At 39.3% G+C, this 288,358-nt stretch overlaps 1 protein-coding gene across 10 annotated transcripts; it reads left to right on the forward strand.

The window, feature by feature from the left end:
• The first annotated feature begins 36,052 nt into the window (after window positions 1–36,052).
• Window positions 36,053–194,312, forward strand: EYA4 (EYA transcriptional coactivator and phosphatase 4). Of its 10 annotated transcripts, XM_037392959.1 has the most exons (20): window positions 37,649–38,461; window positions 54,402–54,503; window positions 117,535–117,584; window positions 140,743–140,867; window positions 142,047–142,115; window positions 147,480–147,572; window positions 153,365–153,431; window positions 155,349–155,491; window positions 155,629–155,772; window positions 156,769–156,848; window positions 157,227–157,392; window positions 164,700–164,836; window positions 166,393–166,476; window positions 175,350–175,439; window positions 181,494–181,552; window positions 181,657–181,817; window positions 184,164–184,278; window positions 186,142–186,263; window positions 188,430–188,530; window positions 190,264–194,312. In XM_037392959.1, exons 2-20 carry the CDS (start codon window positions 54,471–54,473, stop codon window positions 190,342–190,344), a joined length of 1,920 nt encoding a protein of 639 aa, XP_037248856.1. In that variant the 5' UTR covers window positions 37,649–38,461; window positions 54,402–54,470; the 3' UTR covers window positions 190,345–194,312. The 10 variants fall into 10 exon arrangements, with proteins under 10 accessions (XP_037248847.1, XP_037248856.1, XP_037248848.1 ...); XM_037392950.1 differs by lacking the exons at window positions 37,649–38,461; window positions 142,047–142,115; window positions 188,430–188,530 and adding exons at window positions 36,053–36,563; window positions 188,570–188,670 and having other exon boundaries at window positions 157,227–157,410; XM_037392951.1 differs by lacking the exon at window positions 142,047–142,115 and having other exon boundaries at window positions 37,651–38,461; window positions 157,227–157,410.
• The last annotated feature ends 94,046 nt before the right edge of the window (window positions 194,313–288,358 follow it).

The following is a 288,358-nucleotide window of genomic DNA, read 5'->3' on the forward strand; positions in this document are numbered from 1 at the left end:
TATAATGTATAGGCTACAGCCTTTCCTGGTAGGCTCTGGAAGCCCTTCGCTATAAGGAGGCCGTTCATCATTGTATCTCTGGGCAGCCTGGGGTCTCCAACTTCGGTACATAGAGTTGCCCTTTGAGCAAAACAGTGCATGTGCTGTTAACTATTTAACTGTTACCCAAATGAAACTCATATATTACAGTCTTAGAGTAAAAATAATACAGAACAACACAGTTTTAATTGCTATTTCTACAATAAAATTGTGGCTTATTTATAAGTTGGGATTTTATTACCTACTGCAATTTATACCCACTTTATCTGGAAGTTCATGGTGGGCAACAAATGACTGCTCACAATTTTTTTAGTGATTTTTCCATGAAAACATAACTGCATCTTAAAATATGGAAAAGCAATTTATAAGTAAAATGAAAAAAGCTTACACGGAAGATTACATAAAATACATCTGTCTTTTCAAACCACTGAGATATATAAACAACTCATTAAAAACTGAAAAAGCCAAAGAAAAGGACAAAAGATCTTTTAATGAGAAGACGTTTTGAACAGATATTTTTCTACTTTTAAAAAGACAGGATGTTGCTTCATTGGTAGGAAGATGATCTCGAATGAACAGGGAAAATACCAGAAATTTCAGCAAGCCCTGTCCCTGAAATGGCTTATGTTAAAGCTCAAAAAAAAAAAAAAAAAAAAGAAAGTGGAGATGTCATTTTAAATAGAATCCAGGCTTTTATTTTTCCATTGCAAAGAGTTTTCTTTTATGTCAAATGAAATTTTAAGATCACCTATGAATTTGCAACTGAACCCTTTGCTGCCAAATCTGATTCCAATCCTTAAAAAATCTGTTTCTGTAATATGGCCAGCAACACACTAACTTCTAAAAGGTAGCCAGACGTATTGGCAAAAAATATATGTGGTTAATCAACTAAAACTATGTAGTAGTTTGGGAACAATCAATCAACTTCCAGAACCTTTAAGGCATGCAGTTGCTGTGAGAATATCCATGAGCAATGGTAATGCTAACAGCTAATGTACACAGATGGTTTTGGGATGGTCTTGTCTTCATTTTTTATTTTCAAGATGCTTCCATGCCAGTATAGGCTTTACTGTTAAACAAAAATAAACTCACCACAAATAAATTCCAGATAAAATACAAATATAGAGGGACAGTAGGTGTCACTTTGCACCAGGTTAAAATAAGCACTGTCAAAAATGAGGTTTGTGTTTGGCCAGTGGTGTTGTCTTGGTCTGTGCTCATTTGCACAAGAACTTGGGGACTTAAAGAGGGGCTTAGGCAAAGATGTAGTTAAATATATGCAAAGTTGGGATTCTGAAAACTGCCTCTGAGTTGCTCCTTGAGACATGATAGCTGGTAACTTGAAAGTTGCCCAAGCACTTGAAAACATTTCTTCTGTCTATATGCAGAAAATGTCTCATTCTTAATAAGCTAAGCTGATCTGCTCACTTCTACCGTCACACTTAAGCCTGCCTAGCATCTGCTAAATTCCTGGAGTGGCTCATTGAAATACATTGCATAGTCACCCCTAACGCACAGCAGTAAAGGAACAGTCACCCATAAAATGCAGCAGCACTTTCTGTACTTCTTCAAAACAGTTGAAGAAGGACTCCCACCACTCTCATGTTCCCTTTACACCGTAACACTGTGGTCTGAGTGCTGACTGAAGAAATCCGTGACCAAGGTTCAGTTCCTGGCTTTATCTCACAGCACTTTAACCCCCGTTTCCCACTTCCTAATTTGACTCTTTCTCCATCGAGTTGCTGGCTTCCACCCTGAGAGAGGTTTATGTTTGTACATTACATTAAACTATTCTTGGATAAATTTGCAGTCTGAGCACAGGAACCAAGACAAACGGAACAGCATGATCCATGCAGAGACAGCATCTAATTCACTGCGCATTCTACCGAAAATTATGGAATTGCCTTTAATCTCCTTGAAAATGCTTTCAGAAATCTGTGATCAAAGCAGATGTAATAGCTCTGTCACATGAAATGGAAGCCCACATTTTTATACTTAAACTACCATAGTCCTGTTTAGGCCATCTGAGAATGAAAAAGTGATTGGGTTTTAGTTTTGCTGCCCCAAATGAAACTAGCTGCTTTTCAAATCTAGAATCCTCATTCTGATGGAGGCTACTGGTTCCACAGCTGACAAGAACTTCAGAAATTTTCTTGGCTTGAACTGGCAACATCTGGTTATTTTGATTTTGTTTTACTTTTATTGGGATAAATGTGTACTAGAATGTGCCTTGCAGGCAGATGAACTGAAGATGAACTAAGTATTTTTGTAAAAAATCTGTAAAGAAAGTGTGCCAAATAAATAGGTTTAATTTAGTCCATAAATGTGACAAGTTAGCATCATTGCCAATATTATGATTTTTTAAAATCTGTTTAGGATTTTTCCAAAGCTATTACGGTCATTTAGATCAAGGTGGGAGGTTGGGTAAGGCTTAAGCCAAGTGTATTTTGGAAACTCAAATTTCAGGAGTTCTTTTTCATGCATTTTGTTTTGCCACAGCTCCACTGGTTTCAGAAGTCACAGTCATAAATTTTAAAGATTTTCAGGTGATTTTGATTCATATTCCCTTGATAAACTTGAATAAAGCAAATCAGATTAGTCTGCCTTACGAGGCAGTTAGTTAACATTTTCTACAACCATCTACACTCCTATTTACTTAAGGAGCAGTTCTTGTTTTCAGGTATATAAAAGCATTTTATAACCTTGAATATATTTTTCTTTTCTCTTAAACATTAACAGCAATTCTTCTGTACACAGAACATTCATGAATCCAAATCATTAACAGAATCTACGTCTAGACTAAATATTGCGTTTTAAAGCACAATCTTTCAAAAAACAGCTACTCCTCAATTTACATATGCAGGCATATTTTAGGGGTTTGTTTCCACTGCAGCAGATGATGATGTCATTGACACCTAAATCAGGACAGAAAAATGCCCATTTTTAGGTGTCAGTGACATCATAACTAGTTCAGGGAGCACATTGCACCCAGGACTCCTAGGCTTGGCAAGAGAAAGATCTGATGTCAAAACACACTTGTTTGAATGTACTCATCTCTAAGATAAAAATTACCAAAGATCTTACTGTGGAGATCTTAAAAACTTTAAAAAAAAGAAGGAAGGGGCGGGGAGGGGGGGGGGGGCGGGGGGAAGAGGGCAAAAGAAGATTTTGCTGTTCACACAGAAAAGAGTTGAAAATATGTGTAAAACGTATGTTTTGGTATTTTGAAGTGGTTTGTTTCTAACAATAGAACTGCACACTCATCACTGGTCATGGGATAAGTGTGGTTTGGGGATCTATGTTATGCCAAGACTCAAAGCATTTAATATGAGCTTTGTTTTGGAACAATGGCAACAGCAAAAGGAGCTGACATGCAGACAGACGGTGGTGACTTCAGGCTTCTGAAAGTTACACGATCTTTTACATTTAGGATCTGATGCTTCCAAAAGTGCTGCATGACACAAAAACATCTAACCCGGTGTGATCCTTTCCCAGATGCTCATCAGCAGATGCACCTTCACAAGTTCTGGAAGATACTAAATTCCCTTCCTGCAAAAGTCTTTTGCAACTCTCAGTGGGCTGTGCATCATTGGTTTGTATACCAGCTGACTGGTTTATGTGTGTTACTAGCTTTGTACAGCATCTCCTGGAAGGAAAAAATTCAAGGGCTGCTGCTGCATACAATAGTTAGCTGGGCTAATATGCCAAAAGGAAAACCAGCAATAACATAAAGCAAAGACACTGCTTTTTACTGCTTTTCAATTAATGCATCAGCAGGTCTCACCTTTCTTAGAATATTGCTATTTAAGATGCTTTCTGATTTGGAATCCAATTTCCTCATGTCTTAAGACTCTGAATGGTTTTAGGCATTCACTACGCATGGCCCTTGCAGCTCACCATGGCAAGATTGTATCTTCCCAGCTGGGATGTAGCATAATACTTAAAAACTAAGAACAGTAGGCAATTATTTTCTGAATGTAATTTACATTTTACACAGACTTAAATATTGCATGGTTATGGATATAAATCCAAACATTTAAGGATATATATTATATATATTCTATCCATTAATAGATATAGTCCCCATTTTGTGCGCCCATGCACACCCTTGCAGAGCACATACATTATGTGCACATGGGCGAATACTGCTTTCCCTGTTTAGTTTTAACCCGTCAGGCCCCAATTGTTATTTGTAATGGGAGACGATCTACACACAGAGCCCTCAAGAGCACTTGACATCTTCCAATCCAGCCACATCTTCCCTCTTTAAATCCCCCTGCCCTCTATGACTCACAACACTAAAATCCCAGGGTCACAGCTATAGAGGCTGGAATAGACAAAGGAGAGGAAATTTAGGGTCATCTGAGAAAATGAAATTAAGAGATCCAAGAACCTCTGAGTGGCTCTGCTACAGTCCTGTGTCACCCCTTCAATGTAAGGAAAGAAGCCAATGTTATCTGGTTTTGCATGAGACTCATATTTTGCTTTACATGAAATTCAGATGAAAACACTAGGACTGACAAGATCAGCAAAAGCAGGTCATCAGCAGAGTCTCAACTTAGCTTGCCTTACTCAGGCAAGTAAATACCATGATGTTAACACACACTGGAAACACATATTTCACACGCAGGAAGCATTTGCACGATTGGGTCTCCCAACAGAGACCCAAATGCTTCACATGTAAATAGTGAGGAGAGACGGGAAGGAGAGGAGAAGTTCTGATGAAGCATGAATGGAAAAAGAGTGGCAATAACATCAGTTGTTAAAGTACCAACTATATTCATGATACAAGGTCTCATCCATCTGTCATTTCATTTAAAGGCAGGAGGTGGGTGCAGCCCCTCCATGTCCAGTCCTCTAGTCTGCATATTTCTGTAACCTTTAAAATCACTTCCGCAATTTCTTTTAACCATGGATTACTGAACTGGCAACAAACTATAAAAGTAAATGCATTTACAATACGCCTCTAGATAGCTTTACTGCCACGGAAATAGTTTTGTTGTGACCGTGGGCTGTAGAAGCATGAGGCTGGAGAAACTACATGCTTTGTAATGACAAAATCCAGCAGGTTTTAGCAGAGCATTTTGCTTCAAACCTACAGCCATTTCACCTGTGAAGCGTGCTTATTAAGTTCCTTTCATGACCACAGGACCTGCAATTTATAAATGCTGCAGGTGTGAAGGCATTGTGTGGCACTTTTAGGTTAGTGAAAGGACATTGTTATTCGTGGGTGAAATATTTCATTTATTCAGTGGAAGAGGAGTAATGTGTGTGTGGGTGGAGAGTGCGAAGCTGATGATAGAAAGACATAAATAGAAACAGACATCTATGGAGCACCTCAGCCATTCCATTGTATTGCTGCTTCCAGTGTTTAAATCTGCCAGTAATGGCAGGGTGCTGGGATTTTTCCTCTAATGATGCAGGCTTATTACATCTCCTGCCACTAAACTATTTTTAAAAGTTTACCTAATCTTACTTAATTCTTATGGAGTAATAGTGATGGTGCCGGACCATACTAAACCAGTAGTTGCTTTCAGTTAAGAGACCCAAGTTCATGTCAATGTGGATCAGTCCCTGTATCATTCCAACAGCCTTTTGCTCTGGTCATCATAGATGTCTATCCCAGAAACAAATGTCTTTCAGAAGTGGGACACTGGGATTTCTTGAAGTTAAAGGCAGGGCTTAAACTATTTAGTAACTTCTTTTTTTTTAGGATTTAGAACAATTGCTGTACATTATTGTTACTGGAGAATACTATGTCTTACTTTGCCTTCATTCTCTGGACTGTTTTCCATCAGCTATCCTCATTTTGGTTTTAAGGGGCTGACAAGCAACAATTTGAACACAACATTATTTTAACTTTATTTATATTTTTTTAAACAGTTTGTTAATGCAAACTTCAGAATTTTGTGATAATTAAATGTTTTTTTAAAGAATAGACTTAGTTAATGATCTTCAGTTTGGAGAAAGTTGGATAAACAGTTGGATCTAAGCTAATGAATTAGTGTGACTCTAACATTTTCTAGCTAAACCTGCCATGATCAGGTAACACAGAAGTTAAGGTAACTCTGCCTGGAACTGTGATTTCATCCCATGTTCTTTGAGCAGCACCTGCAACATCATCTTTCATCCTTGTTCCCTCCAATTACAGATGCACTGGTTTCCTTGCATTTCTATATCTTCCATAGGTTTTAGTATGATTAGACTGTCAGCTGCTGTTATTCACAAAGGAATACATCTCCCGAAATCTGTTATATGAGTGACTGACAGTAGGCTTTGTAAGTACATTATTATTTTAGAGCTAGATACTTGGAGGTTGGTGGAGGACTTTTGGTGGACAAATGTACTGTTCCTCTTTCAATGAGATACGGTCTCTCTGATGTATCAATACTAAGCTGTTCAAATAGAATATTCAAGTCATGAAATTTTTGTCAGACCAGTAAGGTAAAAAATAGATGTAGCAAAGCATGTAGACTCAGTGCTGTCAGAAACACTGGAAAATGATCTTTTTAAAATGATACTTAATCCCTCATTTTTCTATTTTCTTTTCTAATTTGGCTACTGGCACTTGGGCATCTCAATCTTTCAGTTCCAAGTGTGCTACATTTTTAAGTTATTGGGGGGAGCAGGGGGAGCAAAAGCCATCCTTGTCCCATTTATAGCTGTAATATTTGCTGAGTTATTGGAATATTGACACACACCCTCAAAAAAAAAACCACAACCAAACCCCAAAAAACGTGCCAAAGTAGATATAGACAAACATCTAAGACATTTTTTTCTTTAAAAAGAAGTTCATAAAAGTTGTGGGTTAACAGTGAAACTGCTTACAATAACTGTAACACAGAAGATTCCCTTTCTTACATCTCTTGTACATTACTGGCAGATGCTGAGTAGACAGTAATACTGCTTTCTCATTAAGAACATTTAATGGAGAATATTTATCCACCTGAAGCTAAGAGAAACTTGAGCAACATCTGAATTCATCTAGAACTGAAACTAAAGGGTGCCTTCATTTGGCCAGAGCACCAGCATATCTTCTGCTAGATCATGAAACCTTTACAACTGTCAGAGCCTCAACACCTCATTCAGGAGACACAGACATGATTAAGTACGGACTCAGGGAGACTCATACCTCCCATCCAGTTACCAGCACACACCCCTGCAGCGCTTGCAAGACCCTTAGCATTGGTGGGAGCAAATACTGATCAGCTTGCAAGATTTCAGCAAATCATCCATAACAGCGGTGAAGTTGGAAGCTAGTACTTATAATAACAGCAACAACAATGGCACATAGGACTCTTTTTTTAACTCTTTTCTGAGCATTTCAATATATTGCAGTACATTACAAGCCTGCATCAAAAGACAAGTTGAAGTGAATTTTGAACCCGTGTTTCTTTCAGACACACATTACTTCAGGCATTTGAAGAAAGTGTCGAACAGCTTCCCCACCCACTTTCTCAAAGTGGAGGAGAAATTGCTCTCAAATGTTGGTTATAAACGTGTAATCTGAACTCCAGCCACTCGGCAGGGCTGCAGAAGAATTTACGATGTGCTAAATATTTCCTTTGTTCTTCCCAGTGGTAGCCTGCTGTAGCAATTAGAAAGCAACTGGCTGCACATGTAAACTGTGGCTGTTTTCTAAAGAATTGTTGATAACTGTTAAAAGCTTTCCTAAGCAGGACTTGCTTTGCCAATACTGTAATATTTTATCTTTAAATGCATGTCTATATTAATTCTCCATATTTTTTCCCCTCATCTTCTAATCTCAGTCGTCTTCTAGGTATCTTACTACTGGGATAGAAAGCAGACACAACCGGCGACCATTGCTGTAATTTAGCTGTTGCTAACCTTAAAATACAGCCTCCCAAATCACTCTTGCTTTATTGAGCAGCTATGTAGCTTCCATAGGAACAATGTGTTCATGTAAATGTTCCAAGCCACTGCAACAACATTTATTTCCATTTTTGCATGAAAATAATACAAAATAAAATCCAATATTGGTTCCATTCTTCTTGCTTTCAACAAAGAAAGTAGTGTCCTAAGCCATTCTGCAGCACACTGAACAGACAAGGTATCAGATCCCACAGTGGCAAATTTGATGTAAGCCTGCTACAAAAGGAATTGCAAAGAAATGTGCCTCAGGAAGACTGCAGGTTTTACAAACGGGAAAGATGGCTTTAGGAGGTGCCCCCCCACCAACATCCATTGCCTTAACCGTGGCTACAGAGAAGGCAACAGGCAGACCAAAGCAGACAAACTGGTATAGCTGCCATATGTGGGAGCATGGGCCACACAGAAGGAAGAGCCTGCTAGTGAGAGGAACGTCAATAAACAAATGCACTAAGCATGGGAATGAAAGTTCAGAGTGAAGAATATGTTAGTTACGCTGGGATCAGCTTTAGGAAGCCTTTTGTGGTCCATCACCTCCAGCCCAAGGCTCAGCATGCAGGTGCTGGCCAGGAGCCAAGGGCAGTCCAACATCCTTGTTGCCTGTGCTGCCTCTGCAAAAGAGGTTGAGAGAGGAAGCAGAGGGAAAGCTTCCTCCACGTGCCAGCACCAGGATCCATGGGATCTGGCCTTGGAATTCCTATGGAGTCCTAGCCAATACATCAAAGTCAGTTCCTTGGCACTTGCATGCTATTGCTTAGCCCCCTGGCTTACCTAATCCTTGAGAGGTTATGTCATTGGTTCCCTCCAAAGACTGAGGGAAACACAGTTCCCTAGTCAAAAACCAGCCAGTGCCCATTTACATGTCAGAAAAAACACCACCTCTGCCAGGTGGCCTTCAAGGTAAGCCACTGGAAAGACAAGTTGAAAGCAAGCTTTCAGATACAGGCTTTGAGGAGAGCACACTCTCCTCTGTGGTGGCCTTCACCCTGTTGCACCACCTGGCAATGTCTGGAATGAAGTTCTTTATAGTCTATACAATAAGAGGTCAAATAAGTTGGACAGTTCAGGGTTTTGGTAATGGGACACAGAGCTTTCTGCTTTGGGCTTGCTGGGTCAGCCCCAGGCCAGGCTGGTGTTAATGAGTGGAAGTCATTGCCATCCAGCTGCTTCTCAGTGATATCTGTGAAATGGGCTTGGTTTGGGCACCTGTCCTTAGAAGGCTCTGCAGACAAACCAAGGAGGAGGGCAGACTAACTGTCTCTTTCTTCCCTAGTTTTGAGCCTCACAAGGAAGCATGGAGATACTCTACAGCCAGTGCTTTAACACCTTGCTAAGTCTTTGGTGAGAAATGTTTTCCAGAGCAGACCCAAACTGTGCTGAAGTTGGTGGAATGAATCCCAACTTGTGCTACTTCCTACTATATTACTGCATTTTAAATGTAAACATGGATGAATAGGCTCCAGAATAATATTTCCCTTCACAGCTATGTCCATCTGCTGCAAGAGAAAGTCATGGTTTTACTCTGTGCTACTGCATTGGTTCCGGCATTCAAACACAGACCTGCCATCCATTCTTTAATTTGGGACAACCACCAGTTTTCTTCTTCAATTGGCCAGCTTCCCATCACTGTTGTGAACTTGCATTTCTTTGGATTTTTAGGGCAAATGAATAACCTCTGAGACCCAAACACCTGTGCTTATGTGAACGCTGAGTATTTTTTCGTGGTTAGTCCCTCACAGGACATCCTGAGATTCCAGTCTCATAAGATGCCTTGAAACACAACCCATCCCCAGCTGACATGTTACATGGAGAATCTTGATGATTCCACCTTGCTAAAAAGCAGTTTTAGTAGTGAAATGACCAAGAACTCACTATTTGCCTCTTTTTGTGTCAACAACCATATACTGGTATGTGTGTCCTGGATTGATTTTAATATTCAGCAATGTTGCTTACTTCTATATGTAAAAAGAAATATGCAGCAAGTAACATGATAGGAAGAAGTGGGAACAGAGAACAAATTTCAATGGGAGTCAAAGCAAAAGGTAGCACTTAGCCGTTACACTCACAAAGAGTGCAATCAGCACAGGCATCCAATGGGATCTACTCTGATGTTCTCAGTGTTCATTTATTACTTGTTTCTTGGAGATGTATGCTTCTGTCTCAGCTTTACATTGCAGCAGTGCTGACATCACACACATTCCCTCACTTTTTTTTTTCTTGCTTTGACCTACTGAGAGGAACACTTTTCTGCAGGCTCTGCCAGTGTAAGAGGATATCACTTGTCTCCCAGACTGTAAGTTTCCATCAGGCTGCAGCTGTAAATCTAAACACTAAATTGATTAATTTTTAGCACTATGTGTTATGGCAGAGCCAACAGGGCCAAAATAAAATTGACTCATTAGGTACCACAGACACCTTATGATAGTCCTTGCTACAAAGTTCTTCCAATCCAAATAGGTAAGACAGACCACAGATTCAAGGGAAAACAGAAGCAAGGTGAACAAAGATAACTCATCTAAATTCTAAAAGGAGCTCAGAATGAGCTCTGAGGATACATATTTATAACGAAAAATCTAAGTAAGGTCCTACATTTGGGCTGTTTCAGCAGGACTGCAGGAGGTGTTTGAAAGACATCGAGAATAAAAGAAAATAAGAAAATAAAATCACTATATTTAATGTTATTTATTCCTTCTTATAAATGGACTGTCTACATCTTAGTATTGATAGAAGCACTTTCTTACCCAAGGATTTCAAACAACTATTCTGAAGTGCAGCCTCCTCCTTATCCGATACTATGGGTAAATACTGTTCTCAATTTACAGACTGAAGCACAGAAAGTCAAGGGACTGGCTTGGCATTCTCCTAATGAATCCAAGCTGAGGCAAGACTCCAGAAGCAAAGATGTGCAATCTTGACTGTTAGCTAGGTGACATTTGCCTTGCATTCTACTGACCTATTTTGCAGTTAGACAGTGTTGGGGTCATCATGCTCGAGACTTAAGGCACATTGCTGTAGGCCCAGAGGAGCAGAAGGAGTAGATGGAGACAGGTATACGTCGTTGTCTCTCAGATAAAACAGCAGTGGAAAGATAGCAGAGACAGCACAAGTTAATACAACAGCAGTGATTTAACAGTTCGTGTGATGACAGAAACATCCTCTCCATTTGCATTTTGAGGCAGCTCTGATCAAACACAGCCATATTGTATATTTTTCCCTCACTGATCACTGCATTTAGAACATTATCAAGAAGCACTGCAACAATGAAATTAAAGTTATCAAAGTGCTGTTGAATTTCACCCACTTGTACATCAGCTAGAGTGTCAGTAACTTGTGCCATCAGTCTCTGATTATTTTTATACTTTGTTTGACAGACACTTCTGGAAATGTCTTCTTGTTTTACGTCGTCAGCAGAGCTCCCAGGCTAAGTTCCTTGCGTATCTTTCAATGCTGCTAAGCTGATTGGCATTTACTTGTACCCCCTCACTATAAGAATCACAGGCTCAGGCTTGGCAAGGATCACTTCTTTTTTTTTTTCTTTTGCTTTTGAACAGAACAGCTACCCTCCAAACTTAAGCTCATCTGGTCTTATTGAAAAATGAAGGGGGAAAAATTAAAAACAGTTCTTACTAATTAGAGGAAAATTGTATGTAAACAATTGAAAGGTCTTTTCATACTTATGGCCTGACATTTCCACAAAGAGCTTAATTGCTTGCATGGGCCTAAAGGGTTATGTTCTTTTTTTAAGTTGCATATGCTCTCTGCCAAATACTAGCTTGGACATGCTGTGAGTGATTTTTGGATCACCAGCAGCTCTTACTATTTTAGGCTCTGTCACAGCTTGAAGTTGTAATTAATTTTGAGGATCCTGACAATCATAATTATGACAGTCCTAGTTTCTGATAAGGCTCACTTACCTTTTTTTTTAGCAGGGAAAACTTTGAGTTTTGTGTTAAGAAAAGAATGTCATTCTACAGATTATCACACTGCAATAAATTCCCAATTTAAAGAATAAACATCTGCCTTAGAGTTGGGTGGGAAACACACTTCTTGTCCATGAAATTTGCCAAGTTTTCTTAAGTGTTCCCACCACAAAATCAAGATTCTTTGAAGCTCTATTCATAAAATCAGGTAAAGGAAAAGCCAGTCAAAAGTCATCCATCATAGTAGTATACTGTTTTGGATGCTCAAGATGCATATGAGAGACAATTTCAGTTCCTTTTATGGCATCCTCTTTATCTGAAAGTGAAGAGCCCTGAAGAATAGGCCACTACTTATTCCACAAGAAACCTTTCCTGCTGGAATCTTCTAGATTCATGTAATAAGTAAATACTAAGTGAGGCACTAACTAATACTTTAGTTGGTGCCTTTCTCTGCCCAAGTCTGTGTCTGATTAAGTTGCTCTTTGCTATTCTGGGGTTTCTGTCTCTTTCTCTTCCCATCACTTCCTTCAACTTCTCTCCCATTTTGATTAAGAAATCAAGTTTTGGACTAGAGAGATCCCCAGAATATTGTACTGAACTGGTATGTTCCTACAGAAAGCTTCCATTCCCTTGAATATTTTTCTGTGAGATAAAAGGTTTGAAAATTTCTCATTTGTTCCCTGAAACTTAAAAAACATTGAATTCTTTTATTACAGGTGGAAAAGCATGATGCTTAAAACTTCCAGTATGGCTTTGCTTGCACCTTCACATCACTGGTAACTTGTCATAGCAATAATAGCAGGAGTATTTTCCCTTTCATGTTTTTAGAGATTGAACTAAAAATTCACTGGAGTTGATAGAAAGACAAATATTATATGTATAAAAAGATGTTTGCTGGACATTTGGATTCACTTCTGATGGCCCTGGGAAATAATAACGCCTCCCTCAACAGTTTTATGGCCCTTAAAGAGAGTAAAAGCATCCTGCATAAGCCTCACACCCCAAACTAAGCACATGCGTCATGCTGTGGTCACTGCTTTCTGAGATTTATCCTCCCTCTTTAGCAGCTCCCATTAATAGCAGAAGGAATTACACAGTTACAGAAAGGAGGATGTCCCTTCTGAAAGAATATTGTTGTGTGTTATTTGTAATACAACACTCAAGGCCAGCTTGTACCTTACAGGTTTTGGCTGATTTAGGGTAGCGCAGGGACTCAACATAAGTAAGGAAGCAGCTCAAGGAGTTTCCTAGGGCACATATTCCTAACCCAAGGAGCAAACCAGTTAAATAAAAGACAACACATAGCTCTGTGCCATCCCCTGCCCTGGGAATCACACTGTCGCTGTACACAGAGAAAGTGATGCCTGCCTTCTTGCCTGCTCCAGGGGGATTTTTTCCATCGCTGGGATCAGGAGAAAGCATTCTCTGTGCTTCCCCAGCACAGCAATGGCAATTTTACCTGCATTTATAGCATCCTTTTGCCTTCCCTCTAGAAAGAAGTGCCAGCCTTAACCCTTAGGAGATAAAATACAGCTTTGCATCACTATTTGAATCATATTCAGAGAGTTCTTCAAGGGACCGTAAGCCTTAAAATTATGCAAGTTCAAAAGGATCTCTTTTTTTTTTTTTAATCAATAATGTGAGCTTCTAGCTCCTCTTTCTTTGCCAAGAAGAGTCTGACAGTGTAAAGTAAGTAGGTACTAAATAATAGGAAAAAAAAACCCTCAAAAACAAAAGGGCAATGAAAAGATCCCATAACTTGTCATAATTTTTCTTAATTAAAGGTTTCTAAAGGAACTTAGTGATTTTTTTGTTAGTATCCAGGTTTTTCAGTGCCCAGAACAGGTAACTTTGGTTAAACATTTATTAAATCAGAATTAACACATTTAAAGCTATCCACATTTTATTTGGAATGGGTAGGGGAAAGCTTGGAACTTACTCCTTTTATTCAGTGAAAAACTCAGATCTAAACATGTCCGGTTTTCAGACCTAAGCATGGATGTGAGAAATTTGTAAGAGGTGCTGAAGAGCCACTTTAGAGATACAGCCACATCCATGAAGGAGTAGATGACTACCTGCACCCTCGAGGGCCTCGGTCTGCCACAGAGATTCTTAACCTCCTTCTCAGATTTTGCCTAATTCCCTTTAAATGTTTTATTTTAAAATTCCTAAACATCCAAAAATCTGCCGCTGGATATGCCCAGAAACCTGTTTTTTTACAGGACTAAGCAATTTGGTAATTTACTTATTCTTGATGCTCAATAGGATTTGCAAATTAGATGTTGCCTCACTCAGCTCTTAAATGAACTTTGCTCTGGTAGCCAGTTTTTTAATACCCTTAAATATTCAAGCCCAGCACGACTATGGCCACCAAAGAGGTTAGTAGTGATTAAAATATTTATGCAACTTCAGTTCTACCCTTTATCTGCCTATCTCAGATGACAAGGCTATTGGCTGTCCTGGAATATCTAATTCCCTCCTATTGAAACAGCTCCGGTCTTTCAAATGAAGTCACCACTAGCAGTCAGACTGGATCCAGGGCTGCCTTCCTTACCTCAGGTGGCCTGCCATCATGTCTGATTGTACTCACACTTTCCCTTTCTTTAGACCAGTAAATTAAAATACCTATTTTTCTCTCCTAGTATAGCCTCTGGTCTGGCTGTTGTAACATTTTCTGGAGGACGCAAAGGAAGATACTGTACCCAGAGTGGCAAGTGTTCAGACCACTGAGTGACTAATAACAAAGAAAGAATGAGATGCAGGATAGCCATCAGCTGTAAACCTCTACTTACTGAAACGCAGCTTTAGTTATTCCAGTTTATTTCACCTTTTTTTACAGTGTTGTCCATTGTTAAGGGGCACGGTAGTGAAGTTTCATACAGGTGCTTCTGCATCAAGTTCGGGGTACTTGCTTTTTTCCCCTCTCCTTCCCCACAGCTTCCCAGGTGCACTCAGTGTAAGTGTGGTATCACCAACTCTTACTTCACTCTGTTCTATTTTGATTTCAAACTACCCCACTTCAGAAAGCCTAATACACATCCTTAAACCACTGAGAAGTTTCTAGTGCACTAAATATCACACGTTGTGGATCTCTTGTTTTATCAAGTTTGCAGATTCTGCTGCATGCAGCCTCTGAATGTGACTGTGCAGAGCCTTTGGGGGCACCTCGCTAGTAACAGAGATAGATGTTAAGAAAGAAGCTCCTACACAAAACACGGCTCAGAGGGCAAACTTCTTGCTCGTTGCTCTTCCCAGTATATTGCCAGGTTTTGGGATTCCTGAAACACAGGGAGTACCACCTTCTATGAAGTCTTCAGAAAGGATGAAACAGCCAATCCTTGGCTGCTGAAAAAGAAAAAAAAAAGGATACATAAACACCCCACTCCACGAGGCAAGACTATGAATCCTGCTGCCCTGCAGCTAGGGTAAGGCATCTGTGCCCTAGAAAGTACTGACACCTAAGATATACCATGTCCTCAAAGCTTGCCCTGGTGGCTGCTCAGCATGCTGGCTGCTGTGAATTCCTCTGGGCGCTGAGGCAGGCAGGCATGTTGCGCTTCTGGAGCGAGGTGCCTGCCTTACAGGCACTGCCATGGAAAGAATTGCAAGGCCAAAGTTTCTTTTTTGGCTTTGGCCCTAGGATGCTTGAGATGAGGCAGAGCATCGCCCAGTGTTGCCAAAGAACCCTTTGCAGGCTTAGCCTTTAGAGTACAATTTCCCTCCAGATGTGAATGTATAACAGGCGACTTAGGAGGTAACAGCTTAATTGTTCTTTAGCTAGTAACGCTCTGTCCTGATCATTAAAAGATTTTATGTACTGTTCAGAGTTTGTACATTGTAGTAGTCATTATACTTACATAGATAAAACAAAACAGACTGATAAACTCGTTTGTTTTCCCTTAGTTTTCTTTGAGACCTCCTGTAATTGTAGTAACAGAAAGAGTAACAATAACACTGGTTAATAGGGTTGTCTTTGTAGGATGGATTTATTTATGGCTTGGAGTGAATTCTGCTCATAGCTCACTACTGAATCCCCATCTGTCCTGGGGCAAGGCTCCTGGTGCTTCTGCTCCCCTTTTGTAAAGGGAGTACATCACTCCATTTTCTACCTATTTTATGCATGTCTTGTCCTTTGAGAGCTATTGTGTTAGGGATTAATCTTCAGGCCTGCCATGAAAATAAATCTTCCTTAGAACATTATCTGACCATTGCAAGGTCTGTTTGGGCTCAGAACTTCATTTTACACTGAAAATTCCATCAGTACTCCACAGTGGTTGCACTATGTATCCAAAACCCAAGTTGTGCAAACCCAGGCATAAAGCCTTCCCTTGTCTTTAGAAAGATTCTGCTAGGTGCATCCTACACCCAGTAACTGGTTATCATTTCTGCCTAAATTATGTTCAGGCTGCTTGCAAAGCTGTGGAGAGATGATAGATGAGTAAATAACATAAAAGCATTAAAACCAATACCTATTTATTTTATTTAAATAAAACTAAGATGAATAAGTGGTGCCTCCAATAAAACAAAACAGTCCCCAAAACCTCAGTTGTATTAAAATTTTCATTCTCACAAGAATCTAACCAGTCAGTAAACCATCACATTATTATTACCCACATTATCAAAAATGTGCAAGATTTACAGACTTTAAATCTAAAAGGGACAATAAGAGAGGATCCTAAAAGGACATAAATTTTATAATTCCGTGTAGTTATAATTCATAATCAAAATAATGGTTTTGACTGCAGCATCCAAACTGGTTTAGAAAGATATAAGGAGATGGTGCAGGTATCATATCCTGTGGGAATTTATTCCAGTGACAAACATCGCTTGCATTTGAAAATATGTGGGTTTCAACTTGAATGGCATTAAAGTTTACCCATTTGTTCATCCTACTTTTTTTCCTAATAGGTGCAGCAGGTATTCAGTACTTCTTGTCTCTCCCTGTAAAAGTGCCCAGGCACTGAACATTGGCAGTATGAAGCCCACCATCAGTGGTCTCCACAACTGCTAAAAACCAGTTGGGTTTTCTCCTGTGTACCTGGAAGGAGATGTTTCCAACAAATTCAGACCATGCCAAAGTCCAAGGCTCTTGCAGAAAATGCCTTGCATGCAGTCAAGGATAACAAACCAGTTCTAAGATTTGAAAAGCAAGCAATCAGGAGGGCCAAAAAGCCACAACTAAGTAGAAATTTGTATCTCGAATTTTATGAATAAGAACAAATAAAGAATAGAAAAGTATCGCAAAAGAGCCTTTGAAAACATTATTAGGCTTCATTGTCCATTTAATCCTAAAGAAATAAATTATGTTGTCCTAACTAATTAGGATTGGTCAACCACCCTTGAATATTTGGGAAGAAAATGAAAAACTTACTCCTAACATAAAGCTGACACCAGAAGGCATCCAGTTTGTTCTGTGAAGAGGGATCAATTACCTGTTTATTTATAACTCGTGAACTGGGATTACAAAATGTGGGCCCATGACTCACATGGGCTCCCAACTTGCTGTTGGAGCATTGCGCAATGCTCACCCATAAAGCCCATGGCTCCTACGCTTTCAAGGTAAGACTGCAACTCCTCCTGGGTGGCTGCTTCAGGCACTAAAGGTGTCCAAGCAAACCTGGCATAATGGAGCACTTCCACCTTTCTCATCTTCTGAGACCTAAAGGTCTAACTCAACAGTTATTTTATCTATTTAAATTATCTTTTTTAACTGACCCTGTTTTTCTTCCATCTCCTTTAGTTTCCTGCCAATACACATTTTTCTTGTGTTGGGCCATGTAACAGTTTCTACTTTCTGAATCACCTGCATGTCTTGTAGTCACAGAACAGCATGGGAGAACCCCTCTGGCTCCAAGACCCATGTTCCTGACACTCCTGGCTGGCTTTCAGCTATGATTTCCGTCCTATCTTCCTATTTGCGTTTGGGGAATAGGGTCATGGAGAAGATGAAAGGCTGTGCCATAGTAGGGACACACTGCCTAAATGACATCCTGTACTAAAAGGGGTCTTGATAAAGACAAATTTCCACACAGCATCATGGGGTCTCCCTTTCATGTAACTTGGTGTGACAAAGAGCACCTGAAGAAACCCCACGTGGAGTTTATTTCTCACATCATCTGATGCTACCCTACTTGGTGCCTAGGTTTTTGTCATCTCTATGGTCTTGGGACCACAGTCAGGGCTCAGCCAGCCAACATTAACCAATGGCCCTACAAAAGCTGCTGTTTTCCAGGGAGAAATAGTTTGAGGTGTCACTGTGTGTTTATAGGAACACTGTCTTGCTGAGCCACAGTTTATCTAATTGAATGAGGAACTAAATGAACTACTCGTTTACTAGTCCTCACATCATCAAAAGCCACATATTGAGAATTATGAAATATATTTAAACATGCACACAGCAGCAACTGAATATATATCATAAAAATACTACTGTTAAATATCACAGAAAGGACACCTTAAAAAAATAACTTGGAGTATGAACTTTGAATGAGCTTATGCTGTTTCCTAACCTGGGAATGAAAAAAACCCCATATAGTAATGAATGATCTTTGCATTCAGCTATGAAATCCTACACCACCATAGATGTTTTTTTAACTCCTTTAGTCAACTCGGACAATCCTTCTAGAGTGAAAAATGTGAAGGTCATAAAAAACTACATACCAAAATATTACATGTAGGTATTTAGAGCTGAATGAACGAAAGGCTTTCCCACTGGAATAATTTACTCTCCAAAGCAGCCCCTCCTAAAAGATGGGTCTGTATGATTAAAATATGGCCAGCATTTTATAGTAAGTCTTTACCACTTTACAGTAGCTAGCTCTAGGGCATATTACAACTCCTATTCAAATGAGTTTTTCTATTGAATTTAAGGGGAGCTGGACTGAGCCTTTTAACAGCAGTCTTCTGGCCTCGTGCACTAAGTGTATGTAGATGTACAAATATACACTTACTCTATTAGATTATTTCATGGAGCCTCTTCTAGCATAATTTTAAAGTTTCTTTTACATTAAAATAATGTAGTTTAATTCTCATTACATTTGATTTCTCAAATCTGAAATTTGTTATGTAGAGCCAAATTTCATTTAGAAAGTTTTTATTGGGACAATTTAGAGAATTTTAGTTCTTTATTGAAACATTATTACAGCATGAAACAGAAATTTTATTTCTTATTTGACTCTAGTGCTTATTAATATTTTGTTTTACAAATGTATAGCAACTTAATAGTCTGAGTGCCTATAAGAACATTAGATTATCTTTCAATACCCATAAATACGACTAGTAGTGCAGAATATTCAGCCTGAAGGTTATATCAAATTCAAGAAAGGTGAATGCAGCCTCATGCTTGCTTGAATCTCATTTTTAATTTAATAGTTTGCATTATAGAGCAATATCTTTTTAAAATAATGTAGAAAGAGATTCAAAGTAATTCTTTATCTGCAAGTTGATATACTCTTAATGTGGTGTAGATGTAATAATCCCATTTCTTTATCTGTATGTTGATACATTTCTATCTGCTTTAGTAATAATTAATGCCATTTAATTTCTTTTAAATGTCAAATTTTATTAAACAGCACAAATTGTATACATCACAGACAAGATATCAAGAAAGAGATGATTGCACCTCATGCTTTACACCTGGGGCCTGACTGTGATATCTAGGGCCCCCAGGCATAATCTGCCATCTAAGACAGTGCATGGATCTTGACTACCCACCCAAGCAATTTAGGCAGCGCTAAGGGCGGTTTAACTATCAGCATAAACCAGACTGAGCCATTTTCAACACTATATCAAAACCCGGTGTGGCGGTGATTCTTTCCGTGAAACCTCTTCCAAAATTAAACTCACGAAGTGCCACCCAGAGAGGGTCCGAGCGCCCTGCAGGAGCCAGCAAAGCCAGCCCCTCCAGAGCCCAGCCCGTGGGCGCTGCGGCAGGTGGCAGCTGGTGCCCACCTCAGGAGGCTGCTCCATGGCAGCACCCGCACGAAGCAGTGGCAGGGGACAGGGCTAAGCATCACCCAGCCATCACCTAGCACTGGCAGGCTACTTGGCATGGGTTTGACCCATTGTAGCTCACGCCTGGATTATGTCAGGGTATGTGTGGAGAGAACATCATGGCATCCCTAAGACAGCTGCTTTCCCAGCAGCTTCATGAAAACCTGTATTTTCAAAACCATTTAGTTGTACCAAAATGTTTAGGAGACACAGATTAACCCGGGGAAGGGATGCCAAAGGGCTTTTACTCTTCTACTCATGTTAGCACCGGTTGCTCTGCTTTGCGACATACTTGCTGTAGTATGTCTGTACAGCCCTCCGGTCAGACCGGACCCTTGGGGTTGCTGTTCAGCATTGTTTTCCTAAACGTTTCCACTCCTATAAAAGTTGAAGAAATTTCCTGACAGGCTCTGTTTTCGGTAGTTGGAGAAAGTATTCAGAACTGATTACAGTACTTATTCTTTAAAGAAAGAGGGAAGGAGAGAGCACATGGATATTTCTTCTTACATAAGAAGTAGGCAGAACAAGTGGTGGGTCCCAGCCAGGTCCTTAATAAAACGAATGATGTCTGTGTTCCCCAGAGGGCTCATGACGCCACTGCGGAGTTTGCAGTCAGCAAGAAGCAGCTCATGTTGCACACCACATGACACTGGAATATGACTAATAAACATCAGGAAGTCCCCAACGGCTGCAAATTTGGCAGCACTGTCTGAATTGGCCCGTCATGGTGTTCAAGAACCTTGTGAGCATACTTGGGCCCAGTTTCAAGTGGATAGTAGATCCCTGGGTTTTGATTTAAGGCACCTTGTTGTTTAAAAGAACCTGGCAACGTAAATAATAGAGGTGTTGCCTGTGAAGCCTGAGGTGCACAAGCTAAGCAAGAGGGAGCTGCAACTTGCACAATGCCTATCTGGTTTAAATAAGGCTATTAACATTCCTCACTAGCATTCATATACATGCATTCGTATTAAATGTCTAATAAAAATATTCAAACCACATCTGTTAACTAGTACTTTAGGTCAGTGTGGCAATTGTAAATTTTCACAGCTAAGTTCTCAACTTCTCAAAAAGAGTTTCTAATGGAAATGTTAATAGGCCATTAGCTAAGCACGGTGGTGAGAATGGCACTGCTGTAGTAAGAGTGATCACAAGTCAGTTTAACAAATAATGAAATACTAGTAAACAGATGAGGCTTTAAGCCTATTCATTAGGCTCACTTTCTGATGAGTTAAAACAGACTGCTTATTTATTGTTCATAAACACCCCCAGGCAGTGGAAATCTGTCACGGATAAGGATGGTGTGACAAAGTTTGTTTAGTTCTAGAATACAGTAGTCAGAAAAATGCAAGAAAACACACATGGTGACATAGGGCCCTTATGTTTGTAAAGTAGGAGGGAAATTTTCTGGTTAAAAATTCTGATATGTTATAATAATGTGTGTTATCCTACTAAAAATTAGATATCTGTGGGACCAGCCTAGAACAATGAGACTGCTAAGAATATCATTACTAAAAAAGTGAAACCGTTGTCTGAAACGGTCTCCGGCTGGAGGGTTGTGTTGTGGGAAAATATTTTAACAGGGTTTCCTATTAGTGTGATTGTTCTTGAGATGTAACACCGATATTGAAATACAGTGGAACGTTTACCATGTGTGTCTCTATAATAGATGGTAAGTACTTCATGGCGATTTTATTTTTAGAAAACCTTCTTTCTGATTTTCGTTCTGTATTGCAATTCATAAATTGAAGGGCTAGTACACTTTACGCTTACATGATGCGTTTACACTAGAATGGCAAACGTTACACCACTGGATAGGCAGATCTGGGGAAGAAAGACGAAGCCATCAGAGCTTATGATATACAGAGCCCGCAGCCGGCATGGTAGGCTCACGGGATCCAAAGCCCAGCCTGTCCCCTGCCAACAGCTCACAGCCAAAGGGCCTTATGCTGCAAGCACTGATAATTGTAACTATTGATACAGGAAAGTATTCACAGTACTACTCTGCAAGCAAGTAAACTATAGGCAAAATCTGGCAAAAGTAGGAGGTGAAAAGAAGCTAACTGGCACGTTTTTATTAGTTCCATTCTCCTGTCACTTGCCTATTGGTCTTAGTATATAAACTTGTAGCAAAAATATTCCATTAATAAGCTTATTTATACAGCAATGTGTTTAACCCCAGTTTTATATAGAGTGAATTTTTATATAGGTAGTGGATTTGTGCACAACTTAAAAAGTATATGCTATGATTTATTAGTTTGGATGTTAATGAATGCTAAGATATTTGGACATTACAATATTGTAATAGTCCACTACAATAAGATACCTACAATTTTACAGCCAAAGCTTTTTATCCTTTTGCATTTTTTCCAGCCCTATGTTAAATACTTTTTCCTTGAATGGGAATGGCAAAACTCACAGTTGCCTCAGTAGAGAACTTTGGTTAAGCTGTTGCCCGCTTTTACCACTTGTTTTTCTTACAAAACCAGTTGTTATTGTGGGCTATCTGAAGTACACTTCCATGTCAGGCAAAGAGGAGGTCCTTTGCGAGAAGGAGGTCCTCCTCAAAGTGGAGGTCCCCCTTGAGACAATGAAACCGAGGTGTTTCATCATCTTATCAGAGTATTGTGTTTGTAAGTGGTTCTCCTCCACTACGCCTGGCATGGAAGCATACTTAAGATAGCCTACAGTAACGATGGGCTTCGAGTTGTCTCCCACTCTTTAGATTACAAACATGTCACTCAGATAAAAGGATGAAACTCCTCAGTTCAGCATTATGCAAACACCACATGTGTACTGCAGTTCTGCACTTCTTTGGAGAACACAGAATTTATGCTAAGCTTTGTGTGAGTATAACCTGTTTCTGTCCTACAGAAACAAACGTAGACTGCAGAAATGATTCATGCAGATGCTTTGCTACAGTTCTGGCTTTAGTTACAATTGTCTTTGATTTCACTATTCATGTAATTCATGGAAGGATCTACAACTATCTATGTTAACAAAAATATGTATTGAATTTGCACTACACATATGCTGATGCATCAATGGCATGGCATTTTCACAAGTTTAAATTACAATGTCTTGGCCTTGCTAGCGTATAGATAATTTAGTTTTGCTTACTCAAAGCCTCTGCTGAGTGAAATAATCCAACAGAAGTCAATGGGATTTCTGCCTTTGATTTTTACATCAGCCAGGACTTCCCATCCTGTGTTTCTAAATGCCTACACAGGTGGGGGTTTCATTTCTTTTTCCACAGCTGCTATGTTATACTACTTCCTTTCCTCATACAATTGTCAATAAGTGGTTCTAGCTTTTGGTTTTTAATTCTTAAGTATTATGGATCATAGGTAGTGGGGAAAAAATCACTGTTGAAGGTATTGTTTTCTTCCATAAACTCATGTTTCACCAGCATTAGGGAAACAAGAAACAAGTGTTCCCTGGAACGTATCTAAGATTCCCCTTCTGTACTGGGACATCCTATTCTCCTTCTGCAAGCACATACTAATGAAATTGCCAAAAATTGTCTCTAGCATTTGTCTTCATGATTTCAGTGTTGTTTTGTAACGTGGAATCTATCTCCCCTCACTATTCATAGCAATTTCACACTGGCTTCCTAGAAAGAGAGGAGAGCAATCCATCAGTGGTGAACCTTTGCAACACTAAAGATATACCTTTGAAGTTTGTCTTCACAGTCCTGTCATGGCTTGTGAAGCTTCCCTTAATATAGTTGTAATCCAATCGTGTTAACATATTCCAATAAGAAAAGAATTTTAGAATAAAGTGGAGGTTTAAAAGAAATTCTCTCCTGTGCCAGATTCTGTTATCCTTTTGTAAGACAGTCTAAGGAGATCCACTGAAATCTAGGAGACTGTTCACAGAAAAAGAGCTAACGTAGCTAAAGCTATTGAACTGTCTGGCCTGGGTTTTGGTGTTACTGATCAACATCTGCTCATCTTCCAAAGATATGGTCTAGTGTTGCTTTGTAGGTCTTGAATACCTTTTCTCCAAATAGCTGCCAAAGGTGTCTGGCCATCTCAGTATGGTTATCAGGGTAGTAGCTCCATCCTTCACTCCAGAAAAGGTACCAAAACTTTTCAGACCTCTTGATCTTGCCAAATCTTCTAGCAGAAATATTCCTCCTGCAGCCTGGGACCTGGTGAAGGTGGTTGCTGGGGGCAGAAAGTGTAACGCCGGGCCCCATAACAACAACCACTGCAATATGAGATGAAAGTGATCTGATTTCAGGAGAGCTGAACAGCAGGAGGGCACTGCTTATGCAACATTTTTACCAAATTACTTAATGGGTGAAGACACCTAAAACAAGTTCTAGCACAGTCATGCCTTTAATCACATGCATTTGTTGTTGAAACTCAAGCTAATAAAAGGACCACTCTTTCCTACATTGCAGAAGTGTCAGAGAACTTTTAGTATCAAAGCACTTCAAGATCCACAGTATAAGGCATACTATGCATCCAAGTATTATTCTAAATAACCTCACTCCATTATTTTGCCTTGTCAAACAAATCCTTTGTCTTTGGTTTCAACTTTTTTTTCTGAGAAATAATGGCAAAACATGAAGTTAGTAGTGAGTTTATAGGTACAGATGCGATACCAGAGGCTGTTAGTTAAACAGGAGACTTAAGCTAGTATATATGCTATAGGCTTCCACAGTTCTTTGCTGACTGCAAACTTGTAAATATTTACAGCTGTTTACACTATCAACAGTGAGCAAGTAACTCTTTCAAGTTCTTAGTTGTTTAAAGATGGCATATACTTTTTACATAAAAGGGAAATGGAAGTGAGCAAAATGGTTTTTATTCATATTTAAACAATTCATGGTGACTTTACTATTTGTATTTTTTTAATTCTCTGACTTTAAAATAAGGAAAGAGAAAGAAGAGAAGTACAAGAGTTTATAAAGATCTTTTCCAGTTAGACTTGTCACTGCATGGATGGAAATTAAACAGCTTTTTTTGTGTTGAAGGACCAAATAAAAAGATGTGTTACAGAGATGGAAACAGAAAGCAAACAAAAGGTTGAACAGCCCTAGTAGTAAAATATCTTTGCTGTATTTCACAAAAACAAAGTGAAAACTTTTATGGAGGCTGAAAAAAACCTTGGACTTTTGGTCTTCATAAAATTACAAATTATTGATTCACCACATGAAAAAATTACATTAAACCAATAACCAGGACTGTATACTTTCAAGGTTTTTTTTCCACATTAAAAATTATGTGTTGCTGGCTTTAAAAGGTTTTTTAATGAGATCGTTTAAAGCAACTTTAATGGTAGAAAGATCAGCTTCAATAAGAAGCATAGAAGATGTACCAAAACATTAAATATTGTACATATAGGAACCAAATATAGCCCTTCTCATTGCAGTCTAGATTTTAAGAACTAGGATGACTGGGATACAAAATTTATTTTTAATTGGAATCAACATCAGTATTAGAATAACCAAAATAATCTGATACCAGCAATAATGGGGGAGTAGGGACAATGTAACTAAAGACTCCAGCCAAGGTTTTCAGTAGAAGCAGCTACTTCCTTTAAGTAGCTGGTTTTAAGAAAACAAGCTTTCCAGGAGGGTGGTGAAGTTATTTTGCTGCAATTCCAGAAGTGTGAGTTTAAATTATGCTGAAGACAATCTTCCAGTTAACCAAGCCAGACAGGTACTTTGTCAATCGGGTTGAGGAGCCAATTCTGACCAGCTCCTGGAGTCTCTTGTACACTATTGACTATGCAAGCTGCTTTGACCATTTGAGCTTCTTGGGCAAATTGGAAGTGCTTTGAAAAACTAGCAAACAAATAAACCCTAAATGTAAATTAATGCAGGGTATTCATATTTTTACTCCAACTATTTTGTTTAATTCTCTACCCTCTTTCCTCCATCATTCAAACAGAAATACAAGACGAATGGAGCCAAGTGCCTTAAGTTGTATGAGGTGTCTCTTAGATATGGACAGTTTCACATTTTACAAGCTGTGCCATCGATCTCCCCTCTGACTCAAAAAAGGTAGGTACCTCAGAGGAGGTATGTGAGAAGAATACGGAAGAGGCCTTTTATAATTTTTGGTGGTTTTTTTTAGTTATATGCTTTCAGCAGAAATGGAGACCTATTATAGGAGCAATCTACCTCTCTTAACACTGAAGTGTACTGCAGCATGTGACTCAAGCCATGAAGTGGTGCCTGGTTCATCTACGTAAACTACAGTTTTTTTCACCTTGTGATTTGTTAAATCAGTTAATATCTATTTACACAAGCCTACAGTCGCTACTTGTAGCAACAAGGTACAAGACTGTGTTCATCCATTTTGCTTGCTAACATGATGATAGTTTATTTAACAGAGCTGCAGTGCTTATACCACAAATGGTCCTCCTTTTCTTCTACCCTAAGTGCAGTCTCATCCAGTGTATTTACGCGAGTAGTTAATGACAATTGTAACAGCAAGGAAGCCTGGAAGGCCATGACTCTTCAAGAGGGAGCACAGAAAAGATAATTTTGCATTTGGGGGTGGGGGGTGGATCCAGCTTATTCTGTAACTCTGAAAACTAGAAAAATAACCTAATAATTTGAGAATGAAAATTCCTACTTATTATACTCTCATACTTATGGTACAGGGTGTACCACAGGTACCAATATGGTTTGACAGGAGGCATGGGTTCTGTTCCAGCTACTGGTACCAAGGAATTGTTTCACCCTGGGGAATTACTTTAACTAGTTTATGTTTGTCTTCCTACACCCTTAAATTTGAAGCTCTGCAGGAAGGTTCTTTCCTTTTCATTACCCAATGTAACATAACCCAATATAACTGAGCCCCACCCTGGACTGATACGCATTTTGTTTCCCAAAGCTAGAACAAATCTGGAAGTCTCTAGTGTTTTCCCACAGCAGTGTTAATTTGAGTTGTATAAATCTCTGTGGTACATATGAAGCTTTGATATGGAAACTAGGGAGACAGGATCATGTCTAACACCACTTTAGCTGCCTCTGCAGGATCATCCCATTATCCCTGTGGGGACTTTACTTGCCCACCTTTGCTTTTTTTTTTTTTTTTCTTTAAAAACCTTTCCTCAGGACTCATGTAATATGTCACGTTGTTCTAATTGATGGGGGCTGACAGGATTCTTTTCAGAGCTTGTCAGCGCACCTCTTTAATTAGCCAGAAAGACCACTGCTGAGTGACAGCAGTGAATTCTTCCCACAGGTTTCCCAATCCCAGGTAGTACAAGGCAGGTGAGATGGGACCTGAGGGTAGCAATCTGTTCCTGGTTTCCAGAATAACATTGTCAGATGATAAGCACCATGAGGTCATGAAGCCAATATTACAGTTGATGGAAGGTTGTTTTTTTTAATTAGAGACTTCCAACGCTGCAAACTTGCCCTCCTTTTACAGTAATTTTAGTGTAACTATAACCAACATACAGAGTCAAACCCCTAAACCTGTAGATGTTTGAAAGATTTGTTTCATGTATATATCTGTGGTTTTCTTCTTCCCCTCTTCTTGACTTTTGGCATTTGTGTTTTTTCATATATTTACTATTTACAACTTGCCCAAGCACTAGGGCAGATACTAGCTTGGAATTCCTCTGGAGGTGGAAGAAGTATCACTGACAACATTCACCACATGCTGCTTCTGTAGTCAGAGGATTCATTTACAGCCTTAGGTACCTGGGTAAGCAAAGCTCTGGTCCTCTGCAAGGTCTGTCAAACTCAGGCTTTGTATAGTTCCTGAAAAGAATCATTCATGCTTTATTACGTTGTTTTCTGTAAAATAGTGCAAGAAATATTTATATACATTATAAGGAATAAACTTTAAATCACTGATGTATGACTAAACGCCAAGGAAATCTCAAAAAAATGTTAAGTATTTTAGTAAAATGCAGCTTCTACACTGTGACAAGACTAATGGAATTATTTTACAACATGAGTAGAAGATACCAGAGTTAAAACTAAAAAAATCTGGAGAAACACAACAGAAAATGAATTGGCAGTTCTCAAGAGACTAAATTAAGACATAAATAACAGTGCCTTAATCTTAAATGAAATTCTACTAAATGTGGAGTATTATTAAGCTATCTATTAATCTTTCTAAACTGACTCAAAATTCTAATTTAACTGTAAATATATATATAATTCAGAGAATTAAAATGAGACAGACAATAAATCTCTCAAGCATTTGCATACAAACTACAGACATAGTATTTGCAATACAATATGATACATACTAAGTCACTTCAAACAGAACATGATCACAAGGGGAAAAAATACAGGCCAAAAATCAATACCTTGTTATTTCAACATTATAAATGTCACTAAACTCAGCTGTTAAGAATGTAATTCCTCCTTCCATGGGCATTTCTTGCAGATAATAGTACAGGCTGCAACTACAGAACCCCAGAAGAATTCAGACCGAGGACCCTTTCCCACTGAACATCTCATTAGAGTCTGTTCTTCAGGCCTGTTTCTCCATCAATAAAATCTGTAAGAATTTTAATTGCCAAGCACTTCCTAGAACTGAGGTTATAGAGATTATTTTTCTTTAATTTTCATCAAAATATGAGTAATATTAGGAGAAAAAAAAACCCACCATATTTCTACCTATACAGGCTGAGAAACTTATTTTGGTGGTTCTTGTTTCTGATGGAGGAAATCTACCTCCTCTACGGGGAACCAACAGTGCACATCCTTCCTGGCTGTCACGTGGCTCTATGTCAGGGCAATATTGCTTTGCTTTTCCAGGTTGTTCCACTTGAGAATAATTGCTGAAACAAACCCTGACTCAAACCTTTCTGGTTTTAAGAAAGTACTAATTACTTCAGCAGTACATCCCCATTCTAGAAATCCTGTTTCACATTATGATTCATTTACAGGACAAGTAAGAAGGTTCCTGTATAAAAAAAATCCACCATTATTAACAGGATACATGATGATGAAGACTACTACAAGGATTTTATTATTTGTTTGCAAAGGTTGAGTAAATTGCCTGTAAATTATGCAGTCCTCACAAGCTCTGAGCAGTAAACTGTTACTACGCTTTGCACACTATGTGACTTTAATACCCAACCTGAAGTTCATTTATCAACAACCACTCTTGTGTAAACAAGCCATGGAGAAACCTGACCTGTTTTCACTTGTTATTGATGATCTTTCAAAACTCAGAAATTGCCTCCTCTTCAATTTCCTACCACTGAATTCTTAGGTAATCACCTCATCAATAGTTCTCAACAAAAATAATTGTTTCCAGAGCAAAACTCTCCCCAGACTTTAGGCCCTTTAAATTGGTCCCTCTCTGTGCTTCAAAAGTGTGAATAATAAAAATGTATACATAAAAAAACACTCAGAATGTGTATATGCTTTTATTAAGTCAGAAGTGCAGAAAAGTTTTCCCAGAACAGGATATGGGGCAGGGAAAATGAAACACAGGCTGCCACCTTTTAGGATACGTATATTTTTTTTTCTCCTGACATGAAGTTCAGTCTTCAGTCTCATTTACAGAGCAGTACACGTCATTCAAATGCTAATAAGGTACTCACATTCACAGCCAATCCCAAGTGCAGTCAACTAATGCAAAAGGTGAACAGAACTTTGTCTTTTAATGAGGAGGTATATATGCCACAGGGCCAAGTGTAGAGATTTACGTTAACTGCTTTGTTCTCATCTGTGGTCCACATCCCTTGTGTCCCTTTCCTCCACCTCTCTTTTGCACTGTAATAGAAAAGATGCTCTGAAATCAGAGCTGAATTAACCACTTGTAGGTCTCAGAACTTAAAAGCTGTGGCAAAACGTACACTATTTGGGTTTAGTTCTTTAAGAAATTTTGAAGTATTTGTTACTAGGAAAAGAAGAATATAATGGGAGGAGGTGAGGAAGGATAAAGGTTAAAGAGAGCTTGTTTACCTTGATGAACCTCTGCCTCCCATTTTAACCTACTCAGGAGCGCTTTGGGGACTGTTGGCAAAAAAGTCCTTTTCCTATCCCAGAACTGCTGTTGCCCAACTGCAAATTAATGGAGAGAAAGCTGTGCATGTACCATTGCATCAATACTCAATCACATGTAGCAATCTGTCTGATTTGCTCTTCTTCCCCCAAAATGGAACTGAGAAAGCACATAATTTCTACTTGTCTGATTTGGGAAAATCAGTTGACTGCTGCCCAGGTGGTTCTCATAGCTCTTGATGTATCAATAGTGTTCAGTAAGCTGAAAAAAGGCTGTAAAGCCTTAAGTAGTTCCACATTAGCATCTTCTTATCTTGCTTATAATTTGGATATCGTGGTTTCAGAAAGTACATCAAACAATTAGCTGGTTCTCTGCTGAAAGTCTGTTTTATCATAGATGCAGCCAGGTGTAATTACAGTAATAATGTCCACACAAAAGCTACAGATATGTACCAAGGTATGTTCCAGTTAATACTAAAACTGAAGCACTTCTTTCCATTGATTTCAACCAGTGGATGACCATGACAGAGGAAATTATATTAGTAACTTCTTTTGTGTGCTTTACATGGGGCTAACTGGTAAGATCCCTGGGCCAGGGACCGTGTCTGCCTCTGTGTTTATAGAGTGCAATAAGACCTCCAAGCAAACTGTATAAATTATTAATATATGTAATAAGCAATCAAATGTAAATACAATAACTACATTAATAACTAATATTATATTACATAAACAGGCTAGACCCACTGGAAGAATGCAGAAGCCATAAACATTAAGGACTCTTTCAGAGTACATTTATTACTTCACAGCCAGAATGGAAAAAACTTAACTCTTGCTGGATGTCTTAAGATTTCAGTGCATAAAGAATGATTTAATAAGGAGTTTGCCCTCAGGATTAACTCACATCCATGTACAAAACAGATCTCTACAACTGCTGTTTAAATGCCCTTAAAGTAACCTGAACAGTGTTTTCTTAATCGATATTTCTGAGATTCAGGATGAGATCCTCACAGAAACTAAAGAGTCTGGTCAGGAATATCCCAAGGCAAGACAACACTGCAATACCTTCTGAAAATGAAGGACAATTGCTCCTAAATGCTATACTTGGCTTTCTGCCTCTTACTATACTTACAGTGCTGCAACTAAACTAGCAGCTTAAATCTATATATACTTTCCGAGCTGTAGTTTACAAGTTCAGAAATGTCTAAAGTCTTTGAATAGAACATTTTAACAGGAGAAAGGAACTTGTACTTTGAAATAAAACAGGTTTTCTGAAAACACTCTTTGACATAATTTTTTGGAATCCCTGCTTTTCATTTTATAGTTTTTCTGTGTTTCCTTCCTCTATTGCATACCACCTGCAAATAAATGAGTGAAATTGCCTGAGCTTCATTTAATCTTTTACTAGTAGGAGAATCAAATTCAATCATGCTTCTGGAAGAAACAAAGTTATTTTTAGTGTAACAGTAATACTGTCATTTGTGGCGTCATTTGGAAGTGACATTTTTACTTCTATAAAAGATGTGAAAAAGTTTGTGGCCAATTATTCTTTACCAAATGCGTGTTATTATATTATAATGCAATACAGCAATGCTACGAAGTTGCAGTGTAGTAAAAAGTTCTTGGCATGAATCTGTATCTGAGTTTATTGCATAACAACCTCAGTCCTGCTGACGATGACACTGATGAATGCTTCGCCATTGGTTTTGCTGGAAACCTCAACATGACTGATAACTGACTAATAAACACAAGTGCTCCCTTACACAGACCATTTCTGATCAGTGACAGTAAAATGATTGTATCATGTCTTTCATTTATGCTATCTGTACATGCAGCCAAAACCTATTTTCAATATGCTAGGTTTTACGGAATTTGAGGATGCTTTAAATAGATTTATAGAAATAGCATGGCAGCCATCTCAAAGTTATTCTGTTGAAGAGTGGTTGTAAACGGATATAAACAAGCAGACAAAAGTCTTAAAAGATGGCTGAAATTCCTAGAAGTAATCAGAAAGTGAGGAAACTACATTTAATATGAAACTGATTAAAAATCAAATACAAGGGAATTACACTAAGCAGCAGAACTAATGTTTAATGAAACAGATTAAAATGTTCACATTTTTATAAGTCATCCATGGAATGCTCTTTATTTTATTTGTGATGAAATGAAATCTGAAACAAGGTTCTATGGCCAGAATAAACACGGATGCTGTGGGGCACACCCTCAGCCCTCCCCCAGTGACAGAGGCTCTGGAGGTGAGGTAACACCAGCCATGACATCTCTCCCACCTCCACAAAAACCTGACCCAATGTTGTCTCTGGAACAGCTCTAAGAGTGACTTTCAGGCTGCATCTGCACTAGGAAATGCTCTGGAGGTTGCTCCTCTGCCCTGAGGCCATCTGCCAGAGCAGTTTCCGTAAGGCTGAAACTCTCATTATCAGCTCTCATACTCTCCAGCACAGGATGGCTGGACCAGACAAAGCACCAGGAACAGTCCTTGGCCCATACCACACCCTAAATAACACCAGGGCGTTTTTTAGGAGAAGGCTAACTTGTGAGAGCAAAACCATGCCAAGAAGTAAGCTCACAGATCAGTCTGCTAGCCCTGATCAGTGCAGACACAGTTTTTGTATCCCACAGTGAAAAGGAACACGTGGTTCATCAAAAAAAAAGTGTGGCCCAGCATTTTCTCTGGGTAGGCTCCATGTATTACTTAAATGAAACTTGATGAAACCTCCATGAAACATGAAGGTCTTGCTGGAAGCAGAGTGGGTCTCTCCCAGGAAGGAAAAAAAGAATCCTGGTATAATTGCAGGACGCCAATTAAAATTACCAAGCACACCTCATTCTGCCTGCACAGCCAGCTGAAAAATGCAGGTTTTCCTTTGCACTTAGCCAGCTGCTTTTCAAGCAAGCTTTAAAGACAAAATTTGCACCGATTTCAGTGGGGCTTTTGCCCGTGTATGGGATGCAGAACAGAGCCCTCTCCTGGTAAGCACTGAAGATAATTGAGGACACCCCTGGCACCGTATTTGGCACTATCCACAGCACATATCTATGCAATGAAGTATTGAACGTAGGCACTCAAAATAAAATATTATAAAAGCTCAGCTATTTGGAGCCACGGAACCTTATGATTGAGGTCAGATTTATTTGGATTAAAAAAATATGGAAATCTAAATAACACTGAAATGATGGTATGCTTGAAAACTGAAACATTTAAAAAAAAGTTATATAACATATTTAAAGGCACAGCTGGCATTTCATGATCACAACGACTAGCCAGTTGTAACCTGTTTTTGAACCCACAGCTGAACCCTGCATGTCGAATTACTGAAAAGGGTGGGTCACCTTCTTTTTAAACCTGAAATCTGATAACCAGGGTAAAGGAACCCTCATTCATTCTTTCTTTTTATGACTATAAAGCCATGAAGCACCAATAATAACCTTAGGTATACAGATCAACAGACTTTGCCTAATTAATACACTTTTGGATTTCATACTTGAACCTGTAAATAAGAAACCATATTTTAAAGCCCTGCTTATATTAAACAAAATTTACAACAGGTACCTAAGCTGGATGTGGCATATGGTAGGCACTTCAATAAATCATAATAAAGATACATAGCCAAAATAGTGATTGTCTGTCATTAGATTTGCACAGAACAAGTAAGTATTACAACAACAAACCTTTTTTGTCACTGAGATGCCATGTAGAAGTATATTGGTTTAATTTCAAAATTATTTATAAAGGTTCTAAAGCCCATTTTGTTTGTAGTTACATATGCAAACATGATCATCTGGAACCGTACTACTTATGGTTGTAATCTCATTAGATTTCACAAGGTAGATACGGTTGGGTCTATAGTATTTGCATTTGAGATCTCCAAGGAAATTCCATTACCATATGAATTGGTATCTGTGCAGGGCAACATTCTTCAGCTGACTCCGTATTGAACCAGCATAAAGTATATGATCATAAATGTTGTCTTTATATGAAGAGGTAAAACAAAGGATAACAAGTACTTGAGGTCATTAAATACCCTATGGTAGTTTTTACAAGTGTAGGAGTGTCTGGCCTAATACCCATCTAGATAATTACATCCTGCCTACTTACATTCCCCTGTTCCTTTAAATGGATAAGGTATTATTCTTCTATTCTTGTGTAAAAGTGGACCCTACAGCCCTTCCTTGGGCTCTTAGGACTATTTCTAGCATGACCTTCTCCAGGCAGGACTCTATATGGTCACACAGAGTCATTTATATGGCTCAGTATATTATACCAGATTTTGGATTTGCCACCTTCTGAAATCACTTCCACTGAGCTCACTGGAATTTACTTCAATCCAAAGACACCCATTTGACGCAAATCGTCATTTAGTTCCTACCTGTGAAAGTCGCGTTTACAATAAATCACTGTGAAAAAACTACTGTTTGGTCATGAGATCTGTTTCTGTAGGACTTCCTTCGGTACATGTGACCCAGGCCAAATGCTCATTAGACCTTGCCCACTGTCACCAAAACCAATAGCAAAATAGCAATGCTGTTCAATGACAGCAAGGCCAGGCACCTTAATGGGACACTTACCTCGGGTCCGTACCATGTAACAGCAAATCTCCCATGCCTCCTCAATGGCAATGAAACATGTTACACTGAACAAGATCATACATAATCTTTTCAAGTCAGCTGCACCTTACATTTTAAGAGAGGGTGCAACAGATGGTACGACCTTGCTTTAAAATGACACGTCTATTAAAACAACCGATGTTACTAGGGGACTGTTCCCTATAACAGGAATTTGCTTCATTGAGGTAAAGTGGAAGGAAACCAGGCTTCAGAAAACATTCATTATTGTGTTCGTGTACCGATGTTAGACTGCTGCCGCTCACAAAAGTCCTCTCGAAAGGAAGGAGTTGTTAGTACATTCCCCTATGGAAGGAGCCTGTTAGCAAGATGGGTGCTGGCGTTAGTCACGACTGTTACTCTGCAGCAGGGTTGTCAATCGTAATTATTCCTGCAAATCTGAGTTTTCCCCCATGCTGGTTACTCTCTAAACTCTCAGTTTCAAAATGCACTTCGTATTTCTGGCTTGTCCTACACTATGTCAATTGGAAGGCTGGCTTTGGGGGGCTTTTTTAGTTTAAGTGCTTTTCTAGCTGTATTTCTGTAGATCAAAAAAAGCTTTCCAAGTCTGTTCTCTTTCTGAGTGGCCACTCTCCTAAGACAGCAAATACAGGTGTTTTATAGACTTGTTTTCATGAAGATTCAGTCATTTAAAGTTTGAAATTATTTAGGAGAAAGATGACCATTTTAGTACAATTCATTGACTGCATATTATGAAATTCAAAGGTGGACACAGCTTGAGTAAAGTTTTGCTTTAAATAGTATCACTGGATGCAAAGTAAGCAAACAGAAGGTAGGTAGGAAGGAGTTTTCCCCAGTCTGTACTTTTCATCATTTCATGTGACTTGCTGACCTCAAAAGCTTCTGACATTCAGTACTTCTGAAAACCAAGACTGTTCTCTCGCACCTCTCTCCAGCTATAGGGTCTAACTTTTGCCTTCTCCTTTGAATTTTTGACTTGCAGCCTTGGAGAGTGAAGTTAAGTTGATAGAAAGAAGGTGATGGAGCTGGTTGAGCAAGAGCCACCCAATCCACTCAGGAGATAATATGAGGTGAAGGGTAAGAATATGAAATGTGACTCAGAAATGAGGGATTTTCTTTTACTTCCCCACACTGGGCAGCAAACAGGACCAAACACAGCTGCTGAATTTCCAGCAGAAAAGAGTGTTCCGTTTCAAAGCAGGAAAGGATTTGGTCTCCATCCACACTGACCAGCTTGAGGGGGAGACAAATGCATCCTGCAAAAGGGTACAGCGACAGGTCCTGCCATACGGTGCTTCATCGTAATTGATTACTCATATGCTCCCAGCCATCCCAAAAGGTCAGGAACGGTTTATAGGCTTGGTTTGTTGTATACGAAACAAAAGGAAAAAGTGCAGTAGTGAAGTGTGGGCTCTGCTACTCGTACTCGACGGATCAGCGTGAGTCAGCCAGGGGCTGACGCGCGACCCGTGCCCTTCGGGGCCCTCTCCGTCGCTCCCACCGCTGCTGGCGGCAGCTGCCAGGGAGCCGCGGTGGTGAAGGCGCCAGGCCCCGGCCGCGGGGCCGGGACACCTCGGAGGTGCGTGCGGGGGGCGGCGGGCCGTGCCGCCGCGGTGCCGGGGCCCGGCGGCGGCAGCGCAGGCGTGTTGAGCGGGGCGGCGGGCGGGCAGCGGGGCACCGGGCTCCCGCGCCGAGCATCGGCCGGCACCGGGCGCAGCCCCTCCCGGCACAAGTGCAAAGCGGCGCCCCGGGGCAGCGCTGGCCCCTGCGCCCCTCGCCCCCGCTGCCGGGACGACCTTTCTGGGCGGCAGGGGGTTACCTTTGCTTAGCAAAGCCCCGTCCCTTGTCAGGGAAACTTTCTCCGTGCCTGTGCGTGAGGCGCAACTAGTCGCACTCGCTGAAGTGCGGGGAGTGTTTGGCTTCTCCCGTACCAGCCTCCTCCTCCATCTATCCCCCCCGCCCTGAGGCTCCCCTCCCGTTTTCCTCCGAGTTGCGCTTTATTTGTGTGTGGAGAAAGGAGGGGGGCGACGACGGCGGGGGGGGACGGGACTTGTGGAGGGGATGTCCTGTTTTTGCCAGAGGAACAGTGCAAAAGGGGAACCTCGTCTCGGAGAAGGTACGAGAATAAATAAATAAGGAGCAGACCTAAAATAAAGGTAGCGGCATATCCCGGCAGCAAGAAGGTGAGTGTCTGAGTCCCCCGTCCCCGAGCCTCCCTCCCATCCCTTCTGCCCGGAGGTGGGGGAAGCCGCTTCCCCGCCGCATGTGCATGTGTCCGCGAGATGGGTGTGTGCGTGCGCTTGTGTTCAGGGTGTATTTAGTATTGTTCTCTTCTTGGTCCGATGACCAAAAAACCAGTTGCTGTAAAACAAACGTGATGGCAAGGAGCAGCGGAGCCGTCCGTCGCGGGGCAGAGACGGTCTTTCGCCCCGGGCCCCACGCGAGTTTAGCTGGAAACCCCCCCTGGTCCCCGGTGCGGACGGGGTGACTTTTTGCCCGGCCAGCGGGACTTTATGGCTCTCTCCAGGTGTACGGTCGCTGCCGTTTTGCCCTCACTCCTCTTCGACTGGCTGTTGCCGTAGCTGCTGGGGTCAGCCCCGAGACAGGCGCAAGCCCTGCCGGCTGCCGTCGCATTGTTCCCCGCTTGCGCCTCCCGCCCACCCCGCAGCGGCGGAAATGGGGGGCCCGGGTGCGCCCCGCGAGCAGCCGGGGGATGCCGGCCCGCCGGGGCGAGGCGGGGGCAGGCCGGGCGGGAGGGCTCTGCCTGCCGGCGGGTTGCCGAGCCGCCCGCCCGCGCTTGTGTGGGCCGGGGCTGGAGCGGGCGCCGAGGCCGGCGGCGGCTGTACCGGACGCTGGGGGAAAACAAGTTTTCTGGCGGTGGGGAGCCCCTCCGGGCGGAGCGGCACGAATACACGCAGGGGTGGTAGCGAACCCCTTCCCGGAACACCCGTTTCTGCCAGCGAGGCAAGGGTTTGGGCAGCGCGGGCCGCCCCGCAGCTCGGCCGGGATCCGCCAGCGCAGGCGGCGGCGGCAGCGGCGGAGGAGGTCGGTTCCCCGCCCGCCCTCGGGCCCCGCTATGCCCCAGCCGGCGGCAGCGCCCGAGGTCCCCCGGGCTGCCTTCCCCGGGGCGGAGCGCCGCGGGCGGCGGCGTTTGCGGTGCCGGCGGACGGGGCAGGCTGCCTGCCGGCCGCCAGCCACCGGGGCTGGTGCAGCCGCTTTCCCGGCGGTCGAGAGGAGCGGGGATAGAGCTACCCGTTGTTTTTGTTCCTCGCCGTTTCCTCTCCCGGAGGGATCCCTCCTGCCCTTCCCCTCCCCCGCCCCGGCTTGTTTTTCTTGCGGTTTAAAGACAAAACGGTGCGTTTTCGGGTTGTCCCACCTCGCCCCCGCCCCCGCCGCGGGTCCCCGCTGCCGCCGGCGGACCGAGGCACGGGAAAGCCCCGGCGCGGGGGTCCCGGCGGCGGTTGCGGGGTCTTCTGTTTTGGTTTGAAAGCGTTTCCACGTGGGGCAGCCTGTGAGTGAGTGTGTGTGTGTGTGTGTGTGTGTGCGCGCGTACTTGATCCGTGAGGCGGTAACAGGATTCTCCGTGTTCAAACCCAGTGGGCTGCTGGCCATTAATTTGCCTCTCCGGCTGTCATTACAGACGCTTCCAAAATCAGATACCGGCGCAGAACCGCCGGCCGGGTTTCACTGGGCTCCGGCAGCGGCGGTGCCCGAGCCGCGGGGGCCCCGCGCCGTGCCCGAGCGGCGGGGGGTGCCCCGGGGCCGCCGCCCGGCACCCACCGGCGGGGCAGCCGCGAGCAGCGGGAGCGGGATCCCGGGGCAGCGCCGCTGCCAATCGCGAGTTGGCATCTAAAGTTTCATTTACATTTATGAAAATGCCGCTAAGAGCCAAGTAGGTACGGCGCTGCCTTCCCGTTATCCCGCGGGCAGGATTTAAAGCGGAGCCCACGGAGGGACACGGTTATCTCGCTAGTGGCGGTGTGAAGTAGCTGGTATTTCCAAAAATTCCGGGAGGCACGCCGTACCAGACAAGGGAGCGCCTTGGCCGATGCGGGTTTAAGCATGAAGTCATGCTGGAACAGTAAGAAACCAGTATTTTCGCTTTTCTGACTTCGGTTTTACGTGCTTCACTTGCTGAGACTAGAAAGCGGATCTAAGATTAAACTAACCGACAGTGCAGAGTTAGAGCAAAGTGTACAAAACAAGCTTTTTTTCTGTATGGTAAATATTTTTTTTTCCTTCGGTCTGACCTCAGTGGTTATTTGAAGAGTGTGTTTTGCATTACGGCTCAGGTTGTATCATTGTTTCATTTCCTTGACGCTCAAAAGAGAAGTGCCTATAATTACTGTGGGTTTGACTTTTTCTCCTAGTACTTCTGAAAATGCTGCCGAATAACAAATGTTTGCATACCTACAATGGGTATCATACTGCGAGTAAAGTGGAAGTGCAGATTGACATTTCTCTCTCTTCCCTGTGATTCTTCCTGTATGTTTGACATCTAACCTTAGCTGCATTACGTCTGAAACAGCTCTTCTTGCTCGCTTTTGAAAATTCTGGCATTGATGTTACCAAACGTTCTTCGATCAAAATTAATAAAAAATAAAGAGGACTATATTGACTAATGCTTTATTTATCTTTGTTCAGATAATTGGTGTGCAGTTATAAATTGTTATGTGTATATGGTTGTACTGCTAATAAATTTAGTTGAAGGTTACTCTTGCTGAATTTGTGTTTATTAGTGGCTTCACAACACATTGCAATAGAAATTTATTCTGCTTTATGGATAATGCCAATGGGATAGATAAATTCCAAACAAGGAATTTAATGAGTAGAAAACGGGTGCATTCCCAGTTCATTGCAGTTGCCAGTTAAAATGTTTCAAACAAGGCAACTAGAAATAGAGCTGTAGATAGTATCCTGTTGCATATTTTTAGCCTCTGATGCAAGCTTTTGAGATCTACTCTTTGAACTTTATGCAACTTTTACCTTTCAGTCCTAGAATTAATCAATATTAAACATTAGCATTTGGTATGGGAAAGGTACCTGTCTCTTTCCTTGATGACCTGGTGGTATTGCACGATGTTCAGTGCAATTCACCAGTGTTAAATTTTAAACTGTTTCTTCCTCTTAAATACAAAGGTTAATACAGAAAGAAGAAGGAAATTCCTGGAATTTCTGTCAAGTACTCTAGGACACAACTACTAATTTTTTCTGTGTTATCTTTTGCTTTCTTGAAAGCAGCAATTTTATGAACTCAGGGTAAAACAGGTCTCCTTTTTTATAAGGAGAGTTTATTCAGCATACTTCTATATTGCAGCTGCTGATCATATTTCATAGAGCTGTTAAAGCACTTAAAACCTAAAATTAGGTACTGTTTGGTAGTAAATATTTCAAATCACTCCTTGAAGAAATAAATAGAGACAGGGGCTTTAAAAAAAAGATGTTTTGAAATATATCATTGAACAAAAGTAATCCTGCTTTGCTTTTACTCAAAATAATGCAATTGCAACCTAAATCACTAACACAGTGTGCTTCTTCCTTAGGTTTTCTTCATCTCTTGCACTTATATTGTGCGCTTACCCTGAGTTTATTTGATATCATAACCTGGTACTTTGTTCAAGCTATGTTTACTGTGGCGACGCTTGCATTAACAGGTGGTGAATTAACTTCTAAACATACCTGTATTTCCAGTGAGTATTCTTCTGACACTAAGAACTGGAATGTTAGTTCCCTTGCTTCCTGGTGTGCATGTTTCTGTATGGCTTTTAATTGCAGAAGGTGTACGCCTGCTTTTTTCCAGATTTAAGATGAGTTAGTTTATAGATTAATATTTTTAATTTATGGGGCTTTTTGTTGTATGGTAATTTTCTGTTTGTCTTTTAGTTGAACATAGGAATAGGTTTATTTGTTCATTATCATTAATTTTTAGTATTGTTAGGGTTTGCAAGAAGTATGCGAACACAGGGGCATCAGACTAACAGACATCTGTCAAGTTGGTCGAGTATTTTTAAAGCTTTTTGAAAGTTTAGCACTAAACCAAGTCTGGTAGCAGAAACACTAAGATGTCTTTGATTTTTACTTTGTACTTGAGAAGCCAATGTCATTTCTGCTCTCTAACGTATCTAGACTCTTGCCATTTTGTGTTAGAAACGCAGTATTTATGTTGTGCAAGTGGAAGAAGAGCATTGGTATTTGGTCATCGATTGAGAGGCTTATAAGTAAACTTAATATGTGCTATTTTTCTTTTTTGGATTTAAATATTGTGTAAATGTGTGTCCAACTTAACCTTTTCTGTCATTGAAAAATGCTAATTGATCTTGCTAGCCCTGACATAATAGTATAGTTTGATATTTGAAACCTTTCAGCTTTGGCATGGCCCTTTAATCACCCCTGAGATTTCAGGGCATGATTCTACTGAAGGCATAAACTGCTACTCTTTTAAAATGTAAACAAAAATGGTTATTAAAAATAAATCATCTTAATGGTCTTTCAAAGTCAGGAGATGTTCTACCTATCAAAGCCCCAGGCTTTACAATATACATTTAAAACTTTCTGCTTTACTTGTATGTATTAGGTGACACTTTAGAAGTTGCTGTACAGAAATCAGATTTTCATGAAATTTTTTCTTTTGGCCAAGTCCACATATCTGTGTTGCAATGTTATTAAATCTGTCATTAAATCAGAAGTGCTTAAAGGAACTTGGATGCACTTTGCAGTGTGAAAGCTCAGATAGGAAGAGTGCTTATCTGTCAAGTAAAGAATAAAATTTATTTGAAAAGGCAGTGAAATTTACATTTTTAGTTTTACACATTGCAGATTGTAATGCTGCCAGAAGGATTGCTTTTTGGATGCCTGTAATAGAGGACCTTGGTGAAAACTATTTTAAAGCAGTTTCTTCTTTTTGTCTCTAAGCCCCAGAAATGTGTCGAATAGCTGGCCTGCCTTTTGCTTTAATGTTAAAGAGTAAAATTACTTTGATGATTGATTATCCTATATCAAAATGCATCACTGGGCAGTCTCACTCACAGGACTGTTTATAGGCTAGTTGTCAGACTTTTGAGCAAAATGTCAAATGCTAATGGCTGTCTGAGGAGTACTAAAGTTTAAGCATTTTATTTTCAATTTGTTTAAAATTTCTTCATGATAAGGGAAGATTATAATGAGGAGTGATAATCTTCGGAACTCTGGGGGGTCCATATACCAGTGAGACTAGTGTATATTTGGTCTTAAGCTATTAGGCTCAGGTACTAGACACTAAACTGATTTAGACTGCAATTACCGTAGATTTGAAAAGAAGGATTTTGGAGGTTATCTGTGCCTAAATTCCTTTGGAGGTCTGTGTCCTTTTCCTAGAATCAAAAAAATAAATAAAATCATGTTTTTTTTCATGAAACAGCTGTCCATAGAAACACAGTGCAGTGAGTAATGTTGCAGGACTGTGTAGGGCTGTTGGATGTAATGTCTCCGAAGGACGCAGTCTGTCTGGGCTGACTGAATACTGTCTTTACCACCAGGATTGCCTCCTGTTGTGGCTGGACTATACAATTTGACTAATCTCGAGCAGTATGTTGCAAAAAGACCTCCCAAGACAACCTGCAAAAAATTCACATACAGAAGACTAATTTTCATATAGGTGATAACTTTTTGCTTACATATTCAGGTTAATATGCACTAGATTTTCTGGCAACATTAAAATTTATTACTATTGTGACATGACCCAGCATAAGTTGATGCTGTCAGCAGTGTCAAGAATAACTGCTGCCTTTTTTTTTTAATTGCGTAGATGCAGCAAGTAAGTGTTCTGCTCTTGACACATATATAATTAAACCACAAACCCCTATATTAAAATACCATGGAGGGTCTGCTTTAGACCACAAAATTAAAAGGAATACAGAGCTGAGTTTGCAACTTTTCAAATAATTCTCCTGTATGGCTATGTGTATATAACTATTGAAATCAATGCTGGTGCATGAGGTAATTGGAAACTTAACTTCATGTTTTGTGCCAGATCCTTAGCTGTTGCAAATTGGAGTGGGAATGTTGAAATTACTAGAGTGGTCTCACATTATACCAGATTAGTATCTAGTCCTCTATTCTTAGTGCAGTCTGTTTTTCTGGGGGAGTATTGTAGTATACTTTATGTGTGTGAGATCATGTGCACAGAGGAGTGATCCTGCAATACTTAGAAAAAGCAAAGGAGTGTTAAGTATAAATGTCCAAATCAACTTTTCATATTTTCTTCCATTTTAAGACATTTTCATATTCTTGTGTTAGAACATATCTTTGTATTTTTTACAGCATTTTATAAATGGTCACAGAAACACCTTTTACAGTAACTGTAGTCCCAAAAAGGATGCAGATAGAAATATTGTTAATTGACTGCATTCTTTTAATTCCTTTCAGGCAACTTTGTTGCTCATAGAAATGAATAGTCAGTTTGCGTTTACTCGGGGACATTTTGTGAATGCCAAGCCTATTCAATGAAGGGTGTAAAGTCTGTTTACCATGTTAAATGTCACCTGGATGTTCCTTTTTACTCGCTGTAGTATATTCCCAGAGAATCACAGAAAATGAAGTTCACCTTATTCCCAAGTGAGAGCAGCTAGCCCAGCCTCTGTACATGCTGATTTGTGCATCCTGATGTCACACTGTATATGAGGTCTTTCTCCCAGCTCTCCTGAGTGTCCCAGCATAGACACGGTTTCACAAAACCAGGCACAGCTTAGGCAGATTATGCACATTTTGTCTGCCAAGTTCTAGCAATACAACTCAGATTCAACCTAATGTTCCTGTTCTGGTCTTCTTAATGCAGAGAACTAGGGAGCCTGGAAACTAATAGGGCTGAATGGTAGAGAGCTTTTACAAATGCAATAATTATATTCTGGGAAAGGGTCTCCAAAATAAAATTTCCACGTTACCCCAAGGCAAGATTTGGAACTGTGGTAGGTTTTCCAAGTGGAAAGATTACTTTTCCACTCAGCCACCTATTTTTATGTTTATTCTAATCTGGTGTGCTAGAAGGAGCTGGTGTAATGTTCATATTAATTTGATTCGGTTGATTGCTCCTTCAGAGAAGCAATTTTTGTGTTCAAAGCACCACCCAAGTGCTGAGCTCAATGTGCAGCAATATGGCTGGGAGTCACCTGCAGTAAGATCTTTCGGCTAAAATGGCTAGCCCGTGTGTTTGCTAGTAAGTTCTAGTAGCTAGTTAGGCATGAGTCAGATTGTTCTCCAATTTTCTGATTAAATGATAGCCTAATTTCTCCCAGGGGTAGCTGAGCAGTCAGATTTTTGACTTAAGACAAATGAAATTGAAGGAATTACTGCTTGATAGTTGTGAAACCACCCAGGTCTTTGAGGCCTTGCTTAGATCTGCATTGAAGAAAGTCCAGGCTTGGAACTGCAGCTTTAGAGTTGCTGTCAAATCAGGACTAAGCCTGCAGCAGTTTGATTGTAAGGTCTGCAAGGAAGAGGTCCATCATTTTGCTCTGTTTTTACATCATTTGCTAGGGGTATTGGTTCACATAAGCAGTAACAGCAGTAATCTGCATGTGACTCGATGATGTGACCAACCATAACTGAAGTTCCTATGTCCATCCGTTTTTTGTGGCAGAGGACGGAAGAGCGCGAGGCTACGGTTTCACGTTTGGTGGCAGTGCTTCTTAAGCAGCCCTTTACCCCTCCTCTGCCAGCCACTCGTTTAAGCTGGATCTGTTCCTTGCTGTGGTTCACAAACAGCTGTGCTGGCAATGAGGCAAAGGTCGGAATGAGTGGCAGCACTCGTGCTGCTGAGCCTGGCACTGGCGCTGCAGAAATAGCTGCGGAACCACAGTCTCCGTTACCTAATCTGCCACCTCTGTTAACTGAAGTGCAGGGTCAAGTCTGCGGGATAGGTGGAATTTTTCAGAACAAAAACCTTGTCTACAAAGATGATCCCTTGATCTTTAACCAAGAGGTTTTGTTGATGTTTTTTTTAACTAAAACTAAAGTGACTCCATATAATTTGCAGATATATGCACAGAGAATAACAATAGGGAAAGTTATGGTGCCTTTGGAGGGGACAGCTATGACGTTCTGAAAGGAAGGCAGGAGTTCAGATGTGATACTACACAACAGAACTTTTCCAGGTCTGTGCACCGCTGTCCAAAAGCTGGGCTCACAGCGGGCAGGCAGAGAGCAACTGCACCAGGAGGAGCATGCCATCGCCAGGGGCTGCAGCGCTTGTGACAGCCTGTGTTCTTTCACCACTGTTCCTGGGGAAAGAAGTAGAATGATTTCTCAAAAGTGGCCATTACTTAGCTGTCACTGTAGACAAGTGCTTAGTTTATGGCAACTATTTTTTATTAGTCTCAACTGTCACAAAGTATTAACTTACATGCTGTGACATTCCAAATGCCTTTTACATGTTGTTCCCATATAACACTGAAATACGCATGTTATACCACATCATGCATTTAGGAACACTCGAACATGCCAAACTAGTGATACTCTTTTTGATGTGAGTACAATTTCTAGATTTCTAGAGATAAGAGTAGTGTTGTAATAAAGGTCTGTAAGGGTTTGGAGTTGATGTGACTTTTTGGTTAATAAACTTGAAGGATACAAATTCAGCTTGGCACAAATGAAATGGACTAAACAGCAAATTAAAGCATAGATTTCAAAAATACTTGTTAATGAGCCTGTAAAGAGGACTATTACAAAGAGATTTTCAGGGGCTGTTCATCAAATCAAAAACTATTTATTATTTTACCTATGACACAAAGATCAGTGAGTTCTACAAGAAGTATATACCTTTGATTAGATCAATTGCTGACCTAATAAAAGAGATCTTTCTTCTTACAAACTTTCTTGTACTTCTGTTGTTAGGCTGTAATGTCCACAGTACTGCTACTACAAAGACTGAGGGAAGAGTAAATAATGAACAGAGCAGATTGCTAAGAGTAGTCTGGCTCGTTCAGCAAATGGAAAGCAAGCAAACACTATGTGCTCCACTATAAGCCTATGGTTTAATTATTTAAAAAAGCAATTGGAAGCTATAGCAAATGATCAGGATGGTATTGTAGCCAAAAAAAGGAGTAGTAATTTAAACAAAGTATAGGTAGAGTAAGAGAGGTTACATTACCTGTGTAGATAATATGGGTACAGCTACTAATGGAAAGCTGTGCCCTCTTTTAGCTTTGGAAAGGAAGCTTGAAAATTTGGAGAAGTTTCAGGTGTAAGACCAGAGGAGTAATTAAACAATTAGAAAACATGTCTTCCAGGGAATAAGCAGATTTTGGTTTACTAAAGGAGAAGGTAGCATAATTTGACCATGGCTAATAAATACCTAAATGGGGGAAAGGAGATCTGGTAAAGGCTCCATTGTTCCAGCAGTTATAATTAAAATCTGGGAATACCTGTTTTTCACAATTTCTTCATGTTGCACACTTAGTGCTGGCTCTTAGTAAAAGACTTGCCGGTAAAATGGTGAGCTGTTCCATGGATGTCACAGCATTTCAGTTGCGTATGGGGACTGCTGATGGGCTGGGAACCAAAATGAGTGCAGAGAGCTCGTGAGGATCATCAGCATAAAAAATGTAGACTACACAGCAATTCTAATCTGGGTTTTAAAGTTTTGTTTGTGCTGGACAGATGTGGCACATAGGAATTTTGCTACTTTTAATTTGTTGTATGTTGATGGTTTCAGTTTAACTTGATGGCCGCAATGCAGCAGTGTTAGGTTTGATGAGTAATAATTGTCCTTCCATTCCATCAGAAACTGCCTGGGCTGTGTGTAAGGAACCAGCAGGAGTTCCTTATTTTGGGACAGTTTTGTGTTCACATTTTTTGTTTCCCATTGTGTGTGTAAGGAACCAGCAGGAGTTCCTTATTTTGGGACAGTTTTGTGTTCACATTTTTTGTTTCCCATTGTTCAGTAATTCCTTGGGAATGGAACACTTTCTCAAATGTGATATTCAGGCGTTACCGTCAACTTTGATTAAGAAAAAGGTTGCCTTTCTCCTACCAAACCAGAACCAAAGTACCCATGTTTATTTTTGGTGGCTTTACTCTTGTATTTCTTCCTGGCATTTCAAAGTGTTCCATTGAAGAACTGTATGTGAAACACTTGCAGTAACAGGAGTGGCAGCTGCTGGCCAGGGGTGGGCAGTGACGCTGACAGCTGAAAAGGGTGGGCAAGCTGCGAGCTTCCTCTTTCTTTGGGATGCTTCTAGGAATCTTAGTGAGTATTTGAACTTATTCAGTAACTATCATTGCATACTCATACTGATGAATGCAGTCTTCAAAATGTGGCATGGCTTTTTAAACCAAACAGGATGTATAGATACTGTGCTGTCATGGCTTTCATTGTAACACTTGATTGGATTCTTTGGCTTAATTTGTCCAGTCTTGTAAAACTGCTGTTTGCGTTTACCTGGAGGGTGTGCTCATTTTTAGGTTCTCCTAAATTCTGAAATTATAAGCAGGGTTTCTGCTTTAGAAATAACCTTTGTTGCTACCTTATGCTATTATTGTGTCACAAGGTGATATATATATATATATTTAATGTATAGAAAGTAAATTTGATATGTCTTTTGGGGAGAGGAAATAAATAATATTTTCAAGTTGACAGTGTCTCTTTAAATATGCTGGCTAACAAAGCATAGCCTTTTTCTTTCTCTTTTCAGTGGCTTGTTTATAAAGAACTGAAATGTTTTATTTGGTTTGTTTTCAGCTGTTTTCTACAAAAAGGAGAAGGAAAGTGTCTCAGAAATTAACCAAAATATGCTGTGTAGTAAAAAAATTTAGTTCTTCAAACCATTGAAATGGCCTGCTAGTAGGAAAAACAAACTAAATTTTTTATAAAAATTCTAAAACAGTATGCTTCCACCTGTGGCATCTTTGCATTACTTTTTTTCCCCCCTGGGAACCATCTTTTTGGTAAGGAATGTGTGGGTTTGATCAATCATGGGTTTGAAAACACTGCATTTAATTTTTTGTGCAAATCAATTTCCCTTGATTTTTAGGGGAACACAGTGAGATTCTAGATCAGATTTATTTATAAATCCAGGCCTGGAACAGCATTTGTTTTATTTATTCCTGGTTGGAATAATCTGTAATTGATTAATCAGGAATGAGTCGGAAGAGGTCTGTGTAGCTGCATGCCTTATCTAAGTGTGAGTGAAGAGGTCTCTCACCATTGGGAAGCCCTCAAGCATCAGTGGATTCACGGCTCTGGTTTCAATCTCAGCAATTTCACGGTGTATTGTGCAATGTTAGGATAAAGGAGGAATTGCTGAGTTTATAATTGTGTACTCTGAAATTCTTAAAGCTAATCCTTCGTATTTGTTGCACAGGTATGGGTTGGGAGTGGTAGGAAGAGTAGGGATGATACTAAGACCCTGAATCTTCTGTGAATCAGAGCCTCGGGGTTATCAGTGTCCTGATGATAGAATACCAGGATTTTATTTTTAATTCCTATTTTGTTTTGTTTTGGTTTGGGTTTTTTTTTGTGCTAATAGGGTCTGACATTGCACCTTGGAACTTACTCATTTCAGAAGCTTAGTTTCTATGAGCATTAGAATGTATACTGTATACCCAGTTTAGATATACGCATGTTCTTATGCACATCCGTGCCGGATAATGTGCTGAGATGAGAATGCTGAGGGGGCCCTGAAGGGTGCCCTACACAGCTCCCTCCAAATAGCTGGTACACAGACACCCACATATTTGATGTGAAAGCGAGGGCTGTTGTTTATAGAGGAAGCTGGCTGGGTCCGTTGGCTTTTCAGCATATTCTGGAAATTCCTCCTGTACTCCTTCCCTGCAAATGAGTGGCAGGGCAGTGCACGTGGTTGCAGTACGCAGGAAAGTCATCTGTCCTCAGAAGCCTACAAAAGTTGCGCCAGTTGTATGAAATTCCGCTAATTCAAAATAAGGAATAGTGTATCTTTTCTATTTAAGCAACCCACCTGCAAATGCAGGTTGCTGTGGGCAGGTGCCCCGCAGAGCACAGCACCCAGCGAAGGTCACGTCCCTCTACCAGGGGCTGCTGGAGGTGCCCAGAGCTGGAGTGGGCTGCGGGGGGTGGGCGGCGTGGCGGGCTCGCCTCAGGCCTGTGGGACGAGGGTCTGGGTAAGGAAGGAGCTTAGTGTTTTGGAGGTCACTGACAGATGGAGAAGTGGGTCCTGGATGTGCTACAAAGGGTTCCAGAAAGCTCTAAAACTTCTCTAAGAGTAAAATTCTCATCCTGAACAAGCTAAAATTGGGCTGAAACTAAACTGATCCAAAGAGAACCATATCTAACACTCTAGAGATGAGGGCCTGAGGGGAAAAAAAAAAACTATTAGAAGAGAAAGAAGGGAAAGACGGGTATTCCATACTCCCCTTAAATCTCTAGTCTGTGGAGCAAGATTTGTTTCCATAATACAATATGTTTTTTTCAGGAGGCTCATTTCACCTGTCTTGATATCAGGAGGTTGACCAGTTATCTCAGCAAAGCCTAAATACGCATGCAAGATTCCCAAGCCGCTTCTAGTTCCTGCAGAAATCATTCTGACTAAAAGAAATGAAAAAAAAAACAAAACAAAAAAAGTTTGAGAGCTAAAATAAATATAGCAATTTTGTGTATTTCTCTCCACTGGCCAGTTTTTCTCAGGAAAGCAGTACCTGTCCCTGACAAGGTCATACTTGACACTATGGCTTTCTTGCCTTTTTTATTATGTTTATTATGTTTATGTTATTTAAAATTTGTTAGTCATTTGCTCTTCCTTGAAATTAGGTAAAGATAGTTTCTTATTGGTTTTTCCTCTGAAGACAAATTGTTTTTATTGGGGTTGACACTCCTTTCAAGAAAACACAAAAGCCAAAGAAGCTAAAAATTGGTTGATATAAATATATATAAATTAGTTCTAAAATTAGTTAGAAATATATCTAGCAATAGCTTTTCTGAGATTATGTTGAGCTGAGTTTTCTTTTTTTAACAAAGCACAGTGATCTTCAGTTTCTGCAAAGGCCTGTGATTATAATTTTTTTTTAAAAGTGTTAAATTACTATGTTTTTCTTATTGACTTGCCTGCTAATAGTTTCACTTGAGTTTTGAAGAAAGCTAGGTTATAAAGCGCATCAATCTCCTTCCTCACCTGGGGCATGGATCTTTCTTCTTTTTCAAATACGATACTGTTGGGGTCAGACAAAGCCGTATGTTTTTACTGTCCAAAATATAGTTTGGGGCTGTAGATACAGGCTAAGCTGAAAATCTAACAAATCAGCATTTTTTTTTCTTTTAATTTAGGTTATATTTTATCTTTTTCACATCAGACTGCATGTGATATGCATGCAGACAACTGGAAGAATCCGAAGTAAGAAATGACTGAATGTTGGACGGTACCTTTTTGTTACTGCATGTACCCGCTCTTCTCTTCCTTCAAATAAGTGAGTTTCATCAAATAACTAGCATGAAATAATCCGATTTAGTGAGACTGCAGTGCATATGCACTAGTTCCTTGCACTTGGGCCTAGAGCAATTAATTTTCTCATTACCTGCCTTGCATAACCGTTGGCAGTGCCTAAATTGTGCTTCACTCTCCTGATGTTCTGGTGAGGCTGGGGGAGTCCTGGCCCTGGCGCCTGTCCTCATTTGTTGGCACCTTACTGCTGCACATCCTGCATACAATCAGTTGCAGTTCCAAGCACTGAGTACTTCTTCTGTCACAGTGTTTTGAAGCAGAGCACCAGAAAATGAGAAATTGCTCTACTTGTGATCACTTCTCACTTAATGTTTTGACTCTGAACCTGTGGCTGTGATAGAAATTACTTCTCCTATGTGGCTATGATTCAATTGTGTTAACCACAGCAGCGTCCGTTCTGTTTATTCTCTGGGCTTCTTATGGGCACATTTCAAAATGTAAAAAACAATATCGTAAATTTGACTGGGATGCTGCAGCTCCTGTATTATACTACCAGAGCATCACCATGATACAACCGCAGTAGACGTAACTGCTCTTCAGATGAGATGGAATAAAAAGAACCTGACAATGTGCTCAAGGGGCTTATAATGAAAAAAATTGTTGTGGTGAAAACAGAGGACCACCCTCCCATAATTTCATTTAAGAAAATGAACTCCTAGTGGACCAAAGAGAGGAATTTCTTTCTAAGTTTTTGGGTTGAAGTGAAAGGGAGGAAAATTTTTGTCTGATGGCTAAACCCTTCTTCCAGATGATGGATTATTCTTGGAGCTCCACCTCTCCATGTGGCTGATTGGAGGGCCTGAAACAGCCTCTGAAATACTCTTGGAAAACATTAAGTGCTTTAAGGCTGTTTTTTACCTGTGGATCCCCAAGCTTCACATTCTGTCTTGAGATTGTGAAAGCTGCAGGACAGGATGTTATTAGTCATCCTACAGAAAGTGAAGCTGCCTCAGTCAGTTTATTTGTTCCAATCTTCATTTTCTGAAGAAATCATTGTGAGGGAAGGCATCATGTCCTTCCTGTCTTACATTTTCAGTCATTTACAAAGCAGTATGGAGCAGATCCTCAAGTAGGTTGTTGTGAGGTGTGGTTTTTTTTTGAACCTACGGGTATATCTCTGGGAGGAAACACATGTTTCTCCTCATGGCCGAGTCCTGGAAGTTGCAGTTTAAATTTGATGAAGTGTTTTATTCCCCCAGATAAAAATAAATAAATAAAACATTAGATTTAAATGCATTTGTTGATGAGGAAAGTCAGGATTCCTCCTAATTAAGACATTTCTTAGAAAGGTAAAATTTTTATCTGAGAGCATAAAACACTTCATCAGTTTTAAAGCCACATCTGTGAGGACTGGATCAAGAGCAGAAACAGGCATTTTTCTTCATTCTGGCTTGTCTGTGAGTTGAAGACTTTTAACAACAGTTTTAAAAATATTTAAACCCAGTTAGAAACACTTGCAATATAATAGGGATAAGAGTGCCCTCCCTCCCTCTGTTTTTAATCTGGTTCTCTTGATGGAATAAACTACAAGGTTGAATTGGTAACTGGATTACTGCCTCATAAAACAGCACGAGGTTACTATTATCCTTTAATTTTATATCTTTATTAGGGAGTAATGTTGGTCTTATTTAAATCACTGACTTCTCTAATGGTTTTTCTCCTCTTTTACAAATTTATAAAACTAAACCCTAAAGGATTTGGTCTAAGTGCAATTGGCATAACTACCATTATAAAAATCATTGTGTTAGCAGTTGGTTATAATCAGCTGCTTTAACTAGGCTCAAAATGTAGCAGAATTTATCTGTTGATAGGTAGAACGTGGATAAAGTATTAATTCTGAATTTTATTTTAAAAAGCTCCAGTAAGAGTATTCGAATTTTGAAGCAGTGTGAAGATGAAAAACAGAGCCCTAGAAACTATTATAATTCAGCATGTTCGTGCAAAGGATATATTTAACGCATTGCGTATTTCTGCAAAGATTAAAACAAGCTTGTCTTTGTCTTGCAATTCAGTAGAGTAAGTTTAAAAATTTGTGAAGGACCGTGTTTTTTAGAAGACGACTAATACAAGTGGCATATTTAATGATGCATTCCAGTGGATATATCCACCTGAATTTTGGGACACAACACACATATTGTGGGTGAGTCACAGAGAATTTTTAACAGTAAAATTATGTTGGACTTACATGGTCAGGATGTATTTAAAATATTGATACTCTTAAATTTTTAAGGAAAAACGTGACATCCATCTGTTGATTCCAGTGTGCGTTGATTAAGATCATGATCAATATGAAAAGAAACACGAATATGGGTCTGTCTGTTACGGTGTGGCTCCGTAGTTGATTTGTAGTTGAGTTTCACACAGAAAGTGAGGGATCTGACAGATTTAGAGCACTTAATGTTTGAATGCAAGCCAGGCATTGACTTTCAGTCAGTAAACCTAGAAACTTGTCAATTTGTTCTGAATCTTGTGTTTTACTACTGAGTGCTTGACCATTTCTTTCTGCAGGCAGTCTTAGTAATGCAGTAACATGCTCACACTTCAAACTCTTAATTAAATTAAAGCAGATTTTGTGTTTAAGTTATTCATGGAATATGTTAGGATCGGTTGTGAAAATTTGCCTTTGTCTTTGGAATTGCCTTCTTCGGCAGAGGCTGCCACAGGAGCTGCCATGCAGAATTGCTTTCCCTCAAAACACCCACTGTTCTTCATAGGCTTCTCTCTGAAATTTGCCTGTAATGGGTGTTTTAAAGAAGCCTTTCAATTCACCTTTTGTCCCCATTGGACAAAAATAGCAGAAGAATTTTAAAAATACAAGGGTGTGTGCACCACATTGACCAAAAAGCCATGGGTGGTGGTTACTGTTTTGGTGAAGGCATCATGGGTGAAGATGTCAGTGTCTTGGCTCCCTCTGAAATAATAGAATCATCTAAGTTGGAAAAGACCATTAAGATCATTGAGTCCAACTGTAAGCCAAACACTGCCAAGTCCCACTAAACTGTGTCCCTAAGCACCATGTCTACACATCTTTTAAATCAACGGGAGACTGAAACCATTTTGAAAAACAAGAATTATTTTCAGCTTTCTGATAAGTTGAAATACATGCAACATGATTTGCTGGCATTGGTCTTTTCCTCATATAACATCATGGTAAAAATTAATGAAATGTGAATAAAAATATTTTTGAAAGTTAGAGGGAAGGAAAACAGAAGAGTATCATCCAGGTAAGAATTGGGAAAAAAGTAGACCGGGGGTGTCATTGTGCACGTGTGTATGTTCTAGGAAATACTTGGTACAAAAGACAAAGAAATTTTGGGAGTTGCATTTTAGGCAGTAAATGGAGATAATGGCAAGTAAGTGGCACTTCAGACTAAGGAGGTATTCACATTACAAGGTAGGGCGGTGGGTGGGAATGTGTGGGTGCGATGGGCTGTGGCTCCGGTTCCTTTGAGTGTTCTGCAAGTGCCAACAGAGCTACACATTGTTTAACCTCAGATAAGTGGTGGTTACCTTGGGACAGGGTAGAGGTAGCATGAAGTGTCAGTGTTTGCTGGTCAGAATTTAAAACAAAGATCCATAATGTGTTTATGTTATTGGGCATACTCCCAGGTCATGTTTATTTAGGGTGCCTTGTTGATAAACAAATCCAGGTAATATTGATAAACAAATCCAGGTTGTTTGTGTTCCTTAATTTTTGTGTTTACATACTGTTACATATTTTGTTTTCTTTTAAATGTAACATTAGCTACAAATATTATGATTATTGCATATATGAAATATCCCTGACACTTGTTTTGTTCTAAATTATGCAAACTTGCATAACTCCAAAGCGGATCTTTTCTGAGAATGGAGATTATAATATAAATGTGTGGCTTTATAGTTAAGGTTACCATAATAATTTGTATGCAGAACTATTAGAAAATGGACTTTTCTTATTGAAGATCTCAATATTTGATGAGAGTGATTCACCCTATGAGAGAAGGCATAGAGACATAGCACATAATTAGGGTAATGTCTGCCATTTAGCACTTTGTAGGGAGCTGCTTGTTATAAACCACTTTGTGTATTTTATTTAATCCTAAAGGAATTTAATGGACCTTAGAGAGGGGACTTCATGCTGATAATTGCATAGTAACCTTTTTCTGCCAGACACTTAATGACTAAGAGGTTATCATTAAATGTGTATTAAGCAGTTTTGTTCAAAGTTCCATAATTGTTTTTCTAATGTGCCCTCCCAAGGGTTATCTTGCGTTGTCTACTTAAACAGCTGCCTGTATTAAATATTCTAGCTTTTTAGCTTTTTTATTGGTTTGTTTTCATAACTATTTTTTATTGCAGGAGTTGAATAATTATTACTTAAGTGTATTCTTGTTTCTGTTGGTGTATTTTAGATAGCTTACCGAAATAATACCGGAGGTGTTGAAACATTTTATATGAAATTAGGCTCCATAGAAGTCAATGGGAACTTTGCTGCAGATTTTAGTGAAACCACAGCCTCAGTTAGGGTGTATGTTGCAGGTTTGCCTTGAAAATGGAACCGCAGACTAATATGTTCATTTTTTTTCTTCTTTTTAGAGTATTGAGCTGTAAATTGGAGGGAAGAGAATTTCTGCCTGAGGGGGAAAAGAAAAGTGAATAACCTCCATGGAAGACTCTCAGGATCCAAGTGAACAGTCAGTAAGTGCAAATGTTGCTAAACTCAACTGCATAAATTGCACTTTGTTCAAGCTGTGTTTGAAGGGATTTTGCTTCAGGTTTGAGAATTATAGTAAAAACAGGGGAAAGCTTCTGAGCTACTAGATTCAAACCTTGTCTTAGTTCATACATAAAGTGAGGGGTTTTAATCTTTTTAACCTGTTGAAAGGTAAAAGATCATAGTTGTATAGCATTTTTCAGAACTAGAATTGTCGGAGAGCTGATGGATGGAATTAAGGTACACTGGAAGAATAAAATGTTAAAAACTTGCACAATGGTATGCCTTGTTCAAATAATTGTATCAAAATGTATATCCATAGTTTTGCCAAAGCGAGAGCAAGCAAATGCCAATGAGACATTTCAGATGGTCAGACTGTGGCAGACGATGTAAATTGTTTCAGGACTGTCTTGGATTTCAAGGGAATTGTGAGAATTGGCAGTATGGCTCCCTGTCGCATGTCAGAGGGAGATTCCCCTTGTCATTCATGAAATAGCTGGGAAAAACAGGGTGAACGTTTCTTCTCCTTTTTCCTTTCTAATTTTTCCTTTCCTTTAAGGATGTGGTCTCCAGACTTCCTTACCACCATGCTGCAGTTCTGAGGAGACAGCGTTCTCTGATCAAATTTAAAGTTGGCTGGGCTCGCCATCCAAAAGTATTGGCACTGTTTTTAACATCTTAATTTCTAGCTTCCACAGTACTGGCAGATTGTGTGAGTACCATGATCCCCACAGGTCTCAGCTTGGGTTCAGTGTACTCAAGACGAATAAAGGGATTTCATATTTTTATTTCTGACACGTTGGAAGAGGTTATCCATGTAATAAACTAGTATTAATATCTTTTTTTATAGCAGAGACTTTTATAGGTAACCCAAGTGCAAGGAACTGAGAAGAGTTGCATGTGTTTTAAAAATGTCGGTAATTTTATTTAATAAGTGCTTTGCTCCTGACTGGATAGCTCCTATCTGAGACTTTATCTTGGACTAGAGTTTTATTACTGATTTAAAATGGTACAGAACTGGAAAGTCTTGACAGTGTCTTAAGTCACTATGATGGCACTGCTTGGGACAGCCGTGCCTATGTATGTATTTAAACTGTTCCCAACCAAGACTTCAGAGCATGTAAAAGCTACATGGCTCCATAATTTAATAAAGTTTTATAAAGGTCATAAAAGATTACACAGAAGTTCTTCTCTCATAGTCTGTGGAACAATTATTCTGTGCAGTGTACATGGTATGGTTATTAATAGGAAATAGCTTAGTGCAAAATTGTGTTTTCATTGCAGTTAAAAGTTTTTGCACCACTGGATGCCTGGTATATGCATACTTTAGTAGCCATTTTACTACTTTATTGTAGTATGCTTTCTGTAGTATTTTTCATAGTTACTACATAGCTTGATGCTAATATGTGGGAACAACCTTGCAAATTACAAATTGAGGTGAAACCTGTGCCATGTTGCATATGGAGATAGGATTTCCTGTCCTTAATGCTATTGTTAGTGTCACAGAAAACTGTGATTCAAGACAAGCATTTATTCTTGTTACTCTTTGATGAACAGTGGCAGAACTTCAACAGAAGGGGTGGGAAGAGTCCTCTTCCATCATGCTCTTCATCCAAGTGTGCACCTGTACTAAGATCTCACCCAGGCATTGGGCACTGTCCTGGGAAAGGAATTGTAGTGTGAGGCCTGTCTGACTAAAGCAGATACTGGACTTTCATTTCTCCACTTCAAAAGCCTTTTCACTATTATTTCATGGTTAAACTCCTCTCATAGCCAGGTTTTAAAAAAGAAAATAGTGTTTCTGGCTTAGTTCTTTGAAGTCACAAGGCAGGACTGTGAGCTAGAGATGCCAGGAAGAAGGGTGCATTCTTTAGCCAAGACTTTGGTGGTTTAAGCTCTAGGAAAGTATCAGCTGTATATCCTACAGCCCTTCTGCTTGTGCTGCCCTGGTGTTTTGTATCCGTTAATGTGTTTTGTACTAGTTAGCTCTAGGCAGTTTCTGCTCATCATGCAGGACTTCCGTTTCTTGACATGTTCAAGGAGCCTACATACTTCATTCGGCTTCAGGATTCCTCTCTGGGAGCTGGGTACATAAGATTTAGACCATGGAAATTCAAGGAGCCAAAGGATCTAGCTGTTGCTGCGAGCGTATTAGATTGTGTGAATAAGCATGAATGCAAGACCTGTGCTCAAAATTGTGCTGGCACCTTGCCCCAAATACTCTAGTCCTTAGTTACTTGACAGACTGCCTGTCTTTGCAACCAAGATGGGTTAGAAGGTGCTTTCTGGTTAGAAGGTTGGGTGGCATGTTTCATGGACAGTTGGGTTTTCTGAATAGAGAGATTCCTTTATTGAATTAATTTCCCTCGGCAGTCTGTTAGGAGCCTTTTGTCCTTGGGAAAGGAGGCTAGGCACAGTTCCTTTGGACAGTGAACAAGATTAATTTTCAAGTTTCATTTTAAAGAAAAGAAATTATGCTGGTTTCTGCAAGTGGGTTGTCCTCATGAAGTATGATGGACTGTAGTGTAGCTTTTATTTTGACAATCTGCTCTGTAATTCTGAGATCACTATTATTGTTCTAACTCAAGTTTTTGTTGTTTAGTCTTGTCTTCTATTCTTTTAAAATACACTAATAAGAAATGATTAGTTCTATGATTCCTATTCTTAAACTATATTACAGTCAGGTGAAAGTCATATGATCGTAGCTATGAGCAATTCCACAGCATCCCAGCTGCGGCATAAGAAATAAACTCTGCCACTTTTGTCTCAGACCAGTGACTGCAGGACTACATGCTGCTTCAGAAACCTAAGTGCACCCCTGTTCTCTGAGCCTCTAAAGAATTGCATTTGACTGAATTGAGCAGCTGCTGTGTTTTCTGAGATGCCAGCTTGATTAGATGTAATATATACACTATTTATTGCATTATGTCAGTAATTTGTTTATTTTTCCTATTTTTATGTCCAGTAAATTCCTTGCCCCTGCTAAATTTTAAATCCTTCTGCACTGATTGACCAGAAGCCAGTGTCCTTGCCTGCCTGTCATACCACAGAGCCTCTGTACTGGGAAGCCTGTTGTGCCCACTTTCCTTCGCCTTCTCACTCCCAGTCCCATGTGGCAGAGGTGCGGGAATTGAGACATATCTAAATCATACAGTGATAAAAAGAGTGAGAATCAGAGTGGAGTTTATTATTTATCTAAATCATACAGTGATAAAAAGAGTGAGAATCAGGGTGGAGTATACTTCGGGTTTCCTGTCTTTACACACAACTGCATAGGTAAATAGCTGTATCTTGAAGATCAGCAGGAAAATAATGCAGGTTACTACCTAGCACAGAGTAGAGCTGGGACTCTTCAGGTGCAGCTGAGATCCAGCAGGTTCCTCCAGCTGGCATGGAGCGGGCTGGGCTGGGGCTCATCATGGTGCTGTACTTGTGGGGCAGGTGTGTGTCCTAAAGAGCTCACAACTCTCATTTTTCTTTCCAATTCAGATGCAGAATATACTTGTGCATCTGTGCATAAGAGGAAATCTTCTGTTCATTAATAGAAAGGTTCAATTTATAGTATTCTGAAAGAAAAAGAAGAAAATAGTAAGACAGGTATTTCACAGATAGAGGAAAATAACCAAATGGTCTTTTTTTTGTTCCTGTGTGATGTCTGTCACCAAGTGCAGGCTGCTACTTATCAAGTAAGAGAATACTTAAAGCTACACAAACTGGTTTCACACAGACAGATGTGGCAAGGTAAAAACATAGTTTTAATAACTGTGATTGTCATAGTCTTTATATGCACAAAAGAAAAACAATGTAGAAGGTAATAAAACACATTAAATTTTGCTACTGTTATTGCTATCCTTTGAAATAAATATGCTGATTTTTGCTAAATTCTAAAAAATACTTTTTTCAAAAGATGCATGTTAAAAATTCTTCTATTTATCTTTGAAGTTGGGAGAGAAGGAAACTATAGATCTTTTATTTATGAAGAGTGTAGCAAAAAGGGAGACAAAAGTTTTTAATACTGGTCTTGGACATGGTTAATAAGATGATAAATGTTTAGCACCTAAATAGTCCTGTGTTGTGCTTTGGTATAGCAAACACAGGATTTTTAGAACGTCAGTTCTAGACTCTTTATTTTATCTTCTTATAGCCATTATTTGCTGTTCAATCTGTAGTAGAAGAAAAATAATTTGGCAGCTAACTTGCTAGTTTAGGGTTTCAAAGGGCCTTGTTAGAAGCTGGTGTAATTTCATCCTCTGGCCCTTTTATGTAACAGCATGCATATTTAGATTACTTCATTTTAGCCGAGAATTAAACAATAGATTGCAGTGCTGTAGGACAGGATGCTAGCAGATGTGAGGCTAAACCTGAACGAACAGGTTTTCATTTTTATGATGTTTGGACAATCATCCTCATTGTGCCCTTGGTAAGTTATTTGTTTTTCATCAGATTATACAGACTATCATATCTGTTACTTGCATTTATGTCCTGCTTGCAGCTGGACATCCCTGGCAACCTTTTCAGACAGCGTTGTTTCCCCGTTTTTGTTTTGTTTTAACGTGTGAAGGTGTCAGATCTGACCCCTTGCAGATCGGTTTTCAGTGGTAGCTACCTCTCTGATGCATGAGCCCTGCGCCTGCAGCATTTCGTCTTCCCCGCTCCGGGGTGGGCAGCCTGCTTGCACCCTGGGAACTCTGGCTGAAGCTCATTTCAATGAAATGAAAAATAGTTTAAGCTCTTTTACTGAGTTTTAAATGTAAATCTTACTTTAGAAGACTGTTCTGTATCACCGCATAGCAGGTTGCGGTTCTTATTTCTGTGATACCAATATTTGTAGGACTTGGAATAGTACAGGCAATTCATCTTGTCAAATTAGTGATGGTTGAAAGAGACCTCTGGAAGTTATCTAGTCTAGTTTCTGGTCATGAAATGCTGTCAGTATGCACAAATATTTCACTGTTATGAAAGCAGTGAACTATGTTAAATACCAGTAAGTGAGTATCTTCTGAAGAAATTACACATCTAGCAAGCAAAATATAGTTGCCTTAATGAGTGATTATTTGCTTTTAACTAAAAGCAATCATTGAAAGAAAAATGTTGTAACTTGAAAGTCAGCTGAAGTAAACGAGAACCAGTGTGTCTTTTCCAAGTTACATTTCAGAGCATTTTGGAAGGTTGCTTAGGTATTTTATTACCCCCTTTCTATAGACACAGTAATTGGCACAGAGATATAGATGGCTTGATGATCCAAAATTATTAACCACTTTGAATTATAGTAGATAAAAAATAAAGTGTAATACCATAATGCCTTGCCTGTAATCTAATAGGAATTTGAGGCAGAAACATCACCATTGTTCTCTTCCTGCTGCAATATCTTTACATACGGCATGACAACCTCTGTGAACACATAAATACTGTTTTTCTAATTTCTTTGCCCTTTACCACTTCAGCATTCTGTAATTTCTATACCATAATCCACCAGTGCTAAATCTGAAGGTAGCTTTTCCACTCTACATTAGTAGTCGTGTATGTGTTTTATTTTTCCCATTTACCAAATGGGAGAGACCAAATCAGAGGGCACTCAGAAGCAGATAATGCATTTTGACACATGGAATAAACTGAGCTGATTTGTGTTTTGTATGAATTGCATATAATAGGAATAATACATTTTGGCATTGGTCAAAGATACAAGTATTGACACATGTAATAGAATGTACATTTCTTTGTGAGTTAATTAAAATTATGATTTGAATGCTAAATACATGATCCCTTCAAAAAATATCCAAGAGAACGGGACAGAATAACATCCATAGCCTGTAACCTTGCAAGATAGGATGAGGAGAGGGGCTGGCAAGCAAACAGAACTGTTCCTCTCACTGGCACTGTCACATCTCCTCCGGGTCAGCTCTCCACCTGTTTCCTGGAAGATGTTACAAAGTCAGTATCAGAGTTTTAAATGGAAAGGCGTTTTATGGGCCATGTTTAATAACAACAGAAACCAATAAAAGAAATACATTCTGTTGTCACATACTGTCCTTGGAGCACTGACAAGGACTGACACGTAACTACCATATAGTTTGTTATGACTGGTATTCCTGGCTCCAGAGAGGCTCCACACTGGAATTTTAGGGATAAAACTACTTGAGAAAATTGCTACTTCCATAAGCTAGATAAACTTCCTTCAAGGTAGATACTGTCTTCTGCCCAGAGGGCTCTAGGGGTCCGGGAGCATGGAATTCTGTATTAATAATGAAGTTGTAGCTCTGATGCTATAGGGATATCAGAGGTGACTTCTATTGTATTATAACAGATAATACCACTAGAAAAAAATGGAAAAAACTTGCAGGTACAAAAACTTCTTTTCAAGGCCTGAGAAGTGGGCCAACTTAGGCCTTCTTTGGAGCCCCAACAAAGGCTTAGTCACATAAGAAAAGGTTTGTATATATGCATGTAAATATAAGATATGGAACATATGAGCCAGTCTAATAAAAGTATTGCCTCTCCCTAAAAATGCTTCTTTATGTGAAATCATTGAAATCTGACAAGACACATTCCAAGCTCTGCAGATGGATTTTTCTTATAAGATAAGGTACTTGTTCAAGCATTTAAAATACCAAACTTCTAAATGCTATACTTCTAATTATTTTAATATTGTATTTTAACTTAGAATTACTCATGAAATTTCCAAGGATGTCCATATCAGTCCTATCTGTGAATGCAAAGTGAAAATATAATCATTTCCTTAGGACACTTACTGTATGTGTATCAGCTTAGGCTTCTGATTTTGGCAGGGTCCAGGTGACGTTAACATGTACAGAAATAAATACTTTATTCCTCAATAAGAAGGTGTCAGTGTTTTGTAATGCACACAAAACGTGACAATATGACAACCAATTGATCTTCTCTAGCCTTTTCATTTTGTAAGGCTAAAAGCCTAGTGCTTTCATGTCTATTAAATGACTATGCCTACATTTCTAAGTGAAAAGTATGGATTACACTGAACATATGTTTGGTTTATTCTCATTTGATTATTGCAAAAAGTCCAGATGCAGCAGTGTGCTTAAGAATGTATGGGACGTAAGGGATGTGAGTAAGCCCACTGAAATCAATGGGATTTCTCATGTGCTTTAAGTTAGGCATGTGCTTAAATACTTTTCTGGAAAATACTTGGAAATACAAAATAAAAGCAATAATTTCAGAAGTATTTTATTAGCAAATACTTCTGAATGATTTGTGGCTATGGCTAATATTTATTTAGCATCATATAACAGTCATGGTTTCTTTATTCTCCCTATAGTAACTTTTCTCTGAGCTTTGCCTCAGTATCTGAGTGGTTGTCTTGCAAGTCAACTTGTATTAAAAAAGGGAATGACAGGGAGAAGTGTTACATTTTTAAATCATAAAATGACACTAGATGAAGAATATAATTTCATATTTTATAAAGTATGTCTTAAACACTTTGAGCACATCCAGACCCATTAAACTACAGTCACATCCTTGTCCTCTTTTGTATTAGGTTAATTCTCTAGCAACTTAAAGGAGGAAAAGTTTAGTGTTGAAATGTTAGGGCTACAGTGAATGGGAATAGTTTTGCCATAATATCACTTGGGGCAGAACTTGTCTCAGCGGATCCCATTGAAGAAACAATGCAAATCTTGTGTTGCTTATTTTATTAATTAATAAAATAATTTCTTTTAAGATTAGTTCATCCTCCATACTTCTGAAACCAACACCTGATGACAGGTGAGACTATTGTTGCTGTAGGGTGCTTTGCAGCATGCCAGCACTTAGACTTAAGCAGTGATCGAGCTTTAGTCCAGGAGGTCCACTGACCCAAATACAAAGCAGCGCTGCAGCTGAGAGACCAGTTTTGCATTAGTGTTACTCTTATAAAGGCAACTTCTAGATGAGAAACAAAGTTTATTTCAGCCAAGACCAGAGCTGATTCAACAAACCTTTTCTTAAATGTGGCAACAGACCTAGTTTATCATCTCACTTTCTTTGTCAGTATATGTTAACTGCATCCTGACACTGGTTTCATGATAGTTAGGGCAAAACCAGACCAGAATGTTGTTGAACAGAGCCACTAATAAGCTCAGCACTTGTCATTTGTCAACTAACAACAAGGCTGAGAAATACTCTGAAAAGATCTATAGTCCTGTAGTGTTTAAGAACCTGTACCTGAAATTTAAGGTTTTTTTATGGAAAATTTGCTTACCCTAGAAAACCTAGGCCACCTATGGTAAAATTTTTGTTTCAGTGAAGAGGTTTTTCCCATTTTCCAGGTTCATTGCCTAAAGCAAAAAACCCCAAACAAAAACAAAAACAAACACCACCACCACCACCACCCCCCCAAAAAAAAGGAAAAGAAAAAGAGAGCGAAAAAAAGGAAAAAGCAGTCTAGTGGTTTGCACAGGTGCCTTTGGATAAACCTGAGTCTCAGACGCAGTAGGACTTGCTGACTGTTGCAGGTGTGTTCTTTTGCTGATGCCAGTAGATGACAGAGCTGTATCTGGGCAATAGACAGAGATTTTCTTCTGTGTTTGAAACTGATATAAATTCTAATCTGAAAAGCTTAATATGCTTTCCTGTAGTGAAAGAAAAAGCTGTATACAGAGGTGTGAAAAATCTTGTGGTCAGATGTTCTTTATAACGTGAATTGTTGCTGGTATGCACTGGAAATAACAAATTTTCACAGTAAACAGCAACATTAGAATGATTTTTTTATTTTTTTTTTTAGATTTGCTTAACAGGAATAAAAATAGTTGAGTAACAAGGCCGAACATATTACGGTATTATATATGTATTACCAATGTGATACTTTTAGTGCACTCAGTATGCTGTATGGCTTTCCTGACCAGTTCCTGAAAGAAGTTTACAAGATACTACTTTCCAGCGCCGGCTGACATTCTTTTTCAATGCTAATAGAGAATATGGGGGGAGGGGTACCTTTTCCCCTGTGAAAATAGCTGCTGAAGTTAGAATTTGGTGGTATCAAAAGGAAGAGAATCTGCTGTGAAACAGCCTTCAAAGTGGAGACTTAAGTGGTTTTACCCTTGGGGTCCTTCAGGCACCCTGCTCAGTCTCATTGCTGAGCTCAGGTGTGTGCAGGTTGGCATTCTCATCTGTATTTTCAGTACGCTCTTTGCTCTACATCCCACTAGCAGGTAAGGTACAGAGAAGGTTCTTGGAAGATCGTCTGATTCAGAGAACCTGGAAGAAAGGTGCATTTTGATCCCTAATGCTTGTTTGGTTCCTTTTCTTGCACTGCCCCTCATCCTCAGCCCCTACAGGCTCCAATCTGGAAAATGCTGGACATAGAATTTTTGAGGCATAAATGATATAATTTGATAAGGTAATATGAAGCTAAAAGGTTAAATCTGGATCTTAGGTTAAATATAGATGGGTGAATGTTAACTCACCCTGATTTTTGCTTTTTAGGACTTTTTTTTTTTTTTTAGTAGTGGAAGAAGTGACTAGTGGGATTTCTGTAATGAAAAAAATCTTCTATAATGCAAACCTTTAGTTGTACCTTATTCTGTGAAGCTTTAAATTTTTTTGTTCATGTGTTTCAGTCAAAATGTTTGGCTTTAAATTTTTTGTTCATGTGATTCAGTCAAAATATACAAGGGAAGGAGCTAAACAAACTTCACTTGTTTCTATCTCATTTCAGTTAGCAACTGTTAAAAAATTAGCACAGATTTTCAAGTTTCAGTTTGTCACACAGTCACCTTCCCTGTGGGACTGCATGTGGCTTTGTAGTGAAATGCATTGGGGTGCTACCTGAGCATATTTGGGATTTACAGGATAAACACCCATACCTTGGGAACCTCACATTGCTGGTCACAGCAGTGTAGATGCTAGTTCTTTCTTTCACAGAGTCAAACTATGATGGTAATTCAGAAACCAGCAGTGAGTAATGTGTGCTTAAACTGTTTTTAGGAATTCTTTTTACTGACTGAGTAAATAGGATTTGTAGATTTATCAGCCCAGGTTGGACTAAGCATGAGAAATAACTTGTTCCCTACATGGTCATCCTCATAGAGGCTATCGGGCAGTTAGCAAAACCTCTGTTTGTTCTTTTTCTACCCATTGAAAGATTCTTATTCTACTGTTCAAATCCTTCCAGTAGCCTGTGCCTTGAGCGCAGCATCTTGCTTCCCAGCAGTTGAGGCATTTGCTTGAGTGGAACAGGCTGTTGTTTCTTCTTTAGCTTGTTTTATTTCAGGTGTGACGTAAACTTGATAGTGTTTGAAACAGTGAAATTAAAATAATTCTGCAATGAAATCTGTGGAGCATTTCTATCCTTTCAGTAGCTTTTACCATCAGAGGGAGAAATGTCTTCTATACTTAACAGAGTTCACACAGGAGTCTCTGTTCTCAGGGAAGTACAGGAGACAGCAGGAGTGAATGCTGTGTACTGTCAGTGTCCTATATGCCATGGTCTAACTGTTCAGGAACTTGAATCCAATCAGTTTCCCTTTAGATACATTTAATCAGTTTCTTGTACTCCAAGTCATACATTGAGCTACTGCTTACCATCTTCCATTACGCATCTATTATCTAATTTTCAAGTGATTTTTTACTCAGCCTAAGCTTAAGTGCCAGTCACTGGCACATTCATTTGTTCAGTATATGCTAAATAATCTTAAGAGCTGTATTTATACAGAAAGCTCTGTATGTATCTATATTTATACAGAAAGCTGTATTTAAGAGAAAGCTCTGTATGTTCTCTTTCATGTAGTTGTGGTCTTGTAGTGGTGCTAGAGCTTTGGTGGGCTACGGACATCCAGCCATCCTGCTCTTTATCCTGTTACCTAACTGCTTGTCTGTCATCTTCTCAGATTCATTGCCCAAGTTAAATCTTTTTGATAATGAGTTTTCATTGTTTTTAGCACCACATTACAAAAGTAAGGATTAACCTTTAGCCTTTTTAATGTGGCATCTGTATCTAGAAAATTCATAAAAATGAAACTAGTTTTATCCCTTTTTCCTATATCTTTGAAGGTGCAAGGGGTTCCTTATCACTTCATTCTTTCAAACGGAATGTATTTATGTATTTATTAATAAATGTAGTAAATGACAATTTAAACCATACTCTTCAGGGCATCACAAGTGAAAATCATAGGCTTCCAAGGAATTGATATCATACTCAGTTTTGTGCATGACTTGCTTTTAAGTCAAGGAATCCAGAGTTTAATTAATTGAAGGAAATTTTTACATTTTTCTTGCTAGATGCTAAACTTAATCTGGAGATAACTGCAAAATGACAGTAGCAGTAGAGGAAATAGTCTTTGCAGCACAAAGGGCACTTATGTGATGCATCATTGGTTGATCATTCATAAACTCCAGTTCTTTCTTGTTAGTCCTAGACTTCAGTAGTACTTAATGTTGACAAAAGAAAACACATACTGATAGATTTGCTGGAAAAGTCAACATTGGCCTGAATTTTCCAGGTTGAAATAGTATCTATTTTAAATTTTAAAAGGTTAGATTTAGCTAACATTTTGAGAACCTTATCCTGAAATGTTTACTGAAAATCTCAAGTTCATGTAATTTAAACTGTAATTTAGAATATGCCTATGATAGCAGATGTATTACAATAATGATGGTACACTTCAGTGCTTTTCTGATGCTGTTGGATGTCTTCTGTTTTGGACTTTAACCTTATAAAGAGTTCTGTTGAAAGTCCTGGCATGATAAGACTGAATAATTGCATAACAGGACATCCTACCAAATATAACCAGGTTTGAAGAAGTGATAGGTTTGGAAAGTCTACTGACCGCCTTCATATTTTTACCTAAATGCCTGTGTACAGATAGAAGAAGACCTAGAATTATTTAGAATATTGGCATTTTACACATTCTGTAGCCATGCAACTGTAGTTAACCTGCTGAATGTTTCTTTTTTATGTCTACAAAAACTGAATGCCTATATAGAGCCTTATCCCAACATAATTATTTCTGAGTCATGCAGCTGTAAAATTCACCTGTTGTTGAAAGCCTGTCAGCCTATCAAGCAGAGCTACTGTGCAAAGAGCTTATGTGAGCACTTAAAAAAGGAGAAAAAGAGGTATGTTTAGATCATAGTAATTGCTACTTTTATCTTCTGTGGTGTATGGGAAATTGTATACTTTGTCAGTCAAGGAAATCTTGATGTGGTCTACATGCTAAATTACATAATGATAAAAAGCAGACTATAATGCTTTGAACTTGTACTACATATTCTTTCATGGATGGATTAATTTCTCATGTTTATGAAGAGCCTAATGTGCATCAAAAAGACCTCTAAAATTTTTATGTCTCAATCTACTTCCGTTTATAACTGATCTTGCAGTAATAGTCAGTGCTGTGGATATGACCTGATTGTGGACCTGCAAATCATGGTGCAAAATTCACCAATTTACCTGTAGGAGTGTGGAGCTAATGAGTAACTGTAATTATCCCAGGGGCATTGCTATATTCTTTGCTGTCTGGGTTCACATAACATGACATGCATTGAAGAGGAAGGATGCCAGCTGGTTGTAAAAGGACTGCAGCATGGCTTCTTTAAAATCACCAGTTACAGAAACCCGTCTGGCATGTCCTAAGAGCAGGAACTGACCTACTATCTGTCCTCTGATTTCTAGCAGTCTCAGGAGATGCTCTTGAGGTTTTATTGAATACAGGGTGCAGTGCCTAACCAGAAACGATGTAGTGTTTTGAAACATCTGACACTTTCAGCTGAGTGCTTCGCAGTGCTCAAAAATTATACTTGCTGGTAGCATAGTTTCAGAAAAGAATGAGAGAAGATATCAATATTCACAATACAGTCTAATCAAGAGTGTATTTGTAAAAACATCATCCATAATGAGTACACATAAAACTCAGGAAAAGGGAAAAAAGAAAGAAAGAAGGAAAGAAAGAAAGGAAGGAAGGAAGAAAGAAAGAAAAAAAAGAAAAAAAATCCAGCAGCTGATAAACCTCACTGGAAATCTCTCCTTCATTATTCTATGGAAGTGGACATTTCCCTTTTTGGAGTTTGAAACTTTATTTCCATTAGTATTAGCCAGTATCCTTCCAGCAGTCTTTCTTTGTCTGCTTCCAGTTGTGCTATTCCGTGGGTAGTGAGAGGAAGAAGATACAGTAAAGTTTATTTTTCTTCATGAGTAGTATTTTAAGCTATTGTTCAAATGAAGAGACTTAGGTTGTGAATTTTGGCTGTGCATGGCTTGCATGGTTTCTTTTCTATGTCTCTGCAGTGCTAGTTACCAGGCCCCTTGGACTGGAAGGATTTAACTGGAGCCTCACTGCTTAAGCATGGTAATTTTAAAATTCTTTCTAGGCAAGGCTGTCCTGTAACTCAGCTAAAATGGAAAACATCAACAAGGTTGTTAATTTTACTGAAACACTATGACAGCTTTGAACTGCTGTAACTTTTTCTCACCTTCTCTTCATTAGCAAGGCTGTAGTAGCAAGGCAGATGTTAACTCCTCTGAAGAGGATCGCAGCAGATAGATCAGAAACGGTGTCTGAAGTGCAGAAGACTGACACTAGCATTGACAGTTTTATGTGGAGTATTTTTCTCAACACACAGCAGGTGTGTAAAGTGTCATCCAGACCCCTATTTTTTTAACATGTAATACTCACACCACCTGTAATAGCTAGCTCAGTTCTTTTGAAAAATTTACATGTTCACTGAGGAAATTTTTAGTTGAGAGTACACATAGGAATGTATAGGATACGGCTGATTTTCTTGCAAATTTTTAATGCTGAAAGAGAGCAAAAGATGGCATATAGCATCCATGGGAAAAAGGGTAACCAAATGTAAGTGAAGATTGTAAGGATACTTGGCCAAGTATGTGCAGTAATGTAGGAAAGTGAAGTACAGCATGGCTGCCTGTTGGGGTGAGTAATACAGACACGGCTCCGTGGCTGCTGGTTTTGCCAAGCCACTGTGTTTACTTTTCATGTTTTATACGTTTTGGTGCTGCTGCTCTAACAAATCATCAAAGTGCCATGACTGAGTACTACTTGAAAAATTAACTGTTGTCTAGGGGAGGCTTATGGAACATCCTCTGATGTTTGGAGCTAACCTGGGCTGTTCCCACTGTTCACCCATCCTTTACGACTGGTTCCTGGGAGAGAATGGTAGAATCAGTCCCTGCTATTTTGCTGCTGTGCAGTGGCAGCTTTTGAGCTTAATGCTAACAAAAAATTTATCTCAGACAGTCGAACCATTATAAAAGTCTTGAAGACTGTATAGAGGCACAGACATATTAGATTGTGCAGAAAGTATCTCCAGCTGCTTTATTTCTATTTTTTTTTCCTAGCCTTCCTTTATAAGACTTTTCTCTCTCAAGAGAGTATAATAGTTTCTCTTGAAATCTGGATTTGGAAAATGGTCTTTAGCAGATGCCATACATAGTACAAATCAGGCAGCAAAGGCTTGTGTGTAAATCTGTCTGTAAGAATAAGATTTTTTATGATGCTGATGGAGATCTCTGCAGTAGTCCTGTCTGTGTTATGACTGCTGCTACAGAGATAAGGCCTTTGCATTTGGCTACATAAAAAGGTCACTGTTTTGTGAAGGCCAAAACCATGATTCTGCCATTGTTTTCCAATTTCTGGCCAGCTGGGGCGAAAGACAAAGCTGTATTCTTATCTATAAATGTTACTAATGTCACCTGGTAAGTTTACATGTGTGACTTTTCTGCTCTCCCAGAAGAAAATAGCTCCATTTAAATTAGAGAAACCCAGTGAGTGAATTACGCAAGGCCAAACTAAGGTATGCTTGTGAGTTTGACATCCATGAGCTCCACTGCAGCTTGGCTTCATTCCCAGGGCTTCCCATTTAACATCATAGTGTACATACTGTGAGGTTATAATGCCCTGTAAGTCGTAAATTTAATGGTGTCAGATTAAAGGGGGGAAATGGAGAAAAGATTCATCTTGGAAATAAAGAGGAACTGTAGCTGCCTTCCAAAGGGAAAGAAAATGACAGAATAAATCATTCTGTCATTTCTGGAGCTGACAAGACTATTCTGCATTAATAAAAAGTGAATATTGAAAGTGTAATAAAGTGTAATAAAGGTATTGTGCAGTGTGTAGTTTTTGGCACTATTTTCCACTGAAAGGATACATAACTGGGTGGATGCTGTGTGGGCTTGCAACCATCCTTCAGCTTTTTTGTGCTTGATGTACTTCTCTTAGTTGCTTGAAGGAAGCTATTAGTTACACATTATTTTAATGGCAGCATGTAATAGAACACAAGAGATAACTGCTGTGCTTGCTTTACCCAGTACCCACACAAGCCACGTGTAACAAAGGAGACATGCCTTTTCAGTGCAAAGAAGTGTAAATCACTGTGGCATAACTAGAGTTAAAGGGTTCTGTTGTAGATGACACAGTAAGAAATCATGGGAAATACTGTGCTCCTGCCAACTGTCTTTCCATTTCCATCTACCTTAAGAGAATAGAATAAAGTCCTGTAAGTAGAAGAAAAAATTGAATTTCTTTAGTAATGCATTTAGGCTAGTGGGGATGTTGTAGTTTTCCTTTTTTTTTTTTTTTTTTTTTTCTTTTCTCCCTTTTTTCAGTACAGGCTCACTTCGCTTGAAATATATTTGAGTAAATCATTTGGGAGAAGGCAAATTTTTTTCCAAAATCTAGTTTATGATGAATAGCAGTCTAAGGTTCGTTAGCAGCCTCATTGCATGCCTGCATAACCTGGATCCTGTCTCCAGTTGGTACATTTTGAAAAACATCCAACATCTGTCTTACTACTAAGAAATTTATAGCATAATTCCAGTAAATCATGGCATCCATTTTCTGCCCTCATAAAGAATTAAGCCCTTGAATTTTGACAACATTTAGATACTCTAAAGACTTACATTTTATTCAAATGTACAATCCTTTCTTTTTATAATTATGGATGAATGACCAGAGTCTTTACATGTATTGAATATGAACAAACCAAACATTTATAGTTAGCAGGAAATGTGTATTAAGTGGGAAGCATAACTGTTATTATGCCAGCAGAGTTCTTCTAGTTGTGACAACACTGGCCATCACTACGTATATAATTGGCCATATATTATGAACAATTTTACACTGCCTAATACGGTATAGTACATTTTAAATCATTAAATTTCCTGAATTCAAAACTGTCCTACTTCTTATGCAATATATATGATTTGAAATGATTGTGTGGTTTTAGAAAGAAATATTATATAAAAATTTCTACCATCAGTTAAAGACCTCCCACATTCATATGACACTAGACTCTTTTGAATAACTGTAGTCATCTTTATTAAAACTTTATTACTGTATGTATTGAATAGCAGACTAAGTGCCTAAGACCAGCATTACTTTTTGGCTTAAGAGTTATTGCTTCCCTGGGACTTTAGATTTGCAAACTTTCTTTAAAGGAAAGAAATCATAGATTAAAATTAGGAACACTACAGTTTTACAGCAGATCCTGCCCTTTCTTGGAGTCATCTGCTCCATTTGCATGAAACTTAACATTGTTTACTTGTACAGAAGTGAAAAGCTGGCCTGAGGATTAAAAACTCCCCATACCATATAAAGAAATACACTTTTCACACTTGCTCTTGGTGTAAATATTTTAATATATAAAATTTAGTGGAAATGGTTGGAAGATATATATTTTTTTAATGAGTGAGTTTAAGCACTGTTACTACTAGCAAAAAACTCACTGTTTTGAACATTGACATGTTAATATTTTAAATACTGAATTTTGATAAGCCAGTAAACATCTGCTAATTCAGCAGAAAATTCTTGGCTCCCAAACCAACAGCAAACAAAGAAACCAAATACATGGTGACGAAAACAAACCCTGCAGACCCTCCACTCTATTATGCAGTGGGATTAGCAGGTGTGTGCACTTTATGTATCAGTGTTTTGTAGTTCATACCAGAATTTTTTGTTATTTGAGCAAATTCAGTCTAAGGATGAGCAAAAACACGACAAATTTTTTGGAGCTTTGGTCAAGCCTGTTTGACTTGTAATGGGGTGGGTGTGTGTGTGTGCCCAGCATGTAGCTGTAAATCCCTGCTATGTATGTATATCAATTTTAAAAAGAAATTGATACAAAGAATGAGTTGTAGAGAATCATGAGGAAAAATGAAAATGCAACCCAGGTAATTCTGTAGAGTATTCATAATTAATATGGCTGTAGGAGACGCTAGGTTTTGAGGGCTGCAGAAAAACAACTGCTGATAAGAGTATTTCATCTTCATACTCAAAGAGGATCTCCTGCATTCTATTTGGCATTCTAAAAGCACACAGTAAAGAAACTGCTGCATAGTTGCATGGGTTTGTGATTTGATATGTGATGCTTTAGAGATCCTTCAATGATTGTCGCATGATGAAAAGTAAAGCCTTCAGAAACTGTAAGTCAGTCTATGGTAGTAATGCATTAATTGGTATGCAGAATTTGCAGCCCTCTGCTATTTCTGTCCTACTTATTTGTCATGTTGCTCTGACTTGAAAAGAACCTTGCTTCCCTGTCTGAAACACTGCTGCAGCCCTGTCAAGTGTGCTCAGGTTATATACACCTTTCCATTACATAGGGTTGGGCTGACCAGCAGGTTATCAGTTTGTGAATGCTGCCTATGTGAAAACTATTCCGTTGGTTTAATTGCATGATGTTATGGTTTAGGAAGTGAAAGTAGAAAATAATATCTCATTAGACTGGCTATTTTAGCTTTCAAGATTATTTTGTAGAATTTAGCTTTCAAGATTATTTCATAGAACTACGTTTAATAACTCTGAATTATACCAACCCAGATTTTGACAGATTGGCTGACTGCAAAATATATTAGTAATGTTGTGAGAGTGTGTGTAGCTTCTGGTTTGTTAAATCCAAAGTTTAGAGTGGTCGGTACTTATTAAAGTTTCTGCTGATTTCCAGTGTTAATAAACATTGCCACAGAATGAAAGGGTAGCTTTTTATTTCATTTTCCTGTATTAAAATTATAGTCAACTTGCACTGAGGGAGATTCCAGATCTAGCTTTTACCTCTTTGATCAAAGCTCTTACAGGCAGCAGAATGTTTTTAAACTTCTCAATATAATGTTCTGAACGGTTATGCTACGATATACTTTTATTCAGCTTAGTATTATTTTTAAGTGATAGAAAATCAACATGAACTATGTGAAAAAAGTAACCTTTTTCAGCAAAACAGTTATTTGAAACTAAAGAAGGGGTCTGGTATTCCCACACATATGCATCATTACCATTCATAGACTTGTTTTTTTTCCAGTGCAGACCACAGGGTTTTCCTGCTGGCTGATAATCACATGCTGATATGACAGCATACCAAAACTTGTCATTTTTCAGACCTTGCCAGTGGCTCTTAATCCATCTGGCCCATGTGTGCCCTGTCAGCTTCCTGCTTTGCTCAAAGCAGCCGCTGTGCAATCTTGCTTGCTGATAGCCACCACCTTTTTCAGCTTCAGGTTTCTCAGAGAACAGCACTGAATGGAAGGAAAAATACAAATTTTTTGTGCTGCAGTGCTGCTAGTGAAAAAAAGGAATGACCTTCTTGAAGTCATCTTTCCTGTGCATGATTAACATGTACAGGGTTCTTTCCTCCCTTGCTCCGTTTTTGCACACTCTGACTAGGTATGTATCAGTAGCTCCAAACCACAGAGGTGAACAGCTCTTTGGCCACCTGCTGTTTATCCCCATTATTTCAATATGCCCAAAGCTGCCCATCTGCTGGAGAATAAAGTAATGCAAAAAAAGGGTACTCTGCACTCTGCACCTTTTGTAGCACTTTCTACAGTGGACTAGACGTGAGATTCTGAATGGGTCCTGGGATATGGTTATACAAAAGGTCTCCTTTTGGCCCCACTGCATTTTACAGTTGAGGGTGCTTAGCTGGGCTATGTTTTAAGCAGCGCATCATATCTTAAAAATATAAAAGTACATAAATGAAAGCTTATGCTATGGAGCTAAGTTCTGAGTTACTTTTAATCCTGCATTTAATGTCTGTTATACCCATTTCCTATGGTACCATGGACCTGATTCAGAAAAGCGTATAAGCATGTGCTTAATTAAGTGCTTTCCTGAATAGGTATGCTTTTCTGAATTGGAGCCCGTAAGAGTAACTGGCATGTGGGTTGTAATCTCCCACCTGGGATGTTCTGGGGGTGGATATTAGAAGACAAACTATTTTTTTTCGGCTATTCCTGCTTTCTGGAAGACTCCTACTGCTCTAGGTCATTTCAGTTTTTGATAAGGTGCATTCATCTGTGAGCTGAATTAGATTTTATATTTATGGTATTCATCACTTAAATCCTTTTGTTTTGAAATTGGTTGTATTGATAGAAAGTATATTTGCATTTCATGTTAGAAAGCTAGATGCCATAGCAACTGTTAAAGAAATTAAAGAAAGCCGCCTTTTCAGTCTGGAAACCACTTTGGTACCCTTTGGTTTTGATATTTAGTGGCGTTTAGGTTTTATTTTTACAACAAAATTAATTAAGTTATTTCAAAGATCATATGATCAACTGCCAAAAGTGTGTTCTTTGGCACAGACCCAGATTCCTGTTCTCTTTTGGAAGTGTTACAGCTGCAATAAATTTGATTTCACCCTTGATAATTTCTTTAAAGTATAGTAATAATGTATTGTTGATTTAGTGTTTTTACTAAGGAAAAAAAAGGTCACAAATCACAAAATCACAAATTTTATTATACTTACCACACCTAAGTAGTTGTATATACATAAAATTCAAATACGTTTCAAGACTTGTTTGGTGTCTAGTTTTGGAAGGTTACTCAAATAATATAAATTCTGCAGTTTGCATGTTATTTGTCACTTCTGAGAATTCTGATAGATGGTAGGTTCCAGTGTTTCCTTTGAGGTCTCTGTTGAGTATTTAATAGAAAAAACGTACAGAAATCAAGAAGCTTTGTCTCTGTGTCAATGGAACACAAAATATTCTTTATGCCTGGCAATGTAATAAAATATTACGAAATACATATATCAAAAAGGATCTTTGGATGAGTGGAAAAAAGTTGGCTTTTTAATTTGGTAAAGTCATTTAACTTTTTAATATATTTTTTTGAAGCTGTTCTGTGGTCTTCTGTGGTCATGCTCATTTCATAGTTGTCCCATTTCTTCCAAACTGTCTTTCAGTTGTGTAGTTAATAGCCTTTTTAACTATTGCATTACTCAGACAGACACATCTTAACATAGTAGGCTTGTTATTTTATTTTTTCTTGACAAATGCTTAATACTTCATAAACCTTTCTAAAGTGTTTCTCTTTAAACAGAAAAGACGCTTCCGTTCTGTGTGATAACGTGGGACATTGTCTGTGAAGGCTGGTAGTACTTGCTGATTGAACATTACCATCTCTGTGCTTAGCCTCATTAAAGAATATTTTTGGCAAGTAAGATGGAGTATATCCTTCCCCTAGTTGTCAGCCATTAATGTATGGGTTCGGACACTGCTTCCCAGCCCTGTGGAAAACAGACTGTTCAAAGGGTTGGCACAGTCACTGGTCTACTTGCCATGCCCATGTACCACCCCTGTGTGGTTGTTGACTTTCTTTGCATATTTTAATTTATCCCTCGCTAGACACCCCCGCTTGTAACTCATGTACGTCGTACCAAAGACAGGCCTTTGAATTCCTCCCTTTTCATGGTATTTCTGCCTGCTACTTGTTTTACAGCTTTTCACGAGGAGGTATCTGTAGAGAAGATGCAGATTCCCTATACAGCCTTCACAGCATGTGATGCTGTGATGACACTAAAGCAGTAGCCTCAGTTTTGTAACCTACATCTTGAGGTGCAAGAATTACTGAATATGAAGATTACAATGAATGAACAGAACAGGAAAAATAATGATTTTATGTTGGGAAGAAATTTATGATGAGATGGCAACTCTGCTGTTACTATTTTACCCATTTTTTATTTTCCTACTATTTTACCTATTTTTTATTTGCCTCCTGTGTAAGTAGAAAAATAAGGCAAAAGGCATAAAACAAAACTTTCAAGGGCATCTTTCCTTAGCTGCCCATTCAACCCTACAGGTTCTGAGAAACTAGAACTTTCCTTTGCTTCATTAGCTGCAAAGGAAGATCCTTCTTTTCTTTGTTGTTCAGAGCACATTTTAAATAATTTAACAAGCACAAGTGATTAAGGCATTAAGTATTAAAGTAGCTTTAGAATCAGACTGTGGTAATAGACAAGCATTGCCTAAGTTCCCAGCTGACCAAAAAATGGGAAAAAGCCTTACCTGTTCACCTAACTCCTGTAAAACTGGCAAGGTTTTGTTGGAAAGAACCTGACTGAAAAGCACATTTTTATGAAAAAATACTTCCCAAAGAAGTGTAGAGGTTCTTGAATTATATTTTCATGCTTACTCCTCTTTAAGTTCATCTTTAGAAAGTGTCATATATTTTTTCAGCATATATTTTTCTAAAAAGTTCTGAAATAAAAATATTAATCTTTACTTTTTAATTTTTTGGGTCATCAGTGTCAGGTACTTTCAACTCTTCATTAATAACTAAGATTTTAGATCTGTTGTTGAACACTGCTAAGTAAATAGCAGAAAGACTGTTGGTGAAAATACTGGTTTTATTGTTCAATGGATGCAAGAAAAATGTATTTTGAGGGGAAAATATTTACATCAAAATGTAAAGTTATTCTTATTTCACCTTGTATGCGGTGGATGGTGAGCTAGGTTCTGCCTGTAAGATGAAACACTGAAACTAGTAAGTATCTATGAACTTCTTGGCCTGCTGATGAATTGAGGTAATTTGTACACTTCTATGAGGATATAATTTGTCCTAAGAGAATTTCACTTATTTGCTGAATTAATAAACTTCCAGAAAGTCATTCAAAGCTAAATCAGTAAGAAGCCAGTCTATTTTTTAGTGGTGTTCCCATAACTGTATATAGTATAACATTAAATTAATTTGAGCATTCAAAAGCAATTATAATCAAAAGCAATTGTAATCAATGTCCTTATTAGATGGAAAGCTCCTAACGTAGGTGAAATAAGCTATTCTTTTCTAAATAGAGCTTTGAGAGCAAGGCAAAATTACAGCATCAAATGCATCCCCTTCCTTTTCCAGTCTTTTTGCTCTTCCCCTTCCATCTCTGTCCTTTCTAGTTCATCGGTCTGGCAGTAAACTGGTGGAAAACAGTTGTATATCTCATTTCTGTAAAAGCATTGTTTGATGCCACTGGTGAGCATTGCTCTGTTACCTCAAAGGGGGTAAGGGCAGGGAACGAGTAACAGCAAATCTATTCAGGTAAAGCAGCCTTAAGTACCAAGCATCAGCTACTGTTGCCCTCTTCCAACTGGTCCAAGAAACCACTTCGGTGTGGCATCTAAGGTGTGGAATTTAACCACTAGGATGTAGCCTTTCTCCTACTTTTGATTTTTCTGTTACTAATATAAAATTGTTTCTGTGCAAGAGACAGCAGTAATTGCAGTTATCTGTTTGAAGGCAGGGTGGCTGTGGACTCTCTAGACTTTCCTCTTGTGTCTTTGCATGCTTTCTGCACATGTTCAGTTGCACTCATTCCTTGGTGGAGAAAAGGCTTTTACATCAAAAAAACACAAGTATAGATGGAAGCAAGAGTGAACAAGGTATGTATGGGAGAAAGCAAATTCAGCTCTTCTCCACATTAGTTTGGTGACCAGAGCATAATTTCTGATACAGTTACACTAATGATGTGCATCCATTTTGTTGCAGAGTAATAGTAAAATTGACTAAATTGGTAGTTGCTGCTCTCTTAAACCACCAGTACACAGTTCTAGAGATGGTAGGCAAAACCCATAATCAATATATGCAGTCTCAAATCAATGGAATTAATGCATTTTCTCTTACCTGTACAGCAATTAAGTTGGCATTAAGTACAGCATTGTTGTGTTTAAAACTCCATGGTAATGCCTCACAGTGTCTTCTCAGCTTAGTGTAAAGGTGGTGGTGTTAAATGACCACAGGGAACACTCTGTAATTCTTCCAGAAAATGGGAAGATGTAGCACTGAGCACCCAGCTATACATCACATTCTAATGTCTTTTTCCTACTATACCTGGGGAAAGCCAGAGGGTGTGTAGTGTGATGAGTACAAAAGAACTTTGCTAAAGGCTTCTTTAAGAAACATAAGTAAGAATAGCATTTAATCTGCTCACTAGTACATTATGCTAAAGGCAACAATAAGATGTAGAAAATCACTTGTCTGTGTGTTTTATATATATTTTCAACTGCTCTGTGATTTTTATTTTTATTTTCTGGGTTTGCTGTCACCCCAGAATGTCAGTTCTGTTTTGCCTTTTTCTTCCCCCATGGAATGCTATTTTGTTGGGAAGGATTACCTCATGGAAGAACCAGGCATGCCTGCAGCGTGCAGTGGTGCAAAGTAGGAGTACACGGTGATCTCTATGCTAGTTAAAAAGACTGGAAGCATGATGCTGAGCCCAGCTTGGTAAGATGCATGTAAAGGTGGGAAACTGGAGACACTAACCAGCAGCTTTAACTGCCAGGTAAATGGCAGAGGAAATCCCAGAAAATGATATGTTACAAGTTTTTTTTTCTATAAAACTACTAATAAAATTGCCAATAAAAATATTGAAACCAGAACAGTCAAGAGGGATTTTTCCCCCTCTCATTTTTTTGAGAAACAGAGCCATGGAATTCCAGAAAATAAGAACATAGCTGAAATTTTTTCCATCTTTTTGTGAGTAGTTTTTCAGCAGAGAAATTCTAATTTTGATAATGAGGTACATGCTATACTGCTTAAAAGGTGATGGGTTACCATAGCTGTCTTGAGGGAGGATTTTAAGTGGGGAGGCTTGCTTTTTGGAAATTTTCCCTAATAGCATTAAAATAACATGTTAATTTTTATTATATTATTTGGGTGCTGTGATTTCTGCAGAGAGCACGGATCAATATAGAAATACAATAAAAGAATGTAGCATCTATATTATGTTTAAATTTTGAATTACAGCATGACATTGTATATTTTTACCCACATAGCCCACATTTCTTTTAAAAGGATATAAACCAGTTAGCTCTGTGACTATAATTTTTCAGATAATCAGCACAGATTTGTAAGTAGAACAAAGTTATTGAAGGAGATGTCTTCTCTTTCCCTCGTGGCCTCTCCCCTGTCTGGTGGAGAGGAGGGACTAGAAGCAGATAAGGCGTTAGGGAAAGGAAGTAAATTTCTTCCTGTAGACATGTATAACCAGCACTGCTGCTAAATCACAAGAGTTTTGTGATAGACTGTGGCTTACATGCGTGGAAATACTGTTGATTCATCCCTTAAAGTGTTTGTCTGTAGAAGTGTGTGCTGTTGTAAACTCATTGCAAAATATCGTTTTTGATGATGAACTATTATATAACTTAGATATTGTAAGTGAAAATGCTTTACAATAATTAGAATGTAGCTCTTGGGAAAGAAGGTGTTACAATTGCAGTGGAACCATGGGACTGACAAAAATAAACAGTGACACTCTTGTCTTTCACATTTCAGATAGCAGTTTGTTGCTAGAAGCCTAGTCATATGGTGTTGAAAGGACTGATGTATTAGTGTTGCAGATGGTAAAAGAGGGTTAGAACAGATTTATAGAACAAAGGTGTTTGTTTCTGTAGTCTTTTAAAAAGTTTTTTTTTAATTTCATACAGATATTCTATGAATTAGAACATTATACATATATATTTTATATACATATATATATATTTATAAACACAGTTCCCTGAACTGCACAGTAATGTAATTTACTTTTTTTTTTTTTAAAGAGGAGCAGTTGCATATTTTCTAGTTTCTGTAAGGAACAAAGCAAAATCTATAATATTTGCAGAATACCAAGGATGCACCATTGCATGATGCTCCATGGAGATAAGAGTTTTCAGGTTTTCAGTATAAGACATTTCTGGCTTTGTGCAGAAGCAGAGATCCAATAGCAGGAAGAATTACAGCTAGTAAGCAGGGATTTTGAGGAGTGCAGTTTTAGATGATGACATCTACATGTACTGCTCCAGTCTCACTCTAGGTACATACCTCACTGTTGCAAGTTGTCCTCTGCACTGTGTTTCTAATAGTAAGTCTTACATGACTTCATGGGACATTGGGAATTAAGACATTTGGGGGATATGTCTGTATGTGTGTCCCATGGGTTTTTTTTCCATTCCTCTGGGACAGAAGAATTAAATACCCTTTATGCTAAATTTCTTGCTGCGTATCAGACAGAGAACTTAAGTATGTGTGTATCTATTGCAAGCCATTGCTTTACTCTTATTGGAGAACACCCTCCCATAATATACATATATATATATATTTAAATAAAAAAAGCCAGTCTTGCTTAGGAACCTAATGGGGCCAGGAGGCTCATAGCTGAGAAGCCAGGCCACAGAGTGGGGAATCATTGATCTAACTGGTAAACAGCAGGTTAACAAGCAAACCCACTTATCTGCTCAGCATTTCCCATCAGGTAGACAATTACAGCACGCTGACTTTTTTGGCACTGCCTTTCTTCCTCCATGTGTTGTATGTGGAGCCCAAAAAGTAAATTAGGGCTCAAGATTCTACTTCTAAATACCTAAATCTGCTTGTAGATTTAGCCCTTGGTACCTGGTTGGTTACAGTTTTGGTAACACTGTTAGCTGTTCAGTAAGATTATCTGGTGATCAAAACAGCCACTAAGTTCATCACCTATGAGTGAGTACTACCTTGCTTGTTACCAAACAGAAATGGGAGCAATGATGTTCCACGGAGGTCTTTGTTAACAGCACACCTGTGGCAGAGTTTGTGTGGTTTGAATGGGTCAGAGACACCTAAGGGAGGTGCAGCTTCAACATTGAAAGTATTCTGAGTGGTTCTGTATTATTTTGATCAAAAGTTATCAGTACTAAAGTATTTTCATTCTGAAGGATAACTTGTATCTTTATTTGGAGCAATCCCTGGTGTGAACAGAAGCAGGGGTTCTGTTCAAAAACAGAAGCTTTGGCTATGCCTTCTTCTATCTGTCTGATAGCATTCAAAGATCATTTGATGATCATGAACTTCAATGTATGTGGTGCCTTTCATACACTAAACTGTGTTTTTGGAAAGCAGTAATATGCAGCAGATCAAGAGTAGACTGCTGATCATGCCTTAGGCAAATGTAGCTGCCTAAAAATAGCATCATTAGCCCACAAATGCGCATATTGGCATGGTGCACTCTTATAATTCAGCTTCATACTTTTTTTCATTTTTCTTTACACTAAGTCTTTTAAAAACGTCTGTGAGGTTTTGTGGAATGTAACCCTCACTGTGAGATATAGTCCACTGGAGAAATAGTAGAGAAAATGCCTTTCCACTATTCTGAACCTTTTTGTCACGGTATTTTATGTCACTATTTGGCGTCATCTCTGCTCTTTGTTTTGTTTGCTCTATGGCTTATGAAACACCCTCATTAGCGCTTTCTGGCCTGTCCTAGTAGTGCTGATTCACTAGCAGCTGATACTCCACTGTTGGTTTTTTTTTAGTTAACTAGCAAGAGAAAACTTGAATAGCATTATGAAAAGCGTAGTGGGAAGTATGGGACAGCCAGGTTCATCTTCTCCTGCTACATTTCTTTTTTTCATTCATCCGTCTTTCTGGTTCTTTTAAGTCTTGAGACACTGAATTTGGAAATTCAAGGTAATTTTCTGTAAACCTATCTGAAATATTTTTTTTTCAGCTGTCTCAGCTGCTTTGTGCTACAAGGAAGAAGCTGCTTAAAATACTGATGTGTAGGATCTGCACAAGTACTGAAGTTAGAGTTCTTTTTAACAAATTTAAGCTGACCTCATCCTTCCTCATGCCATATATAAATATACATATACCTCTGTTTATACTTGGAAGTGCCTGTCTCATCTTATCTGAATTATATTTCTGCCTTGCTTGTGAAAAACTGCTATAAATCTATTAAATAATACAGCTTTTCAGGTTAGGACTAAAACCTTGTAAATCTGTGTCATCATCAGCATCTTTTAAAAGATGGCACAAATGGTGACATCTGGGAGCCAATTCATCATTTAATTAAATTATCCTGTAATGAAATCTGCCTTAATGAGATTAATTTTAATTATTAATCAGGAGCTGACATGGGCACAAGGCACCATAAATAATAAATGGAAGCTGTGTCTGCTCTGTTTCTAAGAAAGGACCTACTTTAGAAGAGCAGTGCTTTTCATGAAGCTGTGTTGGTTTTTGTGTGCTATCATGATCTCTATTTTGTTGGTTTCTATATCAAACTTTAAGGCAGAATATTAGTCCTGTTTCTGTTGATGAGTAACTGTTGATGTTTTAATATTTCATTTGATTCAGTCGTTACATAACCAATCACCTTCATTATTCCAGAAATAAATTCTGGTTTTGTTTTCATCTGTAGTAGTTAATTATCATATGGACATATTAGAGGTAAGTAATGTAGGCATAATTTATGGAGGCTGTGCCCAAAATGTGCAAGGCTTTGGGCTGGTCTGTGCTATCACACCTATGTTTATATGTATGTATGTGCTCACACTTGTGCAGCTTCTCCCATGTTCTGCTGTGATGTTTGTCTTCCTGTGGATTAAATTAGTGTTTGTATTATAAATGCCATTTTTAAGGACTTATGTTGCTTGGCCATATATGAAGTTTATCTGGGAAGCATGGCTCATGTGGGAGAAATGATCCCTATGGGTACCAGCCGCAAATGCTCTGTGAGCCTTGTCATGGTTGTCTTACATGAAGAATGAACCCTTTTGCCTTTTCCTCCATTAACAAGCCAAACACCACTTTGCTTTCACTTGCCAAATGCAACGTGGTTCCGCAAGGCCAGAGCTGGTTATTTGCTGCTCACAGAGTGATTATTTCTTTGGCCTCGTGGGCTGTGCACGTTACCTACCATCTATATTTGTTTTGAAGGAACTGCCATTTGTTGTAGTTCCAGCGTTCCATGAATACTTGGTTTCCCTTCATTGTCTCTTGTTGAAAAATCATTTTGCTTCAGAAAGAAGAGTAAGACCAAAGTTGGAACAAGAGCAGATGATGCTGAGGGGTGTCAGTAACAACCCACCACATTCAGGAGTTTCTGAACGAATGCAGGTTTTGTAGGCTACCATTAGCCTGCTGGCCTGATAGCACAGCACGTGTTTGAGCCTCAGAGGAGAGAATGAGTGAGCACGTGAGGAGACTTCTTCCTCTAAGCTGAGGGAATGCTGCCTTCTACAGCCGTCCTGGGCTGAATGCAAGGTCTATTCAAAAGAATAGCCTGTCTTTCTTCAGCTCAGGCTAGGTGTGCTGATGAAGGAGCTTGGCAGTGTGTTGTGGGCCTTACGTGCTGCAGGGAAGAATAAAAGTCATGGAAAACCAAAAGACCTTCAAAGCAAGATCTTACCTCTGATGAAATTGATAGGAAATTGCCATCTGTTGCAGCATAGCCCAAATACAAGTTCTGTTGCCCCATCAGAGTTGTGTTTCTTGTTAAGCCCAAACGGTCTACTTCTAACCGCTATAATATCCTTCAGTGACATACGGCAGTTGTCTCCCAAGCATTTATCAGCAGTGATGACTGGAGAAGGTAGGGAATTCCAGTGCCACCTTTTCGTAACCTTTCCTTCCTACAAAACTGCAGTTACATGGTAACTACATGGCTTTCCTAGAAGGGGTAAAGCAATTTGTATTCAAGTCCCATATGCTGCCAGTTATGTGATGGGAAGTGGCTTTGTTTCTTTGTCCCTCCCAAACACACATAAACCTGCAATTACAGCAGCAGGACCTTATAATGGCATCATATAATTTGTAACAGACAGTGGTAAAGGCAGAAATACCTAGAAATCTAGACTGAAATGACTTACTGTCAGTTTTAGGACAGGTGAAAATTATTTATAATGGGAATTGTTTGCATCACAGAGACTTTCTTGCCCTGTAGTATTCTCAGGTGCTGAGTATTTTGGAAAGGGCAGTTTTCATTCTTTGTCAACTTTACACAGATTCTTAGTGGACATTGTTGTTTGCATAATACAGTGATGTCTGGACTCTTTGTCCCATAGAGCCTATGCTATATGGTAGAAGTAATTATAGGTATTATACAGGATAATTGTATTATGCTTTAAATAAGTACAATATGCAATATGACTCAGTAAATTTTTGTAAGATGTTAATTAAAGAAAGAAACACCTCAGCCTAAAAGAGTTATTTGTCTGATTTAGAAGTCCTAAAAACACTGGGGAAAAATTACCGAAGCTTGAAGCATGCTGAATTCTTGGTGCATTTCTTTTCTATTTCTTTACTAAAATCAGGAGATTGAAATTTGCTCTATCGTAATTTTACAGATTTCTCAGTATACATGCCATATAGTATCTGCTTTGTTATACATATTTCAAAATCAGCTTTTCATCCAGTGACGATCTTAGCCCCACCAAGATTCTCTTTTATGCAATGGTAAACAAGACAATAAAGGATTCGGATGCCTCATTGTTGTTTTATAACTCTCTCAAGAGACAGTGGATCTGGCTGATCAGCTTTTCACACATTTCCAAACGGCATGCAGTAGCCTTCTCTTGGAAATGCTTTTGAGGATATTCAACATGCTTGGGAGGGGAGGGTAGGCTCTCACATGGATAAAGTTCTGGTTAGAAGATAGGAAACTAGTGAAATGGTCAAAAGGGATTGGATGATGTAATGGAAAAAATGACTTCTTTTTTCTTTTTTTTTTTAAATGTCAGTTTAAAAAGTTCACTTTTAAAGATGGGGGTGTTGGAGAATATTTTGGGCAAGTGTCACTATGTTATTTCCCTATTCTTACACATTTTCAACATCTGCTGATGGTGGGATATTGGTCTCAATGCATTTTTTTGTTATCTTGAACAGATCTACATGTGTTCTTAAGCAAAGAGTTAACTGTAGAAAAAACTACATTAACCTGCATCACGTCTGAGAAGCTTGTTGAGGCTAGTGCAATAGTGTGATCTCCCATGCAGACTGCAGGGAGGCCACATGTTCTAGGAATGCAGTGTGACCCACTCTGCTAGCACAGCGTGTATTCTTTTGGGATCTGCATATGCTTCTGAACACAATACATCATACCTCACTAAAAGGGGCACATTTAACTTGGCTTTGAGCTGCTGATCTCAGTGCTATAAACCTCTCCAGTACTGGCCAGTCAGCCCTCGAGTCACTGTGTTCTGCTAAAACGCAGGATGTTCCGCTGTGTGTTAGCGGCCAGGTTTATTATTCTGCATTTGGTGGGTTCTACATACATCTCTGCATTGCAATCAAACTTCAAGTTGGCTTTGTTGTCTAAGAGCTGATCCAAAGCGCACTGACAACTTGGAGGAGTCTTCCAATTAAATGCTGTAGGCTTTGGAACAAGCTATTATAAGACAGGCTGGAAACATTCAGAGTCACTGTTTCACACATGCACACACACACACTCGAATGTGTTCAAAGGATTTATTATCCAAGGACTATGGAGAATATTTTGTTCAACAGCTGCGCATAAAAATAATACTATCCAGTCAGAAAAGAGAAAACTCACTTCTGGCATGGTGACCTGGCAGATACTAGGAAATCTGTTTTTGAGGGTGGATGTGCACCCACACCCGGGTGTGTATGTGTTTGCAAAGTTGTCTGCTGAGCCAATTCATTTCTTGCTTTCAGGGAGAATTACTGAAGATTTCAGTGATCTGTGGATGTAGTTTAAAGGTTTTAGTTTTCTGTCCAGCTTCTCCCAGATGCATTCAATAGATGACAGATTTGAGGGTAATACTGGCTAGTCTTTATATATTTAAGACTCCCTTCCATTCTTTATTCAAGCACATACTGTGATCTGGACAAATGTTTAATATCATTGTTAAGTTGCAAAATTAAACCTTGGCCAGTTGGACATGATTTATTTGGAAGAGTCCAGCTCTGTAGAACATTCTGGTAGTCTTCTTGGGCAGGACAGCCATAATACTGTGCAGTCGCCTAACTGCCTTGGCTGAAAGTCAGAACAATCCCCACAGCATTAACTTCGCCTTTCCTTAATTGCTGAGTAGTGTTTGCTCCCCACAGTTTGTATGTGGATGTAAACTCTGTGCATTTGGACTTGTCCCCATACACTTTTTTCCAAGTCCTAGTTGGCTCCTACTGAGTTTAAAATATGCCATTTGAAACCATGTTTTCATTAGGCTTATCACCCTTGCATACTGATCTGCTTTTGATCTCATTGGGTCTGTGTCTGTTCCATAATTGGTTTGTCCACATTTCCTAATGTATAAATGGATAAGGAGATTTTAGGTGAGATATCTAACTTGCCAAGAAATTGGAATTTGTAAGTTCAGCCAATCTAGATTTCCACCCACTTTCTGATGTATACATGTGAATGTAAATTGGTTTCAGTCACTGTAATTTGCATCCCAAAGAGCCAGAAGAAGGTGTAAGTTACTATAGGAGTGGATAACTAACTTATTAATGTGTGCTCCTTTTAGTTGCATTACCTATTTAGCCTTTCTCCTGACCGTTCAGTGTATCACCAATACCTTTATAAGCGCAAACATTTTAATAACTCGAATTCAGAGATAATATATGCAAAGATGTAATGTACAATTTGTGAATGAGTGTGGATGTGAATTTGCCTGTTTTGTGCTTCTAGATTTACTCATTTCAGTCTTAAGGCCTGTTCTGTCATCCCAAGAGTCAAGAGGCTAAAACTCATGCTAACAAGGAGAAAGATGCTCTGGACTCTTCAGAGCATTCTGGGTCTGGCCTATGAGATCCATGGTTGATTTGCTCTTGGCTTCAGTGGTGAAAATCAGACCTTCAAAATAATAGTCTCCTTGCTCTTGTTTAAGATTTCTTAGAATTAATTCAAGTCATTCCACTTCCCAGGGTTCCCTGTTTCAGTCAAAATGTTTAAAACACCACTTATAACCATGATTTGAACAACCCATCAGAAAAAAAGGGCTTTATCTTGCTTTTTATGAGTATTTGAAAATTGGGATTTTATTAGAAATCTTGTCACTGACAGTATAACAATGAAATGTGGTCCTGTCTTGCATGAGACCTGAAAAAAAAAATTTTATGGACTCACTCACCTTTAGAATCTCTGTTTATATATGTTGTTAAAAATAAGGATACCACATTTGTTACTTTATAGAAATTTAAATTTGAACTCAACCTGCAGTTTGGATGCAAACCAGAATTCCACTGAAATGTAGAAAAACAACATCTAATTTCTTTTACTGAAATAAAGCAGTCAAACATTTTGAATACATAGCAAAAATATTTTCATGCAAATATAACAGATTTATTATACAAGAGAATTATTAATCACAGTTACTAAGTGAGCAAGTCATTATGTTGGGAGAGATTGTCAAAGCTGTCTGGATACATGAAGGTGTTGAAAAATATACGGGAGGATTTTCATACATTACAAATTAAATTAATTGCTGACATCTGAAAAAAATAAGTTTGAATTGATAATTAGGTTTCTTCCTGCTTAGACCCCTTTGAAGTTCTGTGTACCAGAACCCATCCAAAATTCGTTTAACTAGTAAAGCTCAACTTCTATTGTTTTATTTGTTTTATGGATTGGAAAAGAAAAAAAATTCCTCCTTTTCCATATCTTAATTGAATTCCTTTATGTTAGAGGTAGAAAAACTTGACTTCCCTTGAGAAGAAAACTGAAACTTGAAGTGTCTAGGAAAACTCATTTTTGTTCAGGTGAAAACAAAATATTTGAAAAACAATTGCCAACATTTTATCCCCTATATATTGTAAAACAATTACATATTTGGTATAGTATGATTTTGTAGTTTGCTTTCTAATCTTGAGTTATACTTAGAAGTTTTTCTTCCTATTTATGTCTGAGATTAAAACAAGATCTTGTTTATCTGTTTAATAAATGACTCAATAATACTATTTTTTAAAAAAATTCTATTAAGTCAATAATTCTAGAAAGTTTTGGTGTTAGTATAGAGTCATACAATTACAAATATAATTTAAAAATGCTTAGAATTTAATACAAATCGTTTAAATAGTAGACAATACCTGTTCTTTAAAATGTGGCTTCTCTGTTTTTACATTTGATGGACACTAGTCTCTTGGAACGTTTTGGTATGCTTAATATTTTCTGCTATATTTCCAGATACTATACTAGCACTTTAAAGAAACTGGCTGTTTCTAGCAAGACAATTTTGTAGAAAGATAGCCATATTCAGCACACCTTTGGATAGTTTGCATGAGTGATAGCAGGCCTCCTTTCCTCCTCAGCAAAATTTTCATTCTTACCCTGGTAGGCTTCCAGACCATCTTCTTAAAGTTGGAGGGGCACTGAACCCTGTGAGTCAGCTTATGAATCAGCTCTTCATACCTTGGTAACTTCCAAACCTTGTACAACTTAGACATCGAGACAAAATCTGAAAGATGCTTCTGGGTAATGGACTGTATGCCATAATGATTATCCTGATTTATGCTCAAGGTTGCTGAGTTTTAATTGTATTATATCAAAACTTTTAATATTTGGGTTTTTGAGTCACATTCTTTAGTGCTAATTCTTTCATGTAGATGAAATGAATTTGATGTCCTTGTATTTAACCTAGCAGTCACTACAAAACTTCTCTTTCAGTGATTGAAATCTCAAAAAACTTTAGGATTTAGTCTCCCAAATTCCTAAGTAAATTTAAAAAATCTTGCAGAACAAAACATTTTCGTAATATCTGTTTTCTGGATTTTTACTGTTAGCACAGCTCCTGTTTATATTCATTTTCATTTTTAATTCCCTTTCAACTGAATTGGCCATCTGAATTTGCTCTCTCACCTTCAGAAAATGGCTTCTGTTTAACTTAATTTTGCTGAAGAAGTCCTCAGCTGATTTATTGAACCTCTGAAATCTGAGAATCTGTGTAGTATTTATCATAGAGATGTAATCACAGAAATGATTTTTTTTTTAATGAAAAACTCCATTTTCCATCTTCAGCTTTAAGGACCCCTGATTTAATCTTTAGCTGTGTTGATGAGGTTCATGTGATAAAGATTCAGAAAAAGCAAGACATAGAGTTTGTTTCATTCAGTAAGAAGCTATGTGATCTTTTCACGTAATGTCAAATGGAAGGTATTAGTGTTTTCCAAATGCTCAAGGTTAGTTGTTCATTCACACATGTTCTTCTGAAACAGTCCATCAGCTCTTTTTTGTATTTGGTTTCCTACATTTCGCTGAGATGGTAGCTGTTTCAAGCTACTTGTCCCTGCAGAATTCCTCTTTGAGCTGCTTAGTTTATTCTTAAACTTGGTGTACCTCCAGGTCCTATTTGTGTTCCTTTCCCAATAACCAGCTCTAAGACAATGTGTCCCTCTGAGCTTGCAAAACTAACCTAGTAACCTGTGGTCATCACTCCTGTTTTGTCTATATGGTAAATCTTATTATAGAAACCAGAAGTTTAGATTTTATTTCACTAAAGTATCAACCTTAAGGTTCCCAGTGTTGATTTTCTTTTTCACTAAAGCAAAATCTTTAGTTACACCACAAAACTGTTTGTTTTAATATGGTAGTAGGAGAGTTCACACATGTGCTCCAGGCATCTAACTTTACATAGAATTTTAGCTAATCAAAATTCAGGTTCATCCAACCTAATTGTAACTCCCCATTGAGGAACCCAAGCCAATGAAGAGATGTGGCCTCTTGCAGTAGTGAATCGGGTCTTGGTTTGCTGAGTCTCATGCTGGAAGAGTCTCAAGACTGAACGGAGAAGTGGGCTATTCAGAAGAAGTGGTGGAGTTGAGTTGTATTGTAGTTCTTAAAATATGAGTAGACCCCTCAGCCCTGCCACCCTTTGTCTGTCATACTATTTAGATAGGTGGTAGCGTTGATACTCTAGAGGACAGCATAAATGATCTCACACAAAATCTACAGTAAGGTTACCCAATGGTCAGTTTCTAATCTCTCTCAGTCTTACTGCGCTGTCACAGGGAAGCATGGAGGGAGGAAGGGAGGGAAATCCGCACTCTGTATTCAGTTCTGTTTGCTCAGCCTCCTGTGGATTTGGAAGAATTACAAAATTCAGATATGGGAAATGGAAATTAATAAAGATATTCAAAACCCCAACCCTCCTTTATGGACTGTGACAAATACAGTTGACAGATGAGTGCAGTAATGCATATGCAGTAATGACTAGGATAAAGACTGTAAGTCAAGTGCTGCAATTTAGGGAGTATTAAGAGAAACTGAAATATGTTTCGAACTAATAAAAAGAATATTTTTCTACCAACACATAATAAAGATTTGGAATTCACTGCCACATGAGAACATGGATGACTGCAAGACTGAAATTATTTCATGAAAAAGGACCATCCACAAATATTAAGCAGTTTTGCTTTGGTCAGTTAGAAATATTTCTTGCACACACCAACAAATCCATATAGTATAGTGGTAAGATTGAACTCCTTGTCCTGACAGGTTGTTCCATAACTTCACTGGACAGCGGGGTGACTCTTTAGTTTAAAAACCATTAGTAATGTCCACTTCCATAAATATGTCATTGTATCCTGTATAACCCAAAGATCTAATCTAGTAGTCTAATTCGTAATAGAGACTGACAGCAGGGATACCATTGTTGATATCTTCTAAATGGAGCTCTGAGCTAGCTCTGGAGTGCAGCACTCACTGGGGAAAAAGTCCCGCATTCCCTCTTCTACTGCCAGTTGTCCCTGCTCCCCTCTTCAAACAGGCACTCTTCTCAGAAGCACTTCACTTGTGACTCACTGTCTTTCTACCCTGCCCTTCCACACAGACCCAGCTAGGCATTTATTTAATTTTTTAAAATTCACTTGGGAAGTTGTTTGAAACTTCCTTTTATCCCTCAGTGCTTTTACCACAGTGCTGGTGTGCTTGGAGCAAGGACAGAAAACAGAATTGCAATTGCACATAGAAACAGGGTACTAGCTAGGGTTAGGCACTGCCTCTGTACAGATGTGACGGTTCTGGGCCAAAGTAGAATAAACCTTTTGTACGTGGCTTTGCAAGTCAGTAATGCCATGCACTCTGAATATGTGATACAATTTTTCTTGTAGTGAAGTATCTGAGCTTTAGTTTTGCTAGATGTCCTAGTTACCAGCTTGCATGTTTCCTCTCTCTGCTGTGCACCTCAAGGTATTTAAAATATTCTTTAATACTTTCTAATATTCCCTTGAATTTTTGCTAAAACTGAAGATATTTATAGTGGATTCATTTTGAATTAATGTATGTGCTTGAATTGTTTCAAGTCTCTGAAGCAGTATTTTCATGCACTATATAATTTTTTTAGTAATATCTGAAGGTGTTTGTACATCTCTAGAAATATGTGTGAGAAGTCTCATTTCTAATTGCACATTTTACACTGTGATGTCATTTTTGTCGAAAACCCTGAAGTATTACAAATCTGTAAAAGACAATAGACCTGAAATCCCTGGCAGAAACTTAACAGTACTTTTTCAGTTCAGGTTCCATTTGTGTGGTGATTTACACATACAGAATCATAGAATCATAGAATTGTTTAGGTTGGAGAAGACATTTAAGGCCATCAAGTCCAACCGTTAATCTAGCACTGCCAAGTCCTCCACTAAATCATGGCCCTAAGCACCGCATCTACAGGTCTTTTAAATACTTACAGGGGTGGTGACTCAACCGCTTCCCTGGGCAGCCTGTTCCAATGCTTGACAACTGTTTTGGTGAAGAAGGTTTTCCTAACATCCAGTCTAAACCTCCCCTGGCACAGCTTGAGGCCATTTCTTCATGTCCTATCACTTCTTACTTGGGAGAAGAGACCAACACCCATCTCGCTCCAACCTCCTTTCAGGCAGCTGTAGAGAGCAGTAAGGTCTCCCCTGAGCCTCCTCCTCTCCAGGCTAAACATCCCCATTCCCTCAGCTGCTCCTCATAAGACTTGTGCTCCAGACCTTTCACCAGCTTCGTTGCCCTTCTCTGGACACGCTGCAGCACCTCAATGTCTTCTTTGTAGTGATGGGCCCCAAACTGAACACAGTGAGGTGCAGCCTCACCAGTGTCAAGCACAAGGGGACAATCACTTTCCTAGTCCTGTAGGCCACAGGATTTCTGGCAAAAGCCCAGATGCTATTGGCCTTGTTGGCCACCTGGGCACATACGCCTAACTGTGCACAATTAAATCAACACTTACTAAAGCCAGTGAAACAATTCACGTAAAAAATGAGCACATGCATATGCTTTTTAATAGCTTATGTTGAAAACATTGGCATAGAAACCAGTATTTTGAAGGAAATACCTTACTTAAATGTGTATCTCCGAAATGCTTTCTTGTATCCTAAAAATTGTCAAAATACAGTTGTGTCTGTCTGAGAGAGAAGAAAAAGGTTTATCTGTACTCTCTTTGTAGGGCCTATGACCAGAAGCACCACACTACCTTCAAGGTTGAGAAAAATTGCTTTGGCATACTACAAGAAAATACCATTAATGTTTTGGGTTTTATCTTTTCTTTTTTTTTTTTTTTTTTTTTTTTTTTCTGTAGTCCATTAGGGTTTGCTGCTTGGTTCCCAGTTTGGACAGAAATTTTGTTTACCTGCAGAAATTACTAGGTTTTCTTCTTCCATTTTGTGTGTATTTCAGTTCACTCCTTTCTCCACAGAAATACGTTAAAGCTTCTACATTTTATTCTCAGTTTTGAAGAGGTACTGTTTGTTTACTTTAAATTATCAAAAGCCCAATTGGAGAAGCAGAAGACAAAGTTCCCTATTTAGGCCATAATGTCAGTTTTTAGAGGTCTTTTATTAAAATAGATTTAAAGGTATACAAGAAAAAAACCTCACGGTAGGTTGCTGGGGGGTTTGTTATCATTTTTGAAGCACTGTGTAACTAATGTCTCATGACAATAACAGAAACCTGCTTTTATTAAATCTTCTGAGTCACATTACAAAATACTATGATTTGTGGTATTTTATTCTTAATTTATATATGCAATCTAAGTAGCATGTACATACAACTTATCTGTATTTTTGTCCTTGTTTCCAGAAATAGAGATCATGATGTAAAGCAAATAATTCTTCCAAATGTTTGCACTGATGCTGAAAAATTGTTTATGATGATGGAGGATGTTTGCTCTCCAGCTCTAGTCACTTGAAAGATGATCCACCTTTGAAGTTGTGGTAAAAACTCTGAAACACTATATTTTTTAGTAGGGTAGTGTTGAAATCTGTATCCTGATCCAAATTTACTCTCACAACAGTGCAACCTCATTGACTGTAGCGGAATTGCAAGTGTGATGAGAATAAAACTGGATGCAATGACTTAAAACTTTATACATAGAAAATGAGTTCTTTATACACAGAAATACTAGGTAAAGAAATACACCCAGGGCCAAATTTTGCTACTATATTATGGGTAGTTTTAAATTGACACTGCAGTAATGGAGAACATTGTCATAAGTGGACATTAATAGCATTGTATTTCTAATTGTAAATCTGCATGTTTGAAAAGTACTGAAGTATTCTTGCATATGAAGCAGTGAAGAATTTTAAGGTCTTTCACAAATTTAAAAAGCTTACAGAGTTCAGTAGGTGATCAGTTTAATACAATGATATTTTGGCAAAACTATCTGTGGAAGTCAAAACCCATGTTCTGCTCTTGATTATTGTGGTGCATTCCACACAAAATTGATGAACTCCTCTAAAGAACAGAATATGCCCCTGTGTTATTCTGTGCTGCAGAGAACTAAAAACTTCAGCTTCAGGATGCAATAGCTTAAAGCAAAGGGTGGATTTAATAAAATTACAAAGAGGGAGGATTGTATTTTAGTTAAGCTGTCACTGGAGGAAAAAGGAATAAAAAGCCTATAGTGTAGTACAGCAGAAAAAGGAGTGAGCTGCTGAAAGCTGGATAATTTGAGGATATAGAGATGTCACTTCCTCCTTTTGCCAGGCTGTGAAATTCTTTGCAATTCCCATTGGTAAAGCTGCCAACACAAACAGAGGAAAAAATGGAAACTTTTGTGCAAGTCCTCCTTTGGTGAACAGAAGAACATATACTTTCAAAGAAACAAATTTATCAGCACCATGTTTGATACAAACTTTTTTGAAGCGCTATGGAGAAAGCACAGAGATCTTACCCAAATCAAGAAAGCATATAAGAAATTTATTAATTAATTATGGTAAAAGGTTGTTAGAATTATGTTTCTAAGGAATGCTTTTAGCAACAGATGCATACATAAAACCCATGGAATACTAACTTGTCTAACAGTTACGATGTTATCTGTAACTTTAGGGAAAAGCTGGCTGTGTGATACCTGAGGATTGTTGTTAACTAGCTGTTAGTCTCTTTAGATTAAAATATTGAGAGATCAACAGTTGATATGGTTCAGCAGTACTTTCAGAGCATGAGCTCTTTATTAACACTTTGGTGACACATTGCATAAATGTCATTGTACAGAAAGAGCTATAAAAGCTTGGTACCAAAAAAAGTAATTATTATTTTTAATTTATCTTTTGTTCAAAATGTTAAAGGACGCTGGCAGGACAGTGTCTCATAATTGTCTGAGAATAGCTGTTTCCGGTAAAGGCTAAATTAACTGACCCAGTTAAGCTAGGTATCTCCCTGGACTGTCCATAACTAGACATGGAGAAGAATTTTCACGGTAATATCCTATGTAATTCATGTGTGCTTTTGGTTTTTACTTAAGGCTTCTTTTCAAGGTTTTTATACAGTGTAAACCATTTTTCCATAAAGTGGCTGGCTTCCATAAATTTATGAAACATAAGCTTCATTTACTCAGAAATTTTCTTTAGTTTTTTTTTAAGTGAATTACTGTACAGGCAATTACAAAATTACAAATCTTGAGATTTACTTCTTTTTTGGAATTTCTTATTTGTACCAGTTTATTTTTAGTGCATGTATAGAAGTAATCACTTGCACTGAAAGTTTGTATTTAAAAAAAAAAGATGGATTTTTTCTTACATATGTATCAATCATAGTAAGGGAGGTGACCTCAGTGAAACTGCTGATTTTGTTAATCCGTTAAAGAGATAGTCTAAAAGAGATTATTTGCTAGAAGAGAGTCACATATGGATAGTCTTTTTCAGGGTGAGTCAGGCATTCCTTAATTCCCATGTCTCCCAGGTCGGAACCTAAACACCATCTTTCCCCTCATGCAAAAAGCACTTCCCCTACCAGGCTTTGCTCCAGGCACAAATAAACAGTGTGAGCCCTAACACTGTGCCCAGAAAGGTCAGGATCTGTTGCTGCTGCTCCCGTTTTGCCTGCCCCAGCACAAAAGTACAGCCTTGAAGCAGTTTGCATACCACAGTTTAGGAATCCCCACTTTGGTTGTCTCAGTCCTGATACTGCTGTAGCTTTCTGGTGAGGAGGTCCATGATAATTACGGAGGTGAGAGTCAGTTTTCAAAATAAACAGTAAGTTAAAGCAAGGAGAGAGCCCTTGTTTTATATGAAAAATCTATCATGCCATTACTCAAACCATCATTTCTGAGTATGTAGCAATGGAGTAGCCACGTGTGTACTGAGGGAGTGGGGAAGAGGAAGGAGGGCTGGTCCTGTTGCAGAAGCAGAACAGAAGCTTAAAAAGTGCTCGGTATGAGCAGTGAGAACTATTGTACCCATCTGAAAAAATGACAGATATAAATGGACAGCATTTTGTTTACTCAAACTGGATGTTACCTAGCATAGGAGGCTTGGCTGAGAGCAGTCAGATGCTTAAACACTCTTACTGGGTGTCTTTGAATGCGTAATAATTAAAACGATTGAAAATGTGGTCTGCTGATCAGAAGTTCAAGTCAAAACTCCCAACAGTTCGATCTCTTCTTTCCCTTGCAGCTTTGAAAGTCTGCTTCAAAAATGTAAACTCCTTCCCAGCTTTCATGTAACTGTAATTGTCTCCTGTACTTTCTTACATAAACTTTTTATTTGGTCATAAAACAAACTTGGAAGATTATACTAGAGTTGACTCTCTAGAACCATAACTAAAACTAGATTTTAAGCTTTCAGTGTTAAGATTGTATTTGTGCCCAGCACTGATCACTGACATGTTACTAATTTTGATTGGAGCCCTAGAAAATGTGGTAATAAAACCACATAATAATTAGCAGAGGCTTGAATTAATACTTTTATGAATTATTTGTACCTTAGATGCCTGCAAAAGATAAGGTGTTACATGGCAGCCTCCCTTTCAAAGAAATTATATGAAAATGCTTTTCACAAAGTTTGTACCTTGAACTTGAAATGCATTTTGCAAAGTTCATTTTTTTCCTTTGTTTTCAATCAGAATTAATATAACAGACACTCAAAGTGACAGGTGGAAATGAGTTGTGAATGAGTACTTTTTGGAAGAAAATTCATTGAAACCAGTGGAAGAAATCAAGATGGGAGATGTTGAGGCAGAAAATACTGTTTCCAGTTACGATAATTTTTTGTTTATGGCATTGGTGTTTCAAGTTAAAGGCTTAATATTTAAACATAAAGGCATGAAGATGCATACATGCATTTTACAGAGTTACACATAAGACTGCAGAAATAAATTGAAAAATGTGAGTGCTAAGAAAACATAAGCAAATTAAGACAACCTCAAAACTTTTTTTAAAAAAGTGTTTTAAAGCTCTTCCAGGAATGTGATTTGTGAATATGTACAGTTTGTTGCTGTTAATAATTCATGTTTACAATGCGTAATCCTTATGTTTATAATATTTTTTGGTTACCACTGTTCGAAAATCTGATATACTTACATGTCTATTTTTTCTTTGAACTCAGAACTTAGCTAGCTTCCATCTGTTCTTCAATTTGTCTTTTGAGATCTAATCAAACAGCTTTTACATTTTGGTGGCAGTTTCGATAATGAAAAAAGTGCATGCCCTGAAATCCAGCTGGCAACCTGGTTTTACTGGTTTTACTGTTGCTGTTCTCTGTATCCAAGACGTTGCTCTCTGCAATGCTAAGGGGAATAAGGAGAGAGGTGGTGATGGGGACTGTGATCAAATCGCAGACTTTGCTCTAAGGAGCTGCAGGCTGGTGAGTGCTCAGCCGGAACATGAGAGCTTTAGTGGTGGCTGCGGAGTGTAATAAATACAGTATTATAATAGTAATTATTTTATTTGTCTCACTCGGTTTTACAGACCAGCCATAGAGCAGGTAGGAGGCACTCATAAGGTAAAATTCAAAGGACAGTTTGTCTGCCCATAAAGCCTAATGGATTGTCACAGATACAGCTCAGAGAAAACAAACAAACCAAAAGTTACAAGACAACACAGCTGTCTTAGTGGGGGTTGTAAATTTAAATTTAGTTTAAATTTCTTGGACAAGCACAGCAGTTCAGATCTGGGAATTTATTCTTTCTGACAGTTTTGCAACTAAAAAGGCAAACTAACAAAAAAAGGTGAAAGCAGTTGAGTGAGTTTTTTGGCAAAGTTGTGTTGGCTGGAGGCACCATTATACCATTGTCCATTATATGGATAAAAGTTGCCACCCCCAGGGCCTGCCGTGACCCCCAGAGCCAGGCAGCCAGCCAGGGTAATGTGGAGAGGCCCCGAGGTGGGGAGAGGCAGGGGCTGGCGCAGTCCTCTTGTTCAAAGCACCTTCAAACCTGCTTTGAATGCAAGATCAGAGTCCACTAAAATATTTATTTGACATTGAATTTGATCTCCAGTAATGAAACTATTGACCAACCCAAAATTTCACAGGCAGGCCTTTCTCAAAAGGTGTCTCCGCTTCTTAAATTCACTTTGTGTGTGTGTGTGTGTGATTTTTATCACTGTCTTGCTTGAAAAGCAAATTGACTCACAATGTGGAGTGGTTGTGGTGGCTCTCAGAATGTATTAAGACAAGGTTACTCAATGGCAACAAAACATGCTGCTACTGTGTGTTTTTCCTTCTAATGTCCCTTGAGAAATACTTTGCGTCATGTGATGAAATCTGAAGGAATAGTGAAAAAACAGCAACTGTGAAAATGCATTCAAGGGAAGCATATGTTCCCATTAGTATCTTAAAAAGAGATTACAGTTTATATAAATAGAGCATTTTCCTTCTCTCCAATTTCTCTACATAGAGGAAAAAGAAAAAAGAGGTAAATAAATCTTTCATACCTCCACTACTATTTTATTAGGCTGCAAAGCTGTGGATGTAACAGTGATTGGAGCTTACGCGGCCCTGCATAGTTTGGTGGTTTGTGACATTCCTTAAAATGTAAAAGTGTGCTGGTAAGCTTTCCTTTTTGGTTTTGTATTCTCTGTATTGCAGGCAAACTGAAAAACAGCCTATAAAGCAACTGTAGAACAGGAAAAATGCTATCTGAAGTAATTGTCACTACTGTGGCCCTAAACCAAACACTTTTGGTTGCAGAACTAATTGAGAAATTCAAAATAGCATTTCATACTTTTGTATTTTCTCAAATGAGTACAATTTTTGTTCACTAATATCTGCTGTTTTCCTTTCTGTCACGTTTGTGTCCTTATCATGCTGGTGTAAATAAAGGGCATGAAGTAACTTCTGATTTATATGTCCACAGAAAACATCTCCTCCTTAGTAATCTCAGTTTGCAAACAGAGCAGTTCATCAGTCACAGGGATGCTGGGACAGTGGTTTCCCCTGTCAGCCTGAGAAAGGAGCTCATGCTGTAGGATGTAATAAGTTTCTCTGATCACCTCTTGACTACTGCTGTGTGCACAGAATTATGACATATAATTTTTTTCTCTCTACTATGCGATAAACACCTTTAAAAGTGTATGGGACTATACTTTGCCTCCAGGTGTTCAGAACTGAGAAATGATAAAACCATCTTGTTTTACTGGGAAAAGGCGGAAGGCTGATGGTTATTTCTTTGGTCCTTGCGTTCTTGGGAGCCAAGACATGTTAGTCCGTAGCTGAAGATGGGAGGACAGAGGCGAAGTGGTGGCCAGGGGTGGCAAACAAGTCTGCTCTGGTTTGGAGCCACTGAGGAAAGACCTGCTGTGTACGGAGGTGTGCAAAAATCGTGACGGCATGCTCCTAAACTGCTTGGGGAGTCTTAAGACCAGGCTGGCTTCCCCCTGCCTGAAGCCTGATAGAAGAAAAGACACATTTTGTTCCTCATCTGCTACTAGTGAAGACTCTCTGCAGTTCATTGCGCAACGTCTAAGGGTTTGAGCCTTAGAGCTTACTGCCCATGAATGTCCCATGGCTTTCAGTCTACCCCTGGCAGCATTTTCTGCAATAGCTTTTTCCTTTGTTTCCCTTTTTTTGGTAGTGAAAAAAACAACTGCTTGCAAGCAATCTTGCATTAGCAACCATCTGACATCTTAGTTGTTTAAGCAGTTAAGAATGAGGCTATACCCAATGCTAATGTCAAAAACAACATCTGAAAGCTGATTATGCTCTCCCTAGTACTTTATATATGCTCCGGTGGGTTTTCATTGTTGAAGAGGTGGGCCTTTATTATGCCACATAATGCAGTAAAATGAGGATTACTTGGATTTCAGTGCATGAGATAATAGCAGCTGACAGGCACCTGTTTAAGGAAGTATATTGGATTTCTAAGCACAAGTGTTTTACAAAAATTAAGTGAGACTTCATATGAAAAAACTTCTGTACTTAAACTTCATAAATAGGTTTAAGTACCAAACAAAAAAAAGGCATCAGGGAATCTGGATGGATATATTTATTAGTGGCCCTTACAGTCCTGACAATCCATTCTAAGAATAAAGTGTGGGACCTGTCAAATGATGGCACAAATATCCTAATCTGAACTGACACGGCTTTCTAGCCCAGTTCATCAATCATGTTTTACTAGCTTTAACAGAGCCAAGCTGCTATCTGTCAATTCGATGGCGTAGTGGTGACAAAAACTGGTGCTGAAAATGTGCTGCAGGTGTAACTTTCACTCAAAGAGCATTTCTGAGTAGCAGTCAAGTTTGTGTTTGCATGGGGAGAGAGTGCCATCTTCAGTTTCACATCTCCATGTGAAACAAGCCTAAGCTTCCTAGTGCTGCCGGTGGCTAAGAAGTGGAGGGAAATGTATCAGCTGGAATTTGGAAACGGTTCTCAGGTCTTCCTTTTGTAAGACTTTGGACTTAAGAAAAAAAAAAAAAGATAAACACCATTTTCTTGTCCTCATTTTAAGATACAGTTAATTTAGATACATCTGTTGTAATGAGTAATTTGCAGTAAAGTAGATTGGGCTTTGTACTTTGGTTTGCGATGCCACATGAAGAAAATAACAATTGCCAGTTGGATTGCAACCCCCTTGTAACCAGTAGCACACTGTATGCATAAGAAAGGGGAGCTTGGAGTCTGCACACTGCTGAGTATTTACTGTGTTTTGTAAGAGCCATCAGTTCCATGTATTCTTTTAGCCCAGAATTGACTTTGTGTTTGCATTGGGGTCCTGGCACTTGACCTTTGTTTTTCTTGGCTCTGTCTCATTTTGCAGCAGAGCTCGAGGACACTCATCTCTTGTTTCCAGCATGTTAACATATTCAAGTAAATATTATCTGGCACAGACACATACATTATCCTTTTGGGGAGTATTTGTAAAAGTTTTAAAGTCCAGATCAAACAATGGCATCCATCTTCCTTCCTTCTGAATTTCCTTTATTCACAAGATTAATGTTGCTGGCAAAATTCTTTCTTTGATCTCTAAAAAGACTTTATTTTGTCAATATTCACAGACATGGTTAGCGCTTATAAATACCTGTATCACTTGCAGAATATATATGCCCAGGTACGTCTTTTCCGTATATTTTAACACTTAATAGGACTTTGCACAATAAGGAGCAGATGTGTCATAGCGACAGCAGGCGAGCAGGGACCAGGAAGGTGGTTTCATTAAAAGAGCCTTGGGATAAATGCAGCACATTAGATACCCACTGAAAGACAGGAGCTGTTGATGGGGTGACCTCTGAATGCAAGTCATCTTACTATAAACAGAAGGGTGTGGAAAGCCATTGGACAGAGCCAAGCTTGTTTACTATCGAGATCTCCTCTTAGTTAACTTAAGTAACCGGACTGTGCTGGGCTTGGTGTGACAGTTCAAAGAAGAACAAAGTGTCTTCAGTACTTCCGAGTTCAAAAAATCCTAGCTGGCTGGTGCAAAAGCTTTTTGGTCCTGAAATTCTGTCTGCTCACCTTAGCTGTTCTACAGTGGAAGTTAATTACTGTGAAACATAACAGATACTCTCTTTTTTTTTTTTTTTTTTTTTTTTTTTTTTCCTGGAAACTGACTTTGCATATTTGGGGAATTCGTTTCTGTTCTTCAGAGACAACTGAGGTAAGGTTATGATGGATTTTAATTTGTGATATTGATGCAAATGTCGTTTAGTGATAAAATGGGAAATATAAATGGGTACTAATTCCACATTCAGATTCTATTCTGAAAAGGATATTTGGGTTTCATTTCTGTAGTAGCAGTTTCAAACTTGTTTTTGGAACAACATATTTGTTTATAGTGGCTCTAGAGTACAGGAGTTTAGGTAGGTCACAGGACTGAATCCATCAGATTCTTTCAGGAGCAGTTTTTTCTTACAACAGGAGGTTACTTGTTAAGTACTGTAAGAACTAAAAGGCATCATTCTGTAAGATGCTGCAAATGTCACATTTTGTCAAATCTGTGTGCTGTTCTTTGGTGTGTTATTCAATAACGTATTTGTAAGAGACACTTAAAGGCCAGTATGCTGAGACAGGTGTCTAGACATAAATTGAGTTCAAATTAATTAGCCCTAAATGACAAAACCTGTGGCTACAAATAAAGTGAATTTAAGTTACTAATACTTCATTCGAGTCCATTTAGTCCATTTCGAAGTTGATTAGACATCAGTTTGGAACAAATAATGCTAAAGTGTAATTATGCTAAAGCATCAGTCCTGCCTTCTCAAAGTTCACTTTAACTGTCTCTGTAACGTTATCTGTCAGTTGCCGCTATGAGTTTGTATTTGAGTCTTACTTCATTGTGAATCTCTTTCAAACTTTTTAATGCATTTTGCAATTTCACAGACCATTATTTTGAGAATAAATGCTGGTTAAAACCTTACTTCTTCAGGGACTCTGTGCATGTTTGTTGCTGTTGTATTCAAATGCTTTTCTCTGCCTTGGGGTCTGCGTAGCAGCCAATTGCAGCTGTGCCGGCTGCCGTGCTGCATTCAGAGGGCCACGGTGGAGCTGGCATAACGATTACTGCTTCTTAAATGTCCGTTTCATTCAGGGAAACTCAGGAGGGGTTTACTCTGGGAGTGCTGTTTTATTATCCTAGCACAGCAAAAACGAAGTCCCAGGGAAGAAAGAGCAACGCCATTTGGCCCAGCTGTAAAGAGCCATTTACTGCTATAGAGAATTGTAATGTGTAGGGAACCTGTTTGGACGAAAGGTATGATAAATTATTGCAGCCAATAAGTTCTTCGATTTTGTTCCTGGGGTCTGGTGAGCAGCAAGCATCAGGATCCAGTTACATGTTTCTTTTCTTGGATTGTTCACTATTTTCTGAAATCAATTTCAGCGGAACAGCTTTTGACTGTCTCACTACGTTTTTTGCCATTAGAATTTTTTCTAAAGTAACTCAAATGTAAATTTGAAAAAGGGATATAGAACAAGTAATATTATAAATTCCTGGATTAAAAATACAGTTCTTGCCACAGCATTTTTCCAAGACAATTTTAGATTTCTAAAGTGCTTAGTATACCTTGTTAAATGGTACAGCAAATCAAGTAGCATCAGCCTTATATGTATGTGGATAGTATCAAGCCAAAAACCTCAAATTTGTCTTTGGCAATATATCTCTATGTTTGTGTGATCATGCAAGCATGTATGTGTATGTTACAGTGGGCATACAGGGAAGCTAATTCATCTGTTACAGAAATTAGAAGTCAAGGTTATTCTCTAAACTTCAGCGGCTGTGGATTGATAAAATGTCCGAGTATACTGTAAAACAGAGGAAGCAAGTGAAAAAACACACTGCATACTATCTGTCTCATTTGCATGCTTACCTAGCTTAATTTTTTTGTTTTCTATTGTTTTCTTTGCAAGTAGCTATACTTACAGTTTTCCTGAAGTTACATTTACTTTGGGAGAATATAGGAAACAAATAGCACTTTACTCAGTTCTGAACTTTGAATTGAAAAATTTACAAAATAGTTTTAGAAGGGATTACAATTTTAACATTATATATCATTTCAGTATTTCAAATAAAAGGATAGCATGGCTGTATCACATTTATGTTTAAAAGGTATGTGAGCAGTTTGTAGAATTTAATGCCTTAGTTAATATGCTACTTATTTAGTTTTTATATTTTATTTTATGAACTTTTATTTTCAACTGTGGTGCTGGAAAAAATACATTTCTGTAATATCTTAACAGAAAGTATATTATCTATGTGGTTTATTTCTCTACTTTATGCAATATTTAATCATTGCCCCGAATTAATACATGATTAAAAAGTATTCAATTATAAGTAAAGATCTGAAGAAAATGTGAAGATTTTTTTAAAAGCTAATTTTAAAATTAGTCCCATTTTAACTCCAAAAGGGTGCAAGTTAAAATATATACTGAAGAAAATGGATTGATTTAAAAAGCATAATTATTTTATTTGTGTTGGATTGAACAGAAAGCGGTAAGCTGTATCGCAGACTTGTAGAATTTCCATATTATTTTAGCTAGGGTTAATCGAAGATCGGCTTCCTAAATATTGAAGCAAAGTTCTCGGTGTGTTCTCATAGCAAATCTGTAATTGTTCTTCAAAATTCATTTGAGTAATATTTAAAAGTAATTAGCTGAGCTTTACAGTTACATAACTTTGGCTGATCGTCTGATGTAACTGATAATAAAACCTTTGGAGGGTAAAATAATCGGAAGCGATTTCATGTAAACAAAGTTTCTGTATGTATTATAGTATTTATTTGCACACATGCGCAAAACCATGTTCTTGTGTGTTCGCATGCATGTTTGAACAGTTCATTTTATCAAGGGTTTTCTCCTGTATAAAATGAATTATGTCATGGTGTTAGATTTTTGCTGTACTTACAGTATTTGTACTGCTGTTCCAGGTGAGCTCTGCATTCAATTAGAGTCACAGCTAAGAACCAAATGTACATGTTGCTCTGCACATTCAGAATGTTAGCTCCACTGAAGCACAGTTTAACTTGATTGATACTTGGATTTTAAAGCAAATAAGGACTAATTTTTGCCTGTGGCAAGAAATCTTTGAAGTTTCATGCCTGTGCTGAGGCTGGATTAGTTAAGCGGTAGGACTGGGGCTGGGACTATGACCCTGTTGTGCTTGGCAGGTTGTGATAAATGGGGGAATCTTTCTTAACCTCGTGGCCAAAACATTCCAGGATCAGGTTGGGGAGACAGGAGAGGAGGGAGGGGGTCAAAAGACGCAGGAGACTTGGCATGTTAGAGCCGAAGACAAAGGACACTTGCTTGTTTTTCTGAAATAGGGGCAAATGCACAGACTCTTGTGGGAAAAAAGTACTGCAGATGCATTGCAATATATCCTCTATTGTTATTTCTGACTGTTGACTTTGGTAGATGAAATTCATCCTTCACTATGAAGCTGTCTCTTTTTGTTTTGAGTGCTTTCAGAGTTTAGAGAATCTTGGTTGTTATATTTTCCTAAACTGAAGAGGTTTTTTTTATTTGATGCCTGAGATGTGTGTATAAATCCATCCAAAATAAATTGGAAGAACTCCTTATTCCAAGTAATTGCCTGTTAGCTAAAGAATTTACTGGAGGACTGCAAATATAAAAAAAATTGTATGAATATTTTTTTTAATAACCCACCAGTTAATTAATTGCTACTGGAAACCTAGTTCAACTATTTTATTTATAGAACATTTTGAAAAGTAAAACATACTTTTAAGTATTATAAAATTACATATTTTAATGTACCAGTATTAATAAAAAATCTAAGAAATTATTTGGATATGTTAAAGTAGTATACTGGGACAAACCAGTCAGATTTTCATATCTGAAAAAAGAAGCAAAATTGCCTTTTATGTGAGCTGACATACGATCTATCAAGTGGTTCTTTTGGCATTTTAAGAGCTATACTGCCTCTGATGTTGTCCCCATTGGCTAATAATGAAAAATATGTTACTAGATGGTGGTTTGACATTTGTTTACACACTTTATACTGTAAATACAGCTATTTTGGCTAGTGTTGAGAACTATAGCATAAAGCAAATTAAAAAAGAAGGTATTTTTAATGCGCTTTCTTATTGTGGCTGTTGTTACTAATATACAAGCAAACATATGATGTATCCCTTTGTATAGATAAAATCAATCATTTATCGTTTTACGATTTATTTCCCTGAATGACATTTTAACACTATGATATCAATAGCATTTTTAATGACTATTGTAAGTGTTCCTGGAGTTTACCTGTTCATTAATATTTGAATAATTAAATGTAGATCGTATAAATACAAAGTAGTTTCAGTAAATACAATTCTGCTTCTGTGCTGCTTACTAGCATATAGTAACTGTGTGTACATTATGTGTATTATATTTTCCTGTGTATTTATTATAAAGTATTTTATCTGTCATTTGCCTGTGATAAATTATTCTTTTTTCCTACCCTTTGAAAAAAATGCTTGTTTCTTAGAAGCATTTTCTTCACTCTTATTGAAGATTTCTACAGGCACTGAACAGTAAACTAACCAGAAACGAACTAAATTTGGTTGCGTGACGATACAAATGCATGTGAATAGGTCTTAGAGTATATCCACTTGTTTGTGAGAATTTACTGCACCATTGTATGTCATTTTAAATTTCCTCTAAGAAATTATTTTTTCATGAGTTAACATCTGGGCCATAAAGAACTGATTATTTTATTTTGACTAGCAAGTAGTTTGAGGTACAAAGAACTTTTTTGCATCCTTACCCTAATAGAAGTAAGTTGCTAAAGTTTTTGGTTATCTAATGTAGTTAATTAATGTTACAACAGCTGCTAGAAATTATCACTACAATGTTAAACAAATTAGCTTCAGTAATGAGGAAGAACAGAAATGTATGAAACTGAAGAAAAAGGACAGCTGTTCACTGTGAATGTACAGGCGATTTACTTGGTAATTTTCAAGGTGGAATGGGATGTGCAATTGCTTATTACCTTCTCCTTCTACTTCGACTTTTTTCCCAGTTTTGAACACACTTTTATTTTTAATTTGCAATGTAGTCATTTTTATACATTTAAAGTAGGTGGGGTTAATTGCAAAAGCCTCAGTGCATTGTACAAAAAATCCTAGTGTTGTAGAATTAGCTGATGACTTCAGCTTGGGCGGTTTTCATAGATCAAATTATTTGTTCATGTTCATATTCACAGATATAATCTGTTGAAAAGTCAGATATTTATGGTCAAATATCTTTGATCTACTACCAGGAGAAAAACTACCATGGAATAGCAGAACAGGGGGTTTTGTTGGTGGTTTGTTATTGTGGTTTGGTTTTTTAAAATTTTTATTTTATATTAATACTGTTTTAACATGGTCTCCATCTCATTCCCACCTTCCACAATGCCTACAAAACTCTGCCAGCTGATAATGGGTAGGCAGGTGCTGAGCTAAAATCCTGTTCATATTACCTGCTCATATTACCTTGTTCATCCTCCCTCCAACCTGTCCTCTTGCTCTGTCCACCTGTTGCTTTTTGCCACTAATTGAGCCTCCTGTCCTACAAAGGCATATGCACATACTTACCTTCTTTATTCTGAATCCTTTCATTGGAGGTAATGGGCCTAACAGCCATGTTCCTATTTAGACTTAAGCTTACATCTTTGTAGGCTTGTCCCAAGCTTGACAACTCTTTAGCTCAGGGAATGCCTTTTGCTAAAGGACTGACTACAACAGCATGTTTGCATCCCCGGAGCTTGGCACATGTACTCAACGTGGAGGTACTCTTGCCTTTCAGGGTTGTGAAGGAGAGCAGTGAATAACTGGTATCCTTTCTGACAAAAATAATCAAAATTTAGAGCAGTAATTTCCTTTTTTTTTCTGTCAAACGTGCTGGTGGTGTTCAGCTGGAGCTGAGGAAGCCAACAGTCTGGAATGATCCTTGCCTGCAGCTACAGTCAAGCCTCCCCTTTCCTGAGCCTTATCACAGCGCAACTTCCCAGTGGTGACATCATTTAATTGAAGTTGACATTTTAGACCAGGTATAGTCTGAACTCTCGTCAGGATGTGGAACTGAATTGCTTTAATGAAGAAGTCAGATAACCTTTCTTCATCTGTGAATAATGGTCATTTACATTTTCTCATTTTCTGGTACTCTTGTGCACATACAACAGTGTCCACTGAATACAGTTGTCTCTCCTGAGAAATGAAGAAGGGTCCAAATGACACAGAAGTGATTTGAGTTCTTCTTAATAGATACACACTAAAAAATGTACTGAAAAGCTGCAGTACATCACTAGTTTTTCTCCTTTGCTGAAGGACATCTACAAGGATCAACATTTCTTCCAATTCTGTGTGACATACATGTGCTTGACTGGCCACACAGCATGGGTTCCACTGTCAGACACTGCAGGTAATACACTGATATCCTACCATTACATCTGGCTCATATAGCTATAGCTATAAAAAGCAGTGAAGAAAAGTTGGCTGGAAGTGTACCTGAGCAAAAGTGGTACTGGTGAACAAGTCGGTGCACTTGGAAGAGCTTGTGCCTACCATGTTATCTTGAATAACTCAGGTCTCAACCTAGGAACTTTCTTTGGGTCATCAATAACCTAAGTTGTCATGCAGCTTAATCCACGTACAATGCTTTCAATGTACCCAAACTATTCCATCCCATTCCCTCAGACCATGAGAAGAATCAGGTATTCATTCATTCATTCTTAAATGGACCAGACTTTTATGAAGACTTTGGTGCTTGAAAGCTAATTAGTACAAAGCTCACATTGTCAGGGTATTGTGAACACAGTAGACCTGTCTTTCTGTTCCACTAAACAACATTTTCTGAACTTTTTAAATATCATTCAAAACCACAATCTTTGTCTTTAAAGTCCCTTTAGCTCTGGGATATACAACGCAACTGGTGAGTACACGCCTCTGAGACAGAGAGGACGGTGAAGCTGGTGGTAGTGTAGACATTTCTTACTCAGCGCTGACCCAGCATCAGTGAGTGAACTCTCAGTGTAGCTAAGAAACACAAGATTGTTGACCAGGAATAAGGCACATTTCTGGGGGCTGATCTCCTTTAACCTTAGCACATAGCAATATGTATATTAAAAATACAGAAGACAAACAAAAGAGTACAGGGAGAGAAAAAGGACTTCTCTGCTAAACTGGAATATTTTACGTATATGTGTTTCATCATCAGTGGTGAGGACGAGTATTTGACGGATGTGTGAACATGATGTTTACTGTACTTGGGTATCAGTATTTTCCTAGGTAGAAATCAGGATAGTGAAGAATGGAAAAGAGGAGGTGATCGACAAGGCCATTTGTTTAAATTTTTGGTAAGTGAGGGATGGAAAAGCTTTGACAAGTGTTCTTTGATCTTAAGGGGGAAAGGCAGATTATTTTCTGGTGAGGCAACCAAGTCAGGAGAGAAATTGGCCTTTGTTACTGGGGAGGTCAGTATGTGTAAGCTCTTGGGTGACCTAGGGGAAATCTAGATCCCAGTGAGGCACCAGCATCTTCAGAACGGGGAAATGCCTTGTGGCAGAGATACTTGACTTGTGGTAGAGAAATCAGCATTAGCAGTAGAAATGCACTGTACTGTTGCTCATAGAAGATGGTTTCCACATGAAAAGAAAAAAGCATGTTTTATTATGCTTTATGGCACAGTACTATATGCCTTTAACAAAATAGCTTGAAGTATTTGCATGATGTATTTGCAACATGGCCAAGTTAACACAGCCATAGGAACATTAACTTTTGAACTTCCTGACTTTCATTGCTTTAAATTTCAGCTTCAAAGTTTACTTTTTTTTCTTTGCATTTGTTGGCCCTGGTTAGTTTTGAAAAGCAGGAGGAAAGAAAGTTCAGGTTTGCTGAGGGGGCACTGAACTTTATGCATATAACGAGAGACAATTTGTTATTCCTTTGAATATTAAATGATAACTCCAAAACAGTTTTGATACACCTAGTTTGCTTATGATATTTCTGTGGATCTGATGAATCACAAGATTAAATCTAGAAAGCATTGCACAGCATGGCTCTTTTCCTACATCCCAGTATGTTTTTCTCCTGAAAAAAGAGATCAATGGTATCTGGGAATGCTGAGATTTGAAAAGCAAACACATAAAAATAATAAAAACTGTGTGGTTACAACAAATCTGGAGGACATCATAGGACCATTACTGGGGTAAAAATCAGATGCATTTTTCTGTGTCTAGATTAAGAACAGTATCTTCTAGCTCATTTACAGTTTGGCGATACCAGGGAGGCACCAAGGGTATACTTGCAGATGCAGATGCACTGAGACATACTGCTGACTTGTAAAGGTAAAAAAAGGCCACAGGCTTGTCTTTAGTCGTTTGTTTTTTGTTTTTGTGGGGTTTTGGGGTTTTTTTTTTGTTTTGTTTTGTTTTGTTTTTAAAAAAAGACAGGGAGGGAGGGAGGGAAAAAGAATGTCAGAGAAAAAAAATAGAATGAGAGATTTCCAGTGCTAGTGCATTAGTATTTCTTCCAGAATGTGACTTGGGCAATAAATGAGCTCCAGGCTGGTGGAGCTTCCCTGCTTTTGCAACTGCTGAATGGGAGCTAACTGCTTTTCTTTCTTTTTCTTTCTTTCATTCTGGGAAGGGAGCCAGGCTGAAGGCCCATCCTCCCAGCAGGACGGGGGAAAGTGTTCTGTGAGCTATGAGCTATTAGGTAACCCAGGCTGAAACAAAAAGTGCTATTGTGGTGTGGCATTTGCCCTGCCTGCCCCACCAGTTAGGTGAAGGCATATTTCCTTCTTTCATCGTACACAAACAAACAAAAAGAAAAAAAGAAAGCCAGTTTTTCCCACAGTGCATGTATAAATGTATTTCAAAATGTAGAGGATAGTACTTTACAGGTTCCAATCGCTTAAATTATGACTTGACTGTCACACCCTCTGGTATTTTTTAAAGTGCACTTGTGCCAAAGGCAATTTAATATGTGTTTTTAAAATTTTTTGCAGGTATAAAAAGACGTTAAAGAAGCTTAGAGCTCTGAACCGAGTGAACCCATTAATCAGGTTGTAAAAACAAACATGCAGGAAACACTTCCACTAGCAAGAAAGTACCAGGGAAGGAAAGCTTTGTCCCCAAAGATAGCATATGAATGAGAAAGTTGAGTAGTTAAAGTTGTCTCAGATTTTATCAGTTTATGTCATAAATACACCTTAGTGACACCTACTTCTGTAAAACTTTTCAATAGAAACAGTTTTATATTGGATAAAACTTTCTAAGTAGCGCAAAGGCTTGTGCCAATGGTAAGACTGTGCAGTGTTCCTGAAAGGTGCAATCCTTATGGTCTCCCTGTAAGAATGAAAAAGGCATTTACCTGGACTGATGAAATCCCTATTTACTGTCTATGTATTGTGCATACCAGCAAGGGCTCTAGTGTGTCGCCGCTCATCATGACCGCCTGGTGAAATAAGATCATGGGGACACGCTGCACCACTTTGCAGCTGCTTGGTCTGTCTTTAGGCTGATTCGTGTCAAAGTTTCATCCACGCTGTTCTCTGCAGAGGTTTATACAGAAAACCTAAAGCATTGTGGGAACGGTGAAGAGTTTCACTTCAAAAAGTGGAAGCATTTAGCAGATTAGTATATGTTTTGTAAGTGATAGCTCCTTCTATAAACAATTAGAGTCAATGACTGGTTCAAGGAAGCTGAGGCTCTAAAGCATGAAACTAGCAGGAGACATCTCTCCATTGCTGTAGTCAGTGTTGCAGGGAGAGCGGGTTTCGTGGAAGGTGAAATGAGGCACACAGGCTGTGTGGTGACAGTGGGCACTCCCTACCTTGCTGGCAGCTCCGTTCTATTTCCTCAATGTTTTCCTCACTACCTGTCCTCTTCAGTAGCCAGCAGAGAGAAGCAGCCGTTATTCACAATTAATCTTGGCATAATTCCACTCTGTCTGAAATAGATGACTTCTCTGGGTCAGGTGAAATACATCTATATCTTTCTGTTAGATGTAAAGGAAGCCTGGGGTGACAAGCCTAGAAAGATTTAGGTGCCTAAACTGCAGGTATTTGATACTAGATGTAAATAAAATAACCCTCTGGGTTATTTTTCATTGCAAGTTACATGTACACCGCATAGTGTTGCAGACCAGAGTTACTACTGTATTTGCCTGGGGAGGAGTGGAGGAGACAGAAGGGTAGCAATGATACATTTAATCATGAACATGTCTTACCTTAGGAAAGGTTTGCATGGAAAATAGAAAGAAGTGACAGCGGAACAGCAATGGTTTCCTCTGTTTCCATCCCTTCCTCTCACCCCTGTGCTGTGCTACACATTTGATGCCCCCACACAGTGTCCACAGTGTTCTTATTCCATTTCTAAAGATGTGGAAACATATATGATGTCTTTCAGTATGAAGTCTCATCTACTGTGCTACATAAAATACAAAGGTCAACTTAAGTAGTCTGCTTCCATACCTGAAACTTTAAAATAATTTGCATTCTACTTTTTTTTTTTTTTAAAAAAAGGTCAGCATATTCAAAGCTCTGATCTGTTTTGATTAGAGTTGTTGATTTTAGTTGATGCCATAACAATTCCATTGCTAAGAAAGTGGAAGAGACTAGTGCACAGGTAAACCTAGCTTATGTGATGAGTGAAAAACTTGTTTTACTTAGGACTAGCTCGTGTAGATTTTAATATAAAAAATACTTTAATAGTGAATTGGAAAATAAGTTGATTCATACAGCATGCTTTTCCTCATTCTTCCTTTGCAATTAGAACTGATATTTTCCAATCTGCTGAGATATGAGAAATGCACTTTAGAATGTGATTCACTTAAAATACAGCTATGTACAGTCTCTCCACTGTGAACAATTGGGGAAAAAAAATTTTCTATTGGTTCAAGGTCTTCTGCTCAACAGTAGCATCAGTGTTTGGGTTTTTAATTAAGTCAGAAACCTACACAAAATTTGGTAGTGAGTAACTATGATATTACATTTTAATGTACCTTTTAATTTCACGTTACAGTTAAATAAAAACTGGTTTTATACATTTATGTTATATAAGTATTCTTTTCAGATGTTTCTTTAGGCATCTTCAGCATTTCTGTTTGTTTTTGCAGAAGCCTCACTGAGATTTTCTCTTTGCAGGACATGCACAGCTATAGTATTATTTGAATTTAGCAGTCAAAAAAATGCTTCGTTCTCAATAATATCTCGATACTTTTTAAAAATGAGTTTGAAAGCATATATATTTGCAGAATGGCTACAATTTGTTACTAAATCATGGCACTGTATCTTTAAGCTAGCCCTGGTCCTGTTTTTGTAGGTCAAGATAATGTCATTATTTGTTTTATGGTAGCAATGAAGGATGTCATAGCAGCAAAGGAAACCTTTGTTTCAGTAGGCATTGTACAGACAGTCTCTGCTAAAGTTTTTGTTGTTGTTTTTAAGATGGTTGTAAAACTAAATGTAAACAGTGTCAAAGTTGGCATCTACAAAACGTTTGAAAGAGAAGCTACTTTTCTTTACTATTCATTCTCATAGCAGTGCCACAGACATCCTGAGATACATTCTTCTCATGTATTTCTATCAGACCCTTCCCCCTGATTGCCCCATCCTCTCCTGGGGCCATTCGACAGACACGATCCCTTCCCTGGACAGTGAGTAGAAGCTGGTGAGCTTTCACCAGGGTAGTTTGCTGCAGGGAGGTGTCCAGGCAGTAGAAGTGCGCTTGCTCTGCCCACATTGAAAACAAATCAGAAGTGGCATTAGCACAGGCTAAGCAAGCGTGTAGGCATGCTTTAAGAGATGTCTCTGGGTCTGCAAAAAGGACTTTTGCCTCCTCATTCTTGTCTCCTTGATGCCAGAGCTTCCATAGCTCAAATATGCAGAGCTGTTTCCTCCAGGTCCAAAGCATTGCTGGCTCTGTTCATGCCCTGTTGCTCACCTACCAATTTGGGAGGGGTGCTTGAGGCAATATTTGATGAAGTAGATGAAGCTCAGCAGATTTGTTGCCAGAATAATTTACTGCTGATGTTGCAAGAATTTTCAGCAGTGCTTATTGTAAATGTTAGAAGAGATTTCTCACCTGTGTTGCATTATGAGTTTAATACCATGATTGTGTGTGCAAGAACACCTCACAGAACAGGACCCGTTCATGGTTTAACATCTAGTGTAATGAGGCCCAATAAAATCATGTTAAAAGGATGTTAATGTTGCAAAGGAAAACATCAGAAGCAAGGAAATGCCAGAATTAATATGGCCTGTGGAAATCTAGTCTCTTATGCATTATGGTGCAGATCTTATTACATGACATACTAGGCTTTCCAGGGGATGTGTCCTTTTTTCAGTGAATGTGTAGTTAGTTTTTTCTTTTTATGTTTCCCAGTCTGTATTTGTTTAACACAAAGCATCCAAAGGCCATGCTTAATCTAAAATCATTCATTATGTAGTATTTCTCATATACCTTAAGTGAAGTTCTTCAATGCTTAATAAATGCATCTCTTTCTCACACTACCCTCATAGTATCAGATACTTGTAACAGTGTTAATATTTAAAATACAATGAACCAAGGCAGAGATGAAGGCAGAAAATGTATTAAATGTTGACTGTTTTTTCCCCAATTTGAGTCAAATTAGACCTTCATTTTTCTGGATAAACATAACGTTTATACACTGCCTTGTAATTTCAAAGTATAGTTTCCCAGCTTGGATCATTAATTAGGTCTGCAGTGCAGCTGGTGTAGCAGAACGAGCCTGTTACTCTGGGCAAACTGGTCACTAAAGACTTTACTAGTGAGTTTCACAGGTACCTGATGAATGCTCAGGCTTGTGTTTGTGGTGTTAGTCCCAAATCTAATTAGAGGAGAGGAGAGCAAACTGCTGTGCTGTCCCATCCCAGCCAGCCCCTGTACTCTTCCCCATTCCACCCCTATGCCTGCCACATTTTTTTCACCTGGCTTCTGCTCTCTGATTTTGCCCCCTGCAGATCCCATTCTTTGTTTGTCTACTGATTTCTGTTCCTTTTCTCTGTTCCTCCCTGTATTTAAGTCTACAGGGGGGTTCTGTTTCAGGGTATTGCCTGGGTACCTGCATGGTGGGAGACAGGACTGACAGAGGAGAGAGGGACAGTTTTGCTAACGTCAGTCCCTTTCCTGGTGTCAGGGGGGCTCCAGCCGCTGGGGAGAAGTAATCCTAAGTCTTATTCAGCACCAGCATCTTTTGAGATGGAGAGTATTCAATGCAGGTAGGGTCTTCAAAAATTCAGGAGCCAGACTACAACAGGAGTCCACTAATGGTGTGAAAGCAGGGCTTTTAGAAGCTTATAAACTGAAACAAATTTGGGCACCATTTCACAGAGATGATGATTCCTGGCTACTGGTACACCTTGGACTGCCCCCACTTCCAGTTTTGGGGTTCAGCCTCCAAACCCGCAGGAGCTAAATCTGCTCAGCACCATAGTGGTGTGACTTTTAAAATGTACGCAACAGCGTGTTTTCTCAAAAATTTGCATTTAAGAATTTTTAGCTGGAAACGTTTCAAACAGGCAGGGTAGGAGATTCCAGCATAGTTTGACAAAATTCAAACCCTACTGAAACTGGTAACTTCCTGCTCTTGTGAATGATTTTCAACATGCATATAACTAAAATTATGAGAAAACCTGTGTAAACAGGGGGGGTGGGGGGTGGGGGGGAAGAGAAAATAGAGCAGAAGTAAAGAAAAAGTTCTTTTTATAGCATTTAACACATGAGAATGGAAATAAATGTGATGTTAGTGACAGTTAATTATTTTGAAAACAGTCAGCAAGGCAGATTAAGAGGAAAAACAGTGCAGCTGAAGACAAAGGGAACAATATTTGGTCTTTGATCAGATGTTTTCACAGTCATTTTCTGTTCACCTTCAAGGGTGGCATAATTTTATGATTAACAAAACGTGTTTTGCTACTTGAGTAGCCTTAAAGAGAAATGGTGTTCATTCCATATGGCCACTTGAAAGAAAATCACATGCCTGTTCCTCCTTTAAGAAAGAAGATTTTAATTATTGAATCTTTTCTCTCAAAGAGGGACTCTAAAGATACACAATGAAGTTTACATTTAGTCTCAGAGGAAAAGACAAGTCTATACCATGTGCTTCTGCTGCACATTTCCTTTAGAGAATGATCACAGATGAAATGCATCATCTATATACCAAGCTAAAAAACTGAAGTACTCTTAGATTTAAAAATATTTTGTTTTCATTGCAATATTCTTGAATACAAAACACTCACTTTTTCCCCCCCAAGTTTGTTGCATCTCACAGGAGGTGAGTCTTTTTGATGCAGCTGGTCTGTCACTTTTCTGCTACTCTGTTTTAAGGTACATCAAAATTTGTCAGTTGGTTTGGTTTTTTTTTTACGTTCACCACACAGGTAGAGCATAATCTTTCAGCCATTTCAGTGACTTTCTAATGTTGGTCAAAGCAAGATGCAGTAGTATCATGAGCAGGGGTAGGACAACGCATCTGTGAGTACCCAGCTATTTCTTAACCGGGGGAAGAAGCACTTCTCATCCCTGCCCAAGGAAACCAAGGCTCTTAATATATTGTGTATGTTAAAAGATCTCAGGTAGTGTAGTGTGTGTTTGAATTTTCTTTGCATTTCTGTGGTAACTGCCCACCACAGGCGCTGCCATCACTTTGCAAAATCAGTGTTGGGATGTGCTGGGTGACTGTCAGACTCTCCAGCAACTGGTTAAAGTCAGTGGTTGAACTTTCCTGACCTGGGGAGTGAGATCTGAGCCCAAGTGCAAGTGTGACAGACAGTGCTACTGGTGACAACCACATGAACAGCAGAGGAATGGGAAAGGAATGTATAAATGCCAGTAAATTTAACAGCAAGGAGACAGCAAAAATAGCCTGGTAGTTAATATGTGCTAAAGGGAAAAAGAAAAAGAAGCTTTACTAGGAATTAAGTAAGTTAGATGCATTTATATTTTCATTAATTTTATTTTAATTCTGTTATTAGATTTGATATTTTTATATTTTATAATCATACTTCATACTCCTTAGCACCTTATATTTTTAATTATTTTAAAGTATATTTTATATGGAAAATGAAAAGATTCTTTTCTGGCCAAGTCCCTCTGTAACTCAGTTGAGACAATCTCCTTCTGAAAGTACACACCTCCTCCGAAGGAAGGGCTGTTTCAATTTCAGTGTCTCTGAATGATTTGAAGGTTTTTGAATGGTTGGCTGTGATGTTGTCAGTACACCAATCTGAATGACTGTTTCTCTTGTTGTATGTGAAGACACACTGCAGGCATTTTTCTTGGTATTCGATCATGTGCTTATATCCCAAGTATTTTACTGTATTTCAGATCCAACATTACTTCAGTAACAATGTAGTGATCATGAAACTATAGCAATGATGTTTGCATCTGAATGTTTATGAAATAGTACCTGTGAGTTTTGGTTTACATGAGCCTTCGCCGTCTCATGCTGAGCCACTTCACCATCACATACCTCCATGGCACTCCATTGTGACTACCAAGTCCATGGAGTAGCACAGTAGGAACAGTGAAGAAAGAATCCAAGAGGAGGAAAATTATTGGTGATGAAACTGAATAACTGGATAGGTTGAAAAAGTTTTGTAGTAAAAATCAAGCAAATCATAATTAGAAGATCCTTTGTGTTTGCTACTTGTTTAGTGTTTTGGATGACCCCTGTTACAATAATACAGACAGTTTTACGTTATCGTCATGGGGAAATTTTTATTGCTGCTACTGGAGTCTGATTTCTATGAATAACCATGTATGCAGCCATATTATTTTTTCAGTGTCTAGAATACAAATGAAGAATAAAAATGACCATCTGTAGAACCATGCTTGTACTCAGACATCTATGAGTGATGTTGCATAGCATTCAGTTGAGGTATTTAGGGAAAATTTGCCTAATCCTTGTTCTGTTGGAATTGGTGAATATTTTGCCAATTACTTCAATAGAAATGCTATTCTATTGAACATTCACGATCTTTTCTCTCCTAAATGCTTTTAAGTAGCAAAAATGTGTAGAAGAATCTCTTGATGCAAAGGTATTCCCCAAAATTCTCATTGAACATTTGCTAGTTTTAATGGGAATGTTCTCTGTATTGTGTCAGTCACATCAAGTGAGTCTGAGTGACAGTGGTGTTTCTAGATGGCTTTAAAAATGGAGTCTTGAAATCTCCCACACAGCCCTGAATTCTGCATTAGCACAGAAGTGTGCAAATATTTTTTTTTCTCTTCTGAAAGTACAAGAAATTTAAATTACCAGAAGGTACAATTAAATTTTTGCAGGAATGTGTGAAGATCCCAATGAGATACCTAGTCTGCAAGAGAACAGTTTTCTATTTTTGTGTGAAAATGATGGATTTTTTTCACCTTTAATGAGCCTACAGCAATGTAATGTGAAGATTAAACCGGAAGTTGCAGTACCTTTTACGTAATTGTATGTTGCAGATATGAGTGAAAACACTGTATGTGTTCATTGATGTAATAGGAAAATACAGTTAACATACAGTTAGCAGATTCACAAAATAAAATTAACGTATGAATTATTTAGCTAACGCTGCGCTTTGCCCCAGAATCTGGTGTTTATTATTGTGAACTTTAGCAGGAAACAGAATCAGTATCAATTGGGAAAACATTTCTTTACCAAGCTGAGAACAGTATGGCTTTCTCGTTTCGAAGTGGGGAACCTGGTTCTTTGGTTTCTTTGTTCCTAGTTGGACTTCTCCCATGCTATTTTAGCCGAACATTTTACATACTAATGGAGCCTGGGGAAGTGCAGTTGGCAGCTGTTCATGGGATAATAATGAAACACACTGTTTAGTATTGCATACTGCTGCTGTAAAATGCGGGAAGTATTTTATAGAGATCATGGTGAGCAGAGCTGGATCCACTTTAAGCGCTGTAAGTGCGTGAACCGTGAGCAAGGAAGTTGTGTTTCAAGTGAGAGTAACTGGCACTCATTTGCTTTTGCAGGTAAAGAAACCGTGTACAGAGTCAGATGGTTCAGAGCCGCAGAATCCCAGGTACGGTACCAGAGGGCAAACGCCGACTGCCTGCAGCACGGTGGCGGGGTGCGAGGCGGAGCTGTGCTGTGGCTGCGTAGCATCAAAACATGAGAGACACGTTTTGCAAAGAACGAATGTTTTAAATCAATTTATATGGTTTTCACTCTGGAAGGTTTTTTTTCTGTTTTCCCCAGTTAAAGATGCGGGCTAGCGTTTAGGTTGTTGACTTTAGATGGTGCCATAACACTGAATTGTCATCCTCGATTTAAAAAAACCAAACCATTAAATAATCTGTGTAATCAAATCTAACTCTTTTCATTTATTACTTTTCCACACACCTGAGTCTTGCAGTTTATTAATAATATAATTTATTTTTAGTGTGGGAAATTCAGTCTTTATTTGGGAAAATTCAGCTTTATCAAAACTTCTTTGTTTTCACCTATGAAGAACATGCCACTGCATTAATAACTTGGGAAGAGGCCATACGTTATTTAAAAAAAACCTTCTCAAACACAGCCTTTTCTGATTTCATGTACATGGGGAAAAGGAAATCAATTTAACTTCCATATTTATGTACGTGTGTGGCTACTTTGGAGGAGGTGAAGTAGCAAATGTTTTAGAGGTGCCATTAGGCGTGCATCCTGCTCTTGATTAGTAAGCTGTTGAACTACAGTGGATGATTTTCTTCAATTTTTGGTGGTCTGCCGTGCTTTTTGTCTATTTGTCTGGTTTCTGTTTAGAAGACCTATCTCAGATTCACAAAAAACTCAGAAGCTTTAATTGTGAGGGGAGGGCCACAAAACAAACCTGACATCATACTAACATTGTGATTAAAAATCAGAAAAGCATAATTCAGGGTCCCATCCTTAACTATGTCTTTGTGCCACTGTTACAGCAGGATCTTCTGGGGGTCACCTGCAATATTCAAGGTCGATAGAATATCTGTGGCTTGAGCTGTGCTGTGCACCATCTGAATTTCTTTGATTAGGTCATGTCAGTTATTAATACATCCTTTCATTTAGGTTGGTAAGAACTGGATGTATGTGAGGGAATACAAAATGCAACGTCCTAATATGCTTCCAGTGAATTCAGTAGCAGTTTTGCCCTGGACTTCAGTGAAGGCACGTTTTGCCCTTCAGTCCTTGCTCCATAACTTCTTAATGAAAAATGTATCTGCTGTGTGTTGGATTAAAGTTTAGTATAAAGGTCAGGCTCTTTCCAAGTGCTTTGATGATATGGAGAATCCCAGCTTAGCTAAACACTTGTGCACATGCATAGTTTTAAGCATCTTGCTTGTCCAGTTGAGACTGTTACATCTCCAGTCTTTAAAAATGATTATGAAGTCCATAGACTGATGTAGTTTCATCAGTTTGATATTGCAACAAACTTGAGGACCCAGAATATAATGTACATCAGGAAATTTCTTACGAGCTGTAGTTAAATTCTTCACACCGAGTCTGAAGAATAGGTTACTTTTTTTCTCCCAAGTGCAAAAGGGAATCCATGTTACAAGTGGTCAACCTGGAGGCTAAATCTGGTAGTTTCATTTTTCTAAGGTGTACTTTCAAACACAAATGCTTTCCATTTTGAGCTCCGCAGCCTCAGTTTGAGGATCTATCAGATACAGTTGGAATTCATGTTGCTGGCCTGCGTGTGGGCAGTGCTGCATATACAGCCTGACTTTCCGGTCAGATCTCGGTTCGCGATGTGACTTTGGTCGTGCGGGGGGCTCTGTCGGTGCTGGCTGGAGCAGTGCTAGAGGGCACCGTGTGGTGCATAGAACTGTAAAGCCTGGAGCAAGGTAATTCTTCTCTAAACAAGGCTTAAGTGAAAACATTGCACATAAAATGAAACATCAGCATAAAAATGAATGCTGGAGACACACAGCCTTACAGAATAGCTCCTGGCTTGGGACCTAAGGCCAATATCATTCATTTATTTAGCTAGCTTTATAGTCTGTTGGTTTTGGATTTGAAACTATTACAATACATGCAGATGGAAAGTGTTTTTACAGTAGGGAAATAATTAAATTGGGTGTGGGAACTTTGTCAGGAGAATTCTTGGAGTGACATGTATCAGCAGATTCTTTGTCTTGCTTGGCCTTCATTTGTCTTTCAGAAAGAAACATTCAAACTGCAGATGTGACTTGTAAATTTTTTTAAGGGAATTTACTAACCTATGCAGCATATCAAAAAATGCTTTCCAGAAGTATCCAGCTATACATGCAGTAAAAATCAACCTTGCCAGCATTTATTTATAGAAAATGGTTGTTATCTGAACAGAGAGGTAAACTGCACAGATGGAGACAGAACTGTAGTTAAGAATTGATGTTGTGGTGAATAGGCGAGGTGTAAACACAAAAGGGTTTAAACATGCATGACACTTCAGTATTGCTGTCACAAATTTTGACTCACAAATTACTTAGAAATTCTTTCAAAGTTTCTCAGTTGTTATTTTGCTAAATCCCTATCAACTGATTGTGAATACTTCCTTTTATCCCCAAATGTTTAGATATTATACCTAAATGGTGGTATTATAGCTAATCATGGCGGTATCAATATTGTGGCATTCTTTCTTCATAATTTTGTAACAAAAATCAAATTCACCCTGCAAGTCTGGGTAGCCATCTAGTCATGCAAAATGCTTACAGCTTTCTGGAGCTGTTGGTGTGTGAGACAGAGGCAGTAAATGGTTGGTACTTGCCAACTGTCATACTACAGGTCTGGCCGACACAGGAGTAACATGCATGGGTAACAACTCCAGCACACTGGCCCTGTATCAAATTCACTAGCAAGTTTAGGAAGATAAGTTCCTGTGTTCAGAGCCTATAAACATATATTGCTCTTCATTTTCTTATATGATGGGTCTACTTTAAAATGGTACCAGTCCTGAGTATGCTGAACAGTTCCTACATTGAAGGTAATGTTATACAAGAATTGCTGAAGTCTGGTGCAGTGCATGAAAGTTAATTTGTTTGCAGTTATTAACCAGCTTCCTCTTGACACAGGTAACCGTCTAAGTCATTTTAATTCTAATAAGGGAGCATTTTGTTGCCATAAAACTTGTAAGCCACGCTTGCAGCCTCATACACCAAGACTTTGCTGTGGAAATGGGGTAAACACTAGCATATGTGTAATTCTGAAGTCTGGTAAAATGATAAATACCAAGTCCCAGACTTCCGCTCACACTCAGTTACAGCACGTTTGGTTTGGCTGCACATCCCAAGGCAGCATCTTTCCTTGAGACAACAGACTGCCTGATGAACACATCTCTGCTACCCCCAAATCCTCTTTCCCTTCCCACCAGGCCTGCCAGAGATTCCACTATAAAACCAAAGTCACGTCAGGAATTGAGGTCTGACAATAAGTATTGGGTTTTCTGGGCTATAGAATGAAATAGGGAGGAGAGAAATGAGGGGAGGGAGAGGAAGTTCCTGCAGATGGAAATTTGGCAGGGTCTTCTGCTGCTTCCTCAAAGTCCACTGATTGGGGGGGGGGGGGGGGGGGGGGGGGGGGAGGGTGGAAATCATGCCTTTTTACTCTCTGCAGAAGAATGAGGAGATTTTTCTGACAGCTGAGACAGTTTGTTTTTTTCCTGGAAGGTTAAAGGAAAATGACCATACAGTTCATATATTTTCCCTCTTTAAAACATGATTTTTATATTGTGAAGATGGTATCTATGAGGAAAAAAAGGGAAAACTTGAACATTTTGACAAGTAGTTTTGTAAGCTTAGGATGAAAGTTAGCTGGCAAATTAACTTGTGAAAATACATAGTGGTGTCAAAAAGACATTACTTGTGTATTCACAGAAGTGCAATGGAGGGCAACAGATCTGTGTAATGGTAAGTTAAAGCTAAGCCCTGTGGAGTAAGAAGCCCTTCATTCTTGTTGCATAATTTTTACTACAAACTTGTGGATCCAGTATCTCAAGCTATATCCATTCATCCTGACTTGTCTTTTCCTTTATATACTTCTTTTTTTAAAACTTCTAAAAGCAAAAGAAGGGGAGAAGAAGCCACTCTTAAGCAAATTCTCCCTTTTAAAACTTTATTAGATGCTATAAGAAGAGTGTAATCAGAGGCATTATAGCTATTGCATTAGTACCAGCTACAAAAAGTTCATTCCTATGTATTAGTGAACCACAAATTCACCAGTGATGATCACTGGTAAATATTGAGTCATATGCATGGACACAGTTGCCAGATACACAGGCTGTCCAAAAAAGCACAGAGGGATTTTTTTAAGTGTTTAAAAAAGGTCTCCAATATTTCAATTTAATGTGGGTTTCCGTGGGTCTTTTAGCATAGATTGCAGCTGTTCATCAAATGATTGCTGTTCTGTTCTTCCACACCCACACTACTTAAAAGTGTACCACATAGTAAGATTTAAACGATATGAATTCATGTTCCTGTTTCTTCATCTTAAAAGTCTGTCTTTAAACTTCTGAATGAGAAATAGGCTTTCACGTTTTCTCGGTGGTCTCATTTTGATACCGGCTCATGGTTTTTCATTGGTCAGGATATAGGGTGCATGTACGTGTCCAGAGACAACTGCTGTCATTAATGCATTTGCAAGTAAATAGGTAGTATTGAATGTCAGTGAGAGCTACCACAGTTTTCACATTCAATTCACTGGACCAAGGTTTGTTTCCTCTGTAATTTGAGGGCGGTGTTGTGAATACGATGTTTACTATACTTACTGTATCTGAGCTACATTAATACTGCATGGGTGCATTACTGAACAGTGCTTCCGTGGCCATCCATATATTTAACAAAAATTAAATGGAAAATAACATGTATATTCTACATCTTATTCCAGACAACCACATAATCAAAAGTGTTTCATTCTCAGCAGTTTGGACTGTGTAAAATACAAATGAGATCTCTTTTTCACTGACTAATTTCCTCAACAAGACCTTCACAGTCTTATCTCAGGATGATGATTGATTCTTTCTGTCAGGTATTGGCTTTATTTTAATACCATGTAATTGTACATGTTTACCAGATCTAACATTGTAACTCCTGAACACAAATCCAAACTTTACAGGCATCTGACAGATTCTGTGATGAAGCTGTCATGCTTTTCCCATGACTGATCACAGCTGACCCTTTGCATACCAGTTCCTAGGAGAGTGAGACCAGCAGTACCATCCCATTCATTTGCAGTTCAGGAGATGAACAAATGTTTATTGTTACATGGTGAAGAGGAGCTTTACAATTGAGCTGCCAAGCAGGAAAAGCCATCAATAAAATTTAAAGTTTCAGCAATTATAATAGAAAAAATAAATAGAATTGGTTGCACAGTAAAAATGGGCAAGCTCAAACTACCGGGTTTACGTATGTGTTGTTTAGCCACGTTACTTTCCCTCATTTTTTTCTCATTCATGTCTTAAAAGTTTTTTAGAAGGTAAGGGTTTGTTGTCTGTCAACCATATGTAACTTACCTTGGCTAGAGGGTAATTTAAGTGCTTTTCTGAGTCAGGGATAGTGTAGCTCCACTGTATCTCATGCTGAATAATCTGTAGATCATAGTAATCTGATAAATGGGCTTCACTTGAGGAAATGAGATAGAGAGAATTCTGTTTGATTTAGACTTTGAAGGTGAGATTCATCTCACCCTGAAGTAGATGTGTGAGGTAGGCACTTCTGAGATGCCATTTATCTGATCTTTCTATTGACCGGGAAGGCAGCTTACTGTATCCCTCTTCTTCTGAGCAACCATGCAGACTCCCACCAGCAATCACCTGTTGTACTGCTGATTTATTACAAGAAGACCAGCTAGATACACAATATGAACAAAGGCAATGAAAGCATTTATTTTGATTTTACAGATTCTGCTTTTCTGCAAAACTGTTCAGTTCCAGAAGGGAGTACATATAAAAATAAGAGTATTCTTTAGCCAGGAAAAAACACACTGTGACTAGCTGCTAGTATTTCTTGGGTTTGGGGAAGAGGAACAGAGAGAGCAACACAAATTTGCTATGAAAAGACAGAATAAATAAAGTTGAAATTGAAAGATTGCCACAAGTAATTTTGGGAACTAGAAGAAAAAGTCCAGTCAACAAGGAGGGATAGTATATGTCTGTCAGAATATAGCATTCGTGTCAGTGAGGCCACTGTAGTCATAAACACTTCACCTAAGAGAAACGTTTGGCAGGATCAAGCCCAGACTTCTCAGTCAAGACAGTGGCTGGCAAAAAAGGTATCACAATTTTCCAATTTTAAAATAACTGCGTTGTGGAATAAGATTTCTCATAAAGGCTACATTCTGGGACATGCAGATTTAGCTTGCAGTTGAGAGAATGTTTTATACAAATCTGTTACTTATTAAAGATTGGGTGCCCGTATTTAGTCTGCAGGCCACTTAAGCAGTTGGAGTCAATCAAAATAACATAGTTCATAAGATGACTATGCAGATACGTGTAACTGAATGACATACACCATCCACGACAATTGCACGACAGTTGCTACAAAGGAGTATGTTGCCTTGCTACGTACGTTGTGTTGTCAGGCATGTAGTTTTCAGGCAGCACAGTCTTTCCTATTTTTAGAGCAGTCTGTGTGGTATCTCTCTGCCTGCTGTACACGGATGTTCTCATCCGTTAACTTTAGAAATTCAGTCTTCTGATTACCCGAGGCCTATTGAAGCTGGTCACTGTCTGCCTGTCAGTTTTTGTTGGCTCTGGATCAAGCCTCAAAGAGTTCTAAAAATATGTGTGATATATTTACAGAAATTACAATAATCTATTTAGAGTGCAAACACATGGTAACTGATGACATCACAGGGAAGTGTTTTAACGGTTTATATTAACAGATCCCTGTGGCTTAAACAATAAAATTAATGTATTTTTTATATTTCAGGTCTGTTACGAATTCCTGTTTTTTTGTTAAAAGTGGTCATAAAATATTTTCTGTTGTATTAGTAATAGTTTCTCTGTGTGATGCCAAGCCAGATCATGTCAGTGTTATGACTTCCATTAACCTGAATCAATGGTGGGTGAGACTTTGGAGTAAACGAAAGCAACAAAACTCAAGAAGTTTTGAACGCTTTGGGGAAATTTATATCACCTTAAAAAAAAAAAAAAAAGATAAACAATTTTTACAGAAATGTTAGTAGAAGTAATTTGGAGATTCTGGAGTTACCCATAGGTGCAGGTAGTCTTTTTGTCCAACATCACATACTATGACATATAAGAACTTTCTAGTATGGATTTGTGCTACTGGAATACAAGAATCAACCAAACAGAAAAAATCAAATACATCTGGAAATCAGTTAAAGGTCTCTGAGTCTCTGAGAAAGGACGAAACATGCTATTCTAGCAGTTCTGAGTTTATTGTCATCTGTTGGTAGAAATATGTCCTACTTATGAGATAATGTAGGTAATACAAAATACTGTGCAAGTGCATGCTGGAATTTACTGATATAAATTTAAAGGTTGTTTTTTTTTTTGTTTGCTGTCCCCTTAGAACAGTGCTATCATTCCTCTTTGTTAAGGTGTATTTTGAAAACAGTTAAAATCCTGTTGAATAATGGCTTGAACCACCTACTCTTAAAATATTTCTTTACTGCTTATGTTTTCCTAGTTTTCACTCAACAGGTACAAAAAGATACGCATTTACAAGTAGTTGATATTTTATATATTTATTCACTGTATATAGCCTTATGTCTTAAATATCTCGAGTAAATGCCCTAAACATTAGGCTGTTATGAAAGCCATTCCACTTGGTACAGTATTAGATATTTCTTGGAGTGGGGATTTGAACCAGGGTGTCCTGTAACCAGCACACATAAGTCTAGTCCCTTTTGCTATCCCAAACTGATCTGTGTGAAAATTTTCCATCATCTTGAGTAATTGTTAGCTTACCATTACTGTTGTATGAACAAAGGTGGTGACTCCCAGGATATTGCTGCGTACCCATCTCTGTTTTAAACTCTTCTCATCATTCTTTTTTCCACATGTCCTTCTTCAGACAAAGGAAGTTTTCTTGCATGAATGTTTGTGGTTAGTTGTGAGGAGGACTGGAACCACCCCATATATTTGTATGATCAATAGTTTTGATATAATTGTGACCTCCAAAGTGCCTTGTGACTTTTGAGCTTGCTCAAGAGTGCAAGTTATTTGGCATGCCCTAGCCATGAAGCCACCCTCACACATGTTGAACTACTGTTACGTATATTCTGCCATCATAGGCAGTGCGATGGTGAGTGCTCTTCAACCTAAATACATGATAGCGCTCTTTATAAGGTCTGGCAAAAGCTTGCAAAAATGAAGGTCTGGACTCAATAGTAAGCATTAATGGCAGTTCAGTACTAAGAAACCCCCCCAACAACTGAAAAGGGACTACTGAAGAACTGAAAAGAACACACCAAAAATTTCCAAAATTTCATATATAAGCAGCACACTAAAACCAACTCGCTCATAGTAATGACTTTCAACTAGTAATGGCAACCTATATGCAAAAATGTACACAGACAATTTAACATGAATATTGTAATCAAAGATTCTTGAAAGCACATTGAAATAGTCCATGTAATCCATTAGTCAGCATTGCAGAACAACTTGTTAGGAGCACAGGTACAGCAGCGCACAGTGCAGTTCTTCCATCCGTATCTTCCATTCCCTTTATCATCACTTACTTTTGTATGTGGGTGCTGTTGCACAGCATAACTTGGCCAACCACAGCAGGTGTTTTTACACCAGGTGGAAAAGATAACAATGTATGTTCTTCTGCCTTTACTACCAAATAAAAAGATGGCACAATGTAACATATATGCTGATTGCAGCAGTTAAATGTAATTTTGAGTCCATTTGCAAGGCTGTTGTCACATTCCCCCATCCACTTTCTCTAGCTGGAGCTACAGGTGTATGGAGGCAGCAGGACCAAAGCCATCCCAGGGGCTTCACATGCATGTGTTTTTTGCTCATCTGTTTTGGACACAACAGATACCAGTGTGGGTGAATGGGCCAGGGTCCTCCCCACCTGCCTGTGACACGGTTTACGTCACAGCTCATGGTGTGGGCACTGGTAGCCCAACATACAGCTTGAGCTATAACCACTTGCATAGACAGATAGTATTTGAGTTCACTTTTACGTCCGTTCCTCATGCTGCATTATAGACTAGCCAGTGTTTGTTAACTCGCTGTGAAGTGCCTTTGGATTGCCAGCAGTTCCAAGATGTCAGCCTGGCAGTCACTGGGCTGGCTGACATTAATTGCTGTGTGAGTATATTGCTGCTTTGCAAAGCAGGTGGACAAGGTCTAAGTGATTGACCTTTAAAGGACGAGCATTTGTTATACTTCCCTTTCCCTCTCTGTTCTTCCTCCCTACATACCTACCCCCATTTAGACTAGTTTATACTGAATCTGTTGATCTGCTAAGTCATGATACTTTTTGGTACACCCAGTCTTCCTGAATTTCAAAGAGAGGGAAAAGAAGTGCATCTATTTCTATATTAATTAATGTAGCAATCAGAATTTAGTATTTTTGAACCTTCAGGAATGTCTTGGGATAGGGTAAATACTATTTTTGCATAAAAGAAGATAACCTAAGATTATACCCGCAAGTTTTTACTTAATCCAGTAGTTTCTTAGAGCCTTACCCTAAAACTGAACTGGATTTTGAGCCATAAAATGACAGTGTTTGTTCTCCAAATGCAGCACATGTAATCACAATGAGGAGTTCTGTTTCTTTCTTTCTCCCTTGGTCTATTTTTTGCTCCATCATATCACATTGCAGCAGTACACAGGAGAACTAATTCAGACTCTGTTCCAGCTTCTTTGACCTCTTGGATACTCCAAATATATTTTACCATTGCTGAGTCTGAATAGTAAAAGTATTTTGTTCCACCTACTTTGCACTTCAGATCCCATTGAATAGATTCCTAGAAGAATGCAGCCATTAGAAAAAATGGTCATTTAGATCCAAATCCCCTATTCTGAAATTAGTACAGGTTACTTTTTAAATTAATCACTTTTTTTCTCAGATATTTTTTAAGTGTATGTTCTTGGCTAGATATTTCGCAACCGGTTCAGACACATCTTAAATATCATCAGTCAATGTACTTAGTAAGCATTTAACTAACACCATGCAGTTAGTATGCTGTGCTAGTATTTAACATGCCAAAAATCACCTCTTTGCCATCCTGCTAGATCATGAACAGTCCTTAGAAAAAAAATAACATAGGAAACAAAAACAGAATTAACCAAAAAAATCCATATAGAAAGAGACCACATACAAATAAACTAATTGCGAGTTTGCTTTCTCTTTTCTAACAGCTACATCTTCCACACATTACACACATGTGCATTAAAGCTGTTTTAATACTTCGGACTTGGTCTCCTCTCTGTGTTAGGGTAGCCTCATCAGAGAGTGACTCTCTGTCTCAGCTCTCTCCACACACAGCTTAGTCTGAGCAGCAGCCATCATTGTCCTCCTCTGGGAACAGAAGTCAGAGGATCCAGATGACAAGTAGAAAAAGAGACTCCTCCATAAGCAGCATCTGGCTCTTTGGCAGATTTGTCAAGCACTTCTGCTAATGGGTTTGGATTTGCCCAGGGGTCTTTTATGTGGTTACACTGCAGATGGTCTGTCTGTTCTATCTTCTTCTTCTGAATGCTTTTATTTAAAAGAAGAAAAAAAAAAAAAAAGGCAAAAAACTTTCATCTGATCCTCAGAATTTACACACTCCTTTCCAGCTGATAAGGTTCTTTATGGGTCTCCTAAGATGCCTGTCCAGGCTCCTTTCTGTTAGAAATCACAAAACTTTCCATATATCCAAATGTGTGCCTTGAGCTTTGTTGGCAATTCTGGACTTAATTCTCCAGTTTAGCTGCCAAGTGATATAATTTACTATGATCTGAGTCCGTATTATTGTAAAATTTCTTTGGGAGTTACTTTATGTCATTTGTAGAGTGGAGGTAACTTTACCTCCCCTTGAAGCATGAAATATCCTTGTCTTCCCCTAGCTGTCCACCTTTGAAAACCTAAGTTCAAATCTGGATTTGGTTAAATGTGAAAATGAGTATGATGGTCTCAGTCTAATTCATAGGGGATTCTCATCTGCCATTTAAGAGAGGCCCAGGACTGAACCAGCAAGTCTGTGGGAAGGTATGTTTGGCAGATTTGTGGAGAAAGGCATATGCAGCACCCAAATTAAATAAAGCAATTCCACAGATCAACTTTTTAGCAGAATTATTTGTTGTGTGGTGCGAGCACAGAAGAGGACAGAGAGGGAGCGCATCCTTTTTGGTGAATTTCATTGTATTTCTGTTTCAATTTACAACTGAACCTCTGTCAATTTAATTTTTAAGTGTATACTTACACAGTGTAGAATTGGCAGTTGACTAGACATAAGATCATGTTTTATTTCTATGTTATTTCAGGCTTATGTCTTATTTTCCTTCTAATTATGTAGATTAAATTAAATAGAAAAAAACCCCTGTGCTCTCAAAGATGCAGTGCTTTTCATAACTTTCTCAAAATAGTACCAGAGAAACATATTCATTCCCCTTAGCGTTTCGTTATTACACCACATTTCACAACAGTAATATTTTAAAATCTGCTGAGAAACGAAAATAATTGAATTACAAAAAGCAATTGTTATTATTAACATCTCCTACCCTAATGTCCTGTCTCACAAACCGGGTTCTTAACCACCGGGGCACCTTTGCTAAATGCAGTCAAGTTATAGCCTTACATCTGCAGTATACATGTGTGTGAACTTAAAAACCAACACCACTGCAGGGTTTGTTTCCTCCTACCCTGCTTTTTTTCCTCAGGACTTGAACAGAATTGGATATCTAATAAAATATCTAATGATTTTTAAAGGCTAGGCGGTATGTCAGAAGTCATAGCAAGGTCAAACCATTTGGTCTAAGCTGGGCTTTTAGGAGAGGGAGGTATAAAGGACAGTTCCCACTGGACAGGCTGTGTGTGTGCACAGGCAGTGAGGGGCTGGAGCTGTGGCTCTGCCCTTGCCCCACTCCCATGCCTCTGCCTGGCCAGCAGGTATCCCCGACCCCAGCTGGGGTGCTGGGATGCAGGCTGAGCTGGAACTGGAGATGTTACAGATTTGTGGCTGGTACCTGCCCCTTCCTGTGGCTCAGGGGGATAATTCGGGGGAGATTGTGCCCCAGAGTCCTCAGCAACATGTATTTATTGACTCTTAGAAAAATCACCTACTTCACCCCAAATTAAAAAGGTACATAAAAGCTGTGCATATGCTTTAAGTCTCGAATTATAAAATTACTTGGGGAAATCAAACAGTGAAGTAAAATGAAACGTAATCATTTGATATCAATTGTAAAGGGCAGCCAGCATGAGTACATTTATCAGGGTATCATTCAGTCTCTTGCTCGGAATAACAGAAATTGTTTTGAATGTAATTAGTTATTGAAAGTAAATGTAATAATCTCCCTGTTCTTTCAGGTGTACAGGTAATAAGGTCTCTTGGACAAAATGGAAAGGGATGTGTGCAACATGTATCTTTGCCATCCAGAATGGCTTTTCCCAGCTACATCTTACAGAAGTAATCAGATGCTGAAGCAGTTAAAGCATCAGGCTCTCAGAAAGTTGTATATATTTATTTTATATTCTAAACCTAGCTCATTGTTGTGACTGCGATTAGAGAAGAGAAATAATTGCTTTTGACACAAACTGTTTTGGAGCCAAACATAATGTGCTCCACATGAGGTAAACTGCAGAATATTTTTCTTGGGAGCCAAGGTTCAGATCAGGTTTAACTTTTAAAGGGAACTTCACTGTTAAAAGTGAGATGCGTTAATGTTTCCCATGTTAAGACTGCTTGCCAATAATTCTCCATGTTTTATATGTACCAAAAAACCCACCCCCAAAACTAGAGAAGACTCAGAATGTTTGCATTAAAACACGAAGTTTGAATGGGACATGAAAACTACAAGGTTTTGGCAACTCCTGTATTCTGCCCAGTCTGTCATCCTAAGTCATCCTTTCTGGAGATAGATGAAGGTCTTGCAGGCCCCTGTACTGGTGGCTAAAGAAATTTTGTTAAAATGAGGTATGGTCACTCTAATAGAACACACCTGAAAGAGCTTATTTTCCAGTGGGAAATCCCTGATGAAGAAGAACTAGGTTTCAATAACTAGTTTGAAATTTAACAGACATTCCAATTCAGGGTAAGTCAGACACAACCCACTCCTGCTCTCTTGTTATGAAAATATGAGTTCATACTTAGATCATGCAGTCCAGGCTCCAATGAAGCAAAATTCCCAGCCTTTCATCCTTGATTTCCCAATTTTCAGTTTGCTTAAATATTATTTTACATCAATAAAGTTGACATTATTATATTGCAATTAATAATGTTATTACTATATTGCGATTATAATGTAGATATGTATCAGGCACCAGTATCTGGATCCAGGCATCACAGCTGTCCCATCTTCATTGGTGGTTGCATTTATGTGGCAGGTCAAGGGAAGGAAGGATGTACCACCATCTACTGCACAGACAAGCCCAGAACGAGGGGTACTTGACAGATACTTCAGATCTAAACAGAAAAGCTCCCCCATCACAAAAGCAAGTTTCGGATACTGTCCAGCCCCCTAGGAAAGGATATGGGGAATTATATCCCTTTTCCTCTGCAAAAGGTAGTTAGAAGATAAGATAGTGATGAAGTTATGCCTAGAAAATCCTCTTTCTCTTGCATGGATGAGTACCAGGGATTTGGAGGACCTTTCGTACTTTGATGCTCCCCTCCATCTCAATCTGCCATTAACATGTGGTATGGAAGAGGACATTTCCTCTCATTAAAGAGTGAAGGTGCTAGAGCATCCCCTATTAATTGCCCATAGGAAATCAGGGCCTCAAACAGCCCTTTCAAAACTCCTCTCCTTATTGCACTTAAAATCAGGCTGTCATGCCATAAGGAACAGTCTTGTGTTTTCTGTGAGATGTTTTGAAATTCTGTGCAGTAAGCCATGTGGCTTTGAAGGCTGTGTCTTACAAAGGACAGAGTAGCAACATGCTAGTAATTGAAAGAGCTGATTATCTCCCATGTTTCTCTGTATATATGAGAGACAGTCTTTGTGGCTCAAATTAGACTTAAAGAAAACAAAGACACACTTGGTGAGATTCTCCAGCCATTGGGTTTGTTAGCTGTTCCTTACCACTGACCAGGTCAGCTGTCAGAGATGCAGAAAGGACTCAGAAATTCCTATCAGGTTTTTCAGATGGGACTCCAAGCAGTTGTGCTGCAGACATGGCACAGGAGGGAAGGCCACGGGCCTGCTGCTTGCATTGCAGCCATCTCCACAGAAGTGTTTGTTATTTGTTCATGACATAGCTCATCGTGCTGTAAGAACCACAGAATCTGCAAGTGCCGATCACATCTGGAAGTGATCAGAAATGGAAATGGGAGCTGTTGGGTGAACTGCTCTTTGAAAATGTGGCCTTGTGATCCAAAGACTTGCATTTAGGTCTTAAGTATCTGTAAGCCAGTAGTCTGTATTTCATGTAAGTTGGATACCTGACAGGTCACTGTGGAACCGCAGTGTCATTATCGCTTTTGATCTATTTAAATGCTCACATAATGACCTCAAGCCTACTTTAGTCACCTTTTCTTAAGTACCAGGCGAAATGTGAGTTTAACCTCCTGTGGTACCTTCACACGTTTTCTGTTCACACCAGGACTAGGAACCACATAATGCAGCCTGTGGGCTGTGGGCTGCGTGGCCAGGGTCGTGGCAGCCTGTGAAACGTGCCCCTGCCTGAGCCCGAGCTGTGGCACAGGATCGTGACTGCTGCTGGGGTTGTGCTGGGCAGGGGTCTGCTGTGGGCTAACTGGTGCCCGGGCACACTCCGGTACAGCCCAGGTTCAGGAAGGGCCAGCCTTGTATGTGCACTAAGAGAAAGGAGCTCCTTACCATTCTCTCTGCTGTTCCATCAGTCCCTGGTCCACGCTGCTTATTAGTTTAGATGTTCTCTGTGTGGGTTCTGGAGTGGTTTTCTCCAACCCGCTGCCTTTTTCTTTGACAAGATGGGAAATATCTGTTCAGACACAACATTAACTCATTCCAGATACTTCCTCCAGTGCCTGCAGCATAGACCCTGAGCTAAAATTGTATCACAACAAACCTATGGCTGTCATATTTGCATAGCCCAGAAAAGAGATCTCAAGGGCTGGAATCCAGCCGGCCAGAAGATATCGCTCTGCGTAGCTTTGCTTTTTGTGCATACATCAGTTTATTACATCACAATGTAGTAGTTTCCCATATAAAATTATAATTTGCCTTTGTCAAATCAAACCAATCCCAAACTGCAAGGTGGGGAGGTGAGGTGGAAGGGCATCCGTATGGAGAAAAAGGCTCTCATTATCTACCTTCTCAGTGACAGCCTGCCCCTTTCGCTAGTGTAGGCCTGTGTTTTGTAACTGAAGAAATCTCCTGAGCATAGAGAGGATGAGCTGAAAGTTTATGCTGAGGTAAATAATTTAATATGTTTCCCTCCCAACCCCAATTTGTCTTGATTTTTATCTATTAATTTTAATACTTGTTGGCTTTGGACCAATGGACTGCATGTCCAACAGGAGAATCCAGTGATGGCTCCTAGAAATTATTCTGTTTTATCCACAAGTGTGGAAATCCAAATTAATTATGCATTGTCTTTTAATCATGTCAGGGAAATGACGTTCATTCCCAATAAAAGTCAGAAAGCAGTGAGAAAACAATGTAATAGGGGTTTGTAGCCAACTGAACTGCACTAGAATAGACAGTGTTCTGTGGTTTTCTGGAAACCACATTAAATGACATTAAACTGAAATAAAATGTCTCAGTCAATCAGAAAATAGGGAAACCATACAGTTACTGACTTTTAAGCAAATAATAGTTTTCAGCAATTATACAGCACAACAATCCAAGCCTTCTAAGTTCATTGCTGTGTTTAGTCATCACCAGAGCAAACCTAACCTTTTCACTTCAGTTTTATTCCTCAGGCAGGAAAAGAAAGTGTCAGTTTTTCTTTTACAGCAAGGATAAACTTGAATTTGTAAGCAATTATTTTTCACAGTATTTAGTCATATTTTCACACTAGCCCCATGAGGAAGAAAGCCGTATATCCGTCTCAGTAAAACGATATCTGCCTATTACTATAGGAATAACTGTATGCTAGATAAACAAAAGCTATGGCCTTTTGCATTCACTCATGCGGTGGGGAAAGAGGGAAGCATAGATTTAATGAAGACAAAAAATACCTGATACCCAGTTGTCAGGAAGCACAGAGAATCTCGAGGTGCACAGGATCAAAAAGGGAGGGTGATGGCAAAAGTTTAACTGGGGAAATGGGAAGGGGGGCTGGGGGAGAAGCTGCAGTGCTGTTAAAAGTGTCCTTTTTCTGTAGCTGTGAACAGCATAAGGAGGCACACTACAATGCTGGCCTTTGTCACTGAACCTGCTTGCCCACGTTCTCAGCTGAGCCCTCTGCACCAACTGCGTCCCAAGCACTGAAACTGGCTGCCTGTCAGACAGCTCCTGTAAAGTAATACTGTCTGTGCGAGGGTTTTTTCTTCTGGAATTAGAGCTTGAATAGCCAAGAGAAGGACAATAGGCATGAAAACATAACTGAGATACAATCACAACAGTGCCACTTTATGCACCAAACAATCACCTAAGGAGTCCCATCCTCTGCAAGATAAGCAGTATTGTTGAGATCGAAAGGCTATTAAACAAAATCAGGCAGTTTTGAGTTTTCCTCAGATTATTGTCACTTTATATTAGAAGGACCCTCTCCACCGTGTGGTTATTGCAGTCCCTGGGTAAAGGTTATTTTCCTATGAGCTTGAATTCATGCACTGGGAAGCTGCATGATGATATTCACGCTTGTAATAAATCATCCATGCTCATAAGGAGTTTACCACAGCCCTTACTGTACACTTACAGTTCTACAAAGCTGGACCTCATGATACTTTTATTATTTATTACCTATGTGGCATTTTTTAACATGGTAGAAAAACTCCAATGTTTTAATTCTTTGTTTCACTAAGGTTCCCTCCCTTTGATACCCTCTGACATTGGCTGTAGATTGACAGAGAAGTATTTTTTTGGAATAACAATGTGGCATTAGTTTGCCTTCTTTCTTTTACTTTTTTATATGAAAGTTGACACCCTACTTACAAAACCACGAGAAATAAAAATTATACAGCTAGAACCCACCATCCATCCCCAAATGGTTGCAAAAAGTTTAGCACTTGTTTTTTGAATTGTTTAAAAAAAAAAGTAATAAAATAAAACTGAAGGGCATTTGCTGGTTTTATCCCTATAACATGACATTTTTTATTGCTTCTTAGCACTGTATCAGATCGCTTAACAAGGTAAGAAACGAGGCCTCAAGGAGAATGGAAATGAGGTCTTGCTAGTGTCCAGCAGTATTTGTTTTTAACTCTCTGTCAAGTTTCCAGAACTCACATGATGGAGGGGCATGCTTTGTGATATTGTGTCTAGAACAGAAAAAAGATCTGCTATTTTGGCCATCTATTAAGCTTGAGCCTGGGAAAACAAGGAGAGGCACTTATCTCAATGGAGAAAATTTCTCTCATCAGTCTTGCTGTTTCTTCATTACCTTTTACAGTGGCAAAAAAATGACACAGGCTGCCATACACAGCATAAAAGCACTTGGAAAAAAACCCCAACATTATTAACCTGTATTTTAGGGTTATGATTGGAAATGTTACTCATTTGAGGAGTGTTCCTAGGCTGTGTGTTGTGTTACGCTATTTGTGGAAGCCTTTGGTGAAAAGATGTTGGAAAGTTTTTTGTTGTGTATTTATATGATTATACACATGTATGTGTGGATATTTAGCAATTACTAAAAGTTTGCATGTACCTGTGTATTGGTGTACATGTATTTTATGCATGTGTATATACCCTAGAAACCTGTGCATCATCCAGAATCCTTCTCTCTCCACCTTCTTACTGCCCACTGTAGTCTTCGGGGACTGTTTAAGTGTTCGTGTAACTTCTTTTTCATTGCTTTATTTACAGTTTGTGTTGGTGCAAGTAAACATGAAAAAATCCTGGTCTGACTGTGAATGTCACATGTAAAGTACAGTTTTCTAAAAAAAAAACCCTTAGGAAAAAAATATCTATTGTTCTTGATTGTTTTAACATTTCTTGCAGGTTTTATGTAGATTTTACTGAACTAATGACATTTGTGTTTGTGCATCTATTCTATTTTTTTTTATCAGAGTGAAAGGCTTGTATGAGCTAGCTCAGACTGTATATGGAAGAGAGGTGGGCTTGCTAGTCATGTTCAGAACATGGCTGAAAGATCTGGCTAAAAAATGACTGTGGGAAATGGAAAACAACCCCACCCCACTTGTTTTCAAAACTGTGTAGTTGGTCAGAGCGCTGAGCTGACAGCAGTAGGGAACAGATTTAGCTGAGCCTGAACAGCTCTTTTACCCAACTTCCATATTGCTTTAATAGTTAATTTTAAGTAAAAGGGAATTCCCTGTTTGTTTAATTTCAGAAGCTCTAAGGTAGCTGACACCTGAGAAAGTTTGGGATATGTAAGAACTGGGATTACAACAGGAGGGATATAAGAAAAGCGGGCAGGGGGAACTAACAAAAAAAACCCCTAGATAATGTGGATTTTTGCTACAGTGAAGTTTAGTAAAGATTCTGATGAAGAAATTTATGTAGAGAAAGTCCTATGAAAGAAATTTCAGAAGAAAAATCCTTTAAAATACTTTTTAAAAAAATGATTCTGATTAATTTATAAACTAAATTAAATCATTCAATTTTAAATAGCCTTTAGCTAGTCCTTCTTTCAGATCACTTTTATTTTGGATTTGCTGCAAATTTTGCACAGTGAGGAATTAACATTTGTAAAATGTTTCCGAAGTACTCTGTTTTTACATTAGAATATTCATTATTTTATAAATCTTTGGCAAATGATTTCATACTGTCAATCTTGTTAGTAAAAAAAGTTACAACTATAGTAGAAGTAGATTATGTAGCAAAAGATTTACATGTTAAAACATGATCTCTTTAAAGAAGAAAATTACTTAAATATGATATACTAGTAAAATTCATGAATAATCAACAGAGTTTCTAGCGGTGGAAGGACACAGCTTTTAGTCCACATTTATAGTAGTTTATTTGGAAGTGCAAATGGATAACAGAGTTACAACAACCCAGATTTTCAGGAAAGAGAATTTAAGTCTGCTGAAGAAAAGCAGTGTACAAATGAATATGTGATTGCAATGAAAGAAAAAAATACAGGAGTTTAAAAAACACAAGCCTAGAAGCAGGGCTTGAGCTTTTTACCTTTCAAATAATGCAAGCAAGAGCTATACAGAAATACAGTGATGCAGTTGTCAAATCGGGCAGTCATAATGAGCCATAGTCAAACCTTCTTATGCAAGGTTGGCTTACAGTGATGGGCTATGCACTTCGGCGGTCTGGGCTGCGTAACAAGTTCTGTTTGCCTGCCCTTGGAAAGACAGAGGTGGTTTGGGGGGTAATTTCTCTCTTTGGATGCTGTTCCTTAACCCACTTCTGAATCTAGGTTAACCCTTGAAGAGATGTCATGTCAAGCTAGGGAACAAAATGTGCTGTAATGTGGAAGGCCAAGGAATCACGCACAGCTGGCTTTTTGGTACAAACCTGCTTCAGTTTGGTAGGATTGTCCACATCTGGGTTGGAGCTACCACGGGCATCTGAGAGACTGTTCTGTGAAATGGGATGTTTTAGAGACTTTTCCAGTAAGCCCCTAAAATGATCTACTAAACATGTGCAAATACCAATTTTCAAAGTCTTAAAGCATAGCCAAAGCAGAGTAAAAGACAAATCTGGCTTGCCAGATTTCAGGTTTTCGCTCTGGAGTTTGGAATCATACTAATGTTCTTCAAACAAACAGTCAAGAGAAAATCAAAATATCTTCTTATCAAGTGAACCATTTCCTCTCAAAATGTATCTTTTGATACAATTTAGCAGTTTACTTATTTGCTCTATAAAGGCGTCTGAGGGGGAGAACTAATGCTCAAACAGGTACGTGCCTGGCAGAGAAACAAAACATGGAAAATAAATCTGTACAATGTAGATTTTTAAGCAGCTTTAACAATAGGCTTTATTCTATCTACACTGGAACACACTGCATTTACTACAAAACAGTCTTTAATAAATAACTGCATAAACTTAGAAGTATTAATTGGTCCTTTGGAGATCTCTCTTTCTTACTTTTTTTTTAGTGCAGGAAAACACATACTGAACCCAAACCTGCTTCTCATTAAGTCAGTGAAAGCAGGACTCTGATAAACATTTAGTTTGACAAAATTAATTCAAGATGTTGGAATTATTTCATCCATTTTATTAAGCATTTTTCCTGAATCCTCTATTCACTGAAACTGTAAGATTTTAGTAGGTCTGTTACATCTTACTGAGAATTTTTTAGGCTAAAGATAAACTAAACGCATCTAGAAAGGTGAATTGAGTGACATCTGTTACACAGAAGGTAACGTGCGCTTCAATAAGTAAATCACTTAGGGATATATTAAAATAATCCCCTTACTTGTTCACATAGGGCACCCAGGATAAGTATAATGTATACACATGGTTTTGTGAAACTTTTATTGGTTTGAATATCCTTTTTATCCTTAATAGAGTATCAGTAAGTGCAAGATGTCTTTTACTCATGCAAAGAAAATGTATTTGTAAATACACTGCTTTTAAAATAGTATTAGTTAATTAGCTTGCCACGTCTGTGGACTGAGGTGCCATTTGCTTTAGAAAAAAAATATAACGCAAACAAAATACTTTTCTGCACAGAAGGTTTCATACTGGTATGGAACAAAACCTATTCCTTTTACAAAGTTGGAATGTTTATATTCTTTGCCAAGCAAATGAAAATTGGTGGATTTAGTTTTCTAATTAAGAAAACCTGATTCGATTAAGAAAATCTGATTCATTTGCGTGTGAAGAGTGCTTAAGATAGATACTTCTTAAATACACTTGGCTAAGTATATCAGTGATTTTGCTTTTAAAATATTGCTGAAGCATTCACATCGGTGGCCTTTATATATATCTGTGTGAAAAGAAATTATTGTCATTTTCATGCTAAACAAGAAAAAAAGCACGTGAACTTTCTAAGCTAGAACTGCCCATTAGGTGTCTGTGGGCTGATAGTAGTTGAACAGGAAATCATGACACTTACCCTGCTAAGTGAACACGTGGGGAGTATTACACTGTATATGCAATGAAACATATATTGTTTATTTTGTGTAGCATTCTCCTGCTCCCTTAAATATATACAAGATGGAAACTCACAGACTTTTTTTAACCTTTAGCTGCTATCCTTGTACAGAAACTACTAAATAAAACCTGAAGGACTACTAAACCACCTGAATTCATTTTATTTGATCTAACACTGATCACATTTCCAGTAGACAATGAATATAATGCACTGCTGACAGATGTGCGGAAATGTATATACAATTAAATGAAGAAATCTGGGTCAAGGCAGTTCAAATCTTCGTTTTTGCCTTTGCATTTCCTTGAATATGGCTATAAAATTCTTGCCTGCTAATGCATACCCTCCTGCAATATCGGTTTTCCCCTGCTCATCCACACTGCTGCCGGGGAGGCTGCCCTGCCAGTGGAGTGTCAATGCATCTCAGGTTTGATTTGAGCGCTTACTGGAGTAAATGGCATTCTTTCCTTCATGTACCTTTGGGTAAGGCCTTGGTGCATTTTCCCAGTTGAGATGCAGTATTTCAAACATTTCCTGGAGCATATTCAAGACATGAAAGCTCTAAATCTGTGTCTTGGGTTAAATGAATGCAAGGAGAGGCAAGCTAGAGCATCCAGGAGGTTAGTGGAATTAGGAGCACAAAATGGGAGACATTTTCATTCCATGGTGTTGGTTGGTGTTTTTTTTTATTTTCCTTATCTTGGAGTTAAAAAAATAGAATCAGACAGCAGATCCCTATTTGATGGAAAGATGGTGGCGTTTTGTTTGTTTTGTTTTTTCTCCAGAAGAAGGTGTATGGAGCACAGAAAATAGACAATGTCGAAGTGAAACTTGCAATAAAGACTTGAGATGCTGGGTGTTGCCTTAACGATTTGCCACTGGTTTTCCTGGTCAGAATATATGAAGAATATGTAATTCATATAATATCTGAATATACAGGAGTAATTATTTTTATTGAATTATCCCAACTGTTCACCTCTTTCCTAGCCATTTCAGTATTTTACAGTGTAATTGGGCTTTTACAGCTCTGTAAGACAATCTTTCTGTTTGCCTTTGTAGTATACATATGGTAGACAGTTCTCCTGTTGCAGATGGGCTGGCAACTTTGCTTTTATATAGCAAAAATGTTTCTTTGGGGAAAAAATCTGCATAATTAATTTATAAATGAAGCAAGGAATAGGCAAGCACACACTGTAAATTGGATTGCAATTACCGGTCTATCAAGAAATGCTCCCTGTCTGCTTTCTCTGAGAAAGGCAGATCTGCTGTCAGGGAACGAAAGCCATCCACAGTCCCCCCAGTATAACTGTCATGCTGAAATCCATTGCCGTCTAAATCACTTGAAATTTTGCAAGTTTCCTAGAAATGACTCAGAAGAAAAAAAAAAATAAAATCAAGTGAGCTCATAAGAATATATACATTTGTAAGAGAAGAATCTTGCAGATGTATGTGAAAGTTCTGTTCATTCACCTGTATGGTCTGTTTCTATGGTGTAGTGTGCATGCAGTGACTGCTGATTATTGGAATACAGAAAATTAGAGGCAGAAGTTCCTATTCTGACTTTTTGTGTAATGACTGACTTTTCATTTAACTTCTGTTTTCTTCTAAGACATAACTATATATATGCATTTATCCTTCCATCTGTCCATCCATATATACACACTCCTTTGTGCACATCTTTTACAAGCTCTTTGAACAGTTTCATAATCCTGTGTCATTTATTTCATATTACCTAAAGGAAAAGTGAAAAATACTGGTGGTGTTATTCACATCAAATTATTAGCTACTTTCCTCGGTTTGTAAAAAGCAAAGACCTTAAAGGAACCTGTACTGATCTGTTAATCCGGCTTTTATTATTCAATTACAAACTCTGCATGTAAAAAGGTTGTTATAGAAAAAGCAGTTTATTACAGACAGTATAAAAATGCATTTAAATACTGTCACCTTCTTCTTTAACAGGTCTATGGAAATGCAAGATCTAGCCAGTCCTCATAATCTTGTTGGAAGTAATGATGCACCAGGTAGTTCCAAACTGGATAAACTTAATCTCAGTAGCACATCAGTTACAACAAATGGAACAGGAGGTAAGTGTAAGACACTGCTGGCACATAGACAATTTTGGATAATTTTTAGTTATATGCATGTTTAGCATAATTTTAAGGATGACCATAAACGCATTTATAAACCCAGCAAAAATTATGAAAAACTGGCAGTCCTACCAGTGTAAATCTACTAATTCCAACAGCACTTCTTTTCTTTGCACTGATTGAAGTAAGAGACAGAAGTGTACAAAAGGTGAAACAAGGAAAATCTCCCAATGGTTGGTTTGAACAGTGTTGAAGGTTATACCTGTTGGTAACATCAAACAGATTGCATTTTTTTGCCATACTTCATTGCTGAGTAATAATTTACTCTATACCCTGAGCTATGCACATCTAGGTTAGTTTATAATCTCTGTCGAAAGAAGTGCATCAAAATTAGACTTTTTTTTTTTTTTACACGACAAACATGGTAATTCCATTTCTTGGCAGGTAATGATAGTTTGTCATAAAGAGATTTTTAGATTTTCTTCAAAAGTAACTGGTTATTACTGCTGTTATCTATTACTGTAGGGACAGCACTGCCATGCAGCTACAACACAGATGTTCCAGTGCTTTCAGATAGTAGATTCTACTATAGCTGAGTTGGAGCAGTGGGATGTGGAATACCATGTTCTGAGATGGCAGTCCTGTTCCCATTAGTGTCCATGAGAGTGACACCATAGACAGAAGTCAAGCTAGAGTTTCAGCCCTCTTTTTTGGATTTTATACATTGCTGTCTTTTTTTAACAGTTGGCACCACAATAAAATGTTGTTAATTTTTCTTTCTGGCCACAATGTAAAGCATTTTGTTCACTTATCCCTATTTAGAAAAAAAAATCTGTCAATGTCAATTAAAATTGTATGTGCCTGTGAGGGTAACAGCTCTGCAGAGAAGGGCTGAATCGTTAAGGTTCAACCTATTTATATTTTTTGAATACAGTCCTTATTCTGGCATAAAGAGAAGGGAAAAACTTCAAGCATACCATTAAAGAACACAAATAACTCAATGCTTCTATATTATACTTGCATAAATAAAACAGTTAAAATAATACTCATAAAAACAATACAATGCAGTTAAAAAACTTGGCTCAGAGTGCAAAAACACTTACTTGTCTAGAAGACTATTCACATACACTGAACAGACATTGGGAGAATGAACCATTATACTATTCCTGTTCTCAGGAGACAACATGACTGTGTTAAATACTGCAGACTGGTTGCTGAGTTGCAGTACTCCCTCTTCTGCAACAAGTATGAGAGACCCTGGTACAGTGCATGTGTGTGGTGGTGTGTTTCCGTGACTGCTGTGTGACATCTCTCTTGGTTTGCTCTGCTCGTTTGTTATGTGGTTTGAACATTTTCATGGGTTTTTTTCCCACCCCTGTTTTTCCACCCCTTCTCAGAGGCCTTTCCCACAGCCAGAAAACTGGTAGGAAGCTACAATAAACAGTTACTTTGCCATACTTTGAAAGTCATTTGATGAGCAAGGAGAACTTAACCCACTTAAAATTAGCTTAACTGTCTACATGCTCTGAGAGACATGGTGATCAACATCATTGGGAACTGCCAGTAATCAGCATTGCTAGAAGCCAGACCAATGGATTTTCCACAGAATGTGCATTTCTTTTTCTTTTATTTTTAGGAACAACATTGCATGATTACCTGAGCACAAATCAAGGTTGTCACTATTGTTACTACTCCTACTACTACTTTCATTATTCATTGAAGTCTAGTGTGCTACTACATGGAACTTGCCACTTCACAAACATTTGGCCAAATTTTGCAAGCTGTTGTTTTCATTAATGAGTTCCCTGTCATGTGGTATTAATTGTTATAAGTTGTAATGATTAATAATAATCAAGTATGTGACACTGTTGCAGTACATATGGGGTTAATGATAGGTGTAAACATGCATCACTATGACTCTACAAGCCATTACACAGGTGCTTAAGCTTTGGACAGGTGCAGGTTTGGACTAAAGATAGGCAGATCTCAAAAACTTTCCTTTTATAAAAAGTGCTCAGAATTAGCTTGCCATTTGTCAGTCACATATCCAGAGAGAATTTACAAAAAAAAAAAAAAAAAAAAAAAAAAAAAAGTTCAGACTTGAGCACAAAAGATTGCTTGCACTAGAATAACTGATTCCATGTGAATGCTCCTGCTCAGTTACAAGAATTTAAGGAAGGACTGAGCTAACTTAGTCTGTCACCTCAGTTAACTACTCAGCATGTTCAGATAAATGTGGAAGTCAATAATTTAAGTACTAATTATCTGTAGTGAGGAAATGTATTGTGAAAGTCCTTGCATTACTTGCATTAAATCTGATTCTCCATATGCAGAAGTTTAGATCTGTGCTTCTTGTTGAGTATATTCCTAGGAAGACCGTTAAGGCTTGCTAAAAGAAAGGAAAATTGTTTCTATGACAAGCTGTGTGGTTTAGTGAGCTTTTCAGTCAGACTTGCTTGCTCTAACAGCTATTGCGCTTGTTTGTCTGGTTCATGCATAATAGTGACATCTCTTGCCCCTAAAACACCACGTTCATTTTCAGTCATTAACATAGAGTGGTTCTTTAGGAAAAAAAGAGGTTGGCAGAGCAGTACTCATGGTGGCCTGCTAAGTCCTTTCATCAAGTGAAGAACTTACATTGTAGAAGCTGTGGCCTGTTGTGAGCTGCATTCTGAGTTTGTCTGAGAATAATTAAGTTTGGAAGGGATCACTGAAGGTCAGCTGGGCCAAGCCCTGCTCAGAGCAGGGCCAACTTTGTTATTAGATCGTGTTGCTGAAGGCAGCGTCTAGCTGAGTGTTGAGTATCTCCAAGGTGGAGGTGCCACAGCCTCTCTGAGCACCTGTCCCAGGGCCTGACTACTGTCATGGCAGAGAATTTTCCTCTTACATCTGATTGGATTTTTTCCTTGCTGCAGCTTGTGTCTATTGCCTCCTGCCATTTCACCGGGTACCTTTTGAGAAGTGTGCCATTTTTCTTTGTCATCTTTGCAGCTTCCCATTAGATACCTGCAGGCAGCAGTTAGCTCTCCCCTTTCTAGGACAGCACAAGACCAGCTTCTTCCATCTGTCCTTGTACTTCATGTGTTCCAGCCCCTGACAATCGTGGTAGCTCTACTCTGTTAGCATGTGCAGCCTTCACTGTTAGCAACCATCAAATGTGTTTCCAGCTTGAGATTGCTTTTAATTTTATTTTGACTCTTTCAATATGTCAAAAAACACCCAACACTAATCCATGCTTTAAAAAATAGATATTAAATGCATCATCTTTAAAGTATTCATCCAAAATGCTGATTCAGACTCTTAGTCTTTGCATTATGTCTAGAGCAGTTGCCATAGTAGTATCAGACCCACAGTTTATCTTGCATGTGGGAAACATAGGGCTGATTCTGTGTTTTTAATTGGAATCAGCTTTTATTTTGATTTCAGCTTTAAATGTTCCTGAGTTTTTTGATCTGATGTTAGAAATCTTTTTTTTTTTTTCTTCTTAGTTAGCTTTGTGCTTTTCCCCCTGTTGGTTTAATGACATGCAACACAAAGAAAGAAAGGTAATAGTCCAATTCTCTAGCTACACTGAGGAAAGACCTTGAGGAATTCCTTACTGTGATAAAATCTGAATGTAACAAAGTAGAACTGTTTAAAATCAAGCACGTACAAAATTACTTTCTACATGCATTTTTCAACAAAACACAGTGCCAATATGATGTTTCTTCTCAAGTTAAGTACATGAGAGAGTTTCTTTTGGTTTAGATCCTTTTCTGCTTGACAGGGAGAGAAAAAGATGGTGACTGTTGGTGCCGATGGAAGTGCACTGCAGCTGGCATTAACCAGAACTAGACACAACTCTAAAGTAAACTTTTCAATTCATTACTGAAGTTTGTGTTAAATAAAAAGTTAGACACATACTGTATTGTCTTTCTGGATGCAATACTGAGCATAGATTTGTAGCTCAGTATAGGCAATAGTGGAATACCGTCTTGAATACAAGGAGGTAAAGGTACTAAAAGTAGTTTTTTTCATGTAGGTAAATGTGTACACTTTGCAGAGAAGAGAGACATGCATCTTATAAAGTAAAATATGACCAAAGTTCTTCAGAGGTGAAAATACAGATCTTTCAAACTTAGTAGTATGATTTTTCATACTCCTATGGATGTATGTGCAGATACCTGTATATAGTAATCAGAAAACAAATTTAGTTACTGTTCATGCTTCGGGTAACAATACATGTTCAACATGACTGAGAAGCCTGAGTTTCAGTGGAGGCAATCATTCTGTGAGGAATGACCCTTAAGCTTTTTCTTGATTAATATTTTATTGATCTGATGGAAATAAAATCACACCTGTCTCATCTAAATAGAGAAATGGGAATGATTGATTATTCTTATGAATCACTGTACATTTTGTGTAATTTTTGTCACAGCTTCTTTTTTTTTTTTTTTTTTTTTTTTTTAATGAGAAGATAACAGCCAGGAAAATGGCAAGGAGGGCACAACAGCTTGAAAAAATGCTACTAAAATTCTTCCCAGATGATTTCATATTGAATTAATATCCTGATGCTTGCAGGGACGATATATGGGTGTGGCAATTATACTGAAGAGAAGCAATAACGAAAGGAAGTTTATGCTTAAAAGACACACATTCAAATATTTTTTAATCTTTCACGGTAAATAGAAAGATATAACTGTAGTAACTTGTGTAAGAAGGTGCTATTTGCTTTGATTAGCACCAGTGCACTGGCAACACCAAAGGGCACTCTCCCTGTCAGAGACAAATGCATTCTGATTTTTTAGATTTTCCCTACTTGATCTAAACAGACATCCCTCAAATTCAGCATAGGTCCCTTGTGCACTTGTAGACATCTGCAGCCTCTCATATGACTCACTGAAGAGCCGTTAAGCAGCATGACTAGAAATCAGGTGTGATACTGTAGGAGAGGCAACTCAGGCAAGGCCAGTCACAGGCAGCTGTACTGGTGGCTGTGCAGTTCCTGGTGAGCTCCTCGAGCTCCCAGACACAGAGAGGAATAGAAGAATGGTTCGTGGTTCTGTAGGTGTTATGGACATTTTTCCCCATGAGAAAAACCAAATCCTTTCTTCAGCTCATCCACTAGCTTTTCTGCTACAGACTGTAAGAGGCATGGTGAACGTGAGGGCAGCTCAAGCTGTGCTTGGACTGAATCGCCCTCTGGAAGTAGCTTGCTTTCTCAACTGAACAAAAAGGAAGATTAGTATGCACATTTTATATGCCTCAGTTAGGTGACTTGAATCTGAGCCATGGTTTGTAAATACATTGCTAGCTCATAATATAAAATTCCCTACACACACACACACACACACACACACCCCACCACACACATACCACACACACACCCCCATTATTGCCATTGATGTCAAACATGGATGCAGCCATGTTGACAGACAAGAGCTTTGGTCAGTTTACCTGGTGTCCTTGAAGGCATCAGGTAAATAGATGGCAGAAAGCGCCTTTCCTTGCCATATGTTAGACCTGCTGGAGGGGCTCTGTCAGCCCAGCTGTCACAGCAAAGACTTCTTCTCAAATCTCAGGCTGTGTCCTTGGAATTTCAATACCTGGTGTATGACCCTGGCAGTGGCCTATGCAGGTCTTCATTACCACTTTGCTCTGTGCCCCTGGGCAGCCACCAGTCCTGTGGTATCTATAAGAAAGTTGCTGATACATATGATAAATGTTCACACACCCCTAACTGACCTTCGCAAAACAATTGTGATAATATGATGAGGGTTTTCACATTTTCCAGTCAAACATCTAATAAAAGCTGCAGTGTATTCTGTACTGCTGTTTCTTACTACAACAGTTAGAAGGGCAGTTCCCAAACTGCATTACAAAAGTCTGTGCCAGACAGTCTGTTCAGGCAACATACTGAACTATAAAATCTAGACTGCCTCTGTTGTGCTTTCAGTTATAGCTTGGATGGCAAGATGCATGATGATCCGTAAGAAATAAATTGAGTTCGGAGTGAACCCAAGTGTTTGGTAACCTGAGCTAGAAGCTGACTTGTCATGGCTGTCATTTGTGTCCTACTCTAGTTCTTTTGCTTTTGCTTTTTCTTTTAAACATCTCTCTTCATTTATGGAAAATTGCTTGCTGGTGACCTAGCTCAACCCCCCCCCCCCCCCCCCCCACAGACTCTGTAAAAGGGGAAGGGGAAAGGCAGAATGCTGGCACTGTGAAAGTAATTTGCTTCTATATGAGCATGAAACCATATTATTATTGTTTCACTTGTCAGGCAAAACTATTTTTGTTACATGCTACATCCCTTGACAGCTAATGTTTCCTTCCTCTCTGCTACTCTTAGGGAATTGTTAGAATCCATTAGATTTAGGTTGAAATCTCCCCAGAAGATATTCCAGTTGCTAAAACAAATAGATAGACAAATGCACAGATAAAAAGCTATGTAGATGCATGAACATTCCAAACAGCAAGTGTAGATTGTCTCAATACGGTGGTAGAGTGAAGGTCGAAGCTGTTGCACCGCATGCTTGTTGTAGCTGGACTACAGCTAGTGAGACTGGCATGAGGACTCCAGTGTAAATTTAGAAGTAAATTCTCATGTCTACTTATTCTTCTATGTAGTGTCTCTTCTTGCAGTCAAAACAGAACCCATGAACAGCAGTGAAACAACAACAACAACTGGAGATGGATCGCTTGACACTTTTACTGGGTCAGGTAAAGCCATAATAAGATCACGTATTGTTAGAGGCACATTAATATGGCATTTAATAACCTTCACTAATGAACATTTCACTGCATGGTAGCAATCTGTAAAAAACTAAAATAAAGTAACATTTAAATACATAGCAATAATAATAAATAATAATAGTAATAGCTTTTTCATTTTTTAATTGAAAACTTGCAATTTTCATGAGCTATGATCTTAAAGAAGCTTTAGTGATGCCTAAGATAATTACTGTATGCAAAAATTTTATAGTAAGAATGTTATTATTGTGTTGTAGATTTTTCTCAGTGTTAGTCTTGTACAATCTTAGGAAGGAAGAAATAGATTGTATTTGTTTACAGCCATTTTAATTTGTAAAATCTAAAATCTTAAGGATTTTATTTCAGTGCTAATCTTTTTATTCCAATGAGCAGTGTGTTAGATTAAACACTGACCTGATTGCCATAAGCTACTTTCTTTACATGAAAATAAAGTCTATAATTTACTTCACATAATTGTAAGTTTCTGTTACCTTCTAAGAAATTCAGACAAACAGAAATTTTTAAGTAGATTCCTGTGGAAAACTGTGGAAAAGTACAGATAATCTGCCTTCTATTCATTAAAATGGATACTGCTAATAATAAAAATATTAACAAGGAGAGGAGGGAGATTACATCTTGTGTCTGAAAACACTATTTCAGTGATGGCCTGACTGAAACATCACTGATGCCCAGAGTCACCACTCCACACTGATACTACTATTACTTTAGTAGACTTAGGTTGTCAAGCCCTATTTGAAATATTTTGGAAATCATAATGTTTTTGTGTAATGAAAATGTTTTAAAAATTGAGTGTATGTTTCTGGAACTGTTTTTTAGGCATCAGTAAATGCAGATATACTCTAAAGTTGGTTATTCAGAAAGGTATCTGTAACAAATCTAGTGCCTCAAGAAAAGGTCTTTTGTGAGATGTAGAGCAAGTGTATAGTATTTCTGATTAGAAAAAATGAAAACATTGTCCTCATTATGATTATGCTGAAAGGAGCCCCATCAAGTTAAAGTCTAACAAGTTCCATAAAAGAATTAATATTCTTGGATAAAAATTAGCTTTTCTTTTTCACTCTGTTGTTACTCTATCCTAAAATTTTATTAGTAATGATTACAGTTTATAAAATGTCCAACCCTATATATGATTTTGTCATTGTTGGTGAAGTTTTATCAGCTTCTGCCATGTATTTAGGACTGATTTGAATTCCATGTGTAAAACATGGCTAAGGCAACATTTTCATGCAGGAGCGCCAAAAATTGCAGCCTCCAGTCCAGGTTTAGACAGTGAAGTAACAGCTCGATTTCCCCAGGTGCCACTCACCCGTTAGCTTCCACTGACTTCAAAAGAAGTGTTGAGATCTCTACACTTTGGAGATTTGGAAACAATTGGTGCCTCCAAAAAAAGGCAGGAATTTGAGCCTTACACAATCATTTTTGTCTGTTAGCCACCTGCATACTCAAAAGAAATATGAACCTGATTCTCAGTTTAGGCCACAGACTCAAGCATTAAATGAGTGTGGTCATTCACAGTGGGATATCAATAGTCTGCCTGTGTGGGTGATGTGCAGTCTTCATGAGAGGCACGGAGCTGCCTTGATAACGCACTGATCCTTTTATAGGGAGTAAATCCATTACTTTCACACTTGATTTTTACTGGTACTTGCGAATTGGACTGTTTGGTTGGCTCAGGTTTGTGGAAGAAGTATTCCTCTGACTTTTTAACCTAACTGGTTATTTCAGAATTTTAATGGGTTGCCAAAGACAATAAATACTGACTAGTAGAAAGATGTGATTTCAGACAAACCATCTGCAATTGAAAACAATGCGTAACAAAGCTCAACAGTGAGCAGTTTGGTTTTTCCTAATGATCAGTTACATATGTGTGTTATTCCCAACTATGACAAAGTGATGATGCTAGTACTTCCCTGCAGCTTTCAGATCACCTGTGAGCTCGTTTTGTGAGGATGCCTAGGCATATAGGCCACTAGAAGGGATGTCACCTACCCTGTCTTAAACAAACACAGGTCAGATGGATTCAAGCATTCTTTGTTGAGTAGGGAAGGATTTAGGGATGTTATCAAATATTTTATGAAATGAGACGTGGGTGAAAATACAACTCCTGGTGCTGAGAGCCATGTGAGAGTCTGCCATGCAGAAATCCTCTCCTTCAAATATTCTACCCATTAAAATTGATTTCCATGCTCCAAGGGCAGTCAAAACCTGTGGCATGTCCTGGAGCTGAGCAGAAGGCTCAAAGCAAAGTAAAGTAGCCAGCTCTGTCCCTAAGGACCAGCTGTAACACAGAAAGTGATGGTCAAACAGACTGTGCGAGGTGCCGAGCAGGAAAGACAGATTAGGCTTCACAGGTAGCTGTGAGGAACTCCAGTTTTTGATTGAAAAGTTGACAAATAAAGCACATAGATATCTCAAATTTAGAGCTACAGTCACCACAGAGGCCTTTTGGCAGGCCTCTGCTCGGATGTTGCAGCTCACGTCTTGCTCTGGTTCCTGTCCTGCAGAGTGTCCCCTGGGAGAAACTCTGCCTCTTGGAAAGGGTTAGCCAGGTGGAGAGTCATGTCATGCACCACTCTTCCTCCTCCTTTTTCTTCGAAGAATGACAGTTGGTAATTAATATCAGTACACTTGATTTGAAGCTTTATGGTCCTGCAGTAGACCCCCATTGGGGTGGGTATTCTCAGGATGTGGAGATCTGGACAGCCTTGAACTGAGCCTTTTCATACTCTGAATTTGCTGCAGCTGCTGTACTGCGAGTGCATGCATACTTATGTTTATATTGCTTACAATACTGGATTAACTTGAGAACTGTTTATCATTTTAATGGAGCGGAGAGGCATGTGAAGTTCTCGTCATCCTTTTTACTTAGTATTTATTACACTCAAAAAGGATATAGAAAACAATTTCTGAAGGCTATTAAGGCAAAGTTAGGAAATGCCACCGCTGTGTAAGCTACGTTTAGTCCCCTTGTGTGTAGACATTGTGATTTGTTATTTAAATGAGATCCTTTTAACGTACCCTCTTTGCACAGAATTTTCTGGATGCATAATGAAAAAATAAAAATCCTAGCCTGTGTTAATATACAGAACTCAACACATACTATCAGAACAGTTTATGGTTATTTAAATTTTCTGCAGCCACCTTGGCCAGTTGAGCTAACAGGGTGACTGGTAAGAGCTGGCTGCCAGCTTCTTGTCTTCTCTGTGAGTCAGTGTTAGTGGGGAGTGGAATATGCCCTTCGTGCCACAGTGAGACCTGAGAAATCAAAGGTCTTATACCTGCCCTGAAGAGGGTTCCTCTGGTAAATTCACCTAGTGAAGATGTAGAAATATTTTAGTTTTTCAGAGGAGAAACAGATTTTATTTTGTTGTTAATATAAGTAATGTAAAATAGTGTTTAGCCCCATTCATATAAATAGCTATATAAAGTGGTGCAGTTATAAAAACCATAACAACCTGCCTCCATCATCTCTTCCATTGCCAGCAGTCCTCAGAAGCAGGGTTAGGAGGCTATCCAGCAGTGAAAGTTCTGTTAAGTTTGATAACCCTTAGAATTACCAATCTGATCTATGAGATACAGGTGTGGTCCACAGGCTCTGCTCAGTTGTAACTGATATGACATGAGTCCTATTCTTAGTCATACTCAGTTATCTTACACCCTGTTTCTCAAACATCTCACTGTCTAAAATGTAGCGCACAAATTGATGAGACAAGCTACCGGAGAGAGTGAAAGGAACAGACTTTTTAATTTGAAAAGTACACAATTCACTCTGGGGGCACTTGCCTCTTTCTCTCTCTTCCCTGTAACTGGTAGTATTTTATTTTCTTGTCTGAATTTATAAAATAAGGTATATGCAGAAAGAATAAAAGAGTAGGCAGGACATTTTTTTGCTGAAAAAATCTAGCTTTTGATAGCTCAAGTGGTTTAAATGAACAATAATTAATTTTTTGTAGTTTACTTCAGGTGTGGTGGAATGGTAAATGTGCTTTACCCAAACTGATTAATCAAGTGAACTGTCATCCAGCAAATGATCAGACAAAAAGTGAGCAGTATGGGCAAAAAAGATCCGATATGCTGATAATGGATCATGAAAGTTCCTCTCCCTGAGAATCACCAAGGTCACTCTTGTTAGCTGTTGCTTGTCTTTAGAAAGGTCATAGGGATCCAACAGGGAAGATAAATTACCCTTCCAGCCTTAAATAACTAAGAGCATCCTTTAGAGTTCTATGGGCTGATTATGTTGATATATACAGCTATAGGTTCATCTTAACTCTGGGAATAGCTGTATGCACACATAGTGGATCAGTCTGTGGATTAAGTTTAAACCACAGAAAGGCATTCTCAGGAAAAAAGAATACCCACACAAAATTAAATTCAGCAGATTTGCATCACAGGCAAGCCCTCAATATCTTTTCAATCAGCAACTTGTTTATGAAATCTGGTGGCATATGATCCAAAAATTATTATACAGTTCTTCTCTTTTTACAAGCCATACTCAACTACACATTTAAAAAAGAAGCTAATTGTTTTTATTCTACTGTATTTTCCTTTTAAGTCCTACATGTTCTAAATGCATTTAAACTAGCTTTCAAAATAAAAAGTTCTGCATATGTTCAAAGCAATAGATCGCAAAGACGTTAATTAGGCCTGGATGTAGAAGTATATCATGTTTTATAAAATAGTTAGGAACCTAAACCTATTTGTCACTTATATAATTCTGAAAGTTCATTTCTACAACCATTATGAACAACTCAGGAAAAGGGTACACTTTGAAGTACAACTATGATTGATTAGACTAAAGAAATTCCAGTGCTTCGTTGTGTACTACTTTAATCTTTTGAAAAGTGAATGAACAGCAGATGGCTAATAAAGACACCCTGTATGTTTGCCCAGTATGTATTTGCTCTGAAGGGATTGGTTCAACACTTTAGAGTACATATATTTGGAATACATCTGTCTTAGTCAAGACAGATGGCTAAAAGAAAGAGAAACTTCCAAACACTTGGAATTAATCCAGCTTGAGAACCACTTCTGAATGAAATTTTAATGGGAGATGGCTATTGTTCTGTTAGCTTTCTTGGAAGAATGCAGCTGTGAATAGTATAGACATACACAATTTTGATGGCTACTGGACAGGAATATTTATGCTTACTTTTGAAATAAAAATACTGTTAGTGAATATGTTCTAATCAGCCTGTTGATAAGAAATAGTATTCATTTTCTAGTAGTCCATCTGTTATCTTCTATCATGTATTCTGAATAAAAATAACCACACCCATATAAACCATATTTTTCCTGTCAGTATTAAAATTAAATTTGTTAATGTGAGACTTTAAAAGTATGTGTATATTATTTCAATCCCATGCGATACCATATGTTAAATCATAAGATTCTTTTAACTACCGATTTTTATACAACTTGCAAATTTGAAAGATCTATGGTGTGTGGATCACAGGTGGTGTATGAGATTTATGCCTCTGCAATATACTCGGAAACATGTCAGTCAAGCTGAAAAAGCATGACACACCCATATGAACTAAAGAGTTCTGTACAACGATGAATGATATGGGAAAATTTTAATTTTTGTATTAAGATGTTGCAGTTCAGGTGATGTCTGTTGAAAAGTTGTTCATTTCAATAAGCTTCTCTGCTAGTGTTGCTGCATATTAGTATTCAGACTGTTTGGCTGTATTGGTCTCATGATGTTTCTAACTGCTGTACTTTTGTTTTCTGTTTTGCAGTAATAACAAGTAGTGGCTACAGCCCAAGATCAGCACACCAGTACTCTCCACAAATATATCCCTCCAAGTTAGTGTCTGCACCTCTTCTAGTATTTTATAGGGAATTGACATTGGCTGTAGGCAGTTCTGTGGTTTGTTGCAAACAAGAGTTCATCAGCAGAAGAAACAGAAAAAAAAATACTTAAGCCTCAGTACTGCCTCCATCATAGCTTCCTCTCCAACTTTTTTTTTCCTCACATGGCTGCGGAGTAAGATTCTGCTCTGTGCAGTATTACTGCATAAGAAATACCCTTGAATATCTGCACGCAACAAAAGGAAAATATTGGACTGTTATGTTCTCAGACATCAGCATCTTAACAGTGCTGTCAATGTATACATACGTATTTTGAAGTAAACAGTTTATATTTAGAAATCACAATTGCATGTGCAAGATGCGTACTGAGTGCTATCCCTGTCACAGACCCTCCCAGTGCCAGCATTGCCACACTTCCAGACATTCCACAGTCATGAACCACCCTTTCCTTCTCCTTCTCTGATATCATAAGATTTAAAAATCAAATAAATTGGATAAGCTTTTAATCTCATTTGTTTTATTTCTGAAGCCAATAGGCGTTGTTAGGAATAGAAAATTTCTTCCACCTTTTTTTGGAGGAAAACAGACTTTTGAGCAATCACATGAATCAAGGGTGGGAACTGTAGGAAAAAGCACTGAGGATGTTACATGAAACTCTTGAAGTTGACAGTCTGTTAGTTTGCTTGTCTACAATCAGTGTTGTGCACAAGGATGCGTGATTCCAGCATGCCATCTATTTATTTCCATGTATTGGATTCAGCTGCCTGTGTGACTGTGATGCAGAGAAAATATTGAAACTGTAGCTGATTAGACTTTTTATAATTTAACAAAATTGCATTCATATCATAGTAGCCAATATGTATTGATACAGAAAGTAGGTGCCTGAAATAAGAACAGTCCTCACTCCACTTAATACAGGTTTTGGCAGACTATATCAGATACTTTTGGCCAAATATGTAACAAGGTTTAATAGAATTTTTAATCTACTGTTACAGTTTATTGGCATCTAAATTAATGAGTAATCCTTTTTCTGATAGTAACTGCTGCCAACTGTACTGAACTAATTAGAAAGAAAAAAAAAATAAAAATTATAATCTGAAATTTAGTCATGGCTTTTAATGGCCAGGTTTCAGCTAGCGTAATTCTGCAGAGTGTGTTTATTCAACTCTTGGTCCATAAAGTCTTATTTGACTTACAAAACAATCCAAGACAAATGTTTCTCTGTATGTTTTTGCAACTCTGGAGGGCAAAAATTTTAAACTTGATTTTATTCAATCTTTCTATAAAACCCCAGTATTCATAAATAAAACCCCATTTTTATTTCCATTCTATTTCCCAAGTCCATATTTTCCAAACATTTAAAGACCATCTGGTTGCCAAAGTATTGCTGTCAATATTATCCATGCCAGTCTCAATAGGCATGATCTATCTCCCGTTGAAGCCAGAAGGCTATATGTCTGTTGAAGCAGAACCATGCAGAGAGGACATAATGTAGTAGCTTTAACGTCCACCTCTGTATTTCCTTTATTCTTCTAGTCCAAGTTTCCCTCCCCTGGATTAAAAAAGCTTGGGAGCTTTTCTAATTCAAGGGTGCTAATCTTGGCTGAAGGGGGTCATATCCATATAAAACTGTATAGTGGTGGCAGAGTCCATCTAGAGCTGGACACAGTAGCTTGTGAATTAAATTGTAGTGGTGGGGCAGCACAAAGTATTCACCCTGCCATGGGGAATGTGAGCTGGAGTGGTTTTCATCTTATTTCAGTGGGGAATGGAATAAATCCCAGAAGAGAAACAGTTGGCAGAATAATGAACTGCCTTTGGACATCTTTAAACCTTTTTCTTTACTTTATTGCTTGAATCAACATACAAAGTATTTGTTGCCACAGTAATGCTATTTTTCCTGATATTTAGGCCCTATCCACACATTCTTTCTACACCAGCAGCTCAAACAATGTCTGCCTATGCCGGACAAACCCAGTATTCAGGAATGCAGCAACCAGCGGTCTATACAGCGTACTCCCAGACAGGACAGCCGTACAGCTTACCCACTTACGGTATTTGATCTCTTATTACTTCACTTTACATAGCAGTAAGAGCGATGCCGATGTGAATGTTTTTTTCTTTCTACTTTATTTTCCCACCTGTAAGAAAATATTTTAAAGAATCAGTTGAAAATTGATTTCTTATACAGATTTGGGTGTAATGTTGCCAGGCATCAAGACGGAAAGTGGGCTCTCACAGACCCAATCACCACTGCAGAGCGGGTGCCTCAGTTACAGCCCAGGGTTTTCCACCCCACAGCCAGGCCAAACACCCTACTCTTACCAGATGCCAGGTGAGTAGCCACCATCATCAGGGCTCATCCCATCCCGTGGCTGCTGATGGCCCTCTTCCCTCATATTTATGATATATTTTCCCTTCATTTTTGTGAACTCCCGCAAGTATGCTTGTTGTTGTCAGCTACCTTTGCCTCTAAAATGTAAAGCTAAGTATTTTTTCCCAGTACTAATATGCATATATGTATTCATTTTGGTCATCTGTTAATTTAGATCTCACCATGCAATGCAGTCCCTGTTTGCACCTTCATGTTTTTATGGGGTGAAATCACATGGCAGGACTGGAAGCATTTGTTGTATTTATTAGCATGCAGAAGTCACTTCCCATTGTTTCCGTGTTCTGAGTATGGCCTCATTTGATACTGGTTTCTTTTTTGATTGACATAATTTGTTAGAATTTCTCCTTAATTCATATTTATTCTTTCATTTGTTATTCAATTATTAATTCACTTATTACTATTTGATCATTGACAACCTGTTTTATTTGGATAAGGTTTAAGCTTCTTCTAAAACAATTAATCTTTGAAATATTACAAATTACAATATTAATCATCTGACTTGTTGAAAACAAGGACATGCCTCATTACAGGTCGATTAAAAACAAGTGGATCATTAAAATATTCTTTGAAAAGCTTTTTGTTTCATAAGTGAATGTATGCTAAAGTATTAGAACTTAGAAATTAAGGCAAAAGAGAAAAACAATATTTGAGTAGAGGTGAGACAATGCAATAAATTGAAAAATGCTTTCTCAGCCAGTGTAATGACTTACTGCCAATACCTTCCTTGCATGGTGTGAAAAGGAATGTATGTCTGTATGCATGGAAGTACCATTTCATTTCTTTTAAAATTTCATTGCAGTATTTTATTGTTTAAACAGAAAATAAAAGTTGTTTGCTCTTCTGATTTGTCTACATCTTAACATAGAATATTGTATTTAGAATTTTATTTTGATTCACAAGCGACTTCTCACAGTTAATTGTATTTTTTTATTTTAGGTTCTAGTTTTACACCATCATCCACTATTTATGCAAACAATTCTGTTTCAAATTCTACAAACTTCAGTAGTTCACAACAGGTATGAATATTAACATTTGTATTTGTCAATTACAAAAGGATTTCTATAACTCCAATGATAGCACGTTGCTTTAATTTAGATCTATTACAATGAATTAGACTCACTGTGGTTCAATGCTGTTTTCTGTGGAAAGCAATCAAAATCCCAGTGGAAGCCTAGTTGCATCTTTTGGCACTTAAATACTTCAGCAACCTCCCTGTAGCCTTTTGGTAAATATCCTTACATTAAAAAATGTTAAATATCCTTAAATTAAAAAAAAAAAATCTACACTAAACCCCCAAAACTCTTGCAGAAGTCATATGATTGCACACTTAGAAATACTTTTTGGAAAAATCACTCATTACTCAATTAAGTACTCTGCTGCATTTGCTGTTTTAGGATTATCCATCATACACAGCTTTTGGCCAAAATCAATATGCACAGTATTACTCAGCATCAACATATGGTGCATATATGACCTCAAACAACACAGCTGATGGCACTTCATCATCATCATCAACCTACCAGTTACAGGACTCTCTCCCTGGCCTGACTAGTCAACCAGGTACAGATCTACATTCAGGTGAAAAAAATTTTTGTCTTTTATTCTGTACTGGTATAAATACAAGATTTTCATGTCCATTTTGTTTGAATATTGACATTTTAAGCCTATGCCTTTCAGAAAACTTTGCCATGCAAACCAGCCATATAAGCTTTTTGTTTGTTTGTTTAGTTAGGAAACCTGTCTACTTTGTTTGTTAGTTCAGTAAAGGTCTTTGCAGACTGAGATGGTTTTCTGTGGAAGGGGTAGGCCTGAAAAAAGTTGCAACAGTTGGATAGAGATTGGTTAATACCGAAAACAACTGTACAGTAATAAACCTTTACTAAATTTTGAAATAAAAATTCAATAACCTCCCTGTTACTGATGGTGGAACATTCCTGTATCCACCTACGTGTTCTGAAGTATTGCTGTAAAGAATTTAAAACAAGATACTGTTGTACCTTTAATTATGCCCCAATCATACTAGCAAGAGTACATGGGCTTTATTCAAATGTATGCAAGTCATGCTTGCTAATTCACTGATTTAAGTAATAAAAAATAGAGCAATCTGATATTGGCACAAGTCTCTTTTAAAAAAATAGCGTTGAAGTAGTTGGAGTTGCAAAAAGAACGTTCTTAGGAGACATCCATACACCTGACTTGCCTGCCCGGCTCTGCCCCCTTGTGCACATCCACCACTGCACAGTATTTTGTCACACAGTTGTGTTCCTAGTTCTACATTCCTGAACAGCTCACCAATTCCTTTTCCCCCATTTGATATAAATGAGACTAAAGTAAAGAAAAGTTAAAGTTATGTATTTGAAATTATGCGTAGTGTAGTGCAGAGCTATGAAGATCTTGGTGGGCTAGTTTAGGAATTCACGGCCAGAGTCAGCTGAATGTGGTGTTATTACTGGGTGAACATTAGTGAGTTCTTTTTCACATTCACTTCCCTGTGTTGTTTCTATTATATATAGGTAGTTCTGAAAGATCTGTCTCAGTATTTTATCATATATTCATAACCTAAGTAGCCTACTAAGGCTGTGCGTAGCATGCATGCGAGAGGTTATCAGCTGCCAGCTGCCTGGCTCTGTGCTCTTAGAGCAGTCTCTGCCAGGGACGCTGGCTTCACTTGGGCGGCATGGGTTGTGTCAGCCTTACCCACCGACTGTGAGCACTTCTGAAAATACTTTCAAACTGGGTTTTGGATTAGGCTGTGAAGGGGGAGGAAATGCACTTTAAGCACAAAATCAGCTCATTGGATGAATCTTCCTAATTCTCATCCTAACAACTGCACCATCTCGCTGAAAGTGTAGTAGAGAAGCATAACACATTATAACCATGAATAAAGGAAGAGTAATACTGTATAGAAAAGTGTAAGCAAGGCTTCACACTTCATATAATCTGCTTAAATTTACTAAAAGCAATGGAATTTGAATTGCATTACTTGAAATTTCTTCTAGTCAGCTGTTTTCCTCAGGCTGATTTTTGAAGCGTGTGTGTATGTATGTGTGTGTTTGTGGTATGGTATGGTATGGAATGGATATGGGGAGACACACATTCCCTTGGTTTTTGATGAAATTATAAAATGTTATTCAGTAGTCTCAGAATGCAAGTTTAGGAAGAAAAAGCTAAGAGGTAACATGAAATCAAGCGAAATTTCAACAGTTGCAGGACATCCATAACAGACACAAATCAAATGTAAAGTATTTTTAAAAGAGAGCGAAGAGTACTTACAAGTGATGTTTTGATAACTGCACGTCCTGTGCACTCTCCCTTGCTGCTTTGTTATTCCTTCATGTTCATATTTGAGAAAATCAGACAGTGTTTCCCATATTGTCTCTCCCTTGTGTATCTGTGTTTCCTAGAAATGTTGTATAAATTTATCATGTATTACAAACTCCCTTAATATTGAATAGCATTGGCAAAGAAAAGGAATCTTAATAGCTTGAACAGGTTGAAAAAGTATTGAAGGCTTCACATCTGTGAAACAGTAAGGATTTTTCTTGTGTATGGATTGTTTAAACATACGAACCGGTTTTCCTGTTAAGTAGGTTGTGCATCTGAACTTACAGATCTGCCCACACGCTCCTTATTTCTGTGAAGTGTTGCACTGATCATGCGACCCTTTGCTGAGAGTGAAACACCCACTTTGCAAATACATGACATGCCTGTGTGGTTCTGTCTCACTGTAAAAATAAATTCCCGTCAGTGAGGTACAGTGTCTTGGAGATCACTTCAGATACAGTAGGTCATACTGCAGAGTTTCAGCACTCACCATGTTCACTTGCTCAGTCTAACAGCCCTTTATTGCTCAGTCCTTAAGACTCCAACTAAAACCTAAAGTTAAACACAGCAAGGCATTTCGCTCTTCTGCCATCTCTGCTAGCTATTAATTCAAATAACTAATCAAAGCCTCTAGTACTCTCCACAAATACAAGATTTCTTGTTTTCATGATAAAACCTCACCAGATAAACAGTTAATATCAGTTACAGTTTTATTTATTGACCAAGTAAAGAAAATAAGATGACAATTGAAATAGACTTTACTCTTTCTGCTACTCGTTAGCAAGCAATAACACATTACAAGTCAGGAAAGAAAAGACATAATGTTGAAGCCGTCTTCTGCCTGCTCTGTCTGTTAAGAATATGTAACAAAAGTCGAGCCATAAGGGGAGTATGAAGGGGCTCAGAAGTTCATCCATCCCTCATCTGTGTAAGGCTCAGTTTCTTAACCATCCCATGGACTTCTCTTCTGAGCTTGTTTTGTGCCTGTCCAATATTAAGATTTTTCAAAATGCACTTGTTACCACAGAGTATCTCTGAGACAAATAGGTTTCTCCAAGGGGACTTCATCTCAAATTGGAATAATTCAGGTGAATCCTGAGACGTGGTCTCAGGAGATGAGTACATTTGATGAGTACATGAGTACATTTAATCTAGGGCAGATAAAATTCTGGCAGAGGAAATAAGCCTGAGTAAAAGCTTCATGTTTAGGCACCTCACTTACACATGTCCAGAGTTAGGTGAGGTGAATCACTTGTAGGATATTAGCTCCAGTTTGGTTACTGGGATGCAGCAGAGCTTGGTCTCTCTGAATTTGATACCCACAATGAAGTCACCATTTGCAGCTTCTCCAGGAGATGGCATTAGGTCTACATGCAGGCTGTGCCCACACCTCTTTCCTCCTGCTTAAGTGGTACAACTGTCTTTTAACAGGGGAGGAGGGAATGTTTACGTCAAACTAGAGGCGGGAAAAAATGTCTGGGTATGAGAGACCCCCACCATTTGTAATGGCAGTGCTGTAACTCCCTGTCCTCTAACTGGCGCTGCTGCAAGGTCTCCATGGCATGGAAGGCTTCATGCTGGACATGAACCAGTGTATGAGTATGTGTATGAACATCTGTGGTAAAGTGGTCATTCCATGTTCTGGTTTTAACGTTTTCTGCTTGCTTTATTGGATCTCTGATGCTGCTCATAGTTCCAGTGGGAGGAGGCTATGAAGTATATTTATTAGGCATGTGTTGAATGTTGGAAAAACCTAAAAAATTTCAAACATTGCAATAAAAATTTCTGTCTAATGTGAGCTGCAGTAGGAACGCTTCATGAGGGTAATGTTTTCAGTACTCCTTGGTGCTAGAATTTCTCACATTCTTTTATGTTATGTGGCTGAATTTTTAGTAAGTTTTCCTTTTATCAGCATTGACCTCTTTTCTAAAGCAAACTGAGGGTAAGAAAATGCAGTTGCCCCTTTAGCCTGCTGTTGGTAAAAAGCAAGTCAAGTAATTAAGCCTACAGTTGCTCCAAAAAACATGCACTACTGACTTCTGCAGTTCTAAAATAGATGCATACCTTGCATTCAAGTAAGAGACAGCTGCTTATTCTGATTTAGAGATTAGTGTAATGAAATAAAGTTGGCTTTAAATATCGAGAACCTACAAGGTACAGTGATTAGTTACAGTACTGATTAATGGATTATTATGCAATCATGTACTGTGTTGACCCAAGCAGAAGCCTGGGGCAACTGGTAATGGCTAATGCTAAATGAAAACTGAAGTTATTTATTTCAGTTGTTGGATACTTTTAGAGAAGATTTAGAACAGGGCTTTTCTTTATATTTTATTTTTGGTAGATTAAACACAATCATTGAGAACAGATGTTTTAATACATCACTGTAGAAGTGAGTCCTGATTTTGTTGTAAAATGTTGAAATGTTATAAATATGAAGACTTTTGTGGTAAGAATGTAAACATTCATCCTAACTTATTTAATTTTTGCCTTTTCATTGCTGGGGCTTTGGTTTGGGACATTTTTTCCACTCTGTCAGAAAAATCTGGGAAATTATTTTTTCGTACAGAACTCTCTCACACTCAGAACTTTTTGAAGCCAGTGTAGGCTTTTGCTGAATGAGGATTCTGGTTATGAAGCATCCTTTTGTACATTTGTGTATTTACCAAAGTATATTTTGCTTTTCTTCTTATGGGGAAAAGACTAAGATAATGTGACCTTATTGATCTCTCTACTGCCTGCAGTGTCCTTACTGACATCAACACCATGCTGGGAATAGGAATGATTAGTCAACAAGAACGCGCTCTCTCTCTCTCTCTCTCCATTCTGTAGGGACAAATGAAAACACCATGGGAACATTATTCATTAGATACTGTTATTGATGCTTAATTGTCCCATAATTTCTTGGCAAATGAGAGTTTTAGCTGAAAGAGAAACTGCTTTAGAATGCATATGATCCTTATCCAAATCAGGACAGACCTATCTAAAATGGTATCTGGAACAAATTCTCGAATTGCAGTTTTGAAGATCTCTTGTTAGCAGCTGCCTGAAAGTTCAGCTTTGTTCTGCCCAAGCAGAGAATCATGTTGGTTTTGTGACATTGAAGTAGTCATCACCTAGTTTGAGAAAAAAGTAATAGTATGTTCTTCCAGGTGATAGCAGAATAATTTGAGTACTTTCCCAGGAAGTGAGACAGATTTTATTTCCTCCTGTTTTATGGAACCTTCATCACCTACCACTTGAGAGTACAGGGATGTGGATTCTGGGCCATGAAAATATGCCTTTATACTTGGTATGTATCAGTCATTCAGTCAAATAAACAAGTGTACCCTGGAGAAGGTAGTGGAACCTAGATACATCCTTCTCCAGGTAAATGTCCTAAACAATTCACTCAGCAACTAACTTTCTTCTTATTCTCCCCTTTCCTTAAATCTTGAATTCTTTCCTTACAATGTCTAGAGCTCTCACTCAGGAATGTGACATTATGGGCTTAAATCTCATTCTTCCAAGAAATACAACAGTATTTTTCCAGTCAAGATATATAAATATATCTCCCAGTGTATTTATTTTAATAATCTTCTGTATGTGGTTCACTGTAAGGTATAAATAAATGATGGAAAAGATTAAGAATTTTAACTATTGTGTTACTTTATGCACAGACTCTTAACTGAGACTGCAGTCTATATTTTCTTCTTAGACTCTGCTAGACCAAAACTGGTTTTTTCTTTGTTGTGGAGGGAGAATGAGATGAATAACTCAGGGAAGATCACAGAAACATTAAATCATTCATGCTAGAAGGGACCTCTGTGGGTCTTTTGTCCAGCCTGCTCATGGATGAGCCAACTTAGATCATGTTGTTTAGGGCTGTGTCCAGTGGAGTTTTGAGAATCTCCAGGGGTAGAGAACATACAGCCTCTCTGGACACCAGTCCCAGGTCTTGACCATTCTCATAGTGAAGGGTTTATTTCCTTGTATCCAACAGGAATATCCCTTGCTGTAATTTCTGTCTGTTGGGTCTTGTCCTTTTTCTGCATACCTCTGTGAAGAGTCACTCTGCCTTTCTTCCTGCACGCTCAGCCCCTTAACTGCCTTGGTGGCCCTCACCTGGACTAACTCCAGTTTGTCAGTATCTTCCTTCTACTTGGGGACCCAAAATGATGTTTTTCTGGATATGGTTTTGCAAGTTCAGAATGGAGCAGAAAAATGACTTGATCTACTGGCCACTTAAAGATGGTCTTCAGTAAAAATGAAAAATGTTCAGATTCCAGCTCAAAATCAAATGCATCATAGAGGATTCTTGGGAAATGTTTGTACCAAGTGTTAATCTATTGTGCAGATGTGACGTAGTGAACACTTTTAACAAATATTGCCAAAGTGGCCCTGAAATGCACAACTACATGCAGCACAAGGACTCCCTGGAATCAAACTTTGTAGTAGATGTCAGGTCAAAGTTTTACACTTTCTTTTTTTAATGGAGAAAAATCAAATCGTTAATAAGATAGATGATGAAGGAGGATTTATGTTATTTAGCATTCAGGAACCTAGCCAAGCTGTGTTTACTGGTATCAGTTTTAAAGAGGCACTGAAGGTACTGTGCTGTGAAGAAAAGGATATTTTCTATTTATTGAGCTGTGGCATAAAAGTAATTTGTAAAGGGAAGTTCCATGCCATCCTTCCTGGAGATACCTTCTTCAGTCTGTCTGCCTTACATAGGTACTGGTTTGTGATCACCTCTGAAGCCCTTTGTTACCAGGAGAGGCAAAGTAGATTAAATGAGTAAGTCAGGGATAGGCATGAGTGTTAAGAGCAACTGTGCCGTGCCAGATCAAAGCTCCTTCCAGCACATCTCTCTGACAGCAGACAATAGCTGATACTTAAAGATGGCCGGAATACAAGAAGTATGACTTCACCCTCTTTCTGGTAGTAACTGGAATATTACATTTAATATTATGAATTCCCTCTGCCAATTTATGGGCAGAGGTAAGGTGGAAAAAAAAAAAAAAAGGTGAACTCTACTAAAGAGCAGGTGACATGGGAGGAGGAGATGAAGCAGGAAGGTGACTGGCTGTTCTGGTGCGTGGATGAGTGCCAAAGGGTGTTCTGGTGAAAGTAACACAGGACTTGGGAATAAGTCTAGCTGAACTACAAACATGGGAAATGAACTACTTTAACTGAAAGGAGCTTCATGTTTTAAGAGGTCATTAGTGTGACTTGTAAAATACATCTTCCTTGGATATATCAATATTTTGCATGAGTTCATGTGTATATATATATCTGCACATGCGTGTGTGTAATTTTAATCTTTCTCTTACTCTGTTAAGGTTTATAATGTTTCCTTGGTAAAGTCAAAAGTGATTGTGTCATGTGCAGATTCCATCTATGTAAGACAAATCGTGTTATCACTCATTTTATACCACTCTTTTAGGTGCATCTTGTGGCTGAGTTTGCATGCAGACATGGCTAGCTTTGAGAGAAAAAAAACCCACAAACTTTATTATTTAAAAATCCAGCACTAATTTTGCCATGAATGGTTGACTTTACAGGGGAGTTTGACACGGTGCAGAGCCCCTCCACGCCAATCAAAGATCTTGATGAGAGAACATGTAGGAGTTCTGGGTCAAAGTCTCGGGGTAGAGGGCGGAAGAATAATCCATCACCCCCTCCGGACAGTGACTTGGAGGTATGCCTGCAGTAACTGATGAATGGTAATGTGGAGGTTTCTTCTGATGGAAGGTAACTTCTGAAAACTACAGCTGTGGAAATAGCTTAAAGCATTTTAGAAAACATCATGGACTCGGTCTCACTAACTGAATAGAACTGATACTTGTTGCTGTTGTAACGTGTACAATGAGACATCAGTGTTCTGTATGAAAAAGTTAGGCAGAAAAGTAAATGTGATTCTGCCTTGCAGTTTTTAGCTCTTAAGATTACGTGCCTTTCAGTTTCTTGCACAGTAGAACAACAAACCTGGGAGACCTCTGTATTCCAAATTCTCACAGGTTTTTTTAGTATTTTGCATAGGAAATCTTACATATATTGCTCAGCTTAATTACATGTATTTAAGAACACAGTGTAAATAAGCAGGATCATCAGACCATAACCTTTCAAATACTTAGGCACAGGTTTGTCCTTGTGCTGGTAAAGTGATGTCAGTGAATTTCAATGAGGCAGCTTGCATTAGCGAAGTTATGGCTGGACTTAAGTATGTGCAATATCAGTGCCTTAGTGAAGAAATATATCCGCCTAATACATGGGGTGACGATTTAAAACACAAGTGACCTCCTAGCAACGGAGTAATTATAGTCACATTTCTCCTGTGTTAGCAGTGTGCTGCCTTACAGTGACAGGGGGAGGAGGAGGAGGAAGCAGAGTGCCTGTGTGTGTGTGAAACACTCAGCTCTGGCATCAGGGGAACGTGCTGCCCACCAGTGCAGTGTGTCCCCTGCTGCCACCAGACCAGCACTGGGAGCAAACAGCTCTGGCCAGCCCCACTGCTCTGCCTTCACTGACCAGCTCTGGGTACAGTAGAAGTCAAGACTGTTGCTGGGACTCAGCTGGCCACACATCTGGGGTGGCAGGGTGGGCTGCAGTGCTAGGCACTGAATGTAAATACCATTGCTTTTATACAGAAACATACACATTTTTAGCTTTTAAAAGGATTTAACTTTTCCAGTGGAAAGACTCTTAACTTCTTACATTTCAGTCTTCCTGTCTCCTTTAGAGTTTGCCAGTGAAAATGAATCCCTTATCAATATAAGGAGTTTCTTTTTTTTTTTTGTGAGTTAATCTGGTTTATCCTACAATATTATTTAAATCCTGCATGACGTTATATGTGACCTATAGCACTTTTACCCAAGATATAATTTTAGCTATACAGTAGAAATAAAGAAGAACCTTGAATCATAAGATGTGCAGAGATGTGAAAATACTGTTTATCCTTAAGTTAACAGTTCTGTTTGACCCCCATCATTTTTCTGAAATTTGTGTTTTACAGCTTTTTTGAAAAGCTTTTTAGAGGAAAAATAAGAAATGTTTGAAGAGTTCAAAAGTTACTCTCCTGTCTTTTTATCACGCATGATATACTGTTCTTGCTGAGTTTCAGAGCAAACCTGCTCAGTTAAATGGCTGGTTGGTTAAACTTTAGGACTCAGTTGACTTTTAGCCCCCCTGGGTGGGGTGGTGGTGGGACTTTGATGTTGATTTTTGTAATAATATTATCCCCACTTCTTTTTTCAGCGTGTATTTGTTTGGGATTTGGATGAAACAATCATAGTTTTTCATTCGCTGCTTACAGGATCCTATGCACAGAAGTATGGCAAGGTATGTGAGCTGTGAATTCTGCATTGATTCACTGTATTAGAGCTATCTGGCCTGCACATGTACGTGTTAATCACCTGTGTTCATCATGGCTTGGGAGAAGGTAGAGGGGAAGAGTACAATACCCATTTTCAGAGGGTTAGTGTGAAGAAACCAAGGGGAGAATTGAGACACAGACCCTAAGCACAATATATGAGGCAGAGCTGAAGCAGATGCTGCAAATGGGGGAAGAGTTTATAGAGGAACAAGGATGAGGTAGCTGAGGTACATTGGAAGAGGCATTGCAGGGAGACAATAGATGTGGTGGGCAGATGGAAATAGCTGACAGTATCTGGATGTGCAGAGGGAAAAATAAGAAATAAACTGGAGGGACGAGGGAATTTACGGGGAAGTTGATGAATCAGCATGAGTAAGTGACTGCCCTGTTTCAGTGCCAGCTGTGGATGTTCTTGGACTCCACAGCTTTTCTGTTGTATCTTTGGTTCCCTTGGCTGGCTCTGGGGTGAGTAATGCTGGGGAGTGAATCCCTCTCCCAGGCAGGCAGTTGCACGCATCCTCACCCTTTCAATGGGATCCAAAAGGAGTTCAGGACACAGAGCAGTGAGCAGGAGGAAGAGTGAGAGAGGCAGTGGCAGCCTGCAGGAGTAGGAGCTCACCTGCTGGGTCAGCAGCGAGCCCCACGGGGCCGGTGGTGGGACCCCAGGCAATGGCTACTTAGGCAGGGGGAGAAGGGCCGGTTGGAAAGCCCAGGAGACTGCTGCGAGGCGTAGACTTAAAGGCCTGGATAAAACAAAAACTTAGGGCAAATGTACAGAAGAAAGAAATGGACAAGGGGGAATGTTGGTATGTACATATGTGGGTTTCTAAGTGGTGTGCCATTCGAGTGAAATTAGCACAGAGGTATTTCTATTAAAGAACATAACCACATCCATACTGCATCAGATGAAGGGCTTGTTTAGCACGTTTCCTGCTTCTTTATCCTAGCCAGATTCAGATGCTGATGAAAAGGATGTGAGAAACAGTACATTAGCAAAATGCTTTCCACACCCACCTCCCCAGCCAGTGAGTTAGGAATGTCCAAAACCAGGACCGTGGATTATAACCACGGGTGGGCCAGTCCTCCATGGTTTGAGACAGCCTTTTGTGCTTATTAGAATAGAAAGCTAATAGAAAACTCACAGGCCCAGACAAAAATCCAAATTTCTGGAGTGCTAAGATAAGCGTAGTTATTCATGTCTTGTAAAAAACAGCCTCACTTGTTTTGCAGCTTCACAGTGCCAAATCAGCGCCCATTTTAGTACTCTGTCAAAAACTCCTCTTCTGCTGTTCTGCAAACACTGTAACAGCAGTGACTTTGTCAGAACCATTTCTAACATAGTTATCAAAACAAGAGAGAAGCCTAGCTGAACACAAACATTTATATCACTTGAGTGTAGCCCACAGACGGGTCCAGAATTTGCTGAATTGCCCCAGTGATGCAGTCACTCCTTTCATCCTTTTTTGATTGTGCCCTTAGGGTGTTTACATCTCATGCTCCATCTCATGTAATATATGAGTAAAGTCTAAGTCAGCTTTGATACAAAGTTTTAATAATCAGAGCACATTTTGTAGCTCACAAACATCTATGGATAACTTTGAAAGCTTAGAGACAGCAACAGAAATACAATTTCTCTTGGTTTCCCACTTCCTTATGAGTAGGGATACTTGAAAAAATCCCAGTACCGCTGTTCTTTAAGAACACATCTGCTGCTAAAATTGACTCTCTATAGAGAGTCTCCATAGAAACAGTAATGGCATGTTAGCAGCCAGTAGTACTGACAGCAGATAGAGTTGATTTCTATAAACGAAGAGTATCTGAAGGGCAAATGAAATTAATGTAGTTATACTGCTGAGATCAGCATCAGCAAACAAATGTCATGAACAACTATGAAGCAAAAGGAGAGGAATTCATAAGTAAAATCCTTTTTTTTTTTCCTTTTTTTGTTGTTACTGATAGGTGGCATTCACATAATTAGGGAAGTATGTTCATTTCCAGACACTGTAAAACAGAAGTAGTACACATTTTGCTTCCTGCATTGACTACCATGTTTATAGAGAACTTGTTGAGAAGGTAATGAGTAATTATTAGTGAAACTCAAATACATATATTGTTGATTGCAAGAGGGCTAGATCCCTAGGAAAGGGAATACAGGGAGAGCTCATCATGAGTAGGCTTTAACTTTTGCATGTCATTGAGGTGTTGCCTAAAGTTAAAGTGGGATGTGTCTGAGCCTGAGCGCCTGAGAGTTAGACATGGGAAAAGGGAAAGATAGCACAGCTGGACCTCAGTCCATCCCTGGTGCATGATGCCTTTAGCAGACGTGGCCCTTATCTTTTCTGCACGTGATTTCCGTCTGTAAACAAGGTCTTAATCCAGAGTGAAGTCTGGATTGTTATGAGAATTGGGTTACTATGAGAGCAAATAGTCCATGAATTGTGAGGTTCTCAGTGTAAGTCCTGTGAGCGCATAGGTCTTTCAAAAGTGTTCAAGGAGCTTTTTATACTGGAAAGGTGGTATAAAATTTTTACTTCACAATGAAAAAAATTTCTAGGTAGTGTAAAATAATGGTGACACTAATTATTTAACTGTGGTAAGTTACTATCTGATTTTTAAAAAATAAAGGTGTGTGATGTCACACAATGCTCAGCTGTGCATACTGTGTTCTTCCATATATGTTTTGTATAACATAATCAGGTTACTCCCAAAAAAGAAATGACAAAAAAAAAAAAAAAAAGACAAAAAGGGCCCAACCTCACAGAAAAAGCAAAGTTTTCCCCTGCCCCATATTTAAATAGCCTCAATGAGCTTAGTGAGTCTTTAATGTGAACATTGCTTTAAGGGAAGGCATCTTCTCATACCAAGTGTGCTCACTTCATACTTTCAAGGAGTGAGATGCTGGATTTAGCGGTCATGTGAATATACAGATAGGCAAGAATATTCACCTTCTGTTCTTTCCCATCTAATCCTTGGCATGTAAACGTTCATTCCCCTTTTCCACTAGCTCTTTGCTTATTTCTTGCAGTAACTGGGTGAAAACAAAACATTCAGAAATTAGTCTTTTAATCTCTCTGCTGTACTGCAATTCAGGCTGCACAGGGAATGCAGAGAGGGGAAGTGCAGCATATGAAGGTGGCCATCACACTGTTATGGCCAGGCAGAGGGACCACTGCAGAAGTGCAGGAGCACTTGAGAGCTGCAGTGATACCAGGAGACAAACAGTTTCTCTTTCAAAAGATTCCTACAGCTTAACAAGTGGTTGGCGTAGAAGAGAAAAAGGAAAGGCATACCACCATCCCCATAAGCAATGGGGGTATTCGTTGACAGAGATTATGTAGGAAGGCCTTGATCCAGTAGGCTAATTTCAAGTTATATGTTTGTCAAGAGAACAGCAGATTTCTGATTTATGCTTGAGAATTTCTGAGGCTGAGAATGGACACTCTCCTTGGTATACACTTGTCCAGCATTTTGCACGGTGTGATAATTATTTGATTTCAGAATTATATAGGGCTGTTGTAATAACTATGTTTAAAAAAAACTAGTGATTTGCTGAAAGACGTAACTTGTTGGATGCAGCTGTAAGCATCTCATGTAAAACAAATTGCTGCTTGTCTGGACACCAGTAGAGTATAGCTTTAAACTCCACTGAAGTGGCAAAGTGGCAGAGATTTGGCCAGAGGTCGGTCAATGCATCACTTTGATATTTAAAATATAAAACTTACCCAGAGAAATATTCTGTGGCTTGCTGTTTTCTACCTGTGGGTGTCTCTGTCTGACTTTTGGTATAGTGATTATGTTACAGGGCTGGCCAGAGCTAACATAAAGAGAGAATAAAAACGACACTCCACCTCTTTGGTTTCAGGGAAACCATGCCACCTCCCATCAGTAAGACTGCCTCTCATTGTTCAGCTTATTTGCTCATCTGCTTCGTACTTCATAAAACTAGTACATTTCTATTTTTAATTATTTACTACAGCAGCAAATTATGAACATTGGCATTTGAGCAGTTATATTATGACTTGTGTGGCTGATGATGGTTTTTGCAGCTGAGCACCAGTTGGCAGATGCAGTTTTCTACGATGTTGAGCCCTTAAGTGAGGATTTGATGATGTGACAGGACATGTGTTAGGAGATGTCATCATCTGTTAAAAGTTTATGAGGTACATTCTTATTCCCTGTGAACAGTATGTATTCTTTGTTCCATTGCATTCCAGTTATTCTTGCTGATTTAAGGCTGATTAAGTTGGGATTTTGTCTACCTCCAAGCATTTATATTTCATTCATTTCTCCCAGGTCAATCCAGAGGGCAAGGATGCCCAGATAAATGCTGTGACACAGGTGCAACTGGTTAAAAAAGAATTAAAGCCCCTCGTGACTTTAGAAGGGGGAGAATGTGATTTCCAAGTGCAAAAATCAAAATAGATCCACACTAGAGGATCAAATTTTGACATTTCTGATAGCACTGCCAATGACAGAAAGTTGTCAGAGAGGCCACATTAACCTCGTACACTTCTCTGGAAAGGACTCAGAGGCTTTTTATTGCTCACTCTGCTTGTCCAGTCATTAAACAAAAAAACTTTGTCGCCATTAGCATTCCCAAATTCACTCATAAATATGCTTTTGTCTGCCTGTATTAATGTGTATCTCTCATGACCTCCAGTTGTCCTCTCCTTTCACTCCCTTGTTGTCATAAGACCTCTCAAGTCCATTTTCATACTGCTTTCTAGAGAGTGTGGAATAGAAACCCCCTTTGTAGTGCATAAGTCTTCCTTCATCAGCCACCAGATATGGTTATTTAGAAGAGATGTATTCTCCATTGTCACCCACATGAAGCTCTCCTGGGAACAAGTGTCCCCTATGAGAGAGGGAGAGCTGAAGTTAAATCTGAGATGTCTACATAATATAGGGAAGTGTCTTTAAGCTAAAAATGTTGTACTTAACTGAAGCATTTCCACTTTTTCCAGAAGTCGATTTTGTTGTCTGTTCAGAACAGCCACCCATTAAAAATCTATTCTTACAATTTTATTCATATATTTTGTTTGTTTTCTTGCTTATTTTTAGGCTTCATGCATACAAAGCCCTGTCACCTGATACTCCTGTCACCACAAATTCCTGAATCTACCTGATAATCTATTTATCTGTTTGTTTTCTGAGGTTTCATAAAAACTAGTTTGTTGTGTTTGTACTTTTTTTCCCAAGAAATGAAATTATTTTGAACGTTTTGTGCTGAAACCTGACCTTCAAAGACAATATTAAATAGATTAGCTTTTGGGGCTTTATTCCAGTCGCTTTCCTCTTGGTCAAAACGTTTAAATATTGGTCCTCCCAGCATATTTTTATCTAGTCTCCCAGGAGGCATTGCAGTAGATGGACCAGTCTAGTACAGAAGTCAACAGACAGACAGTCTGGCTCCAGTTTAGTGCCCTTCATACTAACGTAACCAAAGTAATTTGTATTTTGGTATACAGAAGTGCTGTAGCTGGTCTTGCTTCTTTTGCACGCTAATGATATCTGGCTAAAATCATGCCTCTGAGAGCCAAAGAGTTGTTCTTTATTCTGCAAATCATCTGGGAAAAGCTTCCAGGGTTGTTTCTTTTTTTAATTGTTTCCTTTTTTGTATATGCTTGTGCAGATAGCACAGAATACCATTCTGGCAGAAGTTCAGTCTGCCTCTTACTCAGCTTCTCAATTTGCTGTGCTCAAATCTGTATCAGCTGCACATGTTTCTTGCTTTCTTTTCAACACTCAGTTTTTTGTGCCACTTGAATCAGTCTGCAACTTGGGCTTCAAATTGAAAGACAGTATAATGATGATTGGGATGTTCCTCCACATTATGCAAACATAAAACCACAAGACCCTGACAAATCTGCTTCCTCTGTCTATTTTTGTATGTAAAGGAATGAACTTCACATGGCAAGAGCTGGAACATGATGTTAAATTCTTGTTAAACAGTTGCAGTGCAAGTTTTGGCCAATTTATTAAAGGAAGAATTGTTCATGTCTTAAGAATTCAATCCCAGTGACTCTTCTTATGAGAACTTGTTATGGGGAGATCCCAGACTGATTCATGCTAAGCTGAAATGAATTCGCTTTGCTTTATTTTATTTTACATATAGTGCCTAGCAATATCATTCACATGCCTTTGTCAAAACAGGAACATAGGAAATCTCATTTTAACGGTAATAAAGTCAGGCATAGTTGGTTACAAAAATACTGTTAATAAGAAAATCATAAAAGCTTTGTCACATTTATGTCTTTCAACTATACTAGGCAAGGCAGGAAATTGTGATACGTAGTTGGTAGTTTCTGTAAAAATAAATTGGATTATAATGGAATATGTTATAGCAAATTTCCGCATTTAAGTCTGCTTCTACCCAGGAAGGGGAAAAAAGAGGCAGAGAATCAAAAGTCTGAGATTCCAGTCTTGGAAGCACTCCAGTGAATAACTTAACTCACATAAATAATAATGAGTTACCACCTGTGCATAAAGTTATGCACATGCCTTAATATTTGTAGAATTGCGGTTAGAAGCATATTGCAAATACTCTATTATATTATACCTAGGAAGAAAAATCTATAATTTACTGTGCACTGAAAAAAACCACGAGAGAAAGGAGAGAGAAACACATGTTTATATGTGATGACATTTTGATAAAAGCATTATGACTTGATGAGGAATCGCAGGAGTCCAGAGTATTTTGATGATTTGTGTTCTAAGTATCTTACATGAGTTTTTGCAAATCTGTTAACTTGTGTTCCTTTATCATCTCCTTGGAAAACTGACCTTCGCATTTGTGGCTGCCTTCAGCCACGTGACTTTCAGATCCACTGAACATGACTGCAGAAGACGTAGGGGATGAAGTTATGTTACTAGACAGTGCATTTGCTTTTACTTCTGAAAGGTAGTCTAGACCAGTTCAAGGGTCAACATAAAAATATTTCCTTTCATTGGCAGAGAATTGGGTCTAACTTTAGATCATTACAATTTCTTGTACACTGTTCTCCCCTTCAAGTCTGACTTTTTCATGAGCAAGGGTCAAAATATGTCTATGTTTCAGATTTTACCATTAATTTTGAAATACTTGAGGGCAGAAGCCATCTTTTATTCTGTCATTACGAAGCCCTGGAGTAGCAGACGTCTGATCCTGATCGGGAAGCCTTTGATCCTAATACTAGCAAATGATCATTTAAGGTTTTTTGTGATTTTGTAGCCAGATGCTGGTAAACGTTAAGAGTTTTAATCTCAAGGTATTTAAGAAGGGATTTCTAAAACTTGCTAGTGTCAGCGTTTTAAATGATGAAATACAGATTTTTTTTCTTATTTTACTGAGAAGAGGATCACATGTATTTTAAAAGTCCATTGTCGTATGCTCCCATTTTAAGCGTAAAAAAGTTAACTGAATGCACAAGCTCAGGCAGATGGTTAAGGCAATGGTAAAACTAGTTACCAGGTGTCAGTTAAGCATCAGGAACTGTCCGTGTGCATTCTCAGTAAGGTAATGCAGATTAGCTTAAACTCTTTTCTAGCAAGACTAGCAAAATTAAATTAATCATCTCACATTTACTGGACACTAAGTCCTCTCAGACAAACTGTTACTGCAGATTGGTAGATTTGTGGTATCTTGTTGAGGTAGAGTGATTTAATGGTGTGAAAGCTGGCCTATGACAGATACAACATTTTGAATGAATGTCATCCAGGGACAGGAATCCTATAGTTCTTCAGAAACGAAGGGATGATCTGTAGCAAACAAGCAAACTCACATATGCTTTCCCATTCCCATGGACCACCTAAAGAATTGTGCCATAGATTGTAGGCATGCTGAAGAACACTTAGAAGAACACTTACAGGCACTTTGTTGAATGAATACCTGCAATAAAATCATAAAGGAGAGCCCAGAAATTCATCAGAGTGCCTATATGGAAGAAGTGTAAATATTGAGACAGAGAAGGACCAAGTGCAGGGTTTGAAGATACATACTGGAGTGGCGGAAAGTGTGGAGAAGAAGTGATACAGGCCTAAGCATAGGCAAGGCAGTGGTGATTTATCCAAAGTGAAACTCAGTTTGGGGGAATGGGCATAAGTTCAGACTACCTTTTGTATTTTTATAAAGCAGGGACATTAGAAATTAAAAAGGCCTCTGAAACCACACCTTCCTATCACGGTGTAGGATAATTGCTCACAGAGTAATAATTTGTTAGAGATAACTACCTTTCCTAGTCCTGTTTAGCATGACCTTGGTGAGAACTTCTGTGTGCCCAAAAATTAGGAAAAAGAGCCAAGAGATCAGTGGAATTGTGCAGTGGACTGGGTGTCACATGAAGTAACCTCGTTCCTACCTCTGCTGCTGACTCAAGACATTCAGTCAGAAAAATCAGTTATTGCTCCATGACTGCTTTTTTCTGCTCACAAATTGACAGGCAAGATATTCACATATTTTTATAAAATGCTCAGGGATGAAAAAATTAGTGCATTCTTACAATAATAAATATTGAGTTTCTTATATTACATTTTGTGAGAAGATCGTTCCCTGTTTACAGCCGCCTTTATGCAGGTTTTCATACAGCCACCAGGTTTTCCCCTCAGTTTAGCCAGGTTACAAATTCCTTGACTTCCAAAAAACTTGATGTTTCAACTTCCTCAGCTCCCCAGATGTTCTCACACAAGTCCAGCAGTCTCCTCTTGTAGCCTTATATTAAAATAGCTTAATACTGAAAGGATTTTAGAGAAATTTTCTTGCAGTGTTAATTTCTCAAAATACTTTGCATACAGCAGTTTTAAAAGTAATTTTGGTATAACTTAAAGGTATTTAAGTAGTTAACCTTGTTTTCTCTGTTCAAAGGATCCACCTATGGCAGTGACCCTTGGATTGCGAATGGAAGAAATGATTTTTAATCTTGCTGACACACATTTATTTTTTAATGATTTAGAGGTAAGAATCAAAAGAACATAAACACTGTTACTCCTGGGGTTTTAACACAGTGGTTTTGCTGTGCCTTAGTGTTTGTTATGTGTGACATTTTCCACCTACCTAGACTTTGGGTTTGTCATACTGTAATCAGAGAGAGGTTAGCCAGGTGACAGTGACTTCCTGTGGGACCAGAGTCCGTCCATGAAACTGGGTGAGACAGAGAATCTGCAAACTACACTTTCTTGTTTTTGTCCTATGGCTGTCTTTTCAGTTTCCATGGATTTAGAGCTGTCTGCAGTCATTTCCAGGCGGGACATATGTGCCACCTATTCATTCTCTTGAAGTTCTCTACATTCACTTTCAGTGGGTGCTGCCATCTCACCACAAGGGACTGTGTTCTTCTCTTCACACACCTGAGTAGCCTTTTGGCCACAGGCCCCCCTTTCTTGCTCAAAGGTAGAATATTCTTCATTTTCCTCATTGAAGACTGCAGCATCAGAGAGCTGGGACTATGGCAGCTGTACACATCAGTGATGCCTCTTCCTGAGACAACCAGGTGACCACATGTTTCGTCACGATGTACCCAGGGTATGCAATTTGTCATGCAGTCAGAAAAGGGAGAGACCTCTTTCTAGAGAGTGACTATTGTGGATTGCTCACCTGTCAGGGGGACACAGGTGGAGTGCCACAGGAACAGCAGTCTGGGAATCAGGCTCATCAGCTGGGCTTCACAGACTTCTTGTTTCACTCTGAGAGTCCAAATCTGTTAATATGGAAAGTGAGTCTTACAACCACGTGTGTCAAGAGACAGGCAGTGAAAAACAGTTCTCAAATTAAACTGTGGGCTTTTCAGATCTTCCCCTAGTCTAAATCAGTTGTGTTCTTCCTCCCTCCATGGAAAGAGATTTTGCCACTAATGGCAGCTGGAAGACACTGAGGGTTTTTTTTTGTTTAAAATCCAATAGAAAGGTCTCTGGTGAGTGAATAGAAAAAATGAGGGTAAGTGAGATTTTTCTATTCAATGGGACATTGATTTTCCTAGTGTGCACTTCTTTTGTTCCTTTGTCGACTGTAGGCAATAAGAAAAGCTGAAGGTACCAGGCTGCGGTTGTCTTTGTCGTCCCTTGCAGACCTCATTTATTCTTAGCTCTTTTTAAGTCAACAGACTGGGATGTACTTCACCCTGTACCTGAGCTGCACTTCCTCCTTCCAGCAGCAGAAACAAAAGAAAGTAAAGCTCTGGACATGCCTTTGCCAGTCGGAGTTTTATTGCAGTCCTAGCGAATCATCACTTGACAATGCAAGTGCGTTTGGTGAATGTTCTCCTTCTGGTGCCCCATGCCAGGAATAGAGTCCAAACCAATTTTACAAAGCATTGCTTGAATTTCTTTTTAGCAGACCTTTGTCCCTGTGTGTTCAGATTTCACATGGCACCCAATGAACTTTAAGCCTTTCGGTAGCATATGCCCAGAGTTCTTCCATCTTGTGCTGAGTTCAAGTGGAAGAGTTCAGCAAAATGGAGCTTTAACCTCTTTCTATACCTCTTTATTTTTGCTTATGGCCGTTGAAGCTTCATTCCTTTTATTTATTTTCTTTGTAGATCTCAGGTTCAGCTTTCGTAGGTGGATCATCACATTTTGTATATTCTTCATAGAATGGTTTTAATATCCTGTCCAAGAATTCATACTCCAGCTTATTCCAGCTTGAACGGTATCCAAACAGTTTTCAGTTTTAGATAAATCAAAAAATACTACTTGGGGACTTTCTCGGAGAATCTCGTAACTCAATCAATTTGATTTGATTAAAACAAATTTCTGTATGCAGCTAAGAATCTTCTAACCAATTCATCGTTGTTTCACAACCAACTTTCTTATAAGATTACCAAAATTCCAAACTTCTTGTTCTCAAATGAGCTGGATGCACACATTCTGGCATATGCAAGAAGACAACAATTTTGTATCTTCTTGGCAAATAAGATACAGTTGCATGGCATCCTGTGTCTTTAATATGCAAATGAATAAATCTGTCTGTTTAAAGATGTTTGCAGAGCACATGGCCGTTACTGAATATTACAGAGCATCTGCATGATGACTGTGTAATGAATTACAAGAATTCCCCAGTTCTGACTTGGGGTGTTTCTCATTTCTCTCCATATCTCTCTCTCGTTGTCTTCCTCTCTCCATCCTCCCCCAGGAGAGGGGAAGCGAGTGCTGAGCTGCTGATGGTCATGGCTACGCAAGACACAAGACCTTCAGTTCTTACTGGAGGAAGTGAAATAGAACTTTATTCACTAGACAGATTACTTATCCTTTCATCTCACTTTTTTTAGTGCTGAGTCATGAACCTATATTCCTGTGATACTGGCTCCAGTCAGTATGTTCCCTAAGCTTTCTTTCCCCCCCCGCCGTTTTTCTTGGTTGCAAACACGGCATACCAGGGTATAGTAATAATAACCAAGTTACTGAAGTTATCACATACAAAAATAAAGTTTTCCTTCCTCTATGCAAATCTGTCTCACTACAATGACTGCTGATGCAGAAATTCCAATCTGCTGAGACATTCCCTGCTGACCCAGTAACCCATGTTCTAATCAGCCAAGCTGCACTTTTATTTCAGGCTAGGCTGTTCTCCAGCTATTTCATTCTCAGTGTATAAATTTTAGTTAGCTTGAGAAGTATCGCTTGGGAGGGCAGTTGGTGTTTTGCCATGAAAATAGGAGTCTGGTGCTCTAGAAAGTTCATGTGCCTAAACAATGCTTAGAGATAGGACACAATTCTGTAATGATATCCAGACTAATGCATTCTTTTCTCAACCAGATAAGGGATAAAACGAAGTTTTTCTCACTATCTCAGGGTTAATTTTAAGACAGCTTTTAGAAATGTTGGTAGGGCATACTATGCATGCAAAACCTCCAATTTCTACAAAGTGCAAGCAGAAATTTGGGTATGAATCTTCCAACTCCATTATCCCCCTCCACTCTCAGGACAAACTGAATTACATTTCCATTTGAATGATAATCCTGCCATATTTTAAACAAGATTTTGTCATTGTTTTTTTCTCAGAAATAGAAATAAGAAATAAAAAATAAGAATTAGGTAAGTCTCAATTTGGGAGGCAGGTCAAACTAGTTTTAACAGAGACTGAAGCATATACATAAAAAGGGGTGTTCTGCGTACCCTGAGAAAGCATAGTGCTGAATATCCCCTCAGTAATAACATTTTTTTGTTCAGTGTGGTGAGTCACTGTTTTTACTGGATAATGGAATTACTGTCCATTCCAGGAGGATAATTTGTATGGATGATTTGTTGATTCTGTACTCTCAAATTTTCAGGCTCTAAAAATTGCTGCAAAGAATTGACTGCACTCAGATATAATTTAAATTAGTATTGCTTCAAGCAACAGCCAGTTACTGTACTTAGATTCCTTTCCTGTATTCTCACTAAAAGGAAATATATTTTATCTTTCTTAGTTTTGACCTTGCACTGACAGTAAGCCACTGTGATTTGAGTGTAACTAGTACTGGAGCTGATGTGAAAATTATTTCACCTTAACATTTAAAGTGACAGAGAGCTTGCTTGCTTTCCTTCCTCCCCACAACTGCTTGGTATCTTCTGCAAACCAAATACCAGATGTAGTGTTGTGCCACCAGTTTCCCATTTCCTATGAGAAAAGTAAAGAATTATCTCAAATCTGCTCAAGCCATCTGCTTTTCCTCTTTTTCTGGAAAGTTATTTTCATACCATGTAAGTGAATTTGTAAAATGTAAACTTTTTAGTTGTAGATAAGTAAACAAAAAAAAAGTAAAGCAAGGAGTCATGAGCATGAGTTTGTTGTTGGTCAGCAAATGTGCATGGCGGGTGTGTTGAAGAGGTGAGTGATAGATCTGAGAGGAGAAGAGAAAGGGGGAAAGCTGGAGAGTGCTGTTGGGTTTGAGCCCTGTACAAGCTTAACAACTTCCTTGCAGGGACCGGTGGCAAGTAATCAGAAAACTGCGTGTTTCCCTCATCTCCTGTTCATGGACTCAGAGAACAGTGAGAGAAAAAAAAAAAAAAAAGTAAACAGCTGAGCCTTTGCCACCCACTCATATTTAACTTAATAATGAAATTATCAGCAGAACAGTTATCTGGAATTTTCAAGGCTGGAACAATGTAGCTGAAAGGCTTAACAAAACCCAGACGGCAGTAGACACTCCTCCTTATCCATCAGGGCTTCTGCATGCCCTCAATTTAATTAGTACACTTTCAAATCCACAGGACTGATTTTTGAACTGTTAGAATTATTTTATGCTTTGACCAATTCCAGGGAAATCTGTGAAGGTAGTTAGGAAGCCAGATATTGCTCAGATATTGCAAAATATAGAGTTAGAATTTGTCCCAGTGGGGCTTTTTCTCTGATTTTTGAGTTCCTGTCCTATACTGAGTGGAGTATAGTTGCATTTTTTTTCTGGAGTGTAAATAATAAATAAGGGTAAAGCAAGGAATCGTTTATTTCAGCTGCCACTTCCCCTTTTTCTTTCTCTTTTCATTCACTATTTACATCCAAAAGCAGCTTCTTTAAAGTACTCTACAGCTCAAGATAATCTCCTCAGACAGAATGAAAAAATTGTGTTTCTCTGGTGGGGAGAAGAATGCTTCATTTCTGGTCCTTGAACACAGCTCTTTCATGCCTGTCTTAATGGATTAAGCTAGATGAGTAGAGTTTGGCCACTCGTTCTTTTAGTCTTGATCCAAAATTGTAAATGATGACTGCCTGTATGATGCGAAGAAATTACGTATTTGAAAATGAAATGATATATTTATTTTATAGAAAAATGGTTCATTTTTTTTTAACAACTTGCTTCATGCGGGTAAAAATCTGTTAAGTTTTCATTCAGTGGAAAGCAAACAAAACAAAAAGAAGAAACGGTCATTCCCCAAATGCACACTTCAGGAACTTGTGTCATACACATTTGCAAATCACTCCTGTGTTCAGATTTATCCTGTATCTGGACAACTTAGCACTGGTACGAGACTGAGACTGGAAATTTAGAACTGTGTACTCCTGTATGTCACAGAGAGTCTGAATTAAGTGCTGCTTGTCAGCAACTTTATTTGACATAGATTAGTCGGGCAGCTTTTCAACTGAGGCACAGAAGTGGTCATACTGAAAGCTCAGCCTCATTTTGTCTTAGTGTTGAGGTTAAATTATGGGAAAACATTAGTTGGGGAGTAATTTTTAAATACATCCTTTAACTTTTCCATAAATTATATTACACTAACAACAGCTATTTTAAATATTAAAAAGTTACTTACATACAGGAAGGTAGAATGTCTGGCCACCAAATGTCAAGTGCATCCTTGGGTTAATTCTAACAGCTACAGAAAACAGTAATACAATGCCTGTTAATATTTACTGTTGCGTGATGGTTTGACATTTATTTGTGCTTCCCCCACATTTTCATACCTTTCTGCCGTAACCACTGGGCAGAAAGGGATATTTGATAGCAATCCAATTGTAAAACCAGCTTGGAGGGGAGTTCAGTTTTCCAGTGTATCTCAGTTCCCTGGAATTACTTCCATCCCTTCCAAACCCAGAAAATAATTAAGTTCTCCAGGACGGCTTGATTATCTATGATTTTCCAGCCAAAGACATTTGGAGAAATCAATAAAGGAATCTGATAAACATCCAAACTCCTAGAAACTTAATAGAAATTATATGCCTGTTGAGGTCCATCATCACTAGCTTTTAGGAAGTAGGGAAACAAGGTTTAGGTGATTTTGAAACATTGGTATGCTAGGGAGACTATAAATGAGGCTTGCAATTGTTGGGGTTTTTTTTTAGTTAAAATTATTTTAATCTAAAGTCACACTAAAATTACGTACCGCTTTTTAAAAGGCCTATTTTAACTAATACATCATACAGTGTAGGAGTTGAAGGTTGTATTATTTTGTAGGGTGATAGGAAGCTATAGGTGTACATATTCTGCCATCTTCTGGTGCAGTTAGTGGCCTGCACCGATCTTTTCTTAACATCTATACTAGGCATATAATGAGCATACTCTCTTATAATTTATCATTTTTATTTTTTTTTCAACAGGAGTGTGATCAAGTTCATATAGATGATGTTTCTTCTGATGATAATGGACAAGATCTAAGGTAAGATACAGCATTTGTTTCATTTATTTTTTTCTTCAAAGATTAAATTGAGCACTTACAGGAATACATTGTATTTATTTTTACTGTATTTTGGGTGTTTGCAGTACCTACAGTTTTGCAACTGATGGCTTCCATGCAGCTGCAAGTAGTGCAAACCTTTGTCTGCCAACAGGTGTAAGAGGAGGGGTTGACTGGATGAGGAAGCTGGCTTTCCGTTACAGAAGAGTAAAAGAGTTGTATAATACTTACAAGAACAACATAGGAGGTGAGTTTAATTGTCAAAATCAATTTAGAATGCTGATCAGGTTAAATTGCATGGCGATGAACTCCCATCAAGGGAATGTGCCTCGGAAGCCACAGAATGAATGGGAAGTGGTGTAACTAGACTGTGGGCTATTGAAAGCTACTGACTGTAACAGCAGAGACAATACTGTGCTGTTGTGCAGAACCAGAGATGGGGAAACTGAGCAGGCTTCCATTTAGCTTCCACAGAGCCCATTTTCCTCCTTCAGACCCAGCTCAGCTATACTCACTGATTGGTTGAGTCACTTATTCTACCTAAAAGATGCTGTTATTCTAGAAAAGAGTTTGAATAGTTTCCACAGCCCAAATTAGTTGTGGCTGACCTTTTCCACCCTACATTTTCATTATTCGGTTCATAACAGCACACCGTCTGCTAAACTCCCTGCTGGGTACCTGCTAGTCTGGTTTCACCGGTGGATGCAAGAAAACACTGCCATGCCACTAGCCCCTTTTGTTGACCGTGTAGCTTACACAGTTCATTACATTAGCAAGAAATCCAAGTCTTATTTGGGCTGAGAGCTTTCCTGTTTTCATTCATAGACACACTCATGTCTGTGCTAGCAGGCTTGTAGGAAATCAAGCAACAGAACTGAAAGAATATGTTCTGTAGAGCCCTGTGTGACTTGCAGGGACTGGAAGAACAAGGAATATTTACAAGTCTTCAGGTATTGCTCCAGCCACAGTTGAAGATAAGATGAGGCCAACCCAACCAGGAAGGGGCCCAAGTGAAGACTTTCCCATTCTATAGCATGGGCTTTTTCAACTCATCTGAAATTTACTTCAAAGGAACCTGAAACTTAAAGTAAACTCACCTTCAGCAAACCCAGACAGTCTGGTGTTCTTTTAACACTTCCTGCAGTCTCTCAGACATGAGGAACAGTACAACTAATATGGACAGTGAATTATTCATTACCTTAATCATTTTCTAAATTATGTAAATCTGCAATATATGTTTTCACTCAGAGTAGTTCAGTCTTTACTTGTCATGGGAAGAAGCAGTAGGACCGAAGGCTGATAGCAGATGGTTGGCTTTCACTTGCCTTGCCTTGCCCTTCATTGGTGTCGTGAATAGAGTTTTTATGTATTAATAATGCTTCAAACAGTATTATCCAAAAGTTTACTGGGCTTTCTTATGTGCCCTAATTCATCTAAGGTTCTAAAGCTGTTGCATTTCATAAAACCTTTAACCCTAGTAAGAGCTTAAGTCCAATAGCACAGCATAGGGAAACACACTAAAAGGAACATTGCAAAGGCAGAGTGCAGATATCTGGTGACTTGTATTAAGGCTTTTATTCTCTCCCACAAATACTGTTTCTGAAATATATTCCATCCTTAGCGTGCAAGTTCCTTCATTCATCCTGTACCTCTTAACTTTTATAAAAATCTTTTTATCACATATGCATGTATTCCAAAATAGCTGTGAGAAGGCAACAGAAGGCTAGATCGAACTAGCCTTTTTAAAGTATTTTTCGTTGCTTCATTTAAAATTTTTGAAGACAGTCATCACCACTGCGTGGGAACATATGCTGTAGGAAAAGAGGGATACTAAAGGTCATGAAGCTTGCTTCCTTGCTCTTCCAGGACCAAATCTAAATTCAGGTTATTTAGTTCCAAAGAACTCATGTCTCAACATTCAATAGGCAGGGTATTTTTTTAAACCTGACCATGCATACCCAAAAGTGAATTTTAAGGTGCTTTTAAGGGACTAACTGAGATATGAGAATGTAAGATGTACAGCCATTACAGGGCTGTAAACGCTGTAAAAAGAGCTGTCATTACTAACTACAAGGATGTGAAGAGCAAGCCATCAGCAAACAAATGTATTTCCATATGTGTAACCTGAAGTTCATCTGTATACAGAGTCATAAGCAGGGCAGTTTTAAACACACACAGATACTGCAAAGGCAAGTTTATTCTGAAGTCTCTTGATTTGTGAGTGTTTCTGCCTATGTTCCCGATGGCATGGATCTACTTGTCACTGCCTCTGGTAATTAAAGAGGAAGATGTATGTGAGCGGTTGGTTTAAAAAAAAAAAAGTGTTTCTGAAAGGTATGCTTTGAAACATAGTAATCAGACAACTAATTATTGCTATCTGCAATATTCTCTGACATTGCTTGATATAGTGGAGTGCAAATAAAAACAGAGCACCATTTACTGAGCCTTGTAGACAATAGATTTTCTCTTTGATGTTTTTTCAGGTTCTAGTAGAATTTAAAATAGAGTCAATGACCATAAAATCTATATATTCCAGCTAATACAGAACTTAATTTGTTTGGTTTTTTTCTTTTCTTGCTTTTTTACATAAAAGGACTCCTAGGTCCTGCTAAAAGAGATGCATGGTTGCAATTAAGAGCAGAGATTGAAGCTCTGACAGACTCCTGGCTAACAAATGCACTTAAATCGTTATCAATTATTAGCACAAGGTATGTATTCAAGTCTACTGTAAAAAATTTTTTAGTTTTGGGCTTGTAATGGCTATTTTTTTGACATTTTAAGTTACAATAAATTAGTGTCTTTAAAGAACAGAATAGATCTAATATGACTTCCGAATAGGAAAAATTCCATGCAAAGTGATTACATTTTCAGTGATTCTAGTATTTACTAAAGATAGTATGAAGTGTCTTCTAAAATGTGATAAATGTCCCTGTGGACATTGAAAGGGAATTGTAGAATTCTGAGCCAGCCTTCAATTTATTATCTTCTGGGCAGCATCCTCTGAACTCCACATCTCTCTCTTCTTTCCTTCGATGTTTCTGCCTATTCACAATGCCACCTAAATACTGTATAGATCCCAGAACACAAAAACATTTTCCTTCTGTCCTTCCAGACAAATCAGTATGCTTAAGCGTCTATCTAAGTTCTCAGAAGAGCAGAAATCTGTTTTAACTGAGTTAAAAGTCTGTGTTCCCAGTAATGAGACATAAAGTGTATTGTTCCTTTGAAATAATAAAACTGTGAACACTGCTCCTACTTAGCCAGCCATGCAATATATATCTTATCAGAAATCCTCAAAAATTCTCGTTGTAAACCATAAAAAAATCCAATGTTAGCCATCTTGCCTTCTGAACATGTCTGGGAAAAGACTCAGCATCAAGTGGAAAGAACAAACTTGGAAAGATGTGAAAAAATTATTTTAAATTTAACAACTTTTGCAACATGTTTCTCTCTTACTTATTGTTTATTTAAAAGTGTCTTAAACACTTCAAGATAAAGAAAAGTAAAAAAATTGTGTAAGCCATTGTGTTTACCGCTTTCCAAATTGCTAGTCTTCAAAAAGACATTTGGTAATGAAGGCCAGTTGAGCATTGGTGGATGAGCCTGGAAAACTCTTACGAGTTACTTAGGACTCTTAAATAAGTCCTTTGTCTTGTCTTCAAAGAGCTGTACAGCTTTAAATCTTCAGAAGCTCCCTGTGAGGCAGCTAAACATTACCTATATGTTACTGGCAGAAAATCAAGATATATTAAAGCAGAAATAGTAGCCTAAGGTCTTGCTTGGAATTTGTGGAAGAGCCGGGAGAAAAAATCGCAACTGTTTTCTCTCAGCTCCATCTTCAAACCATGGTCACACTCACGTTCCAGCCTGTCAGTACGTGAAGTAGCCTGGCTCTGAGTTTTCTGTTGTGTAACTGCTAGCACAACTCCATTCAAGTTTTCATCCTCACCATTCGCTTGCTAGCATATTAACACGATTTTTTTTCTCTCTCCCTCTTCTCAGAAATGTTCTTACTCTTGAAACATTAGTGGACTTGGCAGTGCTAGGTTAATGGCTCAACTTGATGATAAAGGCCTTTTCCAACCTAAACGATGCTATAATTCTATGAAGAAAGTAATGTCATTGTGCAGAAATGTGAATTGGCTTTTTATTCCCCCTCAAGACAGGAGTAACAAATGATGGGTTTGCATTCTCCTCATTCTTTTCTTTGGCTGGTAGCTACTGCCAATTAATTGCCAGCATGAAAACAATGCTTCCAAAGCATTCAAATGCCTATTTTCGGGGGTAGCTGATAAACTTAATGTCTGTATTTTAGTTGACTTGTCTTCAAGGACCTGTTTTTTATAAACCAGTGTAGAATATTTCCTACAAATCCTGTGTATTTCTTTAAAGGACTTTGCCAAAAGTTTTATGTACATTTTTCTGGAAGTGATGGTGCTGAGCAGCACTGCTGTGTGAGTGAAAGTAAATGTTGAGGAATCCTGAATACGCTCCTCACAGCTGGTTCACCTCATCAGCATTTGGGTAATGGTTTTAAACTATTTAAACTTAAACTATTTCTCTTATTTTAGGAGTAACTGTGTAAATGTGTTGGTAACAACAACCCAGCTTATCCCAGCACTTGCAAAAGTTCTACTATACAGCTTAGGAGGAGCTTTTCCTATTGAAAATATTTACAGTGCAACCAAAATAGGTAAGAAAATTATTCTTTCATCCATTCTGACTACATTGCGTTACCAATATTTTTTTTCCAGTAATGGATGGATTCCAAGAAACTTCCCTGACACTTGCAGTGTTAGTTATGAGATTTAGGCATTGCATATGTTCAGATGTGTTTATGTCAATAAATTCTGAATTCACCTTATTTTCAGTGATGCCTGAAAGAATAAGGTCCTCATACTGATCAAAAGCCTCAGAAACTCCTAAGTACGGTGAAAACAAGGAATGTGCAGAAAATAATGAAGAAAAATGTTGTGTGAATTAAATCTAAGCAGAACTTCTGTTAAAATACTCTCTGCTCTGACCTTCAGTTCTGTGTAAGCTAGGCTACCACTTCACAATCTTTTTCTGGAAGCGTAGTACATCAGTGATGGCAATGTTACCAACAGAAGCTGTGTTGATGGATGCCACAAGGACACTTCCCTGTTCTGTTGATAACTGTGTACCTCTTGTGTATTACTGTTTGGAAATCTGTGTTTTCTGGAAATGGCAACCAAAATTTTCTTGTAAACCAAGAAAAGTTATTATTGCTGTGGAATGTGACAGCCTACAATGACTGATTATTTTGGCAGATTTCATGATTCACCAATTATTAATTAAGGAATGAATCATTTCTATAACTATGACGCCTTATATAACACAAAGTGTGACACTTCATTGACAAAAGCATTACAATAGGTTTCCTAAACTAATTTAGTAAGTGAAAAAACAATGCATATTCTAAGAGTGTCAGGAAAAACTATGACCTTGGTCATCCTTTAATTAGCTGTAGCAGTCCTCTAGACAGAAGTGCCTCAAATACTTTAAAAACTTAAGTCAAGGCACGAAGTATCCCAAATACCACAGGGTACTGAGCAGCCTCTGGAATGAATGTCATCTGTCATACAGCCTGTACATGTTGGATTCGGTCACTGAGATTGCACTCGGACCAAAGGAAGGAGCATTAAGAAATAGTGCCAGCAGCACAGAAGGGGTGGTGAAGTGGAGCACAGTCTCTGGAGGCTCTGTCGAAGTAATTCTGCACCAGGAATTCCTTCTGAGAACAGTGTGGCTGCTGTTACACCCCTGTCAGGAGCACAGCAAAATCTGGGGTACAAGATCTCTCTCTGTTTTTCATGTCAGTGATCTCTGCACTGTGCCGAGCACAGGACTATAATTGCAGCTGTTGCTTGCATGCACTGAAATCTGGTCCTCACTCAACAGTTAATAGACACGATGCTTTTTCTAATCATAAGCCCTTTTTTGTGACCAGCTGAAAAAAAGCAAGAAAGCAGTGAGAATCAGAGATCTAGAAATCATGAGCTTGTGAGAAGAGACTAAAAACCTGGGGCGGGGATAGACATAATAGCAAACAAGGTAAAAAGCTATTGCAGAGAGGAAAGAAATAATCGTTCTCTGCGTTGATGGGAAGTATAACAATAGGTGGTGATTTCTTTGCAATAGGGCAAGTGTAGGTGGCATTTCAAAGAGAAACTTCCTAATGGAAATGGTTAATTAAAAATGGATATAGCTTGTGTAAACAGTGGAAACATCATACTATGGCGGTTTTAGGATGGATAGGACAAGCATTTGTTGTTAAAACTGAACCTGCAGTACAATGAGAAGATCAGTCTGATTTTGCTTGATCTCTTTCAATCCTGTTTATTGTTGTTACTGGCTTAGCCTGCTTGCTTCCACATTTCTCAAAAAGAGCCAAATGCTTCATGAAGTTCTCCCAGGAACCTGTTGTCTAAATTTGTTTTGCTTGTCCATTGTACTTTGAATAGTTTTTCCATTGCTACATCACTCATTGTTGCAAATACGTTAGAATTAAAATTTCTGCTTTTCCTGAAAAAATATTACTGCAATAATAGGGAAATATTTGAACCCAATTATTCATTCACTGACCTATTCATTTTTGCAGTGCTGCTAATTATTTTAGTGACTTTCCTGTAACTGTTGAGGAAGAGATTTAGTTTTACCTGGCACAGCTTGGCATCACTAAGGGAATTAAGTACTTCTTACCAGTTTTGGCTCTAAATCCCAAGGCTGAGAAATTCTAAAAAGTAGTAGTAATAATGTCTTACCCCTGCAGTAATCCTTTGTAGGACTTTACCATTACTCACTTGATAGCTTGAATAAGTAGTGCATTGTTTTTCAGGCAAAGAGAGCTGTTTTGAACGTATAGTGTCCAGATTTGGCACTAACATAACTTATGTTGTGATTGGAGATGGACGAGATGAGGAACATGCAGCTAATCAGGTAACTTCACGCTGAACTCTTATCTCATTTATCTTCCAGGAAAAGAAAGTTGCTTTGAACGAATAATGCAAAGGTTTGGCAGAAAAGTAGTATATGTTGTAATTGGGGATGGTGTAGAAGAAGAACAGGCAGCAAAAAAGGTAACCTGTCTTCTGAAATGTTGGTGTGATACATAGCTACTAATGCAAGCCTTTCTGTTTGCATTTCTGTCAGTGTTGCAAAATTGCAGAATGACAAATAATTTCAGTCCACAGATGCAAGGCAACGAGAGCATGATGAGATTAAAACTTAGAGTAAATTGAACCATTTGGATTATAGCATTTGCTTCAATGCAAAATTATTTTAAAAATAAATGAGAAATGCAGAAAAAATGTCTGACTAGCTTCAAGCAAATAAAAGATAAACAGAAGAGCTAGAAAGAGCTATGACACGATGGTTGAGTGGTGGTTTTCTTTAAATGGTGAAAGAGAAGTGTTACAGAGAGTGTGGAAAAACATCCAAAGGACTGTGCAATTTTTTACTAACATAGATGAAGATCTATAGTTTCCTGGAGTGAATATGGTGAACATAAAATTTGCTTCAAGAAAGACATACCTGCAAAAGGAAAATGAACACAAAATAGAGATCATGCATCAAATCTGTGTTTCTAAAAATGAACTTTTTCCTTAATTAAATTTTCTTATGATAATAATTCAAGTCTAAATTTTACCAGATAAGTTTTCAATGTTCAGAAACAGCTCAGATTAGTAATTTGCACCATACTTCCCAGTATGACCTCTGAAAGTGTGCAGAAATTGAAAATTTTTGTCTCACAATGTGTGCACAGGACAAGTAAAATATCATTGTGCTAGGAGTACCAAAATTAAGTGCCCTTTTAGTGTTGTGGCTGGAGTGAAAACAAAATGATAATAACTAAAATGCTCATTCCAAATGGTTCTTTAATATAGGTACAGTGCTGGTGATGGGTCTTTTATAGTTTGTGCTAAACGAAGGTGGTTGGATTGTGTACTTTCCAGTTCAGCATGCTTTTTTTCTTAACGTTGGCTGTATTGCATGGATGGAAACAGAACTCCAAGAGTTGAATGAATATAGAACATTACAAATAGATCTGAACACAACATGAAAGTATGGGGTTTTTTCTATTCCGATGAATTGCTGAAGGAGAATAGTGCATATATATGCATCTTTCACAGATACTGATGCTTTCTGCAACACAAATAATCTTTTTCATAAACCAGAAATGTGTTATTTTCTTATCCAAAGAGATCTTTTTTCCCCCCTAGATGGAGAAAAATGTAATTCAGATGTGTTTCAAAGTGTTGTGTGGGAAGCCTCTTTTAATGAAAGTCTTCTAGCTCTTAAAATGATCATTTGGTATTTTGCAATGTCTAATAACTAATAAGTGGAGCAGAAAGGGATTTTCTGTTAATGCTCCTTCGTATGAGTTTGCATGCTAACAATAAGCAAGTAGCCCTTACTAAATAACAGGCTCTTTCCAAAGGAAGTATTAAGAAAGACTACCTAGTTATTTTAGCTTCAGTTGAACTGTTAAACTCAGATCTATTTTGGTCTGATTTTTGTCAGTACTTTACTAGCAAAAATCAATCCAGAAACACAGTGGTGTAAAAGGTGTAAAATACGTGGTGGTAGTCTGACTAGCCTCGTGTGTCACATACCACCCTGTGTCACAGTGTTCATCTTTCCTGACCTTTTCCCCCCTCTAACAAACGCAGCACAACATGCCTTTCTGGAGGATATCCAGTCATTCGGACCTCTTGGCTCTCCATCAAGCACTGGAACTAGAGTATTTGTAACTGTGTTCTAAAGTTGACGATCCTTTTTTTTTTTTTATATATGTATTTCAAGTACACTGAAGTTTTATGTGTGATTCAATGCCTCTGGCTTTACACATATGAATTGTCTTAAGAAGGGAAGAAATATTTGGAATTAAAAATTCCAAATTGAAGAATTCAGATTGCTGAATGGAGTTAAAACATTAGTGCTACGTAATGAAGCTCTATGGTCTTATATATGCAACGTTTTTAAATGAATTAAAACTGTGGAGGTTGCTGGTACACACCAAGTGAGCCCTGACAGGAGAGAACAAAGGACTCGAACTGGCAAAGCACCAACACGCATTTTCCAGCCAACAAGGTGGTGTTCAACAACATTCCTCAAAATGGGATATATTCTCAGCACTGAGGTTTGAACCAGACTTTAGCCTACCTAACCCAGAAAATCTGAATTGGAATGCACTCAGACTGTATAATGACAATCCTGTCTAGACCTGTAATTTGTGTAAATTATTGATGAAAATAATTTACTGTGACTTTATTAGCAGCTGATTTTGGAAGTGGATGCAATTTTTCTTTCTTTTTTTGGGGGGCAGGGGAGGGAGAGGGTTATATAATGTCTCTTTTATAAGTTTGGCAAACAGAATGTGCATAATGATGTGTTGTGCCTTAAAGAGAAGACTGTGTTCGTGTGTTATAATGTAATTTTGGTTAAGAAGTATGTAGATAAACAAAAAAACCTTTGTGATAATTTTTGACATGACCAAATTTGAAATTCAAAGAAATCAAAGAGCAGGGCTGCACCAAAGCATTTAAGTATTTGTTGCAGTAAGAAAAAACAATAAAAGGAAAGTTTGTGTTTTTATTTGGATTCTGAATAATTCCACTGATTGTTTGAGGAAAGTTAAGAGTATGTTGGGAAGTTGATACTGGGGACCGCTACCTTGAAAGCTAAAAAAAGTGTTTAACACCTTCAGCATCATTTCTTGACTCTCTGACAAGAGAACTAAGAGCCATATTCATGAATTGCTTAGTCCACCGAAAGCCATACAGTGAGTGCGTCTGCTGTGTTTAAAATAACAAATTTCCACCCAGCAGACAAAGTGTGCAGGTGGCATTACTGGAAGGTGAAAATGTGGAGTTTAGCCCAGATGGGGAATAAAACACAAGTTTGGTAGGAATGAAAAATTACTGAAGAATCTCTCACCAGACAGATGCACAAATGATGCTACATTTAGCATATTCAGGATCAACACAAGCTGCTGAAATTGCTGGCATGATGATGTTGGCCATTTCAGGAACACAGTCCACTTCAGTAAATAGAACAGTGTTTTGGTAGCTCTTCCATTCTGTTCCACATTGATGTGTCTTCTGGTTTGGGTCAACATGATTTTCTTTCACCCATTTTTGATTGCACAATAGTTATTACACAGGAACAACCCTAAACGTTTCTGAATCAAAAATTTCAGTAGCATCTGAAGAGAGGATAAGCAGGGAATTTTTATGAAGAAATGTTAAGAAATATATTACCTTAATTTTCATCACTTCTATTAAAAATTACGGTCCATACAGTGATAATTATCTTGCAAGTTTTGAACATGCTGCCTTTCAGCTTTGGAAAATGAGTAAGGTTCGTATTGCACACAGGGACCTTAGTGCTCCACGTGCAGCTTTGAGCACTCTGAACAACAGCAGGTGGTTCGTCTCTCATGACAGAAGATGGAAACTGCTTTTTGATTTTTAACACTGTACGTGGAGACACCTGAGGTTACTTGTGCTCTGACTGCATGAAGAGGTATGTGCAAGAGAAGATGTTAAGTGTAAACTCCAGGATGCCTACACAAGTACAGTAGCCAGCACTGAGGTCAAGATCTTCCCTCTCTGTGCTGTGAAGCCACCATATGTCTAGTACCAATTCATAATTTTGTTGATTTAAACCTTGTAGGTTATATGAAGGTTAGTTGGTAGGTGAAAGCCTGGAGCCACTAAAAGTCCAAGGCAAAACTCCTCTTTAAATTCATTAAAATGGTATTTCTTTGCTGTGTTGGAACTGGGTATACAAGTCATCACACAACAAACTAATGGTAACTTGTTATCACTAGGCAGTTTAAAGCCATCACATGAGACTTGCCACATATGAATTTATTATACACTAGCTATTTGGGTGGTAGATTTGTGTGTCCAAAAAGTAAAAATTGCGCATACCTTCTTTATATTTACAGTACCTGTCTAGTCAAAGTTGCCTTGGAAGTAAGTTTTTCAAAAAAAGCTGTAGTACCAGCTTTTGGTAGTTTTTCAGGTGAGGAAAAAAGTGTTTCTACTGGAATAGGAAAAAAGTTCAAACAAGGCCCTCTCAAGTTCCAGCATCATAACATTGCATAGAAGTCTCAATGTAAAAGCCTTAAACCAAAAAAATTGGTATGGTGAACTAGCTTATTTTTCTTTTTTTGTTGTTTTTTGGACAAGTCATAGTGTTATTTAAATGCATGAAGCAATATTATTTCTCAAGTTATTTGTTCAGCTTTTCAGTGTTCTTTTCCTAATCAAATGTAAGAACAAAGAATAGCCCAGCAACAACCGTTGGTTCTTGTAAAGGTTTGCAGTGCCTTCATTGGAGTTGTGCTTAGCTCTCTGTGGCAGGTATGGCTCAATTAATACACTGGACTTCTGGAGAGGAGATGGAGGCAAAAGGAGGGAAGTTTTACAGAACATGACAAAGTTCTGATTTTAACTTGGATTCTGTGTGCTGCCATAGCAGAAGTTAATTATAAAAATAAATAATCCAAGAAAACGTACATCCAAAGAAAATTCAAGAATGGAACTCAAAAGCCTTCGCAATACTAAAATTCTAAAACAAAATTTCAGAGCACAAATACTGTCTTGCTAAGCAAAAATTGATACATATCTTTAAATAAAAGTGTGTAACATGCCTTCCTTGTAGAGAAAAATTACTGCAATACATTTTCCTGCATGAACAGTACAGAGGAGAAAATAACCAAGGCAGAGACACAGTCACGCCAGACTGTTCCAGATGGGCCTAAGTAGATTAAACTGAAGGCTGGTCTTTTGACACTGAGTGCATTTTCAATCAACAGCATGTTAACCAGAAACTGCCTTCCCTTCAGCCTCTCAACAACCAGAATTGAGCACAATGTCATGTTTTCAAGTGTTTTGGGCAAAAGAAGTAGAGAATTTAATGCCTTTTGCTGGTACTCTAGCAGTTCTGTCAGTACAGAACTTGAACGTTCATTAGGCATTTGAGTAGTCAGCTAGCAGAATACAAATACTGTGTGATTGCAGTCACAAGATAGTATCTTAAATAGATATAACTCTGTGCAGTTCAGTATATCAGTAAAAGAGGACAGGAAAACCTAAAAATTATGCTTATTTTTTCATGCCTGTGGAGATTGTGCACAAAGATATAGGTGGCAGTTAGCTCCCAGATCTGTTTTCATTAGACTCCAGTGTGAGCAGCAGTGGCTGCATCTAAAGCAGACGCAGAGTATGTTCCAGTGCAAGCACTGACAAGGGAGACGAGGCCAAATCAAAATCCTGTATACAAGCACACTTCATGATGAAGTGCAGATGAAATCCTGCAGCCAGTTGGAATTGCAGAGTTTATGGAGAACATGGACTTGACCCATGATAGGAAGACTAGTCTTGGCTGTGAGGTTGTATCCATATCTAGGGTTTCGGTTCAAAAGTCATCTCTGCTTTACAGGATTGACACCAGGCATATGCTCTAAATGAATATGGTATTTAGTATCTCTGAAGAGGAGCTGAAGTGACAAGAGCCAAAATCCCAGCAAGAGCAGCATTTTGGAGATATAATTGAAGCCAAGGGTCTCTGTCATGTATTAGCAGATTATAGTTTATTAGGGCCTACATAATTTAAGAAAATGTAAATTAAAATGAAAAGCTTGTAAAATTATGTACATCTTTACTATTTCTCAATAAATACACTTGGAAATGTCATTTTCTGCACTATATGATGTTGTAAGATGCTTGGTTTGTGGTTGAAACCCTCCGTACACAATGTCTCTAGCAGGAACTGAGTGTGACCTTGGACTCTTTTTAAGTATGTCCACACTGCCTCTGTGGTTCGTGCCTGGAGCAACCCTGTGCCCGTGTGGTCTGGTTGACCTGCGTACAGTTTGCAGGGTGCAGCATCTAGAGGGAACCTCCCTCTGGTCTCCACCGAGCTTTCCTCACCAAGAACATGAGGTGCCTTGCCCCAGACATTAGGTGCCTTGCCCCAGGTGCAGCCTGAGCAATAACACCTTTGTTGTGGTGTCCGTGGGGCAAAAAACAGAACAAACTAATTTGATGGTCTAGACACATAATGTATTTGTTTAAATTCCCTTACCAATTTACTCACTAATGTTATGCTAATATGGACATGGGATGTTAGGAAAGAAACTGGGCTACTGAAGGGCAAGCAGCCACTCCAGCTGAGACTCAGCCTCATGAAACTTTGTAAATGTCTTTGGGAGCAGGGCTTCATGTCTTAGTGAGGTGCTGACCTTGGTTTGAAGGCATCAGTCCACCCACAGTCTGCTTGCACAGGCTTTGAGGCAAAAGTGGGACTGAGGACTATCAGCCCACTTAAGTGTGATAGTAGGATCTTGGGAACATAGCGAGTGGCAGAGCCTTGGTAACCACAGTGCTTCAGCCACAAGAGACAGCTTGCAAATAGTGGGGCTTTTTTTCCCCAGTAGTTGAAAGCATGTCTGTTACAAATATATGTTCTGTATGTACATCTGTCACTACTTCAATTTTAGGAACGAAAAGGAAAATATTTCAAAAATAGAGTGGACAAAATATAAAGAAGGCCCATCTACTGAGCAAACAGACCCATAGTAAACAGTAGTTTTAACACTGTGTCTCCCAGCTGGGTTTGGATGTGACTGTAGAGAAGAGGAACCACTTAGTACCATTTCAGGAGACTGAGATAAAAGGTAGTCAGAAAATTATTTTCCTCTCCATTAAAACTGCGGGAGATTTCAGAGCTTTTCCCTTGTCGCATCAGAATAAAAATGAGATATTGGGGGCTTTTATCTTAAAAGCTTTTGTCTGGGTTATAGCACGTGACAATTCACAGTGCTGAACTGAACAATATTAACCTGAGAGCATTTACGGGTGGAGAAATAACTCTTCCTCATTTGGGTGCAAAAATAACCTCTTCTCATTATCTATTACCAATAGAAAATCCCCAAGGAAAACCAAGCAGAAATTCAGAATGGATTTATGTATCTCTTCTGTTGGTTGCCAATATATTATCTCTAGGGGGATGCATGTTTAGGGTTGACATGTTTGATCCATTATTTTTTTCCAAACAAATAATGGATTCAGAAACATTTTGCAAATGTTTATAAATTTGGGGGAATTGTTTCAGTCGCCAAAAGCCCAGGCAGCAGGAAGAATGCTGAGAAAGTCAAAACTTCTCAATAGTCTGTTTTTGCATGTTAGTTTCTCTACAAATGTCAAGGCTTGGTTTTTCAGAAACTGAATCTCTTGACTTGAAACCACTAATAACAAAATCAAGAAGGTTTTGGTGGTTTTTTTTTTCTGGTTGGGAAGGGAGAAAGGGAGAAAACACCAGAAAGTTTCACGAATTGATTTTTAAGAGGACTAGCAAAGAAAATCCTTTGCTGCACAAAGCACCATTTCTCAAATTTGCCAAATGAATTGGTCATCAAACATACATCTAAACATAAGTTACTAGAAATTCACATATGTACTGCAGTAAACAAGAAGCAAGAGAGCAGAGGAGCATGAAGGACAGGATTTAAGTGAACTATATCTCATCAAGGAGTCAGGCTGAGAATGGAGGTTAATTGGACTTGATTTTTCTGCTGTGCTCTCACTGTCTGGGGGAATGAATTGCTGCAGAGGAGCAAGAATCATAAAGTGATTCATGTTTCCTATGCTACTATACACCCTACTGTGCCCTACCAGGAAGCACACACTTTTTCATCATGACAAAAAGCAACTGAAACTATTTGGAAACTATTAGAAATTGTTGACTCATTGAAACCAAACTATGTTTTGGGACTACGTACACCATCGTCAGTGAATGGAACATATCTAGTCCTGTTTAGAGAAAGGGTGAATCAGGAGCCCACCAGATTACCCAGCAAAACAGGAATCTGGTGACTGTGGCTCTCCGCTGGCATATCAAGCTCCTGTTCTTTGCTTTCAGTTTGTGTGGATTAGGATCTTGTTTTCTAGCTTTCTGACTCAAAAAGGTCCTAGTGAGGTCTTATAGTGAAGAGGAATGCTTCTGAAATCAGGGGGGATGGGAGGGAAATGAAAGGTAAGGGATGGGAAGAAGAAATGAAGAACATATTCAATATTGAACTGCCTGGTGGCCACAACAGAGGCTGTGTAGCTACCTGGCCCCCACAGCCAGTCGAGAAAGGAAAGGGCTGAACCTGCCCAGGTCCCTTCTCAAGCTGGGCACTCACCCCACTTACCTGACCCCTCTCCTTGCACACCACAACTTTGCTTGCCACCATGCCAGTGGGAAAGGGCAATACCCCAACCCTGGGGTTAGCTCCCAGGGAGCAAGAACTGCAGCTGCCAGTGCTTTACTAAATATCTCTGAGCTTTTTTTACACCCTCCTTAGACTAAGCTGGTTCTGAGTGAAACAGGGGTCCAAGCTGGGAGGAACCTATTCAGAGAGGAAAAAAACCCAACCCCTAATTTTGGCCCTCAAGAAGCCAAGAACCGTTCAGGGTATCCAAGCACTTGCTAGTGTTTTTATTTTACCTAAATGCTCACAGTGAATTTTCTTCTTTAGTTAAACTGCAGTTCCTTAAAAGCAGTTTATTTATAATGGAAAGGCTGACTCAACCTTCACTCTAATAACCAGGAAAACACAACAGTAAAATGAAACAACAAATCATTGCTTTGACAGTAATGAGGCGCTTGCTTAGACATTTATCTGTCCTTTTACAAGGCAGTAATTTTACGGTTGAAAAGCCTTGGTTTTAAACTTCACGTCCGGCAAGAAATTGCCAAGCCCTGGCCAAAATTGCCTTGTTTAGCAGATGGCAACATTGTACATAATTAATGCATTCATTTTCATTCTTAAAAACTAGTAAATGCAGCTTATTTGAATTTCCTCCTGAAAGCTAAATTTATTAGCTACAAAACACAGAGACAGCGCCAACTGTTTCAAGGAGGTTATATCCTGTGTATTCCCCATTTTCTGTTTTCCACCAATATCACCTGGGCAGCTCTTCCCCTCTCTATAGGAAACTTCAGAGCAGGTGACAGCTTTCTCCTGTCCCTTTCATTCCTCCATATGTTTTCATGATAAAAATTTCTTTCTTTCACTTCCATTTAAAACGCAGAAAGGCTGCTATTTGTTTGCTGAAAATGACTTTAAATTCATCAGCTCTCCCTGACCTAATAAAGTGACATGTTTACAATGTTAAAGGAAATCAGGTGCTTTAATGTTAAATGAAAAAAAACATATTTATGTAGTGTTATAATAATACTGTTTGCCTGGCCTTTCTCAGTCTATTCATCACACAGCAGTCTCCCCACGAGATGCTGTGGAGCCTGTGTGCTGGAATGCCATGCAATAATAAGCCCAAATTCACCATAAATAATGTATGGCAGTGGCCTCCCCCCTTGCTGCTGGCTGCCACGGCACTGGGGCACATGTAGGGAAAAAGCCGGCCCCCAGGAACGTGGCAGTGAGGATGGAGTAAAGGAAACCCGCTGGCAGGTGGGTACCGCTGCTGTACCCCTTGTGCCGCTCAGGCAAATCCCTTTCCTGCTACTGGTCCACCGCAGAAGTGCTGCTGGTCCCTTTCATGATGGTGGTCCCACTGCAAAAAGCTGGAAGCTGAAAGCCACTGGTCTCTTCTTGCTGGGCTCCTGGGTCACAGCTGCTGATGCCCTCTTCATTTTGAAGGCCGGCCTCCACTGTTGCCACGGAAGTGGGGGCAGTGTGCACCAGTGGACTGTCACATTTTTTCTGGAATTCAGCCGTGCAGTTCCCAGCTCCATGTGCACTGCTATCCATTTTGTTACCCAAGTCCACAGTGTTAAACAGCATTACTGCCCCAAGTGTCCACACTGCTTGAGATCCTTCCTTCAAAAGATAGAAACCTCTCCCATCCTGGGCAGTGGTGTAGGTGATGGGAACCTCCAGTTTGATGAGTTTCTTCTTGACAAAAAGTTTCTTAATCTCCTAATCTTCTTTGTAAATTCAGTGGCCAGGTGTGCACCTCTTAGCAAAAAATCAGGAAGATTCAGTCATTTCCGTTAAAGTGGGTAACAGCAGAGTCCCTTCGGCAAGTAATGCTTGCCAGGCTATGGTTTATATGTGGTTTCCCAAGCCAGCTCCTACCTCACTTGCAGCTGGGCTGAACACACTGCACCCTGGATGTAACCCTACAAGAGAAATCCATTGTTTACCTCTAACACGTCACTTGTTCCCACACTCTGAAATACATCATCAGCCAACACCATGTTCACAGAGGCCTGACCAGGGCAAGTCTAGACCTCTCCTGGCACATTTACTTACTGCTGGGTCTCAGCATGGCTATTTTCACAAATCCCACAGAAAAAAAAGCAGAGTAGGCAGGTAGAAGCTTAGTGGTTTGTATTTAACAACAGAATTTTTCCTTTCTTTTCTTTGCTTTTGTCTTAACTTGCCCTAACAAGGAAATCCTCCATTTTCCCAACAAGATGAAGCCCACCATGGAGCTCCCCACCAAGAGATTTGGTGCTCTACTACTAAGCAAGCCTAGGGAGAGAACTTTAGGGAGAGAGGCACAGTTTGCTTCTTCCCTGCTGACTGGAAAAGCACTGTTGTTTTGTTCTAACACGTAGGCAACTGAGGCACTAAGTGATTTACGGTGGTACAGCATGGCAGGATATGAATCACATGTCCCACACTAACCTCATCTCTCTGCCCTTACCTGTTGCTAAATCCAGTACCTCTTCTTCTCTGGCCAAGGCCCCATGTGACTTCTTTTATCCTTGTTGAACTTTTTATTCTGCTCCATGTGTAAAGATTGGTGTAGGTTGACAATGAAAACATGTTTTTTAAGAGGAATCACTGAAGGAGATACTGAATTTCTATCTAGTAATTTGACCGCTTTTATAGAGTTAGGTAGAATATATATCTTCAGTTGGTAGCCATTTCTTGTCCCTACTCCTGCTGAACCACCATCAGACTCCACTCTGTGGCTTTATGCTGGAAAACACCTGGAGAACATGTGGTCCTTTACTTCCTTCAGCTGCTTGTCGACTGAATTTCAGTCTTCCTTGCAACTCCAGTGGTAGTCCTGAGCTTAAATATCTTTTCTTTCACCTGTAGATCTCAGAGCCAGCAGCTCCTGCATTCAAGCATGCAAAGCTACAGACACTTGACACTCAAACTGACTGCTGGCATTAATAAAGGAATCTTGTCTCTGCTCTGAAGATTCTGCAATAGTGACCTCTGCAGTGATGCCATAGCAGTGATCTCTGTGGTGATACAGTAACAGCACAGAACGAAACATCTGGCTATAGAAAGCAGCCATTGGGCCCTGTAACAGCTCCTTTTAAATGGCTTTAAGAGGATGAGGTGTGTAAAAAAGTGGACATTGTTTTGACATATTTCTGAATTAAAAGGGGCTGAACCTCTTTATCTCTGGTAACCATTGATTTCAATATTGAGATGTATTACCAGAAAAAAAATTTCATGATAAATCATCACATTATACTCATAGCCTTGTAACTGTAGGAGTTTTTTTGTTATTAAACTTAATTTTTGACTCTCACAGTAGTAAATTGACAATCTCCATGATGCTTTTTTATATGGAGAGGCAATGCTTTCAGAGTTTTTACCATTGCGGATTTCAGGACCATGCAATGAATAGAAGCCAGAACTTTTGTCATGCTGTTGGGATTTATTAGAACAATCAGGAACTAAATAAATGTGTTGATATTTCCTTTGTTAAAAACAGCAAACTGAGTAACAGAGCATGCAGGCTCTGTAATGTGATCCTTGCTGATAAGCCTGTCTCTCCATGTCTGTACTTAATCCAGAGTCCCTCAGTGGTTTTCAGCGTGCAGATTGCTACCCAATGCAGAGCTTTTCTCATGATCCAGCTTACCTTTCCATGGCTGAGCACACATCTCCCCTTTCACAGCAGTTTACTGCTCTGTAACATCAATGCTTGGTTTCAAAAAGCCACATTCATTCATGTATGTTTGGCTTTTTCAGTGTAATAAGGCTGCCCAAAGAAAAGAAGACTGCCTTGTTTTCTAAGACGTAAGCAGATGCTTATAGCACTATCGGCAGTCCCAAACCAATAGCTGTGGGAACAGCTGCTCGTTTTGCCTGCTTGCAGCCATTTCTTCAGATAAACTGATCTTGCCTGCAAAAGACTCCTTCTGTTACTGCTCTTCAAAACACAGAAATCATTACAACAATTGTCCATTGAGAAAACTGTCTCTAATAAGGCACAAAGCCTAGCAATGAGATGAGTGAAAGGCCAGTTCAGTGGCTTAGAACCCATTGCAGCAATGTTGGGAGCTGCGCTCCCTCAGCAGCTCCTTGCAGTGTGCCATGGCCCAGATGTTCAAAGCTTGTCCCACCTTGGGGATTTTCCTGTTTTGGGGCTCTCTGGATGCTTTCACAAGTGGAAGTCATTTGGGTCTTTCTTCCAAAGTTATTCAGCAGAAGTAAGGTAGGTGCCATGTGATTTGTGAAAAGCCATATCAGATCTAATTAGACCTATTGTCCATCAGGTCTAGCCTGTCTCTGACAGGGACCAGCAGCAGGTATTTCAAGGAAAAAGGAAAAACTTTCAGTAAAGATGAAGAGGCCGTGACCCATCTTGAACAAATTTCTTCTAGTCTTGCAGCGGCTACTGGTTTAAGAAAGCAAGCTGGCTACTTGTGTAACTTCCTACTTGCACTGATGGAATTGATGGTATTAATATTCATCACCTAACCTTAAATTTTTCTGAAACTTGGCATGCTCCTTCCCGCAAAACTTCACTTGGCAGTCAAAATTACAGGTCAGGTATAATGTTTCGAAAACATATCTCTTTCTGTTATTTATTTGTTCTCTCGATTTTATGTGGTATTGCCCACACAATATTAAAAGGGAGGAGGAATTGTGGAAAATACGGAAAGTAAAGTAGCTAATTATTGACTACTTCAATCAATTGGACATGGCATGTTGAAAAAGGGTAGTCATACCTGGAAATGGACACTGTATTTTTCCTGGCCGCTTCTTCCTACTCCCACCTTTCCTGAAGCAAATTATCTTCTACACTGTGTAGTGCATAGTTGTGCATTCAGCAAAGATGCCTGGGGTAGCTAAAACAACATTTAGATATTTCACTCTTTCTTGCCCCTTGCTGATGGAGTATCTCCGTTCATACAGTATTCTTATCATTTATTTTGTTGCTAATCTCTAACACACTTTTTACTCCATTTTGTAACCATTGTGCATTAAAAATTATCTTTCTCCTACTTAATTGTAATCAAGAACTTCCACTATTTTAGGATTATTGTTTTCCTTTTAAAAACAATGCTAACCATTTCTTTCTATTGATGTGTGTGCTAGCTGCCTCCAGTTAACAGACAACATCGGATCCAGCGATTTAGACAGAATTCCAGCTGTCTGATGATGCCCCTTACAAAGTCTGAGGGGTACCAAGGGATAACCTTTTCATAGTGGTTAAAGTTTAGGGGTTAAAGGATTAAAAAAACATTTTGCCTTGGAATTAGCCCACCTTTGGGACTAGTCAGGCATCTCCCTAGGATGTGGCAATAATGTTTTGGAGGCTGTTTGAAGAGAAGAGTATGCTGCACGGCCCATTTACTGAGAAGTAGCGAGTGTCTGAGAGAGTTACTTGAGAAAACTTCCTGGAATTGCTATCTCTAAAGCTGACTGTCATCCAATAAACTGAGATCACACATGTGTAACATTACCAAAGTGTCAGCTCCATAGCATGCTATCTGCAGTGAAGTTTTCTCAGAGTTGTGTAAGCAGTCTTGTGATTTGCTTGAGAGATGAGAGGAGACATGTGCACCGTAACATTTGGCCTCAGCTGTAAGATGATGACTTCAGTGATGGTAGACAATCCAATAAGTACATTTGTTGTTACAGTACGCCTCTCAGCCAGGAAAATGCTTCTGCTGTAAGCCAAATTTATGTCTCAGACGAGTCTCATAATTTATCTGCAAACCAGACCAGACCTATTGTTGCTCACAGAAGTAACAGAAAGAGCCTTCGGAGATGACAGGAGTGTGGTCCAGAGGGTTTGTGCTGCAGCATGTGGGGCTTTTCCAGCTCTCAGCATGTTAGAACAGGCAGAGATAAAGGGGCAGATTGGGATCTCTGTGACTTTATCACCCTGTGCTTAGCAAGGCAAGAGTTGGCCATAGTCATATTCCCAGGAGACATTCCATGAGAGCTCTGGAGCCAGGACTGGATTTTCAAAGAAGCCAGGAGAAAAACCAGTATTTTCACTGAATGAGTTTCCTTTCTACTGAGGTCATAGCATATTGAGAGTGGGCCATTCTACTATCTAGAAAATGTTCCTGCACTCCCCCTAGCTTAAAAAAAAAAAGAACCAGCATTCCCATGCTTTGTGCAAAACAAATTGTCAGCAAACTTAATCATACAATCATACAACCATAGGTTCGTACAGGCTGCAAAATACCTTTAAGATCATAGAGTCCAACTGTTAACCTAGCACTGCCAAGTTCATCGCTAAACCATATCCCTAAGTGCCACATCTACACACCTTTTAAATACCTCCAGGGATGGTGACTTCCCCCTGATTCTTAGCCATAAACACTCAACCCTATCACCACCATCATTAAGCTCTAGACAATCAAAACACTCCCTGACACGCAGGAATAACCCACCTCCTCCCCTTCCTTGCCTGTCCCTTCTGAAGAGTTTATAGCCATCCACTGTAGCACTTCAGTTGTGTAAATCATCCCACCATATTTCCATGATGGCAACAATGTCATGGTTTTCCTGATGTGCAATGGCTTCCAGCTCCTCCTCTTTATTGCCCATGCTGCGTGCATTGGTGTAGATGCACTTCAGCTGGGCTACTGATACACAACCTTTGGGGGGGGGGGAAGCCCAGCCCTAATTCCTACATGATCTTTCTTAGGTGCTTCTGTGGTTTCTAACACATCAGTAACCCTTGTGTCTTTGCTGCTCCATGGACCTCCATCCCCTACTTCCACTAAGTCAGTAGACCGAAGGCCCTCGCTCTCACACCATCCTCAAACTTCGGCATGCTGCCCCCAGGCTCACCTCTAGTGAACCTGGTATTATTCCTTTTGCCCCTCAAATCTAGTTTAAAGCTCTTTCAATGAGCCCTGCTAACTCCCGTGGAAAGATCCTTTTCCCCCTTTGAGACAGGTGTATCCCTTCTGTTGCCAACAGGCCTGCTATCATGTAAACGGATCCATGATCAAAAACCCCAAAATTCTGCCAGTGACACCAGGCTCAGAGCCAGGTACTGATCTGCTGGCTCTTCCTGTTTCTTTCCTCACCATTCCCTGCAACTGAAAGGACAGAGGAGGGCACTGCTTGTGTCTCTGATTCCTTAACTAGTTGTCCCAAGGTCCTGATGTCTCTCTTGATTGCCCTCGGATTTCTTGTTGCAACGTCATCACTGCCTACCTGAAAAATCAATGATAGAAATAATCTGAAGGCTTTACCAAAGTAGGAACTTCCTCTTCACATCTTTAACCCAGGCCCCAGGGAGGCAGCAGACTCCACTAAGAAGTGGATCTGGTCTGCGTATTTGGCCTTCTGTTCCCTTCCGAAGGAAGTCTGCTATGACAGCAACCCGTCTCTTTTTCTTTATGGAAGCAGTTTTGACACAGGTCGTAGGCTGGCTTAACCTTGGTGACACCTCCAAGCTAGATGAACCATCATCCCCGTTATTGTTCAGTTCCACTTGCAGACCCTCATTCCTATTGTGCAAGGGCACCAGGGAAGGCTGGGGTAGTCACAGAGGAGGTGCACCTGCTGCACTGGGCGGGAACCTGTCACCATTGCCCCCTATTCCTTAAGTCACTATGTTCAGTCAAGTGGAGGGAGGACGGAGAATGCTGCATATCATGTGTCCTGTCTGCCTGTGGGGCCTGTCTCAGGGAAGGTAGGGTGCAGTTCCAGCAGTCTGATACTCCAGCACTCCCTGATACTCCTCAACCTGCTCCCCCCTCACTGCAGCTCTGTCACTAAGTGGAGGAGTTCCTCTCCCCAGGCACACCTCTGGCAGGAGTGCTCCCTGCTGCTGTCCCATACTGGCATAAGAGCAGGGCACAGCTGGCAGCCCAGCACCGGGGTGGCTATGTGTTCCCACCAGGGCTCTCTCTGGGCAGCTGTGTCAGTCAAGTAACTAAGCGGTTAAGTAAGCTGTGTCTCTGTCTTCTTTTGGATGCCTGTTTGAGTTCACAAATTTTCTTTGTATTGATTCATTCTAGGAGAAGCAAATGAAATGGAGCTGGTGGGCCAATCTCGTAAGTATCTGACACCCTCAGATTCCCCAGACCTCAGCCGTTTAAATAGTAGGCTTAGTATAGCATTATTCACAGTAGCTGACGGTCTCCAAAAGGCTTTGCCAGTGCTATTACAACTTTCAGCATACTTCAGTTCAATTGATCAAGAGCATATGTTGGGTTGAGGAAAGATGGGATAATATTGTTTCCTGAAAAATAGGGTACTACCGAATGCCTCTCTTCTCCAAAGGTTTCTAGCTATAGTGGCTTCTCAGTCTTTTCTACTCCTCAGTATTTTGGTAAAACTGGTGGAAAGAACAGCAAACCAATGTGGGCTGCAGTGTTGCAATGGCAATCCTTCCAGGGTTCCTTTAAAAAAATTCATAGGTTTTGCCATGTTTTTCCATTGCCTGTTTTATTCTGGGAACTGAATGAAACTTACTGGTAATAGCAGAAATCTAAATGTTCTGAAACATGCAAAAGAATTGTATTTGTAGCACGTAACAAACTTTTCAACATCTGCCTCAGTGGAAGACATCCATACGAGTTTTGGATGAATGTTTTGCAGGTCCCTAGATCCTTTGACCTCACCACTGTTCAGACACTGACACAAGCCACTGTCACACAATGGCAAGCAGATTATAGTTTTTCATTTTGGAAGTAGAACTGATCTTAATAACATAATGCTCCAGCACAAGATTTTGTGAAATGCTTCACCATCTCAGGCACCAAAATCACACTAATGGAAGCACTGACTAATGCATGCATTCACTTTCTGGACAGACTAGTAGTCCCAGATTGACATGCTATTAAAGTTGGTCAGAAAATGCCAGTTATCTTTCTCAAAGGTGATTTGGACTACATGTGGAAGAGTCCTTAAAAGTCTGGGGAGAGAAAAGGGACTGATAAAATAGACATATCCAGAGATAAATTTCCTTCCAGGTGTTAGGAAAATAACACCAGGAAGGAAGGAAAGACCTTTGCAGAAACCTTTGTTGTTGTTGTTGTTAAAACAAAGATAAACTAGAGGGACTCTACCGGCTTCACCCTGGGAGTCCCTGGGGTGGTGCAGGGGAGGACATGTGACATGGGACCAGCTTAATGGAGGAGAGACACTAAGGGAGAAGAAGAGGTTGGGAGGCATAGCCCCTCCTCACTGCCAAATTGAATCAGGTGCACAATGAGCTTTGGGATGTAACTGGGGTAGGAGAAGCACGGAGCAGAGCTAGGACAGGGCTGAGGGCTGGTACAGATCAGGGCCTGAGATCTGTATAGTGGTTATTGCAGCAGCACTCGGTGTTTGAGCTATTCCTGAACTGCTGTGCTGCTTGAAAGCCATTGTCTCCTCTAGCTATGAGCTGGTTTTGAGATGGAGAATGACAACCTCCCTTTCTGCCTCACATTGAACACCCCCCAGAAAAAAACATGAATTATTTCTCCTGTCACTCAGCCCCTAGTAGCAGAGATAAACCATAATGGGTGACAGGTGAACAGCTATGTGATTGTCCTTGCCTAGAATAGTGAAGCCTATGAATATTTACATTACACCATCTGTCCGCATTTCCCCTTTTTTCATATAGGCTGATCCCAAGCAGATATTGCTGCGATTACTGTAACTGTGATTCTCAGTACCTGAACTATGGGAAGTTTTGCATGTGAATGTGAAACTTCTGCTGCTCAAGGGTCTATCGTTTATGACCAGCTGCATTTTGCCTGCTGCAGAAGACAGGAGGTACTGCTCATGTGCTCACCTGCCTTGCACCAGCTTCTCATTTCTCTGAGCTCTGTAGCAGAGCAATTGCTGTCTTCAGCTCACCAGTTGAAGGGAGTTTCCACGGTTCTCTGCATTGGTCTGATACCCTGGGGAGACTGATGTCACAGCACAGAGCTCAGCAGAAGTCATTTCAGACTGGTTTTGGGCCTCTGTAGGTCCTGACCCAGCTGGCTGGTAATTGTAGGGAGCAGGGAGCCTGTGGCCCAGCAGCCAGCCCTGGTCCCCATCCCTCAGGCAGTGGCAGCAGGGTGGACAGGCGCCCTGAAGGCTGGAGAAGAGGGAGCAATGCTCCCTTGCCTGACAAAGCACAGACTGATCACTCCAGCTCAGCGGGTGCCACAGACTGGTCCCACTGCTGCTCCCCAGCCTCCGGCCACCAAGTTTCTCCTCCAGGGCCAGCTTATCAAGCGTAGGTTGTACAAACACACAGCTGAGTGTATTTCAAGGGAGAACAAGACTAACGCTTGCTGTGGCTGTGGCTTGTGCTGCCGTAGCCGTGTTTTCACTGGCTGCTGGTGGATACGCCGCGCTGCGGGGCAGCCGTCAGCGGGGAGACACCGCCATCTCCCGACACCGCGTTGCTGGTGATGGAGTGCTCTGTACCCGCATCTCCTGGGATGCTGTGGGGAAAACAGCGGGGCATAATGTGCCTGGAGCTGCAAGGTTGGTTCACACTCACGTTTTGGTTGCAGGGGGGGTTCAGACACCTGGCTGCAGGCAGCCTAGCAGCCAGCGGTGGGAGGTCAGGCTCCGGGCTGGTGAGGCAGCCATGGACTCATGTAGAAGTTACCAGAGATGACGCAGGGAGATAAACCGAAATGCAGCTGAGAGCTTGGGAGGCGTACTGAAGTGCTTCTAGCTGAAAACTGAGTAGGCTGTCACAGGCCATACCTGGCACCACCATTAACAGCAGAGTAGACAGGAATCAGTAAATTCTCTGTGCCTCTTCCTGCCCACACCCTCTATCCACACACCTGGACCACCTTCCTGAAGGAGAGAGGCATTTAAAGGAGGCAGTAGCGCCATTTTCTCCTCCAAAATGATGTGCTGTAAATCAGAAGAAATTCATGCATCTTTACGTTTAGCTGCTAAAAATACCACTCCCAATCAAGCAAACCAAAGTCTGGGAGACAGAGACGCGAAAGTGCGGCTTTGCCGATGCACGCAGCCTCTGTGCCTGTCGCTGCTCCAGCACAGCCGACCAGCTGTGGGATGTCGGTGGAAGTGCGGTTTGGTGTTAAACTGAAGGCCAGTAATTCCCAGGCAAACCACCAGGGGTCATTCCACTCTTTGTCTCCTCTCGAGACCAGCTTCTCAGCACAGCAGCACTAGCAACACCTCTCCCCTTCCCCTCTCCCTTCCGACTGCCTACAATAAACCTACACTGCAAATAAGGTTGTGTTTAGACGGGAAAGTGGTGGGAACTTCGTCTGAGTAAAGACAGGAGGATCTGTCCCGGTGGAAAGGCTTTTGAGTGGTTTACAGTATTTGCCTGTAATTGTACACATTCCTTGAGCAAATCACATCCACTCATTTATTATCCATGCTAAACATCGCAGTAGGTCTGGTACACAGGTGTGTCACTCACCCTGCTTCAGGCTAGAGACATCAGTGATGGAATGTAATTTTTCCACCCAGAGATCAGTTATGTTAACGCAACGTCAAAGGTGGCTAGTTTGAAGAGATGGGGAGAGAAGGGAATATGGGAGGAAAAATAAGCTGAACAAAATGTTCACACAAACTTGGAATAAAATTACCGAGAACAGGTGTTTGCTTTCTTCCCTGATGTGTACAAAACAGAGATGGCTTTTTGGTTTTAATAATAACTTTTATTTACAATTTAAGTACTTCTCTGGCTAGTGATGGTTTGATCTAAAAGGCATCGAAATCAAAGGGGACTTTCCCTGGACTTCAGATCATGCCACATGTGTCAGCTGGATTTATTTGTCATGGGAGTAGTACTGAGGAATAGATTGTTTGAGGCTAGAATACCTAGGGCTTTGCTTCTGGTTAAAGCAGGTTACACATCTAATAAATGTGCGCCTCCTGTCAACTACCGTGAGTGTTTTCCACATTAATGCAAGGTGTTTGAGGCCCAGAATCCCACAGGAACAGAGGTGAAAGTGTAGGGAAAAGTAAAAGCTGCACACACACTTTTTTATGACTGTATTTCGTCTCATACATGAGCAATGCAGTACACAGGATTAACCTGCTTTGGGCAAAGAACTGAGTGCTAAAGCCCAACCATACCCACCAGAAGGTTAACCCCTTCTTTCCTGGCCTTCCTCTGTACTTCACCAGGAAAGGGCATGTCACTCTTCTTGTGTTCCTCTCCCCCACCCCCATCTCAGGAGAACGGCTAGAAAGAGAGAGATATCCTCAGTTTCCAATGTATATCAACACATTCTCACAGCCTTAACATTTATTTGGTATAACAGGCTCTGGTGCCTTAGTCCATCTCTGTCCAGCACTTACACAGATAATGCAGCCTGAAACCTTTAATGGATGCCTAAGATTACACCATGTCGGCACTCACTCCTTGGCTTGTCTGAAAGTTTTTCATCATCTTGGCCAAGAGTTTCCATTCTCTTTAGCCCCCAGAGACACCAGGCAACCCCTGTGCAATTTATTGCAGTTTATAGTTTCTCCACATGAACATCACTTCCAAAATATTCATTAGGAAAATTAGTCATTTACAATAAATGTTACATTTTTACAAGAAAATGCAGTGATTATTCATTAAGCATCTGGATTTTTTCAGCACCACTTCCTAATGGGGATGAGCCTGAACTGGAACACCTGATCTAAACCTTCTTCTGACTTTTGGAGAATTTCATATCCAAGTTCCTGAAGGCTGGGATTGTCTTCATTTCAAGTCTTCTACAGCTCTGAGCACATTGTTGGCGCTTAACAAATAAACAATAGTAATCCAAATCTGGACCAGAAATTAATGGCTAGGGTGTATCTGTACTTTACAAAAAATGTATAGATCTTCCATGTTACCCATGACACACGAAATGCAATGCCTTCTTTCTTTTGTAACCACAAATGATCGCTATTAGAAAATATAACCTGCAGCTCACAGCTCATGGGGTTGCCAGGGAAAGCCACCATCCTTCATGGTAGCTCCAGCCATAATCCAGAGGTGTGAATTGGGGTGGTGAAGTGGCTTTTAGACAAGCACCACAGTGCGATGATAACATGAACTATGTCAGCACTTGCTGCAAAGCCCACCTGGGCTGGGGCCCAGCCTCTGGCCAGAAGGCATACCTAGCAGGGAAGGAGCAAGCTGCACGCGAGGTACAAGGGAAACATGAACTAGTGGCTGTGTTGCATCACAGAAACCGAACCAGCTGCCTCACTGATTCCCAGCTCTCAGAAAGGACAGAGAAGGTGGCTTTCCCAGGCTGGATTTACAGGGATATAGCTTCACATCGGCACTCTTGAGACAATGAGCACTTCATATAAGGAAAGAGCTCTTGGGGAGCTTCCCCTTGCAAAGTTATCACCTGCCAAAACCTTCCGGCTAATATCACTGCTGCTTTACATGCAGAGTGCACCAGGGGTTTAGGCCACTGTTTGGAAGTGTTCAGATTTCTAAACTAAAAAAAGAATGACAGAAAAGCATCTCACATTGTCCTCCCTCATCAAAGAGAAGTGCCCATATTTAACAGGGACAGGCCCAAATGCAGTAGTACAGTAGCGTTTATTGTAATTTGTATTACTTTGGTCCAAAAGCTATACTATTTTTTCCTTAGTGTCTGCTTTTGGGTATTTGGCCTTCTGTGTGCTTCACAGTGGAAATGAAGAAATGGTGAAAACTTCTGGCAGTTTGCAAAGAACAGAAGGAGAGAACATAGATGGAAAAGCGCTCCAGCAGAGGTGGAGTAATGGCAACTGATATGCAAGGGGAAGTTGTAGGAAACAATGCAATCTAACTTGTTCCAGCTGCCTGAGCAATCACAGGGACAGTGCCAGATGTAATATAGCTCTGGTTAGCATGAGCTGAAATGTGGGATAGCCTCCAAACACAAGGACAGGGAGAAGAGAAGCAGCAGCTTGTTTGTGAACAAAAGACTAAACTATTTGGTTGCTAAAACACAAGCAAAGGAGGTATCCCCTCCTTTTTCCCCATGTGCAAATCACATCTAATCTGGGTAAAAGACAAAGGGAAAAAAATAATCCAGTTTGTGGTTGAGCTGAATTCATATGATAAACGTTGGAAGTTGTGCTAAATGGGGAGGAGAGCTTTGCGTGTGTTATTTTGGTTGTGCAGCAATTGAGTCCAATGTTTTAACAAACTACTGCTGCTCTGTTTGAGAAACAGTATTTTAAAATTTTTGATCAACCAGTATAATTCACAAGAGAACAGCTCTGAAAGCCCCTCCATTAGGTGTAGGGTACATTGATGGTCTGTTCTTCCCATGATTACACCATAGGATGGAGGGCCTGAGTTACCTTGGGACCTGAGGTACAAATGGCCAAGGACTATGGTAACTGAGCCCAGCCTATGTGGCCAAGAAAGAAAACAAATACTCTTATCCTGAACTCCCTTCTACTGATATTTAATCTTTTCTATCTCCGATAACTTTATACTATGTTCAGTCACGTCTATGACTATTGATTTTACTTTCCCCCAGACCATTTAGACAATGAAAGAAACCCAGAAGGACCATGCAGATCGAATACCTCGTCCGTCCCATCACCCCCCATTGCCTGCTTGCGCCTGTTCCCCAGCCTGTGAGAGCACAGGCAGAGCACAAAGTGGGCAGGACAGGTAGCAATTTCAGTGCTTCTCTAGAAGTGTTTTGCAGAAGACCCCTGCCATAAGGAAGGATCATTCTGCCTTGGTTTCCAGAACACACTAAAAACTACCTTTAAGATGTCTCCATTTTTAACATGCTTGTGTTGTCCTACCCATGAGGGTAGGATCCAGCTGTTCAATTTGCTCAAAGTAGCAAATCAATCTGTATAATGTGGTTTGAAGGAAAGGATGCTGGTTTGGTTCACTGAATTTCAAAGCCACTTGGCAATGATTGCCATTATTGGTTTGTATTAAAGTGACAAAGTAGCAGGAGGTAAGAAGCATTATTGTCCCTATTTTACAGAAAGAAAGGAAGACATGGGGAACCCAGACAATTTAATTACGCCAGGGTCTTGGTCCAGCTCCATCTCTGACACAGAAGTCACAGCTCTGAGGAGAGCAGCAGGCGCTCCCTGAGCCTGCCACTCATCACAGTCTCCAACTAGGAAAACAGGGCAGAACCAGATCACTCAGCTTTGCAAGACAGTTTAAAAAACTCTTAAAAGCAGAGTTAATCCTTCAATGTAACAACAGAGGGGACTTCAAGACCAAAATCTCTACTCTATTCACAGTTTCTGAGCGCTGCTATGGTTGTCCTTCCTGCAAATATGATCAGTTATCATATACTTGTTAACATTTATAGATGTTGCCACATAATGTAGATATGGCTGTTCCTTCCCCCACAGCCACAGTCTATTTGAGGGATAAAAGCTGTTGCCTTCTTACAATCAAAATGCCATCAGTCTTACAAGTATCAGATCTGCGTTGAGTTCTTGTCGCAGAAGCACTTTACATTTATCACCTGGCATGTGCCACCTCTGTGCCCTTTTTCCCAGGGACACCACTTCTGTGAAAATATTAATAAATGACAAATTGCATTTGTGTAATCTTGTGAAATGTTTTGACTACTAAAGTTGTTCCATAACAGTTCATTAAAGGACACATAAAGTATTTAAGTTTACATTTTATAAAAAGATCAGGAATGCTTTGGCTGATAGCTTTCTTTCTATTGAGCATCTGTTTCCTATTTTTTTAACAGCTTACAGCAGTGGTTGGCCAGTTCTGAACTAATAGTTGATCTTAACTGGATCAAAACATTGTAATTTCTTAACAAAGGTTAGAGAATGTCCTTCTAACACAGCTTCCTATGGCTGCAACCAGCAATGTCTGTGCATCAGCATCTGGTTTCAAAATATTAAAAATGATAAACACTTCCAGATACAATCCATCTGGCCTCCCAAAATTCTACATCTGCATAATTTTGCTTTCCTTTTAAAAACCAAACACAGACTTAGCTTGGCCCAGCTACATTGCTGAAGAATCCTCCTAAGTGCGGGGCAAAGCCTGTGGCTGAGTTTTGTTGGAAGCAGCCATCTGTATCTAGCTGACTGTTGTGTCTAACATTGGATGTATTAGTAAGTGATAAGTGGAAATTCTTTGCTTGATTAGCATACAGTATCTGATTGAATCAGAAGGGAGGCTGCAGTGAAGAAATCATGGTGAACTAAAGCAGCAGTGAGGTTTGCAATGCTGGCTGTGATCAGGATTTTGAAAGTTGTTTGTTTGTAGCCTGTCTGCATCACATCAGTCCCCTCGAAGACAGCACTGAACCTGCAGGGTTGCTGCCTGGTGCAAATGTAGTCATGGTTTGTAATTCACTGCTTCACTCCAATGTCTCAGGCTTTCTTAAGCAGCATATTCCTTGGCTCTAAAACCCTGCAGACACGTCTTCGACACTGCAAGGGTCAGGGCAGTGGAAGGGGGACCACCCCTCTCCCTTTTGGCCAGAGATACTTCCTGTGGGATGGCTGCTGCTGCTGTGACTAAACAACCTCAGACAACTTCTTCTGGCTTCTCTCCCCTTCTTTTTCATTTTCCATGCCAATTCAAGGAGCTCTGTACTGTTGAGTCCCTAACTGCTTTACCCAGATGGAAAGATGATTTCTATTTCATATGCACAGAGAAATAACAAGTCATTCTTATGCAGATAACTGTGCGCAGAGTATGAAATGTCATTGGTTTCAATTGCTTTTAATTAATGATGTTACTTAGCATTCAACATTAAGTTTACAAAGGAATGGTGAAATTAATAATAATGTATGGAAATTAATAGAGGTGTGGGAGATAAGTATTCCAGGTTCAAAGTCAGAAGTTCATCTTATCATTTTTTTTTTGTCCCACTCAATGGTCCAATTTGCAATGAAACAGTGGTTTTCCCTGAACTTTTGAAAAACTGAACTGGTTCCACTGAGCTCTGAAGGCAGGACATTGAACAGGCTTTTCACCCAGCTGGAATGCTCCAGCTTAATGCTGAAGAGGTAATCAAGATGGGAATTAACACTTCTTTCACTCTGCCAAGATTTTACTGGCTCTAATAAGACCATCTTTATGTTAACAACAGGAACAGACGGCCTTTTTCAGACCAGGAGAACGTCCCAGAGAAGTCACTGCAAGGATTCATATTTTGACTTGGCTATTGGTTCACAGATACCTGATACCCCATGGTCTGTTGCACAATATTTCAAGTTAAAATATACTGAGGATCATGGCCATACCCTGGATGGCATGGTTGATAACATCAGCCATGAAAATGTGAACCACATAGATAACAAAACCAGTTATGGATGTTCATTTCATTATGGAAAAAGATCCAGTGAGGCCAGCCAGTCTAAATGTTTCATTCCATTGTCATGCTCATGAGCTGCATATACTTCTAAATTCAGTTTGAGTCCAACTTTCCTGATTAAACCAGAGACAGCAAACACCATCCTAACACTGTACCTAATCTCTCAAGACTGATGTGGCTGTTGCTAGCGTTTCCTGTAGTGAAATGCCTTGCCAGGTGCTGAGGAATAAAAGCACAGTCAGATCATATACTAAGCTAAGTAAAACAAAGGTCTACAGCTGCACTAGTTATATATGCTGCTGTTGTGATCTCTTAAACGTAACTGTATCCATAAATATGTGCCAAGTCCATCAGCAAGAAGATGCCCTAAAATGTATGGGAATGACAAATCAATGAGAAAACCCACAGCAAACTACAAGCAGCTGGTGTCTAACAACCCCGCATCGCCTGCAGCAGCCACTAGAAAGCCAAGGCAGAGAAGGCAACTCTTCCCTTTCTTGAACGAGATCCGTGGCAGCTCCTTTTTTCACTGTTCATGGCTAGAGCTTCCTTCCCTTTCTATCCATATTTTGAAAGAAATTCAAGCAGATCTTACCTTCATTCTGAGAGATGCTGTAGTTTAATCATGAAAATTATTTTATTTTCAATTTAAGCAGCCAAAATAGAGTTACCTCAACCGCGAAAGAACTTTGCAGGAAAATGTAGGTGTTGTCTTCAGTTTCTTGAAGATCCTGAGCTGCCAGTCACAAAAGACAACCATCCCAGTAGTATCCCTGTGCCACACTGGAGTTTAATTGATTTGATCTTTTGATAACCAAACAATTTGATAATTTGTTAGCCATACATCGTTCTTAGGGTGGCAAGTAACATCACCATATGCATCATCCCTCATTTTCACCTCCTACAATGAACACTTTTTTAATGTCAGTCTTCAAAGTCTTTCCTTCTTTCCTCCTCTTCCCTGTTTTCATCTCCCCTGAGTTTTTTGTCTTGCCTTTTCTCAGAACAATTTCCTCCATTGCAAACCCAGTAGTTTTACTGTCATAAGGGCAAGTGATTAGACAGAGATAGTCATGACCCTTTTGTTTCTCATCATCAGCTGAGGAAAAAGAGCTCTTAAGATGTCTGGGTTAATTTATTTAAAATTGTCTGTAAAAGAAATCAGAACCAAATTATGTTCTCTGGTTTTTTTTAGGAGGAGGGAGTAGATACCCAGTATGTTCTTGAGCTGTGATGCTGCTTCTGAAGACCTGCTATCCTGCCTTATTCCCACTGCTCAGAGGTGCACAAGGTTCCACTCTCCCTGGCTTGGCTGGGCAGCCATTTCAACATAAGGGAAATTTCCTGAGCAAAACTCCTGTGGGTATGAGAAGCTAGTGAGGAGTGCAATGGCAGTTGTCAGCCCTGTCAGGGAGGGATGTTTAGAGTCCCTAAAAAGGAGATACTGAGGGCTGAAGCTGGGGATGAGGCTGTGAGATGAGTCAGGGTTCAGGATTCCAAAGTAACCAGAATTTTAAGCAGTAATTTCATTATTGGTGTGAGGCTGCAGAGCCTGTCTTCCCACATGGAAAGCAAAGGTTTCACCCTGTGATTCCTGAGAAATGCCTTTGCAGTAGTGAAGCAGTTCTTGCCCTTACTTTAAGACAGTCAGTCATTGGAAAGAAAAGATTTGGAGAAGGCATTTCAGGTATCCCAATACTTCTATAATTTTAAGATACAGGTAAAATTATTAAAAATGAAATCAATAAAATGTTAAATTGAATAATGTAGTTTTATTCCTAAAGGCTGCCTCACAGATACCTTTATCTATTCGGCATGACTTAAAAAAAATATGATTGATATGCATAGAGTGCCTGGAGTTACAGACCTACTACAATTATTTTGCTTGTGTAGACACTTAGATAAAACCAAATTCATTTGAGATTGTTTGGCCAACTTTATGGTCATGATTTTTTCTGGTGAAAAATTTTGCTACCATTCTTGTTCAATGAGAAAAGGATGCAAAGGCTATATTAGATGCTTTATTTGGTATCAGAGAATAATCAAGTACACTGCATATTTGATTGCATTGACCTTGGAAACAGGAGTCTGAGAGTTACTCACTGAATCAAGACAGTGAAACTTTGGCACAACCTCTATAAGAATAAATGTTATCAACACAGCTTAAATACTTCAAAGAAGCTCTATATGAGGCATAAATAATTGCATAATTCAATGTAACAAACAAGCTAAGAAAATCAAATTGCTTCAGCAAATTTGGTTTTCCTAGGCAGCTCACAAAAGAAAAAGAACCAAATCAGAAATCATATTATTTGCTATTACTTACGCTCTAGCTCTTAAAAGGTTTTTTTCCCTTTATTAAGCAGAAATAGTTGAGTCAGAATCTGTTTTGTTTCTGTTGAGACTAATAGCAATAGCATGATTTCCATAGTAGGGAAGCAAATCCATTTTGCCAGAGCAATGCTGTAAGAACTTATCTATGCTCTCTGACATGTAGATAAAATTAGCATTTACTTTTCCTATCTGATAGAATTGGTTTAGTATGAGCTTCTTATTGCTTTGGAAGGTTTCTTGGTGTGACCTCAAGATCTCTGAAGAGTAATGGCCTAAAATTATGTCAAATAAGGCTGTCTGAAAATAAAAAAAAGCAATAAGAAAATTACACTGGCTTCAAATTATTCTGCTCAAGTGTCCAGGTTAAATTCTTCTGCTCAAGTGTCCAGGTTACTGCAAATCAATTTTTAATTGTGCAGAAGCATTTAAAAAATAACTAAATTGCCTCTGTAGTTGGAATTTCCACAGTCTGCTCTCACTCACACTTTAGTCAATAACTAAAGGCTGGAAGGCAGAATAATATGAATATATATCAGAAAAAAATTATTTCCAAGCTATACCTCAGAGGAACAGGTTACATATGCAAATCTACAATTCAGTTGCTGGGAGATTTTATGGGTGCTCATGGGTATGAATATTCAAACCAATATTAAGAACTAAAGGTCTTAGCTGTTCAGTGATGCACTTAGTTAAGCTCTTCAGTTCCAATTTAGTAACAGATTTCTGTCCATTCCATTTGTGTTACATGTTCCTTCAATTGTACAAGTTCAGTCTTATAATAAAGGAATGTATTTCCTCCTCTGGGTAAACATGTAACCTCTTAGGGATCATTTACACTTGAAAATTATCTTGGCACAAATGCAGGTGGGAAACTAAACACAGTAACTATTTTTGTGTAATTCCACATGTAGATATTGTTACTGCACATTAAAATTGTCTGCTTATGGGATTATTCAGGAATGTTGATCCAGAATTGCTGTTCTGAAAAAGTGTTTAGGTGCAATACCACATTTGAAAAAGTCCTTCTGATCTATATTCAAGTCACGTAAACCAGAAGAGAAGTCAAGACAGAGAGAAGAAATTGGGATGCCCGCATTGCCTAGGTTGGCAGAAAATCATTAACAGAGATGCCCAATGCCCAGTGAAGCCCTGATGCTTTAATTCCAAAAGATTTCACTCATTTTAGCAGATTTACTTCAGCAAGCATGTACCAGTGATGAGATCAGAACCATGATTCCCTGAAACCAGCTCCACTCTCGCCTACTTGCATGTTACCTCTCCTCAGGATAGCTAACAGAGGCAAATGAGAAAGTAAAATTACATAAATACAAATTAAAAATCATATTGACCACTATACTAAAGTAATCAAGGGCTGTGATTTAATCTCACGTTTAGAGGCAATTGCTTAGAAAGGTGAGGACGGAATTCCCTTGCAACACTCAGCTGGTCCTGTCACTTGTCCAGAAGTTTCCTGCTCCTTCCCCGCAAGCACGGAAGATTGATCTTATCTGAGGACAGACAGCAAAATCAGATCAGCTCTCTGTGGTGTGAAAGGGGTTGCTGAGATTTCATGTTGATGAATCTCAATTGTGTGCTTGTGGTCAACCCCTGGACCAGATGAATGAATGATACCTGCTGGCCTTAACCACTGGAAAACAATGCAGCTTTCAAAATGCTCCTTTCCTACAGGGATCCTGGAGGACGGTGTGTTTCACAGTGTCTTCTTCAGCTTGTAGCCATTCCAAAATGCTAACACTGACTTTGGGCCTGTCCTGGTGACTGAATTGTCTGCAGGCATTTAGTAAACTACTGAGAAGTCCTGCAGAGTTGCAATTAAGGCTTTACAGATTATTGCTGGTCACATGTACCCTTCTTCTGCCCATTTCAGGCAGGAAGAGTAACAGGAACATTTGTGTTTGCTTGCCTAAAAATAAAAATCTCTTTGTAAAAATATAAAATATGGAAACAAGCTGACTAGTGAAGTTTTAAAATACTGGCTGCAAATCAAACACAAGAAAGGTATTGGTGAAGGCCATGCCACACACAAAGAAGAACACAGTGATATTCAGCTTTGCAACCTTCCTTGGGTTGTGGAAATAAATCAAGCTTCTTTTAGACAAAATATCTTCACAACTAGACAGAGCTCTGCTTTGGTTTTGTATCTTAAATGTAAGCATCAATGTAAAAGGGCATCGGTGAATAAATAAGCTGTACATTTGCTTTTTGTACAAAAAGACTGTATTTTCCTAAGGCCTATCCCAACCACATCACTTAACAACACCCTTTACAAATAGTGTCTCCTCTTCAAAATAAAAAAGGATCCAATAATATTTATATGGTCAATCTTGCTTAAGATGCTGCTTGCTCCTACAAAGTACAAAGTGATAGACTTACAAAACTAAGAGTTGTACAATAAATTGACCTTGACCTCTACAGGTCAAATTCATCATTAGCTTAACTTGTCCAGAGAACATGCTCACAGCAGCTATTGTTTTCATTGCTGAGTGCTTGCCTAGGCTGAGACTGTGGCAAATCTTTAAATCTCAATGAGGTGACACTAGGATTATCATGTAGGTAAATATATGCCCAAAATGTAATCTTTACTCTCCATTAAGAAAGAGTTAAACAAAATGTTTGAATGGAAAGTTTAATAACAAAAGGCATTTATGATGTTTACTTAAATTTTCCGGACCATTAAGTCTAAATTGCATGAGTTATTGGATGCTATATCTGGCCAAAAAATCTTTTTGACCAGTTTAAGTTTTACTACATGTTGAGCTGCCAGCATCCCTATTGGGAAAAAAAAAATTTAAAAAAAAATCTGTGGTCAAATCCTAGTTTTCTCAGTGAAATCTGGATTCAGAATAGCCATTCATGCCAGAAAGTACCTTTTGAAGTTTACATTAACATGGATATTTATTTATTTTCCCTCTGTAACAATGACAGTGGTTGAGATAAACTGTTTAATTCTAAATAGAAAACACATCTGCTGTTCCTGCATTGTTTGTGGTTGCTGGAGGGGTGACAATTTAAACCAAGTAGCACACATGACATTTTAAGTGAGATGTTGTATGAGGATTTGCAGCTGCTGCACTTTCCTATTTTCTTCTCGCCTGACAGTACTGTTCCATTGCAGGGCCTGTAAACCTTTCCATCCCAACACGGCTCTCAAAGGGAAAGTTTATGCAGATACTTTCATATGTGCATGCAGAAATGCATACATGTGACATTTTTGACACGATCATTTTCATTTCTTTTCACAACAAAATATGAAGTGCATTTTCTACACTGACCGGGATCTCCGCGGCCAGCACAGCCCCGAGATGATCGAATTAGGCCAGACTTTGCTAATGGCTAGGTGACAATCAGGTGTCTCAGAACTCCAAGAGCAACCATCAGCTGAATCCTGACCCGACGGCATTGAACATCATGGTCCACTTGGGGATCCAGTGTGTTTGATATACCCCTGGGCTGTGATTTGTTTGGCACTGAAGAGCTGTGAGGTCAGTAATGAGCTGGCCCCGTTCTCTCCAGCAACATCTCCATTATCTCAAGGCTGCTGGACAGTGTTAAACAAACAGAAAGTGATGTAGGATTGGACTGAGCAAGGTACTTGGAGGTTAGAAAGCCTGGCCCTGCTCTAGCCAGGGTAGCTGTGAAAATGGGCACAAGCGCTGCCCCAGCTCCCTGCTAGTATCTCCTCTTGTCTTCACAGGCTTTAACGTGGGGCATTATGTATGCCCCACCCCAGGTAAATGATGGCTGAGTAACAGACTTAATTCATGCCCAAGAGGCTCAGAAGCATAAGCCCTATTCACAAAGCTGGGCACCTCTGAATGACATTCTGCAGTGCCAGCACCTAAACTAGGATTAAATTATCTTTTTTCAGATTCCTATAGTGATTTAGTCACAAGGACACATTGCTCCTTTCAGGTTAATTGACTTGGCCCTGAATAAATGGGGGTTACATTTCTAAATCATCTTGGCAGTTTGGAAATTTTGCCTGCTCACTAGGCCGAGACAGTGAAACTCCCTGTTTCCTTCACTCCGGTGTTTCTACACTGCTTTAGGTTTTATGAAACCCAGGGGTTTGACAGTGCAGTAGTGCAATCCACTAACCATAAAACCAGCATGGGCTGATATTTGACTCCTATATTATGGCTGGAGAAACTTAAAAGTTCCGAGCACTGTGAAAAGCTTGGGTGAGCGTCTGAAAGAAAGTTAGGGCCCACGGAGCTCCCAGTACACAGCCTCCACTGCATTTCTGCTGATTTTTACTTTTCAGTTCAAAGGGTGTTGGTATTTGATTTTGCCATAGCTTGGTGGAGAAGAGGCTTCCTCTTTCTCTTCTTGAAAAATCCTGCCTTAGATCTGAATGGAAAGTTATGACGTTTGCTTTGCCGTTTTGGGATAGTGTGGTTCCTCCTCTCTGTTGTCCCAGCAAAGCAAGAGCTTCTATTTGGAGCTTATGAAATGCCTGGACCTAGAGCAAATTGTTTCCCTTGGGAGGGACTAGATTACAACAAACTGCAAATATTAAAGAAAAAAAAATTCCCAGGGAGGGGCCTCAGTATTGACCTCCAGGTCACCTTCCCCTACAGCCCTCTTTGCATGGTACAAACTGAACTTTGTCCTGTGCTACTAATGTGCCTGGTCCAGTTTTCAAAAACGAAGTATAAACACAGCAGCCAAGTGCAATCTTAATATAAATGTGCTGCCTCTTCCTCCGGTTACAGTTGTGAGAAATTGTTTGTGTTTTAAGAGGGAGGATGGGGAAATTGGTTCCCAGGTTGGGCCTCGCTACAGCCACGCAGGCGGGGAGGAGAGAGGCCAGCTCTGGCGCAGGGTGCCTGCACACACACTCGCCTCCAAGTGCTGTTTGCAAGCCACACGCTGACAGGGATGTGCGGGCCCATATGGTTTCACAGGGTCAAGGTGTGTTTGGGGTTTTTTTGCAACACTGGCCCCCACACAGCAGCCACAGAGAGCGAGGCCACAGTTTTCTGTCAGTTCAGGGGATCACTGGGCTGGCAAAGAAACCACATAACAGCTATTCAGCAGATGAATTCAAATAATGCCACAGCACTTGGGTGGCCATATTTATACTGGGCTAGCCAGGAATGTCAGGATTTCAGCATTCAGAAAAAATGCACTTCTGGCACAAACTGTCTCTGTCATTTCAGCTCCAGCCCTCAGTCTCAAATGATCCATATTGTTAGGAGAGCCTCAGTGTTTGGACTAGCATGTGTTTCCCCACTGCATAGCTTTTGGGAGTAAGGAAATCAGCCCTGCTCAGCCATCCTCTTCAGCAGTTCTTCTTTCCTCTAAGTAAGCAATGGCAAACATGAGATGGGAGAGAGATACATCTGAACTCCTGCAATCTGTCACAGCACAGCATCTCCTGAGCACAGGCTTTTTACCCTTGGATCTATCCCATCTCTGTCTGCACAGCCATATTTCAAGGATTTGTCACAGGTCACATCTGCCAGCAATCATGTGGAAGAAACATAGAGAAAGAGCGATGCGCATTTGCTCCACTCTCTTCCTCCTGCAGCCCTCCAGTGCTCTTGACAAACGAACAAACTCCCATGCTGAAGACAACCAGCCTAATCCCCACCCCACAGAAGCAACTGAGAAGCTACCATGAGATTCATCCTATGGGATCAGAAACCTGCAAAACCCACTTGCATAGGTGGAGGTGAGGCACAGCTCCCCAAAAACTTCAGCCCAGCAAGGAGGTTTTGAGCACTGCACCGTGAAAACTGTTTTAACACTCAGAAGTGTTGTCTAGGAAGAGTAGTAGGGGATTTTAGACTCGTTCAAGACTCCTGGACATCTGGCAGGCCAGGGGAAGCAGATGTGCACTCCCTCCTACCTAACTGCTTCCTGCTTCCGAGCCCTGGGCCTCCTTGGCAAGGCAAGAGCAGATCAGATCAGCTGAACCAGTACTCCCCTTAACTCCAACAGCTCCCGACAGTATCAATTTAATTGCACTTGAGCTCTACAGCTCATTTACACTTAAGCACAAAGTCTGGTATACTTTGAAAGCCTCAGATTCAGTGCACATGTGCAATCTACCTGCATATCAGACAATTCCTGGGAGAAACATGTTCTTCTGTACTTAGTTTTAGGCCAGGAAATCCCAGGTATGAATGAATATAGGAGCCCTGATTATGGTTAAAATGGACAAGTAGAGATACCCCTGTAAACTGAAAGAGGAGTAACATCTGCCTTTCAGAAGCAAAAGCAGATGAAAGTATGGGTCTTCCAGTCTCAATGCCCTGTCCAGTTGGACTATGGTCCCAGGACTGCTTTTTCAATGTTATTCCATTTCTCTACACTGTCCATACAATAGCACTATGGGACAAAATGATCAAGGAAGATCTATTAAAAAAAATAAAAATCTAATACCCTGCTTTAAAAGAACTACAAACTTAAATATTGGAGTACCAAAATCAAATAATTCCAAGTTAGGATTAATTTGATCTTTGTAAGTGAAGTTCTGCTATCATATAAATACCAGCTCCATAAAATAGTACTGATGTTCCTTCTGATCATTTAGGAGCATTAAGTACATGCGGAGAAATCTCTTACTACAAAGTTTTCTAAAATATCAGAGGACTTGGTAGCATCTTTTGCTATTTGTGATCAATGAACCAACAAAAACAGCTGGTGCTGACACAAACATTATTTTGAAACCTGGAGGCCTGACACACAAAAACATCTCTCTTCAGCCAAGGCAGTGGGCCAGGTGTTTAAAACAAAGGATTTGCCAAAGTGCTTGGAGCTGAAATGGGAGCAAGACCAGTGAAACTTTCAATCTGTTTGCAGTACTTTAGTGTCTTTTTTACAGGTTTTTTGTTCTTTGATCCAGCTAATACAGCGCCAAAGACAGACTTGCACAATTTCTATTGAACACCTCCCTCAAAACAAGAAAACAGTATGTTGAAGAAAGCACCAAAGCTTGTTGAAAGATTCATACCAAGGCATTTTTTTCTACTAGTATGTTCTATAAATACACTATGAACAGGAAATATTAAACACAAATAATATACAAACAAACAAAAAATCCTCAAAATCCCAGCAATGGGAAACTGATCTCAGCTCTACTCAAGTTAGTGGAAAGTTTTCCAGACATTTCCAGGGAAATCTAGATTTCATCTGTCTCAGGAGGTGTCAGTCTTGAACTACAAAAGATAATTCACTAAACACTGTGGACATGAGGAATGACAAATGGAAATCAGGGAAACCTATACACTGTTTGGTGTCATGCTTACAGATGTTATTCTGGAAATGAGGCAAGGATAGAAAGGCTGATTCATTCAAGCCAACTATGCTCACTAAAAGCCAGGGTAGGTGTGCTCAGCAGTAACAGTGACAAGTCAGTCACCACCTGATAATTGACAGCATAATTTGTAATTTGCATTGTTTGCTCCTTTGAGGTGGCTTCTTCTAGTCAGTAACAGCATATTCGAAGAGCTGGTGGGTAGATGTTAAAAACAGAGACAGAAGCACATTGCACACATCAGGAAGTCTGACAAAAATCAATCCCTAAGACATTCAGTGTCTGTACACACTACCCAGTCTCACAGGCTTCTTCACCTGTGCGAGTCAAGTTCCTCTGAACAGAGCTGCACCACTAGTAATGCATGTGGTATGTAAAGCTGGAAAAATTTGAAACATTTGATCTGCTTTAAATATCTCATAATGTTCAGAATAAAAACTCTTTGAGGTATGAACAATACCCTTCTGTATTTATGCAGCGCCTAGGAAAACTTGGGAAGGAGTAGAGAGAAGGCTGAGGCTATGACGACTTCCCTGGGTCTATTTCAGTGAGAATTCCTGCTTCTATTTCTGTTACTCCTACATCTAATGAGGGTGACTCAGACTACGCTGAAAAAAAAGCCTAGAAGCAAAACTGGTTATTCATGGTCATTTTCCATATATAGGTAGGATACTAATATGACCTAAATTTTACAAACTCCTCTGAATAAAGAGGCATCAAATAGAGTGGTTGCATGGCATCAGGAATAGCCACAGGAGCTGCCTCCACGTGCTACTTTTCTTTTCACAGGGCCCTGTAAATCTGGGGCTAAGCCAGAAGTAGCTCTTGCCTCTCTGCACTGGATCCACAGTGCCGGTGAAACAGAGAAATCCTTGGACTTTCTTTGTGCTGCTGCTCTGGTGTAAGCAGGTTTAGTGTTAGACTGCAGTCAGTGTCCCAGGTAACTTGTCCAGGATCCAGAAAAACTTCAGATTTCACACTCAGCCTTCCTGGTTTGGTACTGTGAAAGTGGGTTGCTGCCTCATGTTACAGAGGGTGGAAAGAGTGGGTGCAATCCAGCCTTGCAAACTCCTCTGTGACTGCTGCTTATATGTCATGAACAGAGCCTTGCTGAAGGGGTGTAGCAGTCATCTGCAGCCCCAAATAAATTGGGGTTCAGAGCATGTTATGGAGCAGGCAGAGCTCCTTAGGCCTCAGACTTTCAGCTTAATACAGAGGGCTCCAAGAATTATTCCAATAAATCCAAATGTTTGTAACCTCTTCTTACCTGAGTACCTCCTCCTGCAGAGCATGTCTTCTGTGCCAGCAATATGGAAATGCACTCCTTGAATTCACATCAGTTGTTCTAGTGATTTCATAATTGTCACAGAAGTGGTAATCCCCTCTCTTCCAGATGATGAAATGTCTATATGATTGGGAGGATTACAACATTTAAGTTTGTGAGCCTCAGATTTTCTAAAGCCCTTCAGTTTTACCTACACCTGCCTCTATCAGTTTCAGATGATAGTGCATTTCTAAGCTTGACTGGTTAAGTTACTGAGGTGGGATTTATGGACAGTTGCAGTATTGTTTGATCAGATTAATCCCAGTCCTGTCCACTTCTCCCTTGTTCTGTGTTTTGATACAGTACATTACACTACAGAGACGGTAAGAGCCAGTAAGGCTCAAAAGATATATGCAATTGTTTTAATATTATTGGCATGGATGTGTGTATACAGTTGGTCAGGTACATGTTCCCAGATCTAGGCACTGTCGTGATGATTAACGAGGAGACAAGACTCCCAACGGTGGAGTTAGCTACCTATCCTTTATTTGCCTGATTGAATAGTATCATGGCAAAATCAAGAAAATTCCTTCACACCAAGGTATATTCTCTGGTAACTACAGTAATTTTATTCTAAATATACATTTCCAGTCAATGGAAGACATTTGCTCCTGGATGGATGCAGCTGCCAGGAAGAAACAATGATACATGAAGGTCCAGCAGAAGACTGTAAATCCTAACAGAAAATGCCCAGGAAATACCAATCAATTCATATAGTAACTGATCATCTTCACTCTTAAAATATCAAGCTAACAGCTGTGCACTGTCTCTTCTTCCAGAAATGAGTGCAGATCCCTTTTGACCTGGTGTACACTATTCAATTTCTGTTGTAGATTTTGGCAGTTTGCTTCATACTTTAATTATACCCTCTAAGCAATGAAAGTCATCCTGAATAGTTTACAGCCCTTGCCTCATCTGCAAGCTGTAACCTCTTTCTTTGGAATTAGCAACAAGTCACACAGCTTTTTATTTGAAACAACCCATTCCTTTTCTGGTGTATACCGTACTGTATTTTCTGCGAATTCCTATCCCTTCCAGCTGCAGTAGAAATCCACTCTCCATTGACCTGAACCGGATGCCATCATTTAATTCACGGTTCCTAGATTTTTAAGGCCTGAAGAAGCAATTGCATTGTCTGGCCTTACTTCCTGTAAAATTAAGGCCATAAAATCTCATTTAGCTACTGCAATGTGAAGCCTAATACATTGCACTAACTAGAGCATACATTCTTCTATTTTTACTAAAAGTTAATATGAAATAGAAGAGTCATAATTGCATTCCTCAGTTTCATACTCCCTATACATGCCTGTAAATGACTCTACAAGGTATTAGGCAATGAAGGATCATAACAAAATTGTCAAATGGCTGCAGTCTTTCCTGATCAGTTTTCATGTATCCCTGTGAGGTCACAACAACCCCATGCAACACTACAGCCTTGGGAAAGAGTGGCTGGAAAGCTGCCCAGCAGAAAAGGACCTGGGGATATTGGTTCACAAACACCTGAATGTGAGCCAGCAGTGTGCCCAGGTGGCCAACAAGGCCAACAGCATCCAGGCTTGTGCCAGAAATCCTGTGGCCAGCAAGACTAGGAAAGTGATTGTCCCCTTGTGCTTGGCACTGGTGAGGCCGCACCTCACTGTGTTCAGTTTGGGGCCCATTGCTACAGAAAAGACATTGACATGCTAGGGAGTGTCCAGAGAAGGCCAATGAAGCTGGTGAAGAGTCTGGAGAACAAGTCTTATGAGAAGCAGCTGAGGGAACTGAGGCTGTTTAGTCTTGGAGAGGAGAAGGCTCAGGGGAGACCCTATTGCTCTCTACAACTACCTGAAAGGAGGGTGTAGGCAGGCGGGGGTGGGTCTCTTCTCCCAGGTAACAAGTGATAGGACAAGAGGAAATGGCCTCAAGTTGTGCCAGGAGAGGTTTAGACTGGGTATTAGGAAAGATTTCATCACTGAAAGGGTTATCAAACATTGGAACAGACTGCCCAGGGAAGCAGTTGAGTCACCATCCCTGGAGGTATTTAAAAGACCTGTAGATGTTGTGCTTAGGAACATGGTTTAATGATGGAGTTGGCAGTGCTAGGTTTGTGGTTGGACTTGATGATCTTAAAGGTTTTTTTCCAACCTAAGTGATGCTATGACTCTATGCATATTGGTTTAATTATCTCTTGTTTCAGGTTTCAGCAATGTTTTTCTGCAAACTGTATATACTTTCTGGAATATAAAATTAAATAGTTACATGATAAATATTATTGTCATACTGTCTATGGAGCTTGGAAGGGATCTCACTAAACCTCTTTGTCAACATAAAACATTTTAGATGGGGATTATTTTTCTGATTCTTTGGTTAAACGAAGTGCTGTTTATCAATGAAAATATTCACCTTCAGATGGCAGAAAGCACATGAAAATATTCATTTACTGAGGGTGAAAAAATTTAAAAATGGTTCAAAAAGGGGGAAAAGATATATTGGAGTTGCTTCTGAGGTGGATTTTCATGTCTCTCAGATGAGACCTTGCACTGTGAATACCTTCCACAAGGGTGGCAGCTTCAAATTCTTGGGCTAACATTACAGACTTCATAAGACATTTCAGAATGGCTTTTGAAAAGTGTGAGATATCTTTTCCTAAAAATGCAGATAGTTTACGTAGAAGACAGAATTTAAGTACAAGAATGATTATTCTCTGTCCTGTATTTAGGTCACAGTTCTCAAGTATCCAGCTTGAGTGAGAGAAACAAGTCAGAGGAACACACTCAAAAGCAGGTTCTTCTAGAAGTTGGCATTTTTGCAATATTTGCCATAGAATTTAGAACACAAAATATTCTTCATCCTCCTCTAGCTCCCACTCCTCGGTTATATGTCCTACTTTTGCCTAAAAATTGATGCTTGGATATCTGTTGAAGTTTAAGCTTGATTTTAAAAGCCTTTTCCATTTAAGTAATTTTCAATGCTTGAGAAAGTTGTCCCAGCAAGCTGGAACTTTGGAGATTACCTACAGCAGAATTTAATAAATAGAACCACTGCACAAAAAACTGCTTAAATCTGCAAGAGAAGTAAATGCACCATTCCAGCTGAGGTACCCAGAGGGCTCATTGGTATGATCAAGTAAGTATATTGTGAAATCTATTTCTATATCTGAAAGATATGCTTATCCTAATTTATTTAGGAACTTGGAGTGAGTAGGCAGCATTTTTATATAGGTTGAGGCATAAAAGTCTTTACAATTGTCTATCCAAAGCTGTAGAAATCTGACACAGGAGTGGCTTAGTCAGGCAGTATTAGAACATTTTCTTCCCTGGTGGAAGCATCAAACACAACATAATCCCATATAAAGATTCTGTAAAACAACATTTGCAATCCTGTTATTTTTCTTCTTTTTTTCTAGTACTGATATGAACCAGTCCCCCCAAAATTATCATGTGATTAAAAGAGAAATGTAAAGAATTACACAGTATTAAATTATTATAGGCTGACTCTTGCCCTCTATCCTACTTGTTGTAAGCTCTGTTATGCAACTGAGTGTAGTGACATAAATAGGATATAGGCCCTCTTTATCTTTTGGAAGAAGTTATAGTGTATTCAAAAGATTTTTGGTATGTGTGTTACTTTATCTTCATTATAAAAACAACTTGGATGTGGGCTCTGGGGGAAATTTATAGTCTCTCCATGACACAATTAAATTACAAATGTCTCATTAGAGACTGCCAGTGTACCTCAGATAATGATGCTAAAGCATTCATCTCAAAGCTCATTTCCAGACTACTTTTCTTTTGAACTCATTGTACTTGAGGATTGTACTAACTTTTATGAATATGTTTTTAAGGGGCACTGGCCTTTAGGGCATGCCATAAATACTGGTGTGCTTGGAGTAAAAGTTGTTAAGAGTCCAGAGAGCAGAATAAGGAGGGAGGCTGCAGAATGGAAGCATAAAACCAAACGAACTAGCTAAGCCCAGTTATGAAAACTTTTATCAAGCACATGATCAAAAGAAGAAGTCTTGAATACACGGATAGTTTATTCATTGCAAACTACAAATAAACCACAATTTCAGATGATGAAACAAGTATAACAAAAGAATATATTTGCTGTGGTTCACTTCACAAAGGAAGTTTGACAGCAGTTATCTCTGATACTGACCAAGCTTTACAAAGTAACTCCTTTGGTGAATGCTTTCTTATATTTTGGCTTTTTGCCTTTGGCACCAATAACACACTTGATTACTGAAAAAGTAAATATTAATGAATTGAAAGTTAACTCTTTTCCCCTAACTCTGACATTATGTGAGTCTAAACATCTAACTGAATAGACTTAGATTACTTGTTGGTCTTTCTGGGTTTTAGTTTTTACAAAATACCACAAAGCTGTACTATTCTGTCTTTCATGAATTCCAAGAAATGGATAAATCTGATCAATGCATCCTTTGTATGAAAACTCAAGAAAGAATTTCTGGTCCTTTTCTGTAAAATGTCCTTTATAAAAAAAAATAATTCTTGTTTGTAAAGAACAAACTACTGTTTAATGTTAAGTAGAGGTAACCTAATTAAATTTGGTTGTATTTAATGATTGCATTGGTGAGGGAAGACACTGGTCATCCTGTGTCTTCCTTCATGTATCTATCCAAAGGGAACATAACATACCATTTGTGTTGAAAGGAAGAAAGTGGTTCTAGTGTCTGTAGTTTACCTGGCAAGTGGAAGAGGCTCTTTATATCCTAGCACCTCTGCGCCCTTCCTCCTGACATCAAAAGCTTAAGCCCAGCAGCAGTGTGCTGCTATTATGTCCTGGAAAGAAAACCTAGCAGTGAGCAAGCATGTAAAAGAGCCTTCTCCCTCAGTATTCCAGATGAGTGACCCCTGGTTATTGTTGTCATGTTTGCGTGAGGTACAAATAGTAGAGTGTTTGGCTGTTCTCCTGCTCCTGACTTCCTCTCTTAAACTGGATGATACCATGTATATTTCCTGCCTTGGAAGAATCAGTTGTAGCACAATCTATGTCATCATTCATTTCTTGAAACAGTGATAAATGAATGTGAGAAACAGTATGTGTTAAAAAAACCCTGCCAGGGCACATACAGCTGTTAAGGTTATGATGTTTCAGTTTTGTCTGAAATTTTCCCTGAGCTCATACACTCTTCAAAACTCACAAGCTAGAAATTTTATCAAAATTTTGTACTGTTAACTCCAGGTATCAGCTATTTTCTGAAGAAGGATTAACTATATCTGTGAAAGAAAACATACTGCTTTTTGCAGTGGCTTATGACCTCTATTTTTCATGCAACCTTTTTATTTCCAGGAACACAACAGGACACAAATGTTCAACCAATGTGCCAGGAGAGAGCGTCAGCATTGTTTAAACTTATCCAGAGTGCTGCATAGGTATGAAAATAGAAACTCAGAATACAGATATGTGTGAGTGGGGAAATTATTCATGAATGGCTAATATGCAAGTAGCTGTTCATTTCTGGTGCTTTCAAGCCCACATGGCTATGGAGAAGAGCTGACACACACCAACATTAAAATCTCAGAAATCAGCAAGGAAACAGAAAGTCATCTGTGAGCCTGATGCATGAATGCTAAAAGTCAGCAATATTGTATCGTTACCTCTTAACAAAAAGCTTTTCCTCCACTCCCCTACATTTGGTAATTCCCAGGGAGGCTGTATGTGCTATATCAGATTGTGGCTAGTAGTGAAAAGTTGGATATAGCAGTAGGCTTTATTAGGGAACTTAGGAATGTTTAAAAGTGCTAAGTAGAAGTAGGCCAAAAAGGCATTTAAAATATCCCAAAGGCAAGCTAAGAGAAATGGCCTTTTGGATGCTTCTGAGCAGATACTCCAAACAGCTCAGTATCTAACAGCTCCTTCTTAGGCACTTAATGGCAAAGCTGGGATTTCAAGACTACTAAGCTCTACAGCCCAATCACTGTGATTAGGAGCCCAGCCCAGCTGGGTGAGGGACTTTAATTTTTCAGCCCTGGATTTCTCTGCAAGTCCAGTCTTGAAATCTCAGGGAAATCTTTTCCTAATTGGTTTTATTTAAAAACCTTTGCTGTGTTTCCTGGAGTCTGTCAGGTCTCACACTGTAACAGCAGAAAGCCAACATTCCTGCAGATGAGGTTTTTCACTGTGAAGTAAAACCAGGTGAGGTGATAGTTACCTGTACTACCCATGGCAGTCTGTTCACCTGAATATTGTATGTAAATATTCAAATACAAGCAAAAAACTGTCATTTAATTAAAGGAAAGATTTATACAGTTATAAGTGAAAACATTCTTCTGGAATGAATATGATCCTAAAGTTTAGAAATCCTCAGGCTATTTTCTAAACAAAGATGTGGGAAACTATTACTGTTTATATTAAATATTCCCATGTGGATCTTTTGGTCCTTGTAGAATATGAATGGCAATCTCTTGTAAAATCCCTACTGAAGCTGTCAACACTTTTTATATGAGGAATCCCAGATACAGAGGGAAGCGAAGCATGCATGTGGGTGGGACATACCTGATTCCTTAGGAATTCCTCACCCCTCTGGTGGCAGACAGGTTTTCTGAGGCTACCTAGGTATCAGAGTAAAGTCACTAGAGTGATTTTTCATAGGGAAGGACATGATACACTCTTCCTTAATTTCAGCCTTGTGAAACAGAGTCTTCAGCAGAACTACTCCTGGTTTAGAGCAGAGGAATTTGAGACTAAAAGGATGGTCCTGTGCCACAGAGTGACTCCCCCTTCTCACAAGCCCCATCTCCTACAGTCAGTGCACACACTTCACAGACTCCACCTTGACCCTTCCTGGTTTTATCTGTTGCCTTCATGGAAACCTAATCCAGAAACCACCTTCTGCCTTGAAGCCTAAATTAATTCCTGGACTGTTTGTAACAATTTCTCCTTGTGACAATATTTTCTACCTGTTTAAACTTCTCCTTCTCCTAGTAACTCTTCATCTCTTCCTCCTTGGTGTATTTCTGGAAAGCAACCTCGTCCTCCCACTAGTTTAATTGTATTGCTGAACCATGCCAAGCTCTTTTGGTCTCTTCTAAGACATGATCCCCAGTGGGCCCATTGGTAGGCCTATTCAATGAGCTCTTAATCACTCTATGAGCTCTTCTTTGCTCTTATCCCTTGTCTGTGAATCTGGTCACAGATAGTAAAAAAAAATAAATAAAAAGATGGATTCAAAGTACAGCAGAGGATCTCCTGCCACCACCTTGAAGCAGGCCAGTCCCTACAAGAAACACTTCAACCCATAAAATGCAAGCTTGCATTCTCATGGTCAAGACCTCATTACAATTTCCACAGTATTTTTTCATTCTTCTATTATTTCCAGATGATGCAAACTGACTTTATCGCTTATAGCACTTATACAATTAAGTGAGAGGTGAATCAGACCCAGGTTGTTTGCCAAAAAAACAAGTAAAACCCAAACACTTCATGTCACTGTTTATTTTCACACTCCTCTTGAAGAAATATCTAGGTCAACTACACCAAACTTTGACTTCAGGATGCCTTGGGTAAGGCTAATGCTCAAGCTACCTTGTTTATACCTTTTTGAATGATGTCTCCAGAAGTATTTGTATATACTCCAGAAGTATATAGCCCAAAGTATACTTATCAGTGAGAATTAAAACAAAAATCAAGACTAAAAGTTCTCTGTTGTTCCTGCATATGAGGAAATGAAGCAGCAATTATTCTGTGCATATCTGGTCACTATAACTAAGACATTAACTTTACTTCACACCTATACAAAGTTATTATTTTATAGAGCTACAGTGAAAATGTTGCTCTCTTGAAATCAATAGTGAAATTCCCAGAGGTCAATGGACTAGGATTTCTTCCACAGAGTCTGATTTACTACTTTGTTGCACCAGTTGTATGCCAGGGTAACTTCACTGAAATCACTGGAATCCCTTGGCATGAAAATGGTAAATTCAGAAAAAATCTAAGTACAGAGAATCATAATAATTTTCATTGGGATAAAAGGATTACAACTGCGGAATAACTGCTTTGGTAAACATCAGTTAGCTGAGATGCTCTTGACTGGCTTGTTAGACAGTTGCACACTGCTATAAAAGCCAAATACAAATACATTTCACATATTCATACCATTTTATAAAACTGGAATCTTGCATAGACAAAACAGAGAAACTGCGAAGACTTGCATTACCGCTAAATGAGTTTCTCTTTAAAAAGTACTTAACGTGTTTTAGACCAAGAGCCAAATTCTGCCCCTTGATATGCACATGCAAATTTCATTAAAGTAGCTGGAACTGCATATTCATATGTGTGGGAATGATTTGGCTGTTTAAAGGCAATTCTGGGAGCATTGACTGCTAGGGCTGCTCAAGAATTTGCCAGTGAAAAAGCTTTTTTGTTTTATTTTGTTGTCAGAAACTGTTGAGTTGTCAAAACTAAACATTTCTGCACAAATATATATAGCGTGTTTGACAATGATCACATTTCTCATCAAGGAAAAAGAGAAAGCTCATGTCCACAGCACAGCCAACAAGCACTTATGCCAAAATGAGAGCTAGTGTTCATTTTTATGCTTTTCCAGACATAGTCCTTTCTCTCCCAGTCCATGATGAATCCCTTGACCAGGATAAGTCATCATCAATCTCCCTCACTGGAGCTATTTTACACAGTTCTATAAATTCAATATTAATTGGTCAAAGAGACTTCCTAATCATCACTTCCCCATCTGGTAGCTTTGTGTTCATGTCAGGAAAAGCAATTACTTGAACCCCTCCTCCTTTTCAGGGGATTGTCCTCTTAACAGACACGGTTGTTCTTGATTGAACAAGGCATTGCTTTTTCAATGCCTGCCATGAAAGGAGTAGTGGGAAAACTTTTGACTCATCAGAAATGGTCGTGAGATGGGGTATTTGTTTTCCTGTAAATTCTACTCACTCCCATAAAAATACTAGTGAAATAGTACTTGGGTTTGGTTTTACTTTGAAAATGCATATTTTTGTTTATATCAATAACTTTTGATATATTTGCTTCCCACCTCTAGTATTTCAGAAATTTAATTAATACTTCATTAATCACTTAGCTTTCAAGGTACTTGGGGATACAAACTCTGCAACAAACTTTACATGCATGCATGTAAGACCAACAGCAGGAGAGACACCACACTTCTGCTGTGCTGTTTGCCAAAGCAGCTGACAACTTAGGTGGGTGAATGAAGTTGGAAAGAGAGGAATTTAACACTAATAGTGCATATCATGGAGGGCTTATCTGGCTGGCCTTTGGAAGGTGACATGGTAGAGTAAAACACAACTTGTTCAGAAGTACAGCCAGTAGGTTGGGGTCTAAGTCCATCCCCATGTCAGGGAGTGAGGCTTATACAATGACTACATGCCAGTCCACCTTAGTCCTTTCTGTGGGACTTTTCCAGTGTGTGAGCCCCAGGGTGGTCATTCCGTGCCCCGGCAGGTGGGAATGCCCTCGAGGGAAGTGCAGTAGGGGTTGTTATGAGACACGAATATCATTGCACATTGCAATAGTTCTTTGGAATGATAAATACTGGTGCAATTAAACATGTCTCCCATTTACCAGTTCCGGCAGCTGAGAAAGGAAGTCTCAGACCCCATGAGCAGCTTTTGCTGTCTGGCAAACAGAGGGGACAGAGCTTACGAGAAGAACAAGCTTAGAGCTAGCTCTTCGCACAGGCTGAATTTCACTGCATGCTATTAAAGGTAGCACTTGTGACTTTTGACCACCATAAACCCCTTTAGGAGTCATTCCTTGACTGTTTTTTGACAAATCCTTACTGCCTGTAAATGAAGTTCAAATTAAACATTTTTTCTTCTCTGATTTTTTTGAAAACTGTTCTCTTGATCTGGAGTGATGGAACTGCATTTTTGTATTTTGAAGTTCATTCTTTCTTTCTTTTTTCTCTCTTTCTCCTGCTTTCTTTCTTTCTTTCTTTCTTTCTTTCTTCCTTTTTCTTTCTTTCTTTCTTTCTTTCTTTCTTTCTTTCTTTCTTTCTTTCTTTCTTTCTTTCTTTCTTTCTTTCTTTCTTTCTTTCCTTTTTTACCTTCTTTCTTTCTTTCCTTATATTTCTTTATTTCTTTATGCCTTTTTAGTTTTAACAGTTTGACTTCTAACTATACTCCAGAGCCTGCAGGGAAATGTTTTCCCTTTAGCTGGGCCTCTTCATATCTTATCAAATAATATTAGCTTGCACTCCATTTATACCACATAGAGCCTTAGAAACTCTCATAGCTTTTAACCTGTCATGTAGATTAAGACCTCATTAAATTTCATACTACCTTCAGCATGATCGTGTTACCTAACGCTAAAGATTTTGGAGTAACATAATCAGTACTGACACAGAATGAAAGCGGAGGGATCTTTCATCATAGGGCTGTTTGTGGCTTCATTTGCTAGAAAGAGAATTTACTGACTGGTAAATTCAGTGCAGTCTGGTCTGCATTTCTGCACGTGCCCTGTCAGGACAAAGCACGCCTTACATTTCACCTCACAAACTGACTGCATGACCTGTGCTTCTGAGTTTGAATGAACGTGCCCATGCTCATAGATTAAACATGGATATTTGAGAATCAGTAAAGTGTGTGTGTGCGTGTACGTACACACATATTTATTTTACAATATTTAATTTATGAATAGATACAGGATGAATGAGCATGAATAGGTATAGAGATAATGCCCACCTACGTTTTTTCTGGCACTTCTCACATGTTTGCAGAAAAAGCTGTTCGGAGAGGAATAACTGGATCTGAAAGGGGGAATACACTCCTGCTTCAGGGTTTGCAGCGCAACAGCAGCTATAGGCTACTGTTTCCAAAGGTTGGAAATTTTTAGTGTGAGCTATGTATACACAGTGTAAAAGACCAGCCCTGTCACAGAAACTTTACAGTTGAAGGAGATTAAATAGATAAAATGATGTTACTCCAGTTTTATTGGTAAGAAACAGAAGTACCAAATGACTTGTTCTCAGTCATGTAGGAGATCAGTGATAAATTCCTAACACAGCTAATACCTCTGCTGCTAGTCCTGTCTTTGAGCACTAGTGTCCTGGCAACATTTCTAGTTCCCTTTCACAGATATAGAAAATCCTGAGAAAGAGAGAAAAAAAGAGGCCTCAGTCTTGCACAGCACACATCCCTCAAGAATATGAGCATCTCACAACAGTTTTGTGTTTACCCTAATAACAAGCCCCTTAACTGAGATGTAACCCACTACAGATGAGGAGCGGAGGCAGGCAAAGAGTGTGGGCAAGAGCTGCCCATGGCAGCTGAGGGAGTGAAGTTGAAGGAAAAGTTTTCCCCAGGTTTGACCTGGAGCTTTAGCATTTAGCTCACCCTTTCTCACCTGGGAGCTTAGCTAATTATCCAGAAGTCTTTATCAGGGCATTACAAGATCTCCCTACAGGACAGCATCCACTAGCAACCACTTTAATGAATTTCTCCACTTTTGTTTTTTCACTTCTAGAATTACTCTTGCTGTTCCAAAGGATTCAGCCACATAATGATATAATTATATCATTTTCCTCTCAAAAGTACACCTTGTTGAGTTCAGGGACTTGTTTTGGGGAGCAGGAAGGGTGGGACATGAATAGGTGCAACACCAGCTCTCTCCCAGTGCTCGATGCAATTCCCTTGCTGGTGGAGGCAGAGGACTGCCCTTCTTGACCTGCCCTCTCTGAACCCCATGTCCATCCCTGCTGCCTGCCCGCCCGGCATCAACAGCCTGCGGACCAGCCAGGATGAGGCCCTCCCTCTGCCGAGCCCAGATAGCCACTGGAAGGACTTCCCCATGTCATGCCTATTGTAAACTCCACCATGATTTTCCTGTGTCTGCACAACATCTCAGCTCATTAGGAAGACACGAGATAGCAGAAGGCCCGATACGGCGTGTTTCAGATCCCCCGAGCCCAGGAGATCCTCCTTCCCGTACCACACATGGGACCCTTAACTTTAACCTAGCCGTGCCTTTTGTCTGAAGGGGAGAGACTATTTATGAGGAGTCATACAAAATAAACACAAAGAGTTCACCATAAAATATGACAACCACTTTAAATAATGTTGACTTAATTAAACTTTAAACTTTATTTATATATTTTATGGCCGTAGTGTGAGCTCTTCTCGGATGTTTACTTCAGTGAAAAATCCATCATGTGAGGGCCTTGAAAGGAATTAATCCCCTTACCCCTGGCACAGAACTCAGCTCCAACAATTCAGATCTAAATATTTAGTGATGGATGATACATGTTTATAGAACAGAGGGCAGCATGACATTTAAATGGGATCCGGAGTTGCTATAGTGAGCGGACGTTGTTGAAAAGAAACTGGAAGCCGAAGCCATGCCAATTATTGGAAGCCGATAGTCAGACCCTTTTTGCCTGATTTTTCCCTTCCATCTATCCCTTCTGGGTTTTCAAAGGCTCCTTCACAGAGCGTTATGAGCGATTTTCAGAAGGAAAAGTTCTGCTGACTCTTGTACATTTGGTAGTGCATCCCATGGTTAAACTAATAGCCTTGTTGGGTGTCAGCCAAAGGTTACAGGCCTCTCAAAATATTCTTGGAAAAAAAAAGAGTTTATCACTGAACTGAAGTTTCTCATTAGTAACCCTGTGTTGTCTAATCTGTGAAATTACATGATTAACTCTTTTGCAGAGACAGCTTCAGCCAGAGTTTGCAATCCCACAGGAAGTTATTAAAAGTATCACTGAGATAATTTCCCTGCTTTGTACTTGGCCCTTAGGGTAAAGGAAATACATCATTAGATGAGTACTTTATAATAAAGCTATAGATCACTAACAATTATTAAATGGCTGTCAAGAACGATTATTATTTTAAAAGTTGAGCACTGTGCAATTTGAAAAACAAATAAAAAACCTTGAAAAGAAATTACTTCCTTTGTTTTTGTATAGAAATTAGAAACATGCCTTCCCCCCCCATTCTCTTTGAAGTGATTATTGGAATATAATCTTTCTCTGTACACAGTCATCTTACCTTCAACATTTCTTTCTACAACTCTAAAAATGCTCTTACGGAAAGCAGACGCTCCCTATTGAGAGAATATTCCTCAGTGACTCAGGTCTTTTTGCACGCGCTGAGAACGACAACTTAATGCATGAGCCCTGAATCCCTGATGCTTCAAGCCACTGAAGCAGAGGTGGTGGTCTTCACTCAGGAGCAATTCTTGCTTTTGGTGAAAGTTGAACTCAGGGCTATCTGGGACACAGAAAACCCACCCATCATGTATTTTAGCTGAAGTCACTTGCAGATGTTTTCCATGATTTGTTGCACTTGGTTTTGGCTTTCTAATGAGTTCCTCCCAGATCAATGGGTGGTTTAGTTTGCATCTTTTGGGAGGAGAGGTAACAGTTCAGATCTTTATTAACTTCCCAGCTAGTTATCAAGGCTTCTTTTTTTTTTTTTTTTTTTTGGGGGGGGGGTGGTTTGTTTTTTTTTTTTAAACTGTTAGTGAAAGAGAGATGAGAAGGAGACACTGGCAATGACCATGAAGTGAGCCAGGCTGTGAGCCTCAGCCGGTGACACAGTTACGCTGCAGGGATGGCTGTGGAGCATCTGGCTGGATTGTGTAAAAGACAGATAGTTGTGAGAGGTTTGACAGCGGTGAAGCACATGGAAGCAAGAGCCGACAAGCACTCTGTGGGTCCTCAAATCATATCCAGCCAAACAATTCTGTATTATGGTGTTCAGCTATAAGCCAGCAGAAACTGAGCTGAAATTTGAAAAAATACCATCTACGTATCCAGAAAAGGAAGGCTGCTACCAGACACCTGTAAGAAACCTTATTCATGTTCCTGTGAAAAAGCCAGATCTTTCAAACAAGTTGGTTTTAGGAATTAACTACACAGCCCTAAAGGCCCAGCCCTAAAGCACACTGTAGGACCACCCTCGCAGGACACTGTCATGATTTTGTCATGTTACAGTGCCTCAATGTGACTAATGCACCCATTTGGTACAATCTAGGAGTTAAGACACTGTGCTCTGAACCAGAAGAGCTGAAATCTAGTTTCAGCTGCATAAATGTGCTAACAGGTCAAGAGATTGGCTCTTTCTAGGCTGCTTTTTTTCTTTCCCTAAAAGCTTCTTTCTGACCTTAAATAAGCCATGATCTCCTAGGGGAGAAGTCAGTTGAATTTATACATGTTTATACATTTTTAATATAAATGCAGTTTCTGAAGAAGGAAGAACTTCGAGCTACCTTGTTGCTCACTGACCTTTTCCATTGTGTATCACTTGCACTGGTTACAACTGGTATCCTCCTCAAGTGTTTAGAATAAAAATCAATCCGATCTGCTCATTCTTTTCCTTGAAAAGTGATCTAAGAATGGCCTGGATTAAACCTTAATCCTCTTAATGCTTAAGCTAAGATCTACATGCCTAACTCTTCAAAAAGCTTAAAAAGGGGGGGAGAGTTTGTCTAAATTGGTGTATACATATGATAATATTCTTCTTATTCTAGTTTCTAAAAATAATATGACTGGAAGCCATTCAAAAATGCAAGATAGGATAACTCAGTCTCTGCAGCCTTCCACGATCTGCAAGTGACAGATATATTTTTTACTGTATTTTGGAGTAAAGGAAAAGATGACTGATAAAATTTTCCCTAATGTTTGTTAACCAATTTAAAAGAGACAACCTATTCCCTTCTCAAAAACTTCAGACACAAAAGGTTCTGGTATATATTCAGATTCATGATGCTTAATAAATTCAACCTAAATCTTCTGAGATTTGTTTATTACCAGTGTAACACCTGTGTTTTAACATAAGGTCAGAAAACTCTTGAAGATCCATAGGGAAGAAGGGTACTGTGGGAACTGCAAAAGGTAGCTATGAAAAGCAAACCTATAGCCAAATAGGATAGTTTAAGTTTCTGTGCAGGTACCTATATTTCCACGGGAAAACTTTCAGGAGTCCACAAACTGGAAAACATTGAAAATATTGATGCAGATGTTACACGCATGCTTTCAGAATGGAAAAGCATTAAAAAACAAAAGGCACAAATGTTAATGAAAATCTCTCATTCACATCTCTTACTTTGAACTGTGATTTTATAATACAGATGTCTGAGTTTGTAGAAGATAACCAAGCATGCACTCCAGAGGTGATCAGGAAAACAGTATCAACACAATTCTGACTTGGGAGAAGAATGCAGAGTGCAGTATTTTTCCTGTAGTTTTTCATTCTCAGGAGATGTATTCTGGCTGGTGTTAATGATAAAACATTGATTCATACAATTAGAGAGATGTGCAACAGTATGTGACAGAACCAACGCAACTGTTGACCAATAAAATGCCAGTTATTGCAGAGATGGGTTTGACATCATAACATGGAATGGCAAGTACCTAATTTTGCCATTAATTTCTGCTGTGCATGGTGTATCTCCAGGAGGTATATGAATGTTCATTTGGTTTTACTGTGAATTATGCTTTTGCATCTCTGGGATCAGCTGTCATTTGGTTTTCATTCGGAAACCAACTTGGCACAGAAGACAACTGAGCAATATGCTCCTTTCTGCAGTACTGACTCATTTTTCCTCTTGCACTACTGATTTTTCTTAGTTCTGTCATCCAAGAAAGAGATTACTCTTTACACACAGAAAGTATAACTCCAGCATCTGATCAAAGTCATATTTTAAATCACTACTGTTCCTTTTTCAGAAGTCTTGTATAACTTTACTTTCATGAAATAAAGTATACAGCCCTGTTAATTTTAAATTGCTTTTGTTGGTCCCCATTCTATCTATTTTGAGAGATGTTGGCTCTGGCTACTCTTGTCCTAAAGGCAATTTTATCAGCCAGGAAAGATCATGCTCTTTATGTGTGCATGGCATTTGCAAAAAGTGATAATATCTGTTTTTTCTGCTGGAAAAGGAGGAGGAAAGCTCTCCCCTGATGGGGGTGGACGTTTCCAAGCGCATCTCCTTTCCCTTTTGCCGAGTGGCTGTTCTGCATCACTGGAGGCAGCACGAATGCAGCTGATGCCAGCTCAGGGTCAATCTCCCATCTTCTAATTATGTTGCTTCAGGTAAAGGTGAAAATGTTGTAATGATACAAAAGGCTCATTCCCTAAAGTGTTAATATCCTCACTCCCAGAGAAGTAGGAGTGGAGGGCCTTTCGCTGTAATTTGAGTGAGACATTGAATATGAATAGTGGAGGAGGAAGATTCGAAGAAATAACAGTTAGAAACATTGTGGAAAAGAAACCCCCTTCACTGAGTACTTCTTTTACACTTTTTGGCTTTGCAGGCTACCCATTTTTTAAAGCAAAAGTATCAGTTTATTTCTGTACTTTGTTGCCAAATCAGAAAACAGAATCACACAAAGTATTACCATTGCTTGTATTCATATTTGTAATTATTCTTACACTTCAGATGTGGGGAAAATCCATTACTCATAATACTCTGTTTTAGTTGGTAAAGCACCAGACTCACAGATGATTAGTGATAGTTGATGAAATGAACTTTCTCTAAAGTTCAGGGGTCTTATGTTATATAAAATTGAATTTCTAAAACAAGTGCCTTTGATGTCCTCCCAGTACAAATATTTTACTCACAATTAAGTACTTGGGACAAAAGTCTGGGAGAAGGGGGAGAGAGAGAGGGGAGGGGAGATGTGGTTAAAGGCAATTCTCAGCAGGACAACTTAAAAATATGACTATGATTTCTCAATAGCTGCTACTGACTTTCCGGTTTACATGAATTTGCCAAATGTATTTTCTTTGGGTCAGATCTTACTTGTATTGCTCATACAAATATTCTTATTGACTACCCCAGAGAATAAAGCAACCCAAATTTTGCTTACTTTTTCTGTTTTGCTAATTCCCTTAGGATCAGTTCAAATAAATGAGGGTCCTATGTTACTGGATCAGTTAACAGGCTGTGAAACTATACTGATGTTCACATTAGCTAATTTTTTTCAGGGGAAATACTTGTGCTATTTTCCTTGGTTCTTTCAGAACAAAACCAAAAGAAGTTTGCCTGCATTTACAGTGGAAGCCCTGCTACCCATGGGCCAGGCTAATTCGCACGCCGCGATTAGCCCAGCTCTAAACAGATGCTGCCTCTGCAGTTCCTGCCACTTTTGCTACCATAATTTTGTTTGGAGTTTAATAGATTATTTTTTCTCTTTTGCTTAGTCTTTGGCCAAATTTTTCATTTTCAGTGTAAAATCCAACAATGGTCTATCTGAAGACTAACTCTTTATGCTGACAGCCACAAAGCTGCAATAAATTGAGCTTTTGCAAATCCCAGTAATGATACATCCTCACAGTGCACCAATAGCTATCACTTCCATTTATATCTGAATCTGTATGTGTACCTGCATGCCTGCCTATATCTTTATTATCAAAGCTCTTTTTCTACCTCTGTATGCTCTGTTTTGCACATAACACCAGTCTCAGATAGTTCAGGCTATATCTGGGACAAAAAAAGAATTTGTAAGGACATAATGTATAGCTTTCACTGTAAAGCAAACTAGGAGCAAGCATGATGGATGAGTTGGGGTGTAAGACTGCAGAAAGCTAGGAGTCTGGTCAGGAGGGAGCTGGGTTGAGATTCCTGGCACGTGGATGCTATTTTTAGTGCTTCTGGCAGCCTCCTTGGGGAAGCTGCATATGTGGCTTCCCACATTGTTTTAAATCTTACTTTGCATGGAACATGGGCCATCTCTTGCTCTATAAACCTAAGGTAGTACCACAAGCACCCAGCTTCCAGTGCATTTCTTAAGTGACACTATGATGTATTTTTTTCCCCTCAATATCACCATCTTCTTTCCAATGCACTAGGCAGTGTTTTCAGCCTCTGCTGATTCTTTACCAAAAATATTTGAACTTTTTCTAAAACTTGGTTGTTTTTCATGGGTTATAAAACCTCATTAGCAGGAACTTTTCCTCCTTAGGTAGATACAATGCTGAAGTGGTTAAGACATCAATTTATATTCAAGGATATTCACCACTAACTGCCATTACATCAGACCAAGGACTTTGACCTGTATTTGAATGTGCCTTGCCCTTGCCTCCTTTGGCTAGTGAGCAGGTCTGCAGACAAGTGTACATTTGGAAGAAGGCGTCTTTTCCTTGGGTGGTAGGAAGTTTTCCCCCGATGTCACATGAACAGCCACATGGACATTGTCAAAATCCCACAAAACTTGTTCTGCAGAAGAAATTAGACCGGATCCCAGTCTTTTGTCTGGGGAGCTGTTACTGAGCTCAGGGCAAAATAGCTTTCAGTCTATAATCAAAAAGTTTTGACTCATCTTAAAAAAGTTAAGACTCATCTTAGCCAACTTGTGTAAACAGATCAGTTCTTCAGAGAAGTCATGCAGGTTTCAATAGGAAACAAGGCACCCTCTGCACATTTGGGACAGGTCCTGCCTTGCTGTCCTGCTCCCCACTGAGCAAGTGACAAAGCTCTTGAGATGCCTCCCCCTTCAGGCCACCTGATGCACAGTGAGAGGGGATTAAAAAGGGCTCCCTACCGGTGTCTCTGGACCAGTAGGCACCAACTGACTAATGGCAGGGCAGGGGAATAGCCACAGGGTACTGGGCTTTCAGCACACTCGGAGGGAAATGGTCACAGAAGATGGAAGAGGGGGAGTACCTGTTGCCAAATGGCTGTGATTACAGCAGTGGCAAACTTCCAGGGAAATGCAGCCTCAGTTCTGTGTTATCAGGATCCTTTGTAAATTGCTATTAAGAAGTATTTTTCAACAATCTCATTTTTATTAGCCGTTTGTGCCCATTACAGTTTTCTAGTTGCTAGTTTGTTATGGCTGTAATATAAATAAAGTTCTAAAAATGTCTCATTTGAGGAATTGCAGAGCTGGGCATGCCATTTAGACACAGATAAAAGCAGACGTAAGGGGCTTTCTTTGTAATGGATCTATTCTATATTTAACAGAACTGTCATATAAACCTATGCTACCATTTAAAATGCAGTTTCTAGGCTATAAAATAAACACCATTTCTAATATTGCTGTTGGCTTTCACCTATGGGATACAGTTCATTAAAAGCTCTATAAGGCATTTATGTGGGGTTACCATACGATTTACAATCTAGGAGCCACTCCAGGCAACAGATGTGTTTCTCTCCCATCTGAGGAACCAGTTCTTCAAAATGTTAATGATACCTGCAGGATCACCCAGCCAGGTGGGACTGGTATGAACAGTGGTGCAGTGCTGGTGGATACTAGCACACCTTCTGTGGCAGGAGCTCTGCTGGGTACAAATACCTCCTTCAAGAAGAGTAAGCCTGACAAACACTTTTGCATTTAGTTCCGTTTACTGAAGTTTCTAAGACAAGAAATGTACCCGGCTCAGGTCTCTGTGGGAGGTAAGGCAGGACTGCCTGTACTGGACTGAGAAACTAGCTTGTTTGCTTGCCTGAGTTGGGCTGAATGACCCTCTGGAGGAGCTTCTTTGGCTACAGAGATAGACATCCAAGTGAGATGGCTAAAATAAGTGGGAAACACCTGAACACAAGTTCTGCATTACTGATCTAATGCGAAGTTCCAAGAGTGCTTAGGGACATTGCCTCTGACATGGTGCCGTTTTGTTCCAGGATGAGATGAACTTTTCCTACTGGACTTGTGATTCAGAAATCAAATCACTGAGAATGCTTAGATCCTTTTGGGCCCCAGTGTCCCTCTGAGCCAGACCAAGAGTGTGCAGCTCCTTCTCTCTGAATTTCTGCTGTTTCTTCAGGTTTTCTGGGGGAGGAAGCCTGGTGAAGAGGAGAAGCAACCTGTGTCCCCACTGCATGTGGAGTGCCCTGATTGATCCCCAATGGATTTGAGCTGGCAACACTGACATGGTGCTGCTTGTCACTACACAGCAGCAAGCAAATATCTACACTGAGACACACCTGGAAGTTGCTGTCCCCACAGGGGACAGCCCACCTGTTTGCTGGCCTAATTATCAGAGACAAAGCTGTGCATCTCCTGAGAAAGTTCCTGGGATCTCTAACTGTCTATGGCTGCTGATAGCTTTGTCAGACTTTAACTGGCTGTACTGTTATTTTCCATGCCTCAGGCTGATCTTTATTTGTTAATGGAGCAAAATACTTCAGCTATTTCTGAGGCAGGCACTGGGGGAAATAATTTATTTATTTATTGATTGATTGATTGATTGATTTGCTGGCAATCACTTCTCCAAATGCCCATGCTTTCTGGAAGGCACTTCAGACTTCTTAGGGAAGGGGTCCTTTGTGCTGCTCAGATGTGCACCATTTTCTGTTTTGTCTCAAATCTAACCACACTACTGCTTTGAAAAATCAGACTACGTGTACCAAATAAAGACTTGGCTTTGAGCAGCTAAAATTTTCTCAGAAATCCTTTTTTACTAAGTATTCTTGACCTCTTCACAGCAAAATGGTCACATACAGATCCACTGACCCATGAACCTTGCCCAGTAATACCAGGAACTTGCCCAGCAATGCTGTGTCTGCTGTGACCTGAGCCGCAGGTGGGATCCAGATCTGCAGCATGGCACTCAGTGTCTCGGGCTCTCCTGTCGCAGGAAAACTGGACAAGGATCTTGGAAAGCTAACTTGAGACTTAATGGACAAAAAGTCTGTTGGGGAGGTGGGAGGAGCAGGGGGCTGACACAGTGCACAAAGACTATTTAAATGCAAAGAAACTGGGAAGAGAAAGGAAGGTGTGAGAGAGATCTGGACCAGGCAGGTATGCAGAATAAAACTGAGAGGAGGATGCAGGCATGTACAAGAGAGAGAGTCTAGCAGGAGCAAAGTGGCAGACAGGAGGAGAGGACTTCTTTATAAAAAGACTTGTAAAATTGTTACTGTACCAACAAGCAGTCACAAGGTAGAAAATGCTTGAAGTAAGGTGGTCTATGAAACTTCAGTTAGGTTCCCCTGTGCTTGTACCTTTTAACACTGCTAAATACATGGTAGTGTTTTAGCAAGGCTTTCTGGGTAAATGAGACTGGTGGGCAAGCACTATGTAGAAGTGCATATGTGCATGCATGTGCATCTGCCTGTCTTTATGCAGGTCAATTACCTCATTAAACAGTAACTTTCCTAGTCCCTTGGCTTATTTGAGGTATATTTGACTGAGGGACAGCATCCCTGAGGTATTAGTTTCACACACGTTTTGTGGTAGCTTGTGGCTTCTGCCCTAGCATCTAGCACAGGGCTGCTTGAGAAGACACCACAGGAGTAGCTACACGTGGGCTGAGAAACTTCAGTCAGAGGCAGCTGTGCTGTGACAGAAAAAAAAAAATAAAGGTAAAAAAAAAATTAGGACTCTGGTATTTCAGACTAGGCCTTGAAGATGAGTGGAAACTCAGGAGTTTCATCCCCTGGAGCCTCAGTTCCCTATTTGTCCACTAGGTCCTGTCACAGAACAGGAGTGTTGCAAGAATAGCTTTGTATTTGTGGGACAATAAACAATCAAGACAATAAACATTGAAGTTAATTCACAAAGGAAGGCAGGGGGGATTCATCATTATCTTTCTGTAGGATTATTCAGTGTATCCAGAAGTGGCGATAAATAGTTAAAAAGCCCAGTCACTTAACCTTAGACCCTTCACAGCAATGCATATGTGAGGATCCAAGCTGATTTCAGTCCCCTTTAAAGCGGGTGATGATCCCAAGTGGCCAGTCACCCTCTGGAGATACGTTTGCCCTCCAGCTACAGAAGGAGCCTACGGTGACCAGGCACCTCTGGAGTGCCTGAAGTGGGTCAGATGAGCTCAGGATGCAGTGGCTGCTCTCCAGGCTCTTTCTAACATACTGCAGTCGTATGGGAAAAGCTTGGGCAGTGGTGCTCACTAGCAAGTAAGAGGGAAGCAGAAAATGTTTCCAGAAGTGGTATCCTTCCTGACATAACTTTTAATCTTTTATATTGGGAAAGATCTTCCAGTGCCGCTCCTTTACAAGTGATATTTATATTACAGAAGTTCCTGAAAGCCTCTAGCTTGGTCACACCAAGCACTGAACAGAGTTGTGAATTATCTTCTATCACAGAAGTCTGCATATAATTCTGAATCTGTATTTGGATTAAATGGTCTAACTTCTACTATATCAAGCACCATGAAGACTCAGAAAAGTTAGCTGTCGGGATCTTTACAAAATCAGGTCACTTTCATTAACAATTGTATATGCCAGAAAAAGAAGCATGAGCCACAGTTTTGGCGTATCCTTAAGTCACACTGAAGTTAATGCACCATTAAGAGCCTTGCTAGAGTCTAACACAGGACTGCCTGGGAACCAGGGGAAATCATGCAGAGGCCAGGAGCACTCATGAAACTGGGGAGAGCTGTAATGACTTCCTTATTACCCATCTCCAAAGTGCACTGAGTGGAGCTCTGGCACAGGAGACAGCCTGGCCTATAGCATGTAAATAAATAACAAATGAGCAAGTCAAAGCGAAGGCAGAGATGAATGAAGTGGTTCACACAACACAGCTATAGTTTTATGCTGTCTCCAGGCTATGGAAGGCAAGCCATCATACTTTGGTTCAGGTTCTCAAAATCATTTTAGTGCCATAAAGGGTGACTTTTTTTTTTTCTTTTTAATGAAAATCCATATTCTGGAACTGTCTTACAAAGATAAATAGAGCCAAGAGGGATAGCATTTTTCAACAAAAGCATTAATAAGTGACCATTATTACATGGATAAATGTAATTTTGGGATGAAAACAAAGTGTAATTCATTTTTAATTAAAAAATTAATCTTTGAATTGGTTAATAAACTTCAAAACCAGCCTCCACATTGGATTTTTCTAAAACCAACATGAAAGCCCATTTTCTATCTAAGGAGATCAGGAATGCAATTGTCAGCAGGACTAAAGCAATATTTATAAAAGGGCAGTTTTTAAAGCAATTACAAATTAAGATAAGGAATTTGTTCTCATGGATTGCATTAATTGTATACCATGTTCAAAAATCAAGTTATCAGAGTAATGGACTTGGGGCATTTAAATTTTGCTTGCCAGCAATGTACAAAGTAGGTTCAGACACCTGCTGTAACCTCACTCACCAGCATGTCCAGGGAGTGGTGATGATCAAGGAATACACTTTAAAATGTTATGAGCAGGCTGAAAAAGATGGCTGGGGACAGATGGCAGACAGCTCAGCTGGCAGATGTCTGGTACCCTTCAGTGTGGAAAGAGGGAATACATCTAAGTCTAGAAAGGTGGGTGGTGGGTTCCTCTGCATAAGAAAAAGTGAATTTAAGTCTGTGTTACCTCAATAAAAAACTACTGAGAGAACATGTCATGTCTTTTAGTTCTGGCTCAGAAAGCATTACGGGGATATGATGCTCAATTGAGCATCTAGAGATTTCTAATAGCCTGTGAAAAAAAGAATTGACTGAGCCTGGCTGGAAGCTTGCAAGAAAGGATCATGATGAGAGGGCCAAATGGAGGAAGTTGCGTGTCTGTACAAGAAGCTCAGCAGCAACAGCTATCAACAGCAGCAAGAAGAGCAAGCCTAGATAATTCACCTCTAGCTTTTAGGCTTTATCAAGCCCTGTGTGCTGGGACATGCCACTGCAGGGCTAGGGATCTGGGCTCCAGCTTCTCCACTGGGGAGATCACTTTGCTGACCCTCTGGGTTGTCACCCCATGTCTCCTTATTGTGGAAAACTGGCATGCGGATGGAACACTACAAGAACAGGGCTGATCCTGCCCAGGCCTTACCATCCCAGCTGGGAAACAAACTGTCAGGGCATGGACCCAACCCTTGAACTTAGAACTGACCCAGTAACACACAAATAGCTGCATAGAACCGCAGAAAGCAAAAATATTTGTCATCCAGTAGCCCAGACCCCAAATAACTGAGGCACCTGAAATACCAGCAAGATATCTGGATTTTGCTGTCTGGTGGCTGGACAAGGAAGTAACTCAAAGAAAGAAAACTAGGATGGACCAAGTGACTCTGGGGACCATGCTTACAGATCTTCACCCTAGCAAGCCAAAGCTGAATAATACATTTCTAGCCTCTATCAGTTAAGGCAGTGGTGACAACTGATGCCTATATGGCAGGAATGACTGAAACATTGGGTCAGAAAGGAAATATCCTGAAAGACAGATCAGCGAGACAGTGTGTACCTGCTCAGGACACTGCCAATAAGTCTGCTGAGGAAGATGGCTAGGAGGATCTCCAGATAATGACACCCAAAAGAGACATCCCAGCTGTTCCCTAAGCACCTCCAGCCTAATGACAGCTTGGTGGCAGCTGCTGCCATAGGGGTGCCAAGGGATCACTTAGGAAGGAAGGGACCTAGGGAAGGCTCTGGTCCCACCTGCTGCTCAGAGCTGGTTTAGCCAAGAAGCAGACTGAGATGCTGGGTCTGCTTGGACTACAGAAAGGACTGTCTCCTTCTAGAGGGAGGACATGCAACTTGCTTTCACCAGGGAAGGCTGTGGATGATCTAGACAGAAGAAGAAAGCAGAGGCACCAGCTGGCAAGGGGATGCCAATGGCTGAACTGGTAAATCCAGGGGGGAAGGGAATTGCCTCCTGGCTTAGCAGATTGACACATCCACCAGCACATCTTCTATGTGTTTACTGAAGTATTACAATCTCCTTTCCCAGGCTGCATGGAAGTTAGAGAGTTTATATTTTCATCTAGTTCTTTTTTGAGGAAGACTAAGAGAAATTAGGAAGATACCTAAAAAGACCCTCCTCTGTGAGCTGAGGAGTGAGGATGGCCAAAAGGCTGGTCTGCTTACCAGAAATAACGAGAATAATGAAGCACTAATCTGCCTTGTTGGTTCAGATGGATTTCCAGCATAACGGAGCAATGAAACTGCACATCCCCCGCTGGGGAGCTCCTGAGCAGTGAAGTATAATTCTTGTCTGAGAGTTAAATGTCAGTATGGCTCTTTGCTGTGAAATTGCTGCACTGCTTAAAATACACACAGAGACACACATGCATTTTGACACTGGAAAAAAAGCTGTGTTGGCATTTATAAGATTGTAAGGTCAAAGTTAATTTTATCAGATTTACTAATTGTTTTCAAACTGTGTCTTTTGTTTAAACTGATTTAAAAGTAAACTCTGACTTACTGTGATTTGGTCTTAAATACTTGTTGGTATCAGTCATTCTTAATTATAAATAGCTTCATCCTTCTTCCTTCTTATCAAACTTTAACATATGCAAGATAATAAGAGGGATTTTAGAAATATTGATGCAAACCAGCCACCCCTGAATCATGTTAAGTCAATAGTCCCTAAGAATTAATGTTCAGATCACAGCGGGAGTGTGCAGTGAGGGGTTGGGGAAGGGAGAGAGACTTTTATGGATTTTGAGCCTGAACTGATTCATTACTCATTCCATTTAAAACTGTCAAAGACGATTTTGTAAGCATGAGTCCATTTCCCTTCTGTTTAGAGGGGTATATGGCACTATGACTACAAGTGAGCACAGTTAAAAGAAGACAGTCATGGCTTAGCGCATGCTCTAAGAGGATTGCTGTCATCACTAAAGCTAAACTAGAGGGACTAGGGGGAAGATGAGATTTCCTACTAATATTTGTCCACAATTGTGTTCCTGAAGGTATTTCTGTGCTTTGCTTTGTTCCTGTATATATATATATATATATACATATATATACATATATATAAAATAATGCTTTCATTCTCTAAACAAAAAATTCCTAGACTAGATTTGCTTTCCTGCAAGAAATCTTCCAGGGACTGGATCAGGGCCTCCCTGTCTCCTCATGTCCTTGTCCCTAGAAATACTACACCAGATTAACAAGAACGGGTTGGCATAAGAGGCAGGAGAATTCCAGACTCTGATTTGGATGTTTTCATTGTGTTTCCTCTGAAATAGCTTGGCCCCGATCCTTCAATCATTAGTTATGCAACTGAATTTTGTACATGTGAGCATGATCATTGACTTCAATGGAAATGCTCCCATTGGTAAAATAGTTCACATAACTTACATGTTGGAAGGACTGAATTCTATGTAAAATGGTTGGATTTTCCACAGTTTCTTTGTCCTCTGTGTGTTTTCAAATCATGGCATATCATTTTATTGGCATGTCAAACTTCTCCTTGGAGAACCAATAGAACTAGGAGACAGCAAGTTGGTTCTTGTATATTGCAAAAGATGTATCTGCAGAAATGTAGTCTGCAAGACATGTAAAACAATCATCCTATCCTACCTCACCTACAGTCTCAACTGGAGTACTGTGTCCAGTTCTGGGCATCATACTTCAAGAAGGCTGTAAATCAAATAAATTAGAGAGCCCAGAGGCAAGCAAGTAGAATAATCATAAGTCCAGAATACATCCCTATGGATGCAGAGGATGTGGAGATGTCACGAAAGTACTTTGTTTAATCTAGAGAAGACAAAGGAATACATGACAACAGTCTGCAAGTTTGCAAGGGGTGATCACAAAGAATACAGGCTTAATCTGTTCTCCATGTGAATATGACAAAAAGAGATGAGCCTCACTTGCAAAATGGGAGACTGAGGTTCCTTAATATTTTAATACCTTTCTAGTTTTAGAAACAGGACAGCAGTCAGCTTTTTTGCCTGGAGAAGAAGGATGAAGGTGGTGGAATCTTCTGCACTGAAGGCTTTCAGACAAACATCTACAGCTATGAATAGCTGATCCTGTGTACTGGCAAGGGGGTGGTTAGACCTCATGAGGTCCTCTCCAACCCTTACCTTCTGTTCACACAATCAACAAAATTCACAGATACAGTCTAAGGGCAGTCTTATTACCGGGACTAGAGAAAAGACAGAAAGGACCAAAACATTGGTTTCAGACCTCAAATGGAGCTTGTAAAGCATCGATAATGTTCTCTTTTGATTAGTGAAAGATGAAGAAACAACATGAAAAGAATAAGCACAGAACTGTAATGGGACCCTTTTGGGGAAACGTTTTTTTCCTGCTCCAGCATACTTTTATCTTTTTTACTCCTGATCTTTAGATTTTATCTCGGGCCGGGGGAGGGGGGGAAGGAAATGACATTACCAAGATGACACTGAAGTAGCTTCTTACTTCAAACCCTTTTTGCCAAAATTACTTAAAAACAATTATGTTTATAATGATGAAATTTATATTCTTTGCAATGTCCAAAAACAAGTAGAAAACCTGAGAACAAGCAACACCCACTTTTGTGCTACACTAATTTGGCAGGAATAAAAACCTGCAAATTCTAGTGCAGCTTTTTTCAGAAGTGAATGGAAATGGGATCTAATGACATTCAAGTCATCTGCTCAGGTTGCTGAAGCTGAGTGGAAGACAGATTTGATGGAAATCTGAGACTGAGTGCATATATAAAAATACAGAAATGAAACTGTAATTTTCTTTTGTTATCACATGAAACAGCAGCCCCATATTGCTTATGGAGGAAGAAAGCTGTAAAAAAATTAGGGAGAGAGATTAATGTTAAAGACTATAAAGAAATGGAGCTGTCTTGCTCCTTAAAAAAAAAATAAATAAATAAAAAAGTTCAGCATGGATCCATATGGTGTGAGATTTCTCTTCTGTGACATTTTTATTAAGGTTATGTATATGACCGTTCATCTTCATTCTGCTGGTGCTAATTGCTGTCTATTGGACCCTTCGCTACTGTGTACAGAGAACACATGCTTCCCCTCGACACTGCCATCGCCGCGAGTGCACTGGATTGTTCTGCTGTCCTCAGATAGGAACCTGCTGCTGCTGCCTGACCGCAACAGCTGGGAATATTCTGCTTTTAAAAGCTTATCTTGTTGATACTTGAGTTGAGCTATTACACAGTGGAACAAGCAAACAGAATGAATGGACCCTCTGCGGGCAACTTATGGTAACAAAAAAAGCTTCCATGTGCTTTTGAATGTGTCTCTTGTCTTGGAATTGACAGTGATGTTTAGCATAGATGTTTCCTGCGAAGAAAACATGATGGTATAGAGCCAGGAACAGTCTAAAAAGAAACATGCACAGAAGACATGTTCAGCACTTAAGCTTCTTTGCAACTCTAAGCAACATTTAGTGACCAATTTTGCAAAAGTTTACTCATGCAAACAGCCCCGCTGAAATGCAAAGGGCTGCTTTTTTCTCTAGAAAGGCTGATTTGATTAAGAATTACTTTCATGCACAAAATGAGTACATAAAGCATAGCCCCTCGACCTTCCATGCTTTTAGGCAATCGGCCTGAGAATAAGGTTATTTATTTATCGGTATCAGGTCCATGCACACACACATATATAGCATGTACATGCAGATCAGAGCACAGAAACACAAATATTCCCATGTTATGGATGGGACCACCCAGAGAAATACAGAAATCTATTAATTTTGCTTATCACTTAGACTCCAATTTAACAAAACATCTAATAGTGTCGTGAATTTTTCTGTCATGAAGAAAGTGTTACAATCATCTAATCTGACTTCCTACATAATGCAGACCGTAGGATTTCCCTAAGAAATTCTGACTTGCATGTGCATGCATTTTAGTTCAAACTGTAAAAGTTAGTAGCAACAATAAGAATAATTACCAGACTTAGATCCATGCAATTAATGAATCTTAAACTGTTACCTTCTTAACACATTGCCTTTTGTGAATGGTGCTGTGCTTAGCCATGCCCCGAACGACACACCAGTCTTACTACAGACTCCACATGACCTCTAGGCAGGAAAATCTCTCTTCTGAAGCCTTAATGGAGGTGTTGTCTGAGCAAGCACAGACCCTGAGTGACATGTGCATTATTCTGTGCGTGGACGAACATCTGAAAATTTGGCTCTCAGACCACACTAGATAATCTGTGAGAGTTGAACTTGACACCTAACAGCCAGACTTACTTGTAACTTTGGTCTCACAGTGATGGTGATTCTTGCTACACAACCGCTATTTTAACCCATTAACCTTAGTTAAGTGGCCGGTTTTAGTTGGCATAGGTGACCCGTGGCTACACAGTTCCTTTCCCCACATTCCTGGTGGCAAATTTAGCTTAAGGAAAAGCTATTCTCTTCCCCTTCCCCATCACTTCTGCCTTGTGCTACTTTCTCATTTGCACTTATGCAACTGTTTATAGGGTTATGAAAAAAATGGATGAAGCTTAGAAGTAATTTATTTTCTAATTCTATTAAAGGAGTGAGAGACCTTCTTCAAGTGGCATTGATACATTCAGGAAAAAATGATAATTTGGAATCAATATGAAATGAATTCCCATTTTCTCCTTTTATCACTATGATTAAAAAAAATTAAATAATTTGCATTTCAAAAAAATAATTTCAGTAGGTGTACAGGCTACTTTCACTCCCTGCACTATTTAAGCACTTGCTAATTACTATATTTAGTCCATGTTTTAAATAGAACTGTTTCCAAAGAAAGTGCTGAGAACAGAATTTTGAAAATAGAACATCCCAATTATCCTGCAATTTTTTTCCTTAGCTAAAAAAAAATTAGTTCAATGAAAATTTATTAATATTTTTACACTTCTTCTGAAAAGAATGTGTTTGCATCATTATTATTAATAATAATAATAATAGTATTTTTAATATTATTTGCTTAGATCTCATTAAGGGGAAGTAGCACCTCAGAAGGCTAGCCAACAATAACAAACACATATATTTGCACGAGTGCATGTATATAATTAGACTGGAGATGGCTTAACACGTTACTTTGAGGAGGAGCCTTTGACCACTTACTGGTCAGAGAGATAAACTTCCAAAGGATCCCAAAGTTACTAACAACTCCAGTAATCATTACTAAAACAAACAAACAAAAAAACCAAAAACCAAAAGCAAAACAATAACAAAAAATAACATACTATTTTAACTTAGATATAAACCTGCCTCTGGTCAAAAGACTTCCTCGTCACTTTTCTGAATGCTGCCCCAGGGCCTTGGCCACATTCCCTGTGACACATTTTGATTTTGGGGATGTGATGCTGCCCAGATGGGGATAGATGCAGCATCTCTCACTTTTTTTGCCAAAACCAGTTGTTTTGTGTGCTGTCAGTCTTCAGGTTTGCCCCAGAGTTGGCTGCATTTAAGATGACTGGAGGAAGTGGTTCTTGTGTTCACATTTTTATTTAACTGGACAAAATTGTTTGCTGTTTCTCTAGGACAATGCTATGTAATCTTTAAATTTTTGTGGCTACAAATGCACCTAAAAGTTAATCTTCAATAATATTTTGCTGCCCTTTTCTTCATCTTCTTCTCTTCATTCTTGTCCCTACCTTAATTCTGGCTTTTGTTCTTATTTGAACACTTCTTGCCCCACAGACTTCTGGCATGACAAGTCAAATTATTACCTTTTTGTTCCCATGTACAAGAAAACAAGGATACTGTCCTTGCTTGGGGAAGGGAGGACCAGACAACACATTTGGATAAACGCCTAACCAACTTTGAAATGTTTTGTAAAATTCTGTTAATGTTTCTCTGCCATGCATGAGGGTTGCATCAAGTGCCTTTTTCAACAACGTCACTGTAGACAACCATTTATCAGGTGTATATTGTATGGCAGCACGGTGTTTGGAAATTCCATTTGCCATATGTTATTCATGATCCTTGCTCACAGCCTTCATTTGTCAGGGGATTTAGATCTCAGCTGTGTTTAGTTTTGGGGGCTTGAGAACAAGTTGACCCACAGGCAGACACCTAATGATATAATTTGTTCAGTGCAAAAGGTTTGACTGCCCTCTATCAACCTTTATGCAGACAACTCCTTTGAATACAGTAATGGATGACAATATCAAAAGCATAAATCTCGGCAAACTTCAAGGTTTCCTGGAAAACATGACTCTTAAACTTTAGGCACATAGACGTTTGGCACAATGTCAGAAACTTTCTGGACTATTCATTTATCCAACTCTGGCCAAAAATAACCAAAGACTCTATGTGTCTGTTGATTTGTTTTGAAATTCATTCAAAACGGCAAAGAAGTTAAAAAGTAAGAGACCGGCAATTGAGAAACAAGACTTCTGAAGTATGAAAGATCCTTTTCTATATCTTACAACATGTGGTGCTAACAAGCCAGGTCATGTCCCTCATACAAAATGCTTTCTGTGAACTTAGTGTGGTTAAATTAGCAAGTAGAAATGACATGGTTCAGGTTCCTTAAGGTTTTAGAAAGTAGTAAATAAAGGCCTTGCTGGAAGAGCTGCTTTGGAGGAGAAGAACATACTGACAACTGTGGTCTCACTCCCATGAGCAGGACAGCACAGCCAGGGCAATGGTCTTCTTAAGCCCTGTTGACCTCAAGGGTCTCAGTTTCCCTTTTTTAAAATCTGTCCCATATGTGACATCATCCTCTGGGGTTTTATTATTTCTCTTCTATGTATACTTCTGCTTTCCCCCTGCATTACCCCTTCTAGTTGGGAGAAGGAGAAATCCACCCTCCTGTTCTGTACTCAGCCTCCCCTTGTCTTTCCCCTTGGCATGCATCCTCTTTTCCTAAGCAGAGGGGGTGGTCAGGATACCTCCCAATTTGTATTGTCATTCAGGATTTTTTGTTGTTTTACCTGAGAGGACATGTTCCTGTGCCAATGAACGTCCTCAGCTCCAGACTGGAGATGTGCCCTTGATAGCACAAAACGTGTTTGAATGGACCTCAATCCTTCCATCACTGTTGTGTCATTTTAAATTATAAGGAAACGGGAGAAAATTAATCTTTTTTTCTTTTTATTTAAAAATTTTTTTCAACAGTCTCTTTAAGCAACTTAGTAACAACACAGATACATGAAATTGACTGCAATGTTCCTCATCTTTCCTGTTACGTACCCAGAATCTCTTTTAACAGCTTGAGGTTTTCTTCATTAAATCCTTCTTCACTCTCATTCATGCCAGAATGCTTACATATCCCAACAAGGGTGATCAGAAAAGAAGGGCAATTATAATTTATGAAAAAGTCATTTGCTTTGTTACTGCTTCATGCTGTTCCTCTTGTTATATAGTAGATGCAGGAACTACAGTATTTTGCATCTGCAACAGCTTTTTTTATTTTTATCTATGCAATGTCCACTAAAAAAAAAAAAAAAAAAGAGCCCTTATTTCTGTTTGGAGCCCTTGCATGCACTGTATAATCCCTGTAGTAGTGCCAATAGCAGTAACAACACAAAAAAACATAGAGCAGTTTTCCAAAAAACACAGCGCACAGACTGCACAAGTCCTTGCAAGGGATTTGTGACAAACTGGCTGGCAAAAAGAATGGCATCTTCTGAGTTTCAGCTGCTTCTGCAGATGCAGAACTGAAGATGCAACAAGGTCCCTCTCTGAATGCCAAGCTGCCTATGAAAGAGGCACGAAGAGAAAATACACTCTTGGATAGGAAATATTCTGTAGACGTTGGAGTGTGGCTGTTATGTACGTTAAGGGAAATCACACTTTTTTCAGTGTGACAGTTCTACGTACATGAAACAAAGGTGGACAGGGAAGGCCAGCTGGCTGTGAAGAATAGGTAGCGGAGAAGAAGTAAAGACAGTAGCAGAACAGATTGGAAGGGAGCTGTAGAGTGCAGAGGGAAAGCAGACAGCATGATTTAACTTTCAGAGGACAGGGCAGTAACTCCCAGCCTGTACATAGCTTGGAGACTGCTGTGTCTGTCTCAGAAATAGGTCTTCAGCACTGATGAAGAACAGCTTCTGTGTTCAAGAGTTTTTCTGTTTTCTGCAACTATAGGAGCTTCTTTTCTAACAATCTAATGAAAAATACTTATTACCTCTCCTAAGAAAAGATGCTTAATTTTTTAAATGAGCAAAAAAGATCATTTCAATAAACATACAATGGCAATGCACATGCATAAGAGATGGTTACTCTTACTTTTCCACATCAGGTGCTTACTGCAGCTGCTACAGCTGCGTTAACAACTCATGAACATAGCTGAGCTTGTGCACAAGTGTGACATCTTCACTACAGAAAAGGTCTGGTACATTGGACCCAGAAGAAGAACTAGCCTGTTGCCAAACAAGAATGTCTGTCTTTCTGTGTGGTCTTATCAGGTAATTCACTCTTTTACCAAAACGTCAGGTTTTGAGGCAGAAAGATGGTGAACCCATCAGCCATTGTGAGGATAAATCAGTTGTCAAATTCTTTCAATATGTAGGTAGCTGATTAAGAAAAAGCATCATTGCTGCATTTTGACATTTGCAAACGGAAGATGTAGAGCTCCAGAATTTGGCACATCTGAAACTGCAGAACATGTGTGTAGTTTGGCTCTGCTCAGAGCACAAGTTATCCCAATTTTCATGTGTGAATTATTTGGCAGACCTTCTTCCCCTGCTCCCACAAAACTGTCAATTTCAATAGTAAATCTCAACTCTGAATACTCCATCCTAGTTCAGCATCCAGGCCTGATATAAATCAACTAGTTTCCTCCAGTGGACCTATGCTGGTTTCTGCCAGCTCAGCATCCAGCATTGAGTATTTCCTCATATGCATTACTTCTTCTGGTTTGACCAGCCCTTGCTCCCCTTTCTAACTAGGCAGAGTGACAAGCTGTAGTAGGCATGCTCTGATTTCCTTATCGCAATGGAAACTCCTTCTTTTCCTTTCAGATTCCCTGTATAGTCTGGCAGGACCACCCTGCCATCATTCATCTCTCTCTCACCTCAAAACCCACACTAAGGCACAGTGTTGCCAGGCAGCTTCTTATGTTCTGGGGAATCCTTATCCCAGAAAACAGATGACTATAGTAATTGGGTTTGGATAAAACATTTCTCCCCCTGGCTGACCTGTGTCAGGGCAAAACCAAGGTACACTGAGGGGGTCCACTGAAGAGCAGTGGCCACTAGCCTGTCTTCCTGTAGAAGGCTCTGATCCCTTCAGAGAAAAGGGGAAAACTCACTGAGAAAAAAAAACTTATTTGTTCTTGGAAATGGGAATGGGAATGGGAAGGCTTTAAAGTGAATCAAGATGAGAACTGAAAGGCTCTTGCAGTGTCTAGTTCATGAAAGGTATTAGAAGGTCATATTCATTCAAGATATCAAACACTGAAAGCTGCTGGAATGACAGCTGGCAGCAGAAGGGATTGTGTCTACTGCCAGTTATGGAGGTCAGGCCAGATCCTAGCCCTGGCAGTGCTTTCTTTGAGGGTTGACTACCTCTGCCTTCAAAGGGAAATGACAGAAGTTTCCACCTGCAACCTATAAGAAGTCAAAAGAGAATCTTCCTCTGAAACAACCTTTGGGGAATCCCGCAGTGAGGGGAATGATCACAGTGGAAGTGGAGGCATGACACACAAGAAGTACAGTCTTACTCAACAGTTCTGCTTTGGACTTAGTCTGACTAATAGGCCTAAAGAAACTTGGCTTGGGACCTATTTTCATTTCTAAACAAATATTTACTCAGTCTTGTCGAGTTCATTAACTCTTCATGTGTGTATCCTGTACACAGTGTACAGACAAATCATCAGAAGCTGTTGGCTGAAGACTAATAAAATGAAGAAAGAGCTCATTTTTAACATATATTTATATATGTCAGGGAAGTGTAAACTTTTAATTTTGTCTAGCTTTTATTTAACAGATTTGGCACCTTTGGACTATGGTCTTTATGTTGGCACACCAGCACTGCAGTCAATGGACCTAAGCCAAGAAGTTCTCAGTAATGCAGGTTTTGGCTGTTCACCTTTCCATGTGTAGTCACCATTATAAACTCCTACGTCTACCATCGCAGTTGCACAGTACCCCACCAAGCTGTCCTTCATTCTTCAAATCTCAAAAATTGTTACTTTAGCTAAGCGTCATAACTGAGGACAAATCAATACAGTAAATCTGCATTATAAAGTAATCTATAGAAAATCACAGGGGAAAAAAAATAAAAGAGCCAGAAACATACAATTTTAACACCTATATGTTGGGTGAGAATGCCTAGGAACAGACTTTTACATTGGAGCCTAATAAAAGAAATCCTCCAAAGGAAAGATTTCATAAATTATGCCCCGCCTTGATGACCTGAATCCGGGAAGAAGTGAGCATCAAGAAACCTTAGCTCAGTTGCTAGCCATGAAAGGAACTCAGCACCTCACCCTATGGAAGAATTCCGTAACAGAAGAGTATTTATTTTTCTGTGTACTTATCTACATATGAATTCAGTTGGATGCTAACCGTGTGTGCTGTGGAAGGCTGAATATATTATGCAGCTAGTATCTACTGACCACTAGTATCTTCTGCCTTTAGAAGAATCCTTAATTTCAGGTTTTCTCCCGATTCATACAAAACCAAGTAAACCTTTCCTTCAGAGGTTTGCTGCAAGGTGAGGCAAATCCTCAGGGCAGTGACACAGTAGTTTACAACCACTTTTACTAAAGCAATGAACTATGGGCAACTTAAATTTCATATCCTTCCAAGGAAAGTTTAGAGGCTATTTCACGGGGTCGAGTGAAGTTTTCTCTGTCTCTTTTGACACAGCAATCTAAGCTAGATTTTTTTTTCAGTTGCTCTTCATCTTGTTTGAATTGGCTAATTCTGTTGGAAACTACAAGGATCAAACATATATATTTGCTCTAGAAGATGCTCTGTCTCCCATTGTCTCTGAAGCTGAAGAAGTAATAGGATACATACACAGGCCGTGAATGTTTTTGGAGGGATGGCTGTAGCCACTCCAGGAATTTAGTGTGAGCTCCCTCATGAAGATGACTTTCAGTGGGACATAAAACAACAGAGGTTTTGTGTTCAAGCTTGCTCCTTTGCCAGAGTCCCCGTCTCTCTCTCCAGCTGGTACACCCTACTCCTCCTTCCCTCACTTTTAGGGGACAGTGACTGCACTTTAGAGCACAGCTCAGCAAGGTGGAGGCAGTCTTGCTGTGCAGCTCAGTGGGTACCTGTCCCACCTAAAGGTACCTATGGCAGGTAAAAAGGAATACTTGGGGCTGGTGACTGTAATTCATTTACCCTTCTATTAAATCTAAGGATGAAGTATACACACACTCATAGGTATTATGTGATCAAAAACCCTCTGACAAATTCCTATGGCATTTGTAGCATCTAGTCAAGCCCGTAAGAGATCTGTGGGGAAATGGGAGGGGTGTGTGGGTGATGGGACAAATGGCTGTGATTCTGAAATGGACCACTCCCCCGCACAAGGAGAGGGAATATAACCAGTGTAAAGGTGAGTAACCATAACCATGCCATTTAATGTCTTGGGCAAGGCTGATTTTTCCCTCATGGCCTTCCGTGAGCGTCTGACTGCCCCCTGCATCCTCACAATCATCCCACAAGAAAGGGCAGCCACCCTGCCCTGCCAGGCAACACAAGCACCGAGGGCTCTGCCTCCTCCAGCCAGACTGAAGGGGAGGCAGCCAGGAAGATGACATGCTGATACAGGGGAAGCAAAGGAAAACAGAGGGAGAGAGATGTGAAACCTGATCCATCTAGTAACAGCAGGACTGATAGTGATTTTCCACTCTATCTAGTAGGTCAAATGATCTTATAATGCAGTATTTAGAGAGAAAGAAGATGGAAATATTTTCATTTTCTCTCAGAGTCAATATTTCCCTAGTTGGAAATTAATCACTGTAAAAGAAGTTTAAGGGGAGTCTGTCAAGGTTTATTTAGGCTTCAAAATAACTTTTTAAAACACTGCCTTTTGTTGCTGTTGCAGGTTTAGAGGTCAGAGTTTCCCTCCACAGCATTCTTCTCTTGACAAATGATCTTTGCAGCAGCAAGCCAGGTATTTTTTTATTTTAAAGTGACTTCTTGTGTGTCCTGCCATAAGCAAAACTGTGCAGATACAGCGGAAAAGGTAGAACATCCACAGCCAGCTCTATTAATAACTTATGAATCAAACAAGATGTCTCACTTTTTTCTAATTTTTTTTTTTAATATCATTGCAGTGAATCTTCATCTACCAACTTGCCACATGATTCTGAAGCACAATTAAATTTTGAATTTAGGTAATGCCTTATGGAGTTACTCTTACTCATTCATGGAAGCCTCCCGTAGAATGGCTGGATTAATGGCAGCTGGCCATTACCTGTGGATGTGCAGGTTACTGAAGTTTGTCATCTGGAAACTAGTTGTAAATTGCAAGCTGAGCCTGAAAGAATATATCTGAAGAAAAAGTGACAATAACTTTTCTATCTATGAAATAGTATTAATCAGTCTTTTCACTAAACAATTTTGACCCTTTCAGACACAGAAATTCAAGATGAAAAAAACGTACCAAACCCATCAGTGACATCTAAACTGGGTTATTCTGGCTAAGTTTGGGCTCCATTACATGGCTGCTTTTAGAAGCAGCCTGGATCTGGAAATGAAGAGGGTGCCTCAAGGAAGCATCAAATAGCACAGTTTTCCCTCTGTCGCTTCACTCGTGAAGCTGAATCAGTTTCAGCCACACACACCAGAAATAGTCCTCAAAAATCTGAGCAATTCACCAGGAGGGCTGTTGAGATCAACAGCGGGAGCAAAGCTGGCAGCGCCTCCCTGTGACTTAACCACAGTGGAAGGCAGGAACCTCACTGAGGGCCTGCAACTCTGAAATGTTATTTCTTCTTATCATACATCAGAACACATCTGTAGAAGTTTTCTGGCAGAGTTGCCAGATGTTTTGGTTCCCTTTATCATCACGCATTGATTATTTCTTGTTTGTTCAAGGCTTGTTTATGGTTTTACATTTTGTTTGTTCAGTGTCTTTATAATTATTCGGTTATAGGCATTTTTTATTTTGCTAGACATTATTAATATTCTGCTGTTATACTCCAAGAGAGCTTTTAAAGTTAGTAATAAAAAAACTATTAATAGGTAAATAACGTTTTTACTCTAGCCTTTGTTGCTGCAATTTTTTGGCACTCTTATTTAAGGAACAGGTTCCCTTAAGAATTTACCTAAGAACTACAGATTTTGGTCCATGCCTATTATAAATTTGGTTCACCCTAGATGTAACAATCTTTCTTTACTACTAGAAGATACTAGAACTTTCCCTGGAAGGCAACTGGAGCAGATCACTATGACATTTCTTATCTGGAGGCTCAGAATCAAACTGGGACACAACATGCCTCCCAGACTGCCAGAGCCTCGCTTGACCACAGCACTCTGTGCAGCTTCATACAGGTTGATATAAAATCTGTTTTCTGCAACTGACAGCCACTGTTTTACGCTGAGGGCTTAAAGTCTAATCTACTGAAATCCAGCTACACAAAAGGTGATTGCACAGACTTCTGTGTGCGTCTAGTTTGTTTTGTAAATATTCGTCTATCAGTGAATTACTGACACCAGGCAAGGAGGGCTCTCTGCCTCACAGACCTCAGCAGGGTATTGCCTCTGTTTGCCGAACAATCTCGGCGCGTCTAGACGATGTATATGGGTGGGCTGTTTGCCATAAAGCACCGTTACTCTATAAGGAACACGGTTTCGCCTCTCCACAGCTGGGTGTGGGCAGGGAAGGGTGAAGTGGGGAGCAGGGGAAGGGTTGAAATGGAGGACCAGGCTTTGAGTTCTCTGGAAACCAGGGATCACAAGCCATGAATCATGCAGTAAATACAGAGCCAAACGTTTGGATGAACAGAGCCCTTAACAATTAATTAATTGTTGACTTTAACTGCCTGTGCTGCAGATGTGCTATCATTTCTACAGAGCAGTCCCTCACCAGTCTCTTTAAGTTGTTTACAAAGTAATTGGTAAATGCAAAAAAGAAAAAAAGAAGTTCTTGTATGAAAGTTGCTTCCACAAATGCACGGATGCGTAGGCGTGCACACAATGAAAATAGGAGAAAGGTTGAAGGCTGCATGATGTTTGATTTTATGAGTTTATGAATGTCCCTTGGAAAAGATTTCATGTTCTATTCTCCCATGCTTCCTGGATTTTGATGTTTCCCATAAAAAAAGGCAGAATATCCCTTCATTTACAAAATGAGTTGGATTTAACTCTATAATTTGTAAATATTTATACATATTTCCAAAGAATACATGGGCTGAACTGCATTTTTTCCTGATTACTTATATGCCTCAATATATCATCTTAGCTCCCACATCTTGTACTTGCAAAACTGAACTTTCAGATGAAAAGTCTGTACGAGATGACAACAATTTGGCAGTGTTGTAAGAGGAACAATGTAAGTGGCATGCAATTCAGACCTGAACAAATGTGATATGAAGTTATTTTCCATTACAGTTTTTCAGGTTTGTGGCTGAAAAAGAGCTTCCTGATACTAGATCTGAGTCCTACAAACACTTATGCACACACTTAACGTGTTCCACTATATTCAGAGATAAAGTTGTCCCACTGCATTCAGCAGAATTACTCTTGTGCAAAGTGCCTTCAAGATTAAAGCTCAGGTGATTTAAACCTTATAAGCAACACGGACTACAGAACAGTTATTTCATTTTTTTAGAATGCTTTCCTTCCATTGATATTTCCTTTGCCACAACAGCATTGAGGCATAATTGCTTTTTTAACTTGTAACACCTATGCAAATGAAAAATATTAAAAACAATGGCAAGAGGAAGTTGAAACACCCACAATTCTTTGAAAGAAAGCTGAGGCAGGTGTTCAGAATCAAAGACATCATGTATGTCTGATCCAGGATTTGCACGTAAACTGTTACTCAAGACAACATCTACTTACACTATTGGGTAACCTCACTGTAAGTTCTTAAGGCACTTAATTCCTTTTTCACTAAGTCATTCTGCAAATCCTTCTGTACAGGATAGGACATGGCAATCAAAGCGTTTACTGAAATGCAAAATCTTTTGGCTTTGATTTTTACATCATCAACCTATGACCCTTCTTTCACTCCAGGTTTTCTATATCATTGTATTCATGCATTTCCCTTCACTTCTAATCATTAAAAAGGTATCAGTGTACATGTGTATAAATGTGTGTCTCTGCTAGATTACTAAGAAATGTGTAGAAATTTGAGGACTTTTTATTATTCAGCTTGAGAGGTATTCATGAGCCTGACTTAATGGAGACATGATTTAAAGAGCTCTCACAACATTTGGAAAGTCAGATCATACTTGCTAGTCAGTTTGAAGATGTTTAAAAATAGATTAGGAATCTACATTTCTAACCACTTCAGAGAACACCCATCACTATCTGCCTCCTTCTCCCCCTTGGTACGTGTGCACAGAGGAGGAGACATCTCATGACTCACCACACTTGCTTCTCAGCCCAGAACTGCAGAAAAGTTCACTGGTGTTTATAGGATGTTTGTGGTGACCCCTGGGATACACTCTCATAATGAATTTCAGGCTGCCTACCCAAGCCTTTCAACTATCTGTCCAATCTCCCTGAATTCTTAACCTCACACTTCCTCCTACTGCACGTCCTTCTGGGAGACACTAGATACTCGGGATGAAATATTTTAAAGCCAGTGCCCACAGCCTTGTCAGTATATCCAACACAAGACCCTGTTTTGTGGTTTATCTTAGCATAAATCTCCACCCCCTTCACTTGCTCACAGGAAGGGCTTTTTCTTACACATCGTAGTGCTGCATTTGAGAGAAATCATTCTTTCTTGTTCTGGGTCTTCATTTTTTTCTCACCAGAAGAGAGAGAATACTGTGTAAGAACAGTTACAGATCCTGTTTCACCAGGATACAAGGAAAAGTGTACTTTTTCTGCTACTATGTTCATCCCCAGAGTCAATTATTTTAATTTAAAAAAAAATACTAATCCCTGCATCCTTACTTGTTCAGAAAGCCAGCCTTTGGTAAACTGACCTAATAGAAACTGGAAGCCCTAACCCACCCCTTGGCTGATTCATGATTTATCTATGCCAGGGTGAAGTGTTCCACATATTAGCTGGAGAAAATACAGTTCTAGTTTGTAATCTTGATGAATAGTTAACTGAATTTATTTATTTATAATGCTCATTTTAGTCATCTATCATTGTTCTGAAGACCTTTTACAAATATTGCCTTGAAACTTCCGATGAGTGATGTATTTGTAAAAGGAAAACTGCACAAATGAGAAAGAAAATTCCCTCAAAGAGCTGATGCCATCCCACCAGACAAATGAACACTAGTGCTGGATGAAACAGACTGCACATAAAACACATTAAAAGTTCAGGTGGTTTGCTCTGGTCATACTTCATGTTCCATGCTTATCTTACAAGTGTCTTATGAAGGGTTAATGGGCTATGGAACACCAAGCCAGTGTAGCTCCCCGCAGCAACAGCAGACAAGAAGGGAGTGCATGAAAAGGAAAGGCAGGTGACTCTGACTTTATGGAGAAGCCCTCATGTGGAAACGATTAAATTATTTCTATACCCAGGACTATCTGGGGTTTTTTTTCCCTAATGACTTGTTAATTAACATTCTTACAGCATGGACCAGCACCACCTGATTTCAGCAGAGTACTATAAGCATCAGTAAACTGTGATTGACTAGCAGGTTTTCTGAACCTTTAAAATTTTGCTGTCTCACAAAGCATTGTTATTTTTCCTGTAAAGAGCACAGATTTGAATTGGCTCTACTATGCTGTTGCTTTTAAAGCAAATGGTGCAATGAGGAAGATGAAAACGCTGAATGGTCTAACACAATATTTAGGTCTCTGTCAAAAAATCAAGTTTAACCATATACATGGTTCTATGATTCTATTACTGGATATGAAAGATAGAGTTTCTAAGCCCAGACCGGTGGAGGGGTTCTCAAGCCATTATTTTCAGGGAACACTTCGCTACTTGATATTTAAAAGGTGGTGGTAAATAACTGTAAATCATTCTTTTCTAATCAACTGCAATAACAGGGAAAGAAGCTTAGACATTAAGAAGGACCTTTTTCTCTTGCACTGAGAATAATGAATTGGTGAAATGACCTCAGGGGCAAAGTTGTTGGGACAAGGCAGAAGGTCAGTCAAAGAGCAATTAAATGCTGTCCTGTGGGAAAACGGTAAATGCAGTCCCAAAGAGCGAGCTAAAAAAAAGAGCTAAGAGTAACAGAGATAGAGGAGGAGAACATCCCCCTGCCAGGACCATAGTCTCATGATCTTTCAGGAAGAAGCCGCAGAACAGGAGGTCTATTAGTCCCGTAATAAATACTGAGTTATCAGAGTAAGAGGGAATTTGGTTATAAACTCCAGATGTATTTAAAGCACAAGCTCATTACTCTCACCTCTCACAAACTGTGTAATAAGCCAACACACATGAGTCCAGGACATCAGTCAGCTGTAACTGTTCAGGTCTGCATGCCACAAGCAGGTAGCTGCCTGCAGATGTTTGGTCTGTCTCAGTCCTTTCAATCTCAGTGACCTTGCCAAAGGCAGCATCCATAAATCCAGAATTAAGCAGCACAATGTAATGGCAGACACCACTTTTGCTGCAAGGGAGAGCCAAAAGCAAGTCAGCCTCATTTACACTGAATTTGCTTGCCCCAGGTTACACACCTGTGCAGGGTGGATGAATACCAGAGCTATACAGACAAGGTGCACGAGGACTCTGCCGTCTGTGCCCTCAATTACACAACAATACCTGTATTAGTAAACCAATGCCGATGACCATTCCTGCAGACATGAGTACAGTCAGCCAAGGTGTTGTTAGAGCTGTTCCTGGCCATTTGCAAGGACCCAATCCACCTGAAGTTACCACTTTCATCTTGGGCATTACCTGGAAGTCAGTACATCAGAGAGCACTCCCAGCTACCTGGGGGGGTGACAAGGGATTTCAGCCATCCCAGCACTCCCCGTTGGCCCCATTGCCAAGGAAGGGGTTTGCACACCTATGATCTACCTGCACAGCATAGTCATAGTCTCTTTATGAGATAAGGCATTATGAATCCTGATTTGAAGGTGATATTAACCTCAACAATAATGGAGAGATTACTCTGTCTCATCACAGAGAGACAAAGGCAAGAGCAAGAACTCCACCTGCTCAGGAGTCTGGTGTGTTGGTTGGTTGGAAGGGGAGGGGGTAGTGGTAGTGTTTGAACTACCAGCAAATCTTTCAGACTGGTAACTTTGGTACAGGACTATCTTGGGTTGGGGTGTGTGTGTAGAAAAATAAAGAAAAAAAAAAGCCATACACCATCACTTTAAAGCTGAGCAATAGCAGGATAGGCAACACCATAGCCCAGTACCACCACTGTACTACTTCTGGGTGGACAAGTCTAGCTCCCTCCAGCCACCAAGTCTAGTTAGATCCACAAACCAAGAATCAGGTTAGGGGAAACTTGCTGCTCAGGCAAGGCAGTGCATTCCGGTACCCTCAGTCCAGCATAGAGACACTGATCTAATAAATAGCTGCAACAGCATAAATCTTGATATGAGCTGCAAAACCCGCCTGAGAAGAAGTGCATACACAGAAGCTGTGACTACTCCTCTTGTGAGCAGCTAGCTGGATCTGAACTAACCTGCAACAAACTAGGTCAAGAGCATCTCTATTACACTGCAGTACCGATATGCCTCAAAAGTTCTGGGTTTCATCAAACCAGTTAATACTTGGAAGAATAACTACAACTATACTTTGGATGACTAGAACTTTGACAACATATTTATTTATCCAAATGATAACTTTCTCCCCACCATCCAAACCAAAGCTAAACAAACAGAAATACATAGTGCAATGTTCCCAGTAGGCTTCTTCCTTCCCATGGAAAAGGAGATGATCCAGGGATTCTTTTAATTCAACTGCTCATTAAGATTTCTCCCTAAAAATTCAGTGGTAGATGGGCTTCTGAAGAGCTAAGAGGTTACCTATGAAGTCTTAAAACCCCTGCCAGGTTCTCTGTAGTATAAGAAAGCAAGAGCTAAAACTTCCTTCCAGCACAATTCTGGAGACCTACCCTCAGTATCTTCCTTTCCCCCGCCCATCATTTTTCTAGTGAAGGCCATATCAGTTCTAAGCTACTACAATCCTATAGGATCCTACTAGCCCACTATCACTTCCACCTATGCTCCAGAAAATCCTACCTATAAAGATGTCTTAACGCTTACACACTTAACTATACATTTGTCAACACACCTTCACAACTCTAGCTCTTAAAAATTTCTAGAATTTAAAAGCAATTGAAAAGAAATTAGCAGAAAGCAACTAACAAACAAGTTCAAACTCCCTTTATTACCCAAAGTACCTACAAATGCCTAAACGAGTCCCCCAAACAAAAATCCAGACTCTCCCTATCAGCCCTCAACCCATTTTCATCTATTTCCTTTTCCTTTTCCTAATCCTCTTTTATGCCCATCAGCTGGTCCTTTTAGTGTAACATGGCCCAGCTGCATCGGCACCACTAGTATTTAACCCCTCACTGTCTGGTTCTACACTTCAGTATGAGTACATACAGCAAAGAAAACAGGAGCAAGGACCTATTGGTAGTCTTATCTGAATTGCTGTTTATTCAAAATACAGTGAAAGTATAGGGTATTTTATCTCAGTTTTCAGTGTTTACAAGGAGAAGAAACAGCAAGTATATCTGGATATAGACAAAAATCATCTTGGATCTGAGCCATCAGCATAAGAGCTGGATGCCAATGTAGATGGTGTTTATTCATAGGCTGGTGATGCCCTCAAAGCCGGGGGAACTTAATCATAGATTTGGCTGCTAGATTTTTATCATGACTTCAGTTTGTTAGTCTCAATGTGCTATTTACTTGTTTACAAACTTCTTTATGTTACAGATTTAACAAGTAGAAAATAAATGTAACCAGTCATTAGAATATACACGGACAACGGATTTTAGAGCTTTGCTTCTCTTCTGAGGATTCACTAGGAAATTTGTGTCCAGTTAGGCTCTTTCCTGGGAGCAGCAGTTTGAAGCAACCTTGGATTTAACAACTCTGAATTGTACTGTAGTCTTGCCAAACTAAAGTGGAAGAAAACCTTTCACATATTGCTATACAGCATTGACCTCTTCTTATATCATTCTCACTTCGTTGTAAAAGTCTTATTAGTAATTCATCAACACATACCATAGCAAGCACATTAGATACATCTATTTGATTAACATAACAATTGAGTAATTAGATGAGGTGAGATGTGGATTCCTGGGATATGAGTATTAAAACTGATACCAGATACTTAAGGGAAGTCTTAAGTAGTTATGTAATTTGAAAATCTTTACCAGCAAGTCACTCCACACCTGAAAGTGATTCATTTTCAGGTGCAGTGTTCATGTAATCTCAGTTCAGGGAGCAAATTTTCTGGGTTTTATTATTCTTTCAGATTGTATCTTTATTTTGATAATGCGAGGATTCCATAGCACAGTTTAAGAAGCATTGAACAAATCCAGAAATACAGTCCTGGCCCTGGGATGTTAGTTTTTGTTCCTCATTCTGTAAAGATTCATTCATTTGCTTAACATGTGGGTCATGAAAGGTCATTTTTGCCCACTACAACACTTCTCCTAACTTGCAAACTAAATCCAGGTATGAATAAAATCAGGAGTCTCATAAGATAGCCAGAGTTACTGGCTGGGCTGAGCTCTAACCAAAGATTGCTGTTCAGGATTTGCACATTTTTAACTATCAGAGTACCTGAAGCCAGGCATTATTTTCACGAGATTCCAGCGCTGTTCTCAGCAATCTAAAGTGAACGTTCTCCAATTATTCTGAAAGCTAGTAAATGCAAAAGTGTGTTTCTCTTGTATAGTCCTGACTTGCTGATGTCTAGGCATGTGGGTGTGATTTATTTTTTTACGCGATTTTTTCCTTCTGCACTGTACAAAACCCCATATAAACAACAAGGGAGAGCTGATCATCTTAACATGTATAATAGTGACCTTTCTATATACAAAATGCTCTCAACTGTATAATACAAAGAATTTAAGAAAGATCTTTCTTAACTATCTAAATTATACTTATCAGCATTTTTAGCTGTAAGACAAATGTCATGTTTGTTATGTTTATCTTGTGTTCTAGATAACTAAGGAGTTATACTAAAACCTTAAAATAAACTGATTTTAATCCCAATCAAAAAGTCACGCTTTGAGTCAGATGTGATGTCAACTTTGAAATAACAGTGTTTCATTATGAGGTATTGTTTATGTTTTATAGAGTTCATAGGATCTTTGTAAAAGCAAAAGTCATGAAAGCTCCTTTCCAAAAGCATTTATGTGTATTATATTTATTCTGAGCTTAGCTTTTAGTTGCTTTCCACTGCTCTTTTCATCAAAAAGAACAGCACGATCTGATTTGAACAGCAAAAATATCATGTTGCCTGAAAGGCAGGCTCTAGTTTTCCATTTGGAATGAGGAGAACAAAGTCTGTTGCAAATGTACTTGTGTACAGATTTAATCAGCTCTTTCCTAGCAAATTATGAAGAAAGATATTCTCAATAAAGCTGATATGATACAATATTAGAGTGTGATCCACCCACTCACAGCTGTCTTTTAAACCATGTTTCCTGTCTAAGAAGCTACTGTTCCACTGAGTTAGCATGACTTGATGTGAACTACCTTTTGTGATTTGTCCTGCATTAGAAGGAAGTGGAGACAGCAGGTCAGTGGAAACCATCCCAAAGCACTCAAGGTCACAGTACTGCCACTGCCCATATGTCAAAGGCAGGGCTGGTACAGAGTTAACGTTTGCCTGAGTTTCTGAAACAACCACCTATTTAGACAAACCTGAGTGTTAGTCTGTAGAGGCAGAGAGTGCCCAAACAGTTGTGTAATCTGAACAATTTAGAGCAATTTCTGAACAACAGACCTTGAAGAGAAGGTGTCCTGGAGGTTCCTATAAGCAGAATGGTATTATACACTATGCTGCATCGTGTACCAGGCTTTGGCCAAAAAATCCCACAAGAGCACAACATTTTAAGGATTTTTTTCTTGCTCCTTGTTTATTTTTCCTTCTAGAAGCAGTAAGCCAGCCACCAAGCACTGGTATTTTCTCTTCTCTGCCAAGAAATGCCCCTGATGAGGAGCATAGAAACAATACATAACTCTGAACCTAAACAACCTAAAAAATAGGTTTTTTCACTTTAGATATTTAATGGAGGTTGTGGTTGACCGGGACTTCATTCCTCAGCTTAATTCATCCTCCTCAAGAAAAACAATGTGTTTGTTATGCTCCCTCTAACTACCACTTCCAAGAAAGTGAAAATAAAAAAAAAACAGGCAACAGCATCCTCAAAGGGAGGACTATTACATATTTTTGGCACTAATCTGCTTCCAGATTGCATCTATTTTTTAAGCATTTTCAAGGTCCAAGAGTAGGGGGACTCCCAGATCCCACATTAGTTCAAAGAGTTAAAACATTCAGCAAGCTAAACTCCTTTCTTTGGCATGTCTATCAAAGTCTTTGAGCCTTTAATGTAATTGAAAACAATTGTCCCAGTGGGGAGGTCTAACAGTCTGACCAGTTGCAGTTAAACGCTTGAACTGCCTGAGAAAACTAGAGGGGTTATAAGAATTCAAGGGTAAACTACATGACACAGTTCTGCTGATAATAATGTTCCAGAATTTATATTTATTAATATTGCTTTCTTTTGGTCAGACTCCCACAGGAAATCCTGAGGAGTACGTGTCTCTGGCATGTTTTATCTTAGATAGTCCCATCCTTGCAGTATTGCGTGCTGATAGCAGGACAGAAGACTACCTTTGAAAATCTCTGGTCTTTATAGAAGCTGCGGATGACAACAAACAGGACCTTCAACACTCTGGGAAGAAAATCCATCTACTTTCCTTAGTTATCATTAAAATGTCTTTTAGACATAGGTCATAACTGGAAACCTATAAAGGATGTCTGTGTATTAGGCACTTCCCACAAAGCCTGGTCCCTTGTGATTATAATTTATCGCATTGTTCTTCTGGTTACAAATACTGCTGATATGTGTCATTACTGCAGAGCACTGCTCATAACATTTTGACTTTACTCCAAACACTTTTTTTAAATTCTGAGTTTCCCATAAAGGACCCACTCCTGAAGTTTTTAAAGACACCCATTACTTTCAAGTTTTTAAGCCTGTTTTAAAGGTTGTTAACTATTTTATTTTCCTGTTAAATGTTCACTTACACTGACAAATAGCTTGATGGAAAGCTTCACGCTCCTCTCCCTGGTCCCTGGGATGTAACAAAGAGCAATTATGGTGCATAAAATCATACAGTCTTATCAGTTTATAGGGCAGTTTATAAATACTCAATCTTCTTAAAAGCCCTGTCTTGACTAAGACTGGTGTTGCTAACATTGTATCTTAGCGGTGTTCTCTTTGAAAGACTTGCTGGTCTTGCTTTTTTTAAAATGTCAAACAACTTTTTAATTTGCATGTTTACTGGAGAGGAAACAGCATAATTATTGTTTTAGTCTAGCCTCCTTGCTAGGGTGAACTTACTTGCTGCAAGCAATGCTTAATCTCTAGCCACAGGCAGCCAAGTCCATTTTGTGCCAGTCTTTCTAGGAAGAAAAGGTTTACAGCATCACAGCAAATATTGCTTTTCTGCATATGTGTGTATGCATGTGGGTGTGTCTCTGCCCAAGCCCTCAACTGCTGGACACCTTGATCAGTTTTAACAAAAATTGACCCAGCAGCAGCAGCTGCCTCACAGGCAAAAAAAAAAAAAAAAAAAAGTCATTCCAGTTCCATGGAAATAATTGATAAGGTAGAGAAAAGAAATTGTATTAATCTGTTCCTGAGGAGGAGGCTGATGCCTGACCTTGTTCCTTATGGGACATTGAAGAACCCACCTCACAGCACAAATCTTTCTCTTGGCTGCTCCTGGAGCTTCTCTATCTGCACAGCTGGAGCATGTAAAGAAGCAGCAGAGCAAATGTTGCCTTCGCCTGGTTTGCCCTGCTGGAGGCAGAGGGATGTATTTCAGTATTGTTTGCTCCATCAGTACCAATTTACTTAATCACACAAGTGGGTCACAGATTTCTACGCTTGTGCTGTGGCATTAGCCCAGGTTAGGCCTAGATGCCATTAGCATCCAGACTGCACTTCTGCACTGTGCAAAGCCCAGACCTTCACTAAGTCACCCCTGTCCTGAGCTCATAACTGAGGCATAAAATACTTGAGCACACACTCAGGGTTGTGCATCTGGATCAGCAGGCTTTAGGAACTCTGTACCTATGTGTTTCAGGTGGGGATGCGGACAACTGACACCTTGATTCCCGGGACCCTGTCCCACAAGCCACTCTGTAAGGAGTAGCAAAGCCTGGCAATGAACAGAGGACAAAATAAGGACGGACACTGGAAGGTAATATTCATTGCAGGAGTATCAGTTTGCAGGCATGAACAAAGGAATGTTACACGTGTGAAAATCTGATGTAGAAACCAAGTAAAAAAACCTGTATTTTGCATTCAGACATTCAGCACTCTCCATCTTATTCTGAGAAGCACTATAATAAATTTATTTCTTAGAAAGCTAACTTTGACACTCACCTTCTCCTATATGCTACTTTCTGTCTCATCCTTCTTTTCTACTTCTGCTTCTTCTCTTCCTTTGACCAAAAGAAGTCACCGTTCCCATCAGAAAGACATCTTGTCTTCTGCAAGCTAGGGAGTAATGGGGGGGGGGGGGAGGAGGAAGTGAAAATGAGAGATCTCTACCCCATCTGTCTGATTCCTCTCACTAAACAATGAATTTGAGAAACGTAGGAAAAATGAAAACCAAAAGATAAAAGTTTAAACCTAAAGATAAGCTGTGCTTTCAGATATCTGAGTAGAGAGAGAACTGTCCCTTTTTGCATCTTGGGATTTCACAGCATCTTAAAACAAACAAGCAAAAAAACCCACCCTTCACCTATGCTCAGGAAATAGAGACATTCCCTCTCCTTGTTCCCAGATGGCACCACAGCAGTTTCTGTAAAAGTAGTGAAAGAAAAAAATATATCATTTTGCTGATGTGTGTATAGGCTGAAGACTGATCCAAGGAACATTAAAGTCCCTCTGGCAGGACTGCCAGTGCCTGCAGTGGGCTTTGGATCAGGCTCCGTGGGATACTCAAAAGCACTCAAAAGGAAATTATTTTCCCCTATCATGCCCTCCTCGCAGCAGTTCCCACAAAGCGCACAGCTCACTGCCTATTTTGACAGAAGCCCTGGAAACAGCATGTATAGTATTAGAAAGCCAGATGACAGAAGGCGCTGTATTTTGCCCTTTGATACATTTCCAGTAGAAATGTGTTGGTTCCTTTCCCCTAAATGTTTTTGGATCAATTTCATGCAGAACTGGGGGCCTTTACAGGGGCAAGCAGCCCCTCTCCCTTTACACCGAAGGTGCTACAGCAGGACGCTGTGCTGAGCTCTGCTGAGAACGGTGGTGGATGGTGCCGCAGGGACAAAGGCTGTGTGATGGCAGGGGCCGGGAGGTGCAAACTGCAACTCCACCCAGGAGTTCTAGAGACTCCCAGTGACTTAGATCAGAACACGACTGCCTCAGAGAAAGAGGAAAATAAGGTGGATGTAAAGAAGAGAGGGAAACTTAGATGCAGGCTGGCTTGCATGGGGGCCCCCAGCACATGAATACAAGAATTCCACTGGCCTTGTGATGTTTTGAAAAGTAAACTATGGAAGAAAGACTAGAAACTTCAAAGAAATTCCTGATTTGGAAATTGTCTGATGTAAAAGGTGTTAGCATAGAGGAGGGTAGAGAAATAGCCTGTTCTCAAAGTCACTCTACAAGAGGTCAAATGTTGGTCTGGCTCATATGGCCATTCTTTCCAGTTGTACAGTATATTGTGTAAACTAAATATAATGTAAAGATGCAAAAGCTTCCAGAAATGTCATCTTACAGACATTTGCTTGGATGCAATCCATGATTATGTGAAAACATTTACTTTGAGATCTAAAAGCCATGGGTTACGTGGGTGTTCTGTACATTTTGCATTGGAACTTACACTATAGAGCCAGAAAAGGCTGAGAGTCTTAATTTGAAATTACTTGCATTGGTATACTGGCCTGTGCTGTACCCCAATGTAAATGCAGGTGAGTATACGTGACAAAAAAAGAGGATATTTCTTGACTTATTCAAAAGAACTGACAGAAATCTTTACATGGACCTCAGTCAAATGTCTGCTGCCAATCTCATGCTTGCAATTGCCCCCAAGAATGGGTTACTAAAAACATCTCTAAAGTAAGAAGATATGGGTAGATTTTTCAAAAAGGTTGATAGTTTTTGTCTGACTTTTGAGCTGGGTTTGCCAGTAAGTTCTCACATGATAGGGCATGCACGACATTAGGCTCAGATAAGGTCGTGCCTTTTGAAGAACAGAGGCTAGAAAATGCCTTCTTAGTGACCACAAATGAATAGCAGAGTTATTCTATTAAATCATTACCTTGCAGCTCCTGTAACAAGCACCAAAACAATCTGGGGTGCAGGCTTTGCTGTTTCTCAGTCTTGAGCATATACCTGTGATAGGCTGGACCAAGCAGCCGTGCTGCAGGGGCAGCAGGTTGCAGACAGCGATGTACATATGTGTCAGGACTTAGTGACTCACCTGGCTGTACTCTTGAGACTATTGAATTTTTCACTTATAAAGGTATCTCACTATCCCTTTACTGTTTATAATACACTTTATATTTAACAAAAGAGAAAAGTTAAGGAGCTATCCTCCCCATGCAGTCAATACGGAGATGTCCTAGAGCTGACTGTACTAGTTCCAGAATTGCAAACTTAATAGCCACATCTTTTAAAGCTCAGCTAAATAGATTATGCTGTCATGGTTAAACATACTCTCTGGGGACCTCATCTAGTGTGATTATACAGAGTTGTACTGTTCTAGGTAATGAAACAGTTCTCTTGTAGCCAGCTAGAGAATCTAGAGCACCAGGTGTAAAGGTGCCCTGAAACGTACTCAGTAGTCTTCAGCAACAGCCAAAAACTTGTCCTTTATTCTCCCAGTGCTTTTGGATCTCAAATATTCTTACTATAATCATTTGAACAGATCATCTGTGCAAATCCTGAGAAGTCTGCTCCAATGAGTGAGAGTACAATGGGTTTGAAGCCAGTTTGCATCTCCCTGTCATCCTGAATGAATATCAGAGGCACTGGGGAAAGAGAGGTTATCTTCTAGTAAAATGTATTTCATCATTATACCCTTAGCCTGAAAACAGGCTGGATTGCTGTGAAGTCACTGTACCCAGCTGTGACGTAGAGAAGTAAGAGTTTAGGGTACTGGAAGTTTTTTGAAAGGCTTAAAATATAAATAGAATTCCCAGAACACGGATTTTGGGTGTGAAATGAGCACAATAGTAATTATTGAAAATTTAAAACAGTGAAAGAATTGAATTAATAAACACCCATAAAACCCCCAGAAATCTCATTTGGATGAGGTTTTGCAACCCTTAGTGCTGGTGCCAGTGCAGCTGCACGTGGGATAAGCTGCTACATAAATGGAACCCAGGGGCTGTGTCCTGGCCCTTGGCTATCTGCATTCACAGGGCCATGAAGTTTTAGCAAGATTCAGACTCCTCCAGGCATCTGGATACAAAACAGATTTAAAAACTGCAGTCTCAATATCCTGATAATCAAAACATGAAAGAGGTCACATTTAAGCTATTTATAGCAATAATCATCTAAAAAGGTCAGGAATAAATTTTGGCTCTCTTCTAGTCAAAAGATTCTTACCATTTGTGTTAGTAGATAAGGATTCACAGAAGGAACTTACTTCAACTTAAGAAAGTCAGTCACATGGCTTGGCCAGTGTATACTCTTTTTCTTAGTACTGTTTATGCCAAAACAAGAATCAGACAGTTAGAAACAGAAATGTATGCATTTTGTTTCTTTCAACATCAGAAAACATATTTTTCAAAGCAAAACCTGAAAGCCTAAAGCATATAAAATCAATGAGTCAATATCTTTCCTGATGTCATAGCTAGAATTTATGTTAGAGGTATGGATTTAGCCAAATAGCTTTTCTCAAGCTGATGAAATAAATTAAATGGCATGTGACATAGCAGAGAACTTTACTGCATAAAAATTGATCACCTCTTCAAATGCTGGTTGTCAAGAATTCCTAATCATGTCTTACTTTTCCCTTAAAAAAAAGCCACTGCATCACAGATCTCATGAAAGGCACCTCTGCACTTACTGGCAGTGCCTGTACTGTATTACAGATATCTGTCTGTGGACAAGAAGGTCAGAGTTAATTCAAACCCCAAAACCATCGCTTTAATGTGTTAACCACTTATCTTTGCAACACGCTGGGACTGAAGTAAAATGCACATTTTTTACTTCACATCCTCAGAAACGGGTTCTGGATTTCCACTGGAGGCTGTGTGAAGATTTAATCATAACTGTGAAAACTGGCAGTGTAGGTGTGCACTTGCATTTAGTGAATATATTTGTGACAGCGAACGGGATAAAATGGACCCAATTAGCACAAGTGAATGTTTTGATCTCCCATTATACTCAGGCATATATGGATTCGGTTTCTAGTAGAGCAGGCTAAAACTTGTACTGAGGCCTTTGGTTTATGTTCACTTTAACATTTTGAGCCAACATTAGTTGAGGTCACCACTGAAAATAACAGTACTGTTCTACTTGTTCATGCCCCAAGAGCATCTTCATGTTCTGCACCAAAGATGCAACAGAAATCTAAACAAAATCAAAACTTTTTGTTTGTTTGTTTATCAAGCAGTAGAGACAGGGCAGCACAGAACTGCTGGCTTCTGTGGTTGTTCTAGCTTGGTTTGGTTTGGTGTATATGCAGCCAGAGCCTCTGTTACACCAACCTGAAATCCCTTGCTGTCACAGTGCCTGCAGGGTACTCTCATTTGCTGCACATTCAGGTAATGACCCCTCCTATTTCAGGAATGGATGGCTGCTTCTCAAAATGGATATTTTCTGTGGAAAAGGTTCTACTTGGGGGGGTGGGGAAGGGAGAAATTACCTCTAGAAATTAAGAAATTCATGAATATCTGAAGCGCTCACTCATTCCCTGCAAGGAAAATGGGAAGCTGAGAAGTTTATCATTTGGACTGACACTAGCAACACTGCTGATAGACATAAATCTCAGGTGGAAGTTGCTGCACCTCCACGTCTAGTTGGCACCACTAGTAGAAACACAGGAAACAGCAGGGGGAAGTGGCTGTAATTAAAACCTTGATTAGTTGAGGGTTTGTTTAGTTTCAGTTTTCCAAAATCATGACCCACACTTAGCTTTGAAATTGCATCTGGATCTCAGTTCTGTGTAAGTTCATCGCTTCTCAATGGTGCCAACCTTGTGTTTTCACTACCTGCGTTGCAAAGCTTGGTACTGTTATCAAAACCCCAATTCTAGAGATAGCTTGTAATAAAAGCAGCTTTCATTAACTCTAACCAAAATGATACTTACAGTGGCAAAGAGTAATTTGTAAGTAAAATCTATCTTTGAGGCTCGAAGACCTCAAAGTACAAAAGGCAATGCCATCTAGTTATGACAGCCAAATTCCCTATACAATATAACTCCCCAAATAACTAGTAATGATTCCAAACTGGATTTTCTTCCTAATTTAAAAGGGGAGTAGAAAAATTACTCTTTATTTTGCAGTTTACCCTCTTAAATCCTAATAATTAGGCATTTTACAGTTTATTTTATAGTTATGTATAAACACTACTAGCTTGTGCTTTTAATGATCTCTTTGTAGTTTCTATATTTTTGTGCATTTTACAATTATAAGCTTTCATTCCTGGCATTTCCATCTGCTTCCAGACATACACCTCTAATACCAATGTTAATAAATCTTTCTTCTTCCACTGACAACGTGGAAAGAGGGCCAACCCAAGATGCATGAACCACTTCTGTTCCCTCATTTTAAGGAAGGTTTATAGGTTATGTTGTCTCGCTTTCTGCCTTGTCCCTCTGCCTAACATTTAGATCCACACCTAAAACAGTGCAAAAAGGCTGCATTCGTATCAGTCAGTGCAATCCCACCTGTGTCCGCACTGGCTGATGTATGTAAATGTTCCCTTTCTATGATGGCATCGTTTTGCTACAGAAAACCCCACCAGGCTTCTTTCTTACTTACTCAGTTACAGATCTAGACATAGCTTATTGCAGGCTACTCAGCTGTGAGAGGTCTCTGAAAGAATGACTAGGCTATAAACTAAGCAACGCCTGAGAAATGAGGCTCCTGACCATCCATACTGCTTAATTGCTTGCTCAATCCGTAATTTTGGTTTTAGACTGCTCCAGCAAGCTTCCTCCTGGACTGTGCCCGGGTACAGTTGTGTCAGCTCTTCACTCCAGGGACCACTCCTAAACGCTTCAAGATGTACCATGTCTGTCCTCCCGTTCATGGTCTAAAGCACCAGGTTAGGTGGCCATCACAATACTTTGGACATCTGAAATTAAAAAGCCTATACAAAAGGACATTTGTATTTTAGGGCCATAGAGGACCCACAGAACTGTTACGTCATGGGGATGTGGTCAGTCTACTCCAGAGCAAGGAACTCTGAGCAGGGCAGACACAAGTCTGCTCATACTGCTCAGATCCCTGACCCTCTTTTACTTAGCGACATAGGTACAGCCTGCACGGTTCAGTGCTGAAGCTCTCACCTTGGATATCTGCGGCATTAAGAACTAAGATTTTTTTCTGTACCCCATGAGAAAATCTGTGGAGTTTTTTTCATTTCACTATTTTTCCCAAATAGAAAATCTCTCTATCTATATACTTACTACTCTTCTACTCCAAACGCTTTGTTCCCATTACTCTGATGGATCATGGTTTTTTCAGCTCTTTCCTGAGTTTCTGTCTTATCAGGCTTCAGTGCAGGTCATTAGTCTCTAATGAATTTTATAGGTATTCTGGAGAATGTTTCTAATATGTTACAAAGATTCTGATAAGCTCTTTATTCATTATCCATCCCAAAGCGTGACTCTCTGGGGGTGAAACCACTTCTCAGGGTCGTTAGGTTGTTTAATGGCCATGTATTTATTTCTTAAAGGTCAATAAGAGCAAACTAGCTAGGCTGTAAAGAAGTAACATAATTGTACCCATTGTTTAAAACCTGATGCAGTAGTGAGTGTAGTCAACAGAAAGATGGAAAATGCCAGTCCTTTTTTGCTGAAGATATTCTGAGAACAATCATGAGGACATGGAGCTTCACATAGTTACTGCGCTCTTTTCAAAGAGATTTTCACTTCCTTGTGTTACATGCTGTACAAAATGGACTGAAGCAGTTAAACAATCCAAATGACAATAGGTGATTTTTCCCTGTGTATTATTTTTCCCCAGAACAATCTACATCGAAGTGGAGCAGCACCACTTTTTTTTTCACCCTATCCAAGAAGATTTCTCTACGACTTTCCCCCCTCCCCCCACCCCCCCCACCCCCCACTCCCAATGTTCTGAAGCTTGGAGCTGTGAACTGGGGTAAAATATAATAGCAACAAAGAGTCTCTAACTGATCCTTGCTGGAAAAGGAAAAGTTTTTCAGAGTTCGTTCTAGTGAGACATCTAGCTGCTTTTCTGTGCTAGTATCAGTGTGAAACAGAAATAAAATGGTTGCATCCAGAGCTGAAAGATTCAGCTGCAATTAGGCATAATTATATTTTTATTTATCAGTATGAGTACACGGAATAATTACATCCCTGTTGGGGGCCCTTGTAGTCTAATACTTGCCTAAATTCAAATGCACAGGTTCTAGCAAAAATAATCAGGTTATTCTCATCCTTAAGAGTTAAGTGCTTTTCTGGAGTAGAATCTGTGTAAGAGAAAAAGGGCCAAGTCTATCCAGCTGCAAGCCTAGTGAGCTTACGCCAGGTTTGAATCTGGTCCAGGAAAGATAAATGGCTGCATATCCATAATTTACAGGACTATAAATATCAAGAACGCTGCTGATGTCATACCAGGGTGCACAGCCCTCCATCAGGTAACATTTCCGTTGGCTATGAGATGAGTGCCTTTCAGAAAAGGACTACAGGACTGAGCTGTCACAGCCAATTTTAAAATTTTCTCCTTCAGACCCCGTATATCCCAGTTACTATAATTTTTTCCATTGATGGGTTTTGGTTTTTTAGCACTGGTTTTTTTATTACATGGTGGGACTGTATCAGTTTTAGCATTGGAAAGATTAAATGCTGTCTATCATGTTACCCACGTAAGTCTTTGCACTGGAGTCTTTATTGAGACTGCCAAGGGCTAAATTTTGGGCTGACCCATGCAGTTGTTGGGCTCAAAACAGAAGAGTGGCACCTGGAGGGGAAGAGAGACACAAGAGGGGCAAAGGGGCAAGTACTCATTCATGGTCTGAAGTTACTAAATCTTAATAGTTAACAACTGCTTTGGTTCCAGTTCTTAGCATGTTCAATCTGTGCCTCCAAAAGAGAATATAAAAGGTCAAAAACCTAGACACTGCTTCTTCATTATAAAGACAAAGTTTTAAAAAGTCCAGGGCTTTTATTCTGAAATTTATTATGCATTCTTTATTTTGGCAGGTCTGAGATAAACCAGCAAACATACTAATGAAGACAAGAACTGTCCTGAGGAAATACTTCCTATTAGTTAATAAGCAGAATAGTGGCCTGGATTAGGAAGGAACATGACAACATTGTTGAAAATGAAGATGTGTATCCTAAGTGAAGCCAATGGGTTCACAGAAGCCAGGACTGTAACCTGCTGCTGCACATCAAGATTCCGGGAGAGGAAATGAACATTAAGCGTGGTAAGAACAATAATACACCAGGGTGAGATAAATTCACTTCTTAACTGCATTACATCTCAGAAATTTTAAAGTAGCATTTCTGTACTGAGAGAGACTCCAGAAGATCGGCTGTCTGATGCAACGCTGCCTTCCAAATGGAAAGATGATTGTCAGCTCTCTGGTTCACTAGCTTTTATCTTTGCTGATAAATGAATGTTAAGTGGTCAGTTGTTGACAAAAGCCCTCTTTTTAATTGGATACGTGAACTGGACCTTACATAACCTGGCAACGTCCTATCATCCCTGGACCTTATCACTCAGATAAAACCATCCTGGCTTATTCAGGAATGTGGGTGTTCAGCATCTACATTTTTTGCTATTTGGAGGGGAAGATAATAGATGTATATGCTCTGATATAAAGAGAGAAAATCTTCCAAAGTTTTGGTTCAGTAGAAATTTTCCCAAAATAGGCAATAACCAAGAGAAACCACATTTGAACCCAACTAGATAAAGTTATTTAGCTCACGCTTTGTCCCACTGGAACTGATTTGCCCTCAGGTCTGGAGGAAGATATGATCAAGCACACTGAGAGCTGTTTGTGAGAGACCAGGGAAAGGCCAAGAAGCCCCTTAGCTGAGGAACACTGCTGTCACTCCATTTCTCCATGGGCCTCCTGGGGAAAAGTTGTTCAGGATACCACTGAAGAGACTATGCTAACAGCTGCCCAATCTTTCTTCACTTGTGGTGGGTCCACTAGTAAAAGGAACTTGCCAGCATTGTCTCTTTTTTGAACAGAGCTCCAAGATATATTCTAAGAGAATCTCAGCTGCTGTGAAAGCTCGAGTTCATGAACTGCATATTTTTTCTTCCTTTTTGTTTTGTCTTCTGGATTTCTTATTAGCTGCTGATTTATCTCTTGCTGGGAAATCTCCCAGTCTTTTTAAATACTTAAATTTTTGTTGTGGAATTGCTGCAGGTCTGTATGAGGGTCAGTCAAAGTCTCCATCATAACAGATAATACTGCAGACACTCCTCCTTCAGCCTCAGGACAGCTTCAGCTGTTCTCTACAGAGATGACAGTTCCAACCTAGTCCCAAGTCCTTGCCATCACCCCACTGCTACCAGTGCTGTTCTACACAGGAGATGGCAGGCTGACCAGTGAACTCTCCTCACCCAGAATTACACAGGACAGCCAAAATAAAATTGGTGGTTTCACATATATGTCATTGCTAACTTAGCCCATTTCATGGGAAGTGCTCGCACAAGATGGGTTACCAGAAGACCTGAAAGAAGCCTATCTTCTAGGAGAACGGTGATAAGCAGCAGGGGGACAGCAAGGGCAGATTCCATCTCCCTTAACATAGCTGGAACTGGAAAGGACCTTTCTCCATGGACAAATTGTCCCTCCGTTTGAAACAATCCTAAGCATTCACTAGAGAATGAGGTCAGCCTGCCCCTCACTCACAACATGCTGTTGCCTTCTCATGCCTCGTCATGACGCTTTTGAGCGTCTTGGTCTTTTATCAGAAAGATAAACTTCCAATTTGAGAAGGACTGAAATAGGACCTGGTTTATGGTTTATGTTAATAGTCCATGGAACTCTGAAAAGACAGCTTCTGGGAAAGAAAAGTGACCAAATTCTGCTCATCAAGAGTGCTCTCCTGGTGTCTGTTGTGTAATACCATTGCTTGATGCGGTTCCAGATGACAAAATCATCATAACCAGAACAGAGTTCAAAGAAGAGAGACTGATAATTGGCCTGGTCTTGATTTGATAGCTGCATTGCTTAATTCCTAATTTATTTTGATGTTAGTTTTAATGGTCCAGACTGAGTGATAGTCTGGGAGTTCTTTCCTGGGTGTTAATGGATTTAAGTTGCTGGGTTTTTCTTTTTGTTCTTTTTATCTATTTTGCTATATTTCAGCTTGTTTTACAAACATAAAAAAGTTATTAATAAAGTAAATAATTTCTGTCATTGAACAAAACAGTCCAGAACCTTTAAAGAACTGAATAGATATTATCCAGCCAACTTAAAAGCTTATATTTAAATCTTACTTTGTCAACTCAATTAAATCACATGTTCTTACATGTTCTATTGCTTGAAAGTTGTTTCCTTTGAAACTTTCCTTTTTATGCTTCCATGCAGGAAATACGATAAACTTGTTTATTTCATTTGTCAGTTTTACATTTCTGAATTTCTTCATCAAATCTGTTATCTCCCTTAAGTAACCAATCCTTGCCCAAGTTAAGTACAGAGTGGGGAGTGGTTTTACTGCTGTACTTGCAGTGCCGGAAAGCAAGACAAGCAAAGAGCAAGCAGAGATGCTGGCTTCTGAGAACTACAGGAAAAAGAAGACATTAAATGAGCATTTTATTTTTGAGTCTATTCTGCAGAATGAGAAAGCCCAATATTTTTAGGATCATGGGATAACTCAGGTTGGAACAGACCTCCAGAGGTCAAATGGCTCAATTTTTCCAGTCCAGTGATGCACCACAGTCAAATAATTGCTTATCGCTTACTACTTTTCCTGGCCTTTTATTTCTTCATTAAATCTACCTTCTATCGCTTCTTAAATTGAACTGGTCTTGGCAAGTCATTAGCATTTGCATAACAGGAGTAAACTTTATTTATCGGTGAATTGGAAGCAGCTTATAAGAAACAAACAATCTGTAGGCTGGAGATCTGCTGAAATCAGCAGAAGGATAATTTTTTTAACGTGTTTGTGAAGGGGACCCTGACACATGTGGAAGCCTCTCTTTCTTTGAGCAGTGTGGGGTTTTTCAAACTCTTCAGCATTCACAGAGGGGAAGGCAGTGGTAGGACTCAGGCAGTAACAAGTCCAGATGAAGAAGAGCAACAACAGCTTTCCACAGCTCCAGTCTGAAGGGGAAGGAAGGCTGGAAATCCCCAGGATCTCTTCGAGTAAGAAGAGTTATGTAAAGAAAAAGTAGATGATAACTGGTTGAGAAAAACACAATTTCAGGATGTTTTTATCATGCCATCATTTTCTAGCAATGAATCTCTCCACTTATTACCCTGAAGAGGAGAGACATTTTCTACTATGGAAATGCTGGTAGGGCTATCCATACCTTTTGTTCTTTGGAAAAGACAAGAAACACTATGTATAGATTCAAAAAATTTTTTTGCTAATGCCTGGTTTTCATCATGCGTAGATGTCTTTTCCAAGGTCTACTTTGCTGGCATAATTTCTTCTGCTGTAATGCCTCTGGTGAGTTTTCAGAGATGAATACCAAAGTTTTCTCCATTTTCATTAAAGTAGCAGGGAGTGGGCACAACTATAGTGTAAATGAAGTTACTGAACTTATTACTGACCAATGCTAGGAAGAAACCTCCCAGAAAGTCTGTGCCCAAGCAGTCCATGAGCAGATGAAAGGTACAAGAAGTGTTCAACAACATGCACTGACCACCAACTAGTTAGTGAAGCAAGGCTGTCAAGCAAAACTGGGCAAACTGCAGCCCCATTGTTTTTTTTAGTATTGTGTAGGTAAGCCTTGGTGTTTCTGTTTATGTGGCTGCCAGCCAAAAGTGTTTAAACGGCCTTTTCAGACTGTAGCAAGGAAAAATATTTCCTTCCCTGCTTGAACTTGGGGGTCTAACAGATTCGCCCTTTCTATTTAGATGGCAGAAAAATTGGGATTAGGACTTCCCATTTCCTTAGCGCTTGCACAGTTTATATCACAAATACACACTGATTAATGCCTAGGACTCTACACACAGAACAAGTCCAGATTTCATAAAGATTGTAACAGGATTTTATCAGTCATTAACCATGAGTATTTCTTCCTACTATAAGTTTTCTTTCCCATGCAAAACATACATACACGTGAATGCATTTTTAAGGAGTTGGGAACTATTCAAAACAAAAGTTATTTTGAGGGTTAGGAAATAGCTTGTCTTGCAGCTGCCAAGTGATTTTGGAATAACTCTTTACATGATGGAGTGGAGAGAAAAATGAAGACAAAAACATCAGCCCTTCAGTTCAAGGAGACTAGATGCTTGGGGGTTGGGGGAAGAGAAGGGGGAGGGGATAGAAAAAGAAAGAGAGAGAGAGAAGATGAGAGGGAGAAAGCTTTTCGTCTTACGCTTCTGCATCCAGATCCCCCTTTATTTTCCATTCTGAAGCTGGGCAGAGGAGCTCCAGCCCATTCTGACTGTGCCCCTTGGCAGGCTAGACGAAAAAGGCGGGCAGCCCTTCTCCTGGATCTTCCCTTCCTCCACCTTGAGCAGATTTGACAGAGAGAAGGAACATGTTCGATGATGGGCATGTGGAAATGTCATTACTCATATTTAGATGTTTATTAATGTACAAAGTAGCTCTCAGTGCCAGACACAGGGCTGAGGTGAAACATTTGAGCTTCATTCAAAACTAGGGACCTTCAGCTGGTATAAATCAGGTATAGTGATACATCCCAGCTGAGGCTGCAGTGCCAGGACTTATCTCCAGAATGTGTAAAGTTCGTGACTTATATTTAGGATATTATAAAATGTTCATAAATAGCTGCAATATGTGAGCATTGAATAACACTGAAATAAAACTTTTCCTTTGATTTATTTTGTGCTTATTTTGTATTTTAAAAGAGGAAAAAAGGATCCTTCTCTTTACATTCAGCACACTACTGTTCTTTCTCTGTAGGGTGAGTAGCTATCAAATTCCTCACAGGGACAAATGAGAGATGGAAACCCTTAGAATGGGCATAGCCATCCATGCTGAACACTTACTGTCTCCAGCCTTGCACCATGTGAATGTTGCATGCAGATATGAAAGTTTTTACAAGCCTCGATGCTGCTTTGCTGTAATAGCTTGGACTAAACTAGGGGATAAATCAACAAAAACAAGGCATCACTCTTCCTTTCCTTCTTCCCCTTAAAAACCAACAGGCATTTTTTAGAGGAGTAAGGATAAAACTTCTGCTTTAGTGGTGCTTACCTGAGGCCAGAACACCACACTGGAACTTCCTCAGAATAGTATCTTCATCTTACAGCACCTAAAAAAATATAAAAGATTAGACATTAATAGTTAACAGTATTACAGTATAAAATTGTTAAAAGTCAGTGTCACGCTGTCTGTAAGTCTTCAGCTTTCCAAATATTATTATGTAAGCTGAACACCCTCCAAAACTTGGTGACTTTTTGTCATCTCCCAAAATTATTCTTTTCCCCAGAACATTAGATTATACTTTCTGGAGGTGGATGATACATAATACATTTAGGATGGTTAAGCTGAGCAATCCTGTGGATGGGTTAATTTTTATGTATTTAGGCAGTCAGAGAAATTGGTTTTGAAAATACTTTCTTTTCTTTTCCTAAGCTTAGCAGGAAAATTAAGCTCTGGGATAAAGCTTATCAGTGTAAAGTTTACAGAGGAAAAAGGGAAGAGAAGGAAGGAGAAAGAGTACGGGAGTAAAAGAAAAACAAGGAATGAAGCCTTTTAAAATTGCTTGAGTATAAGGTGAATAGCCACTACTTCTTAAGCCAAACAACACCAGTCATCTCTACTCCTCCTTGATATCAGGACACACAGCTTATGGTGAAAATAACTCCTTTGCTTTACCCTTAATGTGAAACATCTTACTTGGGTGTTGCTGTAGAGCCAAAAGTCAGGGAGAAGAGATATATTCTGCAAGCAGGGAGGAAGAGGCACTTAGGGCTTGTCCTCAAAAGAAATCTCACCAAGTGCCTTCACCTTGGCATTGTCAGGCCAGCAGGAGATGCTACACTGTGGGAAGCCTGCTGTGTGGCATTTCATGTTATCAAAACCAGTCCCCACGTGTGATATCTGACCTGTGACAGACAAAGCCTTGTCAAAAATGGTGGGGACAGTAAGTGTGGGGTCTTGTTCAGGCCCAGCCTGCTGCTTACACAGTGAAGCACTCCTAACCCTAGCAGCTGCAGCCGATTTTCACAAATATCTGACAAGTTTCTTTGGCTCCCTGCCAGTTTGAGATGTACCCAACACTTCTTCTGTCCTTCCCCTAGCTCCACAATCCTTTCTAACTGCTGCTTAAAACTTAGACACGTACCAAATGAGGTTTCTTTCCTCCC

This window comes from Falco rusticolus, chromosome 6, assembly GCF_015220075.1.
Source record: "Falco rusticolus isolate bFalRus1 chromosome 6, bFalRus1.pri, whole genome shotgun sequence".
In the NCBI taxonomy this organism is placed as follows: Eukaryota; Metazoa; Chordata; class Aves; order Falconiformes; family Falconidae; genus Falco; species Falco rusticolus.

Bases quoted from the DNA above. Each gene is read 5' to 3' on its own strand.
- EYA4 (XM_037392959.1), top strand. From the start codon at position 54,471: ATGGAAGACTCTCAGGATCCAAGTGAACAGTCA. The intron at 156,849-157,226 runs GTATGAATATTA...TTGCTGTTTTAG, and splicing joins ACTTCAGTAGTTCACAACAG to GATTATCCATCATACACAGC. The intron at 186,264-188,429 runs GTAAGAAAATTA...ATTGTTTTTCAG, and splicing joins TTACAGTGCAACCAAAATAG to GCAAAGAGAGCTGTTTTGAA.